General features: G+C 35.9%; 1 protein-coding gene across 5 annotated transcripts; it reads right to left on the bottom strand.

Annotated features, from left to right (window-relative positions):
• Window positions 1-55,685: 55,685 nt before the first annotated feature.
• On the bottom strand, window positions 55,686-286,048 carry LOC125271957 (VPS10 domain-containing receptor SorCS1). 5 transcript variants are annotated; one of them, XR_007185740.1, is made up of 27 exons: window positions 284,487-286,048; window positions 162,930-162,997; window positions 148,207-148,306; window positions 121,099-121,257; window positions 116,725-116,798; window positions 111,196-111,260; window positions 110,294-110,412; window positions 108,733-108,822; window positions 106,399-106,578; window positions 102,945-103,091; window positions 97,793-97,895; window positions 94,952-95,028; window positions 91,247-91,338; window positions 90,863-90,970; window positions 90,070-90,187; window positions 86,296-86,429; window positions 83,320-83,433; window positions 80,549-80,720; window positions 77,298-77,484; window positions 72,900-73,033; window positions 72,619-72,742; window positions 71,280-71,392; window positions 68,522-68,656; window positions 65,551-65,650; window positions 65,204-65,300; window positions 56,598-56,760; window positions 55,686-56,177 (listed from the first exon to the last, which is right to left on the bottom strand). XR_007185740.1 is itself a non-coding variant. In XM_048196350.1 (27 exons), exons 1-27 carry the CDS (start codon window positions 285,168-285,170, stop codon window positions 56,113-56,115), a joined length of 3,726 nt encoding a protein of 1,241 aa, XP_048052307.1. In that variant the 5' UTR covers window positions 285,171-286,048; the 3' UTR covers window positions 55,686-56,112. The 5 variants fall into 5 exon arrangements, 3 of the variants coding, with proteins under 3 accessions (XP_048052307.1, XP_048052306.1, XP_048052308.1); XR_007185739.1 differs by having other exon boundaries at window positions 65,204-65,309; window positions 284,487-286,045; XM_048196350.1 differs by having other exon boundaries at window positions 56,598-56,764.
• Window positions 286,049-288,358: the final 2,310 nt, after the last annotated feature.

Raw genomic sequence — 288,358 nt, 5'->3', positions numbered from 1 at the left:
AGATATGTATGAACCTCAACAATGGTGCCACTAAACAAAAATCTTTTTTTGTGACTTTAGTAGCTTGATCGGTGATGCTCAGAGTTGATCTGTTTATCTGAAATTTTTGTCACCATTGTTGAGGTTCATACGCAGAATCTTGATGTCTGTGTGAATCTACATGATCCTGTCTGAAATTCTGCACAATGATAAAAACTTTCAAAATATTAAAGCAGGACAGAATTGTATGCATTATCATAGAACTACAACATGAAAGAAATACAACATTTGGAGATCAGTGAATACATCACTGTATGATGATAAAATCAATTTGATCAATTTTTTTTTTCTTGTGACAAATGTGCTTTGGAATACACAGTTACAACAATTGGAGAAAAAGTAAAGGCACCACATCACGGGTCAGGAGCCCAACTAAAGCAAGCGCTTACCTCCGTAACGGTGACATTTATAAATTTTAATAAAACATCAACACCTCATTAAGAAGATTTGTATGAAAGAAACAAAGCCAGAGTGGTTTGTAATAAGTAAAGATGCAGAGATCTAGAGAGATCTGTTAGTGTTTAATGTTCTGTTTCTGTTATTTGAGTTTTGTGAGGTTACCATTGTGCTGAAGAGTAGCGCCTGTGCTTCAGTCAATGATGAGCTGAAGAACACTGATGTTCTGCTGCATGTTTAAAGACTGCAGTAACTGTAGTTGCTGATGCAGTGATACAGCAGTTACATTAGCTCATGCATGTGATTTGCATTTTAAAGAAAAGGTTTTATAATGTTAATCAAGGAATTGCCTGTAAAGAGCTTTTTTTTTTTTTTTTGTAAGACATAGTTTTTGTTTGAACAGCCACTTTTGTAGTCAGTTTAGCTCTAATTTTCAATTACATTTTTTGACAAGGGCAGCAAGGATGTTCTGAGAACATTTCCAAATAAAATATGCTTCTCTAAACATTCAGAGAACATCTTGAATGTTCTGTGAAGGTCAGCCAAATAAGGTCCCCCAAACATTAAAAGAACTCCACTTCGTGACCGTCTCTGAACATACTGGAAACGTTACTAGGCAACGTCCTTAACACCAATGGGGACGTTCTGAGAATGTTCTGGGAATGTAAAATTTCTAGCTGGGACTTTCGTTGTTGAAAGAAAGTCATACCGGTTTGGAATTACATGAGGGTGAGTAAATGAAAGATTTTCTATTTTAGGTGAACTATTCTTTTAAGGTAAGCTAAAAGGCTTTGTGAGGAATTAGCTGAGATTTATTTGAAAAAAAGATTCATTTCCGTCTAAATCTTTAAGCGGTACTTATAAGGGTGAATTACTTAAAAGGCTCAGTCTGGGTCATACATCTGTCAAAGAATTTTCACCTCACCTTGCAGAGGTGTTTACCGCAACAAGCCTCTGCACTGGGGCTCAAGTCTGTCATTTTGACGGCTCTTTGATCTAAGCGTAGCTGCAAATTTTAATACTTGATGCGCCATTAGTTGAGGATGCGAAGGTGAATCTTCCATCTGAAATTAAAAACAGCCTCCGAATACCACCTCAATAATGCATTAATGCCCCGATTTATCCAGCTGTAATGGAATATTTTGCCATGGGCTAACTGTCTTGGCTTCTTGAATATCTTCTTCCTCCAACTGTATGAGGCACAATGTGCAATCTGCTTATTTCTTTACACATGATTAATCGTTATGGGCGTGATATATGCATACAGAACTTTGTAAATTGTAGTCTTCTGCATTAGAAATGATTATTTAAAGTTTGCCCTGATAAATCCTCAGCAATTGACATTGAATGTCCATGTACGTGTTTTTCTGAAATGAATGTTTATTTATAAAAACACACATCTTTCTAGTGTTGCACCTACTGAATTCATTCAACAGAAAATGAAAGGAAAAACACATTTGGTTTTCTCTGATTGCTCTAGCTCCCTTGTGTTACACAACCAAATGAGCCAAGTCTCTTTAATCTAAGATTTGACATTCAGCGGTGCGAGAAAGTCACTGAACTTGAATCGCATTTGCATCTTTCTCATGATGGATCAGATTAAAGAAACGCGATGATTGCGTGAAGTCCCCTGACAGATTTTTTTAGGCCTTACTTTCAGAATTAAAGGTAATCCTAAACCCGTGCTTCTCTGTATGTCCTCGCAGATCAAAAAAGGTGTTTTGTCTGATGAGAAATACATTTGCATAAATAACAAACAAGCAAGCAGACCACAGATGCACAATGTTTTGGAATAATTTGAGTGAATATTGATGAAAGACAAGGTTCATGAAATAAGCATCTGGAATGTTCATCTCTGGTCAAGATGTTGCAGTTTGGATCAGCTACAAACTGAGGCTTGATCATAACACAGGTGTGCCAAACATCCAACATTTACAAGCTACAGAAGACAAGTCAAATAAAGGTCAGTGACGGATCAGGATTGAATTATTTTGATTATTTTGGTCAGAAGAGAGAAAGATGTCGATTTTGCTGTCACTCCCTCAGCCGATGTATTAGAAGCACTTACACAGCGTTAACTATTCTCTGTAATTTAATGCCAAGATAACAAAGCACCAAGTATATTGAAATGTAGGCTACATATATTATATTATAGTATAACTTTGCTCTCTCTCTCTCTTTCTCTCTCTCTCTCTCTCTCTCTCTCTCTATATATATATATATATATATATATATATGTATATACACACACTGTAAAAAAAAAAAAATCGTAAAATTTTTTTTTCAATGACTGTCAGTTACGGCTGCCAAACAAAAACATTAAAATTAAAGTAAAACATTCTAATTTAAATAAAGTGTAAAAAACTTTAACAAATTTTCATTAAAGTTTTCCTACAGAAAAACATACAGAATACAGATACAGAAACCCTTTAAATCCCAACAGAACATGAAACACTAACAGATCTCTCAAGATCTCAACATCTTCACTTATTACAATCCAGACTTTATTTCATATTAAAGTTTTTATTGAACTGACCAAATGTCCTCTTTGTAACGATATCAGTGTGTCGAATCATGATTCAGATCGCGTGTCAAACTGCCAACGGCTGAAATCACATGACTTTGGTGCTTCGAACAGCAGATTCGACACACTGATTCATTTGTGCTCCGAAGCTTCCTGAAGCAGTGTTTTGAAATCGGCCATCACTAAATAAGTCGTTATTTTGTTTTTTTGGCGCACCAAAAATATTCTCGTCGCTTTATAATATTAATATTGAACCACTGTACTCACATGAACTGATTTAAATATGTTTTTAGTACCTTTATGGATCTTGAGAGAGGAAGTGTCATTGCTCCCTATGGAGGCCTCACGGAGCTATCGGATCTTAATTTGTGTTCCGAAGATTAACGAAGGTCTTACGGGTGTGGAACAGCATGAGGATGAGTAATAAATGACAGAATTTTCATTTTTGGGTGAACTAACCCTTTAAGTGATGGCATAGTCATCACAACATGGTCTGATTCACTGATGCCAGAGTCCGATCTGTGACTGAATCGTTTAATATTAGTTATAATTTTACATGCCAATACTACTGCAGTGCTGTGAAACTATAAACAATTTTATTAAATTATGCAGAAAATTCAGACTCATACAGACATCAAGAATCATTGTATGAATCTCAACAATGGTGACAATAAAAAAAAAAAAATCAGATCAACTCTGAACGTCACAAAACAGCTTAATTGATTGTCCCCATTGTTGAGATGCATATGTTGATTATTGATGTCCCCCCCCAAAAATAAATAAAATGGCTGAAAACGTTTTCTGCATAATGACTTGAAAATCTGAATACCAGGTTATCATAATACGATTCCACTATATAACAAGATTACAGTAAATCATGAAATTAACAGTTAATATACTCAGAATTTTGACACTATGTGATATCAATAAATCAAGCCTCTTCATAATAACTATATCATCAATAAGCAGCCAAAATCATCTGACCACAGTTTCTTCTACACTTTTTGCTATAACAAACATGCGTCAGAAACACACAGTTAAAACAATCAGAGAAAAACTAACATGGAAAAAGTTAAGGGTCAAAGCAAATGCTTACCTCCATAACGGTGACATCAAACTTTTTTTTTTTTTTTTTTTTCAATAAAACATCAACATCTAAATTTTTGTTAATTCTCAGTAAGAACCTTTGTATAAAAGAAATAAGTCTGGACTGTAATAAGTGAAGATGCTTGAGAGATCTGTTAGTGTTTAATGTTGTGCTGTTGCCAGTCATTTGAATCAAATCAGGAATACCTGTAAAATAAAATAATTTTTAAAGAACATTTTTGATAAAGTTTTTTGCACTTTATTTAAATTAGAATATTTTACTTTAATTTTATGGTTTTTGTTTGGCAGCCACTGCTGCTAGTCACTGACCATTTTTTAAGGATTTTTTTCTACAGTGAAGGTATTTGATTGTAATAATTAAGGAAATAGCTGTAAAATAACTGTTTTTTCGGTTTATTTAAATTATGATATTTTAATTTAATTCTACAGGGTTTTTTTGGCTGCCATTCATTTGAAGTGGCAGTGGATTCCTTTTAAGTTATTAATTAACACATTTGACTGTTTTATCATTTAACTGTTTTGTTACTGTTTAATAATCAGTTTATTTTTGTAATTGTACATATATTTGTTTGTAATTTAAGAAAACAGAAAAAAATACTGTATAAAAAATACAGTAAATTTTCAGTAAAAAAATGTGAATTACTGTAATTTTTCATAAAATAACAGCCAAATTGTTCATTTACATACATTTTTTTGTAATTTTACAGAGTTCTGAGTATAATTTAAAAGAAAAGAAAATGACAGTCACAGTTATTTTCTGCAAAATTAGGATTTTTTTTTTTTTTTTTTTTTACAGTGTATGTGTATGTGTGTGTGTATATGAAGAGTTCATTTCCAAAAACCAATAAACACCAGGTTTAAAAAAAAATGAACTGACTTCCGTGCAAGTTCACATTTTACAGCAGAAACTGACAAGCACCTTTGTTGTTTGTGAACAACACGATTTTAGCGTTTTAGCGAATCAACACGCAGTATTCAGGTCAAGGGTGGTCACTTTGATAGCAATCCTAAAGAGCAGATTTGGTTAAAATCCATCTTTGGTATTATGTTGGTGGAGGTCTAGTGTGGAGATGCAATGACATTTAGCTTATGACCATTGTGATCTCTCATCGGCTGTCCATCCAGCATTCTGTATGTGTTTCTGGGGGACACAAAAGACTTCATCCCAGTTTCCTTGGACGGTGGATGTTATTTATGGACAGAAGCTGACATGAAACAACAGGGAACGACAGTTTAAAAGGATACTGCACAATTTGGCCAAATTCAAATATCAATGCAAAGGTCAATTAAGTTTGATTTTCCTCTTGCAGCTCATGTAAAATGACTCTGCACAGACAGAAGAATTAATTAATAGAGCTTCACAGATGGAGGCGCGTGTCCCGACCGATTGACCAGAACGAGGCCATAAAAAGTCTCTTTTGTGGGCATTGTCAGCTCCACAGGAGAAAACACTTGTCATATTATTCCCTTCTGCAGGATGGCTGAATGTTTGATTCCATTCGATATCCGGGCACAGCCAAACAGTAGCCTGTAAATGTCAATATCCCCTGTAGGCTCTTGCGCTTGTGGTCAACAATCTGCCCTGCTGGTTCAGAACAAAATGCAAAAATGCAGATAAACAGAACTGGTTTGAATTTCAAAAAATAAAAGCCGCTATAAAAGTGGAGGAAAAAACAAACAAACAAACAAACTAATCATCATAAATGAGTCTTGCTGCGTCTTTATTAGCTACAGTAGCTCTGATTTTGAGGTGAGTTGGATCGTAGAGTGGGAAGAGAAATCTGTTCCTTGAATTGTGTAAACCCTCAAGAGCCTGTTGGACATGATCCAGAACATATAAGGGATAATCGCAGTCAGTAGGCCATCATCACAAAATAAACTGATAGGGTAATTAAAACTGCAGCACAAAACAGAGTAGCCAATAATACACAGCCACTTACAAAATAAATAAATACTACATATGAAATATTGATAGGAGTTGAAATAATGTTATCTTATTTGTAGATTAGATGAAAGCTTCCAGTAAAACTATCAGCCCAGTGGACTAAAAACATTGCAACATTACAAACGCAGTGTTTGATAGATTACTTACAAATTGTAGTCTGTTACTGATTACAAATTAGATGAAGAAAATAGTCATTGGATTACTATTAGTACTAGGTAACATACACTGACTACTCTTTGATTACTTTTAGATTACTTTTGACCTATACTTGTTTATCACATAGATTTGAATGGGATTATTGTTTACCATAATGATATAAATAATAAAGAAAATATTAATTTTAATAATTTTAAAATAAAAGACAACTAAACACATGCATGCACGAACACATAACTCGTTTTCGCTATAAATCTGTGCTGGTTTTTATACTGTACAAACTGTATATTCGATCCCCTTACACTAACCCTACCCCTAAACCTACCCATCACAGAACACTTATGCATGTTTACATTTTCAAAAAAAGCTGGCTGGTTCCCACAGTGTAGGGAATCTCAGGTTTTACTATCTTTGTGGGGACATTTGGTCCTTACAATATAAACCCACACACACACACAACAGTAAAAATATAAATACTTTCTATTTGTTTACCTGCATTTAGGTAGAACAGTTGGCCCTTTGTGGAAATATTTGTGTTCAGTGTGGTATTAACCTCACAAATCCGAAGAGGAGGGATGTAGGATGTGCCATCAGCAGATCTGAGCTGTCAGAACCAATGTCTCAAACACAAGGGAACACATTACATTTTTAACAGCGGGACTAAAAGAAGTGAATATTTCATCGTCTTTTTTCTTTAGCCTTTTCTCCCTGACCAGAAGAAAATGGTGTCAGTGCACATTATAAACCAAAAGCCATATAAAATACTAAAAGCAATTAGGATTTTGGGTTGCATTGAAGCCGAAAGCAAGTTGTGTGCTGAAGATGTGTACCATGCCTTTCTAGGAACTACCTCCACACTCTTAGCCCGGATTGTATATTTACTTAAAAATATAATTACAATATACTTAAAATATTTAAGTTTGGTTGCATTACTTATAAAATATAAGTATATTCTACTAATTTGTGGGTGTATTTGAATATGTTAATAAATGTAAGTTAAATGCACTTAAATTATGAAGTTTTTCTCCTGACCACGCCTCCTACACACTGGTTTGCGTCAGGTAATGACGCCATTTTGTCGTGGTGTGTGTGAATTCAAGGAGCTGTTGATGAGCAGTTGGAACATTTGTTTTGGCTGTTCTACAGACATTTTTTCCAAACATTTTCCATTTTTGTAGTTTTTCACCAAAGAAGAAAATCACAATTTTTAACTTGCCATCATCGAGGTCAGGGTTTGTTTTAGTTGAGCTCTTGACCCTTGACTTTTTAATATTAGATTTTGTTTTTGCAGTTTTAACTGCATTAAAACCAACCAGACAAGCAAAGTTAAAAGATGATCATGTGGTTTTGGTTATGTTTTCACATAATCATTTTTTGATCTAAATCACTGAACTCATTTAGAGCCCAATTTCTGAGTTAGATTTACATTATTGATTACAGCAGCACTGTGATTCTACAGCAGAAGATCAACTTTTACAATACAATTTTTTTCTTTTTTTTAAAGTTGTCCTTATCACAAAAAAATAAATAAAAATAGTTTAGGCACACACAGACATCAAGAATCAGCTTATGAATCTCAACAACGGTGACAAGCAACATATTCTGATAAACAGATCAACTCTGAACATTAGAAAACAAGATACTAAAAAGTCACAGAAAAACAGCAAAATTTAAATAGTGAGAATAAAGAAAATTACTAAGACAATTCAGCTCATAATTTATTCATGCACCAATGCATGATGGGAGGCATGGATGAATTTTGATTGGTGGCAAGTTAACTTGCTTAGTACATTGAACTTAAATATACTAGGTGTAATAACTACAAAGTAATTAATATTACAAAACATTTTAAGTTAAATGAACTCGAATTATTAAGTTAACATTACTTAATTTTTTTTAGGGCAACCAGTTTCCTCAATTTTTTTAAGTAAATTCAACTTATCCTGGCTAACAGTGCAGTATGCAAACTGAAAATTATGAAAAAAGGGGAATTACTATACATCATGAAATATAAAAGTTACCAAAGTCAATATTCACAAATTAAATGGCTAGTAACTGAGATCTAATAGCGAAGGCATACTGTATATTTCTAGTGCATCATCAGGAGTACAAAAAAAAGGTGTTAAGGTAAAATCTGATTTTAACCCCATGCAGCTTTGATATTAAACACTGTATTTGTTGCACTACCTGTTGTATTTATGTTTTGAAATACTGATTCATACCTACACCCATTCATTTGGGTGTAAATAACAACACCGCCAAAATGCAGTACTTTTCCTGTCCACTTTAATGTGTCCTCACTAAGTGCAAACCCTAATCCTGCAGCCAAGAGCGGTGAATCATGGCTTGACAAGCCAGAACATTTGCAATTTTGGAGACTCTCAGTAACAAAATACTTTCATGCTTGCAAATTATATTATTTTATAATAGCTAAATACACTATGACTTGTAAATCCAATCACTTAATCTTAATATTGGACATAATTACTATTAATAAAATAAAAGAGGTGTTCTTCTAAGATTCAGAACTCTGTGCAAATGCCTTGAAGGCAGTAATAGTTCAGTTTGATTAAAATATAAAGCTTTAAATGAAAATTAATTTGTGTTTTAAGTCAGCTGCATGGATCAAGTGATATAACATATGCAATCTATAGCTGATCATTAAGCTTCTATTTGAATGTTTCCCAACTGTGTGTGTGTGTGGTCCTGGTAAACCTTTTTGATAATGTAAAAATGCTAAAAATGTAAAAATGCTAAAAAAGTTTTCTGTGATTGGTAAGATTAGGGTTAAGGGTAGTATAAAAATCATTGTTTATGGAAAGTCCCCATAAAACTTGGAAACCCAACATTGTCTATCAGCGTTAAATATTTTTTCTTCCTCTCCAGCACTGTTCTAATGAAGGGACTACAAGCCTCATTTCTCTAATGTAGTTTGGCAGCTGTGAGACATACATTAGAGAGTGCAGAAAACTGGCCACTGCATGGCCACTGTGGGGTTTTGTGAAGTGATGGCAGTAATTCTGAGTAAACAGAAAAGAACGAAGGTTAGTGATGAGTGTCTCAAAAGCAAATCAAGCTTAGTTTGTGGAGTTGAGAAGTGGTTAAAAATCTGAGCTGGAAAACTCTGGAAGAAGTGATTCATGAACTGAAGAGCTCCTTAAATCCCACATCACCATTGTGCCCTTGAGCGAAGTGCTTAATTCTAGGTTTGCCCAAAGGGGACCGTCTCCTGTAGTGAGTATACTTTAAGCTGATTTGGATGAAAAGTATTTGCCAAGTAACTTCTGTCATTTTGAACATTTTCACCATAAGCGCCCTTGGAGAGATAAAACTAAATCACTGGTTCTCAAACGGGTATGTTTGATCAGTTCTGAGGATCTAGTACTACCCAGTCACAACAAAAGTGCAGAAGCTGTATCAGTGACATATTTTTGATTATATTTCTCTGGTCAAAGTAAAACATCAGTCCCTTGACTGACCATTTTGGAGGTCTGTGGAAGAAACCTACCAGAGCAGCATAAAAAAAACTTTATTGAGTATTTATGAGTATTTGAGCATAGATTCAGGCCTAATTTCAAGCAATATCACAAAAGCAAAAGTTCTCGAATATCAGTATATTGGTGTGGCTTTGTTCCTGAACGAATCGTTTTTGCACAGATCAGTTGAGTAAGTGTTTCAATGTCTCAATTCAGTTAGAATGAATCAATGGTTCACTCATAAAAACCAACCTTGCATAAGAATATGCCTACACCCTTGTCTGGCTATCACCAGACCAAGCTCAATTTAAAATTGAACATTGGTCTGGGGAGTCTGTATGTATTTTCTTCTGCACAAGAGACGTGATCAACGAGCATTATGCATGCAAATGGTAGTCCTTCAACCAATCAGATCAACGATCCGGGTGACGTACTTTGCAGAGCAATGCGAAAACTCAGACACAGGTTTAGTTTGTATAGAGGATATATATCGACGTTACTTTACCGTCGGAACGCGCTCCCTCAGCTGGAGTGGCAAAAGAACCTGCTGTGTGACTGGATTTAACAGGGGAAACTGCGAAAACGCGAGTAAAACTAACGAATTACACTAAAGGTTGGACTTGAAAGTGTTTCTTACAGCTTGTCAAATAAACCTAATCCATGGATATTGACATGCAGCCTGGAGTCGTGTTTCCTGACATTTAACTTATATGTGCCTGATTTGATGCCGGGGAAATACATAAAGCAAATCTGCCTGTGAATATTTTATATAACTACAATATAATCCGAGTAATCACTTATATCAATATTATATATCGTCATATCGTCCAGCCCTAAAATATATAGTTTTATAGTATAGTTTTTGTAAGTGTTTATTTTAAAACACACAATTATGCAGAATATAAGATGGAAAATATTTAATTGATGATTTGTCAACATAATATATAACAATACAATATATACGGTATGATTTTACCTCAAAATCCAACAATTTGACACAAAACGATAACTGCAAATCCATGTTTCTCTGCTGGAGTCGAGTTGTTTCTGTGAATTGCAGCGATACATTTGCTTCTTTTTCAGCAGTCTTTAAATATATACCTCAGGTTTTGTGTCAAAGCTATTTGTACAGTCAATCACAAAGCTCTTTTCCGTTTTGGATGTGTTTTGTGTGTTTTTCGCGGCATTCGCGCTGAAAACCAATGCTGCCACTCTTTATGCCACTTAGGGGCGTGACCGCAGCTGTAACGGTCGACGTTGATGTCACGTGCATACCCTCTATTGGTTTGTAGATTTGATCAGCGGTTTGCAGAAGCAGCAATGGCATCGAGCGATTTTTGCAGGTTGTGCAAAAAAAACATGAAAGTGAGTGGTATTTACACCAACTCGAGCGATTTGTTTGCTAAACTAAACAAGTCATTCAGCATCGTCGAGAGGTTAAAAGGAATTGGATTGACGGTCATGCTTGCTGTCGCTTCTCTATCGTCATCATGTTATACCCGCCAATAGCGAGCAAGGTGGATAAGTGATTGGTCTGTCTGTGATTGGTTCCCGCAAAAGTGTAACAGAAGCAGTAGAAATGAATGTACGGGTTTCCAGACTGAGTTTCCGGGCGAAATCAAATCGCCAGCAGATCAAGCTGGGTTTACACAGTCTACCTACTCCCATATAGTTGGCGAAAAACAGTATGTGAGCCAATAACATGTCTGAATTCATAATTCATAAAACAGAAGGTGAAAAGTATGTGGATAACCTACTGAGATTCTGAAGTGTGCATACAATGGACACATTGGCCCGATCCCAAATGGCACCCTAAACCCTCATGTTCTTCCTCTGAGTCTGCACTTTCATGACGTCATGCCACTTTGACATCCGGGTAAAGTCCTCTGCGGGCTCAGCTGAAGTGTGCATCGAGGGCGCATAGCGGCTGCAAAGGGGGCTTCTGCGAGCACCCTTCTAAAACCGAAAATAATGAATGGGACACCCTGTGGTCTTAACGGACTTAATGGACAAGCGCACACGGCAGCCATTGTAAGTCCACAAGACCGAAAGTGCATAGAAGTGTGCCATTTTGGATTCAGCCTTTACTCATGGGAGCGGAATGGCAGTGAAGAGACGCAGCTGTGCTGGTAGGTCACGTGATAGTGACAACATGGTGGATGTAGTCTGTCCGAATTTCATTTATGCTACATTCATACTAAATAGAAAATAAATTTTTAATAGTCATGAAGTAGATTTCAAACCAAATGTAGAATGAACTATAAAGCATGCGATTTCGGACATGGCAAATCACTTATCGCCACCTACTGGTGTAACTATGGAATTCCCCACCACTAATAATAGTGCTATTATATAAACACTTTTGAGGTGCCTCTCAACAATCAGATTTGAGAACCAATTTTGAGGTCACATTTTTAGACCAAACTGAATAGTACTTTCTGTGGTCGGGCGCCAAGCCTCAATTACCTTGAATGTACAAAATTGCTTTGAATAAAAGCATCTGCCAAAAATATAAATGTAAATAGCTTGCCTTTTTTGTCATTTGCCCCAGTTGTCGCTCTCTTTAGCATGCAGAATAAAATTGTGGTGTATAAGCATGCAGTGCACTGCTTATGAATGGTCAACAACTTGCAGAGGGAATGTTTTACATTTCCATCATATCTTCTACCACAGTTTGAGCTAAACAAATACACACAAACACACTGAAGGAAGTATTAATGGTTGAGGGGATATTTATACAGATATTTCTGAACGCTGCACGGGAGTGTTGATACTAGTCAGTCCTCTGAGGCCATCATCATGTCCCATCCAGCTGAGCACATCTGCATCTGTCTATAAAATGAGGAGCCGGAAGTGATGTCTCTGATCACCCGGTGTGTGTGCTGCAGTGCCCATAAATAGAGTAGTAAATGTAATTACGGTGTAGAGGGACCGCAGGTGCCCGTGGTTTGGTGTATGTGTGTGCTCACAGGTCTCGCCCATATGTCTTCACACAGATGTGTACTCTGTAGACACTCTGATATGACTGTTCCACAGAGACCTGTACTCCAGCTGGGAGAGGTGTTGGCAGGTTGTGTGTGCCGAGGCTTTCACCATCCTAGCTTACAAGCTGGTTCATTATTAATGCTGCAAAGTAGCTACAGTAAACTTTGCTTACTTATTTATTTCCATATACTTTTCCATGTCATTTGGCTTTTAAATATGTGTGTTTTAAATATATGCATGATGATGTTCTAGACTATGGCTTAAGTTTTTGAGTCTTTTATGCTCACCGAGGCTGCATTTATTTGATCAAAAGTAAAAATGGAAATATTGTAAAATATAAAGACAATTTAAAATAAGTGTTGTCTATTTAAATATATTTTAAAAATGTTATTTATTACTGTAATGGGAAAGCTGAAGATTTCAGCAGCCATTTCTCCAGTCTTTATTGTCACATGATCCTTCAGAAATCATTCTATCATTCTATGTTATAATGTGGACATTTGGACACTGAAACTGCTCCTTTGAACATTCAAGACAACTTATATACTTAAAAGTTGCACTATTGAGTTTATACTGCTTATACATTTTATTCACGTAACACTGCATATTTATTCTGGTATGATTCTTGTCCTTTGTGGCAAGCAGGAATGAGACTGAGGGCCATGAGAACAGCGTGAGGCCATTGGCGTGATTGGTAATGAGCGCCACCTGTGCACCGCACTAGTCTCGTATCTCACGGAGGAGCTTGGGAGCTGAAAGGAGGAGCGACGACAGTGAAGAGAGGACCAGGCCTGGACTCATGTTATGTTTTGTTTATGTGTGTGCGGCAGTCGTCCATGAGGGGCTGCCACTTTTTACTTTTGTTTTGTGTTTATTTTGATGCATTAAAATGTGTTTGAACGTTCGCCAGTTCCAGCCTCCTTCTTCCCTGAACAATATATCTCACTACATCCTTATTTAAACTATTCTATATAAATAGTTTACATGCATTTCCTTTTTATTAATAAAAATACAGTTGTGGTGAGGTACATAGACAAACATTTCAATGCTTTTTACATTGTGTACATGACGATTAACACTTGAAACAAGTTCTGTTGACAACATCTGTCGCTTGTAAACAGATTTTTGAAAAAAAAAATGGGGCAAATTACCTTGCTCTTCATTTTGTAAAAACTAAAACAGATCATGTAATGACTTTCAAAGTCATCATGAAATGAAAACGTACTGTATTTTTTTTAAATGCATCATTAATGTTAATAAAAAGAGTGATTCATGCAATTTTAAAACAACAGACTTCTCTCTGGTAATGTATGATTCTCAAATCATTTAGTCTGCATAAACCCCAAGCTCTTATTCAGGGGTGTGTTTCAATGATCAGCCTCTATCCAATCAACAACCGATGCACCGAACCAAGTCCCTGCCCTACATTTTTTTTTATCTTTTTTTGACAATGGAAGATTTAAAAACAGAATACTAAAGCTTGTATTTATCAGTTCTTCCAGTTTAGTTCTTCCATGAAACATGTATTATTTGAGCTATATAAAAATGTAATCATCAATTTATCAAGCAGTTATTTGAAGTTACACTGTTAAAATTATAACTAACTGAATGAAGACACAGCACTGACATTTAAGAATTAAAATCTGTTAGCGGCAAACTAACAAAAGGATAGCATGATTGCAAACTTCCACAAAATACATTTCTGGCTGTAATATTGCATCATTCTCGTGGGTCCTGAAAGACACGACTGCACATAAGATCATCTGCGCTTCTTGCCTTTCTATCTTTTAGGTTCTCCTGTTTCCGTAGGTGTTGTGAATAAACCTCAAGGAAACATCGCGACCACTGTTGTGACATAAACAGGCATCCCAACATGCTCAGCTAATGAGTATGCAGGCTCTGTCCGCTTCTCTCTCTCTCAGACACACAAGTTCTTTGCGATCAGCCCGTGACATGAAGTGTGGACATAGTCCTGGAAGACTGCTGGAACTCTCAGCTGTACTGTCTACGCCTGCTGTTGAGTGTTTTTCTCACACTGTGCCTTTACTATGTGTGTGCAATGAAAAAAGTGTTTCACGTGGTGGTAACATCTTGTTATTAAGTCAAAATTAATGACCACTGAACTTTTCAAAAGTTTTTTTTCCCCCCAAAGATATTCTAATGTCGCAAAAGATTTCTGTCATATAAATGCTGTTCTTTTGAACATTCTATTTATTAAAAAAAAATAGTTATTTTGAATTGTAATAATAGTTCATTATCACAGTCTTTACTGTATTTTTAACAAATAAGCACAGCTTTAATTGGTGAGCATAAGAGACATCTTTCAAAAACATTAAAAATCTTACTGACTCTAAACTTTTGAATGATATTTAAATACATCAGGTTACAATACTAAACTCAAAGGGATAGTTCACCCAAAAATGAAAAATCTATCACTAATTGTTTGTTTAAAAAATGTATGACTTTCTTCTGTGCAACATAAAATAATATGTTTTGAAGAACATTTCAACTATTTTTGTGCAATGAAAGTCAATGAGCTTTAACACACACACGTTGGGTTTTCATATTTTATAGGGAAATTCCATAGACATAATTATTTTTATACACTCTAAAAAAATGTGGTTCTTCAGCGGTTCTTCAGTGGTTCTTTGCTGTGGTTAAAGTGCTATATAGCACCGCTACCATATAAAGAACCTGTAAAGCCCCTGTATGGTTCTTCAGCGGTTCTTCAGTGGTTCTTTGCTGTGGTTAAGGTGCTATACCCCACGTAGAAAGCAACGTTCTCAGGACCTTACGCAAAGTTCCCTAAAAGTTCTCAAAAGGTGGACCTTCAGGGAACATTCAGGACTTTCTGGGAATGTTTAGGGGACTATTACTATAGGATGTTCTGTTAACTTCCCAAATGTCCTCTTTGTAACGTTCTCGCGCAACCATAAAATAACCAAAATACAACGTCCCCCTAAACTCATATAGGGAACATTATTAAATGACCAACAGAGGACCATGTGGCAACGTTCAGTTAATGTCCCAAATATCCTCATTGTAACATTCTTATGTGACCATAAAATAACCAAATTGGAATGTCCCCCTAAAGTCATACAAGGAACCTTGAACTGCAGCACTTTCATTACCAAAAGAGGACGTTTTATGTCCCAAATGTTCTGTAAAATTTCAGAATTTTCATCACTTTTAGAGAACTTTTAGGCAAAGTTGCACAAGGTCACGATAACGTCGCCTTCTACTTGTGTGTTTTATAGAAAATAATAAAGTTTGAAGTCACCGTTATAGAGGTGAGCGTTTGCTTTAGATGGGCTCTTTAGATTCTTGCTAGTTTAACATCAGATTTTCTCTGGCTGTTTTAACTATGTTTTCGAAACATGTTTGTTATAGCAAAAAAAAAAAAAAAAAAAACGAGTGAAAGTCTGATCAGTTGAATTAGATGATGGTGATACAATCATCGTGAAGTGTTCTGATTCACCAATCATTACCAGAGTCTTAACTATGAGTGTGTTATATGTTAGTTTTGCATTAACTAATTTTTTTTTTTTTTTTTTTTTGTATGGTTCTTTATACAGAGTTTTGGGCAGTGTCTAATAGATTCATACAGACATCATGAATCAGTGTATGATCCTCAACAATGGTGACAATAAACAAAAAATTTTTTTGTGACTTTAGTAGCTTGTTTTGTGATACTCAGAGTTAATGTTATTCCGAAAATTTTGTCACCATTGTTGAGGTTCATACGCAGAATCTTGATGTCTGTATGAATCTTCATGATGCTGTCTAAATAATTCCTACATAATAAAAACTTTCAAAATGTCAATAATATGCATTACCATAGGGTAACAACAGCACAAAAGAAAATACAACATTCAATGATCAGTGACTAAGACCAATGTATGATGATATACTCATCAACAATGAGCAAACAAATCAATATGATTATTTTTTTGTAACAAATGTGCATTAGAAACACACAGTTACAACAATTGGAGAAAAAATAAAGTCAAAAAATCAAGGGTCAGGAGCCCAACTAAAGCAAGCGCTTACCTCCGTAATAGTGACATTTTAAATTTTGATAAAACATAAACACCTCATTAAGAAGATTTGTATGAAAGAAACAAAGTCAGAGTGGTTTGTAATAAGGTGCTGAGATCTGAGTTTTGTGAGGTCACCATTGTGCTGAAGAGTAGCGCCCGTGCTTCAGTCAGTGATGATCCAGAAATGCTGATGTTCTGCTGCATGTTGCTTTATGTAAAGACAGTAACTGTATAGTTGCTGATGCAGTGATATAGCAGTTACATTAGTTCATGCATGTGCTGTTCTCAGTTAAAAGACTTTTAAGAAAAAACAGGTTTTGTTTGAACAGCCACTTTTGTTAGTCAATTTAGCTCTAATTTTCAATTCAATTTTTTGACCAGGGCAGCAGGGACATTCTGAGAACATTTCCAAATAAAGTATGTTTCCCTAAACGTTCAGAGAACGTCTTGAATGTTCTGTGAAGGTCCACCAAATAACGTCCCCCAAACCTTAAAAGAACTCCACACCGTGACCGTCTCTGAACGTACTGGGAACGTTACTAGACAACGTCCTTAACACCAGTGGGGATGTTCTGAGAATGTTCTGGGAATGTAAAATTTCTAGCGGGGATAGCACCACTGCCATACAAAGAACCCGTTAAGCCTCTGTATAGTTCTTTAAATGAGAACCACTGCTGGTGCTATATGGCACCTCTTGTGGTTCTACATAGCACCATATGAAAAGGTGCTATATAGCACCTTTAAAGCTAGGTGCTATATAGCACTTAAAAAGGTTCCCCTATGATTACGAGCCAAAGAACCATTTTTGGTGCTATATAGCACCATTTTTGTTTAGAGTGTACTGTAAAAACTGTATATTCTATCCCCTAACTCAACACCTACCAATCACAGAAAACTTTCTGCATTTTTACATTTTCAAAAAACACTTAGTATTATTCATAAGCTATTTTCCTCATCGGAAGTAAAAAAACGTCCCCACAAGGCAAGGATTTTGGATATTGCCATCTTTGTGCAGACATTTTGTCTCAATAACATAGAGTTTACAGCATATTAGAAACACACATTAAAAAATGTGTACATACAGGTTTTAAACAAAAATGATGGTGAGTAAACAATGATAAAATTGATGTCTATATGTAGTAAAATGCACATATGCAAGACCCCAAACATTTTAAACCCAGTGTATTCAGCACCTTTCCTGAAATATGCACCTCATGAAACCCAATGTTTGGTTTTACATTTTTACACAACGCCTGCTGAAACTTCATCTCTCCTCCAAAACTGCAACTTTTTTTTTCTTTGAGTTTCCTCGGCAAGCTGATGTTTTACATGTTAAGTGTTGTGTCTGGCTGACCATGACTTCCTCTTCATTGTGAATGCAGGCAGGAAGTACTGATGCATGAAGCCCCTGCTCCTGTAAGGATGAGTCTCTCAGAGCATCAGTTATGAGATTATAAATGAGGCAGCCAGTGCCACAAGGACAGAGGAACTATTGATGGACTTTTGATCAAAACAGCCAACACAAACACACGGAGGAGTCTGCTGTCCGAGTGGAGAGAGAGAGAGTAACAAAACAATGATCTGCAATGGCTATTATAATGATATCCAGTCAAATGAAAGTTAATCAGACCACAAGAATACTGTTCCTTCAACAGATCCTGGTAGGTAAATTTACATAACACTCTGTGGAACACAAAGAAAGAAAGCCATAGAGGTTTGGAACGACATGAGGGTGAGTAAACAATGACAGAATAACCATAAATAAAAGGTACCAACAATAGATTCTGACTGTTAAAATATATTTAATTATATTACATTACACATACTGGGGTCAGTATGAATTTTAATATTTTTGAATGAAATGCTATTCTTTTCTATTTGAATATATTTTAAAATGTAATTTATTCCTGTGATCAAAGCTGAATTTTCAGCATCATTACTCCAGTCTATAGTGTCACACGATCCTTCAGAAATCATTCTAATATGATTTGCTGCTCAGGAAACATTTCTTATTATTATCAATGTTGAAAACAGTTGCGCTGCTTAATATTTTGTGAAAACAGTGATACAAGAAGTTTCTGAAGTTTCAGTGCAAAAGAATTTGACCTTAATATGGCATAAAGTTGCAGTTTCTATATATATTTTTTTAATATCCATGTTCTAGAGTTGATTTATCTGCGTGAAACCAAACATTTAAATTTTTTAGTGACAAACTTTGGTTAAAAATTTAAATGGGTGCTTGCATATTTTTTGCAGGCATCCACAGAGAGTTTTGTGACGATTTCCAAAAGACACAAAATTTAAAATCCTCACAACATTTTTGTCAGTTTAGATATCAGAATAGTCATTTCACACAACTGTAGCTGGTTATATTGACTTTCCAGAACTGAAATATCAAGGCAATATAATCACTTTCAGTGGATGTAAAAACCTTTTTCATTAATTTAACATCAAAGCTCTCTTCTCAGACAAAATAATTTATTGGCTCTCCTATGTTTCATTCTGGCAGTGTTTTTAACGACAATGTATATTTGATCTGCTTCAAATGAGATATTACTAAAACCCAGTACACTGCTGCTGACAAAACAATAAATCATCAGAGGTAATCAGCCCTGGTTGAGCTGAAGAGATTGTCCTCATAAACTGACCCTAGACCAGTTTATACTACTCAAAGTCAAACAGAACGATTTGGAAATCCGCAGAAAGCCATAAAATCTAATCATAGATCGGAGGAAGTGAACACTTTCACCACATTTCCCACCCACAGAGTGAATTTTCTCCATCAAATCTAACTTTTTACGCTTTCTCTTTTTTCTGGTATTGATCAGAAAGGAGGCAGATGACAGCTAAAATAATGCTTTTTTGAGGCTTGAGCGAGTGTTTCAAAAGAGATGAATTACACTGTGTGTTATAAATGTCCCACAGAGCGCCTGTTGGGTCCCACCCGGAACAATCTATTTGTAGAATGTCAGGAAAAAAATTGGGGATATAAATCTTTGGTTTGTAAGTAGAACATCGGGAATAATCATTGAAGTGAATCTGTTTTTAATGGGGGTGGCACAGGGTGTTTTGGAGATCGTGCTTTTGAATTTCATCTGTCAACATTATGATTAGTCAGAGCCCTAGTCAAACAGTTGATCACGTTGGAGACTCAGGTATGAATAAGACTCAGACTTATTGTCATGTCTGTTTAGGTTTTGTTTCACATTCATGTTCATGCTCTGGTTATGTCAAGTCATTGTCGTGTTTTGTTAGCTTTGTATTTGTTTCATTATTTCAATAAACTGCACATTAGTTATTCACTTCAACTCGCGGTGGATGATTGGTTACAGAATACACAACCAACAAACATGGCTAACATGAGGGCTAAATACAGAACTATGGGGACCACGTGACCAAAATAACTATGAAAAGATGGAACTAATGATCGTTAACCAATGAAATGAAAATACTTCTAACAAGGTATTAGGACAATGAACCAAAGTATGCATCATAGAGTTGTGTTTTCGAGAGCTCTGCAGTTCGGCACTCCAAGTCACATCACCTTTATTTATATAGCACTTTATACAATAGATTCTTTAAAAGAAAGCAGTTTTACTGTATTAAACATGAAAAAAAAAAAACAGTGTCAGAGTTATTCAATTTCTACTATAAAGCACTTCAGTGTATTCATGTTTTAATCACAGATGTATGACCTCGACGGACTAAACAGAAGAAATGAACCAGAGAAGATCTCCATGTCAAAGAAGGCGGAGCCCCAGAGCCACACCTACCTATTACGTAATCACCACAGACCAATGGTAGTTTGGAGGTGTTCACCAACAAATGCAAACTTTTCCAGAATGTCAAGTCAAGTCAAGTCACCTTTATTTATATAGCACTTTTTACAATGCAGATTGTGTCAAAGCAGCTTTACATTGATAACTGGTACATTATTTTTGCTGCACAGCAGCTCTTAAAGAATAGTGTCAATGCAGGCAGATCAAAGCACTGTTGAATAAATGTCAAGAATACTGTTGAATATCAAATGTCAAGTCAAATGTCAAGTGTCCCCAACTAAGCAAGCCAAAGGCGACAGCGGCAAGGAACCCAAACTCCAACAGGTGACATCAGGTGGCAAACAAGTGGCAAATAGGTGTTAAAATGGAGAAAAAAAAACCTTGGGAGAAACCAGGTTAGTCGGGGGGCCAGTTCTCCTCTGGCGAACAGTGCTTTGTTACGAATCAGGTTGCTATCATAAGTCTGATAGGATCGCAACAATCAAAGTATTTATTTCAGTTCCATCCAGTTGAGGATCGTATTCATCACACCGGTATGGATGGTTTGTTGAGGAACTGTGCTACTGGCTGTCGTGTCGATGAGGCCTTCACAGTTGACTCGATCTCTGCTGATACTTCAGGGCTGCGTTGTGGTCGTGTCCAATTGAGGATCGTATTCATCACGCCGGTATAGACGGTTTGTTGAGGAACTGTGGCACTGGCTGTCGTGTCGATATGTTCGCTTTGGAAAGCTGTTCTAACTTCCGAAACGAACACAAAACAAACCTGATTTTGTTCGAAATGGCGTTGCACCAATGTGACCTTTGATTTCGCTTAAAGTATATCAGGGACTTCCATATGATGTTTTATTAACAAAGTTTGGGAGGAGCAAGTTCAAATAATTAGCCTAATTAGCACAAGTGGAGAGCATTCCCAACATGTCCGAAACATGTCCTACGTTTCCAACATGTCCGAAATCAAGCTCTCGTCATCTGATGAAAAATCCTTCATCCTCGAGGAATCTGTACTGCAATCCTCTGGCCTAAGGAGTGATTATCCTTCGCCCAGCACCACAGCCGATCCCTCAACGTTATCTTGCGGGCATCAATCCAAACAAACTGATCCCAGCATGCCGAGGCCTACCCCGGCCACCACGGGCAAAACTCCCGTGATCTCTTTTCTCATCTCCAGCCCATTCAATCCTTCCGGTCATAAAGAATAGACAATAAAGCCCCTCGAAAGCCAAGCTCTAGTCTCGGGCAATGCTGCCCTCTTCCAGCAAAGGAATGGGCCTTCCTCCAGTGTCAGACCGCTGCAGCAGGCCCTCAGCAAGCCGGCCAGCTCCCACTCTCCACCCCCGCTGGCTCAAAACCAAAACAGCACTGCTCAAATCCTTTTCGTTTTTCTGCCCCTGGCTGAATTTCACTTCAGTCGCTAAATCACAAGCACAGTTTATGCTATCTGGATACTCAATTTAGTTCAGAAGAAATACATGCTTTAAATCACACAATTGTGAGTTATAAAGTCCAAATTGCGATTCTGTGGAAAAAAGTCAGAATAGTGAGGTATAAACTCAAAATTGCAAGAAAAAAACTATAGTGCAATAAAAAGTAAAAATTACTTCATGATTTTTTATTCCGTGGTGGAAACAAGCTTCCATATTATGTGTGTTTTAAGTGTCTAGGTATTTTGGGGCCAATATATCCAACAAATGGAACCTCTTTGTTTTTATCAATTTTTCCGGGCTTTCAATTCTCAGAGCTACATTACATTCGCAACACATCACACAACATCAGAATTAGCTTTTAAATGAGTGTTGGCGTCTTTGTTACCTCTGCTTCTGTCTCTGCACAGTCAGCAGTCGCTGAGGGTTCACTCTAATATGTGATCGGCAGCAATTACACGTGTCTCCTCTGATGCACAGCTAATGGGACTGGATGAGACCCAGTCCGGCTCCTCTGCCTGATCGGAAATCAATTTCACTTTTACAGCCCTACATAAATTCAAATATAGCTAGCCAGGACTGCTGAGAAGATACTCAAGCATAATGTCATTGATGAGAACCATGAAATATTTCAGGACACCTCTGGAGCTGGCTGTATTTATTATTCTAACGGAAAAATAAGGCATAAAACATAAACTGAGGCAAGAAGCTATACAGCACGGATGATTCCTATTATAAGTAATAGGAATAAGGAAATAATCAGTCGAATGAATGTCATTTCACTTTACAATGGAACATAGCCTATCTGTTTCCGTGATGGCAAATGTATATAAAATGTGTCATACATCGGTAGCCATAATTAAAGCGATAGTTCACCCCCCCAAAAAATTATCCCATGATTTATTCACCCTCAAGCCATTTATAAACTATAATAACGTGAGTCTAGTTCCGGCGGAACACTGACCTCTGACCCAGGGTCGGTTCTAGACATTTGGAGGCCCTAGGCAAACTTGGAGCAAACTTATTCCCCCCTTATACCTTACTTTTTTTTATTTAACATCTGTTATTAAAATTTGTATATTTTTGTATATATATATATATATATATTCAAATATGCACGACACACTCTTAAAAATAAAGGTTCCAAATGGGAGTTTCACAAGTTCGTTTCCTCATAAAATCTTTAAGCAAATAAGGTTAAGCATATTTGGCTTGCTGTCCGCTGTGGAGGGGCTCGAGGAAGCAGCTTCAACTCGAGCTTGGATATACCCCCCAGGGACTACTAGTGCCTGGAAGAGGAGTACGATGGATGAGATGCCTAAATTATGAGGTGGAGTTGGGGAGGTGGAGGGATATCGAAACAAATGATGCCAGAGCAGGGTGAGTAGCTGCTTATATGCTCTGGTCGTAATTGAAAGATTAGGGTTCCCTCCTCTTGAAATTATGTTTGAATTTCACTAATTGAAAGATCAGATGGGTTCACTCCTCCCGAAATTACGTTGTGAACTTCACTTATAGTGTATAGTGTACACAAATCAACTACTATATGGTAAAAGTGAAAGAGACAAACTACTAAGCATAAATACTTAATTACTTTGAGTATTTAAATTAAATTGTACACTTATTTTTCAATAAATATAACAACATTTAGGTTTTTAAAACTGAAAGTAAGTTTTTCACTAGAACAGTAATGTAAACAGCAGAATTTAAAAGATACAGAAAGTTGAGGTACTGTTTTTTTTTTTTTTTTTAATCATTAAAAAATAAGTACTCTAGCGCTGTAATAGCCTACTCTCTTTGACTTTGAATATGAACTTTGCTTTTTCTTCAGGTAATGGAGGTCCTCCTCCATGCCCGAGGCCCCAGGCAACTGCCTGCTCTGCCAATAGGTAGCGCCGGCCCTGCTCTGACCTGACGCATGACGAACGTGGAAGGGCAGAAGATAGATCAAATCAAAACACCGGTTATGAATAAACAATCTAAATATATAAATTTTTAAAGAGAAATGTCAGAGGATTTTGATATAAGAGAAGAGGAGCTTAAATTTTTTGCCCAGCCCTGTACTTGTTTCAACCGTAAGAGGCATGTACTCTCACCTAAGTTTACGCTACTCCTACATCCTACGTCATGCGTCGGGTCAGAGGTCACTCTTCCGCCGGAACTCAACTTGCGTATGGCCGTTGCCAAAAGCCAGTTATTATAGTTTATAAAGTTTTAAATATGTATATTTTTCTTTAAAAAAAAAAAAAAAAAAAAAACTATCGGTTTGCTTCAGAAGGCCTTTATTAACCCCTGGAGCTGTATGGATTAGTTTTATAATGGATGGATGCACTTTTTTGGCTTCAAAATCTCGAGCCCCATTCACTACCATTATAAAGTTTGGAAGAGCCAGGATATTATTTACTATATCTCCGATTGAGCTTGTCTGAAAGAAGATAGTCATATACACCTAGGATGGCTTGAGGGTGAGTAAATCATGGGATAATTTTGAAGTATCCCTTTAAAGGTCCCGTTCTTCGTGATGGCTCAAATTGATAGGGTAAAATTAAAGACGTTTACAATAACAGTGAGCCCGTGCATCTCCACGTTATGGTAAGAGGCGTGACCTTTCCGGGCAAGGAGCGCTAAGCTGCTGTCGAATCACAACACAGGAACCGCTGGCACAATCAGAACTCGTTACGTATTTCTGAAGGAGGGACTTCATAGAACAAGGAAGTCATCAGCCCGTTTTTATGACAGTGGGAACAGCGGTATACAGATAAGTAAATTATGTGAAAAATACTGTTTTTTTACACGCGAAACATGAACACATGTTATATTGCACACTATAAACACAATCAAAGCTTCAAAAAAACACGAAAAACGGGACCTTTAAGTCCGATTCATCAACCACCAGTATACTCATTGCTTGGAGACGTATAACTTCTGATTCTGTCCTGAAGTTGTTTGGAACTATTTTTGATTGTGTCTAAAAAGTAAGTCACTCAACTGATAATTGAACTGTAAAAGAAATGTAATGCTACTGGTCTGAATATCATGAGCATTTGTTTACCTTCAGCCGAATCACAGAATAACAGCACTCAGTGTGATAATGCTAAATTATTGTTACATTCTGCATAAATATGCTATTGATTACACAAAGTCTAGGTCTATAAATAAAAGTGTGTTATTGTGTTTCAGCTTGTTTCGAGAGTGTTCAAGTGACGATGTGAAATGTTCACAGTAAAGCCCTGGGTATACTTATATATTCTCTAGCGTACATGCACAGTCCTGCAAAGCATACTGTTCGACGCATGCACAGTATTAAGCAATCTCTCGCCACGAGTTACAACTCATGTTAACATATGAGTTCATGCTAGAGTTGCACAAATGAGGGAACTTTCTCTTAGCACAATCTGTCGTCTATATGGGTCTCCATTGTCGCTGTAGCTTCCATGCATTCCGGTCTGTTTGAGAAGGGTCTGGCTGCAGACCATGGGCGAGTGGAGCTCCACTCTCAAACAGGAAATCTCCTCCACTTGTGTTTTACTAACATCTACACCTACCCTAACCCTAAACCTACCCTTACAATAATGCAAATACAGTAATTCAATGATGCAATATTGATTTGTGTTTTATTAACGTCTACACCTACCCCAATCCTAAACCTACCCTTTTCCGCCCTTGAGTGGAACTTCACTCGCCCCCTCAGGCTGCAGCCAGCCCCTATAGGCCCTTTTCACAATGATGCCAGTTAACTTCCGCCTATCCACAAAGCAGTGGATCTGTTATTCCGTCTTACCTACGCGCCGGCGACTTCTCGGGAAAATGCTTTAATAACTTTAAATGCGAACTGTTTATGTCAAGAATTTACACAGTTCGGTTCTTTTGGTAACGTTATTTATTATTTCCTTTCTGTAACTGCCTTGCTTAGGGTTTCTGTGAACAGAAACTTTAGCAGTGTTGTGTCCTTGAATTGCTGTCAGAGTTTTATCACAATGATTGTGTGTCCACATAAATCTGTTAGCCTATTTGGAATATCAAGAATATTGTCGTTAAAAACAAATCTTTATTTTTAGAAATTGACAGGCTATGATAACGGTATTGTTCTTGTGAGATTTATTTACGAGTAATGGACACCTGAAAGTAGCACATCCACATATAATACTCAGAAGAATTAATGGTGTTTAACAAGTTTGTTTGCCCATATAATCTTTGGGGTATTAGGTTAGCTAATTTGGCTTGCTGTCCACTGAGGAGGGGCTCGATGAAGTTGATTGGAAGATTAGATGGGCTCGCTCCTCCCTAAATTACGTTTAGGAACTTCCCAAAGATTTTAGATCATTTTACATCATACCAGTTTAAACTGAACTGCAATATATTAAGATTGTATCATTTGTAAGAAATGTATTGAAAATACAAAACTGAAGTATGTGTTCATTTAATGTTATTCCCTGGAGAAATAATTTGATTTAATTAATGTAATGCTGCTATAACAATGAGTACTGTTGTAAATCCTCTGTATATTTTTGTATGCTACAGTCTTGTTCTGCAATAAAGAGATGAATGATGATGATGTTTTTTTACTAGTAAATACTGACAAATACATATAAACGGCTTCATCTGCAATAAAGACAATAAAGTTCGCAAGTTACTACAGGCAGCAGAAAGTGTACAGCTTCAGTGCTCCGTATTCAACTCCTCCTCCTCCGACTTCAAACAGCAAATCTCGCCGATAGTAAGTTCTTTTGAGATCTGCCAAACTCCTCGCCTTGAATTTACATGAAATTAGGCGACTACAGTCATCCTCTAACCACATTTACAACTATTGGGTGCACTTCATTCAGGCGGCGCTAGTATCCCACTATGCTGATGGAAGTGAGGATCCACTGCTTCGAGTCCAAACGGAAGCTGTATGACATCAATTGGTCTGTTCTGCGAAGCCACTGGAAGGCAAGCCTGCAACCTTTAGCCTAAAAAGCGTAACGGCTAAAGCTAACGCTCCGCCCCCCGCGGTACGCAGGAATGAGACCAGAGGCTGTTTTTTGAATGGAAGTCAATGGATGAGAGGCTTCACTATTCTGATTAAACAGCTTTTGTAGAGAAATAGCTAATCATAATATGTAGATTTTAGTTTGATAAAAATGTATTTTTTAAGAGAAGGCAGACTATGGAATGTTGCGACTGACACTGCCATTACATGATAGGCTGAGGTGCCACACGTGATTAAGTTAGCCGTTACGGTTTCTCCAATGGTAAGACATACAGACCCTCTTATCTCCCTATAATATACAATCTCTGGCTGCGTCCGAAAACCTAGGTAGCTGTCTTGCTGCCTCGCTGTCTTATAAGAGAATGACTTGTACGGCAGCGTTTGTGCATGAAGGCACCTCACGAAATTGATTTTGGACAGACTTCTGAGGCAGCGTAAGAGTTTAACGATCTACAGTAATATAGGTGAGAACTAAACAAATATTTAATTATTACAGTAGTAATTTCTCGATAGAAATGATATCAAAATTGAAATATGTTGGTCAAAATCGTACATTTATACACAAAATGAGCAGCAAACGCAACTTTCGGACGCCATCTTTATTTTTCTAGCTCAACTGTCACAGAATGGAAAGCACAGGATTGTGGGATATCAAAGGCAGCTAAGGATACATCTATGCTTCCTTCAAAAATCGATCTGAGCAAGGTATCTCATGAGACAGGAAGTGAAGCTAACATTGGATTCGGACGTGCCTTGATGCCTTACTAGCTACCTTGAAATGTGTCCTCAGAAGGCAGCATTTTCCAGTTTTTGGACGCAGCCTCTGTGTTCTTTTATGCAGGTTTTCTTTGATTACCTTGTGAATCGACGCCCCCAGGGCACGGTTGCCACCTTGTGGATAAACTAATTAATGCGCGTACTAAGTACAAAAATCTGGCGGTGCGCGTACTCATCTGATGGCGAAATTCGCATCACACACACTGTACGCTGACCCTCGCGTATTCGCGTAAAAAGTAAAGTATACATTGGGCTTAACTTGTGCGGAAAGCCCTTATATGGAGATGGTTTGAACCTGTATTATGCTAATTACTAACTTCAGGCACATGCCTCATTTAGAATTCATTTAGAATAATCTGGATTCATCGACATTAGAACATGGATAAGAACAAATTCATGTTGCAAAATATTGAGGATTTCTTTGCTCTTATGAAAATATACTCTTGCATAAACATATGCTGCATAAATGCAGATATGACCTAACAACATGCGACTGGGAACGAAGCTTTACTGGAAATTCATGTCAAGGAAGCCTCAATAAAAAAAGTTGAAATAAGAATTCACAAGGGCATTAGAATTCATGGCTTTGAACATAAAACTCTGTTTAATTGATTATGAGACACAGCCTTTACTTCTGCCGCATCTATAAGATGTGCCTGTCTTAAATGGTCGAAGGAGAGATTTTTTTTTTTGTTCACACCAGTGCTATCCGAGGAGGACCTTTTTTTTTTTTTTTTTTTAAAAACAGCTGATTGGGGACCTGCCTTGTGATAAATGCCACATTTAATGCCTGTGGGAAAATGATGGGCAGTGATAATTTCACTCCTGTAATGTCTGACCTGCTTGCTGAGCTGCATGGTGGAGTGATGGATGTTTTCTGCATCCATCAGCCTGGTTATAGTGGTCGTAATGAGGAAGAACGGTTGAAATACTACTGAAACATCAGGGTTCACGGGCTCAGCTTCCCGAGACTTCCTTAGCGTAGCTTCTTATGACTTTACAAAACACAAGAGATGTGCTGCAAAATGCATATTTAACAAAGTGGTGAACTGCCAGTGAGGTGAACAAGCAGTTTTGTCTTGGGGGTTTGTCGGCGGGTGTAGCTAATTACACTGCTAATAAATGACAAGCTTTATTCTTCATAGGCATCTGGCCAGCCGGCTCGTTAAGGAGTATTAATAAATGGGCCAGCAGTTCCTTTAACAAGAAATGCATTTTTAGTCGATTATTCTTGCTCAATAGAGGTTTTGGACTTAAAGTTATGAACTCTTTGTACGTATTCACTGTTCACATTCAGAAGAATAGACCTCTATTGTGCAATTTTGTTCATTTAAGCAGCTATTGTTCTGGTGGGGATGCAAGAAAAAACGTTTTTTTTTTTTTGTGAACATGGTTGAGAAAGTTCTGGAAAAACGTCTTATACTTAAACACTTATAAGATCTTCTTCTAACACAAAAATGCTAATAAAATTATGTTGTTTAGTGGAGACAGGTTATAGTTTAAACCTCTAGTTCAAACCCCTTTTTTGTCTGAATTATGTCCTTCAAACTACAATTGATGGACATTATTTTGGTTTGAATTTGGCATAGTTAAAGTAACTTTCAAAATGTTGGGGTGAGTAGGATCATTAATTGAACTTTTATACAGTTACAAAATATTTCTATTTCAAATAAATGTTATTCTTTTATGGCTTTTATTTATCAAAGAATCCTGAAAAAAAGTTGCAATATGTGAATACTAAAATACTAAGCAACACAACTGTTTTAAACATTAATAATAATAAGAAATGTTTAGTGAGCATAAAATAATCATATTAGAATCATTTCTGAAGGATCATGTGAAACTGAAGACTGGAGTAATGATTCTGAAAATTCAGCTTTGATCACAGAATAAAATACATTTAATTAATAAACAGAATAAAATATTTATATATATATATATATATATATATATATATATATATATATATATATATATATATATATATATATATATTAGGGATGTGTCACGATTTTCGAATATTAGATTAGTTGATTTAATTATAGAATATCGAATAGGCTGTGCGATTGTCCTCTTAAAAAAATCCTCATGTTTTCAATGGTGACACGTTCATGTAACCAGAGGGTGGCGCGCGCGCTGCCAATAACGCACCTAAAAAGCTGTCAATCAACTAGACAACAGCAGAACATAGACGTCAAAATCAATGTTCACACGACACACGAGCCGTCATTCAAGCTGTTCACAATGATATAACACGTTTGGGCAGCCTAAAATCAATATGGCTTGAGGTAGGCTTGCTGCGATAGTCGGTGTTGCCGGTGTTCAGGAACAACATCGGTATCATCACTTGTCACCGCTCCCGAATTGGCGCTAATTTGAAAGTGAAAGTAAAATTCCCTCGGTCATTCATGGTGCGTGTCCACTATAAGGTGCCGGACTGGACAGAAGCGAGGCGAACGCCGCGAGCGAGCGACACTGATAGTCCACTGGCGAAGAGCGAGCGTTTTCAGTTTATTCCTACGGAAGCTCGCTCGCTTCGCACTGTTATGAATGGCCGTGCGGATTTTACTTTCACTTATATTAAAGAACATATTAATATGTTTTAGCACATTACAATCATTATATGGCTTGAGTTAAGACAGCATGTTCTCCAATGAATTAAACAGTTTATCAATATCGTACAGATAGAAAGCGTGAATGGTCTCTCTCCCTCTCTCTCTCTCTGTTTGTGTGTGCATGCGTGCGTGCAGGGGAGGGGTGCGATTTTCGAATAATAATCGAATAATTTCCAGCGATTTTCGAATATTATTTTTGCTTGAAATGCCCATCCCTATATATATATATATATATATATATATATATATATACACACACACACAATGTATTTTGCAGCCTTGGTGAGTATAATAGACTTAATGTGTAATGTGTAATAATATCTCAGTAATCAGTAATCAATAGCAGAAATCTAGATTTATAACTAAAAGCTGAACAGGTAATTACATGTAAATCAAAAAGATAACAAAAATAAAAACATTTTTAAATGGTAAATGTGTATTTCTAAATGCTAACATTAATGTTCTGAGTATTTCAAGTCACAATCTGACATATGCAGCTGTTGTCCTACAGTTACCAGATTACACGGCTGTCTGGATAAATATTAAACATTTATGCTTCTGTCAACACAAACACTGCACTTAGCTTACTTAGCCTTTGTTGCTGGGGCGGCTAAAATTTGTGCTAGTGCTGGAAAACCGAGAGGTCTCTCTCTCTCTCTTTCGTTCATTCTTTTTCTCTCTCTCTCTTTCTTTTTGCTGATGTGAAACAGGTCTTTCTGGCATTCCTCCTACAACATTAATTAATACTCTTGCTCGTGATGGATCGCTCCCGCTTTAGCCCATTCATCACTTCCTGTACGAGGCTACGACTCAAAGCTAGCTCACTCCAGCTCTGTTACTTCTCTCAGATCTGACAAACACTTTCATATTTTGCGTGATATTTCTGTAAGATCACAAACAGAGAGAGAGCTGCTCTTTAGCTCCTCGAGTCAAACCTGTTAGTTAGCATTATACAGATTAATCTTGAGCATTAGCGTTCATTCATCATGGCTTGTCGAGACATTGCAGGATTTTGAGATGCTATAAATCAGCGCTGTTGCTTAATGTTTCAACTCTGCTTCTGCATTACAGACACTGAGAATATAATTCAAAAGAGTTGTAAAAGTGACACATATGCTAGCAACACCGGATTTACCTTTCCCCGCGAAAAACAGTCAAAAGTCCGTCCATCTCCTAGGCTTTTTATGTGTGGCTCTTTAAACTCAACAACGATGCCTTTAACCTTCGGCAAAATGAAGCCCGGCACTTTAATTACAGGTCAGGAAAGGCTCTGCTAATGATTAGCTGTTAGCACTGACATCCTAATATAGATCTTTCTCTCCTCGGAGACTAGGAAGGTGATGAATTGGCCGGCTTGGTTCGTAGAGACCCGCACCTGCCAAGCAAAAACAGACCTAATGTAAATTAATATGCAGAGATGGCAGTCACTGCAGGCTCTCTCACTAGTCTGGATAACAGGGGTGTGTCGCTGATGTGCTTCAACATGATGAAACGTTTTATTGAGGTGTGGGATGATTTAGGGGCCGCCGGGGCCTGCGGAGCGGTAATGTTACAGGAGAGGGAAATGATCCAAGGATTTTGATGCAAAGAGAATGTCATAGATTTCATTGTTTGAAGGGATGGCCTAAACTCAATCTCCTGGGAAAATTCAACAATTGAGTTGGTGATTTCGTATGAATTTTTATGAAGTGAATCGTACGAAAATTTATGATTTTTTTTTTTTAAAGCAAACATGAAGGTCCTTCCCTAACCCCACCCCTAAACCTAAATGCTAAATGAGCCATATGACCAATACAGTTTTGTTCTTGTTAACCGCTCTAAATAGGACACCTTTCTACACTTTTGCAGCATTTTTTATGTAAAGTACATTTTAAGTCAAGAAACGGTTGTGCTAAAACGGTTGCATTTTTTTTTTTGCATTTTCATCCTCTTTCTGACGCTAATAAAAAGCCCTTAAACAGTAAGTGGATCGTATGAAAACGTACAAATGTATACAAATTAGCCACCAATTTGCCAAAACATAAAACTGCCATGAGATTGTGTTAGATCACCTGATATTTAAAAAAAAAAACATACAAAAAATTCTTTACTTGAAATAAAATCAAAATGTAAAAATTATTTTATTTTGACTTTTTTTATTTTAAAATTTTCTACACTTCTTATATTCAAAAAATAAATCTGCATTTTAAATCCTTTTGATCTTTTATTTATAAAAAAAAAAATACAAAAATCTACGAAAATCTCTTTATAATTTTTTTTTTCTTTCTCCAAAACACACTGACCACAATTATTGGCACCCTTTTATTTAATACTTTTTTCAACCTCCTTTCGTCAAGATAACAGTTTTCTCCTATAATGCCTGATGAGTTTGGAGAACACCTGACAAAAGACCAGAGACCATTCCTTCATGCAGAATCTCTCCAGATCCTTCAGATTCCAGCTCCATGTTGGTGCTTCTTCTCTTCAGTTCACTCCACTCATTTTCTTTAGGGTTCAGGTCAGGGGGCTGGGATGGTCATGGCAGAAGCTTCATTTTGTGCTCAGTGACACATTTTTGTGTTGGTTTTGATGTTTGTTTTGGATCATTGTCCTGATGGATGATCCAACCACAGCCCATTATTGGATTTCTAGCAGAAGCAGCAGGTTTTGATTTTTTTTATCTGTTGGTATTTGATAGAATCCATGGTAACATGTATATGAACAAGATGTCCAGGACCTCCAGCAGAAAAACAGGCCCACAACATTAAAGATCCAGCAGTATCTTTAGCTGTGGGCATGGGGTACTTTTTATCTCTATTTGCATCAAACCAATCTGGTGGGCTTGCTTCCAATTTTTTTTTTTTGTCTGTCCTGTTTGAAGTTCAGTTCATGTCTGATGACTGATTATGCTTGAGTTTGTTTTTGGATGAGCGAGGAGGATTTTTCCTGAAACCCTCCCAAACAACTTGTGGGGATGATGTTTGATCATTTTTTTAGGCTTCCTGGCCCCAAGACTCAACTAATCTCTGCAATTCTCCAGCTGTGATCCTTGGAGAGTCTTTGGCCATTCAAACTTTCCTCCTCACCGCGCATTAGGACGATTTAGATACACGTCCTCTTCCTGGAAGATTTGTAACATCTTTAGTTAATTGGAACTTCTTAATTATTGCCCTGATGGTGGAAATGGGGATTTTCAATGCTTTAGCTATTTTCTTAAAGCCATTTTCTATTTTGTGAAGCTCGACAATCTTTTGCTGCACATCAGATCCATATTCTTTGGTTTTACTCCTTGTGATGAATGATTGAGCAAATTTGCATTTTGTGTTTCCTCATATTTATTCTCATGTGGAGCAGGAAGTCATATCTCGAAATCAGTCTTATTACATTCTAATTTACTCCTCAGCCAAACAGACCAACTCTATGGAAGACATAGAGCACCTACTATGGCACCTACTGCTCTACTAGATATATTACAAAGGTGTGACACATGCTAAATGAGCCATCTGAACAGTACAGTATGTTAGTCATATTTCCAACTCTGTTACTGTTTCATAATTGTTGAAAAAAATACATACAATGTACTTTTTAGCACGTTTTGTCCTTGTTATCCACTCTAAATAGGACATTTTCTACACTTCTGCAGCATTTTATTTTTATTCAATAAAGTAATCTAAGTCAGGTTGATTGTATACTGTTGTGTGTGTATGTATATATATATATATATATATATATATATATATATATATATACAGTTGTGCTCAAATTATTCATACCCTTTGTAAATATGACTAAAGAAGGCTGTGAAAATAAATCTGCATTGTTAATCCTTTTTATCTGTTATTTTAAAAATTTACAAAAATCCAACCGTACATTGGAGAATAAGAATTTTAAATGAGGGAAAAATCTCATTATACACATTGCTCACAATTAATCATATCCTTTTATTCAATACTTTTTTGCAACCTCCTTTTGGCAAGATAACAGCTCTGAGTCTTCTTCTATAATGCCTGATGAGTTTGGAGAACACCCGACAAGAGATCAGAGACCATTCCTTCATGCAGAATCTCTCCAGATCCTTCAGATTCCCAGCTCCATGTTGGTGCTTCTTCTCTTCAGTTCACTCCACTCATTTTCTTTAGGGTTCAGGTCAGGGGACTGGGATGGTCATGGCAGAAGCTTGGTTTTGTGCTCAGTGACCCATTTTTGTGTTGATTTTGATGTTTGTATTTGTGTCATTGCCCTGACGGAAGATCCAACCACAGCCCATTATAAGAGTTCTAGCAGAGACAGTCAGGTTTTGATTTTTTATCTTTTGCTGTTTGATAGAATCCATGATTCCATGTATCTGAACAAGATGTCCAGGATCTCCGGCAGAAAAATAGGCCCACAATATTCAAGATCCAGCAGTATATTTCATTGTACACATGGGGTACTTTTTATTCCTGTGTGCACCAAAGCCCTCTAAAGTGTTTACTGCCTAAAATTTAATTTTTTTTTTTTTTTTTTGACCATAGAACCCATCCTGTTTGAAGTTTCAGTAGTGTCAGGTACTTTTTAAATGTTCTATGGTCAGATGAAACAGAAACAAAAATGAGCTTTTTAGCAGCAAACACTTTAGAGGGCTTTGGTGCACACAGGAATAAAAAGTACCCCATGTGTACAATGAAATATACGTCTCTGCTAGAAATCTTATAATGGGCCATGTTTGGATCTTCCATCAGGGCAGTGATCCAAAAACAAACATCAAAATCAACACAAAAATGTGTCACTGAGCACAAAATGAAGCTTCAGCCAAGACCATCCCAGCCCCCTGACCTGAACACTAAAGAAAATGAGTGAAGTGAACTGAAGAGAAGAAGCATCAACATGGAGCTGGAATCTGAAGGATCTGGAGAGATTCTGTATGAAGGAATGGTCTCTGATCTCTTGTCAGGTGTTCTCCAATCCCACCAGACGACTCAGAGCTGTTGTTATCTTGCCAAAAGGAGGTTACAAAAAAGTACTGAATAAAAGGGTATGATTAATTGTGAGCAACGTGTATTAGAGAACAAAAATTTTTTTCTTTGCTATTAAACAACATATTTTCCTACTTTACATGTACCAGAATCCAAACCCATAGTGACTATTCTGAGATTTGTCGCCAAAGGCTAAAGGACTCCTGAGGCTTCCTCAGCGCTTGATACACAGTGATATAAACAGTAACGATGCCACTGGTTTTACCATATGAATTCCAGAGAAAGTCATCATCCTGTTCAAGTGCATGCAATGTGGATTCGCAGCGCTGAAAACAGCATCTTCTCAACATGTCGACAACACAAACCAAACTCTTCCAGGCCTCCGCTACAACTACAGTGTTTGAGGGTCAAAGTAGAAAGTGAGACTGGAATTGCTGATGACTCGTTTTGGCAGTTTAGAATCAATTCATTCTTACTAATCAATTCATTAGTACTACTTTGGATGTTTTTGTCTGGTATATTGCTCAGTGGATCTAACAAGACAAATAATACTAAACTCACATGTTATTTACCTATTGGCCTTTCCTATTTGCCTTTCCTTTTGCAGTGTTTTAAAGGCCCACTAAAGTGCCTTTAAATGCACAGCATTATTGTGTTTATGTAAATTCCACTGAAACAGGAAGACAGAGCAGGACCTATCGAACAGCTCCTCCCCTTTTTTTAAATAGCCAATAGCATTTCGTTTATATCACTCCTATTAGTTAGGAATGGGAGAAACTGCAACACGCAATATGGCTGAATACGTCCCGCCTGCTAAGTAAAAGAGCCAATCGCTGATTGATAAAGTCATTGCGTCACTGCAGCTGCCGTTAGAAGCTCCGGTTCCCATAGAAACCTGAGACTCGTGCTTATGACTGCATATACGCAATGGCTCGTCTAGCCTGAAAAATAAGCTTAATTAACACTAATTGAGCATAAGAAACAACATTTATGGGACAGTTCATGTCAGATTTTGTTGCTGATTTGAAATATGTTACTTAATAATGAGTTAGCCAAGCAGTTTTTGAGATTTCAGGATTACACCATTCAAATAGATAGGACTTGGTCTTGGGTGCCCGAAATAGCTGGCCGGAGGCGTTGCAAATATGGCTGCCGAATGAGCAGACTTTTCTTGGTGCCATTCACCATGTAGATATTAGACACAGCTTCAGAGACTATTTATAATGTAGGGGCGGGATGCTTTAGATTCTAGAGAGCATTTGATTGGATGGAAAATCTGAAAGTGCAACGTGATGTCATCAAAATCATTGATCATTGATTGGCAGAAGTGAGAGACTGCAAGTTTTGAACACATATCTTCAAAATGCGAATTTTGTCATTGTTTTGGAGCACACTATAGATAACAGTAAGGCTAACATATTCATACGAAAAACCAAAAACGTATTTACAGTTCCACTTTGTTTTAGTGCTTTTTTTTTGCTTTATGTTGTATTTTAGGCATTTCGTGATCCAAGTGATCTTTTAACTGTAAGGAAATTTTGTGCAAGTTCAACAACTTTCATAGTCAACAACAGTTGCTTGATCTTTCTTTCTTTCTTTCTTTCTTTCTTTCTTTCTTTCTTTCTTTGCAGTGATATAAACGTGTTTGGCTAAACAAAATAATATGAGTTGAAACGAGCGAGTCCCATCTGGTGTGTGCAGTGCACTGCTGTTCTTCGTGGAGGTTTAAAGCGGTATGCTAACGCTGCTCAAAGACAGACTCTCTGCTAGGCTTCAAACCGAAGAACAGTCATTGAAAAAAAAAAAAAGGTTCGGCCGTGCACAGCTCATTTTTTCATCATCATCGTTTGTAGCTTTCATATTGCTGCTGTGCCTTTGGAGGCCTTCCATGCTATTGGATTGATTTCTCTTTGAGACAGATAATTACTCTCTCCGTTTGGCAAAGGAAATGTGTAAATAGCTTTGCGAGTCCCACCCCTGAGACGATGTGTCTTTGCATGCCTTCCATCTGCCAGAGCTCAGGGGTAACAGCTAACAACATTTAAAACATTACAAGCTATTATACAACCCCACTCCCCTGAACTAACATCTATCGTCTTAAAAAAAAAAAATAAAATAACTGGAAGTGCAGCATGGAGTTAGGATTCACGATGGGTGCTGAATTACAGTTATGGCATAAATAACAAACACTTAATCACTGGTTTTAATGAGAACATCGCTCTTAATGAGCCCTTGCTTTTATCATTAATTGTTTGCTGTGAACATTGGGGTGTTGGTTTGTGTGGAAATGGGCAGTTGCTTCAGGCGGCATAGCTCTCTAAATGAGTTCTGTTGATGCCTCTGTTCCTGCGTACATTGCTGTGTGTGCGCGTGTGTGAGAGAGTTTTTTGTGTGTCTCGACTCTTAAAAGATGCTGATGAGCCTATCGGATGAGCCTATTTTTGTCCGGAATATCTGGATAACTATGACTGATATTAGTCAAATAGGTGTCTTGAGAAATCACACATGTTGTTTTGACATCATGTGAATAGTCCATGCTTGTTTTCTTTTAACTAAACTAGCCAATCAGAAACAGAGAGTGGAGTTTCAAACATAGAGCGGTTAGTAACAACCCTTATAATATTATTCTGATGGTACAGACCCCCAAATATGATGATCATGTTGCAAACAACCCCTTCACTAAAACATAAAAAAAACAGCAAGGAATATTTTTACATTTGACAACCCGTTTGTACAGTGAAAGATTATTATACATATGTGTAATATATTGTATGGAAAATATTTTTTTTTTTAAGTTGTATCCTTTTTCTTTTTTTTTTCAATGGCATTTAAAAGTTTGTAATTATAAATGTAATTACAGAATTACATGCAGGGATTTTTGTTAAATAATGGTGCAATGTAAAAACGTATGTATACAATAAGTGCATTGCATCAAATTATTAATTTAAATGTAAGTACATAGTGTCACACAACAGAAGGATGCCGACAGGTAAGTTGTATGAAACAGAGTTTATTAAACAGAGGCATGGTACTGGACAGGAATAAAGACTGGTGAGTATTGAACATTATGCAGATAGATTAGCTTGAAGTAATGTCTCTCTTGGAGATGAATGGAACAGAAGCAAATGAACGGCAGATGACGGATGACAGATGACTGAAGATGGGTAAGGATTCCAATGAGGAGGTAAGTATCAGGTAAGGAGTCTTTAGTGTTCGTACTGACGAGACCAGACAAGGGAGTGCAGGAGAAGTGTCTCTTTATGGTGGGTGCTGATGATGAGGTGCAGGTGCAGTGAATCAGAATTCCGGAAAAATTGAACGAGTGGGTGGAGCGTGCTGATCTGGTGATGATGGGTTGTCATTGGTCCTGTGATGGTTGTGTCTCCATGACACTTGTGGTGCATTCCAAACAGGATATATTGCCCTCCGAAGTGCACTTTGGAGTGAAAACAATCATGGCCGCCATATTGAAGGGTCGTTCCAAACCGAAGTGCTCAAAACTGGCCACTTCCAAAAAAGTTGGGACAGGTAACAATAAGAGACCGGAAAAGTTAAATGTACATATAAGGAACAGCTGGAGGACCAATTTGCAACTTATTAGGTCAATTGGCAACATGATTGGGTATAAAAAGAGCCTCTCAGTGTGGCAGTGTCTCTCAGAAGTCAAGATAGGCAGAGGATCACCAATTCCCCCAATGCTGTGGCGAAAAATAGTGGAGCAATATCAGAAAGGAGTTTCTCAGAGAAAAATTGCAAAGAGTTTGAAGTTATCATTATCTACAGTGCATAATATCATCCAAAGATTCAGAGAATCTGGAACAATCTCTGTGCGTAAGGGTCAAGGCTGGAAAACCATACTGGATGCCCGTGATCTTCGGGCCCTTAGACGGCACTGCATCACATACAGGAGTGCTACTGTAATGGAAATCACAACATGGGCTCAGGAATACTTCCAGAAAACATTGTCAGTGAACACAATCCACCGTGCCATTCGTCGTTGCCGGCTAAAACTATATAGGTCCAAAAAGAAGTCATATCTAAACATGATCCAGAAGCGCAGGCGTTTTCTCTGGGCCAAGGCTCATTTAAAATGGACTGTGGCAAAGTGGAAAACCTGTTCTGTGGTCAGACGAATCAAAATTTGAAGCTCTTTTTGGAAAACTGGGACACCATGTCATCCGGACTAAAGAGGACAAGGACAACCCAAGTTGTTATCAGCGCTCAGTTCAGAAGCCTGCATCTCTGATGGTATGGGGTTGCATGTGTGGCATGGGCAGCTTACACATCTGGAAAGGCACCATCAATGCTGAAAGGTATATCCAAGTTCTAGAACAACATATGCTCCCATTCAGATGTTATCTCTTTCAGGGAAGACCTTGCATTTTCCAACATGACAATGCCAGACCACATACTGCATCAATTACAACATCATGGCTGCGTAGAAGAAGGATCTGGGTACTGAAATGGCTAGCCTGCAGTCCAGATCTTTCACCCATAGAAAACATTTGGCGCATCATAAAGAGGAAGATGCGACAAAGAAGACCTAAGACAGTTGAGCAACTAGAAGCCTGTATTAGACAAAAATGGGACAACATTCCTATTCCTAAACTTGAGCAACTTGTCTCCTCAGTCCCCAGACGTTTGCAGACTGTTATAAAATGAAGAGGGGATGCCACACAGTGGTAAACATGGCCTTGTCCCAACTTTTTTGAGATGTGTTGATGCCATGAAATTTAAAATCAACTTATTTTTCCCTTAAAATGATACATTTTCTCAGTTTAAACATTTGATATGTCATCTATGTTGTATTCTGAATAAAATATTGAAATTTGAAACTTCCACATCATTGCATTCTGTTTTTATTCACAAATTGTACAGTGACCCAACTTTTTTGGAATCGGGTTTGTAAAACTTAAACATATTTCCAGACTTTTTTTGTTTTCATTTTGATGATTACAGTTTTCTGCTCATCAAAATAAAAAAATCAGTATCTCAAATTATAAGAATATTTAATTTCAAGTTCTATTAAATTACCATTCTCAGGGTATAAATGTTGGGTTTAGGTCAGTAATCCCAACAGCAGTCATGGGGAAGTCTGCTGACTTGACAGTTGTCCAGAAGACGATCATCAAGACCCTCTACAATGAGGGTAAGCCACAGAGGGTCATGGCTGAAAGAACTGGCTGCTCAAAGAGTGCTGTGCCAAAGCATATTCATAGAAAGTTGACTGGAAGGAAAACGTGTTGTAGGTAAAGGTGTACAAGTGAAAGGAATGACCGCAGGTTTGAGAAGATTGTCAGGCGAAGCCGATTGAAGAACTTAGGAGAGCTTCAAAAGGAGTGGACTGAAGCTGGAGTCAGTGCATCAAGAGCCACCACACACAGACGTCTTCAGGAAATGAGCTACAACTGTCACATTCCACATACCAAGCAACTTCAGAACCAAAGACAACATCAGAAGCGTCTTATCTGGGCTAAGGAGAAAAAGAACTGGACTGTTGCTCAGTGGTACAAAGTCCTCTTTTCAGATGAAAGTAAATGTTGCATTTCATTTGGAAATCAGGATCCCAGAGTCTGGAGGAAGAGTGGAGAGGCACAGAAACCATGTTGCTTGAAGTCCAGTGTGAAGTTTCCACAGTCAGTGATGATTTGGGCTGCCATGTCATCTGCTGGTGTTGGTCCACTATGTTTTCTGAAGTCCACAGTCAACGCAACCGTATACCAGGACATTTTAGAGCACTTCATGCTTCCTTCTGCTGACAAGCTTTATGGAGATGCTGATTTCATTTTCCAGCAGGATTTGGCCCACACTGCCAAAGGTACCAAAAGCTGGTTCAGTGACCATGGTGTTACTGTGCTTGATTGGCCAGCAAACTCGTCTGACCTGAACCCATAGAGAATCTATGTGGTATTGTCAAGAGGAATATGAGAGACACCAGACAGACCCAACAATGCAGATGACCTGAAGGCCTCTATCAAAGCAACCTGGGCTTCCATTACACCTGAGCAGTGCCACAGGCTGATTGCCTCCATGCCATGCCGCATTGATGCAGTAATTCATGCAAAAGGAGGCCCAACCAAGTATTAAGTGCATAGAAATGAACATACTTTTCAGAAGCCTGACATTTCTGTTTAAAATATCCTTTTTTTATTGATCTTAAGAAGTATTCTAATTTATTGAGAATTTTTTTTTTTTTTTTTTTTTGTTAAATGTGAGCCAAAATCATCACAATTAAAAGAACCAAAGACTTAAAGTACTTCATTCTGAGTTCATTGCATTTATTTAATACATGAGTTCTACAATTTGAGTTGAATTACTGAAATAAATGAACTTTTCCACGACATTCTAATTTATTGTGATGCACCTGTATACGAGTTAGATTTGGGACATTATTAGGGTCAAAATGACATTGTACTTCATCAAAAATGCTTTACAGCTCCCTTTATCAGTCAATTCAAATGGAAAAAAGAGGAAAAAAGATGAAGGCGCCTCCTTGATTGTCTCGTTAAGATGACGCAGAAGTGCGTTCCAAAAAAAGAGTTTTCTTGACCCCCACATCCTTCATCCCTTCGAAGCTTTCATTCCGGAGGGTAAACCCTTTGAAGGGATTAGGGCATAGGGATGAGCCCTTCCGAATGGAATGCAGGGATAGTAGTTAAGACCACCTAATATAAAGTGGGACCAGATTTTTTTACATTTATTTTTTGAAAATAACTAATACTTTCATTCAGCAAGAACTGATTGAAGGGATCAAAAATGACAGTGAAGACTTTTAAATTGTTAGAAAGGTCTCTATTCAAATAAATGCTGTTCTTTTGAACTTTCTATTGATTAAAAAAAAAAAAAATCACGGTTTCTACAAAAATATTAAGCAGCACAACTGTTTTAAACATTAATAAAAGAAATGTTAGTTGAGCACAAAAATCATTAGAATTAATTTATATATTATAAAATTACATGTTATATTAAAATAGAAAACAGTTATTGTAAATTGTAATAATAATTCACAATATTACTGTTTTTATTGTTATTTTCGACTAAATAAATGAAGAACGTAAGAGGACTTAACACAATAATATGTGATTAATGTTTTCTGACCTGTAAGTTTAAACATATTTTTATTATTATTTGTATTTTTCTTTTCCACAGTTTTTTCTTTGAACATTTCTGTGGAGCCCCTGGTGGTCCCGAACTCTAGTTAGACACTCCCTTCACTAATGAGCATCCATGAAACAAGTATAGATGCCAGACAGGTGGTTGAACCATCTTGCCAAGCTGGTTTTTAACTGATCTGCCAGCTGGTCTCCAAGCCTGACTAGCTGTAAAGTCTCCAAACCTGACTAGCTGTAAGCCCCTCTAAAATCGTCAAAACAAAGCATCCTAACCTTTGGCTAGTTTAAGTCTTTTCCTCCGGCTTTTAGGACTTTGTAGAGGAGAGCTGATGTAAGATTTGGCCGACATACCTGAAAATCTTGCCAGTCAGGACTGATTGCTTGGTCGTGCTTAGATCTGGAATAGCTTCTAACCAAATGGATGAAGTGACACTCAGGATTTCACCCAAAAATGAAAATTCTGTCATCCTTTACTGACCCCTGAGGCATTCCAAACCTGCTAAACATAAGATATTTTGAGAAACATCTCAGTGTTTTTTTGTCACTGATCACCAAGCCTGTTTGGATACCAACATTCGTTAAAATATCTTCTTTTATGTTCTGCAGAAGAAAGAAAGTCATTGAAATGACATGAGGGTGGGTAAATGATGACAGAATTATCATTTACTGGATGAACAATCACATTAATGATCCTAAATCTGAAGGGTTCAGTTTTCTTTTCAGTGTTTATGCATGGTTTCTTGTAAATACTTTATAGAAAAGAATAATTTATTACTATCTGTTTGTTTATGTTCAGCAATAAATATGCAGCAGCATATGTGATTGTTATATTGTGTGCTGTGATGGGGCCTCATTCTCTTGTGCTTCTTTCCCAAAAGAAGAAGAGTTTCTTACAGGAATTATACAGAAATCAAGAGTTGTTCTATCTAGTTAAAGCATTTTCTTTGTTAGCCCAAGCCTTTTGTTCACACAACAGCATATATGCAGTGCCATCTACTGCACGAGACAGTGTACTGCAGATCCAAGACAAGAGGAAAACACATCTGGAAACTCCAGCAGGACTTTTAGATACATTAATTTAGTACACTTTTGTCTACTGTTTTGTCCACTGACCCTTCATGTTCCTTGTCTTATACTGCATAATTCATTCAAAGAAATTATATTCATAGTCTGTGATGTAATAACTAAATGTAATAACTATGTAATACATGTAATAACAAGTATGTGATGCACTTTGAATGATTTAGTCATTTAAGTCCCACCAACATACAAACTGTTTTATTCAGAAATATGTAAGATTACTTAGGTAAAATGTAATTAAAAAACCTCTATGACCTTCTTTCTTCTATGGAACATGAAAAGGTATTTCATAGTATGGAAAACCATTCCATATTCTGGTAAAAAAGGGGGAAAAAAAAACCTAAGGAGCAAGAAAGTCTTTGAGGATTGGAATGAGACTTATAGACTATATTCTTAAAAATTAAGATTCCAAAAGGTTTTTTTGCAGTGATGCCATAGAAGAACCATTTGGGGTTCCTCAAAGAACCGGCAGCGATCAGTTCTTAAAATAGCCATGTTTTTAGTGTGACGAACATTAGAATAATCTAAGGAAACAGTTTTCATGGAACCATAGATGCCATTTTTTTAAGAGTGTATATGAATACAGATTATATTCCAGCTATGAGTTTCGTATACGTCTATATCAGTGTTACACATCTTAGCAGTGAAATATTTCACTCTTCCCATTCTTCTTCAGAATTCCTCAGGCTACATCAGGTCGGATGGGGATCGATTGTGAACTGCAATCTTTAAATCGTTCCGGCGATGCTCAATAAGACCGATGTCTGTATTTTGGCAGGGCCACTTGAGACGATTAACCTTTTTTTGCTCCGAAGTCACTCCGTTGTGGCTTTTACTGTATGTTTCAGGTGCTGTGGGAAGATGAAGTGTCTTTAAAGTGGCAGCGTTCTTGCTGATTGCAGCACTTTATCCTATGAGATATTTCTGGAGTTAGCTCCATCCATTTTTCCTTCTACCTTTATGAGTTTTCCACAGAAAAGCATTCCCCCTAAAAGAGTGATGCTTCCTCCACCATACTTCACTGTTAGGAGGATGATATTCTCAGGGTGATGTGCTGCATTTGGTTTGCACTAAACATAGCGCTTACCGCTCAGGCCAAGAAAGTTCAATTTTAGAATCATAAAATCTTTCCTCAGTCTCTCGTATGCCTTAAGGCGAAGCCCAGATGAGATTTGAGAGGAGTATTTTTTTCTACAAATGCTTTCTTTTCACCATTCTTCCACACATAGCAGCTTTATGAACTGTGTGTGCTGTTGTTGTAAAATACAGAGGGGAGAATATACCAGGAATAAAGGCTTGTTTTGGAACATGCTGTCTATGTTGTTTTAGCACCCTATTCACTAAAGAAATTATGCAAATTAGATAATGGTGCAAACACACCCCAAAAATCTGTGCTGAACTCAATTTGCTATTTGCAGAATGCAAATCCACGGCACGGCATCGCTACACATTTCTGTTTTAAATAAAAATCTGTTTACCACCTGATTTCTTTGGGTGGCAATGGTGCATTTTTGTAAATGTTCTGTATTTCATAATAAGATTAATTTTCATGGCAAAGAAGTGTGATTGAACTGAAAAGAATGACAGTGACTTAAATGCTCACTGTACTAATCCAGCACATTTTACGCTTGCTTAAACTGGATTGCTGTTGTTTGTAAATAAGTCACATAAGTTTGTGTTGAAATTCTCTTTTTCTGTCTGTTTCTGGTAAGACTGTTACTCCTTTAGAGTAACTGGGTGTCTCTTCTTACATATGATCTCTTTTGGAAGACACCCTTAGCATATTCACTGTCAGCTTTGCTTTTTTAGGTTAGGTCTTACTGTGCTTCCTGTGGAAATGTTTTCACTACTCATTTTTCTCATATTTTGGCCTTGAACCTTGCATCTTCAAAGAGTAGTGTTGGATGTTTATAATCAATAATAACCGCAATGAATGGGGTGTTCTCAAATACAGGCATGAATATGAATATCAATGGCAATGCTTTAAATCCTAGATTTTATTGTGCAATTAACAGGTGCAATAAAAGAGGGAAAAAAAATAAAAAAAATAAATAAATATATATATATATATATATATATATATATATATATATATATATATACACACACAAAAAATAATAATTATTATATCCATCTCTATATCTTTTGTAATTATTTTTAGTATTATTACACTACTGTTCAAAAGTTTGGGGTCGGAAAGATTTTTAGTTTTGAAAAAAGTCTCCTGCTCAACAATGCTGCATTTATTTGATTAAAAATACAGTAAAATCGTTAATATAGTTAATTATTACAATTTAAAATATCTATTTCCTACTTGAATATATATATATATATATATATATATATATATATATATATATATATATATATATATAATATGATCCTAAAATATAAAATAAATATAAATATAAAATATAAAATAAATAAAAACAAATATAATTTCTGTGATGGCAAAACTGAATTTTCAGTATCATTACTCCAGTCTTCAGTGTTACATGATCCCTCAAAATCATTCTAACATTCTGATATGCTGCTTAAAAAACTCTTGTGGAATATTTTTTTGTAGATTTTTTCCCCCCCAGGATTCCTTTGAAGGAAGTTCAAAAGACTGGCATTTATTTGAAATAGAAAACTTTTTTTTTAACATTATTAGTGTCTTTACTGTCACTTTTGATCAATTTAATGTGTCATTGCTCAATAAAAGTATTAATGTATTTCAAAAATAAATAAATAAATAAAATTTGTCCCCAAACTTTTGAACGGTAGTGTGTGTGTGTGTGTGTGTATATATATATATATATATATATATATATATATATATATATATATATATATATATACAGTACAGTCCAAAAGTTTGGAACCACTAAGATTTTTAATGTTTTTAAAAGAAGTTTCGTCTGCTCACCAAGGCTACATTTATTTAATTAAAAATACAGTAAAAAACAGTAATATTGTGAAATATTATTACAATTTAAAATAACTGTGTACTATTTAAATATATTTGACAAAGTAATTTATTCCTGTGATGCAAAGCTGAATTTTCAGCATCGTTACTCCAGTCTTCAGTGTCACATGATCCTTCAGAAATCATTCTAATATGCTGATTTGCTGCTCAATAAACATTTATGATTATTTTCAATGTTGAAAACAGTTGTGTACTTTTTTTTTTCAGGATTCCTTGATGAATAGAAAGTTCAAAAGAACAGCATTTATCTGAAATACAAAGCTTCTGTAGCATTATACACTACCGTTCAAAAGTTTGGGGTCAGTAAGAATTTTTATTTTTATTTTTTTTAAAAGAAATTAAAGAAATGAATACTTTTATTCAGCAAGGATGCATTAAATCAATCAAAAGTGGCAGTAAAGACATTTATAATGTTACAAAAGATTAGATTTCAGATAAACACTGTTCTTTTGAACTTTCTATTCATCAAATAATCCTGAAAAAAAATATTGTACACAAATATTTTGTACAATTGTACACATTAAATGTTTCTTGAGCAGCAGATCAGCATATTAGAATGATTTCTGAAGGATCATGTGACACTGAAGACTGGAGTAATGATGCTGAAAATTCAGCTTTGCATCACAGGAATAAATTACTTTGTGAAATATATTCAAATAGAAAACAGTTATTTTAAATTGCAATAATATTTCACAATATTACTGTTTTTTACTGTATTTTTAATTAAATAAATGTAGCCTTGGTGAGCAGACGAAACTTCTTTTAAAAACATTAAAAATCTTAGTGGTTCCAAACTTTTGGACTGTACTGTATATATAGTATATAGTTTGCAATAAATCTGATTAAGCAAAATAGCAAAAAATAACTGTAAACAGGATTCTTAAACACTTCCCCTTCCTTCCATTGGACAAAAAGATATCCCTACCCTGAACTTATGCTTATGTTGACGGCTGTTTGGGATGCTTAAACAAACAGAGAAATGTTTTGATAGCTCCACAAAAAGACACAAAATAGGAAATCAACTTCTGAACTACTTACAGTTGTCTGTGCGTGTTAAGCTGGAACAGGAGGAGGTATTTTAACATCGAAAAAATTGCTCCGTTAACTTCTCCTTTATGGCTGATGTCAGAAATGGCACCATTCTGCCAATTAAATACTAGGACAGCACTTTCTTTCCCATGCTATGGCAGAATGAAGAGTTAGAGGAACAAAACTTCTCAAACTGCTCTTTAAATTGCAGATGGAGAATTACTCACATATTTTTTTGTCACTTTAACCTATAGGTTATGATTACAGTGTCACCTTAAGAGCTGTTTGTGGCTCGTCTGCATATACTGTGTCACTTGGCCTTATGGGTATTTCCATCCTCATGTGTATTTTCAGCAGGTTAAGTGAAGAAACGGATGTATGATTTGACAGTAATTGTTATTTAAACAGAGGGAGACATATCTATAAGACAGGCTGGGGGAGACTGACGATACCCATGCCCACCACCACTTACCACTTTTTTCTTTCTCCTCTAGAACAGTCATTTCTGTGAAAGATGAACGTGTGCAGGTGGTCCCACATCTCCCCCTGTGGAGAGCACGTGGTACTGCAACTGATGCACTGGGGAGAAAGTTAAGGTAAGTTTCAGCAAACTATCATACATCATGTTTAGGCACATGATGCAATCACAGCGGTTTCAAGTGGAATACATTATGCAACTACTCTGTATAATCCTTCCCCTGATATTTTAGATAAATAAGAATTATAGTTTCATGATACAATTATCAAATGAATCATTCTCCAATGTCCTCACTGAGCAAAATGAATAACAGAATCGGGTGCGAGTGTTTACATTCTCACAGCTGTGATTAATGGTTTTGATTACAGCTAAGTCATTGTAAGGCATAAAGTCATTTATATACTTTTCTAACTGATATTTTATACCTCAAAATGTTACTTGGCAAAATAAAAGCTTATAAACCCTTTGACACCGTCATCCTCATTAGAATGTTTATTTCATTAAGAGTGCCGTGCTTACATTGCAGCTTATAATGGAGTAGGTATAGCCAGTGTTATTCACTGAAATTATTCCTTTCTAATGAATATTAATGTAAAGCCTGAGGCACCCATCGGAAAGCAACTCTAAATGACATATTTTGTTTTGATGTAGTTCTGGTGCGTTTAGTAATAGTATATGTGCTGTAAAGTGACTCTTGAAACTAACCATTTGTTTAGAGAGGCTAATTGTCTATGCATAATGTATAAGTTTCTGTACAACTAAAAAAAAAAAAAAAAATGCTTAAAGTCAACATGTGATCAATATCAACTTTTTTGCTTTTTAAGACCATTTCTGGTCTTGCAATGCACAATTCATTTTTCACAATCCAATCAATTCCCATTGGATAGCATCAGTCCTCGTTCATTTTTTTTCTCATTGAATACCTTTTAACTTAAGAGCATATGACATTACTGAAGTAAAATGGGTTTTGAACATGATTTATTGTTCATTCTACAGGTTTCTTCCTATGGTACTGATAAAACAGGCAAAATAATTAAAAGATGAAGTTAATTACTGCAATCATGATGTCAGCGAAGTGCGTGCTGATTACACTCCAGTGGAGCGTGGTTTTAATGACCCTTTCTGCCACGGTGGGTGGTTCATTGTGCAAATACAAAGAACCAGTTTGATCAATACAGGGAAACATTTTACAGGTTGCATAGGGGTTTTATTAAAAACTGCACTAGCAGATTAATGAGTAATCAGCCATTTACATAAGTATGCATTATTTGGAGTTTGCTTATTTTGCGGTTCTACTGAGCATGGTAATCAATCAGGCCAAGCGTAAGGTTCAGTATCCATTCATTTGAAATGCATAATCCATTTAGCCTCGGAAAAGGCGGGAGTCCCACAAGGGTTAGTTTCCGGTCCGTTTTCATTTTCCCTCTGCCATCTTTAAGGCCTCTCTATGTAGTTAAGCTGTTTCATTCTCATTAAAATAAACTTCTCACTCAGTTCTGCTGCATAAGTAACAAAGATTAATCATTGATGAAGGGAATATGTTCATGAAATCACTGTCAAATGATCAGCGTCGCCTTTCCAGTGGCGTTAAGATCAAGGACAGTGTGTGATAGATTCTCCAGAAGTTAAGCGTACCCCTGGACCTTCTAATCAAATACAGCTTTCCTGAATGCCAATTACCAACAGACCATGCAAATCAGTCTGGAGAAGAGAGTGACTTTCTCTTTGCTGGCCTGCGTTAACCTCTAGAGAATGCAATCTGTCCCTAGGGAGGGATGAGGAGATAATGACTGGATAAGTATTGATGCTTGGCATCTCTCTCTCTCTCTCTCTCTCTTTGATGTCATGGTATGACTGTTAACTGACACATATAAATTCCAAAAGTTTGGAATAATTAAGATTTGTTCAGGTTTTTGAAAGTATCTAATGCTCACCAAGGCTGTGTCTAATGTAATTGTATTTAATAGTTTTATTCAGCAAGGATGCATTAAAATGATCAAAAGTAAAGACATTTATACTCAAGATTTCAAATAAACGCAGTTCATTGAACTTTCTATTCATCAACGAATCCTGAAAAAATGTATCACTGTTTACAAAAAATGAGATAATAATAATAACCGTTATTAAATTAAAATCATATTATGAACAAACATGAATTAACAATAAACAATGGTATATTATTAAATTACCATTAACCTCATAATGAATGCTGATATATATATATATATATATATATATAATGCTCATTTTCATTTTATTCTGGAGACTGACCACTCACCACCATATATATATATATATATATATATATATATATATATATATATATATATATATATATATATATATATATATATATAATATAATATATATATATATATATATATATATATATATTTTTTTTTTTTTGTATATATATATATATATATATATATATATACAGTGGCAAGCAAAAGTATGTGAACCACTTGCAGAATCTGTGAAAATGTGAATAATTTTAATAAAATAAGAGGGATCATACAAAACGCATGTTATTTTTTATTTAGTGCTGTCCTGAGTAAGATATTTTACATAAAAGATGTCTACATTTAGTTCACAAGACAAAACAATAGCTGAATTTATTAAAATAACCCCATTCATAAGCATGTGAACCATTGATTTTTAACACTGTGTGTTATATATATATATATATATATATATATATATATATATATATATATATATATATGGTATTTTTTGTACTTTTATTTTATTGTTTGTTTGTGTTTTATGATTATACTTTTATGACTTATATAATGATTTTTATCATTTAAAGCACTTTGGTCCATTGTTATGGTGTTGAAAGTGCTTTATATACAAATAAATGTTGCTATATATCTATATATATATAATGTAATATAATATCTCTGAAACCATAATTCTTTTAGTACATTCAAAAATGCTTAATAACTTAGTGTTAATTAATAACTTTTACCTTACCAAGATAGGTAAGCATGATTTTCATGTTTGCTGGTATTTTTTTTTACGTTGGTGGGACAAACCCCTGGAGATATTATTCGCCTTCAGCACCTTTGGACTGAGCATGATTTACAACCTTATTGTGAAACCCAGCTTGATAGAATTATGTTTTGTATAGAGAAACACAGTCATACTGTCCTATGAAACCTTTCAAATAAAACAGTACAATGTCCTGGCAGGACATCTGACACAAAACACCTGATTTTGCATTCAACAGATGATTGATGCTCTTTGTATATAAAGTTACCCTACATTGCCTGTCAAAGAAAAGAGCTCCTTTCATATGCATTACATTGTTTGGATTTTAACGGGAGTATGAAATGAATTACTAATGCAGTTTCCCCTTTGGTGTACTGTATGTATGTGTGTTTTTCTCTCTCCTGCTGTTCTTTCTTTCCAAAGGTAATTAAATGTGGTGAGTCGACTGGCTGCGAGCAGAGATGCCAGCGGCGGACACTGTTCGCTGTAGGCACACGTGTCACCAGAGGAAGATTGAGTCTAATGTCCTTGGAGTAACTACAGTACGAACCCACAGGGAGCGGATTGAGCTGGTTATTATCCTAGAGGAGACAGGCCTCTGATAAACTTTCATTTGTACACAAGAGGTACGCTGGTCGCCTAATACTTTGTCGTGAGGGCATCATTTTTTATAAAGAAAATCAAAATGATTCATTAGGCTTGAATTAGCTGTGCCCTTGACTGCAATTGCATAACAGGCACACGCATACTACAGTTCCCTGGGCGGCGTTGAAAGTTACCTTGAGATGTCAGTAGAGCGGGGCCCCTGGTTGCATTGATTGCTCCTTAATCTGCAGTCTCCTGTGCCTTCCAGTTAACTCCCTCACTCTGTCTCTCTAGCTGCGGTGTCGCAAAACCATTCATCGCTAATGGCTGCTCATTTCTCCTCTTTTCTCACATTCTTTTTCTCTGTAGAAGGGGGCAGAAATCATCTTATAACCAGCATGTTGTGAGCTCCCATTTAACCAGAACCCTACATGCATATAAAAGACTGACATTGTTATACAAAATTCTATTTTAAATAAATGCTGTTCTTTTGAACTTTCTATTCATCAGAGAATCCTGAAAAAAGAGCACTGTTTACACTATAATATTAAGCAGCACTGTTTCCAACACTAATAATATGAAAATAAAAGTTTCTTGAGCAACAAATCATCATATTAGAATGATTTCTGAAGGACCATGTGACACTGAAGACTGGAGTAATGATGCTGAAAATCCAGCTTTGCATACAGGGAATTAATTACATTATATGCACATAAGCCGCGTTTCCTCCTCAGGAACTACTTCGAGGTGGTACTCGGTGTGTTTCAACCGCAGGGACCAGGGTCTAAATGAAGTTCTGGGTAAAAATGTCCCCCTCAGAAAGTCCCTGCTTGTGAGGTAGTACTTTTTTGAAGTTCAGGAACTTTCGGGGGTGTGACTGGGGCGTTGAACATGCTGATTGATTGAGTTCTCGCAGCACTTTGATTGGTTGACTCCACACAGCATTTTATTTCAGCCATTTTTTTTTTTCCTGTGGCACCAGGGGGAGCGATTGGGGGTTAGGTGCCTTGCTCAAGGGCACCTCAGTCATTTCCTGCCGGTATTGAGACTTGAACCCACAACCTTCAGGTTACCAGTCTGACACTCTCACCATTAGGCCACGACTGAAAAAGGTTGCATACACATTAAAAAGGCATTATTGCAAGCCTATTGATAAAATAAAACCATAGACCATTTGGTTGATTGATACTTTATTATCTATGATTTAAAGGTTACTTCAGCAAATTACATAATGTTTTTACAAATACTGTAAGAAAATCAAAACACAATTACAGGGACTGATTTCATTTAATAAATACGATTGCACCAAACAGAAACAATTTCACACAGCACAGAGTTGAGGTCAAAGAACAAAACAAAACAAACAAAAAAAAAAAAACCAATACACACCTAATTTTTATATATATATTTATATAGATATATAAAATCTTTACAGTAATAAAACTCGTCTTCTACAAAAATAATCTTCCTTACTCTTAAGAGTGAAGTGGCAGCGCTGGATTTTGATTTCCTGGCTGCCACAGTTTGTCCATTCAAAGCTCATAAAGTGTCTTGTTTTGTAGCCAGTGGTTATATAATCTCTGTCTTCAATCTAAATGTACAACTCAGTTTAATAATTGAAATGTATTTCTCTTCAGCCACCAAGTCTGAAGTAATTTCGTTTTTAGGTCTGGGTCTGATTTAGTCAAAAAAAAAAAATATATATATATATTATTATTATCTGTTGTGGGCCTTTAGCTACGGAAGAGGATTAGGGCCAAGCAAGAATAAAAAAATAAAACCATCTCGAGATTAAAGTTGTTAAATTTCGAGAAAAAAGTCGAGATAAAATGTTGAGAATAAACTCGTTAAATTACGAGAAAAAACAAGTAAAATTTTGAGAAAAAAGTCGAGATAAAATGTTGAGAACAGTCATTAAATTACGAGAAAAAAGTCATTAAATTACAAGAACAAACTCGTTAACTTATGAGAAAAATGTCGTTAAATTTCGAGAAAAAAGTCGAGATAAAATGTTGAGAATAAAGTCATTAAATTACGAGAACAAACTCGTTAAATTTCAAGAAAAAAGTCGAGATAAAATGTTGAGAATAATCTCGTTAAATTACGAGAACAAACTCGTTAAATTATGAGAAAAATGTCGTTAATTTTCGAGAAAAAAGTCGAGATAAAATGTTGAGAATAAACTCGTTAAATTACGAGAAAAAAGTCATTAAATTATTTTTTTCTCAACTTTAATCTCGAGATGGTTTTATTTTTTTATTATTGCTTGGCCCTAATCCTCTTCCGTATTTAGCAGAAACAATTTAATGATATTGCTCATTTTATAGCCCCTCCCCCTACCCACAATGACCTGTACTCCTTTGATTGACAGTTTCAACTAATTTGAGAGTCTTGACATCCATGTTTCATTTGCCAAAGACAGTGTCACTGCAGCGCTCATGATATTATGAAAATATAATCTGTACTGTGATTGTATCAAGTCCATAGTGAATTGTCTCAGTATGAATATCCTCTACTGCTGTGACATGATATTTATAGGTAGTGTACAAAAGGTGACGGACAAGGACTATTGAAATAAAATTACCCATTAAAAATTCCCTTTTAAACATGCTGTCTTCAATATCCTGACAATTGAGTAATAAAAATGACCTCCATGTACATTCATTAGTGTATAAGAATAGAAAGACTGACAATAACTGTAATATAACCTTGATATTCAAATATTGAAAGAAGAGCAGAAATGGGAAGCAAACAGTCCATAGATATAACTGCTATAGTGTCCATGCAAACTGTGGTATTTTGGTACAAATTTTAAATTAAAATTGTCATTTGGCCTGCCAGATTAGTCATATTCCAATATGGATAGACTGTGAAATCCTCAAAAACTAAACAAGGTCAAATAAAATAAGTTGACATGAAATGCAGGTCTGTGTAAGCATGGTACCTGCCAATATATATATATATATATATATATATATATATATATATATATATATATATGTTTGTGTGTAATAGTGGATTATGCCTACTATACGTGACACATTATTTTGGTATTTAGTGATTTCCAATTCATTAATATTAGTCAATTCATTAGTTCAAGTAACTGCTTGTAGCTTCCCTGTGATTTTATACTGTTAATATGTAAAGAGGGCAAAGTAAAAAAAAAAAAAAAAAAAAAAAGAGTCTTAAATATTTAAATACATACACATTCATACATTCATATCCGTCAGCTTTTGGTATGACATGACTGAATTTAAATGCAAAAAAAAAAAAAAAGAACAAAATCAAAACACAACTCCCTTGTGAGTGCACAAATTATTTCATACAAAATTGTTTGAGACACTAGACAAACACTTCTGCTTGGCCATAATGTCGCATCAAGTCAGTTTACATCTGTTTGTATCTGTAAACCAACAGTCAGTTATTTCTACTACATAGAAATACATATTTTATTTTACTATGAAAAAAAAAAAAAACTTTTATATTGCAGAGAAGCAAAAAAAAGATGAACAAGCTTAAAGGGATAGTTCACCCAAAAATGAAAATTCTGTCATTTACTCACCCTTATGTCGTTCCAAATGCGAAAGACTTTCATTCATCTTCATAACACAAATGAAGATCTTTTTGATGAAATCTGAGAGCTTTCTGTCCCTCCATTGACAGCTACGCAACTACCACTTTCAAGACCCAGAAAGGTAGTAAAGACATCTTTAAGTTATCGATGTGACTCCAGCGTTCTTATGCACAAAAACCAAAAAACAAAACAAACAAAAACAACAACAACAACATAATTTACCACTTTTTTTTTTTTACAAAATATTAGTCTCCAACGCGTTCACAAAACAACATCTGCTCTCACGTCAACACAACACCCATGTGTCGTGGTGCTCTCGTGAACGCACACTGGAGATTAATACTTTGTAAATAAAACTTTTTTTTTTTTTTGCACAAACAAAGCACTCGCTTTGCTTCATAAAACTGAGGTTAAACCACTGGAGTCACATGGATTACCTTGAAAGTAGTAGTTGCCTAGGCTGTCAATGGAGGGACAGAAACCTCTCAGATTTCATCAAAAAGTGATCGTAAGATGAACAAAATTCTTACAGGTTTTGAACAACATAAGGGTGGGTAAAGAATTGTAGTTTTTGGGTGAACTATCCCTTTAACGCTGCTTCATGAATAATCACATGAAACTTAGTAAAAATTAAAAATAAAATCAGTGGTAAAACCTACATTGTTGTGTTACATGTAAAGTACAGATGTGCTAAGTGTAGTTTTACAAAATGAAACCCAGGAAATGTTTTATTTTACAGTTATAATTAATAATTTTTACAGTTTATTATTAAAACATTTCCAAAATGTCACACATCCATGTTTTACTCTCATGAATACTGTACTGCCACTGTTAACAATAAAAATAAACAGACAGTTAACCAAGAATAATTTTCTGCTTCTTTCCACTCTTCATGCAGGCCTTTCCCTCCAACTTTATACACACTGACATCTTTATAAATCAACCGCATCAAAAAAATGTATTGATTTATTTGAATACACAGACATATAAAAAAGCTGTACAAAGTTTGTTCTAGTATTCACAGAGCACAGTAAAGTTAATGTCCAACATGCACAAGTACTGAATAAAGCTTGAAACCTTTGTGTCCGCATGACCAAAGTCCTTGACATGGCGGAGTCTAGAGTTCAAACGTCGATGTATGTAGGAAGATCTGATGAGAATTTGACACGTGGATGAGGTTTGATGCATTCTGGGAAAGAAAAAACCCCCAAAAAAAGCAGAGTGTGAATTGACAGTGGCAACATTCCCATAGCAGCCTAGAAAGCTAAATTGCATCATGACATTTACTGTTTCGTTGATTTATTATAGGCATCATCAAGGGACCATAAGTCAACCAACCAATGCTTTTCCCCGCAATCAACAAAACCCCCTCTTCCAACAAATCCGCTAAAGCCATTTAAAAGAATTTGTCTAACACACCCAGAATGAGCCGAATGACAGGTGAAGTGTGTCTGCTGTTCCCTAGAATCAAAGCTATGAGTTCAGTATAAGAGAGGATCTGAGTAGCAAAGTGCTTCGGTTGTGTTAAATGGAACGGAATCAGTAGTGGGCGCTGAGGGGCTGTATGATACTGTGCCCAGCAGCTGATCTGATGGAGAGCGCTACTCACCGATGGTCTGGGTGTTGGGCTCTGTGTCCAGAGGTTCCAGTGGTGTGAGCAGCTCTCTCTGAGAGCTGCAGCTGGGTGTGCTGTCAGTGGGTGAAACTGGACTCTGGATCATTTCTTGCTCTTTTTCGTCCTGCATCGCTGCATAGATGTGGAGGCCTGGGATCTTCCTTGAGGAAAGATTTACAATGAGACGTGGGCAAGCAAAGCTTGATGCTACAAGATATGCTAGGGGGAATCAGCCAGAGGGAAACAGGATGATGGGAAAAAAAAAAAAAAAAAAATCTATATTATCAAGCAGTAAGCAACAATAATAACTGAAGGGAAAATGTCTCCTCAACTTATTTATTAAATTATTTATTAATCTTGTCCAATTTTTAGAAAATAATCTTAAAGGATTAGTCCACTTTTAAATACACTTTTCCTGATAAATTTACTCACCCCCATGTCATCCAAGATGTTCATGTCTTTCTTTCGTCAGTCGAAAAGAAATGAAGGTTTTTGAGGAAAACATTCCAGGATTTTTCTCCATATAGTGGATTTCAATGGCTACCAACAGATTGAAGGTCAAAATTACAGTTTCAGTGCAGCTTCAAGGGCTTTGAACGATCCCAGATGAGTAATAAGGGTCTTATCTAGCGAAACGATCGGTCATTTTCGAAAAAAATACAACCGTTTATGCTTTATAAACAAAATATCGCCTTGAACGTACTTTCCGCTTCCGCATTCTTCATAACGCTTACGCTGAATGTCCTACGCCTTCCCTATTCAACTTATGGAAAAAAACGAAACTGGTGCCGCGTTCGTTCCGTAAGTAGAATAGGGAAGGCGTAGAACATTCAGCGTAAGCGTTATGAAGAATGCGGAAGCGGAAAGTACGTTCAAGGCGATATTTTGTTTATAAAGCATAAACGGTTATATTTTTTTGACCTATCGATTCACTAGATAAGACCCTTATTACTCATCTGGGGCCAGTTGCATAAACTTAGTCACTATATTAAGACTGTGTCTTAAGAACTAGTTTGACCAACCTGCAGTTAACCAAGAGGTAATCAGTGTTATTTTTCCAATTCCAATTACACCAATCTACCTTTTTATGTAACAGACTTCAAGAAAAACATTAGTGTCTTAACTTTTAAGACTAGTCTAAGTGGTTTATGCAACCGGCTGGTATCGTTTAAAGCCCTTGAAGCTGGACTGAAACTGTCATTTTGACCTTCATTCTGTTGGTAGCCATTGAAATCCACTGTAAGGAGAAAAATCCTGGAATGTTTTCCTCAAAAACCTTAATTTCTTTTCAACTGACAAAAGAAATACATGAATATCTTGGATGACATTGGGGTGAGTAAATATATCAGGAAAAAAAAAGTGGACTAATCCTTTAAGTTAAGAGTTTCAACCACCTTAATAATCTGACTACCGTTTAAAAGTTTGGGGTCAGTACGATTTTATTTTATTTTTTTAAAGAAATTGGTAACACTTTACAATAAGGTTCATTAGTTAAACATTAGATAATGTATTAACTAACATGAACTAACCATGAGCAATTCATTAACGGTAGTTAATGAAAATACAGTTGTTCGTTGTTTGTTCATGTTAGTTCACCGTGCATTAAATAATGTTAACAAGATTTTAATAATGTATTAGTAAATGTTGAAATTAACATTAACAAAGATTAATCAATGCTGTATAAGTGCAGTTCATTATTAGTTCATGTTAACTAATGAGCCTTATTGTAAAGTGTTACCAAGAAATTAATACTTTTACTCACCAAATTAATGGCATTTGTTACAAAAATATTTCTATTTCAAATGAATGCTGTACTTTTGAAATTTCTATTCATCATAAAATCCTGAAAAAAATGCATATCACAGTTCCAAGGAGACTATTAAGCAAGACTGTTTTCAACTATATGTCAACTCTAATAATAATAATAATAATAAATGTTTTTTCATCACCAAATCAGAATATCAGAATGATTTCATGTGACAAGACTGGGGTAATGATGCTGAAAATTCAGCTTTGCATCTCAGTAATAAATTACATTTTAAAAATATATTCAAATAGAAAACAGTTATTTTAAATTGTAATAATATTTCACAATATTACTGATTTTACTACATTTTTGATCAAATAAATGTAGCCTTAATGAGCATAAAAGACCTTTTTCAAAAACATAAAAAAAAAAAAAAAAAAAAAAAAAAGTTTGCTGTCTGTAATTTTAACAGTAGTTTACAAAAAAGTATATAAAGTGATATTTCACTGCCTAAAGCCCCATTCACACTAACAAAGCTACACAATGCCATTTATTTCAATAGAGAGCTGATTTCTGGCGACATGACCAACAGTGACCGTTGGCAACAGGATTTAGGTGTGTCCAGCGACTCGAGAAAGTTGAGATCTGTTTAACTTTATGCAAATGAAGAGCGAATTTTGGGAGCAACAACAAATAGTAGTGAAGTCAGCTGAGCTCATGTGATCGTTGCAGATAAGTAACTCGCTGTTTCTTGTTAATCTTTAATATCAAGCATACTGATCCCATTTATATTTAGTCTTTTCCCTCCAAAATGTTTGTTTTAGCGGCAAGAAAACTGATTCTGTGTTTACAACATGAAATATCATCCGTGAATGTCATTCATAATGTTACTAACGTAACTGGTGATTTTAAAGGGGTGGTTTATTATTTAGTTAGTTTGTAATGTTGCTGTTAGAGCATAAACAACATCTGCAAAGTTATGACGCTCAAAGTTCAATGCAAAGGGAGATATTTTCTTTTAAAGAATTCGGTGGACTACAACAAAGGCTTGTAGGGACTACAACAAGCTTCTTCCTGGGTTAGTGACATCACAAACCCCAAAATTGACATAAACCTCGCCCCTCAGAACACGCAACAAAGGGGTCGAGGACATGTTGGACATTTTACACCGGACTGCTTCACAAATCGTCATTTTGGCTGCGTGAGATTCTCCAGCTTTGTTGAGCAACCGAAGCGCAAGCTGTTAAAGCTCCGCCCTCTTTTGGAAAGCGGGCCAGAAGCAGCAGCTCATTTGCATTTAAAGGGAAACACAAAAACGGCGTGTTTTTGCTCACACCCAATCGGCCAAATTTGAGAAGCTATAATAAATATTTTGAAGGGTATTTTGAGATTAAACTTCACAGACACATTCTGGTCTCAAAAGAGACTTATATTACATCTTGTAAAAGGTGCAAAATAGGTCCCCTTTAAGACATAGTTTGACCTAGTCAAAACAAACAATGTAGATGTAAACAGTGATCTACTGTGGCTAGCAGTCACTTATCCTTCACTGGGCAAACTACTGGGCAAAAATTACCTAATTAATATTCATGAGCCAAACTGATAAGGTTCATAATGTGCCCTTCTGCATTTTTTCCAAACGTACCGACGGCCCTGACATTATCAGCTTTGCAGTTCACATCTTTCTGGTTGTTTATCATAGGAAGCATGTGTTTATATAGTTTGTGAATGCGGTATACTGTGTTTACAAGACGCGATCTGGGATCTGCCTCAGGGAAAAATTTGTAATAAGACACGGGAATAAGAAAACAAAAAGACCTCTGTGTAAAAAAGTCTCACTAAGGGGCTATGAATGAGCTGTTAAATCAAGGCCTCCCTTTAGAGAGGTGATTTTATCCGACTTGGTCTGCATCGTTATGGGGGGAGAATGTCACGTAAGCAAAAACCAGAATAGAACCTTAACAGGGCATTGCCTAAGAGGATTCAAAAGCAAATTTATTGTGCAAAATACAACTGGAGAGGGATTTAGCAGGAAGAAAATGCAACACAAACCGACAGCTCATTAAGATGTGATCTAACACCCTCATTAAAGGACCAGTTCACACAATGAAACGGAAATTCTGTCACCATTTACTAACACTCTGCTTTTATTCAGAGCTTTCTGTACTGTGTCACTGTGATTTTGCCAAGTAAGATATGTACCTGGGTCAACATATTTTGTTGATCCTGGAACAACATTCCTGTCTGAAAATGTAGTCCTAAACATATCCCTACTCCTAAACCTAATTCTACCCATAACTTCTACCTATAATCAGAGGGAAATGATAGGTGAATAACACTGATGTAGAAGCACCTAACCCTGGTTGTAAGCCTAAACGTGACCTAAACTGTAAACTTGTCCCTCAAATATGATTGGTTGATTAGAATGTTGTTCCAGGATCATCAAAGATGTTGCCCCAGGAACATGTTGTACTTGGTGAAATCTACGGAAGAGGATTAGGGCCAAGCAATAATAAAAAAAATAAAACCATCTCGAGATTAAAGTTGTTAAATGTTGAGAATAAACTCATTAAATTATGAGAATAAAGTCATTAAATTACGAGAAAAAAGTTGTTAAATGATGAGAACAAATTCGTAATTTAACGAATTTGTTATCGTAATTTAACGACTTTTTTTCTCATAATTTAATGACTTTATTCTCAACATTTTATCTCGACTTTTTTTCTCAAAATTTAACAAGTTTTTTCTCGTAATTTAACGAGTTTTTTCTCATAATTTAATGACTTTATTCTCAACATTTTATCTTGACTTTTTTCTCGAAATTTAACAACATTTTTCTCATAATTTAACGAATTTGTTCTCGTAATTTAACAACTTTTTCTCATAATTTAATTACTTTATTCTCAACATTTTATCTTGACTTTTTTCTCGAAATTTAACGATTTTTTTTCTCGTAATTTAATGACTTTATTCTCAACATTTTATCTCGACTTTTTTTCTCAAAATTGAATGAGTTTTTTCTCGTAATTTAACGAGTTTATTCTCAACATTTTATCTCGACTTTTTTCTCAAAATGTAACAAGTTTTTTTCTCGTAATTTAACGAGTTTATTCTCAACATTTTATCTCCACTTTTTTTCTCAAAATTTAACGAGTTTTTTCTTGTAATTTAAGAAGTTTATTCTCAACATTTTATCTAAACTTTTTTTCTCAAAATTTAACGAATTTTTTCTCGTAATTTAACGAGTTTATTCTCAACATTTTATCTAGACTTTTTCTCTCAAAATTTAACGATTTTTTTCTCGTAATTTAACGAGTTTATTCTGAACATTTTATCTCGACTTTTTTCCTCAAAATTTAACAAGTTTTTTCTCGTAATTTAACGAGTTTTTTCTCATAATTTAATGACTTTATTCTCAACATTTTATCTTGACTTTTTTCTCGAAATTTAACAACATTTTTCTCATAATTTAATGAATTTGTTCTCGTAATTTAACAACTTTTTTCTCATAATTTAATTACTTTATTCTCAACATTTTATCTCGACTTTTTTTCTCAAAATTGAATGAGTTTTTTCTCGTAATTTAACGAGTTTATTCTCAACATTTTATCTCGACTTTTTTCTCGAAATGTAACAAGTTTTTTTCTCGTAATTTAACGAGTTTATTCTCAACATTTTATCTCCACTTTTTTTCTCAAAATTTAACAAGTTTTTTCTCATAATTTAATGACTTTATTCTCAACATTTTATCTTGACTTTTTTCTCGAAATTTAACAACATTTTTCTCATAATTTAACGAATTTGTTCTCGTAATTTAACAACTTTTTCTCATAATTTAATTACTTTATTCTCAACATTTTATCTTGACTTTTTTCTCGAAATTTAACGATTTTTTTTCTCGTAATTTAATGACTTTATTCTCAACATTTTATCTCGACTTTTTTTCTCAAAATTGAATGAGTTTTTTCTCGTAATTTAACGAGTTTATTCTCAACATTTTATCTCGACTTTTTTCTCGAAATGTAACAAGTTTTTTTCTCGTAATTTAACGAGTTTATTCTCAACATTTTATCTCCACTTTTTTTCTCAAAATTTAACGAGTTTTTTCTTGTAATTTAAGAAGTTTATTCTCAACATTTTATCTAAACTTTTTTTCTCAAAATTTAACGAGTTTTTTCTCGTAATTTAACGAGTTTATTCTCAACATTTTATCTCGACTTTTTCTCTCAAAATTTAACGATTTTTTTCTCGTAATTTAACGAGTTTATTCTGAACATTTTATCTCAACTTTTTTCCTCAAAATTTAACAAGTTTTTTCTCGTAATTTAACGAGTTTTTTCTCATAATTTAATGACTTTATTCTCAACATTTTATCTTGACTTTTTTCTCGAAATTTAACAACATTTTTCTCATAATTTAATGAATTTGTTCTCGTAATTTAACAACTTTTTTCTCATAATTTAATTACTTTATTCTCAACATTTTATCTCGACTTTTTTTCTCAAAATTGAATGAGTTTTTTCTCGTAATTTAACGAGTTTATTCTCAACATTTTATCTCGACTTTTTTCTCGAAATGTAACAAGTTTTTTTCTCGTAATTTAACGAGTTTATTCTCAACATTTTATCTCCACTTTTTTTCTCAAAATTTAACGAGTTTTTTCTTGTAATTTAAGAAGTTTATTCTCAACATTTTATCTAAACTTTTTTTCTCAAAATTTAACGAGTTTTTTTCTCGTAATTTAACGAGTTTATTCTCAACATTTTATCTCAACTTTTTCTCTCAAAATTTAACGATTTTTTTCTCGTAATTTAACGAGTTTATTCTGAACATTTTATCTCGACTTTTTTCCTCAAAATTTAACAAGTTTTTTCTCGTAATTTAACAAGTTTATTCTCAACATTTTATCTCGACGTTTTTCTCTAAAAATTAAACTAGTTTTTTCTCGTAATTTAACGAGTTTATTCTCAACATTTTATCTCGACTTTTTTTCTCAAAATTGAATGAGTTTTTTCTCGTAATTTAACGAGTTTATTCTCAACATTTTATCTCCACTTTTTTTCTCAAAATTTAACGAGTTTTTTCTTGTCATTTAAGAAGTTTATTCTCAACATTTTATCTAAACTTTTTTTCTCAAAATTTAACAAGTTTTTTCTCGTAATTTAACGAGTTTATTCTCAACATTTTATCTCGACTTTTTCTCTCAAAATTTAACGATTTTTTTCTCGTAATTTAACGAGTTTATTCTCAACATTTTATCTCGACGTTTTTCTCTAAAAATTAAACTAGTTTTTTCTCGTAATTTAACGAGTTTATTCTCAACATTTTATCTCGACTTTTTTTCTCAAAATTTAACAAGTTTTTTCTCGTAATTTAACGAGTTTATTCTCAACATTTTATCTCGACCTTTTCTCTCAAAATTTAACGATTTTTTTCTCGTAATTTAACGAGTTTATTCTGAACATTTTATCTCGACTTTTTTCCTCAAAATTTAACACGTTTTTTCTCGTAATTTAACAAGTTTATTCTCAACATTTTATCTCGACTTTTTTTCTCTAAATTTATCGAGTTTATTCTCAACATTTTATCTTGACTTTTTTCTCGAAGTCAAGTTTTTTCTTGAAATTTAACAACTTTAATCTCGAGATGGTTTTGTTTTCTTATTATTGCTTGACCCTAATCCTCTTCCGTAGAAATCTGTACTGCTTTTCCATGCAATTAGCCCTCATAGGACCTGAGGCGTAAACGAAAAAAAAAACGAAAAAAAAAAAACGATGCGAATGCACCATAAAGTAGTTCATACCACTTGTACTCTATATTTAGGTTGTTATTCACTTACTGAGTTTAAAACTGTGTCTGTTTGATTCCTGAATGAATCATTTAGATGGGTTTTGTGAACTAGATCAACTGATTCATTAAAAAGAGCGGTTTTTCGTCATTAGTTCTGGGTGAACTGATTAACAAGAAGTTCCTCATGTTCCTTCAGGAAGTTATAGGCGGCTGTAGTGTCAGTGAATGCCAGACTATTAGGTACCAAAAATTAAAGTGTCGGAAATTTCTTGGCACTTCTGTTATCTCCCTCTCCTGTCTCCAGATCTTGTCTTATTGACCTCTCATGCCCTTTTCTCTCTCAGTCCAGTGATGGAAACGGTGCAATCATTTAACATTTCATAAAGGTCAACTTGAAAAACTCAAAGGGCTAAATATTGATAATGTCTGTGCATTGACTGACATTTCTCATTTGTTATGAGCGCTTGGGACAAAAGAAAGAAGGTTCTGCAACAGTGAAAGGGTGAACCACCACTCGACATATCCGCTCAATGGTTTACAATGTTTTGTGAGCTAAACTGAGACACAACACCTAAATCTGCTGATCTCAGAGAACGATTTGCCTCATAAGAGTCCTTGTGCAGACATCTGCTCGGCTGTTTTTATAGCAATTAACAACATAATGTAAAATATTTATTATTATAATGAATAGAATTTATTATATAATGTATTATAATAATAATTATAATATGACAAACAAACATTATATTCAGTTAAATAATGCTGTTGAATGTTCTGTTCTGCTTGAAAATAAAGATAAATCAATTAATAAAATATATCATCTGATAATTATGAATTTAAAAATATAATTTTATCTTTAAAAAAAAAATCTACAAATACTATCAATGTAGTAAGCTACTTTTTGTTAGTAGCAGACAGTACAGCATCTTTATAAATAACTTGCCTTTCAAGCTTTCACAAAGTGATTACTTTCCACTAGACATTTGACGAATTAAAAAAAAGCTAACCATATTTATACTGCAAATATGATCCAAGTTGAGGTTTTAAAAATGGATAACAATACCTTTTGAATTTATAGATGAGGAACACTGCTAAACCAACCACCACCACAGAGAGGAGCATAAGCATAGCTGAGCTGCTGTGATTCTCACTTGTGTCCACTAGAGGCGCTAGACACAGGGAAAAAAAAATAAGGCAGACAGCTGTTGTCAGTGCACAGGCTGGCATGTTTCCAAACCTCCATTTATTAAACAGACACAAAACTCATTTCTCACAATTATACAACCAATGTTATATTAAAATTGTTGATTATAAATGATCACTTCTCATCTTTGGGTGAACTATTCCTACAAGTTGCAAATCTTGTCTTGTTCATATTTAGAACAACAGTATTTGATTCCAGTTCATTACCTGCTGATAAATGGGCAGCGTATACTGTGACCTGGACTCCTGGTCTGAGTGTGAACTGAACGAGATTCTGATTCAGAGCACTGAGCACCAGTTCTGAGAGCTGAAAGGAAAATCACATCATCGTATCATCATATTCACTCCATGTTTGATAAGAAAACACTGCCTCCTGGTATATTATACATCCAAATATGTTATTAAATTACATAAATAATCACATAACCCTGAAATAAGATATTCGTGCCCTGTAGGTATTTGATTCCTGATGCATTGTACTGTAGGTTGAGGCAAAGCGTGATGTTGTTTGTTGTACATGAGCCTGTACCACACTAGGAAGACATTTTAGCATAAATCAACTATCACCTTCACTCACAAATACAGATATATGACATGTGAGGGATCTCATTTAGGCCTAACATCTCTCTCTTCTCCCTCAAACACATATAGAGTCCTTGAATGTCAGGCTCTGTTATGTATGCATAAATCTTGAAAGCAGATCACAAGTTCCATCCCAAAATTAAGGCCATTTTTGTTTGTTTTTGTGCTTGATTATGGCAGATCAGTTTTTTTTAAGGGTCATTCTAAAACAGGTGCCTCCAGTTTGATTTTTTTGAGTACATTTTTTGTACTTTTATTAAACGGTCTCTCAGACAAATAATGTGGTTAAGTGTTAATAAATGCAACAACACATGCTAATGCAATTTAATATAGGTCGGGGTATAATTTCATCTTCAGATGACGGTTGACGGTAACAGGATTGACAGTTTCACACTTTAATTTCATATTACAAGTCTAGTGTTTAAAGTAATAAAACTGCAATGTGCTTCTCAAAAAGAGAATTTAATGCCTATATCTATAAAAAAATTAAACTTTTCAATTATCAATTGTTTTTCATACATTCTTTGTAAAGGGGTTGACAGGATTTTAAAGGGATTGTTCACCTAAAAATGAAAATTCTGTCATTTATTACTCACCCTCATGCCGTTCCACACCTTCGCTAATCTTCGGAACGCAAATTAAGATATTTTTGTTGAAATCCGATTGCTCCCTATGCAGGCCTCACAGAGCCATGACATTTCCTCTCTCAAGATCCATAAAGGTACTAAAAACATATTTAAATCAGGTCATGTGAGTACAGTGGTTCAATATTAATATTATAAAGCGACGCGAATATTTTTGTTGCGCCAAAAAAAACAAAATAACGACTTATATAGTAATGGCCGATTTCAAAACACTGCTTCAGGAAGCTTCGGAGCATAATGAATCAGCGTGTCGGAGCGCCAAAGTCACGTGATTTCAGCAGTTTGGCGGTTTGACACGCGATCCAAATCATGATCCGACACAGAAGAATCATAACACTCCAAATCTTCCTGAAGCAGTGTTTTGAAATCGGCCATCACTATATAAGTCGTTATTTTGTTCTTTTTTGGTGCACCAAAAATATTCTTGTCACTTTATAATATTAATATTGAGCCACTGTACTCACATGAACTGATTTAAATATGTTTTTAGTACATTAATGGATCTTGAGAGAGGAAAATGCTGGCATTGATCCATCGGATTTCAAGAAAAATATCTTAATTTGTGTTCCGAAGATGAACGAAGGTCTTGCGGGTGTGGAACGGCATGAAGGTGAGTAATAAATGACTTTATTTTCATTTTTGGGTGAACTAACCCTACAGATCAATGCCTACTGACAAACATAGCAAAACATATGATAAACGTACTAAAAAAAAAAAAAAATTATCTTTTCATTGAAGAGTTCATTTTCTGAAACTATGAAGATTTCATAAATATAAGTTATTTGTCTTTTATTTATGTATTAGTTCATTATGATCATAAGGAAATTAAAATGATGGTAACAGGGTTGACAGATAATAAGGAGACAGAGAGACAGATAGATAGATAGATAGATAGATAGATAGATAGATAGATAGATAGATAGATAGATAGATAGATAGATAGATAGATAGATAGATAGATAGATCAGTGATGATGGTGTTAATAATCACACAAAACCACTTCCTGTTCCAAGATTCCCTTTTATCACTCTTTCTTCCCAAGCTTTATTAAATCTGTCTCATTTACTAAATGACTCCTGACTTATTTCTGCGCTCCTTTATTTCTTCGTCGCTCTCACCTTCTGTCTCTCTCTCCTTATTTTTCACCCTTTTAAAATTAGACCATTCCATGAATAATTACATTCTTTATGAATTGTACCAGGGTCACTAAGTCTATTATACTTTTTTAATAAGGCTATCTACACATTATACTTTGAACATGCCACCCTTGAATAGAGATTTATGAGGATCTGCTGTGAAAGGTCCTTTGTAGATTCAAGGTAGGTTTGGGTGAGGGAAGAAAATACATCCACAAAGTGCAGATATCCCCCTTTCATCTGAGATATAATATATGTAGCCCATAAGCGAATGGAGGACTGAATGATCTAGTGGATGGATTACTAATGACCTTCTCTATAGTATGTATGGTGAGAAATCACTGCCTCAAAAATACAGATGTCTCTGCATGGTGATACTGGAGGACATGAGCCATCTTCTCATATTCAATAATGGCTGTTCTCTGTTTTGCCCAAATACACTGCGGTATGGCCAAATTTACCCATGACCTAACAATTCAACCCAAAACCTTACAGGTGAGTAAGATAATAAACGTGAAAGATCTCAGTGATCTTTGACATCCAAATCAGGAAAGCACTTTTTTTTTTCTTTTTTTTTTTTTTGACTGATACTTTCTGAAGTTATATGAAAGTGTATTTCTGTGCTTGTCTTAAAAAAGTATTTAATTTCTGGAGACAATTACAGATTTTCTAAACAAGAAAAATCATCCGTAAGTGTGAACCAGTTAAAACAGGGTTTTATCAAGCATTAAACAGGCCAACATTGACATCTGCTGGAGACCATAAGAAACTCTGGTCAGATCTCGCATTATGTCAGAAAAGGGTTATGTCCAGTACCTGGTCTAAATGAGTAGCTGTTTTGTCTGGCTTCCCCTCTGTTAGCTGTTTGTCTGGTAACAGGAAGAACTCTGCTGCTGTTGGCAGTCCAGGCAACACAGTGACCAACAGCTGTTCAGGATTCACTCCCGTCGCCTGAAGACCAGGAAACAGAGTATTATAGACACAAATGTTCAAGAAACAGGATTAGAGAGAGTCAAAGGCCTTGAACTAAATACAGTACTAAATAACCGTGAAAAACAACTATACAGCTCCTCATGCAACGGTTCTGTGACAGACTCACCATGAAGATGAAAGCCCACAAGTGTATGATAGGTTAACTTTCTTTCTTTCTTTTTTTTTTTTTAAATCACTTTATATGTTTTATTCTGATGTTATTTGCAAGATATAAAGCTACGTTTTAGTTAATACGCTTCCGTAAGAATATGTGAGCGAGCATTCATTTTCTGGTCTTTTCCTCCCGCACGTTGTAAAGATTAAAGTCCTAGAAGTTCGCTAAATTGGTAGGTATATTTCAAAACATGTAATTGCATAATTTATTTTATACAAATGTTATTGCAAGGTATAAATATGTCCGAGTTAATAAATATCTGTCAGAATACTTACCACAATTTAACGCAATAAAGGCAATAAAGAAGACCTTTTTCTTTAATTCAATCGATCAATCAATTGATCGATCAATCAATATCAATATATCAATCTATCAGTCTATCGATTGATTGACAATCAATCAATCAATCAATCAATCAATCAATCAATCAATCAATCACTCATCAATATCAATATATCAATCTATCAGTCTATCAATTGATTGACAATCAATCAATCAATCAATCAATCAATCAATCAAGTCCATTGCAGCATCAATACATTTAAAGGTTTAGTTCAAAAATGAACATTTCGGCATCATTTACTCCCTCATGTCTTCTATATGGGTTAAGCCAACTTGACATCAGTGATGTCACACTTAATTTGTTCCCATTCTTGCAACAAATCAATTCTGCAGTCCATTCTTTGGGGGATTACGGGTTTAGACCAAAATGAGGGTGAGTGAATAAAAACAGAATTTTTATGTTTGGATTAACTATCCCTTTCAGACAGAATATAAATATATATAAAATCCTCCCTGGTTCATATTACAAGGTCACAACGTCCACCGCGTTCCAGTCCATATGCCCAGCGCAAAACTCATTACACACATTACCAATAAACAACTGGAGCAGAACATGCATATGGCTCACATGAGAACTGTTATTCTCAAGTGTCATTTCCCATAAACATCCAATGTTCAGTTATAACGGCCTCTTGAAAATGCCACGGGGTAAGCGAGGGAGAACACTGATGATTGTTTCGGTCTGTCGTGCCATATGTTTGAATATTTGTGAAGTTTTTCCAGTCACGGTGATTTTTCCCATCATCAGTGAAGGCGAATCTAGAAGCCGATTTCACAACCAAAGTGTGTCAACTTGAGCTCTTCAAGCAAAGTGTGGAGCGTGAAAACCCACCAAATATCCTGACTACATTTATATTCTTACACTTTTTATATCTGGAATTCATATTTTTCAACAAGCCTAAACAGCACTTTAAATTGAGATTGTCTAAAGGTTCTTGGCAGTGGTGGACAAAGTACACAAGTCAAGTACTTAAGTAAAAGTACAGGTAACCTTAAAAAAATACTGAAATAAAAATAGAAGTACTCATTTTCAGTTTTACTTAAGTAAAAGTACATAATGATAGTACTTGATAATGATAGAACTTGACAAAATAACTTTTAATGTACTTAAGTAATGAAATGAATTGTTCAGTGTTATTTATGAACCAATTCAACAGGTTCATTGCAAAAAATAGCTCTTGGAGGCGTCTTGGAGGGGGTGGCAATTTCTTCAGTTTGAAATAATGAGGAATGATAGGCCTATATTTTTTTTAAAGCAATGTAGTGAAGTAAAAAGTAAAAAATTACGCTTCGTAATGTAGTGAAGTAAAACTCAAAGCTTCCCATAATAAAGAAAAAAATACTCTGATACTTGTAAATTTTACTTAAGTACAGTAACTAAGTAAAACTACTGTGTTACTGGCCACCACTGTTTTTTGGTGGTAATGTCATGACTAATGCAATGTCTATGAAACTGAACTCTGTGTAAAGATTTTATGCTTACATTTGCCAAATGATGCCAAAAACAACTTTAAAAACATCTCCTGAAATGTCAGTTTCATCATAAGATGCCACCACATTTCTGAGAAACACATCCATTAGTGGTTTATCCATACAGGAGATTCCTAGAAGACCTTGATAATTGTTTGATTTTTCTGTTCATGATAGATATGAATCATCTTATACCCTGTATCCCAAAGCTGCGCCAGATCAGATTATAATTATATTCTTGCACACACTCACTTGAACTGCATGCAAAAAGCACTGAAAGACATTAAGTAAGAAACAGTTCATGAGAAAATGAGTAAGATCAATTTCTTTCCTATATCCAAATGTTTACTCGAGCATTCATATTAATAAATAGGCTTTCCTCCAAGGAAAAGTAAGAAACAAATAAATATGTATCAGTTAAAATACACTCATATAGATGACCTCCAAGCAAACAGACATGGACAATTTCAGTTTCAGGGCTGCTTGTTTATGTTGTTTATTGAATATACAATAAAGTATTATAGACTTTTTTTTAATGCCACTGAACAGAGGACCAGTTTTTTGCTGCATGAATAGTGAGCATTTTTTGTAAAATGGTATATAGTTTGAACTCACCTGCACCATAGAGGCTTTAATGACTCGACTCACATCAAGTCTCCATTCGGCCACATCAGGGTTGTGATCATCCAGATTTGATGAAAATGCAAGAAGATGAGATCTGAAGTATTCTGTAATTGGGACAATGCAAAAAGTCTTATATTTTTATAATTATTAGTATTTTTTTTTATCACAAATCCTTTTGGAGAGGCTTGTGCTGCAGCATTTGTTTCCAACACTATAATTCACTATATTCACTATATGATATAGTGCTTAAAATTGTGAGCACAGTTCATTTCAACTTCACTTTTCTATTACGCAAATCTGAGGATATCCAATGAGAAAATGGTGTAACAATGCTGACATGGAAGCAGATGAGGATTATGTTGAAGAAAACCCAAATGCAGTTTATTTACATAAGTGATGATCCAAAACGTGAAACATAAACCATGAATTAAATCCACAACATGAAACCAAACAAACATGAACTATAAACTGACTTGAAAACATGGAAACAGAATAACATAATTACTCAACAAGACACGAATGAGGCTTAAATACATGATTCATGGGAACGCATAACTATGACAACCAATAGGAACATGACACATGAAACAATTGAACCAATGAAAACAAGGCACATGAAACAATGGAATCAATCAGAAACTGACACAAAAGACTAGGGAAGCACAAGACATGATCACGAGGGCAAGGAAGTCACCTAACAAGAAACCAGGTATAAAACTTAAAAATAAAAGACATGAAACATGAACTTGAAACAAAACCACAAAACAGTAGGACAGGACTTTTTTTATCCATCAGGAATTAATTGCATTGTGAAAAATGTTTAGTGATCTCTACATGATGGGCATGGTTAAAATTTAAGAGATCTTGGTGATTTATTTATTTTTTTTCTCTTTGGAATGATATTCACCGATGTTCACCACTGAATTTTTGAAATAATTTTGATTTTATGTTGACTTTACTTCAAATTTTATAATAACGCAATATTGTTGAGGTGCTGTTAATGATTTATTTATCATTTTTTTAACACTGCCATGTATAATTAATTAAAATAGTTAGTGTTGCATTTTTTATTAAACATATCACAAATATACTGTATATTCACAGAGCAAAAATATTTTTTAAGAAAGCTTATTGCTTACATATGAAGCTATATTCAATACCCGCCAGTCTGTAGGTCAGATATTTTAGTGTACTTATCATTTAGATGTTTTTTACTTAGATTTCTTATCTAATATTTATATATTATTTTATTTCAGTAACAACATTTTTTTTGTTTTGTTTCAGTTAACAAGAACAACACTGCTCTGTTTACTCGATATGTAAAACTCACCATGAACAGCGATGGTTTTCCTGTCTTGCAGGATGTTATTCCCAGCGGACACCTGTACAGTGACAATGCTGATTCCCTCTCGAGAGAACGTGAACGCCACACTCCCCTCCAGCGTGATCACGGGCTGTGAATACAGCGTGAAAGAGACTCTCAAGAGGATGCTCTGTCAGTGTAGCTGCAGTGAAGATGCCAACTTTATTTATATGGCACCCGGTGAGGCAAAAACACACACAGACTGAGTCATGCACAGGTGTCCAGTGAGTGACACATGGAGACTTTACCTCTGAATTGTTCCCAAACCACCAGATATAGGTGACTGTTCCCACTTGGCTTGGCCAGAGAACCACTGTGAGATTGACTTCTTTGTTTTTCACAGCGACAAAAGGGGCGGAGAGATGAACAGACTCCAGCTGACCTGCTCCGAGAGAGAAAGAAAAAAGTGGGGTTGGTCCAGCAGACTTCAACAGTTTTCACAAGTTCTCAAGTCTTGTTCACTTCGTCATATTCAAACCTGCTGTGTTAAAGAAAGACGAGAGAAACAGTTTTTGTTTCAGTGACAAAATTGTTAACACTTTATTTCAATAGTCCACTAATTTTCAATATTCTACTAACTACTAGTCATTAGAGTATTAGTAGATAACTACTAACTATAAGTAACTATACAACTACATGCCAACTACCAGTCATTAGAGCATTAGTAGACTACTACTATGAGTAACTGTGCAACTACATGCCAACTACCAGTCATTAGAGTATTAGTAGACTACTACTATGAGTAACTTTGCAACTACATGCCAACTACCAGTCATTAGAGCATTAGTAGACTACTACTATGAGTAACTGTGCAACTACATGTCAACTACCAGTCATTAGAGTATTAGTAGACTACTACTATGAGTAACTTTGCAACTACATGTCAACTACCAGTCATTAGAGCATTAGTAGACTACTACTATGAGTAACTTTGCAACTACATGCCAACTACCAGTCATTAGAGCATTAGTAGACTACTACTATGAGTAACTGTGCAACTACATGTCAACTACCAGTCATTAGAGTATTAGTAGACTACTACTATGAGTAACTTTGCAACTACATGTCAACTACCAGTCATTAGAGCATTAGTAATCTACTACTATGAGTAACTGTGCAACTACATGCCAACTACCAGTCATTAGAGTATTAGTAGACTACTACTATGAGTAACTTTGCAACTACATGCCAACTACCAGTCATTAGAGCATTAGTAGACTACTACTATGAGTAACTGTGCAACTACATGTCAACTACCAGTCATTAGAGTATTAGTAGACTACTACTATGAGTAACTGTGCAACTACATGTCAACTACCAATCATTAGAGAAGTAGCAGACTGCTACTAACTATAAGTACATTTTTGCAACTACATGTCAACTGCCAGTCATTGGAGTATTAATAGACTACTACTAACTATAAGTAACTTTACAACTACATGCCAACTACCAGTCATTAGAGTATTAGAAGACTAGTTATTAGAGTATTAATAAACTACTACTAACTATAAGTAACTTTACAACTACATGTCAACTGCCAGTCATTGGAGTATTAATAGACTACTACTAACTATAAATAACTTTACAACTACATGCCAACTACCAGTCATTAGAGTATTAGAAGACTACTACTAACTATAAGTAACTTTACAACTACATGCCAACTACCAGTCATTAGAGTATTAGTAGACTGCTGACTATAATTAACTTTGCAACTACATGCCAACTACCAGTCATTAGAGTATTAGTAGACTACTACTATGTGTAACTTTGCAACTACATGCCAACTACCAGTCATCAGAGTATTAGTAGACTACTACTAACTATAAGTACATTTGTAACTACATGCCAACTACCAGTTACTGGAGTATTAGTAAACTACTACTAGCTATAAAAACCTTTGCAACTACATGTCATCTACCAGTTATTGGAGTATTAGTAGACTACTACTAACTAAAAAAACCTTTGCAACTACATGTCATCTACCAGTTATTGGAGTATTAGTAGACTACTACTAACTATAAGTACCATTGCAACTACATGCCAACTACCAGTCATCAGACTACTACTACTAACTATAAGTACCTTTTCAACTACATGTCATCTACCAGTTACTGGAGTATTAGTAGACTACTACTAGCTATAAATACCTTTGCAACAACATGTCAACTACTAGTCATCAGAGTATTAATAGACTACTACTAACTATAAGTAACTTCACAAGTACATTTCAACTTATTCTACTAATCCTAACCTGAAATTAACAGTCTACTAACACTCTAATGAGAGTTGGTTGTCATGTAGTTGCAAAGTTACTTATCGTTACTTATTGAAATAATGTTGTAACCCAAAACTCATAATACATTTGGAGGGATTTTTTTCACAGTACTTTTTTTTTTTTTTGCAAAAAATATATACATTTTTGCATAAATTGCTGACAAATATCATCCATAAACAGAAAAAAAAAAAAAAAACTTATTTGTTTCATAATATTCTGACATTAAAGACATTTGTAATGTTACAAAAGATTTCTATCATAAATAAATTATGTTCTTTTGAACTTTCTATTCATCAAAGAATCCTAAAAAAAAAAAAAAATCATAGTTTTCATAAGAATATTGAGCAGCACAACTACATTGATGATAATACAAAAATGTTTCTTGAGCACCAAATCAGCATGCCACTGAAGACTGGAGTAATGTCTGCTGATATTTCAGCTTGGTTTTGCCATCACACTTGGTTTTGCTATTACTTCACATTATTACTCTTTTACTGTATTTATGATACAAGTAAATGCAGTCTTGGTGAGCATTAGAGACTTCTTTTAAAAACATAAAAAAAAAAAAAAAAAACCTGCATACTTTTAAACAGTAGTGTATATATTCTCATAGAATTATATGTGGCTATGTTATGGTGGAATGTGGTTCTTGTTTCAAAACCACAGAGTTATATTATATAAGATGAATAAAAAAAAGAGGCAAAATAATATGCCTAAATAAAGTTAAAACACAAACTAAACATCCTCCTAATGATTCTACCATATATTCATTCATTCACAAATACTTCTCTAAGGGACACAGAGCCATCTGTGTGTGAATTTCAGCTCATGCACCAAGGGCCCTATTTGCTTTGCCTGGCACAACAGGATTGACAGATTGGAAGCGTTCCGTCTCCCTGATCAATATGTCAGTGTGGAGGCATCTGTCTGCCTGAATGTAGCAGGGGGTGGCAAGTTCACATGAGGAGGTGGACATGAGGGAAAAGGGTGGAAATTTGAATGAAAATGCTCAGATAATTGCTGATATGCGATGAGCTTCCTATAGCACAAAGACGGACTAAATAAAAAAAAATAAATAAATAAATAAATAAATACAAGAACTCAGGCCATCTGTTCTTAGAATGTGTTAAAATAACGTCATCCAACATTAGTACAAGACTTTGTACAATTAATTAATTCGGTAACACTTTATTTTGATAGTCCACTTTAGACATTCTACTAACTATAGTAACTTTGCAACTATGTCAACTACTGGTCATTAAAGTATTAGTAGATTGTCTGCTTAATATCTGCTAACACTTTATATTGATGCTCCCCAACAGACTTTCTACTCACTAGAAGTAATTTTGCAAAAACATGTCAACTTTTTCTACTAACGCTAACCCTAACATCCTACTAATACTCTAATGAGAGTTAGTTTATGTGTAGTTGCAAATTAATGAGAGTTGGTTGACATGTAGTTGCAAAGTTACATATAGTTAGAAGAATGTCTAAAGTGGACTATCGAAATAAAGTGTAACCATTCATTTATTTATTTTTATGAATTACTACTCATAATGTGTACTAAGCATGTCATATGAAGTCTCAGCTTTAATTACAACATAACAGTAAATTGCAGGCTGTATGTGTTTGATTCACTTAAAAACAATCATACATAAGAGTCATTTGTTTGGAAATCAGACTACACTGTCTGTGCTGTATGGCTTTAATTTATTGAAAAAAAAAAAAAAACCTGACTCATAGAGATTTATTTGAGAATCGGACTATACAGGTTGTGATGTATGTTTTTGATTCACTAAACAGAATCGACTTATTAGAGTCAATTGTTAGGGAATCAGACTAAACTAGGCACACTGTCCTACTACTTCCACTGAGATTCAGAACGAAACAAATCCAGTGACTAGTTTTTCCTCAGAAGTGACATTGTAGCCTATACAATATTGTATATTGTGTAAAAATATATCTGTCATACTGAAAAGAATGAAGTTTTTAGTTTTAAAATGAAATTTTAAAGTTTTACAGCTGCTAATTGTAAAAGTTACACTAAGTAAAGTTCATCAGACCTGCATGATATTTCGCGTCCTCAGGACCTTCATCATAAACTGAAGTTTCTGTCGGCAATTACCAAGAGGGATGATTTCAGTCTGGTGGTCCAGTTAGAGACTATGAGCTTGAAATCTAGATCACTTAATGTGGAGTGCAATACGACCAAGACCAAATGAGATTTTTCTGGTCAATAAAGCATAAATGAGTTCAGAGTGCTCAGACCTAGTAGGTCTTTAAAATACATTAGGGATATAAAAGTAGAAAACGATATGGCTGTCTGTATTATGCATATTGTTACTCGCCCTCCCACGTCTTGGCTTACATGTAATGTGTAGGAAGAGGAGCACAGTTTCAGAGCCCAGACTGTTCTCCGCCGTGGCTGACACTCGGTAGATTCCCACGTTCTTGTAGATGTGTTTAATGCCATCTTCGATAGAGCTCACGTTGGAGTAGGTGAAGGCGTTTCCGTCGCCGAAATCCACTGTGATGCTGGTTTTCGATCCATCACCCTGGGGAAAAAAGGTAATAACATGAAACATCATTGAGTCTGACTGGAAAAAAAAAGAAAAAAAAAAGGCTGGTCTAGCTGGTGAATCTCAACAAATGTTCTTTAGTTAGAGTACTTTCTGTAATATCGAAGATTTTTTTTTTTCCCTGACTGTTTCTGACTACGATACTGCCAAAGCTCTGTGTACGATTCATTCAGCTGTCAGTTCATCTGCTTTGGAAAGCATCTTGTCTGCCCAGAGCGGAGATCTGCCATGGGAAAACATTGCTCTTGTGCAGGCAAAACGCTCTCTAAGGAGCTCTCAAAATCTTAAAATGCCCAGTTTATAGTGAGGATGAGGGTTATCTCTGTTCTTTGTGAGTTAGCAGTAGTTTCAGTAGATTCAATGTAACCTCACAAGTCAATTCCCCGCCAGCGTTTTTGAAAAAAAATTGCCAGCCACCGCCAGCATTTTTGATAATTTTCAAAAAATTGTCATGGCCCCCAGAATATTTTGTTGTATGAATATCTGAACATGCAATATATCAATACAAAATACAAAAGAAAAGAGCCTCTACTTTTAGGCCACATTTACACTAGTGCGTTTTCTATGGTTACCCCTGTCGTTTACACTACGCCGGTGTTTTCGAACCTCGGGGTTGCTTTCCAGTATAAACGGATCCAGTATAAACAATAACATGAGACTGAACTGCAATCTTTGCCGGCTTAGTTGTAATTTTTAGCAGCCATTGTGCAGTTAAACTCTGCATTTTTTTAATACTGCAGCTGCCTACATGCACAAGAGGCAACTGTTTACACTTGTACGCACATGCCCAGTGTGCATGACCGGTCATGTGACATGCGTTTTCGGTCGTGTAGTGTAGACAGAGATTGTTTCTGAAAACGCTGTTTTAAAACAAAAAAGCTCTAGTGTAAACGGGGATCTAAACAAAAAAATCTGTTTTATTCTAGCTTCAAGCATTCTTTTTTATTAAAGGTGCCCTAGATTATGTTTTTAAAAGATGTAATATAAGTCTAAGGTGTCCCCTGAATTTGTCTGTGAAGTTTCAGATCAAAATACCCCATAGATTTTTTTTTATTAATTTTTTTAACTGCCTATTTTGGGGCATCATTATAAACGCGTCAATTTTATGCTGCGGCCCCTTTAAATCCCGTGCTCTCCGCCCACAGAGCTCGCGCTTGCCTTGAACAGTGCCTTAACAAAGTTTACACAGCTAATATAACCCTCAAAATGGATCTTTACAAAGTGTTCGTCATGCATGCGTCGGATTATGTGAGTATTGTATACTGTTATATTGTTTACTTCTGATTTTGAATGAGTTTGATGGTGCTCCGTGGCTAACGGCTAATGCTACTCTGTTGGAGAGATTTATAAAGAATGAAGTTGTGTTTATGCATTAAACAGACTGCAAGTGTTTAAAAATGAAAATAACGACGGCTCTTGTCTCCGTGAATACAGTAATAACCGATGGTAACTTTAACCACATTTAACAGTACATTAGCAACATGCTAACGAAACATTTAGAAAGACAGTTTACAAATATCACTAAAAATATCATGTTATCATGGATCATGTCAGTTATTATTGCTCCATGTGCCATTTTCTTTCTTATTGTTCTTGCTTGCTTACCTAGTCTGATGATTTGGTTGTGCACAGATCCAGACGTTATTACTGGCTGCCCTTGTCTAATGCCTTTTATAATGCTGGAAACGTGGGCTGGCATATGCAAATATTGGGGGCGTACACCCCGACTGTTACGTAACAGTCGGTGTTATGTTGAGATTTGCCTGTTCTTCGGAGGTCTTTTAAACAAATGAGATTTATATAAAAAGGAGGAAACAATGGAGTTTGAGACTCACTGTATGTCATTTCCATGTACTGAACTCTTGTTATTTAACAATGCCAAGATAAATTCAATTTTTCATTCGAGGGCACCTTTAAGACTTGAATGTAGGTAAGTTTCATAAAAAAAGCTAAATTTGGAGCAAAAAGCTGAAAAAAAAAAAAAATGCATTTTTAACAAACACTACATCTGGATCATATTCAGTATGATTATCAGACCATAGATGCAGTAGATCATATCCATCAACACCCCCAAAGCTTCACAATCCTATACCATTTCCTGGATTAGCATTTCCCTCGGTAACATTAGGCAGTTTTCATTTATATGCTGTTTATTGTTGATGATCGCATTATTTTTCATATGCATCTGCTTACATGCTTTATGAGATCACTCATTTCTGCGTCTCCCTCATCTGTGTTTTCATTCAGGACATTCTGTACTCGTTCAGAAGATGCGTAATAGCACCCCTGAGTGTATAACAGTGAAAACATGGAAACCCGGAAAATTCTGTGTTTGGCGGGGAAAGAGTTAAATGGTTTAATTGGAGTAAATACACTACCGTTCAAAAGTTTGGGGCCAGTAAAAAAAAAAGCATTTAAACTGATCAAAAGTGACAGTGAATACATTTACAATATTACAAAAGATTTCTATTTCAAATAGTATTTAAATGCTGTTCTTCTGAACTTTCTATTTATCAAAGAATCCTGAAAAAAGTATCATGGTTTCCACAAAAACGATTTTTTTCAGGGGTATGCGTATAGTGAATATCCAAGAGAGTTGTGTGACGCAGAATAAACTAGAAATAGTCTTTTGAATAAAAAAAAGAACCATAGCATTCATTCCAACTTAATTTTAACACAAGACGACAACATTTTCAAAACAATCACCATTCACGTGGATTTAGTCGAAAACGCTGTATTATAAATGCCAGGCCAGTAGTTGGCGATGTCACTTTGTAAAGACAAACTATGTGCCTATAGACTGAACACATGACACTAATGAGCATCACATCACTGCTTTCACAAATTTGCATTTTTGTAGTTTAGTTTTCCGTTTTTAGTACATCGTTGTTGTGTAAATGCATCAACGTGACAGTTTTCAACATGTTTTAAAATATTTCTTGAGCAGACAATTAGATTGATTCCTGAAAGATCATGTAACACTAAAGACTGAAGTAATGTTGCTGAAAAGCAGTGCAGGGAAGACTGAATCTGTCTGTACCTCCTCAAGGAACACGAGAAAGGTGACGTTGTTGGCCAGAGATGCCGTTAGCTTCCCTTCGCTGGTCACTAAGTGGAGGCCGCGAGGGGCCTGGCTAGGGCACAGCTGCCTACGAGCCGTGTACTGCTCCATCACCCCACCGGTGCAGTTGTTAGACACCACCTTTCTGTACCTGCACACATGCAGATGCATAAAACACATTCACATTAAAACCCATTCTCAAAATGATCCGTTGACAGCACTGAAATTAGTGTGCTTATCTGTATCAGTGAAAACATACACAATATGTCTAATGAGTCACACATCAAAATCATGTGAGAATACAGATGGTGGATATTTTAATTGAAAATCTCTCTCTGTCTCTCTCTCTCTCTCTCTCACACACACACACACGAACATATGTTTTCTTAGTTATCTAAATGGGGACATTGCATAGACTTCTGTTGTTTTATACTAAGCTAGTTATAAATTCTATAATCTAACCCTAACCCACATCTTAATCCATAACCACCTAACAGAAAACGTTCTGCATTTTTAAAATAAAAAAAAGAAAAGAACTTTATTTTTAACACAAAGAAAAAAAAAGCTGGGAGCTGAACGAGGCCGCTGGAGCGATTGCGCAACACACGCCGCAAGCAGCGACACTTTTATTATGCCACAGTCGCCGGCGCTGCTTCCGCTTTTCCGGTCATGAGTATGAGGTAACACAGCACTGTTTATCATATTAGATACATTTGAGTGTGTTGAAAATGATGTTATAATGTTACTCTGTGTGTTCGCCCGGCGGCTGCTGTGAGACACTGTTAAACACTGCAGTAAGATAGATCGATATTAGAAAATCATGTTAAATTATGGATGGCTTGTGTTGTTAAATGGCATGCAATTCATTTTAACACATATTGTATGATGGAGAAAATGCTGTATTACTGTTACTAAAAATAAAGCTGCATCTGATTATGCTATGTTAGCTACTTCACAAAATAGTGTTTTTCTCTGAGGCATGGTAAAGCATGGTACTCGCAAAAAATCAAGAAAATTAGATTTAAACAATAAGACTAAACATGTTGAGCTATATAACAATAATTAGTTTTCTGTCTATAAATATATCAAAACAGTTGTTCCCTTAAAACATGGTAATATTAAATCGTCTTTGGTGTTTCCATGGTTTCTACAAAATAAAACCGGAAACCGAGGGTAACGCAGGCATGACGCAATTGACAGGTGACTCCTCACACGTCCCGGAGCCTTGGTTAAAATTGCAATTTTCTCACGATTTACAAATAGTTGGAAACATTTGGGATATTGTAAGTGTAATTTCACTGCAAAAATCTTACATATTGCACCTTTAAGTAGGTACAAACATACAAAATATCTACTATAAATTCACAAAGCTAAGCTCTACATCAATGATAAACAATTTATGAGGTGATGAAAAAGTTGGTAATACACTTTTTTATGTTAAAAAAAAAAGAATCAAAGTTAATTGAAGAATGATTAGAACTTTCAGTGCATCACGTGATCAACTGCTCAATTCAAATGTGCTTTTTGCGCTTTGGCTGGAGCTGAGCCAGAGACGTATGTGCTCAGCGCTTGTCATATATCACAACTATTCAGTGTTTTCAACCACATAATGTTTATTTTAGGTTTCAGACATTTAAATACACTAGCAGAACAATACATGTATAGCTTGTAAAATACAAGTGGCAATAGTAATCCTTTAAAATATAAATTGACGACACGTTTTATTTATATCAGATACACATTGTGTAGGTAACTATAAAGTTTACTCTATTCTTCTCCCACTTACTGGCCACATACTTTCATGTACTTCCAGAGAAGTGGATGAATTTACTGTTGTAAATCCGACACATACGATTCTCTGAATTGTGGTGCAAACTACCATGGAGGCACCCATCGCGCATTTTATATCAATTAACATTATAAAGGGTTTTAAATGACAAAACACATTCACTTACACGTATTTGAGAATCGGAATATCAGGTAGCCGATGACATAGCTAAAATGTTTGTAAATATTTTGGAAAAAGAAGGAAAAAGGAACTAAAAGCGATACATCTGTCATACATATGGTGTGTCACGTAACAAGCATGACGTTCCGGCCTTAAAAAAAAAAAAAACCTCACTTTGGGGGGTCAGCTAGAAATTTTAAACTTACATGTAAAAGGGTTAAATAAATATGTTAAGTCACCATGAAATCAAAATGGACAATTCTTTTTTTTTTATGGAATATTGCAGTATTTATTATAAATTATCTGTGTGCATCTTTTTTTTTCCATGTTCATGTGCCCTCATAATCAAATCTTTCCTCCCTCTTGCAGCGACATATCTTCTCTTCAATAAATAAAGTGTTTACTGACGTGGAGGCGGGGCAACCTGTCACTCACATGAGATCCACCAATAGCAAACCACAACCATCCAATCAATTCCCCATGAACAAAATCAAGTCCTGCCCTATATCTTTTCCCCCTTGTTCAAGAAGCCGTTTCACTCGGATATATGTCACAATAGAGTAGAAAAGACTATCACAACTTCCATTTCATGCCCCCAACTGATCATTTTTATTCTCCTAGATACAACACAAGTGACATCTGATTAGAAAAACTGCTCAAATTAAATTACATAAAAACAAATCAGACATATTCCTGGAACAACATTACCATCAACCAGTCATTGTTGATCCAGGAACATGTTCAGCATGCACAGTATAAATCACTTTAAATGGTGAGATGCATGAGTCACACAAGATCTCACCCAGTGCTGTTGAGGAATGTGTGTTCTGTTGTACAGGTCCGGGACATGGAGGAGGGGGGGAACCAGAATGCTGGAGTACATTTCCCATCAGTCCTTCTCTCGAAACCATAATCACTGTAAATAAATAAATAAACAATGGTAAGAATAATTTCTAGGATCATTGACTTCTAAATTACCAATAAGTAATTTTAACACACTTTTATTCAAAATAACTAGCAGTACAATTAGCACTGTAATATCCATTGAAGGAACCCAAGTTCAAGTGCTTTGATCACTAGGACTCAATTGTGATAATTCATGGATCGCTCATTGCAGAGCTTGAACCTACAACCTTTCAGTCACTAACCCAGATATCAAACCGTCAAGCTGAAATCACACTGGCTGAATAAGGCGTTTCTCTCATTCATCATTACTGGAGGACATTTGTCTTTCATAACTCACAGACTAATAAAAAATTTCTTGCTCAAAGATAGTATATAATGAGAAAGACTTCATAATCATAATCATAATATTGAATTTAATACAAGAAGTCAAAATGCCATAATCACCCGCTATGATTAATATGATTGAATACTTCTCACCATTATGTGGAACCAGTTATATTAGCTGTCAGGAATAATATATATTTAAAAAAAAAAAAATTAAAGTAGTAGGCCTACCTACATTATAATTATTGAAATGGACTAAGAAAAGACAATTTAAATAACTAGACATTTTAAACATGATAATAATGTTCATTACATGCTTTAAAGGATTAGTTCACTTTCAAATAAAATTTTCCTGATAATGTACTCATCCCCATGTCAGCCAAGATGTCCATGTCCTTTCTTCAGTCGAAAAGAAATTAAGCTTTTTGATGAAAACATTCCAGGATTATTCTCCATATAGTGGACTTCAATGGCCTCCAAACGGTTGAAGGTCAAAATGACAGTTTCAGTGCAGCTTCAAATGGCTTTAAATGATACCAGACGAGGAATAAGGGTCTTATCTAGCAAAACGATAGGTCATTTTCGAAAACCACACTTTTGTACTCTTCAAAAAGCTTACGCTGTATGTCCTACGCCTTCCCTATTCTACTTATGGAAAAACAGCAGAAGCTTTTTGAAGAATACGGAAAGCGGAATGGCGGAACCACTTGCAAGGCGATCATTTGTTTATATAAAGCAAATACAGTTGTATTTTTTTAAGAAAATGACCAATCGTTTCTCTAGATAAGACACTTATTCCTCATCTGGGATCGTTTAAAGCCCTTTGAAGCTGCACTGAAACTGTAATTTAGACCTTCAACCGTTTGGAGGCCATTGAAGTCCACTATAAGGAGAAAAATCCTGGAATGTTTTCATCAAAAACCTTTATTTCTTTTTGACTGAAGAAAGAAGGACATGAACATCTTGGATGACATGGGGGTGAGTAAATTATCAGGAAAATTTTATTTGAAAGTGAACCAATCCTTTAAAGATTCAATCTTTATTTTCATTTCATTTTAATTTCTCGACAACTCAAAGTATTTCATTGCCAGGAGTTAAAAGTTTAGTTCACTTTGAGATGAAAATTACCCCAAGCTTTACTCACCCTCAAGCCATCCTAGGTGTATATGACTTTCTTCCTTCTAATGAACACAATCTGAGAAATATTAATAAATATCTTGACATAACTTGAATACGGAAGCTAGATATTTAACTTCATAGCTTGTTAAATATATTTTTTTCAGACAAAGGCATCGCTTCACTTCAGAAGGCCTTAATTAACCCCCTCGGAGCCGTGTGGATTAAGTTTATGATGGATGGATGTGAATGGAAGCACTTTCTTCAGCTCATACTCATGATCCCTGTTCACTGCCATTATAAAGCTCGGATGCGTCAGGATATTTATCAATATAACTCCGACTGTGTTCATCAGAAAGAAGAAAGTCATATACACCTAGGATGGCTTGAGGGTGAGTAAAGCTTGGGGTAAGTTTCATTTTAAAGAGAACTAATCGTTTAAAGCACAAGAATCTGTCGTTCATGTCAACATTTAAAAACTAATAATCTAGAGATACCATGTACATATGTTTGAATTCAAAGTCATAAAAAAATGTAAGCAGAAGAAAAATACTTGGCATCCAAAACTAATTAACACCTACATTTTCTATATTTTAGACCTAAACGTCAGAAAACAAAAGTCAAAGTTGTTTTTCCTACAATGCAACTCAACACCCCAATCAAGAAAACAAATTACACTAATTACCACGACAAGTTACACAGATGCAGCCAGCTTCTGTTGGTAAACGCACAGCGTTTCACTCCCTGATTAACAACTTTCACACTTTGTTCCATATGGCCTCGAGGGGCCTGCAAATTTGGAACTTTCCAGAACAGCGACATTAATAAATTTGATAATTCTGGAGAAAATGAAGGGAGAGGCCACATTTACATGAAAAGGGAGGAGTGTCAGGAATAGAAATGGAGGGTTTAAGTCACAAAGCGTAGGGCGTGAAATCCTACAGAAGAGAGGGTGGTGGTGACAGATGGAGAACAGTACCACTGAGGGACTATGTATTTTAAACATATATCTCCATCTATCACTGTCTTCATGTCCCTTGACCGGTTTCCACTTACTCGAGCAAAAATCTTCTTCAAGAAAATCCCTGCAACCCGTCTGCAATGCTAAACAAATGAAGACTAGCCACAACTTTATTCCTTCATTCTGATTTTCATGAGCCTTGACAAAATACTGACTGCAATGCTAAATTTAAGTTGATCAAAAATTTCTCTTTTAAAAGAACAGAATTTATTTTGAAATCCTTGGTAACATTAAATGTCTTTACTGTCTCTTTTGATCAGTTTAAAGTGTCCTTGTTGAATTAAAATATTATTATTATTTTACTGGTGTTCCAAATTAGTCAGGTTCAATTACACACATTAGACAGAAAAGCAGCTCATTATGTTTTAGAACAAAGCCTGAATCTTAGAAGAAAAACATTTGTTTGCTTACCATTCAAAGTCCGACTCGGTGCAGTCACACGGCTCGGAAAGCATCGTGACAGAGTAGGTTTTACCCATAACACATCTTGCTATGGCCTTTAGCTTTCGATATACTCTTTTGACTCCCATGAGGCAGCGTTCACCCTACAAGGAGGATTTCAACATATACATACAGTACATGCCTACACATCCACACACACAAATATTTTCTACAATAAAGTTGGCATATGGCATTCTCATTCAGGTTTATTTCAGTTCTCACATGAATAATTCATAACAATGAAGCATGTGTATCACCCTGAATTTAGAAAAAAGAGAGACTAGTAGAATGAAGATGAGAGAAAATAGGAAAGAGAGAGAGAGAGAAAGTTTCCACTCATTGTACTACTGTTCCATATTTCATATCTTACATCCAAACTCTGTGGAGTTCATTTCGTGAAAGGTTTCAGGGTACACTCATATTACAGCTATCTTGCAATAAAGTTTTTTTTTGTTTTTTTTTGTTTTTTTTTTGTCTTTTGTTAATATGCTTCCTTCAAATTAGTGCTCCAAATAATAAAGTTTTAATTTGGGCATTGGATTTGAATGGAAGCTTGTTTCCGCCACAGAATTAATAATAATAATAATAATTGTGAAAATTGTGAAATAATAAAAGATAATTGCAACTTTTCATCTCACAATTCTGATTTTTTTTTTCTTAGACGTTTATATCTCACATATCTGAGAAAAAAGGTCTAAAATGTGGAATATAAAAATGTTGCTATTCTGACTTTCTCACAAATTTGACTTTTTCCTCACAGAATTGTGAAATATAAACTCGCAATTGCGAGTTATAAAGTCCAGATTGTGAGATATAAACTAGAAGTTGCAAGTTATGAAGTCAGAAATGCGGGATATAAACTCGCGAATGCAAGAAAAATGTCACAATTCTGTCTTTATTTCTCACAGAATTGCGATATAAACTTGCAATTTCAAGTTCTAAAGTCCGAATTATGAGATAAACTAGCAATTCTGAGGAAAAAAAATGTCTTAATTGTGAAATATAAACTTGCAATTGCAAATTATGAAGTCAGAAATGTCAGATATAAACTTGCAATTGAGAAAAATGTAGCAATTCTGACATTATTTCTCGCAATTGTGACCTTTTTCACAGAATTGTGATATAAACTTGCAATTTCAAGTTCTAAAGTCTGAATTGTGAGATAAACTAGCAATTCTGAGAAAAAAAAAATGTCTTAATTGTGAAATATAAACTTGCAATTGCGAATTATGAAGTCAGAAATGTCAGATATAAACTTGCAATTGAGAAAAATGTAGCAATTCTGATATTATTTCTCGCAATTGTGACCATTTTCCGCAGAATTATGAGATATAAATTCGCAACTGAGAGTTATAATGTCTGAATTGTAAGATATAAACTCAATTGTGGAATATAAACTTGCATTTACAAGTTATAAAGTTAGAATTGCAAGACATAAACTCACAATTGGGAGAAAAAATGTTGCAATTCTGTCTTTATTTCTCACAATTGTTACCTTTTTCATAGAATTGTGATATAAACTTGCAATTTCAAGTTCTAAAGTCTGAATTGTGAGATAAACTAGCAATTCTGAGAAAAAAAAAATGTCTTAATTGTGAAATATAAACTTGCAATTGTGAATTATGAAGTCAGAAATGTCAGATATAAACTTGCAATTGAGAAAAATGTAGCAATTCTGACATTATTTCTCGCAATTGTGACCATTTCCGCAGAACTGTGAGATATAAATTCGCAAATGAGAGTTATAGGGCCCTATAATACACCCGGCGCAATGCGACGCAAGGCGCAGCGCAAGTGTGTTTGCTAGTTTGCGTCCGGTGCCGTTCGCGTTTTCCCGTTCAGCGGCACGTCCTTAAATTAGTAAATGCATTTACGCCAGTTAGTGCGCCCATGGGCGTGCTGGTCTAAAAAAGAGGTGTGTTCAAGCGCATTGCCGGCGCATTGCTATTTTAAGGAGCTGAAAATAGACTGCGCCATAGACCAACTCAAATCTGGTCTAAAGTCTAAAGTCAATGGCGCAATATTTTTTTGTTAGAGCGCGTTGGTAGAAACTGCGCATCTGGGCGCGTCCACAGTGCGCGTTGACTTTGCTTATTACACACAGGGATGCGCATCACACAAACATGCCAAATATTAAAAACAAAAGGATTACAGTGTAAAAGAATATTATTGTGTAGGCTACATAAATATAAAAATGTAACTTCATTTAACTTCTAACTAAACGTTTAACTTCGCGCACAAGCAGATCGGTTTCTTCGCTTGAAAAGCGTTCAGCTTTTCCGCCAACAAATTCCGCCATGTAAATAGCAATCCGCCATGGCGCGAGCGCATCTCGCTCTTAAAGGGAATGGGAGATGACACTCTGATTGGTTTATTGAACGTTACGCCCATTACTCATTAAGAGAATAGGGACAACCCATTTCAAAAATGCGCCCCGGCGCACGGACCGTTTTTCCGTCGTTAAAATAGCAAAAGTGGATTTGGACACGCCCTGAGTGCACCTGCGCCGTGCGCTTTACACTTTGCGTTTAGATCGTTAAAATAGGGCCCATAATGTCTGAATTGTAAGATATAAACTCAATTGTGGGATATAAACTTGCATTTGCAAGTTATAAAGTTAGAATTGCAAGACATAAACTCACAATTGGGAGAAAAATGTTGCAATTCTGACTTTATTTCTCACAATACCTCCCAATAGCGAGTTATAAATTCCGAATTGGGGAATAAAAAGCCACAATTACCTTTTTCAATTCTTTTTTTCATGTCCTCTTTTTGTTCCCTGGTGGAAACAAGCTTTCATATTTGTGCTAGTTAAATATAAAAAAGTTTTGTTTTACAGCCACGGTTCATTGCTGGTCATGTCATGGTCATTTTTTTTTTCTTTTTTTTTTTTCATATTCATCAAACTAACCAGTGCAGAGTGGCGCAAAAAAACCCTACAGCACAGGGTGGTCGACTGCATAGGCTCAGACAACGAATTTCTTCAACTCTTCTCATCATGTTACTGTAGTGTACAGCCAAAAAGTTGGGTTTTTGACATTGTTCTGTCTTCTGTCGACTTCTGCTACTCAGAGTTTGTCACAGAAATAGAAAGTACCACAAGGCTTCAGGTTAAAGTAGGCCAGTCTACTGCCATGCCCTAACAACTAATAAACGTACATCTATTATTCTCCTGTGAGAGGACGCTTCTGGCTTGACTTTTGGGATATATATTATTCTATCTGTTCGAATATAGTTTTGACATCAAACCCTGGGAAACCATGTCAGGGCCAGTTAGAAAGGAATCTCATAAGACGTTCCAAACAACAAGAAGCCATTGAAACTCTCTCTCTAGTTCGAGCTATAGCATCAGGCCTCAATGGAGGGTTTATTATGGTGGAAAGACATGACAAAGCAGAAAGGTAATCAAAACTTATCAACTTAACTGATCAAAACTTTACTGGGATCCCTTAATTGTACTGCTTGAGATGCAGAATAGAATGTGAGTTGAGGACATCAATGACATTAAGATGGGAAGATTCATTTAGAGGCCACGCGTTGGTCGCAAAGGAGACCAAAGGAACTTGGAGCAATTCTCCCTCTTTATTTTTTGTACCTTTAATCAAATCTACAAAGTTTTTTTTGTTGGTGGTGCCTGAGACAAACATTCCCTAACGATAATAACCCTGATATACAATAATGTGTAAAACAAGGATGCAACTAAATATTCAGATTAGGGATCCACATGATAAAAGGATTTCTCACCTGGTCATGTAAGTCCCACGGCACATAGTCAGACTCTATGCATCTTCTGTTAAAGATAGACCTGAAGTCTATCTTTACCAGCTGCCATTCTGAGCGGTGACTGACATGACCAAAGATCCTGCAAACAAAGGCATAACATCAGCCACTGTATGTCTGGCGAGCAGTGGCATATCGAGACCGCAGTGACTCTAATGATTAGAACGATGTAGAGCGGACAGGCAGAGGAAATGCTTAGCAATGTTATCCAAGTCAAACCACATCAGTGGAAACCGAGTCAAACTGTCAACGGAAAGTCTGAAACTCATATTGAGAAAGTCTGACACTCAAGAACGCTGTGACACTTTTAGGGCCTGTCAGAAAGACAGGAGAAAGTATCTAGGAATATCCTACAAAAGAAAACTTCATGAAGTACTTCTCAAAATAGGTTGAGCTGGATTCAGAGGATTATGATGTAAAATCAGAACTGGCATGATGGTTTTAATGATTTTCCTTTTAAAATAGGTGATTTGTTACTGGAAGGTCTAAAAAAAAAAATCACTTGGTTTATCATTGCTTTATTTTTATCGCCAAGCATCAAGCATTTCATTTTTTAAATATTTTCCACACTTACGATCTATTCTTATGGAAGTAAAATAGGTCATTTTGAGAAAGTTTAAAATAACTCACATTTTTTGAGTAAACATCCAATTTATTAGGGTTTACTGTGTTCAACACAAACTATATTTTATCAAGCACCATTTTCACATTCCAGATCATTCAACATGTATTACTATTGAAAATTCATCATACGTACGTCATAATGAGCGTCTCCTCGCCTGGTTCGCCCAAGACCCCGTCCACGAACAGGGGTGATGAAGTGAAACTGTATTTGTTCCACACTCTCCCCTCATCAAAGCTCAACCTGCATAGAAATCAGCAGCACACACCTGAAACTACGATACAGTTTAGAAAAGATTGCATTTCCACACACAGCTGGCAAATAATTCAAACAGAACTTTACTGCACCTTTCCGACATTTAATCTAGATTACTAGACAAAAGTATTACACAGTCTACTGGGTTTAATGAGAATGTTCACACTTTCCGTGATTATGTGAGTCAGCTCGGTGCGATTGCATTGACTCATCTTTTATGAACATATGCATGAAATATTAATAATGATATTGGCATGGGATTACCAGAGGTGCCTGATGGGAAGAGGGGTATGTCTAATAGCTACTAAAGCTCCGCCTTGGTCCAGATACAGAACACTGTACTCTTCATCAAATATCTGCAACAGACATAGAGAGTTTAACTGTTAAACGTGTGTGTATGGGAAGTTTTCGCTCAAAATACCCCACAGATCATTTTTTATAGCATGTTAAAATTGCCACTTTTAGGGGGTGTGCAAAAATACACTGTTTTTGTGTGTGTGTCCCTTTAAATGCAAATAAACTGGTCCCCATTCAAGAAGAGGGCAAAGCTTCAGGAGCTCATGCTCCTGCATACCGGTATAACACCCACAACAACAAAACAGGACAATCTCACACACTGAAAATGTCAGAAACTGTAAGTAGCGGCGTTCAGCCTTATATGTTCGAACCGGAGTCGTTGAAATGACCCTTATTTGCGAAGCACAAAATGATTGGCGCCATCTTTACTGATTGTTTTTGGACATTTCCTTTGAAAATGAAATTTAACCACAATGTCCTCAGTGAATCAGATGGCGGGAGTCTATGGAGACTCTTATGTGCATTGGTATATTCCAAAACACAACATTTGTAATGCCTTTTTGGCGCAGACATTGTACAACTCCAGCTGTTACAGCGAGGATACAGAAATGGCAGACTCTGTGCTTCCCACTCAGGGCTGTGTCTATGCTAATAGGGCAGATCGACACCGGCTGTGGGTGGGGCATGAATCGGAATCAGCTTGTTTGAAGAGACTGCATTTAATTTATGGGAATTATAAAAACATGAGTGAGTGGATTTTTACCATTATAGGCTGGTTGTTCTCACACACTGTGGACACACATCGGTGTTCAAACACCTTATAAAAGTGAATTTTGCATAATAGGTTCACTTTAAGAAATATTCCAGGTGTTTCTTCATGTTATTCCTTTCTGTAATTAATTTTCTCTAATTTCTCTAACATTTAAATCACACATACGCACACACACAGGTTTGCTTTACTATCAAAGTGAGGACATTACAGAGGCGTAATGATTTTTATACTGTACAAAGTGTGCATTCTATCCCCCTTCAATACCCCTAACCCTAAACCTACCCATCACAGAAAACATTCTGCATTTTAAAATTTTTAATAAAAATCCAGCGTTAGCGTCAGTTCTGGCAGGTCACGTCAGTCAAGCTCGCATCAGTTGACTCCCAGGTGACTTACGTCTACCTATAGGAATACGACACCTATCACGGCATTCGTATATAAGCTCCTCAGTATTACCAAAGACTATAGAATAACACAAGACATGTCACTCGTATTGTTTTGAATGGGAGAAAGTGTAACACGCAATATGGCGGAATAAGTCCCGCCTTCAAAATAAGAGCCAATCACCGACTCACTGCAGCGGCCGTTAGAAGCACTGGTTTCTATAGAAACAGTCAGACGCACGCCTCCGAAATGAGGCACAAGAGACGCGCATTTAGGTCTGCGCATGCGCATTAGCTTGGTCCAGCCTAAAAAATACAGTTTTTTTGTCATGATTCTAGCATTTGGAAAAAAAATTATGAGACAGTTGTTGTCAGAACTCATTGGTGATTTCAAATATGAAATTTAATCGAAAGCTTTGCAAACAGCTTTGGAGAATTTGATGTTTCCCCATTCAAAAAGATAGGAGCTGCATGGATGCCCAGGATGCCCAGGATGCCCGTGAGGCGTTTCAAAGATGGCTGCCGAGTGAAATGACTTGTCTTAAAGTGATTATCAGCAGCTATTGAATTTCTCAGGAGCTAATTACCCACCTCCATCCCCAGCTCCTCCTCTCTTCAGTCAAGATTGGCCTTATGATTACCCTGAATCAGATTAATTCTTGAAATAATGTGTACATGTTAAATTATAGACATTAATTATATCTGCATATGTTGGTCCTGTTCTGTTTACCCTAAGGGGGGTTTATTGCTGCTCTCCCTGCTCTTATCCATGCTAAGCTGCATGGATGAGCAGGGAGTTCTTGCCCAGAACAGAACCATACCGCCAATACAAACTCTATGCAATTATCAATCATATTTGACGATAGTGGTCCTGACAGAACATTGTTTAGTATGTTTTTAAAGCTATTTTAAATACGAGGAAACATATTTTCTTGGGAATATTTTTTTAACTGGTATAATGAATTTATTGTTTTTTAATGTGTCCCTAATATCATTCCATTCTGATATTTTTATTTTTTTGTGATATCTCTTTAAATAACAAAAGCCAGTTCCTCCAGGAAGTGACATCATTTTAGATGGAAAACAACAGCACACACATCAGTGAGTATTAGCAATCTGATTAGTCAATGATATTTTATGTTATTAGCTGGTTTTTCCTCATTTAAAGCATTCTGTCCTGTTTGATAAAAAGTACATGGTAACTGGTAATTGATAATAAAAAAATTCTGCCCACTGCTCTGGGTGTGTGTTCATGGTGTGTGTTTAAAACTCCCTGCTGTGTGTGTGCACTTGGAGGCACAAACACAGAGTATGGGACACCATACTTGGCTACATGTCACTTTCACTTTTTAATCTTCTTGTTGTTGTGTAAATAATCAGTATATGCACTTTATTAAAGTCCTTAGGCTACAACACATGCACATACATTTTTTTTTTTTTTTGAGCTCAGAAATTGCCTAAAACAAATGACCCCCTCCAGTCACATTACAAAATTGCTAGTGGTTGCAAACATGTACGAAATAAGTAATTGCCTTACAGAGCAAAAAATCCAGCCAGATGCTAGGTTGACCTACTGCAGAGTTGAACCGAAAATTGAGGTCCTCATTAGTGATTTCCATTTGTTTGCCCCAGAGCAGCGATAACTTCACTGTATGTGCTGTGAATTCTTGCTGATATGAATTCCCGTTGAGTTTAGGCCTCGGGGCTTCAAGCATTTAGCATACGCAAGTCCGTTTAAGTGAAGAAAAACACCATCTGATTGGCTTAAGTACTTCACAGGCTAATGATTGCGAGGCTACTGTTTATGTTAGCAGGATACTGTGTGGGGTTTGCTTTGTTTTCTTTTGGCATTGAATTCACTGGAAAAGTTGGATCAACCAAGCTACAAACCACAACCGAGAAACACAGCTGACCCCAGTTGCCCTGATCAACATAAATCTATAATAGATAAGGACTACGTATTTATAAAATCATTGTGAGTTTGCTGGTTTAGAGCCATTAATGTAAAACTTGTGTCTCATGGCATTGTTACATATGTTCCCATGTTATTTTCTTTCATAATGTCAGATTGGCTGAGTTATGACAATATTTCATCTCCTTTACCCTTCTTGGGAGGGCTTTCAATTTGATTAGATGAAAGCTGGCAACCACAGGTCTGCTGTCCTTGAAATGATGCTATTTCTCAAATCCCAGTGTTTGTAATTCATACTGACAAGACAAATGACACCAAACCCATGCCTTACCCTGCATGCTTTAACTTTTTTGCCACATCAATTTTCTCTTAATTATTTGAGCTCTCCATTTTTAATTAGACAGCTGGCCCCATAAATTTAAATCGCATCATCAAACATGCACCCACGGGCATCATATATGTCATTGAATTTAGTTTTCTCTGAAGGTGTCATTTGATTATCGGCTCTGAAATGTGGCACATGGATTTATCCACTCATAGATAAGCATCAGTGCTGAAATTACTGCCCACCCCCATCTGGCTGAACACCCCACGGTCAGAGTCACCTGCCGCCACGTGTTTCCAGCGTCGGATGTGATGAACATGCTAACATTGCTGCTTGATAACTCTGCGCCAATTGAACCTATAGAAAGAAGAGCAGAACAATTACGGTCATGCTTACCGAAGCAGATAGAGAGTAGATAACTAAAGCTATACGAATATGAAGATTGAGTAGATTGTGCCTCTTTTGCAACACAAAAGTCATATATACTTCATTCCAAAAGTTTGCAAGTGCTTTATGGATTTTGTCAAAACTATAGATGGATAGATAGATGGATTCGTACAGCAGAAATGCATCATTTTTAATAAAATCAAAGTGTCTGGCCATCTGGTGCTTTGTGAGCTAACCAGGAGTTCTGGAAAACCTCTATATCTAATAAGCTAAGAAACTCAGGAAAGTCTGTGCCATCCCCCACAACACTTATACGATCAAATCAATCAACTAAATGTCAATTTGGAGCCTAATATCTAATAGTCAGCCTCCTCCAAGGATTACTTATCCAGATAGTTACAGTGCCAAGACATTTATATTTCATCTGCGTTCATCCGGAGGCAATATAGTCGGCGAACGTCGCGGAAGACACAAGCCTGAAGGAGTAAAATGAAAAAGTGACAAGCGCTTTCAATCTTATAAAATAAACATTTGAAGTTTGAAGTGGTGGAAGAGTTAGTCAGTTGTGAAAACAGAAGATGATGGAGAGAGAATAATAAGAACACTCTAAAGACTCTCTGCTGCTAATCTCAAGAGTAGCACTTAGCATTTCCATTTGTTTATGCTAGCACGACACTAATCTTGTTTATAGTCCATATACAGATGCCTGTGCTCCACAAGCGCAAAATGAACGTCTTCAACAATAACAGTGTCATAAGCGCTCAAGATGAAAGGAATTTAAATATCCTTTGCTTTGGAGTTCCAGTACAAAAACCACACTGATTTAAGGAAGAATACAAGAACTACACACTATAAAAAGTATTTTGTTTTCCAGCATCTGCCAAATTTTTTTTTCTACCTGTCTATAACCAAAACAAAAATACAAGTAATCCCCCCCCCCCCCCCCCCCACCCTCCCTTTCAGCATTTCAAAGTCTTTTCAACTTTGAATGCTTCTTTAAAGATTAAAGGAGGATCCAAAAATAGAATGATACATTTCACACAAAAATTTTCCATGGTAACCAAAGCTGTTACATACTTACTACAATTATTATTACTACATAGACTAGAACAGTGGTATAAACTAACACTTTCTTCAAAAACAAAATAGAAAGAAATGAAACAACATGAGAGAAAGATGTGTAAAGATATATTGAAAGTATGCATACTCAGATACAGGGAGATTTCTGCTATGGGACTCTTTCTTGAGTATTAAATTTGACAAAAGTTGTACTTGTATTAAAGTATGGAAGCTTGTTTCTGTAGCAGAATAAAAAAAAAAAAAAAAAAGGTAATCGTGACTTTTTTTTATCTCTCAATTCTGATTTTTTTTCCTTCTTAGAATTGTGAGATATAAACTTGCAATTGTGAGTTATAAAGTCCGAATTGTGACATATAAACTAGCAATTATGAGAAATAAAGTTGAAATTCTGAGAAATAAGGTCAGAATATTGATATATATAGTCGCAATTTTGACTTTTTTCTCAGAATTAAAGTTGCAATTCTGAGAAAAAATGCTGCAATTTTGCGAAATAAAGTCAGAATTTAGAGATATAAAGTAGCAATTTTGAGAAAATAAAGTCAGAATTTTGAGCTATAAATGCGCACTTTTTTCTTTTTTCTCAGAATTGAGATAAATACTCACAATTGTGAGTTATAAAATTCAAATAGTCAGATATAAAGTCGCAATTCTGAGAAAAAAGTTGTAATTTTGAGAAATTAAGTCAGAATATTGATATGTAGTCACAATTTTGACTTTTTTTTCCCCTCAGAATTGAGATATAAACTCGCAATTGAGTTATAAAGTCTGAATTGCAAGATTTAAAGTTGCAATTCTGAGAAATGTTACAATTTTGAGAAATAAAGTCAGAATTTAGAGATATAAAGTAGCAATTTTTCAAATTTTGAGTTATTGTCTGAATTACGAGATATAAAGTTGCAATTTTGAGAAATAAAGTCCGAATTTTGAGCTATAAATTCGCACTTTTTACTTTTTTCTCAGAATTGAGATACATACTCACAATTTTGAGTTATAAAATTCGAATTGTGAGAAATGAAGTCGTAATTCTGAGAAAAAAGTTTGATATTACATTGATATGTAGTCGCAATTTTGACTTTTTTTCCCCTCAGAATTGAGATATAAACTCGCAATTGAGTTATAAAGTCTGAATTGCAAGATTTAAAGTTGCAATTCTGAGAAATGTTACAATTTTGAGAAATAAAGTCAGAATTTCAATACATAAATTGTTTTCTCACAATTGCAACTTTTTTTTATCTTACAATTCTAACTTCATTCTCATAACTACGACTTCTGCAATTCTGACTTTTTTTGTTAGAATTGTGATATAAACTCACAATTGCAAGAAAATGTCAAAATCGTGAGATTACTTTTTTTCTTAGAATTGCACATTTATGTCCCGCAATTCTAAGTTTATAACTCACAATTGCAATTAAATAAATGCAGCCTTGGTGAACATAACATACTTCTTTCAAAAACAATAAAAATTGTTGTACTTTTGAAAGGTATTGCACATGTACACTTTATGTATGAAATGAGATCACTCTGCGTTATCCCATCTATTATGTTTTTGCCATAGTAACAATAATGATAAATTATAAATTAAAATTAAAAAATATTTTGTTTCAAGGAAAATTTCTCTCTAAATTACAGGATCAGTCCTTTCACCCAAACTCACCTGACGCCACTATGATTCCAGGAGCCGACTCTCTGCTGGCTATATTTCCAGATGTGTACGGGTTTGCTGACACGTGCAGGTGAAGATGAAGCGAACAGTACGGCTAGAAGCAACACACACACACACAAAAATCATCCAGATCAAGCAGGGTCTCTTAATCAATAAAAAACCCCAGTGTGTGGCCTCCACTAAACTGTCATTGTGTTTGGGCTTGAATAAAATCCCATTTAAAAAATCCCATAACAGCAAAAGGCTTGCGACTTTTTCCCTCCCAACATTAATTTTGATTGGAATAACCTTTAGTGACACAATTCTCATTATAAGTCTGGAAATGCCAATGGTAAGCACATGTTGCAAGGGTTGTTTAGGGGTTTATTAAAACTTTGACATTTTCTAACAAATAGCTCTGTAATGGATGGTGAAGGCAAGGCCAACAGTGGGGACCATTAATTAGTTGAGTTTATCAAAGGGTAATTATTTTTGTTTGCATTTTGGGGGGGGTTGCGGAGGCCATTCACCAGGAATGGATAACATCTCCACGGAATGAAATATATGTCTTGTCATTTGAAATGACAAGCAGCACTGATTACATAGACCTATTCCAAACGCCCATGTCCACAGGAATACATATTCTGTTTGCATATTATTAACTTTTTTATTATTATTATTCTAATATGATGAAGCTATTGTGCAAAATTTGATCAATCATTACCATATCTAGCTGAGTGTTTCTTCAACTACACTTTTGGCTCTGTATAGAGCATTAGAAAACAAATTGTCTTAAAACACACTTTTCAAAATTTTACTAGTTAAATTGGTATAAAACAATGTCAGACAGAGGACACAATTATTCGATTAAATTAAAGTGCTTAATTAAAAAAAAAAAAAAAAAAGAAAAGAAAGGGAAAAAAAGAACCCTTGATTACAATTTACACGTGTCGATTAACTGGCAAAATGCTGGAAATGGTGCATTCCATGGAAGAGAATCCATGTGCATTATTAGACCGTCTTATAGGGCTGAACTATATATTAAGTAAGCAATAAGGTATGAGAGGCTGTGCTGTATCGTAAATAAGTCACGGCTGAAGGGTGTTGTTAGACATAACGTGAAGCGGAGCGCCTGCAACTCCTTCAGCCGTGACTTATTCACAATACAGAACTAGCCTCGGGTATCTTATTGCTTTTATAAAACAGTTACCACACAATACAAATATTCAAGGCCAAACAACATGTATCAATGCAACTTTCATGAAGTAAACTTTCACTAAAATCCTTCCTTCCACCAGAAAAAAATAGTACCTGACAGTGAACAGCAACAGAAGTTGCATTATTACACCAATAGATGACAGCAAAGACTGTCTTTATTAGTGTGTCAGTCACTAGCAAAGACTTTTACATTGAAAAGATTGAATTGTTGTGAACACGGAACAAGACGCAACTGACAAATGCTTTGGCTATCCCTGTCAGCCATGGGTAAACCCCTTAAATGTTAAAAGGACAAGATAATACATCAGACATTTAAACAGATGTTTTATTATGAACATAGGAATGACCTGAAGGAAAATGCTAAATCTGAATGCAGATAATAAACTCGCTACAATGCGTTTCAATGAACAATTTCAATTGAGAACATACAGTTTATGTTGCAAAGTGGTTGCTAAGAGTGTTGTGCAGTGATACACAGAACCATTGGGTGAATCGGTCATAGCCGTGTTTTATCATGAATAAAACACAGCTATTGACCAATCAGAATCAAGGACAGGAACTTAACGTTTTATAAAATAATTTAAAATCATAATATAGCATGGTGCTATTGTGAAATCACAAATGCTGTGATTCATTTAAATTAATATATGCGCTGCTGCTTTCAGAATGAAGGGTGATGTTTTAATTATTTACATGTGTGCAGATTACACGTTTCTTCCAGCATCTCAGAAGAAACATGTAAATGCTGCTCCAAGCAAACTCAGTCTCTGCATGTGCTCTTTATTTGGATTCCATTTGGGAACATATATAAAGGGAACACATATAAAGTCTCACATGCTTTGTGTTTCATAGTGAAGTGTTGTACTGTTATCATTTACATGTGTGGAGTGCGTCTCAGCACCTCGGTTTACAAACTCTATCTCTGCATATGCTATGAGTTTGGGTTGCTTATAACGTTCATCTGGGAACACAATGTGTGCCATTTAACCAGATTTGTAACATAAATCATTTATTAACGTACGCCAACATATAAATATGTTTCTAAATAACTGAATTGTTGTCCATCAGATTTTAAAATAAAGCAATAAGCCCCAAGAAGCCGTGGTTTACAGTGAATTTATAACAGCTAAGGGGGAAACAATGTAAAAATTCAATGTAAACCATGGCTTCACAGGGCTTATTGGTTTTATTCAACAGTTACCACACAATACAAATATGTAACTTTCATGAAGTAAAATCATTAAAAAAGCCTTCCTTTCGCTGGAAAAAAAAGTCCCCGACTGTGAACAGCAAAAGAAGTTACATTATTTCGCCATTAGATGGCGACATAGACTGTGTTTATGAGCGAGTCACTCAGTCGCAAAGACTTTTATATTGAAACTTGTTGTGAACATGAAACAAGATGCAAATGACAAATGCTTTGATTAGCGCTGTCAGTGTCAGCAGGGCATGGGGAAACCCATTAAAGGTGGTAAAGAGGATGTTTTGTTTTATACATTTTTGCAATATTACTTGAAACTGTCTTTACTAAGTGATAAAAGACTATTTATTAGGTGCACTGAAAGTAATAATATTAATATACATCATCTGTGCACGAGGTAGGGCCTTAAAAACATCAGCCAATCGTTTACGTGATCATCGCGTAAACGATTGGCCCTCTGGCTTGTCAATCACTGCCATTGTGAGAGACGTGCGCGGATTGGCCCTCTGGCTTGTCAATCACTGCCATGACGTTCCTTGTGAGAGACGCGCGGCTGCGCGCTCTAGTAACTTTCCACACTACATGCGCCGCATGCAATGTTTTTGTCAGGAGACAGGAGTAACAACTGCAGATTATGAGGTGAGTCCGACATAATGAATCCACTAAGTGTGTGCGCGGCTTAACGATTGTAAGGCCGATTATGAATGTAAATTGATACTTATGACTGATCGCGCTCAAACGCGTCCAGTCAGAGCCAGTTGCTTTCAGTCTGCGATTACAGTCGGTGTTCAAATTCCATGTGAAAGTATATAAATCTGCTTCAGGAGCAGGAAACTATCGCTGTATGTTGAGCACAGTCAGAATGTTTTAGCTAGTCGTAAAATGTGTATCATTTCAAACGCTCATTTCAAAAACTCAGTCGACGAAAACATCCTCTGTACCACCTTTAACTGTTAAAAGGGCAAGATCGCAGCGGACATCAAACAACAAACGGATTTATTATTATGAACATAGGACTGATGTGAAGGAAAATGCTAAATCTGAATGTAGGTAATACACTCGGTCACTCGATATCTCTCTCACAACACTATTCTACATAATGCATTAGGCTTCAATTAACAAAATCAATAGAGACAAACATATGTTTACGTTGATAAGAGTGGTTGACACAGCAACATACACACTCAGTTTAAACCCTCGCTCTTAGTTTGCATGTTTTGATGCTCACATTTTTTTTTTTTTTTTTTAGAACAATTAGTGGTCAAATATTAAAAATTAAGTGGACATTTGAATTAAATGTTGTTTGACCAACATTATACAATGATTTGATCATGCAGTAAAGTGTAACAACAATCACCAGGCTGTTGGTGCCCTCTGTAGGCATTTGTTATAATACGTAATGTACATAAGTTGATTATGTTTATATTATGTATATGACATTATGAATTTTAAGTGTTGTTCAATAGAACCATATGATTACTTGCTTTTATACTTTTTTTGAACCAATTACTATTACTTCACTGATATCATATATGTATTTTAAGTAATTTGACAGGCTATTGTTCGCCTTAAGTCTAGTTTTATTACCTCAAACTAATATTAGCTGATTACTCGATTAATCGTCAAAATAATCGACTGATTACTCAATTACCAAAATAATTGTTAGAGACAGCCCTAGATTAGTTAAAAAAATTCAAAATGCACCTGCACTGTTTTGCAATTTGTGACTTTTAGTTGAATAAAAACTATTTTTCCAGTCATATTTTTCATCACTGAAGATTTCTTCGTCTTGTTTATGTGAACCCAATATCATGTATTGTCTTGTCTCATGAGCTAAGTGTATCACCACACCCCTAGTTAGTTAATAATAATACTGATCTCAAATTATATATGGTGCTTTATAGCATTCGGTGATGGAAATGATGACAGAATTTTTTACAAAATTAAAACATTTTTTGGACTAAAAGGTCAGACTCTTTGCTCTTGCAAAGACTAATTTCATAGCTAACATTTTATGTATCAAATCAAATAACATTTTCACACCGTTTACATAATTTGATAAAATGACAGCTTGATTGGAAATGACACACAATAAAATATTCTGTTCACAAGTGATAGGCTATTTATCTTTATTTGTCTGCTTTTTTCCCCTTCACATCACATCTCATATTTCAAGTATGCTCCTTCATTGACACAGCTGTCTCCTTGGTAACAAAATACAAAAAAAGAAAAGAAAAAAAAAAAGAACTTTTATTAGGGCAAAAATTGTTGGATGGGGTGGAAATGATGGAAATATTTCAGGATTTGAATTTGTCTAATAATTCATTTTCACACAATTAATATTGAAATGGGTTATGATTATTTAACTCTTTGTAATAGTTATCATATAATCATAGTTCATATTCATATTTTATCATGGATTTTCATATATTACGATTGAAAGTCTGGGTTTGGAACAAAGAGGCAAAAAGAAGCAAAAAATAAATGATGAAGATGTGATAAAAAAAAAAAAAAAAAAAAATCCCAGGCAGATTTAATGTGATCTTCATTAAAAAAAAAAAAAAAAAAACTGAAATCTGTTAGTTTTAATAAAACTCAATCCAAAGTGCCTGTAGTTGAAGAAACACCCAGCCATGTTTAATGATTCATTGGGCATTGGAAAGTGCATTGACCTCATAAGGCTCATCTGTGAATGATAAATTTGAACAAATCTCTTACTTTCTGTTTTCCCACACTTCCACTCACCAGTATGCAATGGATTCGGTTCCCTCTGAGATCAGCTGAGGGAGCCTGCAGGAGCCTCCAGTCTCGGCCTTTGTTATAGGTTATATATGTCTTCACCTCATTATTTAGCTTCTTATTGGCCAGAAACATGCCTTTTATCCCTGCCACCTAGGGATGCAAACATAAACAAAGTAAAATAATGAGGAAGAGATACACCACTAATAATCATATTTGTAAAGTTACACAATTTCAACATTTTTTTTCCTATAGGTAAACAAGCCTATGATGCATTTATTACTTAGTGTCCCTGGGGCACTAAACCCAGCCAAGTGAACTTCTAAAAAGTGCCGTACATATAGCAGTTCTTGGAAAAATATATCTGTTGGAGTGGAATGAGAGTATGTAAGGGAATGAGAAGGTAATCCATGTCCGTCCTGAACAGAAGTGACATCTCTTCAGGGCCAGGAAGCACTAGAGAGGAGGAGAGGCAGCCTAGGATGGGCCTCGCAGGGCACTCACTATTCAATAATTGACGAATATTTCAATCTCGCCAACGGCTGAGATTTTAGCATATGTTACATGGAGGTGGCGACCTCAATCAAGTCACCGGACTCTTCAGCCTATCCGAGGGCCAAATGTGATTTTATGGGGGTTGCTATCATCAACAGTTTAATTATTTGATCAGGAGATAGCTTGACACCTGCTGGCCTCTGTTGCAATGTGCAGCTGCGTGAGACGTTCCATCTAGAGGTGCATGAATAGACCCCTGCCGTATTCTTTAAAGAGACGAGCGGTCTATACCCAAACCCTAATCACTGGCTTCACTCCGGTGGTGCCTTTTGTGCGCTGTCAGCACTATCAGACCCAATTGCAGTACTATAAAAACTTGTGAACTAAGAACACTCCAAAGCCCTACCTGCTCTCAGACTGCAAGATGTCATGTAGCATACAGTTATTTGCAAAGACATTGATCAGTCAACCAACAGTAGATCAGAAATTGGAAACAGGTTTTGTTCAAAAAGACTGCAAAATATTTTTTATTATATCCACTTAGTTGTTTGTAGTCTGAACAAAACAAAAACTTTAAATAATTTGTTCAACCCATATGTGGTTTGAAATCTGAGTAAAATGGGATGTGTTTTAGTGCCAACAGCCAAATCCGATTTCAAGAATGGGTTACACTTTATTTTAAGGTGTTCTTGTCTAATTATACATTAAAGTACTGAATAATATTAATTAACTACATGTACTTGCTATAGGGTTATGGTTAGGATTAGGTTTGTTGTAGGGTTATTACTATATGTTGTATAGTTATTACTATAGTAACTACATGTAACTGTAAAATAAAGTGTACCCAAGTATGTTTTTTGGTATTTGTAATATACAAATAGGATATATATATATATATATATATATATATATATATATATATATATATATATACACACTGATTTTTGCTTAAATACTAAACATACTAAATACTGATTTTTGCTTTTTTTACATTCTGTGTACATATTTCCTGTATTTTCTGTTTGTATCATAATAAAGAGACTGAGTATATTCAAGTATTGAATATGTCAACATTTTTTTATTTATTTTTTCAAATTTTTTATTAAGCAAGGTTCCAATGCAGCAATTCACATAAAATTTTGAACAGACTACTACACAATAGACACAAACAAAGAAATCATAATTTTCCAAAACATAAAAAAGCTATATGTAATAAATGGAAATGACTCAGGAAAAAATAAATGAACAACTGAAATTGTATTTAATAGTTGGTGGAAAAGTCTTTTTTGTAATGACAAAAATTTTTGGAATGATTCAAGGCGCATCCTGTATGACCAAACTTTAAATCTTGAATATTCTGGGGGTCTCTCTTGTGAATTTTGATCTTCAGTTCCTTCCACAAATGCTCAGTTGGGTTTAGGTCTGGTGATTTATTGGGACAACTTTATTTTCTTCTTCTGGAAGCAATTCAAACTCTCCTTTGCAGTGTGTTTTGGATTGCTGTCCTGGTGGAAGGTCCACCAAAGTCTCATCTTCATCATCCTGGTGGATGGCAACAAATTCATCTCAAGAATTCCCAGTACATGTCTCTATTCATCTTCCTTTCAATAATATTGATTCTGCCAATACCATAAGAAGAGAAACAGCCCCATACCATGATGCTTCCACCTCGAAAACATCACAGTTGGTGTGGTATTTTTAGGGTCATATGCAAAGCCATTTCTCCTCCAAACATGGCATGTGGTATTGTTGCCAAAAGTTTAATTTTTGTCTCATCTGACCACACTAAATTTCCCAGTAGTTCAGACCTTTCCAAATGTTGTGTAGAAAACATCATATGACAGGTTTGCCTTTTCTTCAATGATGGAGCTTTCTGTGGTGAGCGTGCATGGAGGCTGTGGAGGTGGAGTGCATTTCCTATTGTTTTCTCTGTGACAAATGTACCTGCTGCCTCCAAGTCTTTCTGGACCTCTTTCTGAGTGGTCCGTGGTTCTTGGGCTACACTTCTGACTAACCTTCTGAATCCCTGATCAGAAATCTTGCGAGGAGCTCCTTTGCATGGCCAGTTGATGGTGGAATGATGTTCCTTTCAGTTGTGGAAAATGGCCCCAATAGTGCTTACAGGAACATTTTGGAGTTGGAAAATCCTTCTGTAACCAGTACCATTGTTATTTACGGCAGAAATCTTGTTGTGAAAGTCTTGGGAGAGCTCTTTGCCTCTACCCATCATGAGATGTCCAATACTTGCATTCAGAGGTGGGTAAGCCTTTTTCTAACCTAACAACATGCACTAACTCTACTGATTCTAATTTGCACAGATAGGAGGTAGAACTACTTAGTGAAATTTGTTGCTTTCTTAACTTGCCTTAGTGTACTGCTTTTTCTTAATGTGTTCAATACTTTTTTCCCATGTCATTTCACTTTATTACACATATATATATATTTTTTTTATTAATATTTTTTTTTATTATTAATTGTAGTATTATGATTTCCTTATTTGTATTTATTTCTGGAGCTAATACCAACATCTGGTCAAAAATTTATGTTGTGAATTGCTGCATTGGAACTTTGTATAATAGTAATACAAAAATGTTAAAGTTAATAATAGTGAATTCACATAATTAGCATAAATCTGCATTTTATTTTTGCACAAAATATGCTATGAAATTAACACATCAATAGATTTCACCTATTGTGATATATTTAGATCCATAGACAGCATACAGCTTTATTCCAAGGTTCCTAACTGCTCCTTGTTTAGATAACCCATTGATAATTATGTAATTATGAAACCTAAATTAATTAGTGTTGCTATTAAATCAATTACCACTACAATCAATTAGCATTAATTAGTGTATCCAATTTGCTCATGCTTTTAATACCCAGAGAAATTTAAATATGAAACAGTGATCAGCATACATCTGTACAGTGTGTAGTGAGGAAAGTAAATGACACCTCTCTGTACCTCATATAAATCTATCATGACATTTCCCTCTGGACCCATACTGCTCATGACGTTCTCCAAAGCCAGTGTGTAGTAAATGCCTCCAGCCTCTGACACATACAGGTTGTAAGTGTCATTCTGGTTCCACTCTTGAACCGCTGCCACGACCCGGTTCTCATCTGTACTGATCACATGCAGATCCTGAGGATAAAGGAAAAGATGTTTCATAAAACAGACCTCTGTGATTTATTTGACAAAATAATCTTTAGCCTCTGGTGTTCTCCAAATAGTTATATACATGTCAATAAAAAGAAGTCAATAAATCTGACACGTTCTGGAATGTTTTATAATAGTAAGTTAAAATAGATGCACTAGGCTGTGGATCACATTCAGCCCAGTGTAGCTGCATGATTTCGGTTCTGTATAGTAATTTAGGTAAGACTTTAGAATAATGGTCTGTCATTAATACCTATGCAGGAAGAAATGCAAAACAAATTAGTAGTGACCTACTCCATTAAAGCTTCAGCTACTACTATTAACTAATATGGAAACAAGCTTAACTAATCAGTAAGCAATAACAAATTTAGTACTAAGACAGTTCCTTATTAGGTATTCAATACTTACTGAATAAGATCAGCCTCATTAATTACCTCATTCAACTAGGACAAATTATAAAGAATTACTAATCACAACATTAAAATGTGTCTGAACTAAGGATGTCACTGTGAGGAAATTTTCACACCGGTATATAAGCTTGTGACAAAACCGGTATTATGCTGTCATTATGTGGGGTATTGAAATCACTTTTGAATGTGTGCTTGCTTTTAATCTTGCTTTTGAATTTGCAATCCCGTGTGTATTTGTGGATTTCTGTGTGTGTGGATCTCTCGCGTGCATTTGTATGGACAGCCAAATAGATCAAAATTGCAGATATTAATGGCGGATCTGTAGTGAAAACGCTGTAATTTACACCGCTTGTACTACAGAATACTATATTTTGTGGCGTCTTTTCGTCTAAATGCAGTAAAACCAGACATTTTCTGGACACCAGGCATTTGGTTAATGACGAAATATGACCTGTATGGCGTTCCATAAATTTGTGGATTAGTGTGCCGTGTGTAGTTGTTATCATTGGCCCTGTCCCAAATGCGGTCTTCAGACAAGTCTACACTTTCTTGACGTAAAACCGCTTTAACTGTCGAGTAGAAGTATGCTGCGGAGCTTGCTTCATTGTGCATCGAGGGCACATATCGACCGCAAAGGGGGCGCTCGCGAGCACCCTTTTGAAAGCTAAAATGACAAATGGGGCATCCTACAGTCTCATGGACTTGATGGACATGCGCACGCGGCAGCCATTGTAAGTACACAAGACAGAAAGTGCATATGAAGTGTGCCCTTTGGGACAGGGCCATTGATGCTCAGGATCTGTTGCGCACCAAATCCTCCACCATTGTCTTGTCATTCATCTCTCTTTACTTCTTGAGTAGCAAATCAGCATATTATTATATGATCAATGTGACGCTGAAGAAAATTCAGTTTTGCCATCAGAATGAATCCCATTTTAAAATATATTCAAATAGATAAATACTATACGATATAATGCTAAAAAAGTTAATAAACTTCATTCACTTTTTTGTCAGAAAGAAAAAGTAGGCTTTCAAAGTGCCTTTCAATATTCAAAACATCAAAACACCTTTACATTTCATATTTACATACATCAAAGGAGGATGACTTTAACCTTTAATGTGATTTTTGCCTCTAATCAAGTGAGATTGAATATGAATGTTGCTGCCGGGATGGCAGGGGACAGCTGGAGTGCAGTGGTGGTTTCACCCTACTGAGCTGAATCCGATTAATAATCAGTATCAGACCCAACTCTCACCTGCCTTGTTTTGCTCACAGCTCCGGCGTACGGCAAATATTCTTATTAGCCTTAAATTGAGCTTGTCAGTTGGGCAAATTCAACAAAACCACATGCTGGCAGTTTGCGAATTTCATCTACCCCAGACCGTGCAAGGGTTGCTGGGTGTGTGCTTTAAGGAGCGCCGAGAGCTTGATTGAATAAAACATGTTTAATTGTCATGTGAGCGCAGCAGATTTTAAGCTTTGAATAATAACACAGCATCCTGAGAGACGAGGGACCGCGGTAGCATCTGCGTCCCTGAATTCACTCGCTCAGAAGTAAGAGCCTGCCAGATGCCAGGGAAAAAATCGGATTTTGTAAAGGTTTGAAGCTTCAAAGGCTAACATCGAGGGACATGATGATCTGGGTCTGAAATAGCAATGTCTGTTTACTCTGTCACAGTGTGGCAGATTCTGACTTCGTGTCGAGCAAGTGTGAATAAGCTACCCTACCTTTGGAAGGGTGTATTTGGGAAGCTTCATGGGTGTAAACACATCTCGCCTGGATGACACATAGTAGATTGGCCGACCACCGGTTGACACCTTGGGTAATGGAGGGATCACAAACAGACAGGACAAAGACACTTTAGAAAGAAGTAACATTGAAAGTGCCACCAGATATTGGTCACGTATTAGGGCTGGCTATTGGCGATATGTTTGCCACGATTCAATCATAATTAGATCGCAGCTGAAACTGTGCCAAATGCATAACACTGAATTTGAAGGATTAGATTATTTGCTTCAGTGTTCCCCAATATGGCACAGACCATGTTTACACGTGGTATTAAGCTTAAGCGCTATTGAGATAAGTGCTTAAAAGGTTAGTTCGTTGGGTTAGTCATTAATTACTCACCCTCATGTCGTTCCATACCCATAAGTCCTTCATTCATCTTCAGAACACAATTTAAGATATATATTTTTTTTTTTTTTTTTTTTTATGAAATCCAAGAATTCTCTGTCTCCTCCATAGATAGCAATTTAATTACCACTGTCAAGGCCCAGGAAGGTACTAAAGACATTGCTAAAATAGTCCACATGACTACAGCAAAAACAAAACAAAAATAACGATTTTATTCAACAATCTTTTCTAAGTCTCATAAGCAGTTGACAGTAAAGAGAGCTCTTGAATTTCATAAAAAATATCTTAATTTGTGCTCTGAAGATGAATGAAGGTCTTACGGGTTTGGAACAACATAAGGGTGAGTAATTACAGACAGAAGTTTCATTTTTGTGTGAACTAACCCTTTAATACAGGTGTAAACAGGGCCTGAAATATTCAAAGGTAGCTACAAAGTTATGCATCAACATTGCATTTGTCCAGATGTGTCCTGCACATCTGTGAAGGACCGTCAATCAATCGTCATGCTAAAACAAGAGCTTAAAAGAAAATATCCATTCCATTAAATAATTTGGAGAAGTGCAAACATATACCTGAAGGTCATTTAATGAAGGTACTTGACTAAAATAAAAGAGAACTCTCCTCGAAAATATCACGTTTATGCTGAAGTTAATATTTAAGGATATAGGTAAATATAGTTGAATAACTGAATAAATACAAGTGTAATTGAACTGTAGGAAATGCTAAAATACTGATAAATAAATATCAATGCAATATTGTAAGAAAAGTATTTATTGCTACAGCCATACCTAAGTGCATTAATATGGACGCTTGTTTCCGCCACGGAATAGAAAATAAAAGTGACTTTCTATCTCACAATTCTGACATGTTTTCTTGCAAATGCGAGTTTAAATTCAGACATTATAATTGGCAATTGCGAGAAATAAAGACAGAATTGTAAGATATAAGCTCGCAATTGTTAGCTAATCTCTCAATTATATCTCGCAAATATGACCTTTTCTCTTAGAATTGTGAGATAATAAATTTATTTATATATCAAAATTCTGAGTTTATATCTCGCAATTGCGAGTTCATATCTCACAATACAGACTTCTTTCAATTGCGAGTTAATAACTAGCAATTCTTAATAACTAGTCCCCTCCATAATTTACTCACCTGGACAAACACATACTCATCTTGGACCACCAGGGAGTTGGGGTCAATGTATCCAGGAAAAGGTTTGCCCTTGTTGGCATCTGTGCAGTTCTGAAGTTTACATGTGACATACAAAGCCTCTGCAACAGGACAAATGGCAGAAAGAGATGAAGGTATAATTGGTTTCTATCATACTATAAACCAAATGATAGGAAACTATGAAAGGATGTTATTCTGACCTGAAAGATTAGTAGGGGTAAGAAAGGCTGGGGGTAATTGCACAAGGCCCAAATGTGACACTTTTTTATTACGGTCTTCAAAATTCTTCAAAAAACACATTTACTTCAACTTGCCATTTGTTTGTAATTATTTGTGAAATTTACTAGCAATTTCTGAGTGAAAATTGTTTAAAAATAAACCCTACATTTTTTTCAGTGTTTCTCAATATAGGTAACTTTATAGTGTGGTTACTGTCAACACAGTTAAATGTTACTTTACCAAAAGACTAGAGGAAGATCTGTAGTAGTATGTGAGTTATAAATGAAAATGTAATTGCCCTTGTATATTAACCTCAAACTGTCTAAAAAAAGAAAAAAAAAACCCTCACACAACTTGACTGACTGTATTTTAAGGGACCATATCCAGTAGAGCTGACACACGTAACTTATCTTTCTGTCTGTCAATCAACAGGAATATAGGTTCAACAGACAAAAGACTAACTCAATTTGTGCAGCAAGTTTCTTCATTAATTTTAATTACGGATGACAGATATGGACAGATGGATTTGCTGGTGAAGAACTGTCTATTTTGCATTTTGATGTGTAACCTATTTTGAACCGTCTAAGTGTTGCTTTGTGCCGTGTTTGAATTATAGCTTCCTGAAATGTAATCAAAGCACGTCCAGGGGCGCCATTCAGACTTACGGGTTTCTGAGATGCTGGTCTCAAGGTGAATCAGGCCCGGCTCTTTATCAAGGCCCAGTTTAGACCTAAAGAGCCAAAAGGAAAGAAAAATAAAACAAAAAAAGCAGTGTTTTATAAAATGAGCTTTGGAAAAAAGAAAATCTTTTGTGTTTCCATACAATAACAGATGGGTCAAAATAAGGGCATTGGATTTTTTTTTTTTTTTGTATTAGCTAAAAGATCCATGTTCGCCTCCCAAAGGAGCAATATGGTTTAAGGTGGTACCATCAGAACACCCTGTCCTGTTAAGCTCCCATTTCCATCTCCATCTTTCTGTTCTCTCTGACAGAAGCGAGGAGCCTATCCTGACATCATTAAAAGTAAGCCCTTCTCATTTGCTTCCCAAGAACACCCACAGGCAGTGCACATAGCTCTCTCTTTTTAGTGTTGAAAAAAAATCATTGTTGCATGAAATATTTATTCGAGACTGAAAAATCAGAGAGAGCTGCTCCAGTGAGGAACCTACAAATGTAGAAGCAGACTAGCTCAAGACTTTATCATGCCACTTATTGGAAGTATTGACGGTTTCACAAATATAGCATCCCTTGGCTTTGCTTTTGCGCACAGAATTTCAGCTCAAATCCCTCATTTTCAAGTTTATTCCGCAATCCATTAGGATGTAGAATGGAGGTTCAACAAAAATGATGGATGGATGGATGGATGGATGGATTGAAGGATGGAAGATTGGATGATTATACTCTGAGTGCAATCCATAACTAAGATGCAAGATGTCATCAATTGTGTTTGTATGAAAAGAGAGTCCGCAGTGACATGATGACAGTAAGCACAAGTAAATTTCAGGTCGCTAGATACAGGGATTGACCAATCAGAATGTAATATTCCAGATAGCTGTGCTACAGTGCCATTTTTCAGCGAACTTGGTTCCGAAAGGTTTTTTTTTTTTTCATTCATTTTTCCCATAGGGATTTAGAGCTATAAGCAATGAACCAAAAAAACAGGTGAATCACAAGAGCAAAAAAGAATCTGAAAATTGGACGATAAAGACAAAAGGTACAAGACTGTGAACTTAACTTTAATGGGGGAAAGAACTACAATTCCATGAAGCACTGCAAAAGACACTTAAATTAAAAATGATCCATATTATGCATACAAATATTTAAAGCGTTAGTTCACCCAAAAATTCTGTAATTTATTACTGACCTTTGTACCGTTTTACACCCGTAAGACCTTCGTTCATTTTCGGAACACAAATTAAGATATTTTGATTGAAATCCGATGATTCAGTGAGGCTTTCATAGCCAGCAATGACATTTCCTCTCTCAAGATACATCAGCCATCACTAAACTAAACGTTATTTTGTTTTTTTGGCGCACCAAAAATATTCTCGTCACTTTATAATATTAATATTGAACCACTGTACTCACATGAACTGATTTAAATATGTTTTTAGTACATTTATGGATCTTGAGAGAGGAAATGTCATTGCTCCCTATGCAGGCCTCACGGAGCCATCAGATTTCAACAAAAATATCTCAATTTGCAAAGATTAACGAAGGTCTTACGGGTGTGGAACGACATGAGTGTGAGTAATAAATGACAGAATTTTCATTTTTGGGTGAACTAACCCTTTAAGTATTTTGAGACCAAAGTGAAACCGACTGTATGTCATTCACAGTGCTTCAATGGAGTGGTGCTAAAGTGTTCTTTTGGTACAATTCATTTGTTGCAATTTTATAAAAGTATGAGCATATACAGCACTCAATACTTAGTTGGGGCTCCTTTTGCCTGAATTACTGCAGCAATGCGGCGTGGCGTGGAGTCAATCAGTCTGTGGCACTGCTCAGGTGTTATGAGAGCCCAGGTTGCTCTGATAGTGGCCTTCAGCTCTTCTGCATTGTTGGGTCTGGCATATCGCATCTTCCTCTTCACAATGCCCCATAGATTTTCTATGGTGTTAAGGTCAGGCGAGTTTGCTGGCCAATTAAGAACAGGGATACCATGGTCCTTAAACCAGGAACTGGTAGCTTTGGCACTGTGTGCAGGTGCCAAGTCCTGTTGGAAAATGAAATCTGCATCTCCGTAAAGTTGGTCAGCAGCAGGAAGCATGAAGTGCTCTAAAACGTCCTGGTATATGGCTGCGTTGACCTTGGACCTCAGAAAACACAGTGGACCAACACCAGCAGATGACATGGCACCCAAACCATCACTGACTGTGGAAACTTTACACTGGACCTCAAGCAACATGGATTGTGTGCCTCTCCTCTCTTCCTCCAGACTCTGGGACCCTCATTTCCAAAGGAAATGCAAAATTTACTTTCATCAGAGAACATAACTTTGGACCACTCAGCAGCAGTCCAGTCCTTTTTGTCTTTAGCCCAGGTGAGACACTTCTGACGCTGTCTATTGTTCAAGAGTGTCTTGACACAAGGAATGCGACAGCTGAAACCCATGTCTTGCATACATCTGTGCGTAGTGGTTCTTGAAGCACTGACTCCAGCTGCAGTCCACTCTTTGTGAATCTCCCCCACATTTTTGAATGGGTTTTGTTTCACAATCCTCTCCAGAGTGAGGTTATCCCTATTGCTTGTATACTTTTTTCTACCACATCTTTTCCTTCCCTTCACCTCTCTATTAATGTGCTTGGACACAGAGCTCTGTGAACAGCCAGACTCTTTTGCAATGACCTTTTGTGTCTTGCCCTCCTTGCGCCTTTTGGACAACTGTCAAGCCAGCAGTCTTCCCCATGATTGTGTAGCCAACAGAACTAGACTGAGAGACCATTTAAAGGCCTCTGCAGGTGTTTTGAGTTAATTAGCTGATTAGAGTGTGGCACCAGGTGTCTTCAATATTGAACCTTTTCACAATATTCTAATTTTCTGAGATACTGAATTTGGGATTTTCCTTAGTTGTCAGTTATAATCATCAAAATTAAAAGAAATAAACATTTGAAATATATCAATCTGTGTGTAATGAATGAATATAATATACAAGTTTCACTTTTTGAATGGAATTAGTGAAATAAATCAACTTTTTAATGATATTCTAATTATATGACCAGCACCTGTAGATTCCACTGTTAAACATGATTATTTAAAAAAATAAGTTGAAATAATGTAGGCTGATACACTGTCAGAAAAAAAGATATGCCGCTGTCACTGGGGCAGTACAAAAGGGAAAAGGTACTTATATGCACTTTTAAAGTATTAATGTGTACCTTTAAGGTACTATTATGTACCATTTAGGGGTAAGTAAGGTACAAAGATGTACCTTTTCACTTTTGTATCTTAGGGTACTGCCCCTGTGAAAGCGGCGTACCTTTTTTTTCTGACAGTGTAGCTTTATGAAAAGCATACACCATTGTTTAACAGCCTCAGCTCACAGTAGGCCCATCTTTAAAGGTTTATAAGTTATCGTTCAAAATCAATCCCCCTATGGAGAAAATGAATGAGAACAGTCAGAACCTGACTGTTGTACTCTAAAAAAGCACAGACATGGCATTGCGTCATGCTGGTTTAAATTCATTGTTGTTCTTTTCAATGCAAACACGCTCCCTTTACATTTATATCAGGCTTATTATAGTGCTTATTTAGACAAGTTAACACAATGTGGGCATGTATATCAAGCAAGATTGTTCAGGTACCTTTAGTTATATTTCATTACCCTTCAACCTCGCTTACTCAAAAGAGTGGTTCATTTTCAAATATCTACAAAGAACTGTCTGGATTTCGATTTGAGATCAATTGTGAAGGTGAAAGTAAAGGAGTTCCTGACCTGTTCAATTCCACCAAGACTCTAAATCTGCGTGGTATTAGGCCGCATCAGATCTGAGTTCCTTTTGAAGCGCTGACAGATACAAAAGTCCATTTCATCCATTCAAAGCTCCATTTCTTCAATCATCTCATATTCTGGCTGTGACCGTGGTGGTGTATCTCATCAAAAGAGACAATCTAATTTCACATAGTCAATAGCTACACATTTGTAAGGGTTATATGTCTCATCTCACTTCAGATAATAAGACTCTATATGTGAGAGTTCATTGAGGGGAACTTGTGAGGGTAGATCATTACCAGACTAAAAATAACGGTACTGCAGGCTGACTCTCTGATGTCTTCGCTCTCTGTCCCACTTTGACTGTGCATGCTTATGCAAAGATTCGACACAAAAATGTCCTCAAAAAAAACAACAACCTGCTGCTAAATGACTAGATCTGAATTTGGATGGCACATGGCATGTAAAAGACAGACATGATCAATAAAAAAAAAAAAAAAAAACCTGTCAGTTGAGAGTAAATTGTATTTGTGATTGCCACATTGAACACACAATATGACTCACTGATCCTTGACATGGAGCAAAACATATTTTCTTTCTTTTTGCTTGCTTTACCTGCTACATTTTAGTTTAGCAAGTGTATTTTTGGTAACACTTTATTTTACACTGTCATTGTTACATATGTTACATGCAGTTACTATAGTAATAACTATAAATTATGCATAATGATAATTAACTCAAAACCAAGCCAAACCCTAATCCTAACCCTATAGTAAGTACATATAGTGACTTAATATTACTCAGTACTTAATTACAGTGTAACAAAGACACCTTAAATTAAAGTGTAACTGTATTTTTAAATAATTCAGTAAAATATTTTCAGTGTCACAATGGATATGAATGGATATGGATGTGTCAAGTTTGGATGAAAACAAATATACAAACACTTAAAATATTAAGTTTTAAGTCTTTTTGGTCCTACCTTTTATCAGTAGTTAGCAACAGAAAGAACAAAATGGCTACTGCATTTAATACATGATATGAAAATATAATTATTTTGTCAATTCTACAAGATTCAAATCTCTACCAGATTAATTCAATAAATAATTAATTTTAAATCATCTTGCAGTTTCAGTTCAATCATTCATCGATACAAATGCCAGATGCTGTAAAAATATTTGATGTGACTTTATTCCTGAATCTAATTCTTTTGTACATTATTTATTTATTTATTTATTTCGTTTCTACACACTTTTTGTCCTGGTAGTCAAGATTTAGTAGAGAATATATTTATAATATTAAATAAACTTGTCTGGAAAAAAAAAAAAAAAAAATCGATCCATGCCCAATACACTTTTCAGTTCATTCCAGCTTGTCCACTTGAGACCAGAGATAAACATAAAATCGAATCGCATTTAGAATTTATTTCTCAACCGGTCTCTTTAATCACCACAGTCTAGACATCTATTAGCCATCCTGATCAAGTTGAATAAGGTTTCTTAATGACTAAATCATTTGCAACGTTGCAAATGCAGACTCTGACTCAGTAACAAGGTCTAATGACAACATTCATTAAAGAACTTCTAAGGTTTGGACGTAAACCTCGAGATAGCGTTAGTGGTGGAACACAGTGGGGAAGATCACATCAGGGTTGAACAACAATCCGTGTTCTTTGGTTTATTCTTTTATAAGCCACAGAATGCAGGAGTTCAAATGATTGATGTTCCAGATGCAGCAGGAGGAATCACACAGAGAGCTTACCAGTAGAATCGATTGGGCGCCACCCGCTCGTGAACGAGCTGCCATCGACGGCCAAACTCAACAGAGCTGTAGAGCTGAGGACGAAATATTGGATTAGCAAAGGGATTGTATGATGATTCCTGTCACTTCTCATGGTACAATATGCTGCTATAATTTAACTGTGCAATTGCCTAGTGGCATTGTTTAGGTAAATTTAGTTTACTCTTTTTATCATTAGCTCTATTCATAGGCAGCTTACATTATTAGGCCACATTATTACTATTATGAAACCTAGCAGCAACACCACACACTACACAAAATGGAAGTATTGCTGATTTCTACAGATTTTGACATTAGCATGCTGCTAAGATAATATACATGATAATCCAATATGCTTAAAAATACATAATACACACAAATATTGGGTGAAATTGCTTTTTTGTCAATACCTTTTTCATTATTGAATGAAATACTATCAGTATACACTGCTGTTGAAAACTGGGGTCAGTATTTTTATTCATCAATGATGCATTAATTTGCATTAAAAGTTATAGTAAAGGCATTTAAATTGTTAAACTGTTATATTATTAATTGTAAAATATCTAAAATCAATGCTGTTCTTTTGAACTTTCTATTCATAGAATCATAGAAAAATAATAAGAAGAAATGAATTTTGTGCAGCAAATCATCATATTAGAATGATTTCTGAAGGATCATGTGACTCTGAAGACTGGGTGATGCTGAAAATTTGACATGAAACTACATTTCAAATATAATTTTTTTAAATTATTATTTTAAATTATAATAACATTACTGTTTTTCAATATTTTTGATTAAATAAATTGGACCCACTTTATATTAAGTGGCCTTAACTACTATGTACTTACATTTAAATTAATCATTTGTTACAATGCACTTATTGTGTACATACATGTTTTTACATTGTACTTATATTTTAAAAACACCTGCATGTAATTACATATGTAATTAATTTCTGTAATTACACTTATAATTACACTGTTGACCCATCCCTTACACCTTACCCCTACCCTTAAACCTACCCATACCACCTAAGCTTTCCCTAACCTTACCCGTTTCCACCTCAATAGCTGCAAATGTGTTTTGCAATTCAATATGAACCCAATAAGTACATTGTACTTATTTTTTGATGTAAGTACATAGTAGTTAAGGCCACTTAATATAAAGTGAGACCAATAAATTTAGTCTTGATGAGCATAAAAAAAACAAACATACAAAATGTTACCAACCCAACATTTTGAATGGAAGTGTATTTATAATCAGCATTTCTCTTCTAATTTCACAGATTTTTGCAATGTAGGGGTGTGGCGAGATCTTGTGCCACGGGATCTCGTGATATTAAAATGTGACAAGATTTCTCGTTGAGTAAAAAGCCGTCTCGCCATGACGGAGCGTGAGGGTGAAATTAGCATAGAATATGCTATGTTCACATTACATTACGGTGCCCACCGTGGCACTGTCTCCACTGTCATTTTGCTTTTTTTATAGAAATAAAAACATTTAATTCAGTTGGATAACGGTCGCTTCAATTGTAAACTATTGTAAACGTCTTCTCTGCTCATCCAGCACGAGCTGCAGAGTCGCACACAGTGCAACAGGAATCACAGTTCACTGATCACGTGACGAGAGTAAGGTGAGATGACTGACAAAACCATGGCGGCAGATTCACCTAAGCGTTTGATAAATGTCTAATCTTGTAGAATGCGCGCTCAGCACCCGCGCTCCCTATACACAGAGTACGTGCGATGACGAATTCGAAAGTAAAACACAAGCTCCCTGTTGCGTGCAATTTAGGTTACATACAATAACCTGTCTCCCAATATCAAACCTATCTTAGGCTGGGCTGTGTAGTTGTAACCACCTCTTAGCTCTGTTCTCTTTTTTGGTCTCTGTTTGCACTCTGAATAATGAGCGATTACTTTGATTATATATATTTTTTTATTTCCATGTTCAATTTGTGGAAAGGTGTTCAATTAGGAGGTCACACACAGCTTCAATCAGAAGTTTTGGGAGCTCATAATTCATGTACAGTAAGGTCTGAAGCGACTGAGTTTGTGGCAGAATGTTTTACAGTGCTTGTATATTGTTGTCTTTTACTGCATATGATAATTCCTACTCAGAAAGTAGAACTGAAATGACATTCATTGATGATTAGTCAAAGCATTTCAAAATGCACCTGAAGACTAATCATGAATTGTCCAGTCATGAATTTTGTCATTGAGGATTTCTTAAAAATACTGTCTCGTCACACCCCTATTGCAATGCATTATGGAATTGTTTCATCCAAATAAGATGTGATGCTGCCTTAAAATTGATCCAAAACAAGGTATCTTAGAAGGCAGAATAATTAAGTTGCCTACTTTTTTGGAACATCATTTACATCAGGAACATGCCAAAAACGCCTTAATACTGCCTACGAATGTAACTACATTTTCGAACCAAGCAAATTAAATTATGAATGATTTTCAGAAAGACAACAAACATGAAGATCTGAAATTGAGGCACCAAATGAGGCACAAAAATGACTCATGTATATACTTCTCAGTATAACAACAAAAAAAAAAACATCCTATTTATGTGCATAGTGCTTTGGGGGAAATCATATTCTATAAATGGCAAATACAAATATGTCACACTGGTACTTACAGCACTTTGGAATGACATGTGCCACTTGCTAAAGTGTTGAGCAAAAGTTTTCCTGAGGTGTGAAGCTTAATTTGCCTCGCACAAAATAACATATTTTTGCCCTGTTTTGCGAGACAGTTCTAAAACAGTGGGGGGTTTCAATGCATCAGTTGCATCAGTTGAGAACTGTGTTATCACAATCTCGTCTCCAATATAACATCCTGACTGAGTGTATAAATATGACTGAGTTTAGTCATATTTAGACATAGACAAATGGGATCAAACTAAACAAAATCAGACAGAATCAAAGAGTACTGCCCTGTTGAAAACAACTGCATAAACTCACCTAAGCTGGTCTTAGCTGTTTCAAACCAGTCACCCAATTTGGGGATGTCTGAATTAGTGTTCAGTTGGTTTAAGACCAGCATAGTATGAATTAAGCTGTTTTTTTTTTTTTTTTTTTTTTTTTTTTTGCAGCAGCAGCAGCAGCAGCAGGGAAACACAAATATGTTCACCAATGAAGGTTACTGAGCTTTTCATTTGAGCTTGTTTCCTCTCTCATCTATGTTTACTGTTATAATAAAAGAAACCTCAGGAACTTTGCCAATGACACTGTGGTATAAAATCTGTCAACACTAATAAATTATGCATTTATTTGTAGCATAGATTTGGATAGGGTTTAATTACGCTAGTGATTGTGTTTTCCTTTTGAGCTGTTTGCTTTTGCAGCTTTCAGCCGTGGCTAGTCATGCACATTGTGCAAACAGTCAACTATTAGCCTTCAATTGGCTGATAATTCTTTTTGATTGTGTTCATTTAATTGTAATTCATTCTCAGTGGCCTTCCTTCAAGGGTGAAGTCAATGTTGATTTGTCAAAATTGAAGTCAGTGCTGTCTAACACCATCACTCGAGACTTGAAACTATCATGGTATTTGATTATATTGCATGCCACTGTGAAATGTAATTTGTCTGATTTTTATTTATTTTTTTACTTTGTTCTTTTTGAATATACATTTCATGAAGATGAGGTTTGAAAAAAAAAAAAACTTTTTTTTTTTTTTTTTTTATTGTATGTTCATAACCTTAAAGCATTTATATTATTTATCAAGGGGTAGAAAAAATAAAATCAATTCAGAAATGAATCTAATCCAAAAATTAAAGAGGGGAGGAATTAAAATGATTCATCAGTTGCATCAGGAAAAAATAAAACAAATCTTGACTAGTTAAATTATCTTTTGATATGATTAAATCTGATGGTTAAACAATCTTTTCAGAAGAGCAAAAATTTTTTATAATTTATTAGCCCTAAACCATGAGCTCGAAAGCATATAATTAATGGTAATTCCCTGCGACTGGGGATCCATAAATTGTCTTAATTGCCAACTTTAAGCTCACTGAAATTGTCTCTTTAAGACTTATTTCCTCTCGCATTGATAATTGCTCTTTGAGGACATATTTCAATCCCAAATATAGATTAGCATCCATTTGCACACATGCGTTTCATTATTATAATGTCTTGCTTTGCAGTTTGTGCCTCTAATGTTTATCAAGTATGCAAATACTATAAATGTGTTTTTCCATTGGCTTTCTTGCATTTGGTTATATTTGGCAATAAAACAGCTTGATAATTAGAGAACCACACGAAGAGTGCCTTTCTGAATGCTATTCCCAATAATGAGATGTTGTTTGCCATATTTTTCAGGAATAATTTAGCTAAAATTATTGTGTACCTTCTGGTCGTGGCCATAAGCAAGGATCCAGTCCTCCTGCTCAGGATGAAACAACAGGCTGAGGATGTAGAAGTTGAGACGGTATTTTTGATAGGTGGCGCCTTCATCTGAGCTGATGAGCAAACTGCTCTCCACCTCTGGATCTGTCAGCAACATGATCTGAAACACAGACAAGAGGTTCTTAGTCTCTACAGAGTTGCTTCACTGTCTCTCAGGGACCAAATGCCTCAGCTAGTGGACGTGAGGAGCTGCATCTGTGATTTTCTGTCTACAAACAGACATTGTAGAATGATGAGAGACTGCAATAACAAGACCAGTGCATATGTTTGCCTCATTAAAACATATTCTGTTTAACTTAAAAAACAAACAAACATAAAAATAGTCTCAAATCACAGGTACTATGTGTGTGTGTGTGTATACATATATATTATACTGCTTTTTTAATACACACACACAACAGTTCTTTCTGGTTCTCAAATCTGATTGGCTGATAGCCATGCAATACTTTAGTGATAACAGCACTCCTACCTATTAACCATTTGTATCACTCCGCTTGAAGCGACTGTCAGGGTGGCAGAGCAAATCCACCGTATTTTGTACAAATACTACACTTGCTGTAACACGAACTGTAGTTTTAAGAGTTTTTTTTTTAGGCAAGAATGTAATTGTTTAGACCTGAAATGTGAGACTTATGTGAGACTTTAATCATAGCACCTATTTTACAATTTGTTTAGACGTTTTCTGAGATACGAACTCCAGGCCATCAGCGGCGCTCAGTGCTCGTGTACCCGCCGTGTACAGCTTCATCTTGGGATTTGCTGCTGTCTTTTATAGTGGTTAAATGAGAGGTATAATTCATTTTGGGTACATACTGTAAAACGGGCAATCTTTGGTCTTATTAATCAATTACTTGTTCCTGAGCAAATTAAATTGTGCTATGTTAAATTTAATAATTTAATATTAGGGATATATTTAACTTATATCCCGTAGAGCACTGCTTTTGTATGTTTGATTGAATTGTAGTGTTTATTTCTTATTGTCATTTATAATAGCTATTGTTGATTTAAATTCAGATATTGTTTTTCAATAAATATTATTTTATATAAATAACATGTTGTATTTGGTATTGAGAAATGGTCCATTAGTGCGTAATATGGATTGAGTGAAAGTTACATTAATACGCCATTAGATGGCGGCAGACTTTAAGAGTGAATGAGTCAGTCGCAAGAGACTTTTAAATTGAAAGGGACACTTGTAAACAAAAGACGTTGTTTTAAGGCCGGAACACACCAAGCCAACGCCGACGAACTAGTGGCGACGAACTAGTGGCGACGAAAGCAGACTGCGGGGTTGGCTCACATCGACAGCGTCTGTGTCCAAAGTTGGCCTGACACACCAAACCAACGCTAGACAAGTAGCACGTCAGTTCTGTGCCTGCGTGAGATGAAATGCCTTTCTGAACCAGCAGGTGGCAGTAGCTGAACAGCCAATCAGAATGATCAGATGGCCCGACGGACAGACGAGCTCCGATGCCGATTCAACATTTCGAATCGGCTGAAAAAAAGCAGATGAGGACCAACTTCAGTCAACGGTGCAGAACATACTGAGAAAACTGGTGTGTTCCTGCCTTTAGCGCTGTTATGGAAATTTCTCTTAACTGTAAAAATGACAAATACAAAAAACGCTTTCCTCCACAGACATTAAAACAGAATTGTATAATGGATATAATGTTTTCAACATCGACCTGAAGAATGAATGTTATATCAGACACAGGTAATGATCCAGTCCCGGCGCCAGGACATTTTAGCAGGGCGGGCTACCCCTTCTGTCCGGGGGGGCACATAACACGTGAGTGTCAGTGGGCGTTTGGTATCGATATAATTTAATTTTGCCTATAAAACAAAGTGATTAGTATTACTAATTATGTCACTATTCGCAAAGAAGAAAAATGTATTATGATTTTGCACTGGGCCGATGCCATCAGAACTGGTTCAAACTTTACACAAACTTTTTTTTAAAAGTCAGGATTAAAATAAGATGACGTTATAAACAAACGTTATAAACGCATTCTATAATAAATAAAATAACATCAACCTGCTAGAACAGCTGGAGTCTGCGGCACTTACTCTCTTTACTTCTCAGTAGAGTTGTAGCTACTAGGAGACAAATCTCCGCCTACCATCAAGGGGTTCGCACACCAGACGCGAAGCTCAGCGCCTCGCAGCGCCGCGACAAGTCTTTCAAATTCGAACGCATTGTTTTGTATTGTTTTCCGAGTCGTAGCTGGGCGCCGCGGACAGGCGCCGAATGTCGGCGATAGAAAACACTCATAGAAAACAATGCGTTCGAATTTTAAAGACGTGTCGCGGCGCTGAGCTTCGCGTCCGGTGTGCGAGCCCCTTCAGTCCTACAGTCATGTCATATTTTTGCCTGATATTTTTTTAGTGGTTATGGTATGATTAAAACTCGATTCAATTTAAAATGAATAACGTTTTGTTTTTTGTTTTTAATTGAAATTACAAATCACATTTTATGTCACACTGTACTTATTTAATTACGTTTTTACGTTCTCCTCTGCCAGGCTTGGGAAGGGGGGGGGGGTTGAGATCATCGCAGGGTGGGTTAAGCCCCCCCCAAGCCCCCCCTTGACGCCGGGCCTGTAATGATCGCTCAGGTGATCTCTCTCTCTCTACATATAACGGTTATAATAAAAAAATGTGTATATTTTAATAATATTCCACAATATTATTGTATTAATAAATGCAGCCCCAAAAACATATTTTATCTAAGACATATTGTTTGATATACACTACATATAAAACAATACATTTGAAAGTGAATCGTGGTAATAGAGTCACTAATGCTGTTGATAGATTTTAACATGTATTGAACCTAGAACATTCCTTTAAACAATAACAACTAATAATAAAACATTAAAACATTATCAACACTGCATCTCAATTTGTATTTCTTATACAAGACAGGAAGCTCATAAATTTGATGAACTCACAAACCGTGTTCCTAATTTGCAAGTCTTAATGAACACTTTTAAAGTTGTGGCAGCACTGCCTCGTGTTAAATGTGATATCTTCATTTCCAATCCCTGATTTGCTTGGTTTGATCTCATCATAATCGCAGTGGATCACAAGCATAAATCTTTTTAACGCTGTCAATCTTGTAACACACTCCAATGAGTAATTCATTACGGCATGAGCATGCACACACTTTAACTTACCCTAAAGCGCAGTCACACTGTTAAATCTATAATTTCCCTTGAGCTTTTTTTTTTCTTTTCTGCTTTAGAGCGCCACCAGTCTTAAGTTTGTGCCAATTTTGAAAATAAATAAATAAATATAATCAGCCTCAAATATAATTGAATCGGTGAGGCTGAACCGTTTCGAAACCTTATCATTGACAGAGAGCTCGAGGTGTCAGGGTCTAAGGAGTGTAAGCGTGTGTGTCTGAGCTGCACAGCAGAATTGCTTTAGGGCCTTTTTTTCTGTTCCATTGGTTTGTAAAGCTTTAAAAAGGCCGGATATTAACTCTTCTCATAGCTACTTTATGGACACAAGCTTCAATTATATTATCAGATCAATAGCCCTCTTGCACATGTAATATGGGTCAGTGCAACTTGTTCAAGAACTGACCCATCTTGTTTCTTCCTTGGCAAATAAAACATTAGCGTCCACTTCAGAATTGGTTTCCATTTCAATTGCGTTCTTGACACATCTCTCCAGGGCAATAGCATTATTAAGTAGAGCAGGGCAGCAGAGCTCACCAGACCATTAGTCAAACGGGACATGCAAATGCTAACCATAGCGCCGGAACCCAGAACAACCGCTCATCAATCATCACCAACTTGATCAACCAGCATGACCCAGATGCCAACCAATCAGTGGGTTGCTTCATTGGTGGATTCTTTATTTTCTTTTAAAGAAGCAAGCATTTGATTGCCATTATGCATTTTTATGATATGCTAGTTATGGGATACTGGAGGTGAATTTTATGGCAGCAGGCCTTCATTATCGTCTTAGTATGTTTGAAGTTCTGAAAGTGTGGATGGTTAATGAAAATGTGTACTCTTGCAAAGCCACATTAAATGAGCACTACAATTGCTTAAATCAAAAGTTAATGTGCAGCCAGCCATTTTAAGAATCAAAAAAGGCCAATCCTGAAAAAAAAAAAAAAAAAAATCCATGAAGAAAAATCCTTTAGTCTGTTCCTCACATTGAGCTGTTGAATGGGTTTATAAGACTTGGAATATAATCGCACAATTTTTATGACACTTTCGTGGTGCTTTTTAGACCTTTTTTTTTGTACAAAATACTTAAAGTGCCCCTATTATGCTTTTTTTCAAATATTACCTTTCATGTAGTGTGTAACATAGCTGTTTGTGAATGTAAAAGGTCTGCAGATCTAAAGATCAAAGTGCGTGACGAATTAAGTTAATGTCTCCCAAAAGAAAGCAACGATTCTGAACTGTCTGAAACGAGACGTCAGCAATTCCAAACTTACTAGTCAACTCGTTTGTAACAAATTTGCTTAATGCCAGCCTATGGTCTTCATTGGCTTCCCTTGAACAACTTCTGCTTTGCCCCGCCCTCAAACACTGTATTTGTAGCTGAGGCCTGGAAGAGTTTGGTTCGTTCGGTCGACATGTCGAGAAGGAGCGGTTCCCAGCGCTGCGAATCCACTTTGCATGCGCTTCCAAAAATGAGGACTCGTGCTGGAATTTATACGGTAAAACCGACGCCGTTGTTATGGTTTATATCACTGTATTAACAAGTGCTGATGAAGCCTCCGGAGCTGAAATTCAAATGTTAGCTGTGTCCCAATTCAGAGGCTGTATACTTGGAAGCCATGCCTTCAAAGTCCGCGAACGTCATTTTTCTTCATTATTTTTACATTTGCTTTATGAGATTTTTGAGTAAGTTGACATCCCATACTTACATTTAAAAGTGTAATTTCTCACTCTCTCACTCAAAAAAAAAAAAAAAAAAATGTCGTCACTGGCACCTAATGAATTCTAGGGTAGGCGAAGGAGCCATCTGCTGTATCCTTCATTGCAGCATTTGAAGGAGCCTTCGAATTGGGACAGTCTTTAGCTTGTTTCCACCGGAATTACTGGATTTCATTCCCTGCATAAGCTTAATAAAGCCTGAACCTCATTGTTTGTCCATCAGTCTAATTTTTAAACTCCAATGTTGATTCAAATAGCAAACAACTCTTACTGCATGCAACGAAACAGACTTTTTTTTTGGCTGTTGAAATAAAATGCTACGTGGAGTCTAAATTCTGCACGAAATCAACCAATCAGCATGTTCATCGCCCAAGTCACACCCCCGAAAGTTCTTGAACTTTGAAAAAGTACTACCCCACGAGCAGGGACTTTCTGAGGGGAGAATTTTATTTAGACCCTTGTTTCTGTGGTCGAAACACAGAGTAAAGTTCCTGAGTGAAATCTGCCTTCGCATACAGCCTTTGAAGGATGCAGCCTCTGAATTGGTATGCAGCTATGGCAATGGGTGGCTCATTTTCGATACACGCCAATAACAACAGACTGGGCCATCTGACCAATCAGAGCAGAGTAGGCTCGTGGAAAGGATGGGTTTAGAGAGACCGGATCTTCGAACAAACTGTTTTCAGACTCTTTGAGAAATTAGGTGATGTGCAATGTATATTAAAAATAAAATACATTTATTAAAAAATTAAAGTGTTCTATATGTGCTATATCAACACAGTGGGAGATATTTGTAGCCAATAAATCAGGGACCATTCAATCAAAAAAAAAAAGACATGGGTTTTAATAAAAGGGTCTAAAAAAAGAGACATTTTTATTTTTGTGTGAACTGTTTTTGTGTGAACTGCACATATCAGTCATACATGCTGTCACATGCTCTGACGGTGTTATTGATAACCGCCTCAACATTTCTATACCTGACATAGACACAGGAAAATACGATATGCAGAATATGCAGATGTAGGTGTGTGTGTGTCTCTCGCTCACTCTCTTTTGACCTTCAGTTGTGCAGAAATAGATGGAAGGCACAGGTAGCAAAGAAAGGAAAGAATCTAACAATGCGACACTGCGGGTGCTCCAAAGAAATGTAGTTAAAAAATGAAATACAGATTTTGCTATAGCACATACCTACTTTAGAAAGCTTTGATCAGCACTATAAAAGCGAAAAGCAGATAATTCAAGAACAAGTAATTCTGGTTTTAGATAAAATTAAGGATGGTCTGCACTGGCCTTGTCGACTTCGCTTTTATAATGTGAGTCACACATTACCAAGGGCAATTAATTTTATCGTCTTTTCTCCATCTCCATACTCATGCAGCCTTGCAAAATCCACCTCCGTATCTTTCCTCTGATTCTGTATGTTAAGTCCCTATCAGTGACTTGAAGCATAAGAGCAGAGGTTTCTGGGAAGACAAAGGTTAATGAAGCAGCAGATGAGGTGGCTGGAGAGACGCTTAGAGAGTGTGGTGGAGAATCTTTGAGTCCCGCTGTGCAGTGATACGTCGGCTCTGATAGAATATTAATGAAATTAGGAACATGTTTCGGCTCCATCTTAAACTAATTGGATTGTCTCACTCCCGTAAATCTAGACCATAACGAGGTCGGTCATGAATGCTTCTTTTTTTTTGTTTTTTTTACCGCTAACCTGACTTGGATAAATGGTCTTTTGAGCTTGGAATTTAGATTCCTTTATTATTGATTTTGCTTATGTAAAGATAAAGCAGAGAGAGGGAAGAAAAGAATAGGTCAAAGCACAGTGTAGGCCAGACTCAAACAAGTGTGACTTATCTGCACACATGCAGTAACCAAAATTACCAACAGGGAATTTAGCTTTTCAGTACTATGGTCAATGTTTTGAGCAAAATTAGCTCCAATTACCTACCAACCTACCTATGTACCTTCCAACCTACCAATCAATCAATCAATCAATCAATCAATCAATCAATCAATCATACACATTTTACTTATATGAAGCAAATAAATAAAATGTTAATTTGACGATAAATAGCAATTCAGAACAAATGAAACAACTTGTAATTGTCACTTATATATAAAAACAATTATTTTAATTAGTGACTGCAGTAATATATTTAATGCCTATAATTCCCACTGAGGAAATGCATTTGTGCGTCATTCAGATTCCAAACTATATTCCAAATGTGATCATTTATTTGGTTTCTCACATTCTCACAATGTGGAGATTTCAGTGAACAACTATTAACTTTTTTAATTTATCCATCATAAACTGACTTCAGAAGAATATAGTATATGAGTCATACAGACCACTTTAGTACCATACAATAGTTTTTGGAGCTTTACAGTTTAAATCACAGTTACAGTTTTTCCTCGCATCCCTCATTTTTCATTTTTGGATTCTACGATTGAATAATAAAAAGCAATGTATATTTTATGCAACTTTAACTTTAGCTCTAACTTTATAAAACACACTGTAAAATAACAAAAAGTTGTATATTGTGGCCATGAATTAACTACTTTCTAAAATGTCACCATGTTTTACTAATTTGTTTCCTTGTTTTAAGTAAATTGTGCACACAATATAATCAAAATCAAAATGAAGAAATGAATTAGTTCAAAGTGGACACGATTTACAAAAATGAGGAAACAAAATTAATTAATTAATCATGAGAACAAATTTAAATTTAAATAAAAAGGATTAGTTCACTTTCAAATTTTATTTAACGTATAAAATTTCAATTTTATACGTTTCAACAATAAATGCTCATCTTGAACTAGCTCTCTTCTTCTTCTCTATTTGAATTCCAGCAGTGTAGACACCGCTAAGTGTATTACTGCCCTCCACAGGTCAAAGTTTGAACTAAATTGTCATATACAATATGCTAGTGCAAGTATATAACAATTAGTTCAAACTTTGACCTGTGGAGGGCAGTAACACACTTAGCAGTGTCTACACTGCCGGAATTCAAATAGAGAAGAAGAAGAGAGCTAGTTCAAGATGAGTATTTATGGGTAAAACTATTATTATTATTATTATTTTTTTTTTTTAGAAAATGAGTGATGGTTTCTCTAGATAAGACCTTTATTCCTTGTCTGGGATATTGTAGAACGTTTTGAAGCTGCAATGAAACTGTAATTTTGACAACCGTTTGGGCTCCATTGAAGTCCACTATATGGAGAAAAATCCTGGAATGTTTTCATCAAAAACCTTAATTTCTTTTCGACTGAAGAAAGAAAGACATGAACATCTTGGATGACGTGGGGGTGAGTAAATTATCAGGAAATTTTAATTTGAAAGTAAACTAATCCTTTAACAAGTATTTAAAATGTTTGTAAACATTTAAAAGGGAAAGTCTTGTGGAAATAATAAAGTGTGGAAATAAAATGTCTTAAAAACAGCATATGATTAACTATAAGAAAATCAAGAAGGTCAAAGAAAAAATGGTGTTGCCATAAGGCAACACAACACCATAGATTGTGAATACTATTATAACCTTATTGACCAGGTGAGGACAGTTAATCTATGGTTATTGAATTTGTGATCAGATGAAAATGAAGTCTCATTAAAAATGTGTACACAAGCTTGCACAGTCGCATATATAAAGCAAGACTTTACAGTCCTTATTTAAGTGAATGAACACACACACAACACACCAGCACAAACTCTTTCGTCCACTGATGACTAAACATCATTAAAAAACTGTAAACCAAGCTGTTTGCCCTTTCGGTGCTTACACTGAATGTTTTCAGCACACAAATCTCTCCAATAGTCTTTGTAGGTGTGCACAGGTGAGCCGCATTTTTATCCCTCATCCAGCTCAGGAACGACTGAGCGGTAAGTTACTTTTCCTCCCTTGCTGATGCCACAGATCTGAGGACTGAATGTGCTCCCTGAACTCAGAGCCGTGTTGTTTTTTTTTTTTTTTTTTTTTTTTTCCTGCTCTTATTAGGGATGCAGGTGGTGAACTCTTCCATATTGCCTTATTAACCAAGGCTATTGTTTGCTCACAGGAGAACTGACCAATTAGGGTGAAATGCTGTGTCGGGTCCCAGGTGAGTGCTCAAGGTTTCACAAAACATCCAAGGTGCTGTTATTTAAGGTTGCCTTGGGAGACAGGGGTGTGGGGATAACTCAAGCCGGTTATTGGAGAGAAGTCTATGTGTGCATGTGTGTTTGTGGGAGAAAGGTAGCCAGGTGTTTCGGCTGTGGTGTTTTTGAAAGAATCTCAATAAATTTTCCTTCCCTTGTCCTTAAAGGGATAGTTCACCCAAAAATATAAATTCTCTCATCATTTATTCATATTCATGTCATTGCAAACCTGCATGATTTTCTTTCTTCTGTGGAAAAAAAATGTTTTTCATTTTTGGGTGAACTATCCCTTTAATTTCAAATTTTCATTTAGAGACTCTTAATGAACGTGTGTTCTGATTAAGTAAAAAAAACAAAAAACAAAAAAACAAGTGTATAATTTAAAAATGTTTTCCAATGAACGTTCTAATAAAATACAATAAAAAAATAAATAAAAATAAAATAAAATAAAATAAAATAAAAAATAAATAAATAAAATAAAAATACCATAAAATAAATAAATTAATTAATTAAAAAAAATAATAATCTTTTAACTCTTTCTTTGCCATTGACAGAATTTTCTGGCTTTCCGTTTTCTCTCTGTTATAAAAATTATTATTTGGCACAAATGCAAATGTTTGATAAATGCTCTCATGTATGTGCTGTTATGCTGTAAAACATCTTGTCTTTATGTTTTAGACCATACATTGAGATATTATATTATATTAACTGTAAACAAGCAATAAAATCATTGCTTATGGACGTGTGGTCTTTGAAAAAAAAAAAAAAAACATGATTTTCTCAGCTTTTGGTTCAAAATGTTGCTTTTTGTATGAAACATCAGAGAGAAGTCTGATATTTTCACAAGTTTGACATTTTGATTAAACATTGCAAGGTCAAAACATAAGAACAAAAACATATGCACTGAATGAACTGATCACAATAAGACAAAAAGGTATTTAACATGCATTTAGAAAATAGATAGGATGAATTTTCATTTCATGCCAACTTTAAGACATGGAAAATGCAAAAATAAAACTGCTGACTGCTCTATACAGAAACAGCACATCCCATTGGTTTAATATAAATGAAAATACACAGTTTTTTCCCCTCATTAGTACAAATAAAAAGCAGTAAATCAATGTCACACACCCTCCCTCTTCACAAGCAAACACTTGCCACATAAACCTCAGTTTACTAAAGAATAACCACCACCTAGTGGCTGAGACACTGTATGTGCAGTTTACTGCTGTTGCTGAAGGTCAGGGCGATTAAAAACACAAAGAAAATCAGCTAAATGTTGAAATCTTTATCTCAGGAGGCACAATCTCTCTCGCTCTGACGGAAAAGATTGTGCTGATGGCTCAGTTTTAGGGCTGTCTTTGAGGGAGTAGATGGCACCCATGGGGTTGCCAGGCGACAGGCAAAACTGATTATGACTCAAGCATTCCAGCGCTTGCATGGAATACCTTGAAAATTATCGAAACACTCCAGCTTTAAACTTACAAGTACATACAGTACATACATACTAATGCAAAACTGTAAATTATCAAATAACAAGTGATATTACAAAATGGAAGAATGAAGAAATGAATGTCAAGGCAGAAAGAAAGCATCAATCTTTCATAGTGGAGCTCTTTAGCTCAGACACATGATTTTTGCCTATAATGTACTTTCATGTAAGTTTTTCATCTCTTATTCTCTTTGTATGAGCATACCCTTTCATTCTCTTCCTCTACATGAAAACATGAGTACAATTCTTCCCCTCAAAAAGATCAACCCCTGTTATCTGGCAATTATCTTTCCAAAGACACATTCGCGACCGTACAAGCCTGTCAGGGGGGCGAGAGGGGTAAAGCCGAGCCGGGGTGGAAGCGGAGAGCAGGTCAGGCAAGCTGAGCCTAATTAAAGCTTGGGAAAGAGAAAGGTCAGGGAGGCAGTGACTTCCACCAACGAGGGAAAATGTGAAGTCTTCATATGAGAATGAGAAATGTCAGGCACGGGCCCAAGCAAACGAAGCAAAGGTCTTGTGTGTGATTGAGAGTCTGAAGAAGAGGCGAGCTAACAAGCGACGATTTGAGGCATGAGGAAGGAAATGCAGACGAGAGATGGTAATTTAACACATTTCGGCTGAAAACATGGCGTTGAGTGGCCACCATTTTAAAATTGCGTAAATCAGGTGACCATGTTCAAGCAATTTGAATACATGTTGACAAGGCAATGATATTTTAGCATGATTTAAAGGGATAGTGGTAATACTTTACAATAAGGTTCCATTAGTTAAAGGTGCCCTAGTTTCAAAAATTGAATTTACCTCGGCATAGTTGAATAACAAGAGTTCAGTACATGGAAATGACATACAGTGAGTCTCAAACACCATTGTTTCCTCCTTCTTATATAAATCTCATTTGTTTAAACGACCTCTGAGGAACAGGCGAATCTCAACATAACACCGACTGTTACGTAACAGTCGGGATCATTAATATGTACGCCCCCAATATTTGCATATGCCAGCTCATGTTCAATGCATTACACAAGGGCAGCCAGTATTAACATCTGGATCTGTGCACAGCTGAATCATCAGACTAGGTAAGCAAGCAAGAACAATAGCGAAAAATGGCAAATGGAGCGATAGTAACTGACATGATCCATGATATCATGATATTTTTAGTGATATTTGTAAATTGTCTTTCTAAATGTTTCGTTAGCATGTTGCAAATGTACTGTTAAATGTGGTTAAAGTTACCATCGTTTCTTACTGTGTTCACGGAGACAAGAGCCGTCGTTATTTTCATTTTTAAACACTTGCAGTCTGTATAATGCATAAACACAACTTCATTCTTTATAAATCTCTCCAACAGTGTGTAATGTTAGCTTTAGCCACAGAGCACTATCAAACTCATTCAGAATCAAATGTAAACATCCAAATAAATACCATACTTGCGCGATTAGACGTTGCATGACGAACACTTTGTAAAGATCCATTTTGAGGGTTATATTAGCTGTTTGAACTTTGTTTATGGTGTTTAAGGCAAGCGTGAGCTCTTGGGGCGTGGAGCACGAAATTTAAAGGGGCCGCGTACCCTGAATCGGCGCATTTATAATGATAGGCAGTTAAAAAAATGAATTAAAAAAAACTATGGGGTATTTTGAGCTGAAACTTCACAGACACATTCAGGGGACACTTAAGACTTACATTACATCTTTTGAAAACATGTTCTTCGGCACCTTTAACTAAATAAGTTAAAGGGATAGTTCACCAAAAATGAAAAAAATTATCATCATTTAATCACCTTCAAGTTGTTCCAAACCTGTATAAATATTTCAATTGTGGGGCACCATTGACTTCCATAGTATTTGTTTTTCCCATACTATGGAAGTCAATGGTGTCCTGCAACTGTTTGGCTACAAACATTCTTAAAAATATCCTCCTTTGTGTCCTTGCTTGCTTCACAACAATACCTGCAGAACTTCTGATGATTCGGCTGTGCAGCTCCACGACATTAATACTGGTTTGCCTTGAACATGGGCTGGTATATGTAAATTTTGGGACGCATATATAATAATGATCCTGACTGTTAGGTAACAGTCGGTGTTCTGTTGGGATTCACTCTTTTTTTCTGTGGTGTTTTTCACGCATGAGATTTACATATGAAGAAGGTGTTTGAGGCTCACGATATGTCATTTCCATGTACAGAACTCTTATTATTCAACTATGCCAAGGTAAATTAAATTTCCAATTCTATGGCACCTTTAAATAAAAAAAATAAAAAAAATCAATGAATGTATTAACACAGTCAAAAATATAAAATGTTTCTTTTAATCATGGGGAAGATCAATTATGAAAAAGAGAAGGCCTGGCCTGGGCGATAAAACGGTATTGATATCGACGGTACGTCTTAATCGATAACGATAGAAAAATGTTCGATATAACTCTCGATTTAGTTTCACTTAAATGCGTTAAAATATAAACAGACATGAAGTTCGGCTGAATGAACAACTCTCAAGCTTGCTCCGTCCCTGAATCATAAAATAGATGTGCTACGAGCGACACACAAACAAGCTGCTGTGAGTTCAGTTGCGCAATCACCACGTGAAATCAGAACACACAAACACATGAAAATGAGTGCTGTACCTGCTGGCGACAAGGAGATTGTGAATAATAAAGGACATGTCAGCTCGTCAGTGTGGCAGTTTCATGGTTTTTGAAACAGTTTGAAACAAGTTAAACACTTATTTATTTAATTTTCACAAAAAAAAAAATATATAAAAGGATTTGTTTACATTATTTATTTTGTTTTGTTTTAAAATCATTTGTTGTTTGCCTTAATTAAAATGCACTGGTTAAATAAATAAAAAAAAAAAAAATCTACTGGTCTTTTTTTAAAAAGGTTATTAATTTTTCAATAATTACCGATACCGAACAATATGAAACATTATATCCTTATATATGTTTGACAGCATAACAGCACATGCATGAGAACATGTATCAAACAAATTTCATTGCCAACATTTTGTGAGCCAATGCGCCAAATAATACTTTGAACTAAGATAAAATGAAGCTGTCCTAAGATTCTTATGCTCATTACTGAGGACGCATGGTGATCATCCTCATTAATAATGAAAAATAATAAATGAATTCTTAAATAAAGGAAACCTTTTCTCAAAGTTGTTCATTTGATCAAACTGCCAAAGTGTGCACACGCACTCTCTCTCTCTCTCTCTCTCTCTCTCTCTCTCTTTCTCTCTCTCTCAACCCTGTTTTTATCACCTCTCTGTTCTCTCTACTCATTCATTGCAGGCGTTTTGAAATGATGCCTGAGGGCTAACAGATGTTCATCTTTATTTCTTTCTCAGTTAGGACGTTTGCTTCCACCCCATCAGTGAGTGTTTCCCCTGCAGAGCTCATGCCATCAGAACTGCCCACACCACCTCAGAAACCAAATGAAAAGCTCACCCATAAAGCCTAGCTCCTTGTGTTTTCACTTCATCGGTGCACAAAAACTGCTACAGCTTCAGTTCCCACAAAGTGAATCATGAATTAAAGATAGATTAGCATCTTTCTGAATATTATGTCTTGTTTCAGGAAGGCTGCTAGCTCCTTTACGACTCGTATGGTTTATGATGCTAAAGTTGTTGCTACGCTATGAGACACTACATTGCTACATTAGAAGACAACACACACTACGGTACAATTAGCACACTCATTTCACCCCTAGCATCAACAGCAAATGCTAAAAGCTTAGAGAGAATCCTACACCAATGATCTGAATCTCAACCTCGTTTTAGTGATGCTAACTGCCTTAGCCATCAGCTATCGCCGTTTATCTTGAGGTCAATATAGCAGGCTGTTTGTGTGGTGTAATACTGACAAGTGGGTGTTTAATGTGGATGTTTTACTTTTTAAAATGTGCTTTTTTTGTGAGAGGCAGATATTATGAATACAGGTCCTTGAACATGAAAGTACAAGAGATGTCCTCAGGGACGGAGTGCAAATAACTCTGTTTACCTGCTGGTTATTGTAATTTCACACTCATAAAGCGCAAATAGTTTTAAACACTGACAAACATACTCACAACTACACACAACCACACAGTCGTGTGATGGTAAACTTCAAGTGCGGCTCATATGACAGTGCAAAATAGGCTTTTTTGCAGGCCAACAGAGAGCTATTAAATAAAAAAAGTTGAAAATTCACTTTGTAAAAAGTCAGTTCACTCGCTCTTATCTGAATGAAAGGTCCCTTGTGATAACAATTACAGGCTGGGGCACTAGAGTAGAACAGACTGTCAAAACATTTTTACCTTTCATTATTTAACAGTGGGGTTTTTATCTCTGTATGCGTGTGTGTGTGTGTGTGTGTGTGTGTGTAGGTAGGTTTTGCTATTCTCGTGAGGTCATAACTTTTTATCGCAGAAGAAAAGCAAACCTAATAAAATCATGTTGAAAGGGCATCTCTACAAAGAAAAGATTAATTAGGAAACTTTAAGACACGCATTTAATTTATCACTAATTTTATATGATCGTTTTAGGCTATAAGTAAATGTATTTAGCTTCTATTTTAGCAAATTCTGTCATAATTTAGTCTTGTCCATCATGCTTAAATCTGTATTTGTTTTTCTTCCGCAGAGCACAGTTTTGAGCAATGTACTGCACAATGAATAGTGACTAGCTTTAAAGTTTCAAAAAGGAAACCATAAAAGTATCATAAAAGTGTGCTATATTGTGCTATATTACAAAAGCTTTGAACAGATTGAAGATGAAGTTGTTATTTGCAAATCTTTCAAGCTGTCCTTGGAGCATTTATGAGCAAATAAGCAATGGGCAATTCACAAATGAATCATTCTTTCGAGTGAGACATTTTCAGTGAATCAGTTGATCTGATTTCCAAAACTAGTTTGAATGATTCATTCAGGAATTGGCCGGATCTGGTGACTCAGTGTTCCATTCAGTTAGCAGCTCACTGAAGGGAAGGATTAATATTGAATAACTTTTTTTCCATCATTGAGAAATTTTCTAATTTCTGCCAAAGCCAAAGTCACTTTACTGTATTGTGTGGGTTTGGACACCTTTGTAAACAGAAAACTAATCATTGTTAAACAGCATAAACATAATAAATGCTCCAATGAACTCCACCCTGCTTCATACCACAGTAACGTTAATAAAACTTTAAAGGTGCCCTAGAATTAAAAATTGAATTTACCTTGGCATAGTTGAATAACAAGAGTTCAGTATGTGGAAATGACATACAGTGAGTCTCAAACTCCATTGTTTCCTCCTTCTTATATAAATCTCATTTGTTTAAAAGACCTCTGAAGAACGGGCGAATCTCAACATAACACAGACTGTTACGTAACAGTCGGGATCATTAATATGTACGACCCTAATATTTGCATATGCCAGCCCATGTTCAAGGCATTAGACAAGGGCAGGACGTCTGGATCTGTGCACAGCTGAATCATCAGACTAGGTAAGCAAGCAAGGACAATAGTGAAAAATGGCAGATGGAGCAATAATAACTGACATGATCCATGATATCATGATATTTTTAGTGATATTTGTAAATTGTCTTTCTAAATGTTTCGTTAGCATGATGCTAATGTACTGTTAAATGTAGTTAAAGTTACCATCGTTTATTACTGTATTCGCTGAGACAAGAGCCGTCGCTATTTTCATTTTTAAACACTTGCAGTCTGTATAGTTCATAAACACAACTTCATTCTTTATAAATCTCTCCAACAGTGTGTAATGTTAGCTTTAGCTACGGATCACAGCCTCAAACTCATTCAGAATCAAATGTAATACATCCAAATAAATACTGTACTTACATATCTGCATATGCTGCATGAGGAACACTTTGTAAAGATCCATTTTGAGGGTTATATTAGCTGTGTGAACTTTGTTTATGCTGTTTAAGCTCCATTTAATGATGCCCCAAAATAGGCAAAAAATGAATAAAAAAATCTATGGGGTATTTTGAGCTGAAACTTCACAGACACATTCAGGGGACACCTTAGACTTATATTACATCTTTTGAAAACACGTTCTACAGCACCTTTAATATATTAGCTCATCCATGAACATGATTTCTGCCCAAGTCCATCGGATTGCTTTTCATCGGCTGTGGAAGTGAAGATGACAACTCCCATGATTCCACGCTCATTCGCAGCATCATCAAGCTACGCCTTTGTTTTGAATAAGTGACCTCTAGTGGTGAAAATGACATATTGTGCCTTTAAATTAAGATACATTTACTAGAGAAACAAAATAACTGAAGGCATTTTTTTCTGAAAAGGTCGATAACCTAAAAATTAAGTAGATAAACTTTTAAGATTAAGATAAACAAACTTTTATTTTTCTTATCCCATTGGCAGATATTTGGGTAACACTTTATTTTACAGTGTCCCTGTTACATATGTTACATGTACTTTACAGTAGTAATAACAGTAAAATATGCATTATTACATGCAACTAACCCTAAACCAAACCCTATTCCTTACTATAACCCTGTAGTAAGTACATGTTGTCAATGAATATTACTCAGTACTTAAAGGTATTTACATTTGAATTGAATAAGGACACCTTAAAATAAAGTGTAACCGATAATTGTTCTTGATTTAGGCATTAAGTCACTTAATATTAATACTTTTTGTTTGTTTGTTTGTTTTAAGAAAACAAGACTTTATATCTATTGTCATTTTGCTTCTTAAGTAAGTTTAGATATTTTACTGAAAAACACAAAAAAATATTTGTTCAGAAAATCATTTTTTTTTCATGTTTGTGTTGACACGTGCCATCATTTTATGATATCAAAACTAAGTAGACATACTATAATTTCCTGATAGGATGTACATTTAGCAAACAGTATGGATAGAAGTTGTCTTCAGTAAGGACATAGATCATTGGAATGGCTTTTTCACACACATTTAATCCAGTCATGAGTTTTTGGTCATGAGTGATTGGAGTCTAACTCATGTCCAAGTCATGAGTTTTGATCTACATCGGTGCTAAACAATATTATATAACAAAATGAGATGACTTGAGCATAACTAAATCAGTCAATTGAAGAGCCTGAAATCTATTGGAGGATTAACAATCAGTTGTGGATCTTGTGGTTCCGGTGCCAAAATGTCATGTGGGTAATTTGTCCAAGGCGGTAGGGAGAAAAGAATCAAGCAGACATTTAAATGAGAAAAATGAGTAATGCCAAAAATGCTTTGTAGCGAATATGAAATTTACTCAAGATGAAATTGCTGTCCTGAAAAAGCCTATGCTCTCCGGGAGAATGATTTTATTTTATTATACCTTTTACAAAGAAATTTCTCATTCTTATTTCAGTGGCTTTACAGGGTGTGACAAATTGAATTTGAGGCATCAACAAATATCAAAATTATGCCAAATTCTGTTCCAGTGGCAAAAGTGTTACTGCAAAATTATGTTTTGCAAGCTCCTATAGCAAAGATTATATGAAGTCAGGGTGTAATGAGATGGAGAAAATGAATTAACCCTGTAGAATTGACTGTCATATTGGGCTAAAATATTTCTCTAAAATCATTAAAGGATGGTAGATAATTAGACTAGTGAGGCAGAAGCCAAACCACCGTGCGGTAGTTTTGAGCAGTGAGTGAGCGCCACAGGGAAAAGGTAAATGCGCACAGCAGAAAGTGCAGCCACAGCAGATTGTAGACGGGAGTGGAAAATCAAATGGCAACAGTGCCAAAACCCTGGAAGAGAAGTGGTCAGATGCTGGTGGGAGACCGGCGGAGAGAGAGAACAAGAGGCACACAGAGACTAATACTGAATTGAAGATGTGAAGATTTTGTGATTTGAAGGATGAAGATTCAAAGAATTTGGATAATGTACATAAGATATTTTCACAGATAATAAAAGCATAAATAAATATTTATATAAACTACCTGTCACATGTATGTTTTGTTTTCATTCAGATTTCTGTGCACTTTTTAATCTTCTAGTTTGTTAATTGTTTCATTTCTCCTTGTGTGCCTACCTGTTTGTCTTCTTGGTTACTGATGAACTGGTGTCTTCAGTTCAGGTGTGTCTAGTTAGTTTCTCCCTTTGTCTGCTGTGTATATAAGCCTTCAGTTTGAGTTAGTTTCTTGTCATGTATTGTCTTTATTTAGGGGGTGTTCATGTTACTTTGATTCTCCTGAGTTTAATTAAAGACTTTGTATCTGCATTTCCTCGTGTGGTGACTAGAACACACCAGATCCGTTACAAAATACAGGACCAGAAAGAGTGAGGAGCTACAAAAATGTCTTCTTTGACATTAAAGAAGTTGTGCTCAATCTATCAACATGGCCAGAGGATTGAGGACTATGTTCAAGAATTTGTTCAGTTCTGCCATTTGTCATCATGCACTGAGGGTGAGTTGATGGACTTATTTTGGAGTGGATTGGACACAGAATTATGGCCATTCATACCAGTGGGAGATGATAGCATGACACTTCAGCAGTATCTTGACTTGGTGCTGAGGTGCTTTGGCTCGCCTTACACAGTCGGTGATGTGGAAGAAGAAACAAACGACTGCATGCCACATCATCCTCAGCCCTTTACAGGTCTCCTTGGACCCACCATCCTCACTTTAGGGCCTTGTCCAGATCCTGATCCACCCTCAGAACTCAATCATAGACGCATGCTAACCTCAGCCCAAAAGAGAAGGCGTAGAATGAAGAAACCGTCCTCCGCACACCCTTCCCATAAGCCTGCTCCTGTATGTTCCCCTGAGGCCATCCCAGGGTCTCGTCTCAAGATGGCTGCTACTTCAGAGCCTTGTCTCAACATGGCCACACCTGAGCCCTCAGTCAAGATGGCCACTTCACTTGTGCCTGTAGGCCTGTTAGTGGAGTATGAGGGGATGTCCTGGGGCACAGAGATGGCTCCAGCCCCCCGAGTCGGCTCCAGATCCGTAGTGGCCGAGGCCACGGAGGCCGACCTGCCATGGCACCCCGAGGAGGCCGACACACCCTGGAGGCTTCCTGTCCTGCCAAAGACTATCCTTGACAGCCTCCAGGGTGCCCACCCTCCCACCCCTCTAGACTTGTATGGCGCGAGGATGCGCCTTCTGGGAGTGGGAGGGTAATATCACATGCATGTTCTGTTTTCATTCAGATTTCTGTGCACTTTTTAATCTTCTAGTTTGTTTCATTTCTCCTTGTGTGCCTACCTGTTTGTCTCCTTGGTTACTGATGAATTAGTGTCTTCAGTTCAGGTGTCTAGTTAGTTTCCCCCTTTTGTCTGCTGTGTATATAAGCCTTCAGTTCGAGTTAGTTTCTTGTCCTGTATTGTCTTTATTTAGAGTGCTCATGTTACTTTGATTCTCCTTTTAATTAAAGTTTAATTTAATTAAAGTTTAAGTTTAATAATTTATATTAAGTGGCCTTAACTACTATGTACGTACATCACAAAATAAGTACAATGTACTTATTGGGTTCATATTGAATTGCAAATCACTTTTGCTGCTATTGAGGTGGGATACGGCTAAGGTTAGGGGAAGCTTTGGTGGTATGGGTAGGTTTAAGGGTGGGGGTAAGGTGTAAGGGATGGGTCAACAGTGTAATTATAAGTGTAATTACAGAAATTAATTACAGATGTAATTACATGCAGGTGTTTTTAAAAGATAAGTACAATGTAAAAACATGTATGAACACAATAAGTGCATTGTAACAAATGATTAATTTAAATGTAAGTACATAGTAGTTAAGGCCACTTAATATAAAGTGGGTCCGCTGCATTTATTTGGTCAAAATACAGTAAAAATGGTAATATTGTGAAATATTATTACAATTTAAAATGTTTTGTATTTCAGTGTTTTACCATGTAATTTGTGTTGCAAAGCTGAATTTTCAGCATCATTACTCCTGTCTTCAGTGTCACATGATCCTTCAGAAATCATTCTAATATGATTTGCTGCTCAAGAAACATTTGATTATCAATGTCAAATTGTGTTGCTTAATATAATATTTCAAGAAAAAAATGGAATTTTAATATATTCCATTTATCATTACTTTATAATATCAGTATCCAGCTGCATTTTACAATTGGGAAGTTTCTACTTTTTTCATGTTGGAGACATAGTTGGTTACACTTTATTTCGATGGTCCACTTTAGACATTCTACTATAATAACTTTGCATCTGCAAGTGTACTAGTCATTAAAGTATTAGTAGACTGTCTGCTTCATATCTGCTAACACTTTATTTTGATGCTCCCAACAGACATTCTACTGACTAGAAGTAACTTTGCAAAAACATGTCAACTTAAGCCGGGGACACACCTAACGATTAGCTGAAACATTCTAAGGCTGAACTGAACACACATACCGATTGTTTCCTTCGACTGGAACCAATTTATATACTCACACATGGAATTTGAACACCGACTGTAATCGCAGACTGAACGCAACTGCCTCTGACTGGACGCGTTTGAGCGCGATCAGTCATAAGTATCCATTTACATTCATAATCGGCCTTACAATTGTTAAGTGTGTGCGCGGCTTTATTCTACTAACCTGAACTCTAACACCTAACCCTAACCTAACAGTCTACTAATACCCTAAGGAGAGCTATTTTAACATGTAGTTGCAAAGTTACTTGTAAGAATAATTAAAATAAGTACATAATTTATGATTTGAATGTCAGGGTAAAAAGATATGACTTTACCTAAGATTTAAACTCTTATACGGAGGATACAGATCTAACAGATAAAGGTAGACTGTTCCTTAACCTACAGCCGGCAAAACCACAGTCACCTCTCAAATTCAATCTTGATCTCGGATGGGACAGTGAATTATTGCTTGTGGATCTCAAACATCTGACCAGCTTATTCGAGTTTAAAAGATCAGAAAAATAAGAAGGCACTAGACCATTTAGAGATTTATAAACAAACAACAGTGCTTTACATTCATTTGAAGCCATGTCATAGAGGTCTGGGACATCCAAATCTAAGGAATTACAATAATCCTAACGAGAACAGATGAAAGCATGTATGACTCTTTCAAGGTCTTTTGGAGATAGGAAAGACTTAACTTTGGACAGAAGTTGTAAATGAAAGAAGCTTCACTTAACTACTGTTGGTCAAACTTAAGGGAGGAATCAAAAATAACTCCCACATTTTTCATAGTCGGATTGATGTATTTAAGTTGCCAAATTAAAGGATTAGTTCACTTCAGAATTAAAATTTCCTGATAATTTACTCACCCCCATGTCATCCAAGATGTTTATGTATTTCTTTCTTCAGTTGAAAAGAAATTAAGTTTTTTTTGAGGAAAATATTCCAGGATTTTTCTCCATATAGTGGACTTCACCAGGGTACAACGTGTTGAAGGTCCAAATTGCATTTGCAAAGGCTTCCACACGATCCCAGCCAAGGATTAAGGGTCTTGTCTAGCGAAACGAACGGTCATTTTCTTAATAAAAAAAATGTATATACTTTTAATGCACCATGCATTACGAAATCATGTTGGAAAGATCACGTGTGACATAGGCAGAAGTACCGCGGTAGGGTAAAAAACTCCATCTCATTTTCTCCTCCAACTTCAAAATCGTCCGACATCGTTGTTTTACCTTTTTTTGTAAAGGCCGTTTAACTTTCGCTTTTTAGACACTGGATCGGTACTTCCGCCTATGTCACGCGTGGCCTTTCCAACGTGATTATGTAATGTTTGGCGTGTTGCACAGCTTCTGCAAGATGAGCATTTGTGGTTAAAAAGTATATACATTTTTATTTTATTTTTATAAAATGACCGATTTGCTAAATAAGACCCTTTTATTTTTAGAAAATGACTGTTTTGCTAAATAAGACCCTTAATCCTCATCTGGGATCATATAGAGCTCTTTGAAGCTGCACTGAAACTGAAATTTGGAACTTCAACCCGCTGTACCACAGTGTCCACAATATGGAGAAAAATCCTGGAATGTTGTCCCCAAAAACCTTAATTTCTTCGACTGAAGAAAGAAAGACATTAACATCCTGGATGACATGAGGGTGATTAAATTATCAGAAATTTTTTTATTCTGAAGTGAATTAATCCTTTAAACATGTTTTTTCCTTTACACACAGAGGGCCCAAAAACAATTGCTTCCGTCTTACTCTCATTTAAGTGTAAAACGTTTAAAGACATCCAAGATCTTATATCGGCTAAACATGCAAGCAAGGTTTCTAAACCTTTCTTGTGATTGTTTCAAAGGCATATAGATGTGGGTGTCATCTGCATAAAAATGAAAAGACGCTCCATTCTTTCTAAAAACTGAACCCAGTGGAAGCTTGTACAGAGAAAACAAAGTTAAAGCCAAATAGTTGGTAGAGTGTCTAAAGTGCATCAAAATAAAGATTAACCCCATAGTCTAGATGGCACAAGCTCCCAAAACACTGTGCAAAACCTTTGACTATTCTGTCCATAGAAAATATAGAAAATGAAAAAAAAAAATATATATATTTTATATATATATACACTATTTTTCCAAATGAATAATCACTCCCTGCTTTGTTCTCTATGTTGAATATGTTCCATTGCATCCTCAAGATCACCATCAACAAGCATTAATGGATTAATAAAGCTCTACTGTCCACTCCACACTATAGCCATTATGGCTCTTTGCGATGTACTGCATTGACCAGCCTTGCTTCAATTCCCCATTCACATTGAAGGATAATCATTGCTTGTTGGATATAAATAGCCATCCCACATTACATGTTAATGTAAAAGCAGAAAAATGGATGTTGACTATTCTATTAGACCCAAAGCTGTTATTATGTTTACAGTAGAGCCCTTAATTACAACCCAGACCAGGTTTTATAATGTCATTGGAAGGGAGAGTAGCTATTTAATGTGAACTTGGGTTCTGTCTTTATTACTGGCTGGAAAACGAAGCACTTAGATGCAACAGAAAGAAGGAACATCTCCTATGGGTTCGTCTCTCCTCCTCTGGTGTACAAGTTTGCTATTTTGCTGAAGAAAAAGATCATCTGTTGGCATTCAAAGTGGATAAACAATACAGTATAGTGTTGAGCAGATGTTGATGACATTTATGCGTGTGTTGGTGGTAGAGATGCCGTCTAGACACAGTGTAATTAAATCTGCCGGTTCAGAACTGCTGGGAAATATGAATCCCTAAATAAGTGCCCATAACTGTAGGCAAAACAAAATTGATCTGTTAGGAAAACATTCCAGATTATTACATTATGATTGAGCTCCAAGATGCCACAGTTAAAGTGAACAAGACTGAGCAGAAGTGCCTGAAAGAAATTAACTGAAAGTAGCACACAACTAATTTAACTATATTTGGGCTTAGCTGATTTAAAGGTGCCCTAGAATTGAAAATTGAATTTACCTTGGCATAGTTAAATAAAAGTCTCAAACACCATTGTTTCCTCCTTCTTATGCAAATTTGATTTTTGCAAAAGACCTCTGAAGAACAGGCGAATCTCAGCATAACACAGACTGTGACGCAACAGTCGGGATCATTAATATGCACGCCCCAATATTTGCATATGCCAGCCCATGTTCAAGGCATTAGACAAGCCAGTATTAACGCCTGGAGCTGCACAGCCGAGTCATCAGATGTTATGAAGGTAAGCAAGCAAGAACAACAGCGAAAAATGGCAGATGGAGCGATAATAGCTGTTCATGATCCATGATATCATGATATTTTAGTGATATTTGTAAACTGTCTTTCTAAATGTTTCGTTAGCATGTTGCTAATGTACTGTTAAATGTGGTTAAAGTTAACATTGTTTCTTAATGTATTCACGGAGACCAGAGCCATGTAGTTATTTTCATTTTTAAATACTTGCAGTCTGTATAATTCATAAACACAACTTCATTCTTTATAAATCTCTCCAACAGTGTAGCATTAGCCATTAGCCACGGAGGACAGCCTCAAATTCATTCAGAATCAAATGTAAACATCCAAATAAATACTATACTTACATATCTGCATATGCTGCATGACGAACACTTTGTAAAGATCCATTTTGAGGGTTATATTAGCTGTGTGAACTTTGTTTATGCAATGTATTATAGAGTCGTGAGCTTGGGGGCGGGGAGGGCGAGCATTTAAAGGGGACACGCGCTGAATCGGCGCATATTTAATTATGCCTCAAAATAGGCAGTTAAAAAACTGAATAAAAAAAATCTATGGGGTATTTTAAGCTTCATGACATGGATGTCGTTACCTTAATTTAATGATGTCGTGGTCACAACATATTATTATGTTCCCACCAGTGTTAATTTTGTTGACGAATAATTTTCGTCATAATTTTCGTCAACAACATTTTTCATGGACGAAAATGAGATGATGACTAAATAAAAATGCGTTTTGAATGACTAAAACTATGACTAAAATCTACTCTAATTTTCGTCAACAAATAAAAACGAGACGAAAATGAAAGAGAGGGACGATTTGGGAAGATATCCAGTCAGGACTGCTGTCCTGTGTGGAAGATGAACACATTTGAAGTGTAACGTGCTGATCTAGCGGCGCTGTTGTGCGCTCTACAGGCTCGTGCAGCAGCAGCACTTCAGACTGCTTCACAATTAATGAATAGCACATATTTATGCCATGCGATTGCTTATAAGCTAATGTTAATGAATTATGGCAATGTTTACTACACAATGTTTATATGGTAGCATGTTTTAGGTGGTTGTAAAAATGCATATTCTATCACCCTCATGAGCAGCCTGCTACAGTGCAGACTGCAGACATTTCAGAATAAGAGTCACGGTGTATTTCGGGATGGTTTATAATTATTATTTTTTTCCTGGTCATTACTGTTATTTGTTTACACAATAAACTGTTTTTAATTTAATTTATATTTAATTCATAGTAAACTACTGTATCTTCTGTCACAGGAAGGAAAGACTAAGAACATTATTGGACACAATATTCAATATATTTTACAAGCATGAGGGTTATTATAGTTAACTAAACCTAAAACCAAAGAAATCTTAATTACTTGACATAAACGTTAACTGAAATAAAAAAATAAATAAATAAATGTATAAAAATTTAAACATTTTATTTCATCTAGTTTCTAAGCTTTAGCTTAACCTGAGGTATTAAAATAACAAACAGAAATAAAAACTTATAGATATTTAAAAGCAAAAACTAAAAGACATAAACACACAAAAAATACTAAAACTTTTAACTAAAATTACAATGAAAGCAGAAAAACTAAAAATCAAATCTAATACAAATTTTAAATGAAAACTATAATAGTACCTCAATGAAAAGTGTCAATCCCTGAAAAGTACTGAATTTTGCTCTTTTGTGTCTTTTTGCACTTGAACGGTCAAAAACCGTCAGCTTTGGGGAGCAAAGTACAGTTGGGTGAACATAAACAGTTTGGGGAATCACATGTACCTTTATCAGTGGATAGGATCTGTGTATTGTTAGAGAAATGCTTCATGCATTACAATTTAACAAAATTAGATTTTAGTCGACTAAATCTACTGTAGATTTAGTCGACTAAAATCTTATGATATTTAGTCGTCTAAAACTAGACTAAAACTAAAACAATTTCCGATTACTAAAATATGACTAAAACTAAATGGCATTTTGGTCAAAAGACTATGACTAAAACTAAATCAAAATTTGCTGTCAAAATTAACACTGGTTCCCACAAGTTAATATGTAGTGGAGTCAACATGCTATGACGGTCACATTAGTTAATATCTCATGGCCACAACATGTTCCCATGAGTTAATGTGGCGTGGCCACGACAAAAGTGAACCGAACATGTTCCCTCCTGGTCACAATAATAACGTATATATATTATATATAAAATTGTAAACACTTCAGTTTCACTAAAATTAAAAAATGTCACTAAAATCGTCTTCAGCGTATAGAACTTCATGACTAGCATGTAGCTTAGCTCGCTAACCCCAACACTAACTACTGGAAGTGTGTTCCATCTTCATTAAGGGACTAATAGCCACAATTAAGTAATAAATGACTCTTCTTGATAAAGGAAAAAGTAAAAGAGGAGAAAAAGAGGTTTGAAAAAGGAGGACAGAGAAAGATAGCTTGCACTGTCAAAGCAAACTCCCAAGCCTCAAGCCATAAATACAAGCCTTCTCGTCATGCCTTTGATTAAAACACTAGCAATTTATGAATATCTTTTCATCCAGATGATAATTCATTAAAGCTCAGAGTAAAAAAAAATGCAGCCTTATCAATATTAATGATATGAATGTGTTTTGCTTTGAATGCTACTATATCTCCAAGTGAAAACTGCATGCTGTAGTCAGTGAATCTTTAAAATGCATTGATCTCATAAAAAAGCTGGAGAGCTTAGTAAATACTACCAGAGGATAAATTAGCCACCAGCGCACTGAGCCAAAAAGAAGACCTGTGAAATCCTTCCAACATGGTTAGCGGTCATAAATGAGCAGGGGGTTCGAGCTCTGCACGTACATAAACATAATCACTTTGAAAAATGTTTTGACACCTTCGTAAAAGAGACATCATGAAGACTAACAATGCGTGTACGTACCAGACGGAAGAAGCGGATGCCATAAATCTTACCTTGCGCTTGTTGTTGGGGCTGACGTACAGATAGCTGAGGATGGTCTTCACTCCCACCTTTTCATTGAGTTTCTCATAAGTGGTTCCATAATCTGTTGACCTGAAATGTAATCAGAGGCCTTGATGAGAACCTGGGTGTAATTAAAGACTGACTGCGCGCTTTAAACAAGGCTGAAGCGAGTATGGAACTGTAGCTTATTCATGGAAGCAAAACACTTCTTAAGTGCCTAATTTGTTTTAAGCAAGGTAATTACAGGTTTAAGAAATGTTGCAATTTGTTGCAGTTATGCAGTGACGTTGCCTATGAGATATAGGTCCATTGTTCGATAATCGTAGACATCTATCTATCGTAGACATCTATGAAGCACAGCTCACGCAGAAGTCACTTTCAAACCAAGCAGTTTTCTGTTGTTTAGCTCAGCAAATTTGCATGACCAACTTAAACATGGCCAGAAATCTGCGTGGTACACATTTACACCTTGCACGAAATTCTAGATTGCAAGGATTCTGATTGGAATTGGATTTTGCCAATGAAATTTTGTTGAGCAACAGTAAATGTAGCAGTAAACCCAATCTCACAGGAAAACCTAAGTATTTTATGAGATGACATACGAAAATGTTTTTTTTTTAAACAAAAGTAAGCATGAAGGTCCACCTCTAACCCCACCCCTGAATATAACTGTCATGGAGGCAGAAGTCAATTATACGAAAACAAACAAATGAACTACCAGTTTGTCAAAATGTATTATAGTTATGAATTACCATGAGACTGTGTTGAATTATGAGGATTTAAGTTATTATTAGTATTACTATTACTATTATTATTTATTTATTTTTTTAGTTATGTGAAAGTTTACTGTAATTTTTAGGGCTGTCAAATTTGCATATTAATGCTCATCAAAAAACAAAAGACAGAGAAAATCACTCACTGCTCTTGACTGAATAACTTTTGTAGCTTTAACAAAAATGTATCTATATATAATTTTAAGTTTAGCAATCAAGAAGACTGTGAAGTGTTTGATAACTTTATTCAATTTCTGTATATTTCCTACATGTTAGATCAAGTATTTAAAATGTACTGTCTTTATGTTGTTTCTATGGAGATTAAATGTGAAATTATTACAATACAAAAATATATAAAAAACTTTAATGTTAGGTACGATTACTTGAAATTTCAACATGTTCTCCAACTAATACGACCATATAGGTTGTTTGTCACTTCTCTGAAATACGACCCATAGGAGCATTTACTAAAGTTGCGCCCCTATCGACAACAGGACACTTTCATTTTAATGCATTGTTCATAGCTCAATTGGCAGAACATTGCAATATATAACAATATATAACAATAAGCAATCATGTGATCACGCGATCATGGGTTCAATCGCAGGGAACGCATGTGCTTATAAAGTATGTATGCACTATAAATCCCTAAACCAACCTATGGGTAGGTTTAGGGATGGGGTAGGTGTAGTCGTTAATAAAAAATGATTTTTGCTAAATGGAAATAGGACAAATGGTGTAAAAAGTCCACACATTGCATTTAAATGAACACGCATTTTGATTGTTAACAACAATCATGCATCATTTCATGATGACAGACGTAACACGACACTGTCATTGTTTTTACGCCAGCTAGACTTTAAAACATAAATATAGGTCGTAAAAAGGTAACTGAAAAACGACCTATCGTTTTTTTTTTGTTTTTTTTTTGGAGGACAGTCTCAATTTTTATCTTCAAAAAAAGGAATGGCTAGATCATATCAGAACAGAATATAAAAAAGTTTATTAACTTATTTTAATAGATAATATTCACAGTTTTATTAAATTTCAGATTCCATGTAATGCAAATTTTGAAGTGTTCAGATGCAAAAGCCGCTAAATGCCATCTCTGTCAAAAATGAGATAATGACATTGGCACGTAGTACACGTTCAACAAATCACGTGCTTCAAATCCTCTAAATCGCAGCGTCAGCCCATTCAGAAATATCGGTTTGTTGGCAAAAGCCTCTAGACGCCACTTCCCTTTGGCAGCAAAAGCTGCTATATTCTGAGAACCAATCAGAAGGCGCGAATCGAATCATATTATTCCGAGCGGTTTCAATATAGCGGCGCTGAGGAGATTTTTTTAGAGTCAGATTCAGATTGAGATTTTTAAAATAAAAGATGGAGTATGATGAAATGGATCAGCCTGTCCTACTAATATTGAATGGCAGAAGAAAACGTTATTTACCTCAAAACTCCGCCTGTCATAAGGCAAAATAGCCTACAGTGGAAATGGCTTGGTCGCAATTGTATCATGCACTCATAACAGTTATACATCAAACAACAGCTCTATTTCGCCAAAGACAAAGTCAAACAAGATGCTATTCTTCTGTCTCATATGGAAGCTGTGCCATATAAACGGAGGAGGCAAAAAGTGGAGGCTGAATAGAAGAGACGTGTTAGATCCCTGTGTAAAGATGTTTGTCTACTGTTTAGTTTTTAAGTGATAAGTGCTTTCATCTTTTTCAGGGTTTTTAGTTGCATCTTTAGTGATTTTTCAACTATTTACCATGTCTTGTCCCAAATAGGTGGATTTAGAGGTTTTTGCAAAAAAAAAAAAAGCACAAGTGGATTTAGCTGGTTTTGACGCAAAAGAAAATGTAACTTGTTAAAAACCAATAAATTGTCTAGAGTGACATTTTTGAAAAAAAGTTATTTTATTCACTAGCTAATAACCTTATCATTACCTTTAAAATGAAACTCCTGAACTTGATCGTAAAAGCCTGGTAAAAAAATGCTAATTTTAAAGAAAAGAAGTCTGATGGATTTAGAGGGTTTTGCATCTGAAGTCTTCGCATGTTCCTGGATCAACATCTTTTGTTGATCCTGGAACAACAACATTCCTGTCTAAAAACATGGTCCTAACCCTATTCCTACCTCTAAACCTAACCCTACCCATAACTTATCCTTAAAATCAGAGGGAAATGATGAATAAGAATGGTGTAGAAGCACCTAACCATTGCTGTAAGCCTAAACTTGACATTAACAGTAAACCTATCCCTCAAATCTGATTGGTTGATTAGAAAGTTGTTCCAGGATCAACAAGGATGTTAACCCAGGAACATATTTTCCTTGGTGAAATCACCGTATTTCACATGAGTTTTCATGAACTCATCTTATCAAATCTTGTTGAAGGAGAATTGAGTACTTTTTAAATTAGTAAATATTTTGATTTAGTTTATGAGTAATTTCTGTAAGAGTAATTTCTGCCACCCTATCATCCCAATGCTCATTGGCATTCACACAAAATGTCAGCTTTTAATTAAACTTACAGTATGGGGGGGAGTTAAAGAAAAGAGACCATCAGTCAAAGCTGAGGAAAGATAAAGAATCTGTCATCAGTGAATGTGAAGTTTTAACGTTAATGAGACTTTGCGTTCTGACGTTTCATTTTCAGCTTTAAATTTGAAATGTGTACTGTATACTAGTAAGTCAGCAGTCTCTAGTCTACTTCAACAACAAACTACAGGCCAACAGTAATATTTTGTTACTTTAAATTTTTGTTCTCAGATCAATAATAGCCCAGTACATTGCAATGGAATGATAATAAAATCCAAGATGCAGACGAGGTCAAAACGACAATGTTCAATAAACAGGAGAATAAAACAGAATACACAAAGACAGCTGGTCAGGATCATATTAATCCAACAAATAAGACTTCACAAATGACCGTTGAAACAAAGGGAGCATTTAACTGTTGACTAATGAGCTCCAAATGCAACACAGGTGTGTGGCAACTATGGTAACGAGCTACTGATAAACACAGAATTCCAGAGAGGATGCCCTCTGTTGACTGTTCGGGGAACAACAGACATTTCCCTGACATCTACACAAACAAACACAGTCATTTCAGAGGATACAGCTTTGTTGCTCTGGTGCTATATGTAGCACTTCTTGGTTATTAACTAAATATATGTCATTTTCTAGACTAGGGAAGGTCCACGGAGACGAAATTAAAGTTCTCAGCATTGTAAACGGAACAGAGACAATCATTTAGCTCTTTTATCCAAGCAACCTACAGCACTTACAAGCCTCCCTTTTACAAGCTTCAGTGCATCTTTTCAATGCAACGCACAACCACCTACCCAAGAAAAGTGACAATTTTACAAAGATTTTATATAAGCAAGAAATCATGCACAAAAGACCTGGTGATTCGCTATAAAAAGGACTTTGGTTTGCAAAACTTTATCAGAATGTTCTTGGAATTTAAATTACTATAATGTTAGAGGTTAAAGCTAACAAAAAAAAAACTATTATTTTTCATATATAATAATTACACTCAAATAAAAATGTAAGTGTATGCATCTCGGTAGCACATGAGGTAGTTTTCATAAACATGTCTTCATGACAAATTTATACAAGCATGCATTTATAATTTACATTAAAGAAGCTCCTCTCTAGTGTTTATATATAGATAACTAACAAACTATGAACTTTGGAAAACTTTCCTGATGTACAGTAAATGCAACTTTAAGTGACACATTTTTCACAAGCTGTTCCCGTTACTGACCTCTTTCTGTGGTTGAAACACTGATTAAGCAATTACATGAGACATGATACATTTCAGTAAGTTGTATTGTATCATTCAACATACTTCTGACGTTCATGCATGTTTTTTTCGAACTATATCTTGTATTAAAGTGGAAGAAAAGACTCGTGTTCCACGTTTCTGCTTGAACTGAGGTGCTACAGCGATCCGTCATGTCACATTTAAAAATATTGTTTGACATTTGTGATAAAATCGACAGAATTTGGAATCTAAAACTTTGTTTCTTATCACAAGTAACAAAGCACAAAGCTCTTTGCAATTTGAACTGGTTTGAACTACGGGTGATTCATAGGGTCAAAAAGAGCATGTAACGTTAACTTGCACTAAATTAAACACAAGAGATTTTCTTTACACACAGTAGCTATAAGTTGCAGTCCAAATATGTTTTGATCCTCCTTTTGATTAACAGGATATAATCGGCCCTGATGATTGGCTGTTAGTGAAAACAATTGACGCCATTTAAAAAAAAAAAATGAACTAAGTGCTGTGCATTATTCTCCATATATAGCACGTTCTGTACCCTAAATCCATTTTGTCAGAAAAGCCGGGGTTGTCCACTGTCAGGCATCGCAAGTTCACGTTTTACAGCAGAAGCCGACAAGAGCCCTTGTTGTTTGTGTACAGAAACCGATAAGTCCGTTTTAGCAAATCAGCGCGCAGTATTCAGGTCAGGTGACAAGGCTTCTAGTCACTTCAAAAAGACGCGCTAGCCGAGGGAACTTTTGTCAAAGCTGATTAAAGTGATCGAGGATTTATAATTTCGACTCCTGTAAGTCCTTGTACACCATACACGACTTAAGGTGCGGTCATACTGCACTTTGAGTTCCATTGACTTCCATTCAAACGCATGCGAACGCGTCAGGCCAGAAACGCAAGCTCGTGCGAAAAAATTCGCATTTCGCTGCATTCCAAAGTTCAAGTTTGGTGAACTCTGACCTGCGAATTCGCATCACGTGAAGACGTGCGACCAGTAGAAGATTGATTCGTCACGGCATGACATCTTGGCTGAATTAAAAGAATTAAATTTTTTGCAGTAAAGTCGAGTAGGTTCTATATTTTTACATTTTGAATTTATTGCTTTAAGTTATGGGTTGAATTCATGTTTATAAATAAGACGTTGTAGACAGTGACGTCATATGACGACCATTACAGCATCCGAATAAATTTCGCACGTTCAAAGTCTAGTGTGACCGTGGCTTTACACGCTTAAACCTTGGTTGCTCTTTTGCGTGTGTGTGTGTGTGTGTGTGTGTGTGTGTGTGTGTGTGTGTGTGTGTGTGTGTGAGAGAGTGTACTTGTGTGCCGATCTGTTAGTGTGTGTGTGTGTGTGTGTGTGTCTGTCTGTCGATCTGTTAGTGTTTGTGTGCACACGTGTGTTTGAGTGTGTTTTAAATGCAGTAACAAAGCAATTACTTGGGTTTTGTTTAACTCTGAAACATGAAATGTGGAGTTATCTGCTTTTGCCAAAAAACGACTGTTGGAGTTAACTGCTTTTGCTAAAAAAACAAACTTTTAATATATATATAAAAAACATACTTTCAATGAACTTTCATTTTTTAATTTACCTGTATTTTTTAGAGTTATTATATTACTTAATCAAAACAACCCAACTGCAGTTTGATTGATATAACTTGGAATGCACAATAAAAAAACATGATTTGTGACAATTAATAAAAATGGAGTTAACTGTTTTTGCAAATAAACTCTTCAATTGCTTTTATCAGCCTGTACTATTGGCCGATACATTGGTGTAGAGTTGTCAAAAGTACTGACTTCGGTACCAATCGGTACTGAAATTTTAAAAATGTGACGCTTTGAGTGCTGTTGAGCGGATTCGTAAACACCTCTGATTGGCCATTGTGTTCACACGCTCATCGGAAACGTCTGTGATTGGCTACAATGATCAACACACAGGAGCGTTTGAAAGCACACGGAAGTCTTTGAATTTGAAAGTGTTTTGAAAGCAAGAGTGGGAGCGTTTGAAAGCAGCCATCTATCAGCGGACCGGTCCACGATAGACGCCTGCTTTCAAACGCTCCCATGCGTATGTAAGTGCTCGATGAAGAGCGTCATTGATGACTATCTACGTTTTTGAAGCATTGATCATTGAAGCTGTATCTTGGCAACTCTACAGTTAGTGCATCTCTAATTTCAGTCTTTCTACTTCAATGTTTAATTCAATGTGTTACTTGATGTTTCAATGTAATCATTTGTGAAATTTACAAGCAGTATCTGAGTGAAAATTGTTTCAAAGTAAATCCAACACCAAAGTGTAGTTTCAGCGTAGTTACCACAAAAGTCCTCATTAATGATTCAAAACCAACTTGAACTTATATATGTGTATGTCTGGAAATCATTGGCTCACTTCGAATGCTTGTCGAGTCAAAGAACTACAATGTTTGATGCGTCGTTGGCGATAACGCTGTAGTTGATGCTTCGCTCTATAGATCTCAATGCATTTTGGAACGTTGAACTGAATCAACCTTTCTGGAGTAACCTTAGGTTAAGTGCATGTCTTGCTCAAGGGCTCAACAGAAGTCAGCATTCGCTTGGTTGTACTAAGCTTTAGCAACACCGCCACACACCAACCACATGTCCTTTCCAGGAATCAAGCTCAGGCCGTCACATGAGACAACTTAAGGACGATAAATAGCAAAGCGGTTAAACTAAAATTACAAATTCCATAGTAGTTTTTGTGATTATTCTGAGGATTCTTTGAAATCAATCAAGCAGTTCTAAGTGTTTAAAGACACAAGTTAATGAACCAAGTCATATTTTTTCTGCCAGAATAACATGTGACGACCTTCAGGTGCCATCAGGCTGCCTCATTAAGTTGTTACTGAAATGTACAGCACTTTCCATTCAATTGATTTACCTAGCGGTATCTACACAAATACATAAACACGATGAGATACAGAAAGAGGGAGAAGGAAAGTTATCCAACAACCGGTTGTTTACATTTCCTGTAATATGAAATGTTGGATATTGACAGCATTTGAAAAATAGGCTGTGGTGAAGATGTGGTGAGTTTTATAAAATATTCATACGTTCAACTGTGTGCTAATGTGAAACTTGTGTTCGGTTGAGACCTGACATTTTTTAAACATGATTTTCCGGGGTAGAACTGCCATTTCAAATCTATTTTAGAAGAGCAAAGTCTTGCCAACTCACACAGAAATGACGCAAAGACACATAACATCAGAGAATCAAAATATCTGCTACCACTTTAAAAGCGTGCAATCAAGTGTACACCGGAAAAATAAAAATCATGTTTGGATGTTAAAAGTTTCACGAACCTCATTTGACTTGCAGTTTGACTCCAGTGCCATTCTTACATCCTTCAAAACACTTGGAACTTCATCTTTTTATAACAAGCTTGTACTTTGTTTTTGCCTGCTTCCGCTTCACAATTCTAGCCTGAAGCTGTGGAACAGCACAACAGTATTTTTTCCCCCCACCACCGAAATTTGACCTTGGACCATTTAGAGTTCCGCTCTCATTGCTTTAAGATCTTAATTAACACATTAAAAGCATGACACTTTAAGTATCCCGCTTAAAAATGACATGTTCTATTGTTTAGTTAACTTATAATGTTAGACAAGGTTTCTTTCACAAAATAGTTGCAATTTAGTTGTACATGACCACGTTATTTCACAAGCTGTACCTTTAAGAATTCTGTGCTATGATTGGCTAATCTGTTGCATGTAGAAAATAACAATGTAGTTGCCATTCATTTAATAAACATTGATGAAACATTGATGCATAAACATAGCCTGACGTGGTCATACTCAATTCTAATTCGAATATGAGTCTGATACTGCTCCATTGGGCTTTGATTATGGGGGCGTATTTCAACCGATCCAGGAAAGACCTCAATTGGATAGACCTTCAACCAATCAGAGCTACAGAGTAAGTGATGTATGTTGAGCGGCGCATAGTTGTCAATAGAACTCAACTGCACACATGCTGGAACTAGTAGAAGATAAGCGTAAACAATCTTTGCCGGTGTTGTAAAAAGAATTTAAGTATACACGGAGTACTTGCCAATTAATGCGCTGTCGATATCTTCTATAACGGACGCGATGGCGGAATCTACACATCTCAGTTCTTCAACAACAGCCATCATTGTTGTAAACTAATTCAACCCAAGCGCTCTTTGATGACGTGGCTGATTACGTTTCTGGTGATTCTGTCAATCATCGCCCTGACAAATGTGATTGGTCCGAACAGTTTCTGTTCGGGCATAATTACTCCTCTACGGATCGAGTCCAGACCGAACTCCCCGACCTCAAAATGTTGTGGGCGGGGCTAAGTTCGGCTGGCATCCAGTCTAGCATAAACATTGATGTGTAAATGTATTTTAATGGCCCTAATGATACTATTTAAAGGTGCCCTAGATTCAAAAATTGAATTTACCTCGGCATAGTTGAATAACAAGAGTTCAGCACATGGAAAAGACATACAGTGAGTCTCAAACTCCATTGTTTCCTCCTTCTTATATAAATCTCATTTGTTTAAAAGACCTCCGAAAAACAGGCGAATCTCAACATAACACCGACTGTTACGTAACAGTCGGGGTGTACGCCCCCAATATTTGCATATGCCAGCCCATGTTCCCAACATTATGAAAGGCATTAGACAAGGGCAGCCAGTATTAACGTCTGGATGTGCACAGCTGAATCATCAGACTAGGTAAGCAAGCAAGAACAATAGCAAAAAATGGCAGATGGAGCAATAATAACTGATGATAACATGATTCATGATAACATGATATTTTTAGTGATATTTGTAAATTGTCTTTCTAAATGTTTCGTTAGCATGTTGCTAATGTACTGTTAAATGTGTTTAAAGTTACCATCGTTTCTTACTGTATTCATGGAGACAAGAGCTGTCGCTATTTTCATTTTTAAACACTTACAGTCTGTATAATGCATAAACACATCTTCATTCTTTATAAATCTCTCCAACAGGGTAGCATTAGCCATTAGCCACGGAGGACAGCCTCAAACTCATTCAGAATCAATGTAAACATCAAAATAAACACTGTACTTACGCGATTAGACATGCTGCATGACAAACACTTTGTAAAGATCCATTTTGAGGATTATATTAGCTGTTTGAACTTTTTTATGTTAAGGCAAGCGCGAGCTCTTGGGGCGTGGAGCACGGGATTTAAAGGGCCACACACCCTGAATCGGCTCATTTCTAATTATGCCCCAAAATAGGCAGTTAAAAAAATGAATTAAAAAAAATCTATGGGGTATTTTGAGCTGAAACTTCACAGACACATTCAGGGGACACCTTAGACTTATATTACATCTTTTTATAAAAAGTTCTAGGGCACCTTTAACCCCAAACAATTCCATGTGGATGGGGTTCATTCATAAATTATGACATTGTATTGGGGTAAAATAGTATCATTGGTGCCATAATGGATAGTTCAAAAAATGTTTTGTGATTAACAGAGGAAAGAGAGTCAAGCATTCTTTTTCGTTCTTTGTTTAGGGGTTAAAATGAAGTTGGAAATACCTTTGCAGCGATATACTGTTAACAAACATCCCGACGCCGCCCACACTGCTGAGAGCGACGTTTAGATGAATATGTAAATATATGCTTTGCACGTTAAACTCAATAACAAAATAAACACACTTCAAAAATGACAGCAGTGAGAAAACAGTGTCTGATCATAGCAATGTGGATGTTTGCATGAGCTCTGCAATTCGTCAGTCAAGTAATGTCATGTCACATTTATTTATATAGCACTTTATACAATAGATAGCTTTGAACCAAACAACTTTACAGAATTAAACATGAAAAAACCAGTGTCAGTGTTGCTTTCAATTAGAATTACACTTTAATTTCTACTATAAAGCAGCACTCCAGTGTTTGTTTTCATTTGTGTATGTCTGACCTCGACGGATTTCAAAGAGGAAATTAACTGGAGAAGATGTCCTCCACCAGAGTGCACCTACCTATTACATAATCGCCACGGACCAATGGGACTTTCCGGACTTTTCCGGAAAGTTTGCTTTGGCAAGCTGTTTTGAACTCCTGAAACGAACTCCAAACAAACTTCATCTGGCCTGATTTTGTTCGAAATTATGTTATATCAGTCTTTCATTTCACCTGAAGTATATCGATTCCTCTTAAAATTGGTTCTATTCACTTCCACTGTACACTCTAAAAATGCTGGGTTAAAAACAAACTAAGTTGGGTTGAAAATGGACAAACCCATCAACTGGGTTGTTTTGACCCAGCGGTTAGGTTAAATGTCTGCTCAATGTGCTGGGCAGTTTTATTTAACTCAACGATTTTTTAAAAACTACTATATGACTGGCTTAAAATGAACCCAAAATTAAATTTAAAATCAGACACATAATTACTAGAGGCAACATTAATAATCAAAAGGTGGGTTAAAACAACCCAACCGCTGGATTTGTCCATTTTCAACCCAACTTGGGTTGTTTTTAACAGAATTTTTCAGTGTGTATATGCGTCACCGTAACCTCATTTAAAAGAAGATAAAGGATGATTTGAAATTATATTTTTGTCTAAACTGATCGATTAATTCATATAAGCAGTATTTTGATTTGAACAAAACCAGATGTTATCACACAAAACACATTTTGTTTATCTGACAAAATCCCTTTTATAATTGTTTTTTTTTTTTTTTTTTCCCTGAAGAAATGGAATACATGCATACAATACATGCAAAAAATGAAAAGTTAATAATCTTGTTATTTCCTTTTTCTACTCACTGGCAGAGACTGAAAACTACTGAAGCGCAAATACACAAGGCTAAATAAACTGTGTCTATGTGCATTAATCAAACCTTCCTTCAGTCTCAAAATACATTTAATAACCAGCACCTCAATGAGAGCAGCTATCGCAATGAAGCTCTTTTCAAAGCCAACAATATCACAAATTAAGTACTTGCAGGAGCTCAGACTCAAAAAAAGCTTCTTCTTTTTTTTTATTTTTTTTTTATCCATTTTGGCTTTGTAAATGTTTAAGGGTACTAGAGGCTGGTACTTTTAGAATAATATTTAACAATTACACAAAGACTCTCCTGGTTCCAGAGATAGCACTAACTTTGCTGACCATATGCTTTTAGTGTTTCTCTATACACTATACATACCTATGCTACTCCAAAAAATGCTTACAGTATCTACAGTATAGGAAGTGTCTTGGTACTTTATAACTTCCCATGAAAGTTTAATTATCTGCCACGGAAGGCATTTGACTACATTCATTAAAGCACTCCTGAATTTATCTACCAGGGTGAGGGGGAAATAATTGTCTTGAAATATGCAAATATCTTGAGGGAACACCATAGGATGCACCTGGCCTGTAATATGGCCTTGGTTATATTACCATCTATTAGACCTGATATGACTCTCTTGAGAAACTCTTACACTCACTGCACTGTCCAGTACTGTACTTATACATGGATACTGTACACTTATATGATAACTCATATGAAGCAGAATGCACATCAAATCCATCAGGATATTTAATGGTTGCCTAATTCAAAATCGCATGAAATCATGCACCATTTTCATTATTGAGTTTACTACTAAAAGTCTATTTTTAATGTTCGCATTATAGACATTTAATCCATCGCACACACAAATTATATTATATTATATTATATTATATTATATTATATTATATTATATTATATTATATTATATTATATATAACAGATAGTTCCGGCCCTTCATTCTGATTGGTTGAGCCACTTTCGAAGCCGTTATAAAATTCCCGAAAACATACAGCTGACCTCATTACATAAGTATCGCTGCGCCACTAAGTGTGTGTATGTTGCTGCGTCAGTCTTAGTGTTTGTTCTCTGTTCATTTCGTTAACTGAAGCTGCATTATGTAGAAGAGTATTGTGAGAGAGATATAGAGTGACTGAGTGTATTACCTGCATTCAGATTTAGCATTTTCATTCTGGTCAGTCAGTCCTATGTTCATAATAAAAAATCTGTCTGAGTGTCCGCTGCAATCTTGTCCTTTTAACAGTTAATGGGTTTCCCCATGCCCTGCTGACACTGGCAGCGCTAGTCAAAGCATTTGTCATTTCCTTCTTGTTCCGTGTTCACAACAAGTTTCAATATAAAAGTCTTTGCGACTGAGTGCCTCGTTCATAAAGACAATCTTTACCGCCATCTAATGGCGTAATAATGTAACTTCTGTTGCTGTTCACGGTCAGGGACTATTTTTTCCCAGCGGAAGGAAGCCTTTTAATGATTTTACTTCATGAAAGTTGCATTGATATATATTTTTTGGCGTTAATATTTGCATTGTGTGGTAACCGTTTTATAAAAGCAATGAGCTCCACAAAGCCGTGGTTTACAGTAAATTTATAACAGCTAAGGGAGTTTTAGGCACTCCGCTCCACGTCGTATAACTTAGCTGTTATAAATTCATTGTAAACCACGGCTTCTTGGGGCTTATTGCTTTATTATATTATATTATATTATATTATATTATATTATATATATATTATATTATATTATATTATATTATATTATATTATATTATATATATTATATTATATTATATTATATTATATTGGGCAAGACTTTAAAGTTTGTGCTATACAGAAAAGGACAAATAAATCAAAAACTGTGACAACTCTCCCCATTTTCCCCTATATACAGATGCAGTGATTTGCAGATAATTTATACTACTGCTCAAAAGTTACTCAAAAGCTTCATTTATTTGATCAAAAATACAGTAGAAACAGTAATATTGTGAAATTTCATTAGAATTTCAAATAACAGTTTTTTTTATTTTAATTTAATTTAAAATGTAATTTATACCTGTGACATCAAAGCCAAGTTTTCAGGATTCTTTGATGAATAGAAAGTTCAAAAGTACAGCATAAAAACAATTTAAAAGACTTTACTGACACTTTTGATCAATTGAATGCATCCTTGCGGAATAAAAATATTAATCGTCACAATTTATAGTACTTGTGTTGATATAGATATGTTTCCATTTGAAAAATAACCCATTCTTACATTATGTACTCTTACATGATAAACTGCATAGTACTTATGCAGAATACACACACACACACGCACACAGAGGACAGACATCACGGCAGAACACTCACACACAGACTCGCACAAAGGGTAGACATCATCGAGAAATCCAATTATCATTTCCTGTTCATCTAAAATGATTGGGTAGGTAACCACACTGCATACTGCCATTTGATTAATCACCCTCTGGTTACCAGCATATTTTATGCAGGGTCACTAACTTCATTACTGAAATGCTGGGTCAACAGCAAAGCATTGTCTGAGAGTAAGAGATTGCTGAACATATCAGATTTCTTTCTGAGAGATCTTTGTTTATGAGCTCAGCTGGATCTTTTCCTGTCCTGCTATAATACAGGGTGTTTGGCCACTGCATTTCCGATGGAAGCTCCATCTTTCCAAGCTAAAGGGCCACACAGTCTGCTGAGCATCTCCATTCCAATCTGCTGCTGGTAGACGCTGCCAGATCTGGTGATCTGAGGCCAGTTTCATCATTTGTTTAATGATTGTAGAGCTTTAGATTAGTGGAAGTTAAGGAAATAGCTCAGAAATGAAACCGGAAAATGTACAACGTGAATGGAACAACATGAAGTGTGTCATTTTTGGGTGAACTATCCCTTTAAGATCTTCAACGTCAGATCCATTCATGCTATTCTAATGCACGCACATTATGTCCACTCAGATCAATGAGCTGAGTACTGGATATCTTAAAAGAGTATAAAGACAATCAACGATGGAGACAACCATTAATCAGCTAATGTAGCTTTAACAGACTATTAATACTGAGTTGATTTAAAAGTCACAACAATGGACGTGTTTGTACTGTCACACTGTTTAAACAAATGCAATTGCAGAGAGACTATGAGTACCTTTAAACAGCACTCTATTTATTTGTTTCTTTCTGATGTTTGAGGAGCTACCACAGGGACAGGGATTTTTATCTACTTTCTTAAATAAAAACTTTCACAATTGAGAACAAACAGTCACAAAGGTATTACAGAACATGATTGTAATACATTTCCCTAGTAGCACGTACACATAAAGATTGAAGCCCTGAATAATCATTCATATTCTTACCTCCATAAAGAGCTTTCTGTGACACTGCCCAGATTGAAGTCGTACAGTTTGGTCAGCATGAGGATGACCTGTACAAGAAAAAGAAAAAAAAAAAGATGTTGTAAAAAAAAAATACCTTAAATCTAGTTCAGCGCAGGCTGATAGGCCCTTACATGCAATCTGCAAGCAATCACATTATTACATTACAGCTGATTGGCCTCTGCTGATCCTGCAGCCAATGAGATTGATTGCTCAATATTTAAACAGTCTATCATTGTTTGCTGTAAGTTAGTCCTGCAGTAAACCTGCAGTTCCTCTGAAACCCTCCACCTCCCCAGCTCCACCTGCCTATGTATATCTACTTACGCAACAGCATATCTGCATGTCTGTGTCTCTATTAGCTATAGCAACTCCACACTTGCTCTACAGCAGCATAGCCGATATAGTCCGCCAAGACCAAATATATTAACACTACCATATTCAATAACATGCTAAAACTATTCAGAGAGTTGTCAATTTAAATACATATATACACTTAATTAATCAAATCAAAATTAATGATTCATATGATTTAAAAAAAAAAAAAAAAATCCTCTTCTATGGAAAATTAAAGTCTTTTTTAGGCAGTTTATGTTGTTTTGTCATTTCAGTAGATATATAACAACTGAAAAGTTGTTTTTTGTAGAAGGGTTAATGAAATGATGTGCATATTTTTGTGTCATGTCCAAGTGCATTATTTCCTTTTAAAGTGATTTGATAAATTGGTAACACTTTACAATAATAATTAGTTAATGTATTAACTAACATGAACTAGCAATATGTTTGTTATTGTATTTACTAATCTTTGTTAACGTTAGTTAATGAAAATACAGTTGTTCATTGTTTGTTCATGTTAGTTCACAGTGCATTAACTAATGTTAACAAGATTTTAACAATGCATTAGTAAATGTTGAAATTAACATTAACAAAGATTAATAAATGCTGTAGAAGTACAGTTCATTATTAGTTCATGTTAACTAATGTAGTTAACTAATGTTAACTAATGAACCTTATTGTAAAGTGTTACCGAAAAATTCATGGCATATATCACTTTATTCTATAAAACCTATTTAGTTTGAATTCATTTTAGTACATTTAAATAATACATATTATTTTAGGTTTTATTATCTTAAACTCCTAAAATGTCATGTGGTGCAACCGTCCAAACAAATGAACAGACTATGAAAACTATTAATAAAACGAAATACTATGGCATCATTCTATATCTGAAACCTTTTATATAAACAAATTTTATAAATATCATAGTTTTAAAGGTTGCGATAATTGAAAAACTTTTGTCCAGCAATTTGTATTTTCTCAAATGTCAGGGTGGCACAACTACAAACATGGCTCTTATATTATGAATTGACGTGGTAATGACAGTAAACTTGACAATGCATCATCCAGAGAATCCCAACTGATCTTTGTGGCAGAGTGAAAAGGTGTGTAGATCTTTCTCAAATACTGGTAAAAACTGGTAATTTCAAGTATGGGTAGGTTGGTACACTTTCCATGTCAGGTGGTAAAACTACAGTATATACATACAACTATTTGGTTGTCCCGCCTGACAAACATAGTCAAAAAATGAATTTAAACACTTTGAAATGTTATTTAACAACTGAAACTTGTTTAAACACATTGTTCATGACTCAAAAATATGCATTAGCATACATCACACATAATAAAAAACACATCATAAAAAAACACCTTTGCTGAAGTTTAATTTGCCAATGACCCAGAAATATCTGCATTCATTTTTTTTTTCTCAGAGGTTGTACTTTTACAACCTTAAGCACAAGGCTTGTTAAATTAAACTGCAAAACTGTAAACCCATTTATTTAATAGAATGCTTAAAGTCTTATGCTGTATACATTTAATAAAAAAGCACATTATCAAATTCGAAAACCCACGCAGAATGAGGATGCACAACCTGAAAAGGCTGACAACACCTGCTAAAGATGAATTTGTGGATAGTGGATGCACAAATAATAATAATAAAAGAAACAATAAATAAATAAATGAATAAACACTTAGATTCTGTAACTGGTCACCATTTCATTCAATTTTGTTTTACCATTTAAAATAAAAAAATGCCTTAATTGCATTTGTTTTAGTTTAAAAAGTCCTTATGTGTGAATTAATCAGTTAATATGACTGTAGATCATAAAAACTGCATGCATGATTTAAAAAAAATGCTCTTTAAAGATATTTTAGAAGGAGTACAGGATGTCATAAGCATGTCAACTTCTCAAAAACATTTCATACACCCCCATATAGCTGTGTTGGACAGATTACTTTGCCAGTGAAATCAAATTAAAAAAATAATTTTGGATTCAATTTTTCATGCATATAAGTAACACCATATAAGTAACACCATCATTAAATAAAATCTTAGCTGAAAAGTCCACATCAAATATGAATCAGAACCATTATTGAATCACCCATTATATAAACTGCTCAATAAATCAACCTATAACAACCTCAAAATTCACAAATCCTCACATCTCACTGCTCTTCGTCTCAGCATAAAACACCATTAAATGATGCATCAGGCTTCCTCCTTGACACCCTAATAATTCATCTCCTCATTACTTAATCATATCATGCTGAATCTAAATACAGCACTGTAAATATCCTTTATAAGATTCTTAAGGTGCACGAGACTGTGCTAACTAGGTCAGTCAAATTCCTCCAGGAAAATTAGAGACGGGAAGGAGAGCGAGGAAATTCATGCCTAGAGCGAAAAAAGTAGACTCATAAACTTACAATCTATTTATGCTCCAAGAGAGAATACCTATACGAGCCTCAAAGCCTTTTGAAGGAATGCTGATCATTATGGGGGAAGAGTTCATCAATTCTCTCAGAACTTGGTTACAATAACAAGCGTGGGAAAATATAATATATATATTAACCCTTTGAAAAGCCCTTCAATCATATGGCAGAGCACATTCTGATTCAAGATATCATGTTAAAATTGAAGCATCTGTACTAGAATAAAATGTCCTTAGTTTACAAGGACAGTCACCCAAATCAATTCAGGAAGAAAACAATAAAATCAGCCATAACGGCCTTCTACATGTGACAAAAAGAGAAAAAGATAAAAGGGTGAAGAGCCATTCAAACAGAAGGGTACTCTGGGAAAGAAAGGGAATAATGAAATCCTTCTTACTGCAGGTCTCCATGTAAAACAGGCTTTGGTCCACCAGACAACACCTTTAACGATATAGTCGATTCATTCAGCAATATGGGGAACAGCCAAACTGCTGAGATCTCTTGTAGTAGCCTATTTGAAAAGCTGCCCTGACATTTACATACAGTTCAGAAACTGAGAGCAAAGCACCAGTGCACTGCTCAACCACAAGAACAGCTCTGTATAATATGAAGACAGAAAAGATGTCTGGAGTTTGGCAAAATGGCATACAGTGGCTGCAAAAAGTATTTTGACACTTACAGTAAGCCACATATCATTTGCATTATAAAATGGTTAGTTCCTGTCCTTGATTCTGATTGGTCGATAGCTGTGTTTTAGTCACGATAAAACACGGCTATGTCCGCTTCACCCAACGGTTCTGTGTATCACTACACAACCACTCTTAGCGACGTAAACTGTACGTTCGCAATTGATATTGTTCACTGAAACGTATAGTATTATGTAGAAGAATATTGCGAGAAAAAGATAGAGTGAGCGAGTTTATTAACTACCTGTTCAGATTTAGCATTTTCCTTCAGGTCAGTCCTATGTTCATAATAAAACATCTGTTTAAATGTCTGATGTATTATCTTGTCCTTTTAACAGTTAAGGGGTTTTCCCATGACTGACAGGGATAGCCAAAGCATTTGTCAGTTGCGTCTTGTTCCGTGTTCACAACAATTCAGTCTTTTCAATATAAAAGTCTTCGCTACTGCCTGACACACTCATAAAGACATAAAGACGTTATAATGTAACTTCTGTTGCTGTTATTATTTTTTATTGTAGTATTATGCTTATCATTATTGATGATCACTATTGTTGTGCTATGATATTGTAATATTTACCATTATATAATCAGAAGAGAATAGAAAAGTTTATGAAAGTGTCATACAATAGCAAAATATATAAATATGTATAGTACTTTTATGTTACATTCATACCCATTGTGCGAGCTGTCTCTTTAATACCGTGTGGTTTATATACATGTTGTTGCTAATTGGGCTGACATTTTTGACACACCCATCAAACAAGAGAAAATGTATCTCAAACCCGGTTGCACACAGTTTCCAGGAAGCACATCATTCAACCTGGAAACTGTAGCAAAATGTTGCACACCGGTTTGAGCTTGAAAGTGCCCCAGATGTGATTTTTTTTTTTTCAGTGATCTGTAATTTAGTAGAGAGGTGTTATATTTTTATGCATAGTATTTAAAATAAAATAAAATAAAATAAAAAAAGAAATAAAATAAAATACAGCTTTAATCTCACAAATATTTTAGGATAAGGTGCTTTTTAAAAGCAGACATTGTGTATTTCATATTTATCTTCATTAGAATATTTTCTAACATTAAACAATATATATTGTAACAAATGTAAGACTTGTAATTCAGTAAAATAAGCAAGAAAAAATCAAAACTTTAGATATGACGGTTGTTTCTGCTTGTTAATTTTGCACCCCTAATATAATACAAAACAGCCATTAAAGCTGAAAAAAATGACTTTAAAACTGCTGATGCATGTTTCTGTGAATAATGAGTATAAGCTGTTTACATGTTAAGACCTTATTCTGATTAAGCTTCCCTCATTTACAAAGGCTCTGGCTTGATTCTCTGTGCATTCAGATTAGGCTTATTAGACACTTCACTACAGTGCTGTTCTGAGCACCTTATTAAATCAAGTCATTTCTTAAATTCCAGTTATTTACGCTGAATTATATGCATGAACATATTTACAGGCAAAACAGCACAGGTACATAATTAGTTGAATAACACTCCAGTATGGCTTTGAAAGGTGTAAATTAGATGAAAGGGCATAAATCAAATCATGCATCTGTCTTTCATTTATTATTTTTTTAATCAATATATAAATAAGCAATAAATGAAGCATTGAACGCTATAGGATTCCTGTTAGATTGGATAGTTTACACAAAAACACTTCGTAATGGTGAAATAAATGCACTGCATTTGGTATCGAGCATGTTTGTTTTGCACAGCAGTGAAACAAAAACCAGTTATACATAGTTTCACAGGCTGTAGTGTTTTGGATTGATGGTTTTGGGCCATTCTCTTATATTAGAGAGGAGAAGATCATTCCCACTGAAAAAATAATATGTTGCACTCACACAGGTGTTGTAAAACCAAATTATCTCAGTCTCGGACAGAGAAAGCAATTCAACAACAATTTCACATGTGGGAGAGGGGTGTGAAACCTATAAGGCCATCCACATAAAACTCACTATCTTAACAAATAGTGACATACGGCCATAGCTTAGCATTGCCAGGACTAAATTGACCAAGTCAAATTTGTTCTAGTTTATTTTCCTCCACAAAACTCAAAGTACTGTCTCTATACACCCAATTTATAACAGTCACAGCCCTCGGCTACAACTGAGGAATGTTTGGAAGGACGAAAGCCTATTAACTATACTGTAAAAACAATTATATCTACAGCCCTATTCGGACGGGATTAGTTTTACATGGGGAGGTGGGGTAATGAAATAACTACAGCTCCTCTGTGATTTTAATCCTGTCCGAATTGGCCATGTCACTGTTTCTTTTTTCAGACTTTTTACAGAGAAGGATTACAGTGTCTTTTACCTACTAAAAAATGCCCTGGAAAAATACCCAGAGGTGAAAGTAGTCCTGTGTGAATTGACTTGCTGGTAAAAATCCTTTGAATAGACTCTCAGCAGTCCATCTCCAGTCCGCAGGCCATGCAACTACAGTATGACTGTAGATCAAGCACTCCAAGTGTCTCAGTAGGTTTGACACATAAAAACTCACAAAAAATGAAAAGACGTGGTTTACATCTTCTTAGATGTACAATGTTTGCTGTTGCATATTGATATATGGAATTTTCTTGATTTTAACATAGCCTATTTATCGGAGACAATAGCCTTGTGGGCAGCATCCGACATATAGCACAGTTGCGCTTTGGGCGACCTAAGTACGAGTCCTGGCTGGGGGACCTTTTCCAATCCCATCCCCCTCTCTCTACAACTTTAACTCCTGTCAGATCTCTACTACCCTAACTCAATAAAGGCAAAAAAGCAAAAGCATAACCAAAAGCATAAATCTAAAAACCTGTCCCTTTCCTCCCTTTTCCTCAAAATAGTATGTGAGATTAGAACTACAAACATAGTGGATGTGCTTGTGAGCAACTGTTAAAGTCGGCATGAAACAGAACTTGCGATAGTCTTTTCTTCCCTATTATAATGTATATCATAATAGTGACATGGCTTTTCGAGGCGGGGCTTGATTTTGTCCATTGGGAATTGATTGGATGGTTGTGGTTTGTTATTGGTCGATCTCACGTGAGTGACAGGTTGTCCCGCCCTCACGCCAGTAAACACATCATCAGAGAAGAGAAGAGAATACTGTAATATTGCATAAAAGAAGAAGAAAACAAACAAACAAAACAAGATTTGTCACTTTTGATTTCATGATGACTAAGTAGAGATGTCCTGAAAAGGGTTATGAAAATGATTTATTATTTCATGTTATCTGTGTTATATTTCATCTGCAACAACATTATGAACTTTTATAAAGACACAAATAGTACAATAGCAACACATAAGTTTGACCATTAACTAATAATGCATCAATATGCAAAAAAACAAAACAAAAAAAAAATAAAATAAAATAACATCACGAATTATAGCTCCAATCCTGTTTGGCGACTATGACTAAATTTAGTATCCTGCCAATATTAGTGCACTTACTTGATGAGTAATTGATAAAATTATCTCTTTTTTTTGGTGGAAACCATATTTGTTGACATAAATAAAAAGCTTTTTGGCTTATATCTGCAAAACAATTTTTTGGTAACTTTTTATCGATCTGGCTAGGATGATTTTGAAATGTATAAAGAAAACACCACACAAAACATCACAAAACACATCATTTTCAGTAGCGTATTGACTACCTTTATGTTGTCGTGTGGGGTCAATTACTCATTCCTGGACAGCAGAGCGGTGAACATTAGCTGAAGGACGGCGAGCCCTTCTGTCTCTTACATATGGGGAGTGTTGTAGGTGGCCTTGCTACTGCCAGCTACTGTCAGATGATCTCCTACCGCAGTGTGCATATGTCGTATTACACAGCTTGCCAATTAAACCTAGTAATGCCACTCAGTGCCAGTCAATTAGAGTCACACTTCATATACTGATGGATTTCTGGGTGAGTTATACTGTATTACTTTGTGAAAGGCAATTGATGCTATTTAAAGATGCCACACGTATGTTGCCAAAATGTATGTAAATGAGGGCACTGCAATGTTTTCTACATTAAGTATTTAACTTGTGTTTAAATTATCATAATAGACATTTAGAAGCTGTTGCCTCTATTAGAATTAACTTTTTGGATGCCAAGTTTATTAAAGGTGCACTCGAATGAAAAATTGAATTTATCTTGGCATAGTTGAATAACAAGAGTTCAGTACATGGAAATGACATACAGTGAGTCTCAAACTCCATTGTTTCCTCCTTTTTATATAAATCTCATTTGTTTAAACGACCTCCGAAGAACAGGCGAATCTCTACATAACACCGACTGTTACGTAACAGTCAGGGTGTACGCCCCCAATATTTGCATATGCCAGCCCACATTTCCAATATTATAAAAGGCATTAGACAAGGGCAGCCAGTATTAACGTCTGGATGTGCAGAGCTGAATCATCAGACTAGGTAAGCAAGCAAGAACAATAGTGAAAAATGGCAGAAGGAGCAATAATAACTAACATAATTCATGATCAGGGCCGGATTAACATAAGGGCTAGGTGGGGCTGAAGCCCCAGGGCCCGCGGGTAGAGGGGGCCCGTGATTGGCTGGAGGAAATGAGATTGACAAGTCAAAGGTGGTTGATTTGTGTCTAATAAAATAACAAGAAAAAATTATTGGAAAATGTGCCTGACTGATAAATCACCGTCCAATCAAAATCACCTTACAATTCGCACCATGAAATCGGGAAACGCCTCTTTGCTTATGCTATCGCATGTAGAAAATGGGAAATTGGCCTTTATTGCTTGTTCAGCCTCGCTGGTGTTCAAAATGATAAACAAAAGTGATAGTGGTGCGCAAAAAAAGGAAAAATAAGCTTGAAAGGGATAAAAGGGATGCTAATCTTACAGCAAAAATTCCAAAACTAACTAACTACTTCAGTTCACATAAAACATCCGAGCCAGTGGAAGACCCCGCGTGCAGCGGCAGCTCACAATTATCTTCACCCACCGACACCGTCGCCGATCTGCGTGCTTTACAAGTTGAAGAAGGTGAGATAGCAGCTGCAGCAAGTTATTATTCTTATAACGAGTTAAGCCCTATTTGGATGGTAATTGTTTCTCATGAAAACGTAAGGTGTTTTCAACATTTACAGGGACGAGTCGATTGATTTTATTGACGTTTGAATTCAGAATGTCAGTGTTTTTCTCTCATCATCATCACCCATGTAAAAATCCCGAATTAACTTTCCTACTGTTTTTTGACGAACACCAATGTCATGTGACTTGTCTCCTATCTGCCTTTGAAGCACATTCTGTCAGTTGCAGTTCTGGTGCCTCCATCCGTACAACTCGACCTCGACACATTCACATCACATGTTAACACAGCGGTAGTTACTCACGGGACACTGCACTTATTCGCAATCACAAAAGTTCTTTATTTGCATGTGCTTTAAAGCCCTGTCAGTTAAACATGTCATTTGTGTGCTGTTCTGAGATGCGCTTTTTCTGACCCCATACACCCGAAGCGTGCACACACACTTAAGCCTGTCAAACAGCACCTGACTATGGACTTCATCTTTCGCGTCTGATTGCGCTATAATACTGTCAAATACACAAAAGGTTTACATAAACACAGTTGGTTATGTCTGAAATGAGTTGAGAAAACCGGACGCATGCAGGTCTTAAAGTGACAGCATCCTAATAATTAGCATTGCGGACTCTTGTCCTTAAAGGGATAGTTCACCCAAAAATTAAAATCCTGTCATCACATGCTCACTTTCAAGTTGTTTTAAACCTGAATGAGTTTCTTTCTTCTGTTAAACACAAAAGAAAATATTCTGAAGAATGTGGGTAACCTAACAGTTGCTGGTCCCCATTCATTTTCATAGTAGGAAAAAAATATAATGTGGAAATCACTGGGGACCATCAACTGTTTGGTTACCCACATTCTTCAAAATAGTTTATTTTGTGTTAATCAGAGGAAAGAATTATTGTGTCAGCAATATATGCAATACAATTTTAAAATATGTTAAATATTTTATATGTTAAATATATTTTAAAATATGTTAAATAGCATGGAATATTTAGTGTGCTTGTGCTTATATTAAATGATTTGATAAAATGAAATTTGTAAAAATATAAAAATGATAACAATAAAAAAAAAAATTCTTGTGGTACAAGACACTGTGGAATGGCAATCAGATGAAAGGGGGCCCTTGGTGTTGCTATAGCCCCAGGGCCCAACGTGTTCTTAATCCGGGCCTGTTCATGATAACATGATATTTTTAGTTATTTAGTTATAGTTTAGTTATTTTTAGATATTTGTAAACTGTCTTTCTAAATGTTTTGTTAGCATGTTGCTAATGTACTGTTGAATGTGGTTAAACTTACCATCGGTTATTACTGTATTCACGGAGACAAGAGCCGTCGCTATTTTCATTTTTAAACACTTGCAGTCTGTATAATGCATAAACACAACTTCATTCTTTATAAATCTCTCCAACAGTGTAGCATTAGCCGTTAGCCACGGAGCACCATCAAACTCATTCAAAATCAGAAGTAAACAATGTAACAGTATACAATACTCACATAATCCGACGCATGCATGCCGTATGCACGACGAACACTTTGTAAAGATCCATTTTGAGGGTTATATTAGCTGTGTAAACTTTGTTTAGGGACTGTTTAAGGCAAGCGCAAGCTCTGTGGGCGTGGACCACGAGATTTAAAGGGGCCGCAGCATAAAATTGGCGCGTTTATAATGATGCCCCAAAATAGGCAGTTAAAAAAATTAATAAAAAAAAATCTATGGGGTATTTTGATCTGAAACTTCACAGACACATTCAGGGGACACCTTAGACTTGTATTACATCTTTTAAAAACATAATCTAGGGCACCTTTAATGTGGTATAATTTAGTTCAGATACAACACACATAGACAGCATGCAAAAACAAAACCACATTTGGTGTTCGATATACATGTGATCATATGGTCCTTCCCTGTTCATAAAGTGAAAATTTTTAACCAAACTAATCTGGCCAGATTTTATTCTGTTAGTCACAAGTCTGGCTATATTATGTATTTATTTATTTAATGCTGTATTAATTTTGTTGATACCTAATAATCCCAATAAACAGATTGAACAATAAATAAATAAATAGATAAAAGAAAAAAAAAAGTTAATTTGCCTATATAGATTGTGACGGTGTTATTGTAGTATAATTTATGTACTATTAGAGTATGTATTATTTACTGAAATGTAAAAAATGCAATGCTTTGAGTGCTGTTTGAGCAGATTCATAAACACCTCTGATTGGTCATTGTGTTCACACGCTCATCAGATATGTCTGTGATTGGCTACAATGTTTGATATGGGATCTAGAATGTAATTAGTAATAAGTAATGCAATACATTTTTGAGAGAGTAATTAGTAGTAATCTAATTACACGCTTGAAGATATGCTTAGTAGCTATTAATACATTTTTAGAGTAACTCTGATGTTTTTGTATTTTTTTATTATTTAAAAAAAATAAAATAATAAATATATATATATATATATATATATATATATATATATATATATATATAGCCTTCATTTTTATTTCAGTTTAGTTTTAGTAATTTTAGTAATTTTAGTTGCATTTAGTTACATTTAGGTTTTCATCTAATATTTATATTTTATGTCAGCTTTATTTCAATTACGAAATGATGTGAGACTTGTCATCTTATTGTAGGAGGACATCAAAGTTTGATTTGTGGTGACATGTCTCATATTAAACATGCATAACAAGGATGCTGAAGGGAAAAGGTCCAGGAAAAGGACTGTGAAAATGCAAGATGAAACTTGGTGTAAAGTACATGAAGGGAAACCCTGAGAAAGAGCAGCTGTAGACCCAGAGGTCTAGGGCCAGATGGTCACAGATTATGTGTCAATACAACTGCATTACACTGATCCAGGATCTTGAGGACACTCTGCGCTTGTGTTCGAGAAAACAGTTCAGTCATGTCTGGTTCAGTTAGCTACTGGTTATGAGACACTTATTATGAATTTTCTGTTGGTTCCATTGTTCTTAGTTGTGTCTCAAATGACGTACGTAAGCAATAAGGTATTAGAGGCTGTGCTGTATCATAAATAAGTCACGTTGTTAGGCATGACCCCTTCAGCCGTGACTTATTCACGATACAGCACTAGCCTCGAGTACCTTATTGCTTTTATAAACCGGTACCACACAATACAAATATTAAAGCCAAACAATATGCATCATGCAACTTTCATGAAGTAAACTTTTGGTAACACTTTATTTTACAGTGCCGTAGTTTCACGTTACTATATGTACTTACTATAGTAATAATAGTAAATTATGCATAATTACAAGTAACTAACCCTAAACCAAACCCTAACCCTAACTGTAACTCTATACCAAGTACATGTAGTTAATTAATATTACTCAGTACTTATTTAAGTAATTACAATGTAACTACGGCACTGTAAAATAAAGTGTAACCAAACTTTTTCTAAAAGCCTTCCTTCCGCCGGAAAAAATAGTCCCTGACCGTGAACAGCAACATAAGTTACATTATTACGCCATTAGATGGTGGCAAAGACTGTCTTCATGAGTGTGTCAGTCTAAATCTGAATGCAGGTAATAAACTCGATCTTTTTCTCATAATACAGTAAGCTTCAATGAACAATATCAATTGAGAACAAATAGTTTACGTTGCTAAGAGTGGTTGCTAAAGGTGTTGTGTAGTGATACACAGAACCGTTGGGTGAAGCGGTCATAGCCATGTTTTATTGTGAATAAAACACAGCTATTGACCAATCAGAATCAAGGACAGGAACTAACCGTTTTATAATATACAATATGCACTTATACTATGCACCATGGCATGTACTGAACCAGAAGGTTTGAGGTTTAAATGTTATTTTGTCATCCAGCAGCAGACTCTGATAGCCCTTCCCTTTTTGGCTATGTAAGCTGTCACAGTTGAGTGCATGAAGTGTTCACCATTACACACTTTGTTTTTTTCAGTTAATCAAAGGATTATTTCACTTCAGAATTAAAATTTCCTGATAATTTGCTTAGCCCCATGTCATCGAAGATATTTATGTCTTTCTTTCTACAGTTGAAAATAAATCAAGTTCCAAATTGTAGTTTCAATGCAGCTTCAAAGAGCTCTACACGATCCCAGATATATGTACTTATATATATATATATATATATATATATATATATATATATATATATATATATATATATATATACTTTTTAACCACAAATGCTCGACTTGCACTGCTCTGCGATGCGCCATGCATTACATAATCATGATGGAAAGGTCACGTGTGACATAGGCAGAAATACCGATCCAGTGTCTACAAAGCGAACGTGCAAAGACAAAGTCAAACGTTCTTTACAAAAAAAAAAAAAAAAAAAAAAAAAGCAAAACAACGATGTCGGACAATTTTGAAGTTGAAGGATAAAATGTGACAACATTGTAGTCTGAAAAACATAAGGAAAAAATGTTTCTGTTTTTAGTACATCACTGTTGAAATATACCCTGAGTTTCTCTGTTTCCTCAGTTTCCTAGGAGGTTACTAGTGTACCTTTGTTTGTTACCATAGTTACTAGGGGTGTGACGAGATCTCGTCGAGGCGAAGAGTATTCTTGTGATGTTGCCATGACAGAGTGTTAGGATGATTAGGAAAGAATATGCCACCGCTACGTTTACATTACACCTCCACTGTCGTTTTGCTTTGTATTTAAATAAATAAAAAAAACAACAACATTTAATTCAGTCGGATAACGGTCGCCGCCGCTCCATATTTACAGAGTACGCGCGACCGTTGAAAGTGAAAGTAAACGCGAGCGCGCATTCAAACGTGATTTCAGTTCCCCGCATTTGACAGCGGCTCCCCGATGAATACAGTACAAATCATGTACAGTAAGGTCTGAAGAGACTGAAATCATACAGAAGAGAAGTCCGTCAGTTGAGTTAGTAGCAAAACCTTTTACAGTACTTGAGTATTGTTGTCTTTTACTGCAGATGATAATTCAGTCTCAGAAAGTAGAACTGAAATGACATTCATTACAAGATGATTAGTTAAAACATTTAAAATACACCTGCAGAATATTTTTTCTAGTCATGTATTTCGCCATCTTGTCTCGTCTCGTGAACTCAATCTCGAGTCTCGTCTCGTCTCGTGAGATACCGGTCTCGTCACACCCCTAATAGTTACTGTTTATGATTCACACCTGTTTCTAGTTCAATTAATTAACATCTTATGTATTTATTCCTGAGTTTCTTCTGCAGATTGTTGGTTACTATCTTAGTTTTACTAAGCTGTTTTAGTTGCTGTTCTCCCTTTGTCTGTATAATGTTTTGTTTATTTCAATAAAATACTACTGCATAAATCCTCGTCTCAACTAGTACTTCCTGCAATAGAGTGTTGCCAAATTAGTGACTTTTCAGACCCCTTTAGTGACAAATCTAGCGACTTTTTGGACTCCTGGTTAACATGTAGTCAGTCAGTCAGTCACTATATCACTATATCATACTTGTTCCGATGTCTGACAAAACATATTTAAATGAGAACAGCTTTATTGAACATTCAGCTATATTATATTAAAATACAGTATGCGAGAATGGATTAGGAGAGAAAACGGTTGTAAAGTGCAGACAATTGGTGAATGACGTCATCTAGTGGCTTTAGCTACTCATTGGAAATATTTGGCAAAACTCTTGCAATATTGCATCAGCACTAGAGAGCAATGATGGATTTATGACAACGGAGCCTGCAACTCTTTTTGTTCTTATTAAAGGGATTCTTCACCTAAAAATGATAAATCTGTCATCATTTACTCATCATCATCATCATATCTTTCCAAACCTGTATGATTTTTTTTCCCCTCTGTGAAACACAAATGAAAATATTTTGGAAATGTCTATTTTTTGTTGTCCATACAGTGTAAGTCACTGGGGTCCAATGCCTTCTTTTGTGTTCCGCAGAAGAAAGTAAGTTATAGAGCTTTGGAATGACACAAGGGAAGAGTAACACTGATGCTGTATCAGTTATTTGAGTATATTATTTGCACCGCTCACAGCTGCCAGCTTCCACCTCTTGCTCTCACTTTCTGCCGCTTGTCCTTGGCTTAAAAAATCAAGGACCAAAGTTCCACAACAAACCTCACACTCACAGAGGCACAAACAAACAGCACTCACAATCTCCTGTGGCTCTAGAGGTCATCAAGTGAACACACTGAGAATATTGAACTCAGCAACCAACAGACTGCAAGACAAGCTGACTACATACAGACAGATTGATGTATTTTACTAATGCCAAGGCACAACACACACATAAGTGTAGACCAGTGTTTCTTCAGTGGTCCTTGACATAATGCCAGGGGGTCCTTATAAATCGGTGGTCTCAAACTCAATTCCTGGAGGGCCACAGCTCTGCACAGTTTTGCTCCAACCCTAATCAAACACACCTGATCCAGCTAATCAAGGTTTTCAGGATTACTAGAAACTTCCAAGCAGGTGTGAGTTGGAGCTGGTTGGAGCTAAACTGTGCAGAGCTGTGGCCCTCCAGGAATTAAGTTTGAGACCAGTTTTTTGTATATTTTGTCATTTGACATGTTCCCATAAAAGAAGAAGGTAATATATGTATAATATAACTGACAAAATGACTGAATATAGAACAAGTCAACTAGTAAATTATACTTGATTGCATTTGGTCGTCACAAAGGCATTAATGATACCAATGAGCCATTTTAATTCTGAGGTCCTTGAGGATGGTTCCAAATATGACAGGGGTCCATTACTCAAAAAAGGTTGAGATTCACTGGTGTAGACCAACAGAGCAAGACCCGAAGTTCAAGTATAATGTACATATATGAGTGCATTAGTATGTGTTTCTACTCAGCGCATAAGTGAGAAAGAGCTGTCTGTGTGTAATGTTGTTATTCTGGCTGGGGAATCACCTGGAGGAACAGCGTAATGGGAAAAGGAGAAGGAGATGTTGCATTGTCTGATGGCAGCAGGTAGAATCAGTCCCCAGCAGCGCTTTTGAAAACATTGTGATGGAAAGAGCCGTTGGCTAAAGATGCTCAAAAGCAGAATATGGGTAAGATATGCAAAATTGTTCATGATGAAAACACATGATGGATTCCACTGCCACTGCTTTCAAAGAAGTTGGAGGCCTTTAACAGTCCTTCTTGATTAGTTACTGATCAAATGTTTTTTTTGTTTGTTTTACTAATATTATAGTTGATGGATTTTATGTATTATTAGTGGTGCTTGCCAACGGCAAAATGTGTTAGCATCATGCTAACAACATGCCAATTGTGTTAGCATTTAAATACATGCTAGCAACATGCTAATCATGTTAGCATCTACTTAAAAACATGATAACAAACATTCTAATCATGTTAACATCATGATAACAACTTGGTAATTGTGTTAGCATCATGTTAAGTACATTCTAATCATGTTGACATTATGTTAACAACATGCTAATTGTGTTAGCATCTCATAACTTTCTATTCGTCAAAGAATCCTTAAAAAAAAAGGATCACAGTTTCAAAATCTGAAACAGTAGCACAACTGTTTTCAACATTGATAATAACAAGAAATGTTTCTTGAGCAGCAAATCAGCATATTAGAATGATTTCTGAAGGGTCATGTGACATTTTTTAAATATAAAACAGTCATTTAAATTGAGATAATATTTCACAATATTAATGTTTTACAGTGTTTTTGATCAAATAAATGCAATCTTGGTGAGCATAAGAGACTTCTTTCAAAACCATTAAAAAAATCTTACAGACTACAGATTTTTTTTTAACAGTAGCTTATGCATATTAAGTGTGGCTTAAAAGTCCAAATATTTTTAGGCCCACTGTATAAGTAAATCCCTTGGTGGCTTGACTTATAAATGTCAAGTTGTTATAAAATGGTTGTAGCATAACAGTTATATATATGTATAAAAAATATTCTGTGTATTTAGCCATTAGGTCTGCCCCCACTGCTGTACAAGTACCATAATTCAGATTCAATTTATTTTTTTTATTTTTTTTTCAAAATTCCGTGTCAAAAGCTGTATAGGGAGAAGATTTAATCTTCCTACACAACTTGTCAAGTGTGCTCCATCTCACTTTACAGTGACAGAATCTTAAACTTACAGTCTACGGATAATTCAAAGACACAAGCTGAGAGGAGATAAAACATAGGGTTGCTTCTTTATGTACATTCCAAAAAGAAACAAGCATCAACTTCCTCAACATAAAACCTGTGAATATATCATTAGCAGATAGAAAACATCTTTCATGCTAAATTAAGCTCCTGGTACATGCTTGTTTTGAATATTCACATTTTTGTTCTGTATTTCAAAGTGACAAAGAGTGTCATCTGTCTTAAAGTTTTTAAGCAGGCAGTTGTCATATTGTCACAGAGCGAGTTTGTCTCCATTTGCATATAGTAAACAGGTGACAGCATATGCAAATGACAACATAAACATCAGTGAGGTAAAATGTAAATAATTCAATGTTAACAAGACACCATTTTTTGACAGAAAATCGAAAATTAATTAGTGGTGGTGCATGAGAATAAATAAACATAGGTCTCTGAGTTTATTATTTTCTCATCTATTTTATATCTCCCAGGGTTGATTAATAAAAATAATTAAAAATTTTTTTTTTTTTTTAAATATCTTACTAAATTTAGATTTGTACCAGCCCCCATTTAATAAGCACAATTACACAATGCATACATAATCAAATCTTCATGAATCTGAATATTGTTGTGCATGTAAACATAATTTTTAAAACTTTTTTTTTTTTTTTTAAACCTGAAGGCCCTCATGACCTGAGCTAACATCAACATACCCACTCTGAAATCCGGCCCTCGGCCCAAAACCGCAACCCAAGATGAAAATACAGGGCTGGCCAAATCATTAGCTAATGCCTCTGTGTATGGCAGCATGACTCACAAGATGTGATGAATTATGAAGAGCGCCATCGTACCAGATTAATTACGTCCAGCAAAGTCTGAATGCCTTTTCCAGGGCTGGCACCTTGGGATGCCAAAGAGAGATGTCAGTATCTCATAAAGGGTTTGCTAAACAAAATATACAAGTTCTACAGGAGAGATACTTTTACTGGAACGATAAACAAAAATTTGATTCTAATTACTGACTTCTAATTTTCCCCTATGTATTTGACTCTCAATATGGCAATATGTTTTATTTTTCTTCCCATACCGTGTTTTATGTTTGTTTTCAACTGCCTTTTTGCCTTTACAATAGTTTGACTAAAATGTCACATCTCCCGGAAAGAAAAGTCTTTTATCTTCTATTAAACTTTAAACAGCTCTTAATTTCCTGAAAGAAGCTGAATTTGAATAAGACATCAGTGTTACTTTACCTTTGTGACTTGTTTCCTAAGAGCATTATTACCTTGTTTCACTTCCATTTCGTCTTCTAGAAGAACCAGAGCCCAAGAACGTTTTTTTTCCCCATAATACCTTTTTAAAAAACACCCTACATGTTGCTTTAAGTGCAGCTCTATCATTAAATAACAAATGGCACAATTATAGTGACATTATGGGGAACATTATGTAGAAATCTGGGACTAGTTCCCAAAGATAAATCCTAACTGTGAGCATAAAATGTTCATTCCCAAAAGTGCAGTCAGTTTCTCTTGAGTCTTTGTGGCATACTGATTTTCCCTTTGCACTTCACCCTGCGTTCTGATGCAGGACGCTATGCATAAATCAATATCCCACTCAGACATGAGAATAGTTTTAAACAAGGGCCTTGATGAGCAATTTTGAGCACAAGCACTACCTCTTCTTACGGATGACATGCTGGAACATGCTGACTCTCTTTACATGGATTGACAAGAGAGAGAGACACTTGGACACAGACAGATGCTTCTTGAGAATGTCCAGAAAATCACTAGTGTTTTCAATTGTCCTCCTCCCTGTTTCTCTTGCTGAAGAGACAGGACCGCTTTATATGACAAACAGATATAATTTAGGCTTTTATTCACATATAAACATTCACCAACTCACACATCAGTTGTGGTAAACGGAAGCTCAAGCATGTTTGCTTGATGTGCACAAAACAATGAGGTTCATTCTTGTGTGTTATGCAGGACGTTTGAGCTTCCGCAAGAAACAATGAGGTTCACTTTAGTGTGTTACGCAGGACGTTTGAGCTTCCTCAAAAACCAATGAGGTTCATTCTAGTGTGTTATGCAAGACGTTTGAGCTTCCGCAAGAACCAATGAGATTCATTCTAGTGTGTTACGCAGCACATTTGAGCTTCCGCAAGAACCAATGAGGTTCATTCTCATGTTACACAGCACATTTGAGCTTCCTCAAAAACCAATGAGGTTCATTCTAGTGTGTTACGCAGCACGTTTGAGCTTCCGCAAGAAACAATGAGGTTCACTTTAGTGTGTTACGCAGCATGTTTGAGCTTCCTCAAAAAACAATGAGGTTCATTCTAGTGTGTTATGCAGGACGTTTGAGCTTCCGCAAGAAACAATGAGGTTCACTTTAGTGTGTTACGCAGCATGTTTGAGCTTCCTCAAAAAACAATGAGGTTCATTCTTGTGTGTTATGCAGGACGTTTGAGCTTCCGCAAGAAACAATGAGGTTCACTTTAGTGTGTTACGCAGGACGTTTGAGCTTCCTCAAAAACCAATGAGGTTCATTCTAGTGTGTTATGCAAGACGTTTGAGCTTCCGCAAGAACCAATGAGATTCATTCTAGTGTGTTACACAGCACATTTTTAGCTTCCGCAAGAACCAGTAAGGTTCATTCTAGTGTGTTATGCAGGACGTTTGAGCTTCCGCAAGAACCAATGAGATTCATTCTAGTGTGTTACGCAGCACATTTGAGCTTCCACAAGAACCAATGAGGTTCATTCTCATGTTACACAGCACATTTGAGCTTCCTCAAAAACCAATGAGGTTCATTCTAGTGTGTTACGCAGCACGTTTGAGCTTCCGCAAGAAACAATGAGGTTCACTTTAGTGTGTTACGCAGCATGTTTGAGCTTCCTCAAAAAACAATGAGGTTCATTCTAGTGTGTTATGCAGGACATTTGAGCTTCTGCAAGAACCAATGAGGTTCATTATAGTGTGTTACACAGCACAGTTGAGCTTCTGTAAGAACCAATGAGGTTCATTCTCGCGTTACGCAGCACGTTTGAGCTTCCACAAGAACCAATGAGGTTCATTCTCGCGTTACGCAACACGTTTGAGCTTCCGCAAGAACCAATGAGGTTCATTCTCATGTTACGCAGCACGTTTGAGCTTCCGCAAGAACCAATGAAGTTTGTTCTTGAACCTGCGTCAAGCATGTTCAGTTGAGCTTCTGTTTATGATCAATGTTTATATGTGAATAATTCATTCTGAGCTTCTGCAAGAACCAATGAGGTTCATTCTCATGTTACGCAGCACGTTTGAGCTTCCACAAGAACCAATGAGGTTCATTCTCGCGTTACGCAGCACGTTTGAGCTTCCGCAAGAACCAATGAGGTTTGTTCTTGAACCTGCGTCAAGCATGTTCAGTTGAGCTTCTGTTTATGATCAATGTTTATATGTGAATAATTCATTCTGAGCTTCTGCAAGAACCAATGAGGTTCATTCTCATGTTACGCAGCACGTTTGAGCTTCCAAAAGAACCAATGAGGTTCATTCTCACGTTACGCAGCACGTTTGAGCTTCCGCAAGAACCAATGAGGTTCATTCTCATGTTACGCAGCACGTTTGAGCTTCCGCAAGAACCAATGAGGTTTGTTCTTGAACCTGCGTCAAGCATGTTCAGTTGAGCTTCTGTTTATGATCAATGTTTATATGTGAATAATAGCCTAAATTAATTCTGTTCATCATATATAAATTGATTGTGTCTCTTCAGAAAATTTGGATTAAACCACTCTATTCATGTGGACTATTTTTTTTACAATCTCTTTAGGAACTTTCTGAAGCATGAAAGTGGTAGTTGTGTAGACTGTCAATGGAGGAACAGGAATCTCTCAGATTCCATTAAAAATATCTTTGTTTGTGTTCTTATGAATCTTATGAGTTTGGAACAGTCAGTTATTCTACTTCAAAATGTGCGTTCCATGTCAGAATTCAGGCTGCTTCCCCTTTAAATCCTTGCGCTTCCCGCCCCCGAGCTCGCGACTCTAATACATTGCATAAACAAAGTTCACACAGCTAATATAACCCTCAAAATGGATCTTCACAAAATGGTTGTCATGCATGCTGCATGCTTGCATCAGATCATGTAAGTACAGTATTTATTTGGATGTTTACATTTGATTCTGAATGAGTTTGAGGCTATGCTCCGTGGCTAACATGCTAAAGCTAACATTACAGACTTTTGGAGAGATTTATAAAGAATGAAGTTGTGTTTATGAATTATACAGACCGCAAGTGTTTAAAAATGAAAATAGCGATGGCTCTTGTCTCCGTGAATACAGTAATAAACGATGGTATCTTTAACCACATTTAACAGTACATTAGCAACATGCTAACGCAACTTTTAGAAAGACAATTTACAAATATCACTAAAATATCATGATATCACGGATCATGTCAGTTATTATTGCTCCATCTGCCATTTTTTGCTATTGTCCTTGCTTGCTTACCTAGTCTGATGATTCAGCTGTGCACAGATCCAGACGTTAATACTGGCTGCCCTTGTCTAATGCCTTGAACATGGGCTGGCATATGCAAATATTGGGGGCGTACATATTAATGATCCCGACTGTTACGTAACAGTCTGTGTTATGTTGAGATTTGCCTGTTCTTCGGAGGTCTTTTAAACAAATGAGATTTACATAAGAGGGAGGAAACAATGGTGTTTGAGACTCACTGTATGTCATTTCCATGTACTGGACTCTTGTTATTCAACTATGCCAAGATAAATTCAATTTTCAATTCTATGGCACTTTTAAATCCTAAAACTCTCAAACTATTTCCAGGTTTACAAACAAACAAACACATTTCCAGTGAATCTCAGACTTTAGGACCCCACTTCACTGTATGTATTTATATTCAAATGTGATTTCATGATTAAAATATGATGACTTATAATCAAAAGTAATATTTAAATCAGTAGAGTATAATACAGCCCCCGTGGTTTGATTGCTTTAATATAGGTAGCTTGATAAGCAGCATATTTTCACAGCAGGGATCTAAGATGATGATAATCATTATGGAAATGCAAAAAAAGTATTGTTTTTCATTGTGTGTGAGTTTGCATAAGAGAGAAGGAGAGTAAAAAGCAGAAATGTCTGTATTGTGTGTGTACATCTCAGCATATGTGCAGTGCATGTGAACATCCTTGTATTTGACAGGCCAGGGGCCAAAATGAATGATGTGAGTGAAAACTGTGCTTATTCAAGTGATAAATCATTGTTTAGCAAGTTGCTATAAGGGTGAGATAACACTTGACACAATTATTGAAATCGAATGCACGGCCACTCTCTCTCTTGGCCGATAATTCCAGACACGCTGCCACTTACGTAAAGGTAATTCCACACTATCTGCTACTAAACCTAAACTACTGTCGTTGCCCTACTTAAATAAAGTGCACCATTTTTAGGCTGCACGACTGCAAATGTAGTTACTAACAAGCCGAATAAATAAGATCAACTGCACAAGACGTTTAAAGACACACTGTTTCTTGTTTTGTGTCGTGTTGGGGCAAACTTTATATAACTAATCACACACTAGGTTTCAAGATCATTTTTTCCTTCTTGACTCTCTCTCAGCTTGCTCCGTTTTTGCCTCCCTGTGGTTGCGATTCCAAAATTCATTCTCAAACACGCTGACATGTCAACAAACAATTCTGAGGCAAAAAAAAGCTAGAGCAGTGGTTGAAGAGCAGTTTTGATGTGTTCACAGACTTAAAACATGCAAGACTGATGAGTTTCAGTCTTGTGGTGTGCATTTGGCTTTATAAATGCAACTATTATAAAGCACAACATTTTGTTGGAATGGCTGGAATGATAAAACATCAGAATCATTTTGAATTTCAAAATCCAACTGAATTGTAATGATTATAAATTCCAACTGACAAATTGTCAATAAAATATGAAACATTAATTTCACAGAAGTCTGTATTACACTAATGGAAGTTTTTCAAGGTCAGTTTTCACACCCTTGGTTTTTATTGCTCTGAACCTAAGAGCTAAGGATCTGGAATAGTAAATAAATGCCAACCAAGAAATGTATGAAAAGAATAAGATTTGTAAAGGTGTAAATCAAGTTGTAAGTAAATACAACAACTTTTGCAGCATTTTTTACATACACCGACAAAAGAAAGTGCATTAATTTAAAAAAAATATGTTTTAGACCAAGTTAAAGGGATAGTTCACCCAAAAATGAAAATTTGATGTTTATCTGCTTACCCCCAGGGCATCCAAGATGTAGGTGACTTTGTTTCTTCAGTAGAACACAAATGATGATTTTTAACTCCAACCGTTGCCGTCTGTCAGTCTTCTAATGCGAGTGAATGGTAACACAATTTCTAAGAGTCAAAAAATATGCATAGACAAATCCATATTAAACCCTGCGGCTCATGGCTGCGCATTGATGTCCTAAGACACGAAACGATAAGTTTGTGCGAGAAACCGAACATTATTTATATCATTTTTACCTCTAATACACCACTATGTCCAACTGCATTCAGCATTCGCTTAGTGAGGTCTGATCACACTCTGACAGCGGCAGTGATGTCTGGCACTCATTGAAGTATACATGCGAGACATCACTGCCGCTGTCAGAGCGCAATCAGACCTCACTAAGCGAATGCTGAATGCAGTTGGACATAGTGGTGTATTAGAGGTAAAAATGATATAAATAATGTTCGGTTTCTCGCACAAACCGATCGTTTCGTGTCTTAGGACATCAATGCGCAGCCATGAGCCGCAGGGTTTAATATGGATTTGTCTATGCATATTTTTTGACTCTTATAAATTGTGTTACCATTCACTGACATTATCTGACTGACAGACCACAACGGTTGGAGTTAAAAATCACCATTTGTGTTGTACTGAAGAAACAAAGTCACCTACATCTTGGATGCCCTGGGGGTAAGCAGATAAACATCAAATTTTCATTTTTGGGTGAACTATCCCTTTAATACAATGTCAAATGAAAAAGCAGGAAAGTCCCATGCACCTTCCCCTTTCCAATATAAGACTTGACATTAACACCCGCCAACCCGCCAAATACATACTTTTTTCAACTGTAGTCTTTTATCTGAAATAATAAACTAAGTGCAATGTAGTGTTGTCAAAAATATCAATTTTCCGATACATATTGATACTGCAATATCTGAAACGCTTCCAATACTCAATTTCCGCAGAACAGATACATGATACCAGTTGCGCTTTCTCAATCTCTCATCGCTCCTCGCTCACTTGTTTAATTTGCTATATATGAATATTGAGAGGTTAAATTTCTGTGTGGGATTGCACATAAAGCCACCTCTCAGTACTAAATCGGGTTCTTTTTTGCTGCTTATTGTGCTTAAAGGTGCTCTAAGCGATGTCATGCGTTTTTAGGCCAAAACATTTTTTGTCACATACAGCAAACATCTCCTCACTATCCGCTAGCTGCCTGTCCCCTGAACACACTTAAAAAAACGCAGTCTCTGTAGTCGCCACAAGCTCCAAAAAGTGGTGCAGCCTGGACCACAAAACATAATAAACATGCTCCAGCCAATAACCGACAAGAATGATTTTAAATGCGCGTTCATGACTGTTTCAGGAAGCATGGAGGGGAGGGGGAGGAGGAGGAGGAGGAGGGAGGGTCTAGCTAGCCTCTGTTTTGTTTGACAACACTTCAAACGTCAACAGGAAGTTACTTTGCCCAGGATCGCTTAGAGCACCTTTAAACAGTCAGCAGTCTTGGCGAGAATTTACATAAACACAGTCAGTTATGTTTTAAGTGAATGTAAACAGTTGAGAAAGAAAATGCATGTGTAACAGTATAATGGATCCGTGCGTCAGGTCTTAAAGTGACAGCAGCCTAATATACCTGCTGCCAAATTATGAAATAATATTAAAAATATCTATATGTCAGTTTTTCCCCATTGTATCAATGTCATAATTGTGTCCAGTGAAAATGCTGAGTGGCTGGTAACTTTGGAAAACCACTGGCCGGTGAGCAAAAAAGGTAATGTCACGTCCTATATAATATACAGTATATCGGTGTTACGTAATGGTGGTGTATCAAACACACGACGAGGAAGAGTAAAGTAAGATAAGTCTTTACTTGATAATCCACAGGGAGAAACACAGAATCCAGAGCAGAACATACACCAACACGTCACTATGTACAAACGAGACCCGACAAACAGCAGAAGACAAACAGGAACTTAAATACACTGACTAATGACTCAAATTACAAAAAGCTGTGATGAATGATGATTAATGTCCATGGTAACAGATAGTGGTGGGAAACTAGAACAAAGGAACACGTGACAAAATGAAAACCAAAACAAACAGAACATGACGGTGACTGTGACAATAGGGTGTGACATTACCTTTTTTTGCTCACCAGCCAGTGGTTTTTCAACATTTGCAGTTGTATAGCCTAAAACTGGGAATGTGAAAAATATTACTTATGATAATATTACTTATGATCATTTCTGAGCGATCATTAGTTCTCAGTATTCTCAAAAAAATGTAGAAACAGAATCCAAATTGTGTTGCTATGCTTTTTTGGGAGTATTTGTATAACTGACACAGTTTTTATGATTTGAACATCTTTTCTTTTCTTAACAAATCTAACTTTTTTTCTTTTCTTCTAGAATAAAGCTATGCTGAGATGTCTGACAACAGGCTGAACAAACAAAAACTGACATATTTGCAAAAAAAAAAAAAAAAAAAAAAAAGTCCCCCTCAATTTCAACTAAGTTAACACAAAATACCTCCAAATCCTGGACTTGAATCATACTAATGGGCTTAAATCCTGACAGTCGACTGCACTGTATTTTTAGTTTCCTATCAGGGAGATGGTTTGCTTTGGTTCTATCGAGTTGCATGAGGTTTCCCTGTGAGCACAACCACACATACCATGTGCTTTATTCTTTACAAACACCCCTTGTGCTTTGTGTACCGCAATCAAAGCCTGTTCTCACCACTTCTGTCTGATTAGGAATGATTAAGGTCTAAGTCTCGATGGCTTTGCTCCTCATGGCCCACCGGGGCTCTTGAGACATCCACAGTTATGGCGCTGACCTTCGATGTTCCTCATCTATTCTGGAATTGACAATTTCCACCCCACACGTTATCAAGATTGTAATTTACAAATGCATTCTGGTGTGAAAAGTCAGTGATCGAAATCAGTATGTACAGAATGCAGTGCGTACAGTACGACTGCTGGTAATATGACTGGCGAGTGCGTTCTCCTTGGGGGCGGGTTTCCAAAGGCCGGCGAAGACGTGCACGGTTACATTTAAAGGAGAACTGCAATCAGCACAGGTCTCAACCCCATCTCAACTTTCTCATAATGAGATGTTGAAACCAAGCCATTGGGACTTCACACAGCCATTTTTTTTCTTGTACAGAGATGGACATATTGCATAGACCATAAGCACAGCTACAATAATGAAATAAGCTTATGTTGTTACCAGTGTTGGGTGTAACGCGTTACAAAGTAACGCGTTACTGTAATAATATTACTTTTTTCAGTAACTGGTAGTGTAAGGCATTACTCGTCTGAAAATGGTAATATTATTACAGTTTTCCCGAGCTAGTTACTTGCGTTACATTTACCAGTAGCACCTTCATCACACACAAGGCACACAACACAGAGAACAGAAGGGAAGGGGAGGAGGGCGTGAATGGAACAGTGATTGGTCTGGGTTTGGTACGAGGTATCATTTACCATCACCGATTGGTCGACACCCGGCAGCCAGCAGCAGAGCGGCACCCTCAAAGACAGATGGGGAAAAATGGAAGCGTCAACAACGGCAAGCTCTTTTTCAGAGGAAAGTTCCCAGCAACAGAAAGCTAGTTTCGACGGGTGGAGATTCAGTCATTATTTTGAATATGTTCAACGGAAGGAAAATAACTTGACGGTGAAGTGCACACTCTGCCCGGGGAGAAAGCTGCTCTCCACCGCTTGTAACTCTACCTCCAACTTGAAGAAGCACCTGCAGACACAGCACGGACACATCAAGCTCGTTGCGAAGCGACAGAGTGACATGAACGAGCAGCCCCACAAGCAGCAAAAACTTGCACAAGTACAGTTGTTTGTAGTTATTTGTGCTAGACAGTGCCAGTCTGTTGTTGGCTTAATAAAGACCCTAAAGAACACTCCTCCTTTGTATGTTCTCCCTCCATCTGATGCATCTCAGGCAATTATAGAGTAATTAAGAAAAAGAAATGTAACTAGTAATATAACTAGTAATATAACTAGTTACTTTCTCCAGGGAGTAATAAAGTAAAGTAAGGCATTACTATTTTTGAGAGTAATATGTAATATGTAATATATTACTTTTTTGAGTAACTAGCCCCAACACTGGTTGTTACGGAAGATGCCAGTGCTGTAAAATGGAAGGAGTATTGGCCTTGATGGGATGAAAATGATGTTTGATTATGGTCAGTGAATTATATGCTGACAACGGTACAGTGTATAGCTGTTGTGCTGTTTGTGAGCGGTCAATATTAATGTCTTTTGGCTGATTAAACTGAACAGCCAACTTGATGCCTTCTCTGTTTTATTGATCAGTATTATGGAGGAAATATTAATCTTGAAAGTAGTATTTCATTTTACTTTGCATCACATACAAAACAACATAAAATATCTAACATATCCACTCAAGTTGGAGTTGAGAACCCAAATACAGGTTGTTTAATTAGAGGGGAAATAACGGAATTGAAAACCAAAAAGCTTGACTTAAGTATAAAAACTCATGAAAAAGGAGCAGGTTATGTAAACAATAGCACAACAAGCAGCACCAGAAAACAATGAAGCTAGGAAAAAAACAAAAACTAAACTTAAGTTAAGAACATAAAACAAGAAAAAGTGTATTACATGAGATCTCAACAATGACTCCGATCAGTTTTATTTTACTGTCACATACTGTATCGATAGACTAGCTGTTACTAGAAATACTGATGAATTCTTTTTTCAGTGTATTTTTTTGGAAAAGTTGGATGTTTAATATTAGGTGTGCATTATCTTCTACAAAACCCTAGTCACACAGAATTATAAATCAGAAGCGAGTCTCGTCTGCGAGACACTTTGTCAAGCTCAAACATTGACAGAAGAGGCGCCTCTGTCTGTCCACGATAACATCACAGCCGTCCGTGATCAGTGCCATGTTGGAATAAAATATTTTCCCTTCTCCAGACTGAAAGGAGGATGTTTGGGAATGTGAGCACAGGCTTACTGATCTCAGTCCTTAGAATCAATCAAGACAGCATTGCCCAGCGGATAATATGGGACGTGTTGTAACCCGATCGATATTTGGCCCTGCCGCACTGCATATAAATCTCCTATGCTGGATATTGATGAATTAACCTTAAATAACCTTAACTAGATATATGTAGAGATCTCCGTGGATGCTGATAGATTTGTAACTTGTCAAAAATGAATGCTGAATCGATAGAGGAGAATAACTTGGTTTCGTTTGTTGATCCCTTTGCTGGAAATTGATTTCATACACTCTTGTTTCAAAAGTACATGAGGAAATCCTGTTTAAAGTAACTGTAAACCCAGCATTACACAACTAGCTAGTGATTTAAAGAGATAATACACCCCCAAAAATAAAATACTGTCATTATTTACCACCCTTGTGCCATTCCAAAGGTTCTTGAAGAACTTAAAAAGCAAAAACTCATCATAAATTTATCATGAAAGTGGTATGGCCAATGGCGTTTTGGTGTATTTTGAGGTGCCATTTTGATTCATTCAACAGATGAGTCAAATGGACTACTTTTATGATACCTTTATGATGTTTTTGGTCCATTTTTGCAGCTTGACAGCTTTTTGTGCTTCACAGGAAATCTAAAGTTGGGTTTAGATGGGGAGTAAATGATCGGGAGTAAATATTGTCAAAACTATTCCTCTAATCACTGCTTAAGCTAGCCCAGTATTGTTGCACACCATTGTTGCAGACTCACTGTAGTTTTGACCTATGATAAAGATTGTTTCAGTCACTCAGTATGTGTTCTTAATCAATTTAAAATGGTGTAATATTTATGCATTTGATTGAGTACTTATCCATTTCATTGCCAGTGCAGTGCACTTGCAGAGTAAACTCCGCCCACACACTCTTCTGATTGGCTGTGATTCTGATTGATTTTGTCGCATCGAATCGCGTTTGGTTTGGACGTAGTGTAATACTAACCATCTAGATTTGTATTGTGGTTTATCGTCAAACCAGTAATTGTTTCATCCACAGCACAAACATCTATTAAAATGCTTTAGATGAAAATGAGTGGGGTTGTGTATGGACCTCACAGCTTGTATGCGCTTGATTGATCACTGGCTCTCTGTTTCTCTGGCCTCGCCGCATTAATGGCCTTCCTCGCACCCTCCAATTACTCTCAGGAAAATGATTTGAGCCTCTCCTGATGTCTAAGAGCCACTGGAAATTTCTGAACTGGATCCTGTCCAACTTAATGCATAAATTAACAGAACCTCACCATGCAGGAGGAAGAGGAGTTATTCATCACTCGAGCTACAAAGGCTACTCATGTTACAGTAACCAGCAGAATCTTACAACCTGAGGTGCATCATAAACCTCTGTGTTGCATGTTTACGGAATATTGTCACTTAAAAACTGAAGGAGCGAGGCTGCAAGGCTGGCTGGCTTCGGAAAGAGGATTAAGGGCGGAATGCTCTGTAGCGGAGCGCAGGGGTGGGGAATGGAGCACTGATGCGGAGAGATAGACAGAGGAAGGAGAGTGAGAGGGAAGATATGTATAAAGGCATGAAGTGTTGACGGATAGGCAGAACTATTTTTTTGGCTTCAGAGCTATTGATGAGGAAGGAGGCACAGCAAACTTCCTCACACAAAAAGCTTTGCAATATGCGCATTGTTACAAATATATGACTACTTTGGAAAGTGAAAATAAGGTTGAAAATAAGGATGAACCAGTGGCAGTCCTGGGGAAAGGAAAGGAAAGGAAAGGAAAGGAAAGGAAAGGAAAGGAAAGGAAAGGAAAGGAAAGGAAAGGAAAGGAAAGGAAAGGAAAGGAACAGACAGGAAAGGAAAGGAAAGGAAAGGAAAGGAAAGGAAAGGAAAGGAAAGGAAAGGAAAGGAAAGGAAAGAAAAGGAAAGGAAAGGAAAGGAAAGGAAAGGAAAGGAAAGGAAAGGAAAGGAAAGGAAAGGAAAGGAAAGGAAAGGAAAGGAAAGGAAAGGAAGGAACAGACAGGACAGGACTGGACAGGACAGGACAGGACAGGACAGGACAGGACAGGAAAGGAAAGGAAAGGAAAGGAAAGGAAAGGAAAGGAAAGGAAAGGAAAGGAAAGGAAAGGAAAGGAAAGGAAAGGAAAGGAAAGGAAAGGAAAGGAAAGGAAAGGAAAGGAAAGGATTGCAAGATTGCATGTTAACATTTTACAGATTTTTTATCCTGAAAATATAACATGTGAAGCTTACAGCTTACAGGGAAACCACAACAGTATATGGTTCATGTACTTAAATATTTGTCTTGAGTTTTTCTTTATAGGTTCATTTTTACTAAACAAATAAATACATCTTTGAAGGTTTCCCTGTTCAAGTGAGGCAAAGAAAAAGGAAAGCTGTCAAGTAAATAAGCCAGTGTATCATAATGACATTTGGATATCCTGAAGATGAGTTTATTACTGAAAAAGCAAATACTTGACAGCTTTACCCACAATGCAATTCATCTCTTCTGTTTAGCCTTATCAGCATTCGGAATTAGCAAACCTCATCAAGTTCACTGTCTGTGTATTTACAGAGAGTAATTAATCATATGCTAATATATTGACTTGGCTTGGAGAAAAATAAATTGTGAGCTAAGCTGGACCTGATTAAAACCTGCCACAGACTTCATGGAGAAGGAAACACGAAGGAGCAGAACGTCGGAAGTGTTCATTGTACCGTAACTCTTACGCCTTCAGCTGTCATTAGACCGATATCTGCATGATTCTTGTACCAAAATATTTTCTATGCTTTTATTTAGTTAATTTATGTATTGCTTTTACAATTGTCACACTTTTTATTGCCTTTTTTCCCTATCAAATATTTAAATAATAATCAAAAATTAGGTATAGTAAGAAAGATTAAAGGTGCCCTAGAATTAAAAATTGAATTTATCTTGGCATAGTTAAATAACAAGAGTTCAGTACGTGGAAATGACATACAGTGAGTCTCAAACTCCATTGTTTCCTCCTTCTTATATAAATCTCATTTGTTTAAAAGACCTCCGAAGAACAGGTGAATCTCAACATTGTTACGTAACAGTCGGGATCATTAATATGTACGCCCCCAATATTTGCATATGCCAGCTCATGTTCAAGGCATTAGACAAGGGCAGAACGTCTGGATCTGTGCACAGCTGAATCATCAGACTAGGTAAGCAAGCAAGGACAATAGCAAAAAATGGCAGATGGAGCAATAATAACTGACATGATCCATGATAACATGATATTTTTAGTGATATTTGTAAATTGTCTTTCTAAATGTTTCGTTAGCATGTTGCTAATGTACTGTTAAATGTGGTTAAAGTTACCATCGTTTCTTACTGTATTCACGGAGACAAGACTGTCGATATTTTCATTTTTTAAACACTTGCAGTCTGTATAATTCATAAACACAACTTCATTCTTTATAAATCTGTCCAAGTGTAGCATTAGCCGTTAGCCACAGAGTACTATCAAACTCATTCAGAATCAAATGTAAACATCCAAATAAATACCATACTTACGCGATTAGACATGCTGCATGATGAACATTTTGTAAAGATCCATTTTGAGGGTTATATTAGCTGTCAACTTTGTTTATGCTGTTAAAAGCAAGCGCGAGCTCCGTGGGCGGGGAGCGTGAGCATTTAAAGGGGCCACAGCCTAAATCGACTCATATTTAATGATGCCTCAAAATAGGCAGTTAAAAAAATTAATTAAAAAAAAATCTATGGGGTATTTTGAGCTGAAACTTCACAGACACATTCAGGGGACACCTTAGACTTATATTACATCTTTTAAAAAGACGTTCTACGGCACCTTTAAACACTCAAATTTTATCCTGTGGAAACCGTTTTGAAATTTCACCTTGTGTTACCATGGAAATGGTACATTTTAGTGGGCTACATTTTCCAAATTGGGAACACAACTTGTTTAGATATATGGCTTTGATTATCCAGCTATTTTCATTTTTTGAAGCTGCTTTCACTTCTGCTGTATAGTTTGCTGAGCCTTAGGTCTGTATTCCAAAGCATTCATAAATTAAAACCATTTAAGTTCAGATCTACAGTCAAAAAGTTGGGTGACAGTTAACAGGTTGGGTAACACTTTATTTTACAGTGTCCTTGTTACGCATGTTAAATATAATTACTATAAATTGTACATAATTACGTTAACCCTAAACCACACCCTAATCCTAACTCATACATAGTTAATTATTATTACTCAGTACTTAAGTGTATCTGTACACTGTAACATGGACACATTAAAATTAAGTGTAATAAATATGTAAATATTAGTATTATATGAAATGAAATCTTTAAGTTGAATGAAGATACATTTTAACCAGTGATGGGAATAATGGAACTAACGCCGTTACTTTTTTCAGTAACGAGTAATCAAACAAATTACTTTTTCTCCCGTTACAACGCCGTTACCGTATAGTTTCTTTCCCTGGTAATTATTAGTTACTTTTATAATGATGTAACTCTGTTACAAACTCTGTTACTATTTGTGAGAAGTAACTAGTAACTATAACCAATTACTTTTTTAAAGTAACGTGCCCAACACTGATTTTAACACAGATGAGCTCTTCTCTTGAGCTATTAGATCCTTCCTCATCTCCTCTTTTCTGTCTGCAGTATCCATGAGCCTGGAGACATCATACAAGTTCTGCCGCTGCGGCTGTCTTGTTCAGCACATGTATAACACAGCTGCACCATCTTGTGAGGCTGAATGAGTGCGTGTGCCTCTTCATCTGCTCTCCTTCTCCAGTCATTCCCATCTGAGTCAGGTGGCAGGCGATGCTGCGTTTAGTATTGATGTTCAGAAATAGAGTCAGAATCCGAGGGAAGCATGCATCCGTCAGGGTCCATCAGAGAACACTCTCTCATTGCTTTAAAGATCCCTTGCCTTCCATTTCCTATCATGCCAGACTGTATGTGACATGAAAATAGCACGAAAATCCAGAGTGTTCTGGCTGAACATTGATGCTTGGTCATCTAGTGGTGTCATGCAGGGCCGCACTATAGTATGTGATGGTGGGAATCAGCAATTCTGCGCTCTCATCAAGTGGATGCTGGAGGGAGTGTGATTATGAAAGAGAGTGCGGATGTGAGAGTCATTTCAGGGGAAATTGAGGCTTGGAAGAGAACTGCTAAAAGTCTGTGAGATGTTACAGAAGTAAGTTTTTAGTATGGTTACCTCAGCTGAAATATATATTTATATAAAGAAGTCAGAAAAAGTCGCTTATGCCACAATTGTATGGATGTCTTTGCATTATATAACAAGGGCCATTTATATTGTGACTTATTCTCGATACAGCACTAGCCTCGATACCTTATTGCTTTTATAAAATGGTTACCACACACTACAAATATTAAAAGGGAAAAATATGTATTATGCAACTTTCATGAAGTAAACTTTAACTAAAAGCCTTCCCTACGCCGAAAAAAAAATAGTCCCTGACCGTGATCAGCAACAGAAGTTACATTAAAACGCCATTAGATGGCGGCAAAAATTGTCTTTAAAAGTGTTACAGTCAGTAATGAAGACTTTTACATTGAAAAAACTGAATAGTTGAGAACACGGAACAAGACGCAACTGACAAATGCTTTGACTAGCACTGTCAGTCATGGGAAAACCCCTTAATTGTTAAAAGGACAAGATAATACATTGAACATTTAAACAGATTTTTATTATGAACACAGGACTGACCTAAAAGAAAATGCTAAAACTGAATGCGGGTAATAAACTCTTTCTCACAATATTCTTCTACAGAATACAGTACGTTTCAATGAACAATATCAATTGAGAACAAACAGTTTACGTTGCTAAGATTGGTTGCTAAGGGTGTTGTGTAGTGATACACAGAATCGTTGGGTGAAGCGGTCCAATCAGAATCAATGACAGGAACTAACCTTTTATAAAAATACTGTCAATCGATTTAAAATAAATGAACTAACTAACCACACATTGTTCTGTAATTAATCACAAATAGCATTAAAGTTTTTAATATATTTTATATGGTAATAATTAAACATTTAATCTCCAAATTAATGTAGAAACAACATAAATACAGTATATTTTAAATATTTGATCTAACAGGTAGGAAATATCCAGAAACAAAGCAGTTATCAAACACTTCACAGTCTTCACTGTATAATTTAGATTAAAATATAGATGATTTTTTTATTAGTTTATTAAAGCTACAAAAGTTATACACTTAAGAGCACTCAGAGATTTTTTTTCTTCTTTTGCTCTTTGATTAACATTAATGGCAAACAACAGCAGGTTTATTAGGCTACTGTCACTTTAAGACCTGCCACATGCCGGATCTGCATTTTTATTTTCTCAGAACTCTCTGTGTTCATTTAAGATTTTATCTAATTCATTTAAGACTGTGCTTATGAGAATACTCAACAAAACGGGCATTTTGGCATAATTGTGTGTGTTTTTGTCTGTTCAAGCTCGAAAGAGAACTCAGTGCGGCTGGTGTTAGTAGCCCAATTTGACAGTGACAAATGCTACCTATCAGATTGTGCTACCATCATCATATTCATGAGGTTTGAGGCTTTATTAACATCCTTACCTACCCCTACCCTAAACCTACCCTTAAAACAATGCAAATATAGTGCTGGTAGCACAATCTAATAGGTAGCATTATTCATCAGAACACTGGCTCACTGTCTGAAGCGGCTTTCTGTGTGCATGAGTCATGTAATAAAATAAATAAAAATATATAATAAAAATAATACGTAGTAAAATTATATAAAAGGGCCATGTTTTTTTTTTTTTAAATCAAGTAAGAAAAAAAAAATACATATTACATATTAAGCATTTACTATATGCTTAAGCTTTTATACATTTAGCTTTTTTATTTTATTGAATGAATTCAGTACTAAATAATGGTAAGCATTATTGAACAAAATCAGCAGTCTAAGCAAGAATCTTTGTATGAACTGAATTTCTGTGCTGATCTCAAATCAGTGTTGCTATATTTCCCTACTGATTGTCAGTGGAGAAATCAAGACCTCGGTCATTTTGATCACATACCTTCAGCATGTTTTTCCCAATATTAACCTTGTGACCTCGTATAAAATTTCAGCACATTATTCCATAAAGTAATCTCCAGAGGACAGAAATAATGAGCAGATTTTTAGTATGCAGGAAAAACGTAAAACAGGGACCAATTAGCGCTCGTCTAAAGCACAGACATATAAAAAGACATAAATAGAAAGAATTTTATCACGAACAGTCATTTTGAATGCTGTACCTTTACATAATGTTGTGGATTTTTTAGCATTAAAAGATCCACTCGGTTTAATTATTTGCGACAATGAAGCTGTGCGTTGCAATCGGAGATAAACTGAAGCATTGCCATCTCAGCATTCAAAAAGTTTTACGGCATAATTTGTTGACACGCACTTAAAGTCCCATTTTGCATTTTGTGTCGGTCTGTGTGACTGGACGATTCTGGGTCTGTGCCAGAGCTCTGGACTTTAAGAGGGATTTTTCTCACATGTTTTTATCAAGATAATGCTTCTTTTGAGTGACTGCCATCTACATTGATGCAATCAATATAGATAATGTATCCTTGAGCATCAGGGCTCACTAAATCAGAGTGAGCATTCATTCAAATGCTGCCTGGCAGATATGATAGCTGCTGTTATATGAGTTAGCAATTCAAAATCACTGTTCTCGAAAAACCTGACCCAGCACTGTAATTATATTGCACTGCCCTATTAGTGACCCAGCCATTTTTCACCAGGATTGAGATATTGAATAGTCTGACCACAAGACTGTGCTCTGCATATTACAAAACATGCTTGACTATCCTGTGAACACGTTCAACACATAAAGATGCATAGACTATGCACCTAAAACACCTCTCTTCTCTTTTGCCCTTTTTTATTCCATTCGCTTCTATGCTACGGCGGCAAATTTCTCCGCTCTGTGAAATTCCTCTCTTGAAGCTGTATTCGGTGCTATTTTGCTAAGACTCAGATGTGACCGGTGCATAGCAGGTATCTCATTATTTCTCAATGACCACGGTAAAACACAAGGTCAGAACTCAGCAGATCTTGCTCCTAGCAGGCTTAGTATTCCATTTAGATGCAATTTTCAATTCCCTGCTCTATATTACTTTGCAGATGTCAACCATTCATATCTCATCTGTCCAACTCTCTTCCGTTTTACTTCTACCGCCAAGGTCCAACAAGTATTTGACAGAGTGCAAAGAGTGCAGTGCTTGGTGTGTTGCAAAACCTAGTGAGCTGCCTACAGAGACAGTATTTCTAGCCCCCAGAACCCTTTCTAGTGTTCCTTTTAAGTTTCAGCTTTCCAAAAGAGAGCGAAAATGTAACATTTCGCGCTTCAGTTGCTCAACAACAACAAAGCTGGAGAATCTCACGCAGCCAAAATGAGGATTGTCAGTAACGGTGTTCAGCCTTACATTGTTCAAACCGGAGTCGGATACTGATGGAGAGATTCGGGAAGAAGTTACAACTTTTGGAATGCAACTGGACATTTCTGAATGGTTAGTGGATACATTTATGTAGTTGCTGTGGGGTTGATTCAACTCATCGACTAGCATGTGCCGTCATGTTAATATTTTGTGCAAATCCAGCATTGAATTGACCCTCATTTGTGAAGCAGTCTGGCGTAAAATGATGGCATGGCAACAACACTCTACTACAACAACTCTTCCTCTTCTCTAAAGAGTCCAACATGGCCTCACACCCCTTTGTTGAGTGTTCCTGGGGGCAGGGTTTATGTAAAATTTTAGGGTTAGTGATGTCAGCACAGGCACAACTGAAAGGTTTGTTTGAGCTGCATCCTCTACTGTACAGGCGTGAATTTCCTTCAGCCTGAGGTTTATTTTGTGAGAAAGGGCCTTTACATTTGTCAAAATATACCTTTTTTGTTATCAAAAACAAACAAGCCCAGCCCAAGTGAGAAAAAAATAACACAAAAGTAACAAAGTAACTAAGTAACATGATTAGTTACTTTTGTAGAGAGTAACACATTGCAATGCATTACTTTTGAAAGTAACTTTCCCCAACACTATTTGGGAATGCTAATGGATAACTCCTTCCATGTATTATAGACATCTTTGGATCTCTGCAAACGCAAATGCTCGAAAAAAGATTGACAGGCAAAGAGTCTTTCTGATTTTGTTGTTTTCTGATTAGCTAGTGCAGATCACTCCGCTGACTGTTTTTTTTTTTTTTTTTTTGACTATTTTTAGAGCCTAGGGCTGTCACAGCGACAGGAGTGATCTCTCTATTTCAGCGATGTCTGTCAGTTAACAGAGATATAATGTGCATTCTATTCTATAATAAAGCAAAAATACATTACACACAGCTTTTCCATAACCAGATAATATAGATTCCTGCACAACCCTGCACAAATCCACCATGTTCATGATTTTTTATCAGTTCTTTGTCTTAAGAATAAAGATTTTCATCCAAATCAACAACTGTGACTCTCCACTCATAATTGCCGTTCAGCTTGAATCATCATCTCATTTATGTTCACATCTGGTTTTTAACGGCCTCTCTTTGAATTCCTAAACTGACTGGCACAATTGAAAATTCTGGAAGGTATTGCAGCGTAAAACATCTATATTCCAAACCGTCAAATATGACCCTGAGAAGAAAGCTATAAAACATCTTTTGAAACGGTTTTGCATTCATTCTACAGAACATTAATGTTTGAAGAATAAGAATAAGAAAAAAAAAATAGTTAAAGGAAGCATACATCAATAGCTTTAATCGCCATGCCCATGGCAACAGGAATGAGTTGAGATGGTCAAGGTTGAATAAATAGTGTTTAATGTGATGCAATAAAAGTATTTATGTATAAACAGATGGCGTAGTGCACATGTACATCTCAGGAGAAGCTGCAGAGGTAGTTATGCAGGCCCTAAAATGAATGCACTGTCAGTGAAAAATTAAGTCAAGCCCCTGAAACCATAACAATGAAGACGACAGATTTCAAGAGAGGGTCCTTGGGTGTACTTCAAGCACATCAGGACAACGCCTGCGGCCTATGACAGGTTTAAAGTGGGAAAGCTGTTTAGCATGTATCGGAATTTGTTGCATACACATACTGGTAAAAATTCAGGATAATGCATGTCCTTGATAAAATGTATTACTTACAATAATAATCCTCAAGAATAGTAGTTCAAATGCAGTATAAAAAGTGAGTGTACGAAAGGCACAGAGATCTAAACTTAGGTGGTAAACCCGGTTATGACCTTTACCTAATGTTATGCTCAGTGAGGCCACAATAACTCATAATCTGAGTCACTCTAATGCTAAAGCTTCTCATAGCCACTAATAACTCTAAATCGAATGCTGGTTGGAGTTGAATGTCAATTGCAAGCGACCTCATAACAGCTGCCTAAAAAGATATCAACTCTATAATAAAGATAGTTCTAGAATAATTAATTGTAATGTACTGTCATAGCGACACTGAGTCACAACCACAATGTGTTACTATCATCAATAAAGCATACAACTGCACACAAATCAGCACTATCATTTTGCAACTACATTTCCAGAAAAAAAAAACATACACTGAAAAACATTCGGTGTATGATCTACACCAAAAAAAAAAAAAAAAAAATCACTCAGAATTTCATTAATAAATAATTACAAAGAAACAGCAAGTAACACATTGAATTAAACATGAAATTGTGAGACTGAAATAGCTGGTATTTTCTTGTAAAATATCCTCCAATAATATTTATTTACAACAGTGTATTTGTGCTAGCAAGGCAGCAAAAAGTGTTTTTTTTTTTTTTTTTCTTGATCTCTGTAAACGCATCAGAGCCGCTTTACCCTTGTCATGACACTCAGCGCACATCTTGACTTCGGTCAGCTGCACAAGAATCAATGTACAATGCAACAGCATCTTTGGAGTCTCTACATGATGATTAATGCAGTTAAAGACCACAATCACAATCACAAATAAGTCTAAAAATAGACCAGTGGTTCTCAACCAAGAGGCCATGGCACACTAGGGGGCCACAGAATGACTTAAAATAGTTATTAATATATTAAAATAACCGAACTCTAAATTAAAATGCTTTAAAAAAATCAAGAGGTAAACAGAACTTAGATTTCTTTGGAAGTCGAACTTTTACAGAAGCTAAAAATAACTAAATAAAAATACACCTAGTACAAATACTACAAACATATAACACCATGTTCTAACAAGGCAATTCCAGCTAATTGTCTGTCCACAATGAACATGAAAATAGGGCATGACGATACAATCACAATTTAGTTTATACAATTTAGTTAAGTTTATATCTTTCTATGTAGATCTATCCAGACCCAAATGGTTGGGAGTGTTTGTTTTTCATGGACTTTGGTTTATTATTTTAATAAGAGATCTGCAGTAATGGTGATTCTATTCACTTGTATATACAGTGTCATAATATAGCCAGACCGCTAGGGGGAGCTCAGAAAAACACAAGAATTGAGATGCTCTATTTGTAATTGACTCTATCCTTTATTTTTCTTTGCAGGTAAGATTAATCTTCTATATTACATTACATTAAATGGTCCATGAACACTTTTCAGTGACACTTTGATGTGTTAAAGGTGCCCTAGAACTTTTTTTAAAAAGATGTAATATAAGTCTAAGGTGTCCCCTGAATGTGTCTGTGAAGTTTCAGCTCAAAATACCACATAGATTTTTTTTTTTTAAATTCATTTTTTTAACTGCCTATTTTGGGGCATCATTATAAATGAGCCGATTCAGGTCTACTGGCCCTTTAATTCTCGTGCTCCACGCCCACGGAGCTCGCGCTTGCCTTGAACAGTGCATAAACAAAGTTCACACAGCTAATATAACCCTCAAATGGATCTTTACAAAGTGTTCGTCATGCATGCGGCATGCATGCGTCGGATTATGTGAGTATTGTATACTGTTATATTGTTTACATTTGATTCTGAATGAATTTGAGGCTGTGCTCTGTGGCTAACGGCTAATGCTACACTGTTGGAGAGATTTATAAAGAATGAAGTTGTGTTTATGAATTATACAGACTGCAAGTGTTTAAAAATGAAAATAGCGACGGCTCTTGTCTCTGTGAATACAGTAAGAAACAATGGTAACTTTAACCACATTTAACAGTACATTAGCAACATGCTAACGAAACATTTAGAAAGACAATTTACAAATATCACTAAAAATATCATGTAATCATGGATCATGTCAGTTATTATTGCTCCATCTGCCATTTTTCGCTATTTAGATGACTGTCGTGAGAGTCCGTGCACAGAACAGGGACCGGTACTGTGCATAGAGAGGAGAATATGTTGTGAAGAGTAATTGTTTTTTTGTTGCTTGTATCTTAATGGTTAAACAGATCAGTGAAGAGTAATGTGAGCTCAGTGCAACCGTGGGGTTCACCGATGTCCACCATTTTGTGTGAATTGTATACCAATGTTGCAATAGAGTTAACGGAAACGCGAACGAGGTAATATGCGTGTAGAACAAAAAGAGTTGTGACGCATTAGAACATTATAATTGTAATGGTTGATCCAGAGCATGCAATTTATGCTTCAACTGAAAATGTACATACTCTAAAAGTATTTAACAGGCAAAGAATAATGCAAGAGTTCAAATTAAGTTTAAAATTGTTTGTTTTTGTTGTATTTGAGCAAGGTATGTTTATATGCTTGATAGAAAATGCAAGTGAGTTTAGAACGTGCTTAATACTATAGTTCGACCAGAGAAACACAAGAATTGAGATACTTCATTTGTAATTCACTCTGCATCTTTTATTTTTGCAGTTTCTGATCCTTCTATTAAAGGTGGTCTATGTAAGAATTACAGCTAGTGGCTGAAATGGGTACTGCAGTCCAAATTCAAAAAATCCTGCGCCATCCTCCTCAGACTCGGCGCTCTCGCGGGTTGCCAGTTTGAAGACACGCAACAGGAGTGAGTTCAACTGACACTGGAAGGCGAGGACACTTACACACTGTAAGATAATTCGTTGATTTATTGATTTATGATGAGCTGATATCGCGTTTTAATATGCTCCCGATCATAGAGATTTTTAGATAGATGCTGAGTGAGGCTTTTTAGGTTGGGTAGAATCTGCAATCTCTGGCCCAGTTTGTTCGCTGGCTTCCATGGCTGTAATTCGCTGCATGTGTTTTCCATACATATACATTTACATATACTACCTTGTAATGTCATGACTTTGTGTATGTTTCTATAGATAATATGGCTGTGACGGTAGCAAATTTTTACTACCGCGGTGGTAAATCACCAACAACTGCCGGTGTTGCGGTGGTGGGGTCCGAAGGGGGGGCGGGGTTTTTATATATATATTTATGTGTGTGCGTGTTAGACTTGCGTTTCGCCGTCATTTTGATGGACAGGATCGTAAAAAAAATCCATCATAATCAATATTACCCGTCATTTTAATTTTTATATTTTAATCATAAGACATTTTATTCACGAACTTACAGGATAAGCAAATAGGCATAGGCTTGCATTTATTTATACTATGAAAAGATGAAGTTGATCAAAGATGAAGTTGATCAAAGACAAGCTGCGTCACTTTCAGTTTTCATCTTGAACTCTTGTCACGGATTGTGAGTGAATGCGATCATCCTTTCCTCTTTACTACTGTACAGAACGAAATAAACATGAATGAAAAAAAAAAAAAATATGTTGAAAGATACAGTAGCTTACCGAAATCTGTATCACGTCAGTTCAGTCAGTGTTGCCAACAATGTCACCTAACATTATACCTCAGAAAAGCCATTCGTTGACCATAAACTTATAGTCAGCAAGAAAAATAAAAAAAACTTAAGTAAGCATGCATAAGTAACTTTATCATTATACAATTTACAATTTAACTGGGTGTTCGTCTATCTGTCAAGCGCATCGTTTTCATTTTGTTCTGGAGACTGAACTCGCGCTCTGCTGCCACACTGGAGCGCACTCACCACCTACTGGACAGGAGTGGGAATTACAACAAGCTTACATATAAACTACTACATAATCTGTCAAAATGACAGAAGGGATGCAGAATTTTTCCGTCACTGCTAAACAAATTCCATCAAAGATGGAACATTTTCAGTTAACGCGATCTCTGAGATATATAAATATATATTATATATGACGTCACACAACCGCCGGTGACACTCCACCACCGCGGTGGCGCGGTTGTCATGCCTACCGTCACAGCCCTAATAGACAACATGCTTTTTAAGGTTCTCCTCGTGATATTTAAACGATTGGTCTTATCATATCTGATTCTAAATTTTTATAAACAGTCTTTCCACACTTAAAAATAAAGATTTCCGAGCAATGCCATAGAACCATTTGTGGTTCCCCAAAGATCCTTTTAATGAACATTTCCTAAAAGAACCATTTTTTTCTTCGTTTGAAGAACATATTAATAAAGAAACTTTTTTCACTATAAAGAACATTTTGTGCAAAGAATGTTAAAAGTTCTTCATGGAACCATCTATGCTAATAAAAAGTGCATGTCATTTTTAAGAGTGCATGTCCATTTTTGATGAATAATATACACAAAGTGCTACTTTGGTCCAAAGGGTGTTTGGAGTGGACGGTGGTACCAGAAGTGATGTCATGGACAGAAATAGAAATTTACTGGTTAGGACTAAAACTCTGATTAACATGGTAGAGAGCTATCAGTTGTTAGTAATAGCTGGAACTGTAACTTAAACAAAACGGCTGCACTGCGCCCACCAACATTGTCATCCACACAAAACATGTCACATTACTGAGAATTTCCATACCTTTATTTGATTACATTTCATTTGACGTGTTATTTGGGGAACGCCATCTCACATATTCATCTATCCCTGTCTCTAATTCTTTGTCTCTGCATTTCTCTCACTCTCTCTTTCTTGTACAACACATACACACATACACACATACACAGTCCTGTCTGCATCTCCCCAGCCTCTCTATAAAAGGAGCCTTTTTAAGGGCTCTATGTCAGGGAGAATAGGCCCAGGAAGCTTGCCAGAGGCTTACCAATGGAGAAAGAGCACTTTAATGCTGCTACTTTAAGCTGAAATCAGCACAAATAGGATGGAGGGAAAGGTGAAGACAAACAGACAAACGAAGAGAGAGACTGTGAAACTCAGGAAGACAGGCAGATGGGGAGGTGAAGTCTGATGAGCACTATACAAACTATAAATCTGTCTTGTGAAGAAAAAAAAAAGATGTCTAGCAGGAGAAAGACATCTGTTAGCATTCATCTCAATAAATGCAGTTTGAAAACTACAAATCTATAAACAAAACTGTTTTCACTTTATTTTGATGGTCCCTTTAACACATACTGTTGACTATAAGTAATGTTGCACCTACATGTCTACTAACTCTCATTAGAGTATTAGTATGGTATTAGTAGACTGTTAGTGTTATAATAAGTTGACATAGTCAACAGAATGTTCACAAGGGACCATCAAAATAAAGTGTTACCCAAAAATGAAATGAAGCAACCTCTGGATGTATGACATTTCAAATCTACCAATCAATTGAGCTGTAAATGCCATGTGATTAATCACTCTGAAGCCAGAAAATGACATCATGACAATGTTGATTGCTTGATAGCACCACAAGAACGTGCACAGTTCTCAGATCCTTCAAGAGAGAGGCAGTGATTTGATATGTACCCATACCCGAGGGAGTGGGCGGCATTATTCATGTATTATTAAACAAACAGAAAAAGTCTTGTTTAAGCAGTTGCTGAACCTGAAGCTGTTTACACAGTCAATGCAAATATCATACTACTGAAAATAATGACATTGTTTGTTTATATATTTGTATATTTGAGTAGTTAAATATTTATGGGCCATTTATTTTACTTTGTTTGCTTTCTGTGACACAAAAGGTTTCAACATATTGTTATACATCCTTTTCATTTTGCATTAACGATATAATAGAATAGAATAGAATAATAGAATAGAACATAAAGTGATGAAATAAAATGATAGCTTTGTAATCGATTTATTTTAACATATGCAAACAGCTAAAATAAAACGTAGAAATATAAATACAAAGTTCTGTCATGAAACTCTAGATGGCGCAGGCTAATAGGTCCTTTAACTTCATTCTCTGAAGGACACAGCTGATTGGTTCCTGCTGTATCAGTAGCCAATGAGCTTGTGTGCTCAAAATTCAAATACACGGGTAGCATTTGCCTTAGCAGTGCAGCGCGCTTTCAGAAACCCTCCACCTTCCCCAGCTCCACCTGTATAGATCTGCTATGGGGAATTCTTGTACGCTATATACAGCTTACTTGCTCACAGCAGCGTGTCTTGTATGTATTGGCAGTAGCAAGTCCTGTCCTTGCTCTGCAGCAGCAGGAGCAGCAATAAAAGCAACAGCAGCACCAAACATATCAACATTGTCATACCCATTACCATGCCAAACACTCCAAGAGTTGTCATGACAGAACTAATATTCTTAAAGTAACAAAAACACTATATTGTGCAGTACTGTAAGTCAGCGAAATGTTGTGATTTTATGATCTAACTAAAACTGACTTCCAGTTTACAAGAGGGACGCATAAAAAGCAGCGACACAACAGGGCTGTGGCACTTAATAAAGATTTAATGTGTTGTGTTGTATACATACAAAAGTGGTGAAATTGGAGGTGTTCATCATCAAGCACAAGCCACAAACAAGGCTGACTAGGCTTGTTTTAAAACGCATATGCAAATGAGGCTGGCAGTTATTGTAGAGGTTATGCCAGAGTTGGCCTTTTTGTTGACTCTCTAATATCAGGAGAGGAAGCTGGTTATGAACAGTGCAAAAGGCCAGAGCTTCAGGTAGCAGCCTTTCCATGGTGCTTTTAATAAGAGCCTCCCTCCCTCCTAAGGAGCTGAATTGCTAAATATATTCTAAGCCACACATGGTTCTGTGATGAATAAAACATCGCATCAGTGAAACTTAGACTTTTGCACAACAATTACCAAATACATCTAGACATTGCAAATGTTTCTTGCTAGATCAAGGAATTTAGGCAGTTTGTCCTTTAAGTGCTTTGTTTAAAATGCAGGGCAAGAAAAACACTGCTCTTTGGGACAGCGGTCATCTTGTGTAATCGGCATTTTATTAACCTGTATTAAAAGAGCAGCCCGTTAATTATATGTACTTATTTTCAAATATACATATTAATGTTCATGAATTAAACATTACTAAAAAAGAAATAAATAAATAAATAAGGATGATGACTGCTACTTTTATAATCCCACAACACATATGTACTATAAACTTATTAATAATAAGTATAGTTTCTGTATAAATGCATATTTAGATCTTCACATCCATATGATCTCTAAAATATGGAGTCAAATTAATGCCTTAAAGTTTTGCACAAAAATAAAGTTTTGCAAAAAAAAAAAAAAAAAATTGAGCAATAAAAAATGTTTTGTAAACAAAAATAAAGAATTGCAAAGGAAAAATAAAGTATTGAGCAGAAAAAATAAGTTTTGCAAACAAAAATAATAAATTGCAAAATAAAATAACGTAGTGCAAAAATAAAAATATAATCAATTACAAAAATCAATGACAGCTGTAATCCTACTTTATCTTTGCCACATATTTTTCATGCTCAAAACTACTAAATCATTTGCAACGCTCATTTTATTCTGCGTTTCAGTCAAGCGTGCACTCACGATACCGGTTTTCCTTTGCGCTGCACTTTTCTGTGCGGTTCTCTTTATGGCACTGGTTTGACGTGGGGGTGGAGTCAAGAAACGGGGGCACGTCCCCGCGAAACACGTCATCCGCAGGAGACGCAGATCACAACAGAACAGATCAAGCATAGAGACAGAGCGCATTTATTATAATCTGAAAACCACGCCCACCGGGGGGAAAACAATCCAACCGTCTCCATTGACTTTGTATTGCATAAGGCTGCCTTCTTGTCTTTTCTGACTCATTACAAAAAAAACAGAACAATGCCTAAAGCTGCTGTGTGACAAGGTGTACAGCTAACAAGCTAAAAAACCCAGAAATAAGTTTTTTTAAGCTGTCGACCCCAAAAAACGAATGTTTAAGGACACAAAAGTGGATACAGGCAGTGAAACAGAGCGGAACGGGTCATATTACTATAAGAAATGCATTGGATGGGGTCGTAATCGGCGACAACATATGCTAAATAAACCAACAAAAACAAACCATTCATAATTTTTAACTACGTCAAAGAATTATTTCACGTCGCCGATTACGTTCCCCTCCAATGCATTTCGCGGGGGCGTGTCCCCGTTTCTTGACTCCACCCCCACGTCAAACCAGTGCCATAAAGAGAACCGCACAGAAAAGTGCAGCGCAAAGGAAAACCGGTATCGTGAGCGCACGCTTGACTGAAACGCAGAATAAAATGAGCGTTGCAAATGATTTAGTAGGTTTGAGCATGAAAGATATATGTGGCAAAGATAAAGTAGGATTACAGCTGTCATTGATTTTTGTAATTGATTATATTTTTATTTTTGCACTACTTTATTTTATTTTGCAATTTATTATTTCTGTTTGCAAAACTTATTTTTTTCCATTCAATACTTTATTTTTCCTTTGCAATTCTTTATTTTTGTTTGCAAAACATTTTTTTATTGCTCAATTCTTTTTTTTTTTGTTTTGCAAAACTTTATTTTTGTGCAAAACTTTAAGGCATTAATTTGACTCCATACTAAAAGCAACCATCATTGGGAAAACATACCTGTGGCAACATTTCTGCAAAATGATATTACACTGCTTTTTGCACGTTACGTGACTCTTTCAAAGTGAAAAGTTCTGAAAGTGCACTAAAAGCATATTTAGTTTTGTCCAAAACAGATCAACATGAATCTGCAAACATTTTATTATAATGGTTGTTGTACATATCGCTGCAGTTTGGAAATGAACACTTCGGTGAGTGGCGCTAAAAGGTTAATGGTCTATCACATTGAAAATGATGTACCACCTTAAAACCTAAAACCTACCCTAAACCTAACCGATAGTGTTAACAAAAGCAAACGTGAGATAAACGCATTTGCTTCTACAAGTCTTTGAGCTATTCTGACTCAGTTTAATGTTTCATGGGACTCTTCGCATAAGCAAGTACAACGCTCTACCAGGTGAGGTACTGAGCAAGTTTACTGGGTCAGGAAAGCCATAAATATGGAGCTGGTTATGTGATGCAAAAGTAAAATGTATTAGTTCTTTATGATAAAAGCCTTTTGAGGTCTTTATATAGTATTGTGCAAGGAAAAAATAAGTTTTTATTAATCTGCCCTTGTAATCATAATGTGTGTTAAAAGAAAATAAAGTGGTTGGTGTTTTACTGCCACTAATGTTAATTTCAACTGGAAACTGCAGTTAATTGTATGTAACCCGTCCGAACTGCCCGCTCTAAGCGGGACTTGAACACGGGTCCACCGGCATGGGAGTGGGATGCTCTAACAAGGAGGCTAAAAACAAAAGTCTCTAGCATGCCTCTTGAGATCAGGGGAGTGATATGCACAGCTCTTATCGGCCAACATCCGTTACACTCACCCACCTAAACTTCATTCCCATCCGGGTCACGGCACCAACGAAACCCCGCCTGTTTGAAACGCTTGCTCTAAGCGGGACTTGAACCCCGCTGGCATGGGAGTTGGGCACTCTAACAAGACCACAGTCTCTAGCGGAATCTTGAGCAATGTTCCCTCTAAGCTAACTTCTGAAGCCGCGGCCGCGCGGAAGAAATTATTGCCGCGCAGAGAACAGACATGAAAATGATTGTAGTAGTTTAAATGAGAAATAATTACAGTGCTCTGGACAACCGCTATAGAGTTATTGTCGCTATAGAGTTGGAACCGGTGAATGCGGTTTACAGGTTTCATAGAAAGAGAACGATTGAGCACGTGTGAGCTGGCTGGCCCTGAGCCAAATCAGTCACGGTAAGAATACTGCCATGTTTGCGGACTAAATACATCAATACGAGAGGCAACGCGAAACGAAAAGAAATGTGAAATAAAATGTCATGTTTTAATGAAAAGTGGTGGAATTACACTCCCACCACAGGTGTAGCTTGCAAACTCAAAATACATAAATAGATTTAGTTTAAATAGATTTTTGTGTGTGGTGATGTGGGTTTCAGGGATGTTTAGATAGGCCTAACTATAAACAAGTTAACGTTCACTTTTCTTAAAAACATTTAGCTATCAGTTTAAATGCTTCAGTTTGTTTTCACTATATATTAAAACAAATGGAAGCATTTTAACTGATATAATACTGTATATCAGTTTAAATACTTAAATATTATATTATATTTTATTATATTATAATGTAAACCTAATAAAAAATTGATCTCACAAGGGGATTGTTTAGGGCTCCTTGCCACGAAAAATCTTAACCTCCTGGTATATAAAATCTGTGAGATTCATAAGCAATAAACATGTAATTTTGATGGTTTAACACTGTCTGTTGCTAATAATTGACTGTACAAAAACACATTATGGTTGTTCCAAACCATCATTGCAACTGCTCATATTATATTATTATAAAGAATTGAACTGTCCTGCAGGAGGACAGAAATTATTTTTTAATAGAATTTCTCGGTAAAGACTGGTACAGTTAATACAGCAATGTGAAAAAATCTCAAGTAACCTAAAATGTGCTTAATTTAGTGACTGAACTGCTTGTTTTCAAACATATTATTTAATAAATCACTAAGTTACATCAAGGGTCAAATAAAATAGAAACGGCACATTAAAGTTAAATGTCACAATTGCATGATAAAACCATTTTTTGTGTGTGTGTGTGTGTTTACGCTCATTGTACAGGTCTGATATAAAGTTTATAAAATGTTTTTGCTCAGGTGGCCAAAATGTGCACTCAACACAGAAAAGTTTTGCTCAGCGAGAAAAAAAATTAGAGGGAACATTGCTCTTGAGATCAGGGGAGTGAGGTTTACACGCACAGCTCTTACCAGCCAACATCTGTTACACAGGTATTTTTTTGATGTTTTCAAAAATGTAAGCATGGGCACATTTTTTCAATGAGCATAGGTTGGTTAAAAAGGAAGTGTAAAAGTATACACAGGTTTGAATTACCGTCCTTTATAAAAAAGCCCAAAGAGTAAAATCAAGCTCATAAGTTATTAGACATAACTAATGTGTGGTCACACATTTCTGGTGTTGTTCCTATGCAGACCACAAGGGGAAAAAAAAAAAAAAAACATGAAAGATGCACACTCAAAAAAGATGTGGAATAAAGCTGGAGATTTTTTTTGAATCAGAGCTAAATGAATGAGCAGTGCTTCATCTCAGCATTTCCATTGATTTTCAGTATGGAACTGAAGTTGAGAGAAAACATGTGCACACAGTCAAGCATTGCTGATTAATTTGCGAGATGAGGACTGCATGCTAGAAAAGGACAGAGAACTGAAGTTCACAGTGGCACCCAATGGAACTGAAGAAATTATGAATGATTCCAAACATTCGGAAGCCCACTGAGGCCAAGCAATATTAATTCTCTGACTTGTTTTCTTGTTTTCTGACTCCTTTCTTTAGTTTTTCCCTAATTTTCTCAAGGAAACAAGGCTGACATACAAAAATAAATGTATATAAAATAAAATAAAATAAAATAAAATAAAATAAAATAAAATAAAATAAAATAAAATAAAATAAAATAAAATAAAAAAGTTACTAATCATTATAAAAAAAATAATTCAGTAAAAAAAAAAAAAAAAAAAAAGTAATGTTTTGCTGTCACTCAGCAAAACATTACATTTCCCCTGACAACATTTCCACAATCAAGCATTTGTGTCATATTTTCTTTACCCTGTTTAGTCAGAACTATTGCCATGTGAATGTGAATGAATCCTAGCTAGCTAGCCTAACAAATTTCCATGTAGAATAGTCAAAGCTTCTGATCAGCTTGCCCAATCCTGCTAGCCTGTTACGTAGTTAGTAATTAGCTCATACTCTGGAACAGAATCTTTATTTTCATGCTAGCAATAAACTAAGTCATCTAAATGGACTATTTCTGCTGCTTTCTGCTTCTGAAAAGTGAAAGACAAAACATGAACTTGAATGCAGCATAGTAATCACCAAAAAGCTCACACTAGTGACCATTAGCGAGTTTCAAGCCCGTAAGCAAAAACATCAAAATAAAAGAGCCCTCTAGTTAGCATAATTGTTGCATAATTCCTCTCATAAAATAATCCCTTTAAAGCAAGTGGTCTTGTAAAGATTGCGTGCTGTAAGACAGAAGCTTTCTGACTCACGTACAGCAGCTGGCAAGGGCAACATCAGAGGAACAGAACAGCTGATGCTCCCCCTATTAACTTTCAACTTATGGATATGGTGGCACCTCTCCAAAGATATCCTGAACCCTGGAGCCATGATTGCCAAGGTCAGAACTGATGAAAACATGATGAGACGGCAGTTTATATTTTAACTCTCTCCCTTTTTTTTTTCTTTTTTTTCCTTCTGATCAATTTTTCTTCTCGCTCCCTATTTTATTGCACGGTAGGAGACGTGAGCTTTTAATTACAACCTGAACTGGTGGGTTAATTGAACATAACAGAAGCCCAATTTCATGTTACAGCAAATCAAGATGTTACTTATGCAAATTGGGAGATGTCCCCTCAGGGGGCCGGGGACGCCTCTTTAGATGCCAATGTCACACTCCACACTCAAAGTGCACACTGTGCTCTGAGTATATCGTCTAGCGAGAAGAAAGAGCCTTTTATGGAGATTATCGCTTCTAATGGATGTTCCCGGGGTGTGTCTGCCAGCCTTATTTTCTCATTTCTGTCTATCACGGTATTCAAGACTATGCCCTTTCTGAAAAAAATGATCTTATTTTCCATAAGAAATAACTGAACAGGTAAAGGACAAAAAAGATTTTGTTTGCTGAAAGCAGATGATTGTAGTTATGCAGTGAATCTGGTATAAACATTCCAATTTCAATTAGATTAAAATAAGAAAATAAAATAAATCAATTTCTTACTGATTCATTATACTGATTCATGAGTTCACTTTAGTATAAGACAGATTACTTATATTGTCACAAAATGAAAACTATATCATCGCCCTGCTCTAATCTGCTAAATGGGACTATAAGACATGAAGATATTATAAACATTAACATCATGATTTTCTGTAATGCTAAAACAGTGCATATCCTGAAAAGAACAAATAAATGTGTATAAATTTTACTTGACTTTGGGATCAATAATGTCTAGTATCAAAAAAAAAAAAAAAAAAAAAAAAAAATTTAGAAACATTTTAAAAAAAAAACTGTATGAAGTCACAAAGCCTATTTTTTATTAATATATATATATATATATATATATATATATATATATATATATATATATATATATATATATATATATGTATATTATTTTTTAAATTGGGCTTGACATGCACTCCAACACATAGATTCAAAAGAGATTCATGAGGTGATACGTTTTTTTTTTTTTTTTTCAATTTGATTATATTGATTATATTCAATTTGATTGTATTATATTTGATATTTATCAAATAGTTTAAATATATATTAAGGAAAGGAAAGGAAAGGAAAGGAAAGGAAAGGAAAGGAAAGGAAAGGAAAGGAAAGGAAAGGAAAGGAAAGGAAAGGAAAGGAAAGGAAAGGAACAGACAGGACAGGACAGGACAGGACAGGGAAGGGAAGGGAAGGGAAGGGAAGGAAAGGAAAGGAAAGGAAAGGAAAGGAAAGGAAAGGAAAGGAATAGACAGGACAGGACAGAAAAAGAAAGGAAAGGAAAGGAAAGGAAAGGAAAGGAAAGGAAAGGAAAGGAAAGGAAAGGAAAGGAAAGGAAAGGAACAGACAGGACAGGACAGGACAGGACAGGACAGGAAAGGAAAGGAAAGGAAAGGAAAGGAAAGGAAAGGAAAGGAAAGGAAAGGAAAGGAAAGGAATAGACAGGACAGGACAGGACAGAAAAAGAAAGGAAAAGAAAAGGAAAGGAAAGGACAGAAAAGGAAAGGAAAGGAAAGGAAAGGAAAGGAAAGGAAAGGAAAGGAAAGGAACAGACAGGACAGAAAAGGAAAGGAAAGGAAAGGAAAGGAAAGGAAAGGAAAGGAAAGGAAAGGAAAGGAAAGGACAGGACAGAAAAAGAAAGGAAAGGAAAGGAAAGGAAAGGAAAGGAAAGGAAAGGAAAGGACAGGAAAGGAACAGACAGGACAGGACAGAAAAGGAAAGGAAAGGAAAGGAAAGGAAAGGAAAGGAAAGGAAAGGAAAGGAAAGGAAAGGAAAGGAAAGGAACAGACAGGACAGGACAGGACAGGAAAGGAAAGGAAAGGAAAGGAAAGGAAAGGAAAGGAAAGGAAAGGAAAGGAAAGGAAAGGAAAGGAACAGACAGGACAGGACAGGACAGGACATGAAAGGAAAGGAAAGGAAAGGACAGGACAGGACAGGACAGGACAGGACAGGACAGGAAAGGAAAGGAAAGGAAAGGAAAGGAAAGGAAAGGAAAGGAACAGACAGGACAGGACAGGACAGGACAGGACAGGAAAGGAAAGGAAAGGAAAGGAAAGGAAAGGAAAGGAAAGGAAAGGAAAGGAAAGGAAAGGAAAGGAAAGGAAAGGAAAGGAAAGGAACAGACAGGACAGGACAGGGCAGGACAGGACAGGACAGGACAGGACAGGAAAGGAAAGGAAAGGAAAGGAAAGGAAAGGAAAGGAAAGGAAAGGAAAGGAAAGGAAAGGAATAGACAGGACAGGACAGGACAGGACAGGACAGGAAAGGAAAGGAAAGGAAAGGAAAGGAAAGGAAAGGAAAGGAAAGGAAAGGAAAGGAAAGGAACAGACAGGACAGGACAGGACAGGACAGGACAGGAAAGGAAAGGAAAGGAAAGGAAAGGAAAGGAAAGGAAAGGAAAGGAAAGGAAAGGAAAGGAAAGGAAAGGAAAGGAAAGGAAAGGAAAGGAAAGGAAAGGAAAGGAAAGGAAAGGAAAGATATCCCTGCATGATAATTTACATCTCTGTTTTAGCTCACAAAAGTCTTAAGTTGAATAGTACTGTTTATTACATTTTGATTAAGTTATATCAGTTAGAATAATTACCCTAATTAGTGTAAATTATAATGTGTCCCAGTTAATGTTGTCTGTCACATATAAGTGGTGCACCGTTTCTTCAAGCTGTTTTCTTGTTGTTAAAAATATGATTGTGACAAATATGGCACTTTGTTTAAATTTCCCACTTAAGTTTTCTTAATTGTTTTCTCACTTAATTGCTTTTAAGTTAAAGGATTAATTCACTTTCAAAAAAATTTTTCCTGATAATTTACTCATCCCCATGTCATCCAAGATGTTCATGTCTTTCTTTCTTCAGTCGAAAAGAAATTAAGGTTTTTGATGAAACATTCCAGGATTTTTCTCCTTATAGTGGACTTCAATGGCTTCCAAACAGTTGAAGGTCAAAATTACAGTTTCAGTGCATCTTCAAATGGCTTTAAACAATACCAGACGAGGAATAAGGGTCTTATTTAGTGAAACGATTGGCCATTTTCGAAAAAAAAGAAAAAAAAGAAAAATGTATATGCTTTATATAAACAAATGATAACCTTGCACGTGCTTCTGGCAAAACCCACTTTTGTATTCTTCAAAAAGCTTACGCTGTATGTCCTACGCCTTCCCTATTCTACTTACGGAACGAAAGCAGTGCCGGTTCTGTTTTTTCCGTAAGTAGAATAGGGAACGCGTAGGACATACAGCGTAGTGAAAATAAACATATTTATGATATTAATAAAGTTAAAGAAGATAAAAATGCAGATATAAAATGGCATATATATATATATATATATATATATATATATATATATATATATATATATATGAGAGATATGAGAGATTCTCAACTATATTTCTTGAATGTAAAAGAAACAAACAAACAGTAAAAATACAGAAAATATACACATCTATTGGTGTGGCCAAGAAGTGGCAGAGCACCCATAGCGTGCGTCTCAATCAACTCCCTAGTTCCCTAGTCAGGGCACTGATCAGGGAGTCGGCCACATTAATTTACAAGGTATACTGATACACAACCTATAGGGAGCTGATTGAGACGCAGGGATAGTTTTGTAGGGGTCTTCCTCGTCTACTTACTTTCTCTTCGTCGTCTTGGTATTAATGTGTGCTCGGCAAGACTGTTTTGTGCTTGAGCGCCACCAAGTTGTGTTTTACTGTAACTTCAGCAGCTCCATGCACGTGAAAAAAAGCACCACTCTCATTGGTCGGCCAGTTTTTAACACGGCGCGTCAAACCAAAAAAACGAACCCGAGGCGTTTTTTTAAAATGACGCTTTTACGCCTGCCGTTTTTCGCGTCGGTGTGCACACTCACATTGGCGCCCTTTGTTTAGTCACAAGCCTTTAAACGTCGGTGATAATAGCGCTCGGTGTGTACAGGCCTTTATTTCTTGTCTGGTATTGTTTAAAGCCCTTTGAAGCTGCACTGAAACTGTAATTTTGAACTGTTTGGAGGCCATTGAAGTCCACTATAAGGAGAATAATCCTGGAATTTCATCAAAATCCTTTTCATCAAAAACCTTAATTTCTTTTCGACTGAAGAAAGAAGGACATGAACATCTTGGATGACATGGGGGTGAGTAAATTATCAGGAAAATTTTATTTGAAAGTGGACTAATCCTTTAAGCATTTTGCCTGTAACCAATTTTCTTTATAAAAACTATAATTAAATCTTAATCTTTTGCATGTACATCAATAAGGAAATGTGTTCCATTGCAAAAACAAATCATTAATATTTCCTTCTATTGATTATTGGGGAATTTGCTGTATTTTTGCTTCGTATTATTAAAGCCAACAATATCCTCAACACATCAGCCAAAAGAATGTGCTAAAGTAAATTCACCAGGTAGTCCTGAGATTTGTTTGTTTATAAGCTTTCCTTTTATTTGGAGATGAGTTCAGAGTTCAGTTTATAAATTCAATCAATAAAAATATATGTTAGATGTGCATATCTCAAAAGCCCCTTTTAATCCTTCAAAAGGGCCAATCAAACAAATACATCAGAGGTTTAAAGAAAATCTTAAAGTCGGCATTAAACAGAAGTTGCGATCATGTTTTCTTCCCTATTGTGACCTATATCTGAGTGAAACAGCTTTTTGAACAAGAAAAAAAGCAGGACGGGACTTGATTCTGTACATCAGGAATTGATTGGATGGTTGTGGTTTGCTACTGCTGTGATGTCATGTGAGTGACAGGTTGTCCCACCCTCACGCCAGTAAAAACTGTCATCAGAAGAGAATAGATGGGAAGTTATTTTGATGAAAGATTATGAGGGCACATTAATAAAAAAAAAAAAAAGAATGTGCATGAATGAATTATTCATAATACATACTGCAATATTCCATAATAAAAAATAATAAAAAAAAAGAATTGTTCATTTGGATTTCATGGTAATTTTAAAATAGACTATGAATTTCACACATCTAAACAAAGAAAAGCTTAAAGTAAAGCCCATAACATTGGAAAGTGCATTACCGAGCTATTGATCCAATGTCTGGCCACATCATTGACTAAACATGTGATCCTGCACAGATGCCAACAAATATACAAAAGAAAACTTGAAATGATACTCAGGACAAAAGCTCAAATGATTACAGTGCAGCCAAACGCTAGATTAATGTTCCATATCAAAGGTTCACAGAGGAAGCTGAGATGGTTCAGGAGCTGTGGAAGAATTACTGGAGCTCTTTACTTCCTCAAAGCTCTGTTTGTGCTGCCATCCCAAGGGAAATCCCGACCAGTCGGCCATATGTCTGTGGCAACAAAAGAGAAGAATTCCTTTATGCCGCTCTATTCTTTCCCTTTATTCTCTCTCTCCTGCTTATTCCCACCTTGACACCTGCACTGAAGAACCTGGGAGTTGAATCACTTAGTTAAGGGGAGCTGTCAAACCAGACCCCAGGAATAGAGCCTGGTTGGTGGGATGAAATGTGGGCAGTCTGGTCTCCACATGAACGCACACCTGGAGCTTGTCTAGTGTTCTGGGCTTTGTTCGAGCCGATCTAAGATCAGCTTCTAGTGTGCAATCCCTGACCTGAACATTTGAACAAGTTTTTAAACTGATCTCAGATCTGATACTTCAGTTAGGAGTGCGCTCCAGCCACCAGCTGTTTCCAGGTGGTTCAAGAGGAAATGAGAGGACATCTGTGGGATGGACCAGAGGTTGTCTACCTGTGGAGTTGCACAAATCTACATTAGCATAATGCCTGAAATAGCCCATTCCTCACGTCAGAAGGAGTTTTGGGCAAGACTAACTGAATAAAAGCTCTTCTTTCTGCCTTAATAATAGCATAAATAAAAACTCAGCTTCGAAGATTTACAAATCTTTTGTGTCGAATCAGTGGTTCGGAGCGTTTCGAAACTCTTGAGACAAAACAAAACTTCACACGTTGTGAATTCACGCTCAGAACCACTGATTCGAAACAAAAGATTCGTACAGCTTTGAAGCTTCATGAAGTAGTGTTTTAAAAAATCTCCCATCACTAGATATTGCTGAGTAAACAGTAATTTTGAGTAAAACGTGAGTAATGAACGTAATTAACGTGCGTAATTAATGACAAAATGTTCATTTTTGGGTGAGTAACTAATTAATAACACTTTAATGGCATTTTCAATTCACTTTTCAATAGCACACAGCACTGATTAAATCTCAGAATGACATGAGTGTGAGTAAATGATGAAAAAATACTCATTTTGTGTGAACTATTCTGCAAAAAAAGATATTTTTATACACCGTGTCTGGAATTTTGAAGTTCAGCCTCTTATTACAAATGAAAATGCATCAGAAGATTATCACACCGTCTCTGTCAAATCAAATCATATCTTTTCATTTTCTTTTGAATAAAAGCCTTACCAAATGATAGACTGTTTGTGGGATCTTAAAATGGCATGTTCTTTCAATAAGACAGGAAAAACACAACACCTCAAACTCCTCAAACAAAAGTAAACAAACTACTTTTTTATTTTTATTTTAATGGGCTTTTTAAAATGTGTTTGTTTTCGATAACCCAGCAGACACACTTTGACAGGGTTGAGTTCACGAACTCCTGCTAAAAGCATGTTGCTATCTCAAAACACATTTAAATCTCTTCAAATAAACGTCATACAAACAGTAATATCTTTAAACAACCTTGTAAGGGTGAGCATTTCAGTCTGGTAGACTTGTGTTAAATTCACTTACACGTCATTTTTACATAAGGTCTCTAATGACCCTCGGCCTCAGACCCACCACCCCCTTCCAATTTCCTGCTATGTGTTCTCTAAAACAGGAGACATGTCCCATCAGCACTCAGTCTTTGCGTTTCACATGCCCGACTCCTTAACGGCGCACTTCCAAAATAAGACGAAAATGCGTCAAAGCGGGGGAACGCGTTCCTCAGCCTTTGCTCTGTAGAGCGGCTTGCATCAGCTCGCGAGACAAGACAAGGATAGAGATTCAGAGACTGATGTCAAAGTACCAGTCTGGGACAGCACAGTGTCAGCTACATATGCATGGAAGGATGGTTAGAGGCCAAAGGGGGTTGAAAAAAGCTCGCTGAGCCCGCTTCGCTATCAGCATCAAGATCAAAGTCATTTTCTGCCACCTCGTACATGTGCTACAGGCTCTTGCCTAAGAGACAGAGAGACGTCGTGCATATGGGATGGGCTTGTGCTGCAAAACTGTGCCACAGAGTCTCCGCCATGTACTTTTTTATAGCCACAGAAGTTATTTGATTTAGCTTCGCTGTTTACTTATTCATAGTAGCATTAACATACTGCTACTCTAGTAGTTTTTCATTTGTAGTAAATTATATGACAAAATCAATAAACATTCATTATTGCAGTCTTCATTTTCATTTATACAGAAAAGTGTCTGGTAGGCGGGTGGATCTCAGGAAGCTGTTACGAACGTGCCAAGGACACATTTCATCCAATAATCAGAGTAATATATATACTGTATATTGTGATATAAAGTGAAGCTTATTTTTAGATTTTCTTTGGATTGTGACATTATTTTCATTATAGAAATTAAGCACATTTCCTCCCAAATTCTCATATACATTGAAAGAGAAAACTCAAAAGTAGAATATCTATAAGGATGTCTTACTTTTGAGTTTTCTTTGTCATTTCTGTTGTTCACAATGCTGATTCAGCTGTCATTACTAGTAGTAATAGTTTTTACTGCATTGCATAGTCTGTATAACATGAAAATAATATTTTGTTTTATTTAAATCAGCATAAAGTAATCACTTAAAAACGAACACTACCATTATTCATCCATCCATTCTCATCCATATATTATCAATATCATGCACAATATCAAGCGATTGGGTTGTTTTAACCCAGCATGTTTTAGAGTGTATTAAATTGCTTACTAATTAATGTTCACCTTTTGATTACTGTTGCTTCTGTGTATGATTTTTAATTTCCAACCTATTTTGGGTTCATTTAAAGCCACCCATATAGTAATTTTTAAACAATAGTTGAGATAAATAAAACTGCCCGGCATGTTGTGCAAACATTTAACCCAACCACTGGGCTAAAACAACCCAATCACTGGGTTAAAACAACAAAGTCACTGGGTTTGCCATTTTCAACCCAACTTGGGTTGTTTTTAACCCAGCATTTTTTAGAGTGTACATTAGAGTTTACATTTTTTACATTAGTTATAAGAATTGGGTGCAAAATGTGCTTAATTGTCGTGGAAAAATACAATAATGCCAAAAAAAACAAAAACATATTCATCTTAAAATGGGCTTTATTTAATTAGCCTATATATTTATATATTTTATATTAACCAGGGGTGCATTTCCCAAAAGCATTGTTAGCCAACTAACATCGCAAGTTCCGTCGTTACTTATATAGTTCAACGATTTGGTGTTTCCCGAAAACATAGTTCAAACCAACATTCGCAAACTGCATTGCAAACTAGTGTGGTTGGAACGACAGCTCTCGAGCTGTAGTTAGAAGCATAGTTTCCTGTTTTTATGACATGTGGACTTAATAAATCCTTATCTTGAGCAAAATAAGCAAGCTGACATTAAGTACATTGTATATCTTTTATTTCAAATACATACAAATGTCATTTATATATTTTAGTTTGTCAAGAGAGCTAAAGCACTGTTTTTGAAGAGTGCGCATGTGCGTATGTGCTCTAGTACGTCAGAACAAGCATTTGATTCAATCTGGAAAAAAAGCAGAATAACTGAGAAAAATGAGAATTAGTCCTCTAAAGCCATGTCCGTAATTTATAGCAGAAATTCTAGCATTAATTCGATCTCAAACGGATTCATTTAAAGAAGTTAAAATTCCACCACCTACGTGACTCACCAACGTGGTTGAACGACAAGTTTGCGACAATATGGTTTCGGGAAACAGTCGTGACTAGCTAGTTGATTTGTTCAACGATGCATCGTACTATGGTAGTTCAGCAGAAAGTTACGGGAAACGCACTCCAGACTGTTTATGATCCAGTTTGTCATATAAATTTACTATGAACGAAATAAAGAAGAGTAAAGAATTCGGATTCAAGAAGATTCACCCAGATATGGAATTCTATACTGTTTCTTATGCACAGTAAAAGTTAAATGACCAATTTTAGGAATTCTTGTCCTCCATAATGTCAGCTGTCTTTACTTGATTTCTGATCCTTTCATTTCTGCAAACAGACAGACATCCAGATGCACAACAACAGTGTTTCACCCCTGTTACTCAAAAATCAGAAATCACAGAGTTCCTTTCTGTGAAAACCACAAGATGTTTGGAAAAAAACAAACTGTCTTCCGCCTCTCTGTAGAGACTAATTATTTTCTGTCTTCACTTTCTTCCAGGATGCAATTCTCTATATCTAACATGAGAGATTTACAGATGGGAGGGAGCCTGAGAACATGTTATTTCTCTGTCTTTTCAAGTCTTTCTCTCTTCATCCTCGCATGCCATTCTAATTCAGTTGGCACCTTTGGTTATTTATATGCTTTTATGCTTCACTCTCTTTCGGCTGTCACATCTGGAGATGACAAAGGCGCCAGTCTCGCTGAATGCATTAAAACTTGTGCTCCAGACACGCGTTGTTAACGTTAACCTGGATTTTGTTTGTTTTTTGTAAATTCTTAACAACTAACCTTGCGTTTGCAGAAGTATTTACCACATGACCACAAAGAAAGACAGTGGCAAGTTGCATGTGCGCTCACTGTGTATGACAAAAAAACTTGTTTAAGATGAATGTAACTAAACAAAAAAAATGTTTTCTTAATTAGTATTTTTTGTTGTTTTGCAGCAAAATACACAAACATCCTTAAAACAAGATCAATTATGTAAGAAGACAAACTGTATAAACCAAAATATTTGCATTTTAATATTATTTTCATGTAAATTAAGCACAACACCCCCCCTCCCAATCTCTTACTGTCAGTTGTGTTTTATGGTAATTCACATTATTCCCATTATTCCCAGATTCAAATTCAATTCTCACTACTTTAGTACATTTTTAATGTATTACAGTAAAAAAAGTTTGCATAAATAAAACCATTTCATTTTAATTTAATTGAATTGAATCTTATTGAATTATATATATATATATATATATATATATATATATATATATAAAATGATTACCTACTATTATTGTTATTATTTGACAAATAAACCAAAAAAAAAAAAAAAAACACTTGCTAGAGAATATATCTTGATTTATTTTCTTAACCCGCATTGGATTGATTGATTGATTCATTGATTGATTCATTGATTGATTCATTGATTGATTGATTGATACATAAAACTCAGAAAATGTATTAGGACAATCCAAAAACAATTTTTCAGTGTTTTTAGTTTTTACTTAAATCTACAACAATATAAAATGATAAAATGATGTCTTACAAAATTATGTTTAGATGTTTTTAGTAGAAAACAAATTAAAACTCACGATTAAGAAAATGATTTGGTTTAATAAAATGGTTTAATTTATGCTGATTTCAAATAAAAAAAAAAATATTTTGCAGTACATTTATGCTCTTGATAGTACACGCTATGCCACTGCATTGCGTTTGAAGTATCTAAAAATTAAGCTTTAAAACCTCCAAGATGAAGTCTAGTTTCTGAGCGGGAGTGTATGTCAGACATCTGAGACAGAGACTAATTTGCACAATCTTGCACAATCTCTCCAGTCTCCATACTAATGATTGATAATGTTTTATTAATGCTGAGATATCCTCCACCGAGGATCTAAACAAATTGTAGCAATTTAGTCAATCCCATGCACAGAATCAATCATAGAGAGCTCTGAATGATCATGCATCACTGCCAACATCCCCGCCTCGCAGGCCTTTCGGAGCCCGCAGCTTTCTTTGTATCTATAATACAAAACAAGCTCCTCCATCCTCACCTCACAAGCTTCTCATTTCACTCCAACTTATCTCTCTTCACACTGCTGCACTCACAGAAGTTTGATATGGATGGTTTAATTTCACTTTGTCTGATTCTGAAATGCAAGAGGAAATGATGTAGAGTTTGCTTCTAGTCGTAGTGTTTTTAATATCTGTAGAACAATAAGCTGTTGACTTGTACTGATATTGTATTTTGAGTATATATTTCAAATTGGGTTTAGAAATTAACTTTCTGCCAATGGCAGGTGAAATTGAAAAAAACTATTTACTGTCCATAAATACCTTATTTCTAAACATATGTAAACATAGGCATTCTAAAACTGAAAGTCTTATTGTTTAAATCAAATTTTCTTAATTTACCGCGATTACTATGTTTTACCATGCCTAATATTGATCTAGCTTACTGCAGTGTGCAACAAGTGTCTCATTGTCGAGATGCTATGTTACCCCACATACGCATGACCGGAAGAAGCAGGAGCGGTCGTCCGCGGCATAATAAAAGTTCCTCTGCTCTCGAGCCGTGTTTCGCGCTTGTATCTCATTAGCAAACGCTCCAGCGGTCACGTTCCACTCCAACGGTTTTCAGCCACACTCTGCTGCATACTACAGTAATGTTAATAAATCTTAAATACATTAGCTCATCCATTAATATGATTTCTGCCCAAGTCCCTTCCTGATTCTTTTCCACCGGCTGTAAACGTGAAGACAGCGCCTCCCATGATTCCGCGAAATCAAGGCGTCATCAAGCTACACCTTTGTTTTGAATAAGTGACCTCTAGAGACAAAAACTACAGTACATAGTGTGCCTTTAACTAAGATTAATAAATGCAGTAGAAGTATTGTTCATTCTTAGTTCATGTTAATTTAATTAGTTAGCTAATGTTCACTAATGAAACCTTATTGTAAAGTGTTACCATATATTCTATTTTTGGATGCATCTTACTAAACTAAACAGCAACATCTGTGCTTATGTTCTATCAAATCAATGTTCGTCTGAACTATTACACTACCATGCAAATGTAAACACCTGCTAACAAGAAGGGAAGTGATAAAAAGCAACTTAAAATGTTCTAGTATTCATTTCTGTGGAATGTACAGTATGTGAAAGGTTTTGTTCCTGAAGACACAGAATTCAGTTCAATTATTTGATTTGTGAAGGCACTGCATGAATGAAAAGAACATCACTGTTTTCTAGAGAAATAGTTTTTGAGAAGCTTTTGTTCTCATAGCTCGCTTCTACTTTTAAAAGTGCAATAGTATTTCAATAACAGGACAACTGGAATTTTATGCATTTGGTTTCTGAAAACACAGAGGCCAAATTTGATTCAAAATAGCTGCAGAGCTTAATTCCCAAAAACAAATAAAAAACAACACCTGCCGTTCTAATAAAAAAAATCGTAATACTTACAAGATTCACAGGAATCTGATCCTTATGCCGAGTCTAACTTCAGGACAATGTACACAGACGCTGTAATTCATCCAACTAAAGCCTCTTGCTGAATAATTCTACTCCACATTTCTCATCTTAGACAAGCAGCTTAATGTAAATCTCCTACATGTCTTACTGTTCTGAACAAAGACTGACTTCCACAGCTCAAATGTGCCCATGACATTGAGGCTATTATGCTTGGAAGCACTGGTATGGTATGTGGAAAAGTGTTACAGTATATCCAAGAGTCCTTAGTGAGGGTGACACAATGCGTGGAAATGACAACAGCTCTCTAAGGAACAGAAAGGTCAAGGGAATATCACAAATATAAACAAACTACTATAAGTCTCATAGAGGCTCTCTCACTGAATGATACTATTAGTATTCCTGAATGATTCTACATATTCAGTTTCATTCTCCAACATCAAAGCCTTTTCACTCTGCGTGAAGTTATTATAATGGGAAGAAGGATAAAATAGAAGGCAATAACATGGAGTAAACTGGAGAACAAAAATGTGTAATTAACAGAAATAAATATGCATATCACATAAATACATATGTACAAAAAAGGCATCTTGTTGAAAAGTTTTTTTTAAAATGCTTGGAAAAGTCTATGATCTTAACATTCTAATAAATGAACATATTATATCATTATTTACTTATTATTTGTTCCAAAATCTGACTTCCTTTCTTCATTGGAACACAAATGAAGATATTTTGTTGAATGTCAAGGGTGCTCTCTTTCCATAATAGACTCTGAGGCTTTCAATCTTCAAAAATGGCCGAAAAGCACCATAAAAGTAGTTGGTAATGGTAACACTTTATTTTACAGTACGTGTACTTACAGTGTACTTACCTAAGTTCAGGTTAGGGGTAGGTTCAGGGTCAAGTCAAGTCAAGTCAAGTCAAGTCACCTTTATTTATGTAGCGCTTTTTACAATGCAGATTGTGTCAAAGCAGCTTTACATTGATAACTGGTATATCATTTTGGCTGCACAGCAGCTCTTAAAGAATAGTTTCAATGCAGGCAGATCAAAGCACTGTTGAATAAATGTCAGGAATACTGTTGAATATCAAATGTCAAGTGTCCCCAACTAAGCAAGCCAAAAGCAACAGTTGCAAAAAACCCAAACTCCAACAGGTGACATCAGGTGGCAAACAGGTGGCAATTAGGTGTTAAAATGGAGAGAAAAAAAAACCTTGGGAGAAACCAGGCTTAGTCAGGAGCCAGTTCTCCTCTGGCGAACAGTGCTTTGTTACGATTCAGATTGCTATCATAAGTCTGATAGGATCTCAATATTCAAAGTTTTTTATTAGTACATAGGGTTAGTACATAGTTATTACCCAGTTATTACAACTACTGTAATAAGTACATTGTATGTACATGGGGAAAAAATCTATAAAATAAAGTGCTACCAAGTAGTTTATATGAGTCTTCAGAAGATATATAATTTTGCATTAGGAACAACATGATGGTGAGTAAATGTGACCCGCTCTGGCGAAATGAGTCGGAAGTCGCAACGTTCTATTTTAAGATATGGGCCGATAATGTGGAAAAACAATGAAAAAATCAATTTTTTTAAGCTAATTTCAAAGAACAGACTTTCAAAAATAATCTCCCAAAGTTTCGTAGTCCAGATAATTGAGTAAAGGTATTTAAATGGCTATTAAATTTGACATGGTTTTACCGTTTCGACTGATAGGCACGCGATTGTTCCAGCCATCCTCCTGTCAGACTAGCGCTTCACACTGTAGTTTTCGTGAGGATTTATAGTTTATGGACTGTTTTGATTTCGGTAATTACATCTAGAAAGGTAAAAGCATTGATGGCATCTATAAAAGAGATACATGAAAGCGAAACGAAAGTCCAGTGAGGAGGACGCACGAGAGGAGACCTGCGCGTTTAATTGGCATGTGTATACTGTAATACTGCATTTACAATGCTTATCAGTGGCATGCACTTTGATCGTGAAAGTGAAAGTGCCATTTGCGGTCGCATCGCAGGTGCCCCCGTGTTCCCATTTCTCCCGATATGAGCTCCAGTCCATTACAATTTAGAGCGGTTAAGGCCCGGGTATACTTCATTTCCCGCGAGCCTTTTAAAGAAACTCCTTTGGCCATGAATTAATTAATTAATTCAAATAAATACTTAAATAAAAACTAAAATAATTTGAGCTTCAGCCTGGTTTAATAGCATTTATATATATATAAAAATGTCTTTGGTCAAATTAAGCTGTAAAATAAATAGTTTATCCCTTTAAATGCAATGGGTTTTGAAAGATATCAACAAAAAAAAAAACGGGCAAAAAAACTTTAAAAGCGATTTTCTCAGGTTTTCAATTGGAAAAAGAGGGCAGATGACCACAATTCAAATGGGTATATCTTTAAAACCATTCAAGGTATGACGTTGACTAGGATATCATTTTAAAGCTTATTGTCTCATATTTCCATTGATACCAAAATCTCAATTTTGAAATTTGGGTCACTGTGACTCATTTTGCTGGATCAGGTCACAAATGGTGACAGAATTAAAAATTATTTGTGCTAGCCAATCCTAACCAATCCTATTTTAAGTCCTCTCTAAAGTAAAACTAAATGCTTAAAAGCTCGTTATTAAAATGTTTCTTTTTATATATTTTTGTATCTGTCTGTTTCATGCTGCAGTATCTTAATTAACTTGACGGAATAGAAAGTGGTGAAATTAGTACGCGGTTAATATGGCAGCAGGTTAATTATGCTGTTTACAGCCGTAAGCCAAGAATTGAAAAAAAATGCCTCTGCATAGCTATGATAGTGTTGTTTTGCTTGAGACTAAGTCTTTATGCGAAAAGTAATTTATCTTGATCACATTTGACAATTTTGATAAGACACATTTGTTACTCCATTACTCCAAATGTTTGGATGTGACTTTGAAGCATAATCACAGCTCTACCAATTAACACGAATGAGCTGCTTAGTGTGCCTCATATAGGAAGCTCATTAATGTCAACAGGGTGTTAGAACGCCGTGACAGACAAAGAATCCTCCTTCTCAAATCACTGGGATGATGGCGCACCTACCACGTCCCAGTGGGAACAGATGACCAAGGGCAGTCCATTATGTCCAAAATAATTAACAGAGGCCAATTACAATACTTAAAGCTGCTGTCCGTAACTTTTTTTGTGTTCAAAATTTACAAAAATTATAAAATGAGAATGTACAACATGAATTCATTTTCTAAACTGTGTTTTTGTCTTACCCTGAATCATTATGATAAGTGTTTATATTTGGACTATTCAGACCGGACTGGTAGGACCCGCCGTAGAGTATCACAGTAACTGCGTGACTCGCCATAGACATACAAGGAGAAAAGTAACTCCGGATAAAATGTTCAACGCGTGCAGTTCCTCTAACCGCTAGAGGGCCAAAAATCGTGGACTGCAGCTTTAAAGAGGACCTATTATTCTTTTAAACATTTTCAACTTTCCTTAGTGTGTAATGTTGCTGTTTAGGCATGAAAAAGGTCTGCAAAGTTACAAAGCACAAATTCACTCCAAAAGGGAGTTATTCTCTATATCAGTGTGCAAAGTTTCTGAACTCCCTGAAATGCCTTGATTGAGTTTTCTTCCGGGAAGGAACACTTCATAATATTCCTCATTTAAATAATTCCCTGCCTAAGGGATATGCAAATTAAAAAAACAAAAGGCGGGCAAGGCCCGGTTTAATCGCATCATAGTGTGTTGAAACTCGTGATTATGATAAGGGGTGTGACATTTCCCAAATATGCTTGAAGCCCTTGACCAATCACAACACACTGATCCAGCCGACCAATCAGAGGGAGGCTTCACAGAGTCAGGAACTAAACAGGGGTGCATTTCCTGAACACTGATGTCACTCCCTGCTTCACTACCATAGTATGATGCATCGTTGAACAAATAAACTAGCTAGTCACGACTGTTTCCTGAAACCGTATTGTCGCAAACCTGTAGTTCAGCCATGTTGGTGAATGACGTCATGCAGGTGGTGGAGTAATAACTTCTTCAAATGAATCCTTTTGAGATTGAATTAATGCTAGATTTTTTTTGCTATAAATTACGAACATGGCATCAGAGGACTAATTCTCATTTTCCTGTTCTAGGTACTAAAGCACAAACGTACATGCGAACTCTTCAAAAACGGTGCTTTAAATCTCTAATTTGTAAATGACATTTGTATATATTCAAAATAAAAGATATGCATTGTACTTAAAGGTGCCCTAGATTCAAAAATTGAATTTAGCTTGGCATAGTTAAATAACAAGAGTTCAGTACATGGAAAGACATACAGTGAGTCTCAAACTCCATTGTTTCCTCCTTCTTATATAAATCTCATTTGTTTAAAAGACCTCTGAAGAACAGGCGAATCTCAACATAACTCCGACTGTTACGTAACAGTCGGGGTGTACGCCCCCAATATTTGCATATGCCAGCCCATGTTCCCAACATTATGAAAGGCATTAGACAAGGGCAGAACGTCTGGATGTGCACAGCTGAATCAACAGACTAGGTAAGCAAGCAAGGACAATAGCAAAAAATGGCAGATGGAGCAATAATAACTGACATGATTCATGATATCATGATATTTTTAGTGATGTTTGTAAATTGTCTTTCTAAATGTTTCGTTAGCATGTTGCTAATGTACTGTTAAATGTGTTTAAAGTTACCATCGTTTCTTACTGTATTCACGGAGACAAGAGCCGTCGCTATTTAGACTTATATTATAGCCACCTTAGACTTATATTACATCTTTTAAAAAAAAGTTCTAGGGCACCTTTAATGTCAGCTTGCTTATTTTGCTCAAGATAATGATTTATTAAGTCCACGTCATAAAAACAATAAACTATGCATAATGTAAAATAATTTTTTTTATAATTTTTTATTTAACACTCAAAAAATGAATTGTTGGATTTACTTAAAAAAGCAGTGTCAAGTTGTTCTACGCAACTATATTGAGTAATTTATACAAATAACAACTTATTTGTATGAACAAATGAAATTTAAGTAAAGCTGACAAAATTTCTTTGAGTAAATTCAAATCATTTGAATTTGTCACCGTTACATAATATTTATATGTGCAGTTTACTTAATAATGTTATATTTATTATTGACTTAATTTACCTTATTAAATTAACTATTTGCACTCAAAAAATAACTCATTGAACAAACTCAGTTGAATTGAGAGCAGGAATTCCATCCTAAATATGTGTATATGAGTGCTCACAGGCACCACTCTTCTGCATAATGGAAACCACAAAATTCTAAAACATTACAGAAACTCTCTTTACTGAAAAACACATAAAAAATAACACTTTAATCCCTAAATTTACTCTCCTAATGCAGTCCCTTGCAAAGCATGCTTAGGACTACAGATCCACTGCCCAGTTAGTTGTCAACATTAATGTGTCCGTTTCATTTAGCAATGTTAAGCTGAATGTACAAACACTTATTTAATAAAGCTAACAATACTCATTTTTAGTAGAAACAACTCAGTTCAATTAAGTTCACGCAGTTACATGAGTTTAAGTAATGTGAACAAGGATGGTTTGGAAAGTTCATGTTTTGAGTGAACAATCAAGCATGAAAACATGTTCTAGTAGACAACAAAAAAAACTAAATCATACAACAAAAATGGCCATAATAGGTCCCCTTTAATAAGCAATCCAGTTTAGAGATATCCTGTTGCTTTTTTCCCTATATTTTATAACACTGAATCCATGTGATAACCAGAATTTGCATACTTAAAGGGTCTATATAACTTCATGTTGTGTCATTTTTGGGACACGTGAGATGTACTGGTTGCCTAGTAACTAGCTGTTAAATTTCCAATATTCAAAACGTATGCTCCACTACCTCACTTGAGACTTAAAAATTCACATGAGAGTCATTTTCCTCATGGGGAACAAATTTGCTTCATAAGCTCCTGCATTAAAGTTTTTCTAGTATGTGATAAATCTGCAACCACTTGTACGATAGAGTTGAGATTTTAACATGCCGTCGTTCGAAAAAGCTTTAAAGTTTGTAAAATTTGAAAAGATCTGTTGAACTTTCTTGGATTTACAATTCAATATAATGGCAAAAAAGCAGCCACAGACTATAAAGATAAATGTGAGTTAGTTTAAGAAAAGGACTTTCTTGTGAAAAGCAATGGTTGTGTTGTCCAATCAAACTGCACAAACCATTAAACGAATGCAAAAGATGGTTGAACAAAGTGCACTACATTTACAGAAAAATATTTGACTCACACAAAAGCAATAAAGATAGTATCTATCATAGCAATGGTTTTTGGGTTTTATACACATACAAAATAAATCCATTTACTAAAACCAACCAACCAACCAACCAACCAACCAATAAATAAATAAATAAATAAATAAATGTATGTATGTATGTATGTATGTATGTATGTATGTATGTATGTATGTATGTATGTATGTACGTATGTAACAGAGGCCAGCTACAGTAGTAGTCGCTGTGCAAGTAAACCTCACTCCTCTAATCTCAAGAGATGCTCTAGCGACTGACACTAGAGGTTGCAGCCTTTAGCCTCTTCGTTAGAGCATCCGACTCCCACACCAGAGACCCAGGTTCAAGGCCCGCATGGAGCGGAGTGAGTAGGACCTGGGTAGTGGGGTTACATATATATGTATGTAAAGGTCTAAAAAAATCACTACATTGTTTTAGTGAAACAGCGGTGGGGTGGTGGGATCAGAACCAGGAACTTTGGATTGATTTCCATTCCAAAATTCAAAAAACAAGTGGTCAGAAAGACCCTCAGCAATTTAAGGGCATCAGAACTGAGTTAGATGACTGGCAAACTGCTACATATCCACATTTGTTCTGACAGCTTTTAACACGTACTATTTGCATTTAAAATGTCAACTGGACCAGATGTTTATGGTGTACATTTATTTTGCAGCACAAATGTCAAGTGCCACTTAAGAATTAATGAAGTTATATCATGTTGTATCAAATTCAGCTAAAACCACATTGTGACATGAGTTAAAACTGTCAATAAGTAATGTGTCCCTGAAAAACTACTCATGATCAAGAGAGAAAATTGCTGTTATCTCCTAATGAGCACCAATGGCCCAGTTCCATTCCATGCAGGCCTCATCCACACGAATGGAATTGATTAATAGAGAAACTCATTAATGAATGCGAGGATGAAACACTAATCTGCATACAGCGTCAGTAAGGCAAACGGGCTCACTGGAGGTACACCTGCTCGCAATTTCTAGCTCAGCGGCAGAAGCTGCAAGCGTTCCCTGTGGGACCTTTGATTTCTGGATGGAGAGACAAACTTTATTTGGTGAATTATACAGGGCTGCGGGGGGAAGGCCTGTCCCCTAAGCAGATGGCTCTGTTTGCCATAATCGGAGCACTAAACACTGGATAATACAAACTTTAATGAGTTTAATGTCAACTTCTCCCTCGTCTTCTTCTGGCTTCTTCTCCTTGCTGCAAGGATGTTTTAGGCAACAAACATTGTTGTGGTCAGAAGCCCTGATGTCATTGTAAACTGAGACTGTGAAAGAATGATAAGATTACACTACAGAATTCAATTAGGTTATATGAAAAAGTATAAAGTACAATAAAAAAGTCATTTATATAATACATATTAAAAAAAAAAATGCAAGCTGGTAAAAATTACAAAATGTATAATTAAATCGTTTAATATTGTTGAATCATATATTTAATTAAATTCAGCTGGTGCTTTGAAACATTAATGCAAGACTAAGACTTCATAAATAAGGGTATTCAGCTATTTGAAGAGTGAGATGAAGTTTTTCTAAAATAAACGGAGTGAACATTCAGCATTATTTCATTTAATTCATCTATCAATCAATCATTTCATCTTGTACAGTAGGTGCTTTCTTGTATTTCTAATTTGTGCATCCTCACTTCCTTTCCTTGCATCTTAGCTCCACCCCCTTTAGGATGCAAGGGAAAGACACACCTGTGTATCATCGCTAATGACTCCTCAGGAAGCTTCCTCGCCTCCTCACGGTGCAATTGACCCTTCGCCGGGAGTTTGATTGACAAGCGATCTAACCAATCATAACGCCGAATCCGCCATTTTGTCCGACAAAGCAATCAGGAGTTAGAAAATTAACCTTGGTGGACTTGAACTTGAAAAATGTTGTGTACTTACATCTTTTCGCGTTTGAAACAACATTCCTTCTCATATTCATTCATGTTTATTTGATGCTATAAATGAACTAGTAGGAAGAGATGATCAGTTCACGAGTTGCTTGAGCTGAGGCGCTGCAACAATCTGTCACAACAAATTAAAGGGCCACAAAACGGTTTTTATTGTTCAAATTTCTTAAAAAAATACACAATTTGAAAGCTGGTGCTTTGTTTAATATCATAAGTAACCTGCTTTGTCTTGTCTGTCGAAGTGTTGTCAGTGTCCTCTTTGCTCCGCGATGTATTTTTCACTGTGTGGCGTGACAGCGCCATGGCTTGTCGGACAAAGCAACAGTAACTTAGGGGGGAGGGTCTTTGAGAAGGGTCAATTAGAGAATTGAAATGTCCTTCAAAGATGTCTGAGTTTGATCAATTTCCGGGTCACGAGCTGGAGGATGGAGGAGCAAGGAAATGAGGAAGCATCAGTTTGAGTATTGAGAAGGACCCATAGTGTCATAGTGTGGACGACAACCTGACAAAAAGACTAGTATGTTTTGTTTTGTTTTTTCCGGTCCTCCATGACAGGTTCTGTCACATTTGTGACATTGACCAGTAGGAGCACAGAAGCTCTTCTGTACACAACATGGCAAAACGAAGGAGAGCCGATGTTACTGGTGCTGCTAGGTGGAATTATGCAATGGAGGAAAGCTTTGCGGAGCTATGGCAACAATGCTCCTGCCTAAGGTGGCCCTATTATGCCTTTTTTAAGGTTCTAAATATTGTTTTGGGAGTCTCCTACAACAGGTTTACATGCATGCAAGGTCAAAAAACACTTTCGTTTTCTCAAAATATACATTTAATTTCACCTCAGTTCACCAAAGATTGGTTAACGATTTGTTTGAAGTAGTTCAATGAATCTCTAAACCCCTACAGTCTTTCTAAACCCATCCTTTGCATGAGCCTACACTACTCTGATTGGTCAGATAATGCATAACGCTTCATAAACAAAAGCTGCATTAATTGACACATGTTTAGACAATATTGGTCCCTGATATAATCATCTGAATAGCAGAATGACAGAAATGTGTTAGCCGGTTAGCAGGAGACATACAGACTGTATTACACAACATAACATACAAAAATACAAATTTTGAATACAAATAAACTGGCCATTGATCCATATTTTTAAGATCAAGCATTTTGTGAATCCTGCTTTAAACTCCCTGAGGTTTGAGAAGCAGTGAAAACGGCTTGGGATTCCTTTTAGAAATGACTCGTTTAATTGACTCTGAGTCGACTCTTACTTTTCAGAGACAATAACTTTATATACGGTGCACTTTCAGATTTAAAACTTTGCAGGATGTTTTCATTCGCTTAGAGCTAAGTTACACACTACATGAAAGGTAATTTTCAAAAATCCATAATAGGGGCACTTTAATGATTTTTCTTTGAGGGACTACAACGACAGAGTGAAAAAAGTTAAATGCTGGCGAATGATAGCTGGATCAACATATTTTGTTGATCCAGGAACAACATTCCCGTTAGGTTCTGCGGTAGGGGAGGCGCTTCAGCAACCCAGTGAGAACTGGAATTAGCATTAGGCTAGTACATCCATTATTTGTTTATGCTCTTGTTTCCAGAAGTCAGTCACTAGTTCCACCTTCTCGATGACTTCACGCACAATGTTAAAGTTGGCAAGCGATGATTGGATGAGAAGCGACGTATAGTCTGACAAGAATTTAGGAGCCAAAAACGCATAATCTGACACAGTGACTATCGTAACAGACAAAAATACTGTGTAGTCAGAACCCGGCATTACTGTCCCCAAATTTGATATATTATACAATTTTAAATTCACGGAAATTTATCTCAAATTGTCTTCAAGCAACCTGAGTTTGTTTGAATTGAGCCAAAAACTGCCAAAAAAAACAGGTTGCTTTATATTAGGTGGCCTTAACTACTATGTACTTACATCAAAATATAAGTAGAATGTACTTATTGTGTTCATATTGTATTGCAAAACACTTTTGCTGCTATTGAGATGGATACGGGTAAGGTTATGGACAGGTTTGGTGGTACGGGTAGGTTTAAGGGTGGGTTAAGGTGTAAGGTTTGGGTCACCAGTGTAATTATAATGTAATTACACAAATTAATTACAGATGTAATTACATGCTGGTATTTTTAAAATATAAGTACAATGTAAAAACATGTATGTACACAATAAGTGCATTGTATCAAATGATAAATTTAAATATTAGTTAAGGCCACCTAATATAAAGTGGGACCAGAGGTTAAGTATGCTAAATTTTATTCACTAAAATTATTAATAATATTAATATAATATTAACAAAATAATAGCAATAATAATGTGTATTATAATTATAATTGTACATACATCATACATATACTTTATATACTCACACACATTATACTGTATATAGTCCATATGAAGCATGGTCCTTTATATTGTCATATGTATGTTATCAAGACTCGTAATCTGACTCAAGTGTTTGCTGAGCATTAATAATCAAACTTTAAGTGAAGTGACCTTCAACAGATATGAAGTGCTCACTCTGCACTGAAATGCAGTATTGTACCTCCACTCTCTCTATGAGCTGCAGAGGGAAAGATAAGGCATTCAATGACAGCATGTTTCAACCTTAGGAAAGAATGGTCTCAGACTAGCTAACTGAATACGAATTTTCAACAAATGCTCATAAATCATTCGAGGTATGTTCCTAAGAGCCCACCCTTGTCTGCCGTTTTGGAGATGGCAAATTTAGCTCTGTCTTTCAGTGCTGGTTCTCCTGGGCTCTGGATGGACGGATTTAAGAATAGTGGCAAAGGCTGGTGTTATTTAGGGTCTAATTTAGTTGAGAACAGGGACTATGTGAACCTTCCAGGTGCTATCAGTCAAAGGACTTGAGTTTTCAATGGCCTGGCCGATAAAACAAGTTAAAAAGAAAGTTTTGTTCACTCATGATGATACATAAAGTATAGATCAGCCAAAAGCTAAAATGTTGTAATTACTTAAACTAAAATCATAAAAAAAAAAAAAATAAATAAATAAAGTTTAATGACAGAGTTTTCATTTTTGGGTATCCCCTTGTATTTAGCGATACTGGTGTGCAAATAATAATAATAATAATAATAATAATAATAAAAATGAAATTACAAAAGGTATAAAAAGATCACATAAAAAAATGGAAGAATGAGAAGAAAGTTTTGACCTAGATTATGCATAATTGTAACAATACATAGCAGAAACCAGAACAGTGTCTGACACCCATCTCATAATTTTGCAGATGATTTTACTAAAAATGCTTTCATCCCCCATCTGAATAAGAGGAGGAACTGCACTAATTACAATCATTTACTTTAATCAAGTTTTAATTTAATCACTACTTTTGCCTTGTTTTTCCAGTAAACACATCCAAAATCCCAAAGCATTTCAAAAGCATAATTGCATAGGGTAGTAAGAGAATTGGCAACACAGAATTGATCTTGACTTAATTTATTGTTCTTACTTTATTTGGCAATTTTTCACCGTAAGGTTTTACTGTGAGGTTTACATGTTGAAAAAATAATCTTAATATCTTCTCAATTAAATGTAAAGGTCCAGTGTGTACATGTTAGCCTCATCTAGTGGTGAGGTTGTGAACTGCAAACGAACGGCAGTTTACCCCTCCATTTCGAAGCAAAATAGAGAAGCTACGGTGGCCGTCTGGCAGACACAAGACAAAGATGTCGTCGTCCGAGACAGCAGAGAGTACGTTAGCCAGTCAAGCGATGAGATTTCTTCTTAGAACGGTATCTGCTTCTAATAAACCAGACGACTACTACTAGTACTTCTTCTTTGTGTAATATTTTTATTCTCTCTCTCTCTTTTTTTTTTTTTTGAACTTGAGGTTGCTACAATTAAGCTACCAAAGAAAAAAAAAAGAACAAAGCTCTATTATCATAACCACAATTGTTTTCTTCTATTAAATAGAGAAATGTATTAAAATAATTGTGATTTATAAAGGAATTCCTGCAAAGTTTAATTTAGCCTTCTGCATTTAAGCAGCCTGAATTATTCTTCAGACAATACACCGATAAGCAAAATGCACATTCATTGCATGTCTTGCTCAGAATACCTCAATTCAACTGATTCTTAATCTGTTTGAATAGAAATTCTATCAGACGGCATTCATTTCTAGAAAAGACAAGACAAACATTCCACTTCTAAGCCCTTTCAGCCCAGTCTGCCGCATGACATTGTATAATTCCCAATAATTATTCAGGAACCACAGGTCCTTTTCACTTCCTAATCTGCTCAGCTTTTGATAGAGGGACTGAAATCTCATCAAAACCAGCATCAGAGCTCTCTGACACGTCTGAGGAACACCATCACAGCATGGCATTCGGAGTGTTCAAAGAAAGGCTTTCCATGATATATTCATCTGCACTGAATAATATGCTCTTGGGGAGACTGATATGAATGTTTTTTTTTCTTTTCCATTCTGTTCAAGTTTTTAAACTTAAGTTTTTCTTGAAGATTGACACTTTTATGATGTTTTGTTTGCCTGGTTACTCATTTTCTGACATTGACCAATACCAAGCAAGTGCTCATTGGCAGCGGTAAGACAAAGTGCAGATCAATTATTGTTTGAGTCCTGAAAGTTGTTACAATTTTGTTATCACTTTTCTGCAATCAATGAAATGTTGACCAACGGTGAACATTTTTTTTACTGTTACACATTTCAGCTTCACTAATATGCTTCTTCCTGGTAAGAAATGGCAAAAGAAAACATTAAAATGTAATCAGTTCTTTCAAGTAAGGCAAAGGCTACAGACATTTTAGTCATGCTTTTAAAGGATTAATTTACCCAAAAATGTACTAACCCTCATGTCGTTTTAAACCCGAGTGACTTTCTTTGTTTCCGTGGAACAGAAAAGGAACAATTTTAAAGAATTGTACTTGCATTAAAGTGTGATTGAGGCATTCAAGCTTCAACAAATGATAAAAAAAAACCCCACTATAATACTACCATAAAAGTTCTCCATACCACTCTTACAATATTCCATTGAAAACCTTTATTTTGTATGACTTCAGGGGACTTGAAATATTAGTTATACAAGTTCTAGGACTTATAAACAACCAAATAAATAAACTAATAAATAATACAAGTTTGGGAAGAAAGGTATGACAGAATTTCCATTTTAACATTTCCATCTGTCATATAAGGCCTCTAAATTATCAGCATGATCAAAACTTTGCTGAAACACCTGTTGTACACAATCTACAACCTGCCTTCTGTCATCTGGTTGATAGTTTATACTTTTTAGCAAGTAAAAAGCATTTTAGTATAAGTCTAAAAATGGCCACCTTCAGGTCATGATACACACATCTTTTTACTGTAGAATCTTTAATACATGAGAGTATGTTTTATATTAGTAATATTTCAAGATGAACACTTACTGGCCTGAAGAAACTTAGATTAACCTGATGATCCATACATTTTTTTTTTTTTTTTTTTTTTTTTTTAAATCATGTTAAAATATGTGTATCAAATTTGATACATCAAGCTTTTTAGAAGTGAGGAGTGTTTATTTCTACATCTCTCAATCATCATTGCATTGCATTATGTTTTCCCCGACACAATAAGAACTACGGACCATTGATCATAAAACTAAGCGTTTAAGAGTATATTTACACATCAACAATGTACTAAAAACGGAAAAGAGTTCCTTTGCGTCAAAATGTTCCATTCACATAGATCCGTGAAAATGATTAAAAAAGGCTTTATTATACTGCCAGGCCAGTAGATGGCGATGTCACTTTATAAAGAAGCACTACGCGCCTAGACTGAACACGTAATACGCATGCGTATAACGTCACCATTTTCAGAAATTTGTGTTTTTGTAGTTTACACGAAGAGGATAACGGTATCATTTTAAAAAACGTTTTCAAAAGTTTGTGTTTTCAGGCCCCCAAAACACCACTGTCATGTAAATAAACGGTCAAAACATAAAAAAGTTTTCCGTTTTTAGTTGTAAATGGTGTCGTGTAAATGCCCCCAAAATATCATCTTAATTATTGAGAGATATAGAGTGCCAGCTAAAATTTATTTGCATTTTATGCAAGTAGTCTGTTGTACTGTTGTAAAAATCATTGTTTTACATTACCGACTATCAGAATTTCATCTTACTTTTTGGCCACATAAATATCAACAACTGCACAATGTTGCATATTTTTGCTCTGTTTGGGCCTCTGAATAAAATTGAGGTTTCTTTCTCATCAAGTATGAGCTCCATATTCTCCTGTATCATACTATAAGCAATAAAAGCCTGATGTATCAAATATGATACTCAACAACAAACACATATTGTCACTGTTGGGTGGAAACCTCGTATCGCCAAAAACGCTATCTTTCAGGAAATGGAAAAAAAACACTGTATTTTTTAAATAATTAAACATTGTGTCATCAAAGTTGATATTGTGGCTTTTTGTATGTTCAGACACTTGCATGTATACATGCAACTACATTAAGATTTTACCAAAATCAAACTCAAATGGAGTTTTTGACCAGCAAATTTCCGACAAACGTATTATGTCTGTCATTAGAACAGACGCATCTGAGGCAGTAATTGCATCACATTAAAGGTGCTAAAGAGGATGTTTTGTTTTATACACTTTTGCAATATTACTTGAAACTGTCTTTACTAACTGATAAAAGACTATTTATTAGGTGCACTGAAAGTAATAATATTAATATACATCATCTGTGCACGAGGTAGGGCCTTAAAAACATCAACCAATCGTTTACGCGATCATCGTGTAAACGATTGGCCCTCTGGCTTGTCAATCACTGCCGTGACGTTCCTTTTGAGAGACGAGCGCGGCTGCGCGCTCCAGTAACTTTCCACACTCTACAGGCGCCGCATGCAATGTTTTTGTCAGGAGACAGGAATAACTAGTGCAGATCATGAGTTACCTGCGGTGAGTCCGACATAATGAATCCAAAAAACACGACACAGCGAATGCCGGTGGTAAACACTCATGTTCCAATACGAGTGTTTACGAGTTTTGGGAGGCGTTCCTTTGAAATGTGTTGTGAAGGAGGGGGGTTGTTCTTACGCATGTGCTCATTTTAAAAACTCAGTAACAGTCTTTGGATTCTCAGTCGACGAAAAAATCCTCTCTATCACCTTTAAGCTTTCGTCAACTTACAGGTTATACAGTTTACTGAAGCTATGTGGATGCTCAGTTTTTTCTGTAATTTGGCAAAATATCATGTTATTAAAGACAAAGGACAGGCTATTTAAGTCAGTATTGGCTGTGACTTGATGACAAACACCAGACACATTTCTTTGTTCATTAAATAGGCCTACATAAAACATTAGCCTTTACATTTCTTAAGTAAAGAAAACACTGTACTTATTCAAAGTGCCAGATCTCTATTTACCCTTGCATTGCAAACAAGCAGAGATGCTCCAAACTGCGTGCGGCACTTCATTCATGATAGAAGTGGGGCAGAGTTACGAGGTTTAGTCACAAGCTTTTTTAATACTTCTCATTAGTTAAATATTTGCAAAACCCACAGACAGACATAAAGGGTGACCAATAATAATGATTTATGGAAAAAATAAAAATGACAAAATATGGAAATACAAGATTTCTGCCTAACAGCGACAAAATGCAAACTTTAAAAAATATATACATTTTGTCTAAAGCTTCAATAAACTGTTCCATTTAAAAAAAAAAAAAAAACAAATTTTTATATATATATATATATATATATATATATATATATTTAGCTAACTGAGGTATATATTTTATGAAACCATTTGACTGCAATTTTCATTGTTAAGCAGGGGAAAAGAGCTCTGGTCTGGCCCGACGAATTAGTTAAAACAGGGTTTCTTGCACAGCTATTGCCACTTTAATTTAAAAAGCTGCTGATGCACTTCTTTGAAAAACAGGTTCTCTTTTACAGCATGTGGGCTAACTAAAGCACTTTTAAACTGGAGTCCAGCTATGAATTCATAGAGGTGCACACAGAGACTCAAAAAGTGTGTGCGCTATATACTGTATACACTCCTGTAGTTTAAACTGATGTGAGCTGCTTTTTTTCAAAAGTGAAATCTAATTACTGAGGTCTAACACTGTCAGCTTTCTCACTTCACGAAAGACTGAACTTGGGGGTTTAATCAGGTTTAAAACTTATACCTCTGGACACCTCACATTCACTCCACCCCCAGTCTAATATCTACATCACTGGATATGTCTCTAGGTTTTGCTGCAATTGAACTGAAAGACAATCATCTCGTAATTAAGCTGCTTCATTTCATATGCACATACAATTGGATTTTGGAGTTTATTGGTGTTTAATAGTGGTTTGTTTTTGTTTTTTGTTTTTTATTTTTCAAATTACAATAAAAGTACATGAAAAAAAAATATTGGAGTATGTTTTACAAAAAAATGATTTCAGTCTTTTTACTTTCTACAAAATTTCTCATGTAAAGGGTTAGTTCACCCAAAAATGAAATTTCTGTCAAGAAGTACATGTTCCACACCTGTAAGACTCATCTTTGGAACACAAATTAAAATATTTTTGATGAAATCTGAGAGTTTTTTTTAATTTATTTTTTATCCTCAATAGAAAGCAACAAAATTGCCACATTCAAGGTCCAGAAAGGTATTAAAGACATTGTTAAAATATCAATGTGACTGCAGTGGTTCAACCTCAATGTTATGAAGTGACGAGAATACTTTCTGTGTGCAACAAAAAAAAAAAAAAAAGACTTTATTCAACAAATTGGTCTCTGCTCTGTCAGTCTTGTATGCTGTTGACACAGTGAACGCAGTTCATATAATAACATAAGAGAATGACAGGGGAGAGACGAATTTGTTGAATAAAGTTTTTTTGCGCAGTATTCTCGTCACTTCATAACAAGGTTGAACCACTGTAGTCACGTTGACTATTTTAACAATGTTTTTACTACTTTTCTGGACCTTGAATGTGGTCATTTCATTGCTTTCTATTGAGGATAAAAAAAAAAACCTCTTGCATTTCATCAAAAATCTTTGTGATCTCAAGATGAACGAAGTTCTTACGGGTTTGGAACAACATGAGGGTGAGTAATAAATGGCAGAATTTTCATTTTTGGGTGAACTAACACTTTAATTCAATGTGTTACTCACTGTGTGTTAGTTGTTATTGTAACAGACTTTTAGGGTACGTTTACACGACAACAATGTACTAAAAATGGAAACGTTTTTCGCATACAGATGTTGTCAAAATGATCACGGATCCATGAAAACGACTAAAAATGCTGTATTATGCTGCCAGGCCAGTGGTTTCCGATGTCACTTTGTAAAGAAACACTATGTGCCTATAGAGGGAACACATAATATGCGTGAGCATAATGTTACCGCTTTCACAAATTCACATTTTTGTAGTTTATACAGAGATTATAATGGTATTGTTTTCAAAAACGTACACTTTGAAACCAGTTTTCAAAAGCTTGCATTTTCAAGCCCCCAAAATGCTGTTTTTGTGTAAATGAATGTCCAAAACACATACAAAGTTTTTCATTTTTAGATGAAAATGATCTTAAGTAAACGCCCCTAAAATTCCATACTGAATCACTGTGCGCAGAGTCCAAACTCTTAGCAATTGGACTGCAAGGCATTAATATGCCACTGTAGCCAATCACAATATAAAATCAAGTCAAACTATAACTGTGTTTTCATGATCAATCATCACTATCCCTACATGAACATTATTGTCCAGCTCTAATTAATGCAAGAACACAATCTAGCTAATTAACAGTCATAGAACAATATAAAATAAACATCTGTTGACAGATTTGTGGTGTGGAGTTAAACTCTGTCTTCAATCACAGTGCTAAAACACAAGTGAAATTTCAGTTATCAAGGCCAAAGAGCAGGGAAATGGTGTAAGAATGAGTCACAGTGAGGCAAACACACAGGAGAAATCAAACCAAAGCACCAAAGTTGATTAACTTGCTCGCTTGTCCTCATCAGCACCCTCAAAGAGAGACTGGCACAAAGATCTGCCTTTATCTGCCAATCACAAACAGCCGAGTCCCACGTCTAATCCAATACTGCATTATCCACTCCATACAAAGGTGTTTGTGTATACTTGTATTCATTATTTATTCATGACAAACATTTCAGTGTTATCACATCTCTTACTCATACAATATGCTGCTTCATATGATAATCTCTTCAAATGTATGAAAATACAATCTCATTTGTATTCATAGGCATTTGTAAGTGTAGCGTACATGTACATTTTTTGTATGTTTGGATTGACAATGAAATGTACAATACCGTTCAAAAGTTTGGGGTTGGTAAGTATTTTATTTTTATTTAATTTTTTTGTGATTTGGAAAGAAGTCTCTCATGCTCACCAAGGCTATTGTGAAATATTATTACAATTTAAAATAACTATTTTCTGTTTGACTATATTTTAAAATGTAATTTATTCTAATATGCTGAGTTGCTGCTCAAGAAACATTTCTTATTATCAATGTTGAAACCTGTGATATTTTTTGAAGGATTCTTTGATGAATGGATGTAACATTATAAATGTCACTTTTGATCAATTTAATGCATCCTTGCTGGATAAAAGTATCAATTTATTTAAAATAAAAAATCTTACCCCCAAATATTATCAAGGTACTGTATAGAGAGCATCTAAAATGCAAGTCTTTTTTCACATGTACAACTTCATTAATCCTCAGCAACTGCTGGAAAGTTTGCGAGATCTTCCTTTCTCCAATGAAAGGTTCAAATCTGCTCCAATATCCAAGCCTGTGTATGACAGTCACACATTGCATGCTGCATAATGGCAGTTACAAGTGCTTAGACCTCGAAGCAAATGATTTATGAATGCACCAAATCTTCTCTATATACACTCCATATTCAGTGTCACTCCAGCTCTGATGCCCGTCACTGTAATGCTGTTTTGAAGGAGCAAACTTGCAAGCTAAACTGTATCTGCAGAGGCCCTTAATGACCCGCATTGTCTGTAATCGAATTAACTGTATTTATCGTGGGCTGTTTTCATTCATCTCCGTGAAGTCGAACATTAATATTTTCTGAAACTCTGCCTTACCAAAACCATCATTTTTTTCTTTTATTAAATTCAGAAATCTTTAATAACTTTCAGCGCCTTGTAAAAAAAAAAAAAAAAAAAAAAAAAAAATGATGTTGCAGTTTCCATATTCGGCAACATTTTCATTCTATCTCTGTGCTGAGGCGGAAAACATGGATGCATGTATATACAAACATATATAACAAGATTGCACAGTGCTATTAAAAGAGCTTTTGAAAATTAAAGATAAAATATTTGTTTGAAAATGGTGAGAAAATCTTACACCAGAATTCATCTTTGCCAGAAAGAAGGAAGTGTGTAAGTCACTCCTCCGCATGTTTTATGTGAAAGGTTCAACCTGAAACTCTTGCAACAGGTTTCCTTCTTGGTTACAGTTATTCATATGAACTTTTCTTTATATATGAGCCTTTAAACAACATTTTGAATGTTTGTGGTTTCCAAAAAGCTGCTATGACAGAATTAAATCTTCTCCAACTTTAATTTTTGCATTGAATTCTTCAAGTCATGATGGACATCAGAAGACCAATGCTTAAAGTCAGCATGAAATAAAGTTGTGATAGTCTTTTCTTCTCTATTGTGATGTTTATCTGAGCAAAATGGCTTCTCGAACAAGAAAAAAATGTAGGGCGGGACTTGATTTTGTGGATTGTGAATTGATTGGATGATGGTTTGTTATTGGTTGATCTCATGTGAGTGACAGGTTGCCCCGCCCTCAAGGCAGTAAACACGTGATCAGAGAAGAGATGTCACTGAAAGTGGGAGGGGAAGTTATTTTGATTAAAGATTACAAAGACGATAGAAGAGAATTAAAAAGAAATAATGGTGTGCACGGATAAATGATGCATAATAAATACTGCAATATTCCATAAAAATGTCAATTTTGATTTCACGGTAACTTTAACTGATTAGCAAACACCAGTAAATGCCTTGAGCAGTCTTCCATATGACCTCTTGTTATTGCCATTGCATGCTGTAAATAGAGAAAATTAAACATGAATGATAGATTTTCAGACACGGCTCAAAGCCTAAACCTGAATAATCATGATGTGTTGCCCTGTATGAACAACACGTCACACTGGTGGCTCGTTTCGTTAAGCATATGGTCTTGCAACTGCGATGGCTTCGGGAAGTTGTGATCTTGTTCATGCAGTGAGTCACAGCAAGCATCAACAAAAATGCCTGAGGATGTAAAAACAGCTTGTTTCAGCCTGATAAATGCCAGCAGAAGTTTCTAACGCTGCTGCTGCTGCTGTTGATTGATAATCAACCAAAACCAACAGCATAAACATTTTGTTGTTGACATATGCACAACAGATGGAGTGTTGAAAGTAAGCTGATGTATGTGAAGATGGATTATTTATTTATTTATTTATTCTGTATACAATATCAAAACTCATAACTGTAAAATTATTGGTAATACTTTCACTGTTCAAAAGGTTTGGGTCAGAAAATTTATACTTGTATAAATGCTTTCCTTTTGAACTCTCTAATCAGCAAAGAATCCTGAAAAAATATTATGGTTTCAACAAAAAAAAATTTAAGCAGCACAACTGTTTTCAACATTGATAATAATAAGAAATGTTTCTTGAGCAGCAAATCAACATATTAGAATGATTTATTTGTGACCTGATCCAGCAAAATGAGTCACAGTGACCCAAATTTCAAAATTGAGATTTTTAGTATCAATGGAAAGATTTAAAATGATATCCTAGTCAAAGACAAAGTCATACCTTGAATAGTTTTAAAGATATACCCATTTGAATCATGGTCGTCTGCCCTCTTTTTCCAATTGAAAACCTGAGAAAATCGCTTTTAAAGTTTTTTGCCCGTTTTTTGTTGATATCTTTCAAAATCCATTGCATTTAAAGGGATAAACTATTTATTTTACAGCTTAATTTGACCAAAGACATTTTTATATATATAAATGCTAAACCAGACTGAAGCTCAAATTATTTGAAAGTATATACATATTTGAATTAACCCTTTAAGACCTGAAGGCTTTTTAGAGTTTTTTTTTTTTTTTTTTTTTTTTTTTTTTTTGAGCGACACACACAAAAGTAAAGACTCCAAAACTCTAGCAAGGAGAGTCAAAAGGTAGGTATCATTTGTTAGAAAACATTTTACATTTTAAGAAAATATAAATTACATTACATTTGGACATTTTCTTGCTGAGAAACAGCTGATAAAAGACAAAAATATATATACTCTTTTTTAAATAATTTTTCTTTTTTTTTATTTGACATGGAATAACTCAGGAACACAATAAGATCGCTAAAAAATTATTTTTTGGTGATGCTCTCCTATATGTGAGCTGCATCTGGTTCAAATTTCGTGGTGATAGCATAAAGAATAGTTTGAAAAATTGTTGTTCATTTTTCCCGCAGCCAGGTGGCGCCAACGGGCGGTAAACTCCGGTTTAGAGGTGCTTCTCAGCCCTCGTTTGGAGTTTTTCAAAATGGTTAGATGCATTAAAAAGATGAGATTCTAAGCTTTAAAATGATATCTATTTTGTGTTATTCCACGTTGGAAAACGAACATGGATGGGTCCGGGATCACTGGATACACACTGCATCCCGGAGAGATGAGAGACATGTTTTTAGCCAAGTATGTTAAATCATTCCGTGAGTAATATCTTGTGATCAACGCAATATATTATATTGATTTTGGATTCGTTTTAATCTTGAGAATCTGCTTTAAATATTGATGTACCATTTTTATGATCTGTGCATTTTTCATGAAGTTATGAGCACGTGAAATATACATGCTTGTATTCAGTTAGCGGCTGTGCTGTTTTTGTTGTAAACGCATATTACTCAGACTCATTAGAGGGTGAAAACAACGCAACAGAAGCATGTTGGAGGCTTGATATGAAAGTTTAAAGTCTTTGGTTATGTATGCAAAAAGAATTTTTGTGCTACCTATATGGATTCAATTTTTATTGGCTTTTAAAGAGAGACACGCAAATGGGAGTTTTATTTTATAAGGCGCGCTAGTCTGACAGGAGGATGGCTGGACCGATCGCGTGCCTGTCAGTCGAAACGGGGCTTCCCATTGTAAAAAATCAGCGTTTAGGTCAGTGTGTTTACATTTCTAAGCTGTTTGATTGGTTCTATACAACGTGTAACACCATATTTGTAGAGCAGAGATAATGACGTTTCAGGGGATACCGGGAAATGCTCATAAGTGACGAGAGGAGTTGAGAAGTTCATTTCCAGCGAATTTAGTAAAACCATGTCAAATTTAATAGCCATTTAAATACCTTTACTCAATTATCTGGACTACGAAACTTTGGGAGATTATTTTTGAAAGTCTGTTCTTTGAAATTAGCTTTAAAAAAAAAAATCGATTTTTTCATTGTTTTTCCACATTATTGGCCCATATCTTAAAATAGAACGTTGCGACTTCCGACTCATTTCGCCAGATCGGGTCACATTTAGTATAATGTGACACTGAATGAGACATGAGTAATGAATGACTGCTGAAAATTCAGCTTTACATTACAAAATATGTTACAAAGTATATTTTAAAAATATATAAAAAAAAAAAAAAAAAGTTATTTTCAATTGTAATAATATTCCACAATATTACAGTTTTACAGTATGTTTTTTTTTAAATCATACGAGAAACTTTGCATTTCCCTGAAAAACTTTGCATTCACTCGCAATCCCTTTTGAGCTCTTTGCGAGCAAATGCAAAGTTTCTCGGGGGGAATGCAAAACATTTGTGAGAAAACGCAAAAGCATTGACAAATAATTTTTCCTCCATCTCATTTTTTTTTTCCCTTCACCATATCTTTTTAGGGGCTCTGTAGATAACCAATAAATGGTTGATAATAAAATTATATTTTGAATGTAATTTTCAAGTGTTAACATTTAGTTAAATTTAGTTAGGATTTGTGACCCGTTCTGGCAAAATGAGTCACAATGAGCAATTTTTTTTTTTATTGATATCCTCACATTCTGTTAAAAAACCTTCAAAATGATGTATGATTTGTTGGAATCCGACAAAAATCTGTTTGAAGTCGATAGAGTCAGCAAAGTCGATTTTGAGAAAAATTGAGTTAAAGTTTTCTGAAGGTTCCAAATAAAAATCACCTAGCAACCAAACCAAATTTGGCACAAACCAAGTAAAAACCCATAACTATATATTTTTTAATAATATATATATATATATATATATATATATATATATATTTACACACATTCTGTGTATATGTGTATATCGGGATTGCACGCTCTCTGAGGCGTCTTTGTACACGAGCTTCTGATCTGTCAGTCAACGTAAGTTTGTTTTGTTTACATCAGCATGAGTTTGAAAAAAAATCACATTTCAATGGTTCAGACTCATGCTATCGAGAATTCAATACAAAGTTCTGTCATGAAACTCTAGATGGCAGGCTAATATGTCCTTTAACTCAACCTGCTAGTAATAATGTTATCTATAGGGCACAGCTGATTGACTCCTGCTGTATTAGTAACCTTCAAAATATTTTGGTAGCATTTGCCTTAGCAGTGCAGTGCGATTTCAGAAACCCTCCACCTTCCCCAGCTCCACCTGTATAGATCTGCTGTGGGTAATTCATGTATGCTATATTGTACAGCAGCAGCATGTCTTACTTGCTCACAGCAGCGTGTATTGGCAGTAGCAAGTCCCGTACTTTGAAGCAGCAGCAATAACAAATAGCAGCAGCGTAGCAGATCTATTCAGCCAAGACCAAACATTACCATGCCAAACACTCCGAGAGTTGTCATGACAGTATGAATATTTACAAAGTTGGAATGATGTGCTTTACAACATTTCCAAACTTAGTCTAGAAGCGAACAGAGAAAAACAGCATTTTTTATGATCAAAGGAAAGGTACTCTTCTCAGAAAACATATGTTTAATATGATACATATGATGTTTAATTGCTATTTAGAGCTTTGGGATCGCTAGACAAGGGCTAAATGATCTCATTTTTGTGAAAACCTCGATTTTGAGCAAAACTGACATTTTTCACTTGTTTTGCCTGCAGCTCAAAATTAGCCCTTGCGCAGTTCAACTAATTTTGCCAGCACAGGTCACATTTATCTCTCAGTAAATTACTGGTGTTTTAAAAGATTAACTTAAAATGACAACAAATGTCATTTAAAGACACATTGTGCATCCCTCTCAATGCATCTAAAGAAGAAAGAAAAGAGTGCGATACACAGCAGATTGACTCTTTTTTTCATCCTCTAGCCCTGTAATTTTGATTTGCTTCAGATCAATCTCGAGCACTCTGCTCTCAAGGATCAAACATGATGGGAATTGGCTGGAGGTGAGAACCTCCCCTCTCCATCTCCCACTGTCTCTCTGCACCTCACCTTTTTTTCCCAAATGACTTTCTGACAGAGGAATACAGTAATAGGCCTCTCCATTTGAACTAAACAGCCTCCTCAGCAGCAGAAGATGCCCAGGGGCAGTGGGAGAGCACACGGAAATCTCATTAGGTACAATATCATACCTTTTTCTACAGGGCCCTGTCACAGAGCCGGTGAGCTCAGGCACTGAAAGTCTTAAGGACAGCAGTCGGCTATAGAGGAGAAGAGCGGAAGAGCACCTTAAAGGAGCACGCCGCACTTGATGTGCCTTTTTTCCTCTGATGCTTTAATGCGAAAGCTGCAGCACTGCAAATTTAATACTTGTGTGGAAAGGATAGAGAAAGAGAAGTAAAAACTGCACAAACCAGCAATATTTAACCGTCCCAGGTGGGGAGCCAACACTTGCATACCAGGCACATATAAACAAGCTTCCCCACAGATAAAAATAGATAACTTCAAACAAACTTACGCTCATTGAACACTAGAGACTTACTAGGGGAAATGATTCCACTTTGCTCCTGAGAAAACACTCGCAGCATATTCAAACAAATCTTCATTAAACTGGAACAGAGTTAGTAAGTCTGTGGAAAGCGCGGCTCGAATGCGTTCAACGCGATGTCGAGTCCGGGAGGAACCCTGAGCCGTTTGTCAAGATGCATTTGGTTAGGCTTGCTGCACACTGCCATGGGCTGGCGGTGGATGGGTTAGTGTTTACCAGTCAATAAACACTCAGAGTTGCTTCTCACTTTCGGTGAGATTATTAGCAAAATTCAAATAAAAGAAGGCGTTATTTTGCCTATGCCTAAACTCAATAGTGCATTGCAGTGAGAAAATGACAAAAGCTGTGCAAAACAAGCATCAAAAATAAAATTAGTTGGCAATATGCAACAAACAATCCATATTATTTTGGTTGCGTTCACAGCCTCTTATGTAAGGAATTTGTATGTAGGAGAGATTGGGGGAAGTTGTCACGGGGAAAACTGTCATCTCAGTAACTACAAGATTTTGAATCGCAAACCCAATTACACAAATGCTGTTTTCCTCTAGATTTCTTTTCTTTCTTTTCTGTTTTCATTGTTAGGCCGGGACAGTGTATTTTTGTATATTTTATTAACTACATTATTAAAACTATTTTTGGATGTTACATGCATTTTCTGTTCCATTATTTTGGAATTATTTTGTTTTTCAGTTATTTTGTGTTCATGATTCACTGTGTAAATATAATTTAATGGCTTATAAAAGACTGCTTAATGATCTGTTCCCATGGTGTCTGAAAAAATCAATTTGTTTAATGATTTATTTTTTCTTTATTTTTTTGTTTAATGATTTATCTATCCATTCTCCAAGTACCTGTCTGATGTATGGTCACAGGGATGCTGGAGCCAGGAAAAAATCTAATAATAATAATAATAATAATAATAATACAGAAGGTACTTGAAAGCTGCTTGTGTCTTGTCCACGGCTTTGACAAAGTTCTTCATCAGACCCAGCTTGATGTAACAAAATCTTCCTTGATTCAACAAGTGTTGGATGTGGAACACTTTTCCTCCTAGGCTCCATTTACTGTCGGACAGAGTGGCCAATCTTTCTTGATGTAATGGGAATCTCTTGCACGACTATCCCATTCGCAGAGAACACAGCAGTACTTTGTGTATCCAGTCTGCAGACCAAGCAAGAAAGCAACAACCTTCAAATTGCCACAAAGCCAAGACTGATGTTGGTCTTATTCACCTCAAAATTGTTTCATGTTGTCATACGTTTCCTTCATATGGACTGCATAACCAACTGGAATTGATGGTAAAACATTGCCATTATGCAGCAAAACAGGTTTAAGATGTTTATACTATCATATATACTGACCCAATAGCAAACTAGAAAAGTAGAGCCAATCAACAATTTTAAACACCATTTAGTAAAGTTTGACTCCATTTATTTCAGGAGCATTTTGGCTCTTGGCTGTAGACCAGTATTATCTTGACAGTTCTTTTTTTTCCCCCACAAAGTAAGCTCACGCAAGTAATCGCTCACAGGTGTTTAACAACCCATCCCCAACAATTATGCATTAATAACACTTAAACAAAGGTCTGGTCCAAGTATGGTGTCTAGTTTAATCCAAAGTTTTGCTTTCTCTCTGCCAGCCAAATCAAATGTGTGATCTGCTGCTAGTTTTCTACATAACACATTGCAACTGCCTCCGAAATGTAACAAGTGACACCTTTTTTTTTTTGACTCTTTTTGTTTCAGACCAGAATGAAAAGGCATCTTTGTTTAAACTGAGCACACTAGCACACAGCAGATTCATCACTTCACATTATCAATGCATATGTCTCAATACATATCTGCACATTTTCGACTTGCAAACATCCATGTAACACTGTATCCACTGCAAAGTTGTTGTTATTCTCCAAGCTTTGGAACTTTCAAACTAAAAGGCTGTTCTCATCCTATATATGCTGCACATTTTCTTCGCACCCTCAAATGATACTCACAAGCGTCACAACACTTGTTCAAAGCGTCTGGCTTACCCACAAGCCCCCACCATCCCTTCCCACACTCCCTTCTGAGGTTATGTAAGATGTTGCTTTTTGAAACATCATCGGAGCATCTCACTATGCCCGTCCGACAGCTGTGTTGTCAACCACATCCACGCTGCTGTTCTAACCTGATTCAGTCAAACCCTGACAGTTAAGAGAGAGGTAGACTCGACAACAAGGGTCTGACATGCTAAGCAAATATTTTTCATAGTTTCATATTCGTGCCTTTCCATGAAATAGCAGGGGGAGATCAGCAACACCAGGTGTGCCAGCGGATGTGAAGTGCTTTTTTCCCTACATTGCTCGTGTCTCCATGGACACCTGGGCAAGTTCATTACGGTTAAAACACACGCTCAGATGTTTGAAGCTATAAAGCGGAGACTAAACACACAGGGAGTAAAACACACATCAGTCCTTCATGCAGATGAAATAAATAAATACAGTTATTCCCAACCAGAGATGTGTGTTATCAAACTGAAATGTTCAAAGTAATCAGTTCTCATAGTCATTAAGCATCAACCTGATACTTTCAAGCTATTAAAATGGCTCTATTTAGTGGTACCAAAACACTGCTGCTTAATATATAGCTCAGTCTGACCAGTGTATTCAGATTCCTAAACAAATAATGCCAATGAGTCTGTTATTTTTAGTGAATCACAAACCTACAGTGCAACCAGTGTTTTAACAAGTCTGTTATTTTAAAGGTGCCCTAGATTCAAAATTTGAATTTAACTTGGCATAGTTGAATAACAAGAGTTCAGTACATGGAAAAGGCATACATTGAGTTTCAAACTCTATTGCTTTCTCTTTCTTATGTAAATCTCATTTGTTTAAAAGACTTCCGGAAAACACGCGGATCTCAACATAACACCGACTGTTACGTAACAGTCGGTGTGTACGCCCCAATATTTGCATATATGCCAGCCCATGTTCCCAACATTATGAAAGGGATTAGACAAGGGCAGCCAGTAACGTCTGGATCTGCACAGGTGAATCAACAGACTAGGTAAGCAAGAACAACCGCAAAAAATGGCAGATGGAGCGGTAATAACTGACATGATCCATGATAACATGATATTTTTAGTGATATTTGTAAATTGTCTATCTAATTGTTTCATTAGCATGTTGCTAATGTACTGTTAAATGAGGTTAAAGTTACCATCGTTTCTTACTGAATTCACAGAGACAAGAGCCGTCGCTATTTTCATTTTTAAACACTTGCAGTCTGTATAATTCATAAACACAACTTCATTCTTTATAAATCTCTCCAACAGTGTAGCATTAGCCGTTAGCCACGGAGCATATAACCTCAAACTCATAGAGAATCAAATATAAACATCAAAATAAATACTTTACTCACATAATTCGAAGCATGTATACAGCATGCATGACGAACATCTTTTAAAGATCCATTTGAGGGTTATATTAGCTGTGTGAACTTTGTAAATGTGCTGTAATATAATCGAGAGCTCGTGTGGCAGGGAGCACGCAAATTAAAGGGGCGGCGCGCTGAAAAAAATCAGTGCATAGTTAATGATGCCCCAAAATAAGCAGTTAAAAAAATTAATTTAAAAAAATCTATAGGGTATTTTGAGCTGAAACTTCACAGACACACCTTAGACTTATATTACATCTTGTGAAAAAGCATTCTTGGGCACCTTTAAGTGAATCAAACTCATGCAACATAACCACTGCAGATTGATTCCAAAACAAATGATTCTATTGAGTCAGTTCTTCTTAGTAAGTCAAATTATTCCAGTTGGTTCTTCTTAATGAAACAAATCATGCAGCATAACCAGTGAAAATTTCCTAAACTAATGACTCTAATGTGTTGGTTCTTTTTAGCGGATCAAACACATGCATCGTAACCAGTGTAATCTGATTCCAAAATAAATTATTCTAATGAGTCGGTTCTATTTAGTGAATTAAACCCATTCCGTTTACAATATTCCACTTACTGTGAGACTTAAAGGGATAGTTCACCCAAAAATGAAAATTATCCCATGATTCACTCACCCTCAAGCCACCCTTGTCGTCTTCTTTCAGACAAACACAATCGGAGTTATATTATAAAATATCCCAGCTCTTCCAAGCTTTATAATTGTAGTGAATGGTGCCAAAAAAAGTGCATCCATCCATCATAAAAGTAATCCATACGGCTCCAGGGGGTTAATAAAGGGCTTCTGAAGCAAAGAGATGGGTTTTGTAAGAAAAATATCCATATTTAAAACTTTATGAACTAAAATAACTAGCTTCTGGCAGATGGCCTACACAAATCGACTTAGAGTAACTTCTGATGCGACATATGACGTAGGATGTAGGAGTATCAGAAGCTTAGGCGCCTCTCGCGGTTCAAACAAATAGGGCTGGACAACAAACTCAAGCTTATTTAAACTTCTCTTATATCGAAATCCTCTGATATTTCTCTTTAAAGGTGCCCTAGAATCAAAAATTGAATTTACCTCAGCATAGTTGAATAACAAGAGTTCAGTACATGGAAAAGACATACGTTGAGTTTCAAACTCCATTGCTTCCTCCTTCTTATATAAATCTCATTTGTTTAAAAGACCTTCGACGAACTGGCGAATCTCAACATAACACCGACTGTTACGTAACAGTCAGGGTGCACGCCCCCAATATTTGCATATGCCAGCCCATGATCGAGGCATTACACAAGGGCAGCCAGTATTAACGTCTGGATCTGTGCACAGCTGAATCATCAGACTAGGTAAGCAAGCAAGGACAATAGCGAAAAATGGCAGATGGAGCAATAATAACTGACATGATCCATGATTACATGATATTTTTAGTGATATTTGTAAATTGTCTTTCTAAATGTTTTGTTAGCATGTTGCTAATGTACTGTTAAATGTGGTTAAAGTTACCATCGTTTCTTACTGTATTCACGGAGACAAGAGCCTTTTCGCTATTTTCATTTTTAAACACTTGCAGTCTGTATAATTCATAAACAACTTCATTCTTTATAAATCTCTCCAACAGTGTAGCATTAGCCCATTAGCCACAGAGCATATAGCCTCAAACTCATTCAGAATCAAATGTAAACATCCAAATAAATACTATACTCACAGGAATCGATGCATGCATGCAGCATGAATGACGAACATCATGTAAAGATCCATTTGAGGGTTATATTACCTGTGTGAACTTTGTTTATGCATGGTATAACTGCACTTATAGTCGAGAGCTCGGGAGGGCAGGGAGCGAGAGATTTAAAGGGGTCGCACAGCCTGAATCGGTGCATAGTTAATGATGCCCCAAAATAGGCAGTTAAAAAAATTTATTAAAAAAAATCTATGGGGTATTTTGAGCTGAAACTTCACAGACACATTCCGGGGACACCTTAGACTTATATTACATCTTTTGAAAAGACATTCTACGGCACCTTTAAAAAAATGGCACTTTAGACTTCTAATTTGTGACCAGTGTTTTGTTTTGCTCTATCCTCTGTGCTTCCGAGTTCGTCATTGTGTCATGCATTAGGTCAGGGGTTACTCTTTTGGTGGAAATCAATTTGTGTAGGCCATCTGCCAGAAGCTAGTTATTTTAGTTTATGAAGACTTAAATATGGATATTTAAAAAAAAAAAAAACCCATGGCTTCCCTTCAGAAGGCATTTCTTAACCCACTGGAGCCATGTAGATATCTTTTATGATGGATAGATGCATTTTTTTGGATTTCAAAGTCAGGAGCGCCAATCACTACCATTATAAAGCTTGGAAGAGCTGGGATATTTTATAACTCTAAGATTGTGTTCATCTGAAAGAAGATAGTCATATACTGTACATTTAGAATGGCTTGAGGGCGAGTAAATCATGGGATATTTTTTTTTTTTTTTTTTTTTTGGGTGAACTATCCCTTTAAATCTGTATAGTTACTGACAGGTTGCTCAAAGTAGTTCAACAATATGAGTTTTGTCAGTAGTATTTTATAAAAAAAAAAAATAATAATAATAATTAATATGTCACATTTTGGGTTTAGCATTGCTATTTGATATATAGTTGGACTGCATTTATGCCGCCACTAATAAGGTTGAGAAAAGTCATTAAAAGTGGCACTCAAATGCACTCATGTTTTCTCTCAAATATGTATTCTTCACAAGTACTAATAGAGTCATCAACAGAACCAGAACTGTTAAATCCCTTACCATTTTTTAATTGATGGCAGTGGGGATACATAAGAAAAAAAGGGGAAACACCACTCTATGAGAATCATAAATTAGATAAAAATGTGCTCTACCGCAAAAGCCAACAATCATATCAAATTATCAAACATTATAGAATTAGCGGATCACACTGTAAGCGTGAGCTGTTCTTTCTTTTTCACCACTGTCTTTCTGTTCAACAGATATCATTAAAATCTTCATAATTTGTCAAATTTGCACTTCATTTTTTCAAATCAACTGAAATCAACAAAGACTGTAGAAAAGAAAGCAGTGCTCTCTCTATTAGAGTTGCAGGCATTCTAACACATATTGAGTGAAGTGAATAGATGTGCTTGCACAGCCAATTCTCCCCAAATGTCCTTGACCTCAGAGACAGCCTGCAGAAATACGTATATTATGTTGAAGAGACTGGACTGGCTACCGTTGAGCCACTCTTGCAGCCTTCTTCCTCCTCCTCTCTTTTTATAGTTTGATTGTTCATGTCCTGATTTATAACAATCAAGTGCAGTCTCTGCGATGATGTACTTTAACACCAGCAGGGCTGGCGAGCAGAAATGGGCCCTGTTGATTGCGTCGTACGGTTCACGGACGGGTCTGATGTAACTGAGGGTGAACGCAGTATTTCACATGTGGGAAATCTCATGAGGAAAGGTCTTCAAAGTGACCTGACACTCAAACACATTTACTGAACACATAAAACACTCTAATAGTGAGAAGATAAGACATAGTATGATCTGAGAGAAATAGAAATAACTGAACCTGTCCAGAAATCACAAATAATCAACTTAAATCAGCCACACAAAAGGTTTAGTTCTAGAAAAAATAAAATTCTATCATTATTTACTCTGATATGCCATATGCTGGAACACAAAATTAGGAATTGATGAAGATTTTTTACACTGATCTTTATATACAACAACCACAACCATCAAGCTCCAAAAAAAAAAAAAAAGTAAAATATATCATAATATCATAATATTAGTACATATAACTGTACACAAACTGTATACAAATTAATATAGTGCATATATTTAGTAAAATTCTCCCCCTCTAGAGTTCATTTCTCTAGTGAACTAACATGCTGTGGACACTGAATGACTTGCCTGAGGTAAATGTAATGCTATTCTCAAGCTGTTTTATTGACGTGCTTCCACCGTTGAAACACTGGTTAAGAGATTTCACATAAACATATCTATGCATAGATCATCTGTTCTTCTTCTTCTGCACTTTTTCCTGTTGTGGCAGTTAGCAAACAGTGTTTGAGCCCTTCTGGATTGGATTGTGGATCGCCTGTAACTGACTGCATTCGTCATCTGACTGCATGCACCAAACCATGATGCCCGTACTGTGACAGTTCGGGTCTTCGGGATGAATACATGTACCATTACAATATATGTAAAACACAAAACTGATGTGAGCCGCTTTGGTGGAGAATGGTGACTGTGTCTAAAACTTCAGATGACACATAGCTCATCTCTCCATCACTGTAAGTTAACGAAAGCACACATGAAAAACACATGGTAGACACGCCTGCATTTGTGACATGACAGAAAACTAGTTGTCCAGTCCGGTTGCGTTCACACAGCGCATGTTTTCTGAGAATGTGGTCATGAGTCCTGAAAATGTACGAGTGTTAGTTCAGTTACAGATTGTGGTTGTATCAGATCTGTATGTGAACGTATCCATAATAAAAACTCAAATACAGAACTGACAACCGTATTCTGCTGCTGTACAAACTGCCGTACGGAGCAAGCTGCATCAAGTTTCTTCAAAAGTTTCACTTCTGGGCTGTACAGAGAGGGAAAAATATATTGAGTAAATGATGACAGAATTTAGGGTGAAATATTCCTTTAAAATGATGCCAAAGTAAATAATTGATTGCAATATTCAAGAAATCACTTTTCTGTTTTCTGCTTCATTTTTTTGAGAAGCGCCTGTCATCACCACGTTGCTCCAGTTTTCATTCCGCGGTATCCGGCTTTCAACACATTTTGTCATTCAAATGTTTCATTGCATATTTCCCTATGCTCTTTGTTCATCCGTTTGCATCTGGGCCCGTATTCCTCCCTTCCGTTTGCTGCATTACCATCTGCTCAGAGAAAAGTAGTACCTGGACTGGCACAGCTTTGCAGGATGCAGTTGCCTGCCAACCCTGGCTTGGATGGCCTGTGGATGTGCCAGCCGGGGGCCAAGGAGCATGAGCCAGACTGGTGTGAAGATAGAAGCGCAATAACCAGCAGGGGAAGAGGAAGTATTGCTTATTTGCCTCAAATCAAGGTGTAGTGGAGGGCACAGGCGGTCATTTTCAGATGCAGTTTTGGGACACTGATGGCTGTACAGTAACACGTAAGGTGATAATTAATGCATGGGTTGACAGCATTAGTTATCAGCATGATATTTCTGTTAGGTTGCTGGGTTAGCATACACTCATTTGTTCGCTTATTCATCTGCATGTCTATTTTTCTCTCATTTATGTTCTTGCTTAGAAATGCCTATTTCTAATCTAACAATTTGTGCACTGTAAACTGTATTATTCTTTGGTACTCCAGCAAAACTAAAAAAAGAACAATTTAGGGTGTACTAACACTAGGCATGGTTGCCTTGAAGCCCGAGCTTGATTGTCCCCCACTCTCCACTCCCCCGCTGGCCTTCACTCACATTGCATGTTCCGGGCCGGAGCATGCTTAAGTCATATACGATGCAACTTTTTGTATGAAAGAAAACAGGAAGAAAAGCGCTTTCACTAATAGACTGTCTAGTAGATTGCAATTAATCTAGTCAAACAAACCGGGCTTTGAGGGTCAAATATGCTCAGGCATGGTTCAGAGCGCCTAGTGCGAGTATACCCTTAGAATTAATATACTATACCATGATATATTACCATTCAAAAGTTTGGGGTATGTACGTTTTTTTTTTTATTATTATTATTTAAAGGTGCCCTAGAACCTTTTTTAAAAAGATTTAATATAAGTCTAAGGTGTCCCCTGAATGTGTCTGTGAAGTTTCAGCTCAAAATACCCTATAGATTTTTTTTTTATTCATTTTTTTATCTGCCCATTTTGGAGCATCATTATAAAAGAGCCGATTCAGGGTGTGTGACCCTTTAAATCTTGTGCTCCATGCCCCCGAAGCTCGCGATTGCCTTGAACAACAAAAAAAAGTTCAAAACGCTAATATAACCCTCAAAATGGATCTTTACAAAGTGTGCGTCATGCAGCATGTCTAATCGCGTAAGTACAGTGTTTATTTGGAAGTTTACATTGATTCTGAATGAGTTTGATAGTGCTCCATGGCTAACGGCTAATGCTACTCTGTTGGAGAGATTTATAAAGAATGAAGTTGTTTATGAATTATATAGACTGCAAGTGTTTAAAAATGAAAATAGCGACGGCTCTTGTCTCCGTGAATACAGTAAGAAACGATGGTAACTTTAACCACATTTAACAGTACATTAGCAACATGCTAACGAAACATTTAGAAAGACAGTTTACAAATATCATTAAAAATATCATGTTATCATGGATCATGTCAGTTATTATTGCTCCATCTGCCATTTTTCGCTGTTGTTATTGCTTGCTTACCTAGTCTGATGATTCGGCTTTGCAGCTCCAGACGTTAATACTGGCTGCCCTTGTGTAATCCCTTTCATAATGTTGGGAACATGGGCTGGCATTATGCAAATATTGGGGCGTACACCCCGACTGTTACGTAACAGTCTGTGTTATGTTGAGATTCGCCTGTTCTTCGGAGGTCTTTTAAACAAATGAGATGTACATAAGAAGGAGGAAACAATGGAGTTTGAGACTCACTGTATGTCATTTCCATGTACTGAACTATGCCGAGGTAAATTCAATTTTTGAATCTAGGGCACATTTAAATTATTTATTTATTGAAGTTTAAATTTTGATTTAATCTCCCGTCTTTTATTACAACACTTCCCTGTCATTGACGTAATTTTCCAGCAATCCATGTTTTCACTGATATACAGCAGGGGGCGCTATTATACATCTTTTGAAAGAGTACAGAATCTCTGGATCAAAACATAGGAAAAGAAGAAGCAAAAACAAGCGATAAAAGCATTGCTTATACACATGTAAAATAATGTAATCATCAAACATTAAAGGGCTAGTTTACCCAAAAATGAAAATTATCCCATAATTTACTCACCCTCTAGCCATCCTAGGTGTATATGACTTTTTTCTTTCAGCCAAACACAATCGAATTTATATTAAAAAGTATCCTGGCTCTTCCAAGCTTTATAATGAGAGTGAATAGTAACTACTTGTGAAGCCCAAAAAAGCACATCCAGCCATCATAAAAGTAATCCATACGGCTCCAGGGGGTTAATAAATGCTTTCTGAAATGAAGCAATGCCTTTTTTTTTTTTTTGTAAGAAAAATATCCGTATTTATAACTTCAAAATCTCGGTTACAATTCACAAGCTTGGAATAATCAGAATATTTTTAATACAACTCCGACTGTGTTTGACTGAAAGAAGATAGTCATATACACATAGGATGGCTTGAGGGTGAGTAATTGATGGGATAATTTTCATTTTTTGGGTGAACTAGCCCTTTAAACAGCATATAAATCAAAACTGCCTAATGTTACTGAATGAAATGTCAACCCAGGAAGAGGTATAGGACTGTGCAAGCTTTGCGGGTGTTGATGCGGGACTCAATCTACTCGATTTATGTTTTGATCATCATTCTGGATGCAGTCTTTGACAAAAGTGTGATTTTCTCAGTTTTTTGTTCAAAATGTACCTTTTTTTTAAAATGAAACTTGCCCACAAAAAAAAGAAAAAAAGAATCCTGAATCCTGAAAACACAAAAAATGTTTATGTGTGTGTGTGTGTGAGAGAGAGAGAGAGAGAGAGACAGAGAGCGAGAGAAACGTCGAACTTTGACAAAAGAGCAATAATGCATGGCCCTATGAGCTTGAGAATGTTTGGAAAGCCATTATTTTTGCAATTTGGTGCCATTCTGAACTTGAAATCTCCGTATTATTCTAGTCCTTGTCTTACGAATTTAATCAATGCGGCATATTTCTGTGCCCAAGTTTTTTACAGCTTAACATCCATATTGAAAATCAATGGACATACAGATGGACTGCAGTTGGCATGCTGCCCATTCATTTAATTCAAGAAATATGTAGCAATTTTTCTAGTCCACATTATTGAGTCTAAATGGAAAAAAAATAAACCTAATAAGCCCAAAGCCAGGGTCAGAGGAAAAAATAAAGAAAGTTTCAGACAACTTAGCGCAAGCTTATGAAATTACAGTCAATAACAAGAATTGCATTACACCAAAAGAGATTTTTCAAAACTCTATGATGCATTTCATCTAAAATGAGGTCCTATCTTTTAGCATGAACTGAGGACTTTCAGTTCAACTGGTCAAAGGTTTATAAGAAAATCAAAATGTAAGGATACACAATCAGAGGCCACGCATGTCCTTTACAGAGTGAGAATTAAAGAAGGATCTGTGGGCTTGAACATAAAAGCAACACCCTGAGAAATCAACTATTTCTCTTTCATTTCAGCATCTCTCTGTGTGAATCCAGACGGCCCTCATTTCTACAGCCTGGATGACTTTCAAGTCACCAGCAGATCTCCACAGCTTCCTCTACCTCCCCGATCTCTCCTCCACCTATCAAATGAATGCTCTGTGATGCCTATTTAACTTAAAAAAATAAATTATTGGAGTATCAGGCAGACCACCTGGTTCAATAAATGATGAATGGGATGAATCGATTAATAATGCATTGGAGCAAGTCTTCTAGTCTGTTTGATTGGCAGTGCTAAGAGACTTAAAAGGGGAGGATGTGACACAGCCGGTCACAGGAGTTTAGCTACCGAAAAAATATTCCTTTCCTCTTTTTCCCCCCTAACATAAAATAATGCACTATGTTCTGTCACTCCACAAACAGCATTACGTGCCTTGTAACTTTGTGAATAGTATACATCTGTTTTCTTCAGCATGGATCTTCTCAATTTCTCTGAGATTCAAAGCGCACAACTCACTGGACTGTGACTGACGCTTCCTTTTATCTCGCCTTTCTTTTCGCTTATCTTGTCGAGAGTGCGAGTGGCGGCGGATGCATCCCAACCTTTTAGCTTCCCAACCTCATTTTCCCCCCATAGTGAAGTGCCCCATGGGGGTGTGCGGATAAATCAATTAATCCTGATCTCCTTTGCCAATCCGAATGGCCTGATCGCTAATGATCTGCGGCCTGTTGCAGTTTAGCGCTTAACCAATTCATCATCTCTCCACCTGCACTTCCCACGCTGTTTTACATATAAATTACAGACCGACGCAAGGAAGGAAAAAAAAAAAAAAAAAAAACAGATCGGACAGTGCCATCTTTATTCCCCGGCCCCCTGGTTTCATTTTGCAAAAACATTAAGACGGTGGAAATGAAATCTGATGGAAAGGGAGATGAAGGAGGAGAGGGATGGATACAATTATCAGATGCCTATCATCACTTACCGCCGCCTCAGAGTAATTTAACATCATGTACACCTTCACAACAACATGAAGACACACTTCAAGGCCAGAGAAGACGTGAAAAAACCTTGTTACATTTAAATCGTCTGCTAAGCTAGAGAATATAAAGTGCCTAGCATATATTAAAGCAATAAGCCATGGGTCGTGAGCTAAAGTGATTTCATCACGGGTAAAGAGTGTTCTTTAGCACAAGACGAAGCAGAGCTGTCAAAAAACTATTTAACTGTGGTAAAATCACTGTAGCTCATAGATTCAAGTAGATTATTGCTTTTATAAGACACTGAATATGCTAAGTGCTAAATTAATTTTTATTACTCATCAGAATTAGGCCTGCACGATTCATCGAAATGAAATGCGATTAATGTGATTATCAAATCGCAAAGACTGTGATTTAATTGAATATATATATGCACTGTGTGTTTCAGAGCGAAGCGATGCATTGTGGTCCTAATCTGAATCACGTGAATGCCTCATGGTTCAGTGTTTTCAGTGTCTCAGAGCAGCTCGGTTACAGTTTAGATCACTTTTAACCTGCATTTGGAAATGCAACATGCGGCAACCATCTTCCCAACCTTTAAGGATTCTCTGCGGTTTTCCACCAAAATAGTTGTATTGTAAAAAATGATATATATACAGTACCGGTCAACAGTTTGGAAACATTACTATTTTTAATGTTTTTGAAAGAAGTGTTGTATCATCAGGACTGCATTTATTTGATCAAAAATAGAGAGAAAAAAAAACAGTAATATTGTGAAATATTTTTACAACTTAAAATAACTGTTTTAATATTCCTTAAAATATTATTTATTTTTGTGATGCAAAGCTGAATTTCCTTCAGCCATTACTCCAGTCTTCAGTGTCACATGATCCTTCAGAAATCTTTCTAATATGATGATTTATTATAAATGTTGGAAAAAGTTGTACTGCTTAATGTTTTTTTTTATAACGTGATACTTTTTTTAGGATTCTTTGATAAATAAAAAGTTAAAAAGAACAGTATTTATTTAAAATAGAAATCTTTTGTAACAATATATACTGTTTTTTGAAAGAAATTAATACTTTTATTCAGCAAGGATGTGTTAAATTGATAAAAAGAGATAGTAAAGATTTATATTGTTAGAAAAGATTTTTATTTTTTGAATAAATGCTGTTCTTTTTAACTTTTTAGTCATCAATGAATCCTGAAAAAATGTATCACGTTCCAAAAAAATATTAAAAGGGATAGTTCACCCAAAAATGAAAATTTGATGTTTATCCGCTTACCCCCAGCGCATCCAAGATGTAGGAGTCTTTGTTTCTTCAGTAGAACACAAATGATGATTTTTAACTCCAACCGTTGCCGTCTGTCAGTCGTATAATGTGGGTCAATGGGAACTTCTTTTATAAGAGTAAATAAAACTTGCATAGACAAATCCAAATTAAACCCTGCGGCTCGTGACGACACAATGATGTCCTAATACACAAAAAGATCGGTTTGTGTGAGAAACCGAACAGTATTTATATCATTTTTTACCTCTAAAACATCACTATGTCCAACTGCGTTCAGCACTCGCTTAGCGAGGTCTGATCGCGCTCTGACAATATCTCGCGCATATACTTCAATGAGTGCTAGACATCACTGCCGTTGTCAGAGCGCGATTTTCGTGTCTTAGGACATCAATGTGTCGTCACGAGCTGCAGGGTTTAATTTGGACTTGTCTATGCAAGTTTTATTTACTCTTATAAAAGAAGTTCCCATTGACCCACATTATACGGCTGACAGACGGCAACGGTTGGAGTTAAAAATCATCATTTGTGTTCTACTGAAGAAACAAAGTCACCTACATCCTGGATGCCCTGAGGGTAAGCAGATAAACATCAAATTTTCATTTTTGGGTGAACTATCCCTTTAAGCAGTGCAATTGTTTCTAAATTTGATAATAACTGAGTATCAAATCTGCATATTAGAATGATTTCTGAAGGATCATGTGACACCGAAGACTGGAAGTAATGATGCTGAAAATTCAGCTTTGCATCACAGGAATAAATTAAATTTTAAAGTATGTTAAAACAGAAAACCATTATTTTAAATTGTAATTATATTTCATAATATTACTGTTTTATTCTCTATTTTTGATCAAATAAATGCAGCCTTGATGAGCATAGGAGACTTTTTTCAAAAAGATTAAAAATATTAATGTTTCCATCTTTTGATTGGTACTGTATATTACTATGATGATGATGATGATGATGATGTTTTTATTATTATTATTAATATTATAATTATATTTTTCTTGAATGCTTGATATTTTATTTTATACACTTTAGTTTAGGGTCCAGTTCTAACTATTAACTAGTTGTTTATTAGCGTGCATATTACTAGGATATCAGCTGTTTATTAGTACTTATAAAACACATATTAATGCCTTATTCTGCATGACCATATTCTACATCCCTTAATTCTTAAGTTTAATACTTAAACTTAATAACTACCTTACTAACTATTAATAAGCAGTAATTAGGAGTTTATTGAGGTAAAAGTTGTAGTTAATATTTAATTAATAGTGAGAATTGGACCCTAATCTAAAGTGTGACCAAAATTTGTATTTATTATTCTTATTCTTATTATTGCTGTTGTTGTTGTTGTTGTTGTTGTTGTTGTTGTTGTATAGTCCTGTTGATATACGATCACAATTTTTTGTAAAATTACAAGTACAGCAAACCATTGGGAAAATGTATTTTAAATCAGAATTACAATGTGTGTTTTTTTGTTTGTTTGGTTTTTTTTTTTCCAGAAAAATCACAATTATATTTTTCCCCAAAGCATGCAACCCTGATCAGAATAGCCATATTATAATAAATGAGTATGCTGAATACAACTCATTAATGTAATTAAGAAGCAAACTTTGAGTGTGACTGTTTTTAGTCAAAACTGGATCCGTAATTGAATTATTAAACATTTTATAAGAGGCTGTTGATGAGCGCTTAAGCCGTGTGGAATCATTTAAATTGATAATGTGTTTGTTTTGAATATAAATGACCAGTGGAAGAGGTAATGCCTCCTAACAGCCATGGGAACAGTGACACTTGTAGGTACTTGATCAAAGCCAAGGCTAAGAGAAGAGCAGTCTTTAAGCGTTCGTGAGGGAAGTGAGGTAAACATGTTTGGACATAAGCAGATGCGGCAGGTGCAACCAGATGTCTTCATCTATCTCCAAAGTGTCTTTTCAAAGACGTCTCACACAGATGGGCCTAGCCTAATACTGGCAAGCACCATACCTCAATTTTTTTTAATTTTTTTTTTATATATATGAGCTTGCATAAGGTGGTCTGCTATGCCACTTCTGAACGCAAATTACTTTTAAAGTCACTGAAAAAAAAGGGCTATGTTGAAGAAAGTATCAAATCAACTACTCAGTAAATCAATTTGCACATTGCTTTTTTTTTTTAAATGTTTGGTTTGGCAGGCCTCTTCAAAGGAGTCAATGAAAGTTATTATTTTTTTTAACATGACTTATTTAATACATTCATTTACACCTTCCTTTGATATGCCATACCTTCAAAGAGAGGGAGCTGCATTCTTCCACGACAGCTGTTTGATGTTGCTTTCCAGAAAATATATATTTTCCCTTTTTTAACTGCCATTGACCTGATAATGAATGCTTTGTTGTGGATGTAGCACAGCTGCGCATTGTGCCTTACAATGGCCTTTAGCCGTCACTTTATTCATAAAATAGCACAACCTTGAGATATCACAATCACTGCTAGCGGGATAGTTCACGCCACTCCCAAAAAAACTAAAAATTAATAAATAAATTAAAAATACAAATTCTCTCATCATTTACTCACTCGTAGGTCATTCAAAACTCAGATGGCTTTCTTTCTTCTGTGGAACACATAAGAAGATATTCTGAAGAACGTCTTTTTTTGTCCATTTTATAAAAAAAAATAAAGTCCAAATACTAGTTTAATAATAATAGTTTCAGGATCCAAAAAGGACATAATTTTTGGGTGACCATATGGATGCCACTTTATGCACATTTCACATTAAACTATTTAAAAAAAAAAAAAAACATTTTTTTGGTAAATCATAATGACATGAAAAGTCATAAAAGTCAAAATTATGATAGTCATAATTATGAGAAAAACTGTTTAGATTATGACAAATAAGTTATAATTATGTGATTAAAGTGAAAATTATGAGAGAAAGTTAAAATAAGGAGATAAAAGTCAGTTATGACACTGAGAAAAAATATAACTTTTTTTTAAATTTTGACTTTTTCCTCTAATAATTTACACTGTCTTATAGAGCTGCATTATGTGTCATAACTATGGCATTTATGCAATAACTATAACATAGTTTGTTAACATTTTTTTCTTATGTGGTGAAAATGAGCTTCCATTCCTTTAAAAAATTGGAATAAAACAACACAGTTGGTGTCTTTATCCGAGACTATCTGGAATATGTTTAAATTTACTTAGTCTCAGCAATTTCGGATACCGCTCAAGGCACTGCTGTCTCTTTGAAATTGGACAACAGTTTGTTCATTTCGCCACTTACATCAGCTCTCTGAAACAATCATCCTGTTCTGAATGCAGTGGGATTCTCCATCCCTCCTCTACCTCACGTCTGGCCGATTAAAAACGTCCACTAAGCCAAATCTAGTTCAAAAATAGGGCCTGGCCGCTGCATTTTCAATCCATTTGGGCCTCTGCATCAATGTCTTAAAGCATTTCCCAGTTGTTTTTGGTTGTCAGCTAGTTTGGAGGGTGTGAGCAGATTTGGGTTGTAGCGTGGCAGCAGCCAGTATAGAGGTGCTGCATGTTTAATAGCATCTAGAGGGAATGTCAATTACACGTGTAAGATTGATTTGGCTTTTCTGTTCTCACCGTTGATTCCCACACCCCGTCTCCCACATCTCACACCCCGTCTCACCTTAGCACCTACACACACACACACACACACACACACACACACACACACACAGGTTCGTTTTTTGTGAATTTTGGGAACATTCCATAGGCGTAATGGTTTTTATACTGTACAAACTGTATTTTCTATCCCCCTACACTACCCCTACCCCTAAACCTACCCATCACAGGAAACTGTGCACATTTTTACTTTCTCAAAAAAAAAAAAAAAAAAAAAAAAAAAAACTCTGTATGATTTATAAACCTTTTGAAAAATGGGGACATGGGGTATTATCCTCATAAGTCACCCTCTCCTTGTAATATTTATGTATGTCATACCCATGTCATTATACAAATTTGTGTCCTGATATGTCACAATTAAACATGCGCGCACACACACACACAAATACATCAGTATCTGTCTTTTTTTTTTTTTTTCATATATACCATAAGAATTACTTGAGCATATAACTTGTCATACCATTTGTGGGTAACACTTTATTTCAGTGGTCCACTTTCGACATTTTATAAGTGACTACATGTCAAGTAACTCTCATTACAGTATTAATAACTGCTAACTCTTTATTTTGATGCTCCCTAACAGAAATTCTATTGACTATAAGTAACTTTGCAAGTACATGTCAACCGAACCCAAACCTAACAGTTTACTACTACTAACACTCTAATGGGAATTATTTGACATGTAGTTGAGAAGTTACTTATAGTTAGTAGAACGTAGTGGTTAAATGGATCGTTGTTGATCAATTGCAAGTTTCACCGCAATAGAGTAAAAGGTTATCATTAGCACGTGTTTTGTCTTGCTAGCTTACACATTAAATAGATATAAAACCATTCCAGCGCTAGAAGAGGCAAAAGAGGATTTAATTTGGTATCGTATGCCACGCTGTTATCGGTGCGCACAGATGCACACACACGTAGAGAGAGCAACATGTTCTCCAACCAATACGACCATATAGGTCGTTTGTCAGTTCCCTGAAATACGACCCATAGGAGCGTTTACTAAAGTGGCGCCCCTATCGACAACAGGACACTTTCATTTTAATGCATTGTTCCCTTTTATCTGTGTCATATTTCAGGTTTCGCGTAGCTCAATTGGCAGAGCATTGCAATAACAATATGCAATCATGTGATCATGCGATCGTGGGGTTCGATCCCAGGGAACGCATGTGCTCATAAAGTGTAAATGCACTATAAATCACTAAGGTTAGGTTTAGGGGTGGGGTGGGTGTAGTCGTTAATATAAAAAATTAGTTTTGCTAAATGGAAAGAGGACAAATGGTGTAAAAAGTTCACACATTGCATTTAAATGAACACGCATTTTGATTGGTAACGAGAGTCATACGTCATTTCATGACGACAGCCGTAACACGACACAACGTAAATATAGGTCGTAATAAGGTGCTTGAAAAATGACCTATAGGGTCGTTTTTTACATTCGGTTATGTCTTATTTGAACGAGGTGAGAATTCAGATGTGTATCTATCGGATGTGTGCGTGCATGGGGACAGCAACCTATAAATACCCGCTGTTGTCTGTAATGTAAATCAAACAACAAAACACAGCTTTAACAAAGATTAATCTATATTAAATTTATACAGTGAACACTATCATTTTTAATTTAATTATTACATTTCTGTACATGAAAATTAATACTACAGTTGGACCTTCTACTTTATTTGTAACTGTATGTTACTTATCTATGCTTGTAATTGGTGTACAGTATTTGTTCTTAGGCTAGTAGTTTCTGCTGTGGTATCTGTGTAGTTATATGCAGCAATCAGAATTACACTTTTCGCCTGGTGGACAATAAAACATTAAGAATCTGAACAGAAGGAGATTTAAGCCATGTCTAAGTACCCTATTTTTTCTATTGATTCTTTGGTATTCAATTTGAGTTATGTTTTCAGTTGCATTTATTAAATAGTTTATTATCATCATTTATTTTTTACAGTCATCTACTTAATATGAAATGATAACATTTTGCTCCGTTTGTAACTTCTGCTGCAAACTTGTTTTGAAGGGTTACATAATGTTAAATAAGACTACACTTTAAAACCTTAAATGAATAAAATTACTGTAATCGTTTAACCATTATTTGTCATGTAACATTTATTTTGTTTGCCATGGGACATATTTTCTCAGTAGAGTCCTATGCTGTGACTGACAACAGAACCATAAAATACACCAAAAAACAAAAATTACAGCAAATGTATTCGTTCACTGTAATCCAAATCTTTAGAATCTGTACGGTTGTGAGGAAAAGATCCAAATCCAGGCCTTTATTCTGTGATCTTCATCTCCATTCTCAATAGCGACATCAAACGCCAAATCCCGCACTTGTTATGAATTCAAAAATTACCGCCTCAAGAAGCTTTATGACACTTTTTACAGCAGTGTGCATATGTACATATTTTATGAAATGCTAATGGGTAGGTTTAGAGGTAGGAGTGGGAATAGCTGCTCAAAATATCATTTTAATGCTATATTGTTACTAAAATTGTCATTTTCCTACACTTACCTGTCCATCACTTGGTATTCTTTTAATATTCTCTATAAAATGGTTATGTTTTGGTTTGGGGGTAGGGTTTAATGGATCTAAAAAATTGTCTATAAAATGGTAAAAGGGCAGTTATACAAATGTTTTTATGATATAAAAGATTCTTAAATATTTTGTTTTTTAAAAATGTAAAATGTAATAATGTTTATGTTTAAATGTTGCCAAAACCTCCATTTTGTATGTTTCAGCATCTATCCAAATGTACAAAAAAGTTTGCTTTATATGTTTAAATGTTAAGTATTAAAGGATTAGTTCACTGAAAATTACTCCAAGATTTATTCACCCTAAAGCCATCCTAGGTGTATATGACTTTCTTCTTTCTGATAAACACAATCGGAGTTATATTAATAAATATCTGTAACGTAAAGGGAGTCCACTGGAGGCGAGCGTAGGTAGAACCCAAGTGCAGTTTTTAATAACATAAATCCAAGATACAAACAGGAACAGGAACATAAACAAAGACGTGGCGTGGCGTGGCATGGCTTGACTTGACTAGACTAGACTAGACTAGACTAGACTAGACTAGACTAGACTAGACTAGACTAGACTAATAACGATCCAGACGCTCACCAACAACGGGTTACAATAAACAAAGCTAGACAAGATTACAATGGAACATGAGGGCTATTTATACAGGGAGACTAATGACAAAACAAGGAACACCTGTGAACAATGAAGACAGAGGACCAATGGGAAGACAGAACTGAAATCACATGACAATGACAACCAATCAGAACATGACACATGAGACAGGGGAAGCACATGACATGAACACATGAGGGCAATGGAAATCACATGACACAAAACACATGGCAAAACAAACAAAGCATAACAATGAAAACAAACCATAATCTATGAACATGAAACAAAACCAAAACAAGACATGACATGACATGACAATATCCTGACGCATCCGAGCTTTATAACGGCAGTGAGTGGGTTTAAAGATCAAGAAATTGCATCCATCCATTGTAAACATACTCCACACGGCTCCGGGGGTTAATAAAGGCCTTCTGAAATGAAGCGATGCATTTGTGTAAGAAAAATATCAAGTATCAAGTTATAAAGTAAAATATCTAGTTTCTGCCAGAACGCCTTCTGTATGAAAAACGTTGCGTTTTGAACTGCGAGAGGCGTTACACTTTCTTCGTAAGTTGAACACAGAAGGCGGTCTGGTGGAAGCTACATATTTTACTTTGTAAATTGGCATATTTTACTTTGTAAATTCTTTGTAAATCCGATTGTGTTCATCAGAAAGAAGAAAGTCATATACAGCTAGGATGGCTTGAGGGTGAGTAAATCTTGGGGTAATTTTCATTTTGAAGTGAACTAATCCTTTAATGCCTACGTATTAACAATGAGACCAGACTGAATTACCAGAATATCACAGAAACTTGAAGGTGGGCCCTTTTGACTATAAGAAAACCACCTGACAACCACTAAAAACACCCAAACTTCCACCTAGAACATCCTAAAACCGCATGGCAAAACCACTCCGAACTCTTTAGCAACTGCATAACAACCCAAAACAAGTTTTGCACAGGCAAACACAACTTAGCCTACATGTTCTTCGGAAAATGATCTACTCTTCAATTTCTCATAAAGTAAGCATTAAATATAATTTTAAGGGAGTCCATTGCCCCGTGTCACTCTTTTGAGCATTTCAGTCGAAGCTTTCTACACTCAAGAATTATTCTATATAACATTTTTTCATATTAGCTGGTTTATTACCAGACATTTATGTGGATTAATCCCTTAACTGCCATTTAGTCTGAAGTAAATCATAACACAGATGTCAATATCACCAAATTACTTTGCTCTTGAGAGGAGAAGAGAGGTAATAATCGCTGGCAGAATGCGAGGCAATAGCAATAATGGCTTTATTCAGATGCTGTAATCTCAGTAGATCTGTGAAGTTTAGCCATGGCATTTTCCAGCATGCGACGGCTAACTCGCACAATTATCACAATCATTCATCTCATCTTTCAGCATGATTCGCTTCTACTGAAAAAAAATGTTTTCTTTGGCATTTTCACTTCTGTTCCTGAGGGCTACAGATTGCTTGAAATTCAATTTGTGCCACAGATATGCGCAGAGCAGGCTGCCTATGACTTTCCCGCTGCATTCTGGGATACGGAAACCCCTGACTAGTTTTAAGTACTCTTAGCACTCACCCCTGTCAAAAAAAATGAAATGCATGCTGGGAGAAAAAGACTTATGTGTGTTCTCTCCACACAGTGATATGTCACTCTTGTTTATCTCTCATTCTGTTAGACGTGTTTCTCTCGCTGTGTCATTCTCTCTCCATTCAGAGTCATTCAGTTAATGAACATTTTGAGAAGATCACTTTTTAACACTTACATTTGGCTTGCTGTATTATTTATCATGAAATGCAGCAATGACGGTTACGTTGTCATTAATTGCTGATCCTTATTAGATGCAAATGAACTTACTCCCATGTAAAAGTGCCACTCATTCTGAAATTTTGTAAACACAAAATTGTGTGTGTACGCGTGCTTTTGTGACATATCAGGACGCAAATTTGTATAATGACATGGGTATGACATATATAGGTATTACAAGGAGAGGGTGACTTATGAGGACAATACCCCATGTCCACATTTTTCAAAAGGCTTATAAATCATACAGAATGAGATTTTTTGATAAAGTAAAAATGTGCACAGTTTCCTGTGATGGGTAGGTTTAGGGGTAGTGTAGGGTGATAGAAAATAGAGTTTGTACAGTATAAAAACCATTACGCTTATGGAATGTCCCCACAATTCACAAAAACAAACCTGTGTGTGTGTGTGTGTGTGTGTGTGTGTGTGTGTGTGTGCGTCTTGGTCTTTCTGAGTCATACAGCAAGGTGTAATCATGACTACATAACAGGTTATGCTACCTTGAGTCTGACTAATACACTTGTGTTGAACTGAAACTGAATCTAATATATTGAAAATATATTGCAGTTTGACTATACCGTGGAACAACATATGGAGCTGGACAAGAAATAAAGTCACACTTACGTAAGGGAATAGACAATTCCACAATTTCATAACTTGTTTTTCATCGAAAAGCAAACACTCTTTCCAAAATGTCATTCAGAACTATATATTAAACAGAGTGTGATAGTATGAAATGTGTTATTATGAAATCATCTAACAAAACCTTTTAATAACATAATTTATCATGGTAATATTTAATTTCATTTAATTATACTTAATAATTGCTAGAGTAATGAGAATCTAATTAGAATAAAAAATATTGTAATTCTACTAATTGTAAACTAATTTAATTAATTGTCTTAAAATTGTATTTTTCTTTGACTTATTTAGCCTTTTTTTTTTTTTTTTTTTTTTAATTTAAGGTGAAATGTGACCTGGAGATTTTTTTTTCACTCTGTTAGAAGAAAAATAGCAAAACACATAGCTATCAAACAGATTCATTTTAGAATGAATGCTAGTTCTAAATGGTCTATTGCAACGGCACTCACTTTACTAGTGAGAATAACATCCTGAGATTTGAATGACTTAAAAGAGGCTTTCGTCTTTCTGAGCCACTAAGTGTCCCCTGGAAGAAACCACATTTTGCCTATAAAAAATCTGCTACATTAGTCATTTAGCCTGTTCCCAGTTCACTGAATATGTCTTATCATTTCACAAAGCGAATGTCTGGATACATAGCGAGCATCAAGCATCAACATTACTTTAAGATGACCATTAGGCACTGTCCAGCTAACAGAGCAGTCAAAAAGAACACTGCATTTGTAATAGCACAGCATCCTGGGAAAGAAATGTACTTTTGACCTTTGCACTAGCAGTGATTTATACTACTATTAATGCATTCATATTCACATTACACTTTGAGTAGAAATGCCAACCAGCAAGTCCTGAACAATATGAACTTATAAGTGGCTATTTACTATGATGGAGAAACAGCAGAAAAGATTAAGTCCTTTTAATCAAGGAAGTGAAGAAAGATTACAGACTAACTACCATAACTACACTCTCAAAACACTTACTGTATAACCATGCCCTAATCACTAAAGGGAATTAAAACTTATATATATATATATATATATATATATATATATATATATATATATATATATATATATATATATATATATATATATATATATATATTATTACCAAGTAAATCTTCAATGTTTTCCTTTGTGCAACAAAAAAATAATAATTTGGCAATCAATGTAATAATGAGAATAGTTTTCTGAATTGGCACTTAACATCAAACATGAAGCTTATTTTGTGCCATTTTCTCTTTCTTTTATGACATGTTTGAGAACAATAAACATCACTGTGACACTTAGGGGAAAATAAAATTGTGGACTAATTTTATCCCATTATCTTCACATTACTCTTGCATTATAAAATTTCTTGCTCGAACGGTCATGCTTGTTAGTAAACCCCCGCTGAAGCTGCCATTATTCATAGATTAATTAGTAAATTTGAGAGAGAAAAAGAAAGACAGAACTCAGGTAGGGACGAACGAATGGGCTAGGTAAGATGGCTATAAAAATCTTTAATCAGAATTAAACATTCATAATAAAAATTCAGTTAAAGTCAATATGAAAGCATAACTGATAAAAAAAGGGTTCAAAGGTTCTTGACTCAATTTTAAATAATCTTTTGTGTCAAAAAGGATAAATGCTTTAAATGACTGCATGATACTTTCATGTTTAACTGATAAAGTATGTTTATGAGCTGATCAGTTAGGTAACATTTAGTTAACATTAAAAATGAATTAAAAATAAATGAATTAAAATCAAATCCACAAGATTCTATATATGAAGTGCCTGACAGAACCCTTTAAAGGTGCCCTAGATTATGTTTTTAAAAGATGTAATATAAGTCTAAGGTGTCCCCTGAATGTGTCTGTGAAGTTTCAGCTCAAAATACCCCATAGATTTTTTTTTTTAATTAATTTTTTTAACTGCCTGTTTTGGGGCATCATTAACTATTCACTGATATATAGGTTGCGGCCCCTTTAATTCTCGTGCTCCCCCGCCCCCGGAGCTCGCGCTTGCCTTGAACAGCATAAACACAGTTCACACAGCTAATATAACCCTCAAAATGGATCTTTACAAAGTGTTCGTCATGCATGCGTCGGATTATGTGAGTATTGTATACTGTTATATTGTTTACATTGATTCTGGATGAGTTTGAGGCTATGCTGCATGGCTAAAGCTAACATTACACACTGTTGGAGAGATTTATAAAGAATGAAGTTGTGTTTATGCATTATACAGACTGCAAGTGTTTAATAATGAAACGACGGCTCTCTTGTCTCCGTGAATACAGTAAGAAATGATGGTAACTTTAACCACATTTAACAGTATATTAGCAACATGTTAACGAAACATTTAGAAAGACAATTTACAAATATCACTAAAAATATCATGATATCATGGATCATGTCAGTTATTATTGCTCCATCTGCCATTTTTCGCTGTTGTTCTTGCTTGCTTACCTAGTCTGTTGATTCAGCAGTGCACATCCAGACGTTCTGCCCTTGTCTAATGCCTTTCATAATGATAATGTTGGGAACGTGGGCTGGCATATGCAAATATTGGGGGCGTACACCCCGACTGTTACGTAACAGTCGGTGTTATGTTGAGATTCGCCTGTTTTCCGGAGGTCTTTTAAACAAATGAGATTTATATAAGAAGGAGGAAACAATGGAGTTTGAGACTCACTGTATGTCATTTCCATGTACTGAACTCTTGTTATTCAAATATGCCAAGATAAATTCAATTTTTCATTCGAGGGCGCCTTTAAGGTTATAAAACTTTTACTTTTAAGAGTGTGTTTATTTTCTTTATACAGTACATGTTCCTGGTCATAGTGTGAATTTCAAAGAAAATGTCTCATTGCAAGGTAAAATGTGTTACAAATGCCATTTTTGTGTTAACCATAAATGTACAATATTATAAACACACAATCATTTTTAAAGTATATCTGGCACAACCAAATGCTCATTTATAATGAAACTCACTGAAATACTCCCACATAAAAATGGAACATCTATCTTCATTTACTCTCTCTCATGTCTTTCCAATCCTTTTTTGTGTTCCTCAGAAAAAAAAGAAATCATACAGGTTTTGGAACAACATAATGGCGAGTGTATTTAATTTCTGGGTAAACTGCGCTTTTAAGTAGGAGTATTTGTGTGAGCTTTCAATGAGCATTTGGTTGTCCAGATAATCACTTTAAAGGGGTCATGACATGGATTTTTTTTTTTTTTTTTTTTATTATTATTCAAATATGTTCCTTGAGGTTTATTAATAAAGTTACACACACACACACACACACACACACATACATACATACAAATTTGCCTGTGTCATGTCACAAGTCCCCCAATATCCAAACAAGCTGTTTTTGGAGCTTGTTTAAATAAATGTTTTGTTTATATTAAGGAGGAGCTCTGAAACTTGCAGGATGTTTTAATGATACAAAGACCTCTTATATGTCAAAATATCAAAGCAAATTTGATTTCTTAAGTCATGACCCCTTTAAAAATGATTGTGTATTTATGATACAGTTGTAGTCAACGCAAAAACAGAATTCGTAACTCGTTTTACATTGGCAATGAGACCTTTTCTTTGGAATTTCATTAACCAATTAATCAATTACATTTTGACCAGGAACATATATAAAGAAAGCAAATATGCTCAGTTCGGTTTTCATGTTGACTTAAACTGAATTATAGCTTGAACTGATTTGTAATGCTAGCAATAAGTCAATGCGCCATACTGCTATGAGTTTGCCATTTCCAGTAGGGTGCTATTCATTTTTCAAGAGCTTAAAAAAATGGCCTGGTATTGAATGTTTGGAATGCGGTTACACTGGAGAGTTATTTGTTTCAACAGGCGAAATTATCTTGAAGGGTAAAATATTTGTGGTGGTTGTTCATTTTTGTCTAGCAAAGGCATTTTCAATGCTATTTGTCTTCATTTACATTGCTTGCCAAATACTTCATGGCAGAGCTACCATTCATATCAGAAAAATAAAAATGGTTGCCCTTCAGCTGTCCACCCACAAACCCTTGCACAGGATATGTTTTTGCTTTTATTGTTTTTGTTATTTTTCTGATTCTCACTTTGAAATATAAAATATCTTTTGAGTTTAATGTTTCCAAGTTTTAATAAGTTTGTGCATTATTTGTGTTAGGGGTCAAGAAAGGACACTGAATACCAAGATGTTGTAGTGGTGGAATACATTAGTCCTGGCATTATTGTTGACATAAGTATATGAGTCTTTGAAAGAATAAAACATATGGGGTTTATTACTCAATAAAAAAGTAGTACAACCTCAATATCACTAAGGTTGGAAATAAAGTATTAGTCAAGCGGGTTTGCTATTCTTTGTAAAGCTATATTGGAAGCCCTGTACAAATAAAAAGAATCACCAATAGTTATACAGTATGACATGGGGGTGGTTGGTTGGGGGGGGGGGGGGGGTATCAGATGAGCACTTAAATGTTCGAACCAACCTGGGAAAAACAAAAACAAAACAAAACAAAATAACACAGGAACTTGAAACCTATCATGATGTTATATTCCCAACATGTTCTCCAACCAATACGCCCATATAGGTCGTTGTCACTTCCCTGAAATACAACCCATAGGAGCGTTTACTAAAGTGGCGCCCTTATCGAAAACAGGACACTTTCATTTTAATTCATGAAATACGACCCATAGGAGCGTTTGCTAAAGTTGCGCCCCTATCGACAACAGGACACTTTCATTTTAATGCATTGTTCCCTTTTATCTGCGTCATATTTCGGGTTTCGCGTAGCTCAATTGGCAAAGCATTGCAATATATAACAATACGCAATCATGTGATCATGCGATCGTGGGGTTCGATCCCAGGGAACGCATGTGCTCATAAAGTGTAAATGCACTATAAATCACTAAGGTTAGGTTTAGGGATGGGGTGGGTGTATTCGTTAATAAAAAAATAGTTTTGGTAAATGGAAATAGGAGAAATGGTGTAAAAAGTCCACACATTGCATTTAAATGAACACGCATTTTGATTGGTAACGAGAGTCATACGTCATTTCATGACAACAGACGTAACACGACACTGTCATTATTTTTACGCCCACTAGAGGGCACATGACTTCAAAACGTAAATATAGGTCATAATATAGGTCGTTTTTTTTTTTTTTTTTGGAGGGCAGTCTCTGCTTTCCACATCTAGCAAACCATCTTGCTATACAGGCTTGAATCAAAGAGACAGTACTGACGGCAGAGTATGTTTTTAACCATCCAATTAATTGCATTTTAGACAGTTGGTAACATAGTGTTATAAGATCAGATATATTGCTCTTTCCCCTTACAAATGTTGCACTAAAGGAGACCAGAAATAGATTTGAGTAAGTTAACGGCATTAGCGTGAGACTGTGTCACATATGACAACTGGTGCTAGTTGCATATTTAACAGGGTTCTCGGGAACTTTTTGCATCTAACTTCTTACTAATTGGCTACGAAACAAAAAGTTGATTCTCTGCTTATTCTTGATGACAAGAACTTCACTCTTAATCTAAATCCAATTTCAAATGATTATTACATTTAGACTGTGTTTCTATTAATTTAGATACTTGATTATTCTTGTTATCCCAAATTTTCAATTATTCGTTCATTAGGGAGCCGGTATCTCACAGTGATCTTACACCGACAGTTCTGTTCTTAGACAGAGGATGCAGGGTAAATATTTTACCTTTAAGTTGGGTGTGCTCTGCTTGCTCATAACAACTTTCTTAGGCAGTGATAGTTAGAAATCAAAAGGTCTCAAATAATGTGCCCCATGTGTCTCCATTCATTGAGACTTCCATATGATCTATCCTGAACACAGATTTGTGGTAATACCAGACTCCATTTTAATATACTAGAAATAATGATTTAAGAATTATACAGAATGTATCAAAAAGAACATTTTATTTGTCAAGTAAAAAGGTATTATGCCAATTACAGCCAATTCAGAAATTTCATTGAGATCTTCTGTCTAGATTACTGAGTTTTATTGTTTTATTGTTTTATTGCAGGGTGTTTGATCTCAGCTTTTGTCTTAGCAGGAAAATCAAGCCTTACACAATAAGTTGTATGCACTTCACATCAAAATGCATATAAACTAGGGGTGTAACGGTACATGTATTCATCCTGAACCGTCACGGTACTGACGTCACAGTTTTGTTTACAGGTGATCCACACTCCAATCCAAAAGGGGGCATGCACAGTAATGCTTTTTAGCCTAACCTATTATAACCAACATTAAAAGGGGGGTATCACACACAGTTTCTGCCAATCTCATGTTAATCTCGAGTACCTATAGAGTAGTAGTGCATCCTTCATATCTCAAAAAGTCTTTCGTTTTATCATATTTATAAAAGATACATACGCTGTACTGAGTCTTTCCGAAAACAGCCGAGCGCATGGAGGCGTGCCGTGTGAGCGAAGCTAAAGAGTGAGGAGCATGCGCAGTTTTGCGTAGCAATCATCTGCAAGCTATCAATGGTCAGTAGGTGTCACGAGATCTCGCGAGACTAAAATATGACGAAATTTCTTGTCGAGGCGAAAAGTAGTCTCGTGATATTGCCATTACAGAGTGGCTAGGATGATTAGGAAAGAATATGCCACCACTACGTTTACATTACGCCTCCACTGTCGCTTTGTATTTAAATAAAAAACATTTAATTCAGTTGGATAACGGCTGCCGCTGCTCCCTATTCACAGAGTACGTGCGATTGCGAAAGTGAAAGTAAACGTGAGCGCGCATTCAAACGTGATTTCAATACCCCGCATTTTGAAAGCGGCTCCCTGATGAATACAGATATCTCTCAATATGAAAGCTATTTTAGGCTGGGCAGCGTAGTTGTAACCATCTCTTAGCTCTGTATCAAAGAAAAAATTGGTCTTATTTGCATATTGAAAGACTGTGATTATGGTTGCACTTAATGTAAAGTGTTACGATAAAAATGAATAAGAGTTTTCTCTTAATCTTATTAAGGACAAACAATAAGGTTTCATTTGTTAACATTAGTTAATGCACTGTGAACTATCATGAACTAACAATGAATGACTATTTTTATTAACTAACATAAACAAAGATTAATAAATACTGTAGCAAATATATTGCTCATTGTTAGTTGATGTTGGTTAATACATTAATGTTAATAAATGAGACCTTATTGTAAAGTTTTACCATATTTATTTATACTGTTTTTATTTATATGATCAGTTTGTGGAAATGAGTTCAGTTAGGAGCTCAAAAGTTGTAGAAGCTCATAAATCATGTACAGTAAGGCCTAAAGAGACTGAAATCATACAGAAGAGAAGTCAGTTAGTTGAGTTTGTGGCAAAACTGTTTACAGTGCTTGAGTATTGTTGTCTTTTACTGCATATGATAATTCATACTCAGAATGTAGAACTGAAATGACATTCATTACAAGATGATTAGTTAAAATATTTCAAATACACCTGCAGAATATTTTTGTAGTCATGTATTTCGCCATTGAGGATTTCTTAAAAATAGTGTGTAAAAATCTTGTCTCGTCTCGTGAACTCAATCTCGAGTCTCGTCTCGTCTCGTCTCGTGAGCTACCTGTCTCGTCACACCCCTAATGGTCAGCTAAACAAATGTATTTAAACACACACAATACACCATTGCATTATCCCTGGATAACTTTTGAATCACTATAATGAATATAGCATTGAATGATAAAAAATGTATTTATGAATTCACTATGTTCGTGTTGTTTACATTATATGCACTTAGGCGCCTATTGCCAACAAAACAGACATTTGAAGCAGTTTTACTCACCACCTGTGGTTCTGACTCATGACTGGGATCATTACCGCTGTGACCGCTCCATCTTACAGTTTCATACGATCTGTAAATCCAGCATCAAACTGGGCCTTGTTTATAAAACCATAAGCGCCGATCCTGAGGGCTCGAGCAGCCACGGAATGAGATATTCTCCATTAATTTTAACCAATAAAAAAGTGATTGCAACTATCAGTTTCTATGGTTATTTTAATAAAAAAAATATAGAGAGCGCATCAATGTAATGTGTGAGCACAAAACTCTCAGCTCCACTAATGCTGGGTTCTTTGGGAAGCAAGGTTATCTTTCCCTCACAACCAAAAACACACAAAATATAAGTCATCCAAACATTTATTAATTTTGAGAAATATTGAATCTGTTTTTGTGCAAGTGAGATAAGTAAATGTCTCCTCACATTTGGTCTAGATCTACAATAATCATCATGTTTACACAGCACACACAACACCTCTGCACTTACTCCCAATTTCTCTCAACATGGAGGTGTCAGTCAACAAATGGAAAAACAAAGCAACTTGTGTTACTTATTTGAAAAAGTAACTTCGATAATTTTTTAAAGTAATGCATTACTTTACTAGTTACATAAAAAGGTAATCTGATTACATGACTTGTGTTACTTGTAATGTGTTACCCCCAACACTGACCAAAACCTAGCAATATCTTCTTCAAAAATCTGTTATATACAGCAAACGCAGATCCAGCCAACATTAATCCTCATTTCCATTTGCACAATAGAAATCATTATAAACTACAGCTGTTTCTTTATTCATAAAGTACCTAAGGAAAGAAACTCCCGGCCTACTCAATTATTCCTTATACTGCAATGACACTGAATACTTAATGAAAGTCATCTTTTCTACTTTGCCCATTGTTAAGTTTCCCTGTATACCTACTGAGAACGAAAAAGACCATATATATTGAACCTACTGAATATGCTATTCATACAGCACAACACTAGGAAAATTCAATTAAGGGATATGATAATAGCAGCAACTCTGAGCCAAAATGATTGAGTTCTGCTTGTGGGACATACTGAACTTCATTCCCCTGAGGTTACTCTCTCCCCATATCTGTCCTGAAAGTTTTCAGTGGTTGACTGTCATCTCACTGACTAATGTGTCGTGTTAGTGAGTACAGTGTTTAAATTAGAAAATGCCCTCAGAATTTACCTGAAGGCAAGAAAACATCTGCTCTGACAAGCGAGGGAGGGAAAATATAATGGGGATGAGGAATTATATCTGAAATGCACTTGCTCTGATCTGATATATTGCACAGGAGAATTGTGGAAAATGCTCATTATGGCTCAGTGCAAAGCAGTCATTAGTAAATTATCACAATACAGAAAGAAAGAAAGTCTAAATCTGACATTTGTGATGAAGGGTCTAAAAGTTATCAGTGCATTATTAATAATAATTATGGTAACACTTTATTTTAAGGTGACGTAGTTGTACGTTACTATACGTAATTACTGTAGTAATAACAGTAAATTACGCATAATTACAAGTAACTACCTTAAAAAGCAAACCCTAATCGTAACTCTATAGTAAGTACATGCTTACTTATTTGAGTTAGTACACTGTAAATATGTCACCCTAAAATAAAGTGTAATTAATTATTATCTAATTATTAATAACAGACCCTTTAAATGTTATATCATGATAGGTCTGCCTCATATAGCATGCTCATAAGACATGTAAACAGCCTGATGGAAAACAAAAGGCCTAATTTGTGAAGAAGCCTAAAGTAACTGACTGAGTCCCATTATAAAATTTGCAGATTTTAAATTAAACCAAAAAAAGTGTTTAAATGTGCATTATTATTCCTTTGTTCTGCACAAATACCTTAAACTGTATCATCTTTGCATTTTTATATTTGGTGTTATTAATAGCGTTTCACTGGGCTATTCAAAAAGTAAAATACATGAGTTTACTGATCTGATAATAATTTAAATGGATTTAAATCACCACCAATATACCAGAGATCAGAGTGCAATGTGTCTAAAATGTGATTACTGCTCACTGTGGATCTGTATGAAGTGGATTTCATTCAGTTATTCCCACAATATCTCTGCTAAAATGTTTCAGGTAACAAACAAGGAGACAGGACCCATGCACCACCTAAAAATATCCCTGCTTGAAAAAAAAAAAAAAAAAAAAATCCAGCCAACATAAGCTGATGTGCTGTCTTAGCTGGTTTGAGATGGTCTCATAGCCTGCCCAAGCTGGTGTTTAGCTGACTTAGACAGTCGGCAAGCTGGTCCGCTAGCCTAACCATCTTAAAAGTGCCAAAATTCCCTTTAAAACCAGCCAGCACACCAGCCTGACCAAGATTAGAGAGTATTTTAAGCTGGTTTAAACTGTTTTTTACTTTATTCACAGCAAGGATACCAAAGTTGACGCTTAACATTCAAAGCACGAGTAGCTGGTGAGCCAAAATCACAAACAATCATAAGTGGGAAACGTGTTGCACAGGAAAGTGTCCTTCATTTTGCCAGGGTTAATCAAAGACCAAGTCAGTTTAACAAATAAAAAAACTGGCGTGAAACGCATATGAAGCAATCTCTTGGACATCAACAATGGACATCTGTTCGTCTCTGATTCAAACCCCTCACACAGCCTTTACACACACGCACTTTCGGAAACACTTATTTAAATGTAGGGATATAGTGAAATCTCAACAGTGTTTTCACAGCTTTAACAAATTAACCGCATGGCTTTTATTTCCACTTACGCTGCTGTTTTGGCCGGACCAGTGCACCATAGCTTGGTTGTGAGCGGAATCTCCTGTCAGTGCAAAGGTAGAGCTGGTAAGTTTCAGCTCCTCCTGTCGTGATGTGGCCGTTCTCCTCTCTTCCCTGTTCCACCTCAGCTCAGAGCGGGGGACTCTGCGCGCAGCCCGCGCGGTGCCGTTGCCAAAAGCCGGCGGCGAGCGCGCACCTGGGGACGAGCCGGGTCCCTTGGTGCTTCTACGCACTCGGTGATGGGGATCTCCAGGGGCTGAACTTGAACCATGTGAACCTGCCCGTTTTAGATTATAAACTTTGCCATTACTGCGCACCGACTTCCATTTATCATCGGGTGGCATTTTCTCTGAGCGAAGCCTGTCTGTATTCCGTTTACGCACAGAGTGAGCGTGTTCGCCGTTGTCGGTTGCGCCGTAGTCGGGCTGAGCAGTTTCAGCACCAGCCGAATTAAACAGCGCCGTTGACCCGTCTCCATTTTTTCCACTAACTTTACCAGAGTCGACACCACTGTCCATCCTCACCAATAATTCCCGACCGCTCCACTTATCCAGCAGGTGACATGACCTGCAAGTTATCACTGTTTTGGTCACCGGAACCGAAGCGAACAAAACCAAAAGCAGGGTGCAGAAAGCACTAACATTAACCCGGCAATATCTGATCCCTCTCTCCATCGCTGATAACAACAGGATACAGTGTCCTTTTCCTCTCTTTAGCGTCAGTTATTGATGGAAACAAGTCCTCATACAAGTTGCAGCGCGGTGAAGCAGCCACAGTTGAGATGTTGTGGAAAAGTGTGATTCAGCGAAGCGCTCCAACTTGAAGGATTTGATCAAATGAAGCTCTCCACGCACTGAGGGGAGGAGCTCGGGGGATTACAGAGGAGAGCAAGACCATAAAGACACGATTCTTTCCAGTGACACAACATTCATATATTCACCCAGACATTCTCCAACAATGCATTCTGCAATAAAATATAATACGGACGCAATTTGAGTGATTTTGTCCGTCGCATTGATTGTCAGTGACGGAACTTTCAGACGAACACCAAACGAATTTCACTCAGAGCTTGAGTAAATTTTATCACGGGTAATTCGCATACTAATAACCCGAGAGACAAGTATGACGTTTGTCTGAATGTGGAAGTTATTAGCTTAGGCTACTAACAGGCTAGCAGTGTGCGAATTGAATGACTTCTTTGATTTCTGTCAACAATTTCCTCGCAGTCTCGGCACCGAATTGTCAATCTTAAGACATTTTAGTGGTATACTTTTCAAATGTGATATAACGTTTAATAATTACAATAAGCCTACTTATATGTTTTATCGATGTTGCTATGCTTCCATGCGAACGCTATCATCTATTTAGTGTTCTGACGAACTTATAAAACTGTGGTGGTTAATGAAACGAGAAATATTAGATTTTTTTTTTTTTTATAATATATCTATCTGACCCCCTAAACGACCCATAATTAGAAACGGATATCAAGGATTTACCTAAGAATTTCAATTCAAGTTTAATTTGATGTTCTCGCACGTCTCGGGACAAATTCACATTCTCCACAGCATCCTTTGGATCGATGAGCGAATTGCAAATGGATCTGATGAGCATCAATCAGGTTTTTGTGTCTAGAGCTGTGCTCCAAATTCAAGATAACAAACTAACAAATGAACTATAACCAACTCCAATGTACACTTCGAATTACAATAGGCTACACAAAAAGATTACAATAATAATAATGATAATAATAATAATAATTAAAAAAAAAAAAAAAAAAAAAACACCATAAGGCAGGGTACCTACAGGACAAAATAATACACCTCACCAATTGCAAAATGCATTATATTGGTTATGCTGAATGCAATCCATACAAGATCTGCAGTAGATGCCATACTTTCATGCCTTCAGGCTCAGACAGAGAGTCTCATCTCGGAGAGAGAACGATGCCCTGTCGCATCAAACCATTAGCATGACTAAACATGTCTTTAAAAAAAAGGAATAGTTATTATACAGATTAATTCACCAGCCCACATTACACATTTCCCTTCCATAACTAATTAGGAAGAACAAAGTTTTATGGTACACATACATACAAGATAGAGCTCATTAAAACAGTTTTCTCACTCTCACACCTTGTTTTGCTTTAGAAATTAAATGAATGCCCACTTTAAAGAAAATCTTTGTTTACAGCAAATGCCAATTCCAAGAGAAGCATTATCTCTCGCTCCCAAGCTCATCTAAAAAAAAAAAAAGTGCTATATAGCACTAAAAGTGGTTCTTGGCTCGTAATCAAAGGGGAACCACTTTTGGTGCTATGTAGCATCTTATCTTTAAAGGTGCTCTACAGCACCTTTGTCAAATGGTGTTGAACCCATAGAGGTGTCATATTGCATTTTATTTCATCAACAAAAATGGTGCTAAACAGCACCAACAGTGGTTCTTTGGCTCGTAAAGAACCTTTAAAGGGGCTTAATGGGTTCTACCTTAACCACCCCAAAGAACCACTGAAGAACCGCTGAAGAACCATACAGGGGCTTAACAGATTTTGTATATGGTAGTGGTGCTATATAGCACCTCAGTCATATAAGAACCGGTGAAGAACCACTGAAGAACCACTGAAGCACCAAGATTTGGTGCGATACAGCACTTAAAGTGGTTCCCATATGATTACGAGCCAAAGAACCACTTTTAGTACTATATAGCACCATTTTTTTAGAGGGTACTTTTCTTTAATAAAGTCCCTGATAAGGAAAATGTATCTAAAAATATACATCAATAGAAAAATATATTGGATTTTTTATATTACTGATTGAATGCTAAAAGCTTGATTTGATTAAAAATCATGGTAAATAATATAACGACAGAAAGGGCTCTATGTAGGCGATAGTGACAATTTGTCATCATAGGCTGATGATGAAAACATTGCAATTTACATATTTAAAATAACCACAGTATTATTCTCTCTTGAGTAAATGAATCTTTGAAACTCCAGAAGAGGCACATTTCACAAATGAATCTCCATTTGTGATTTGGGCAGTCAGTATGTGCCTACTTTAAAGGTGCCCTAGAACTTTTAAAAAAAAGATGTAATATAAGTCTAAGGTGTCCCCTGAATGTGTCTGTGAAGTTTCAGCTCAAAATACCCAATAGTTTTTTTTTTAATTTTTTTTTTTAACTGCCTATTTTGGGGCATCATTATAAATGAGCCGATTCAGGGCTACTGGCCCTTTAATTCTCGTGCTCCACGCCCACGGAGCTCGCGCTTGCCTTAAGCAGTGCATAAACAAAGTTTACACAGCTAATATAACCCTCAAATGGATCTTTACAAAGTGTTCGTCATGCATGCGGCATGCATGCGTCGGATTATGTGAGTATTGTATACTGTTATATTGTTTATATTTGATTCTGAATGAATTTGAGGCTGTGCTCCATGGCTAACGGCTAATGCTACACTGTTGGAGAGATTTATAAAGAATGAAGTTGTGTTTATGCATTATACAGACTGCAAGTGTTTAAAAATGAAAATAGCGACGGCTCTTGTCTCCGTGAATACAGTAAGAAACGATGGTAACTTTAACCACATTTAACAGTACATTAGCAACATGCTAACGAAACATTTAGAAAGACAATTTACAAATATCACTAAAAATATCATGATATCATGGATCATGTCAGTTATTATTGCTCCATCTGCCATTTTTCGCTATTGTTCTTGCTTGCTTACCTAGTCTGTTGATTCACCTGTGCAGATCCAGACGTTACTGGCTGCCCTTGTCTAATGCCTTTCATAATGTTGGGAACATGGGCTGGCATATGCAAATATTGGGGGCGTACACCCCGACTGTTACGTAACAGTCAGTGT

This window comes from Megalobrama amblycephala, linkage group LG7 (genome assembly GCF_018812025.1).
Source record: "Megalobrama amblycephala isolate DHTTF-2021 linkage group LG7, ASM1881202v1, whole genome shotgun sequence".
In the NCBI taxonomy this organism is placed as follows: Eukaryota; Metazoa; Chordata; class Actinopteri; order Cypriniformes; family Xenocyprididae; genus Megalobrama; species Megalobrama amblycephala.
The sequence above is the reverse complement of the archived record's forward strand: the minus strand, read 5'-3'. Positions and strand labels throughout refer to the sequence as shown.

What these genes read in the sequence shown, in the direction of transcription:
- LOC125271957 (XM_048196349.1), bottom strand. Translation starts at nt 285,170, where the DNA reads ATGGAGAGAGGGATCAGATATTGCCGGGTTAATGTTAGTGCTTTCTGC. An exon ending in ACAGAAAGCTCTTTATGGAG is followed by an intron (nt 148,307 to 162,929) that starts GTAAGAATATGA and finishes ATTACATTTCAG; the next exon opens with GTCAACAGATTATGGAACCA. An exon ending in CAGCTACTCATTTAGACCAG is followed by an intron (nt 65,651 to 68,521) that starts GTACTGGACATA and finishes TTTTCCTTTCAG; the next exon opens with CTCTCAGAACTGGTGCTCAG.